This window comes from Balaenoptera ricei, chromosome 4 (genome assembly GCF_028023285.1).
Source record: "Balaenoptera ricei isolate mBalRic1 chromosome 4, mBalRic1.hap2, whole genome shotgun sequence".
NCBI classification, from domain to species: Eukaryota; Metazoa; Chordata; class Mammalia; order Artiodactyla; family Balaenopteridae; genus Balaenoptera; species Balaenoptera ricei.
The window spans coordinates 155,373,085-155,637,003 of NC_082642.1; the positions used below are offsets into that span (position 1 = coordinate 155,373,085).

The following is a 263,919-nucleotide window of genomic DNA, read 5'->3' on the forward strand; positions in this document are numbered from 1 at the left end:
ACAACGTCACTTGACAAGTCCATACAAGTTCTTTAACGTTGGGTGTGAAGACAAAGCAGTCTGCATTTTTCAGAAATGTATACATGCATAAGACCTGAAACACTGTCTCTTTCAACTATAAGGACCATATACATATTTGGAATCAGGTGAAAAATGGACAGGACACAAAATACCATGAGGCTGTGCTGTGGAAGAAATGTGGTCTGTGCTCCAAGACTGCAACCTACATTACTGGGGCTGCTATTTCAGGAAGTACGAGAAAGGAAGTGCAGAATTCCAAGAGCCATTTCTTCTTTCTAATATGATGCAGCTTTGAGAAAAGACGTCAAAGAGAAGACCAAGGATCAGAATAGGGAAATCAAACCATCAGGTTTGTGAAGTGTGCATCCTTCCTTAGGCCTTTCTAATGTCCATGCGAAAAACTCGACCTTCCTTTATCTTGTATTTCCATCCATCCGTCTCTCTCTGGGAGACAAGGGGCACCGGTGGGTGACTCGTTTGGGACCGCTCGATCCTTGACCATCCACGCCTCTTGCACGGTCATTTCATTTGTTTCTCTTTCCTCCCTTTTAGGTGCTACTTGAGCATTTTTCCTTTTCGATAGTCTCCTTTCAGAAATTTAGAACATCCCAATTTTAAGTCTCATCTGTCTTTTTTTTCCCCTTTATTAAATTCCAAGTTCTGCTGGAAAAACTTGAGGGAGAAGCAATCAGGAGAAGAAAAGAATATTTAAAAGAAAGTGAAAAAAAAAAAAAGCTACTATCTCAGCAGCCAGAACAGAGCCGGGAAGATGGACCTCACGTAAGCTGCAGTGATCTCAGTCACATGGAGGTGAAAGAAGCTGGGAAGGTCCCCTGCAAAGGAAAGAAAAGTCCTTTGCTCCCAAGGGCAGGGGGAGGGTTTGGTTTTATTGCACAGCTGTACACCTGTTTGCTAAGTTCTTTTTACCTGTGTGCTAATTTTAACCTCTCCCTTCCCCACCTGTCCCCATGCCCTTCCGTACACACTGAAGATTCTCAACAACAAGGACGGAGAAGCCAGGTTGCTCCCTTCTGGCTCCTTCCAGCCTAGCCTGGAAACCTCTTTCAGAGGCTCTCCAGTTCCTGCTCCTGACCATCTGTGAAACACTCCTTCCCCCTCTGCGCTCATCCTACAAAACAAAACGTTTCAGGACGTCATCAGAGTCCTTGGTCAGTTCCCAAGGGTAGGGGTGGGTTCCCGGTGAGCCCCCTCTCTCCTGTGTGTTGATTTCCTGCTGTAACAAATGACCATAAACACAGTGGCTTAAAACAACACGAATGTGTCATCTTACAATTCAGGGGTCAGACATCTGACATGGGTAGCACCAAAAACGAGGTCTCAGCAGGGCTGGTTCTTTCTGGAAGCGCTGGGGACAATCTGTTTCCTTGTCTCTCCGGCTTTCTAGTGGCTGTCTGCATTCCATGGTTCCTTCCACCATCTTAGAGCCGACAGCAGAATCAAATCACCAGGAGCTGGCACGTGGAGGAACCATCGTTGGCTGGTAGGTGTTTTCGTGCCTGTGATCATTTCCATTCCGGTAGGGAGAGTTGAGAGTGGCCCTCGGTTTTTGATCTGGGCAACTGGGAAGTGTCCTTTATTGAAACAGAGGACAAAGTGTAAGTAGAGGGTTTGATGAGAGTAGGTCATGATATTTCCGTATTCATTAGTAACATAATTATTCCCTGATGCAAGTAAGTATTAATTTATTTGGGATACTAACAAATCCATAGTAAATGAATATTTACTTACTCATCCCTTCCTACTACCTGAGGCTTCTGTGTACCATGCAGTGTGCTCTAGGCACTGAGTAGACAGCAGTGAACAAGATAAATAACATCTCTGGCTCGGGAGTTTCATGTCTTTTGCTATGAAACTGGCAGGCTGACTTGTTAGCTTATAAGTAGGGTAAAATCTAGGGCCCTTTGTAGTTCTTGACAAAGTAAAAATGAACAAACAAACAAACTCATAGAAAAAGAGACGGGATTTGTGGTTACCAGTGGCAGGGGCGAGGAAGGATTACATTAAGGCAGTCAAAAGGTAACAAACTCCCAGTGTAAGACAAATAGGTACTAGGGATGTCATGTACAAATGATCAATATAATGGACACTGCTGTACATTATATTTGAAAGTGGTTAAGAGAGGAACTCCTAAGTGCTCTCATCACAAGGAAAAAATTTTTTCTATTTCTTTAATGTTGTATCTATCTGAAACGATGGGTGTTCACTAAACCTACTGCGGTCATAGTCTCATGATGTATGGAAGTAAATTATCATGCTGTACACCTTAAACTTATACAGTGTTGTATGTCAATTATATCTCCATAAAACTGGAAGGAAAAAAAAAGTATACATCTTAAGACCTTTATACAGAAAATTTAAATTTTACCTATGAAGCCAGACCAAACCCTAAGAAAAACTTTATTAACAAGATATTAATTTTAAAAGTCTTTTCATTGAGTCAAAAAGCAACTGAATCCCAAAGAAATGTAATAGATACTAACTCAATATACTCTGATTTAATAAAAAGATTATTTTCCCATTCCTGGGATGGTTTGGTTTACCAATCTTCAGGTTGGCCAGCGTGACAGAGAATGCCCTGTGTCCCAAGGGGCTTCTGCTTCCGAGACACACAGCTGGACCAACTCCCCGGTCCGCTTTGCAAACAGGTGGACATGTGATGGTTCTGGCCAATGGAACATGAGCAGAACACATGCCACTTCCTGGTCTGACCCTGAAAAATCTTCTGGGAAATCTTTCATGTGCTCTCTTGCCACATCTGCTGAGTGGAGACGGTGCCAAGGCCTTGGAGAATGGCATGGCCATAAGACTGAAGGGGCCTGGGTTCCTGAATGATGCGGTGGGGCAGACTCCCTTCCCACCAAATTCCTACCACCAACTGGACTTCACATGAATACAGAATACATTCTGTTGTACTAAGCCAGTAAAATAATGGGATTGTTTGTTACGAAGGTTAACTCGTGGTGACTCATTCAAACAGTTCCTGTATGTGGATCTCAGAATTGTCTCTCTCTCTCTCTCACACACACACACACACACACACACACACACATTTACAGACACAGATAAGTGACACAGCTGTGCAGAGAGAAATCCCAGGACATGGTCACCATCTACTATCACACTTCATCTTCTCTCCCCAAATCTTGCAGGGCCCTCTAATACAGAGAAATGTTCCAGATTCGTGTATTATAGTTGCTGTTATTTTTACCCGGTTATATAAGTTATAAAGTTACGTAAATTATATATGACCATTCTTGCTTGTGGAAAAATACCGTAAAATGATGGTTGGTTCAGAAGGAGGTTCAGATTATCAACAAAGGAGATATTACTAATTCAACCATCTTCCTAGATGCTGAGAATTCAGTGTCTGTGAACTTTGGGCGATTAATGCAACAGAGTGTTCCCTGGCACTTTCTTTACTGACCAGACAGTCGCCACTTTGGAAGCTTCAGTGGACACATGGCAAAGCGTCTAAGTCCCAAATTAAGACTTTCAGCTGCTTTGGTGTTAATTTAAACCAGGCCCCTCAGTCAAAATTGTCTTGAACGGGCTTCCCTGGTGGCGCAGTGGTTGAGAATCTGCCTGCCAATGCAGGGGACACGGGTTCGAGCCCTGGTCTGGGAAGATCCCACATGCCGCGGAGCAACTAGGCCCGTGAGCCACAATTGCTGAGCTTGCGCGTCTGGAGCCTGTGCTCTGCAACAAGAGAGGCCGCGATGGTGAGAGGCCCGCGCACCGCGATGAAGAGTGGTCCCCACTTGCCGCAACTAGAGAAAGCCCTCACACAGAAACGAAGACTCAACACAGTCATAAATAAATAAATAAAAGAACGTGAATTTCTTAAAAAAAAAATAAAATAAAAAAAATTGTCTTGAACTAAGACACTCCTTTATGGGTGGGGAAGAGACTAACCAAACGCACAGTCTTTAGCCCAGCTTCTGCTTCCTCCTTTTCTGACCTATAGCTATTTGAGGAATGGTTCTAGAATGGGATTAATAAAGATTTAATGTGGCAAATAAATACATCTAAATCAGAAAGAAAGAAGTGACATTGTCTCTGCTTGCAGATGACATGATTTCATACAGAGTAAACCCTAAAATTTCCACCAAAGGAAAACTGTTACAACTAATAAAGGAATTCAGCAAAGTTGCCAGATACAAAATCATCACACAAAGTACACTAACAATGAACAATGCAGAAAGGAAATTAACAGTTTCATTTATAATAGAGTCAAAAATAATAAAATATTGCTAAAGGAAATTACAGAGGATACCAATAAATGGAAAGATATCTTGGGTTCATGGATTGGAAGACTTAATAATGTTAGGATTTCAATACTACCTTGAAAACTTTATGCTAAGTGAAGTAAGTCATCACATGAGAACAAGTATAATGTGATTCCACTTATATGAGGTCCCTAGTGTATAAAATCCATAGAGAAAGTAGAATAGTGGTTGCCAGGGGCTGGGGGAGGGGACAATGGGGAGTTAGCATTTAATGTGTTTCAATCGGGGAAGATGGGAAAGTTCTGGACACCAATGGTGGTGATGGTTGCACAATAAAGTGAATACACTTAATGCCACTGAACTGTACATTTAAAAATGGTAAAAATGGTAACTTTTATGCTATGTATGTTTTACCACAATAAAAAAATGAATTACTGTTATGAGAAAATGGAATGTAAGTAAGAGAATAGAACTATACCATGCAATATATACACAAATATATTTAAAAAATTAAAACCAGAATAGCTACACTATTATTAGATAATGTAGACTGTAAGGCAAGAAAAATTACTAAAAATAAAGAAGAATGTTTCACTTAAAAATTTTTTTAAAGTGCAATACAGCAAAGGCTTATTGAACACATATTACATGGAAAGCCCAGGGCTCTGCACTTAAAAAATACTGTGGGGGGATGGGGGAAGTCACAACCCCCGCCGACCTGTCTCCTGCGGGGACTGTGCTTTGCGTTCCTCAAATTCACAAAGCATTTGCCAAATGCCCTGCCGTTGTCCACCCCCAGCAGTGCTGTGAGGTCAGCAAGGGCTGCTGTCCCTATTTTACGGATGAAGAAACTGAGGTTTGGGAGGCACAAGGGGGCTGCTGAGGGTCACACTGCTCTTCGGTGGTGGAGCTGAGACCCAAACGCAGCTCAGTGTTCTTCCCATGTCACCACACAAACATAGAAACTTGATTACAACTAATCTAAGGTATGTTCCATCAATAATAGCCAATATTCCAAATTTGAGCACCAAACGAATTCTATCTCAACCACAGAATCCAGCCTAGAGGTAAGGCAGTTATCTCGGTATTTTACATACACACACGCCCCTCACCCCCACCTTTTATACTTCCTAGAACGTTGCCTCCACTCTTCCCTCTGTGAGCCCATGTCTGCAGCCTCTCCTGGCAGAGAACCACAGGGTTCAGTGCCGACTGAACCTCAGGGGAGAAGTCATGTGTCCTCAGGGGAGAAGTCACCTGCAGGATTACCTGCACCTGGAATTTCTTGTTGACACGTGACCACCTTGGTCCTGCTGACGCCCCTTCTCAGGATGCTGATTCTCCCTCAGGGCATGTTGCAGCTTGCAGACTCACTGGAAGACGCCAATAACTACTAATGGGTAAGAAAAAGAAGGAAAAGGGCAACAGATTAGACAAAATCATGGGGATGCAATCAGCAATGTCAGACTCTAGGAGATTACAGGGCAAATGTGTTGGTTTCTTCAATAAATAAATTATAAGAAAATTTAATAAGAAGAGAGAGATGTATAGACCAATCTAAATGAACCAACTTTGTTTGGATTCCAATTCAAATAAACTGTTGAAAACGAAACAACATTCACAAGACATTCAGGGAAATGTAAACATTGACTCATTGACTGGGTATTTGGCAATTAAAATTTTGATTTTAATTTGATTAAAAATTTGTCATTGTTTTTAGATGAGATAATGGTACTGTGGTTTTCTTGGTATTATTTAAGTTCTCAGTCTTTTCCTTATCTTTCAGTTACATACTGAAATATTTAGAGATGAAATTATATGATTCCTGGAAAGTGCTTCAAGATGATTTCGGGGGCGGGGTGTTGATTAGAGGGGTTAAAAGAAACAAGACTGGTCACATTCCGATCATTGCCAGTGTTTCCAGTTCATGATAAACTGCTCTCAAATCTGGTACGCTTTTAAATTTCCACAATAAAAAGCTTTAAAACCATGCTTACAAATAATCTTCAGTGTCATGAGAAAAATGTCATTGTATACTATACACCATATTAAGTAGAAAAGCAAAAAAAATCAATACAGTAAGATCCAAGCTATATAAATCAACATGTTCTAGGCCAAAATGTTCACAGTGGCTATCTTGGCTGGTGGGATTATTATTGTAAATTTCATTCGTTACTCTATGCTCTAATTTTCCAGCTTTCTACCATGGGCATGTATAACGGATAATTAGAGAAAATATATATATTTTAATTTTTAAGAGTAGAGAGTGATGAGCCATTTGAAGTAACACTCTTGAGTCTTCAGCCATGTGTTTGGGGAACATTCTCTCAGGAAGGGCTAATGCCATCCCATAATGCACCTTAGCACTTAAAATTCACACCTGGTGAATGTATTACTTGATTTTTAAAATAAGCCACCGTATCATGGAATTAAGGATTTATTTGTGCTTCCAGAATTCCACTCAACATTACCAAAGTCAGATTTGAGTACCTAGATGTCCCCAGAGGACCAGAATCTGGTTAATTATTATTAGGTAATCATCTTTCTAGAGATTTCTGTCCAGAGATGACTTGGGCATTTCACCTTTTTTGTTTTGCAGAAAGATATGATGTCGAGGATTCTACACACTCTTCTGACGCCTTTCTCCACAAGAAATCAGACTTTCTGTCCCTGCACCATGGGGGGAACCTGCCTAGTGGTATTTCTGCTGGCAGCCGTGTCCTCAGAGACCCGGCCCTGAGCCACCTCCTACAGCAGGGAACTCGTTTTCCAGTGGGTGTTTAGGTAAAAGGAATTTGTATGCCAGTGGCTTCTTAGGAATCTTTCTTTAAAATCATATGAAAGGAATACTGACAGAGATCTGAGCAAGGCTTTGTTACCCACCAGCCTCAAAAGTTCCAGAAGGGCTTGAAACATTCCTACAGCCAACAGCAGCCTGGTCTACTCCCATGGGGTCATTTATACCCTGGGAGGGTCTGGCTGGATTTTTTCCATTATCTCTTGGATTTCTTTACATTTTTGTTTAATTTTGTTTTCCTCTTTTTTCTTTACACTGCCTGAGGATCATATGACCTTTCTGATAAAATCTGAATTTGGGAGGTTCTTGGATTTCCTACTTGGAGATTATTACCCCAACATCTCTGTATCCCATCTGTGCGTGTGTGTTGTTCCCAGCACCTGCACTTCGTTCCTTCTCTCCCTGGGTGGCCCTCAAATGTCTTCTCCAATCTCAGGAAAGACCCTCCAGGAATGTAAATTCCGTGTCATCGATGGGAAAACAGGGACACCAAGAGGCTAAGTGATTTGCTAGGCTCTTGGTTGCTTGCTTTTGTAGCTGGCTGTCCTTAGCGAGGGCCGACACCCACACACAGGAGCCTCTCTGACTGACCTCCAGGGAAGCCTGCATTTACATGCTCCATCATCCCAAACGGGAGATCCTGGTATCTCCCCACCAGGCTTCATTTCCCAACCACGGCACATCTGCTGTGACCACACCTACCCCAGGATCAGCAAGCAAATGAGTCAAAGTCACAGCCCTTAGACCGACTTTCGAACAAATTTTGCAAGATGGAATTTCAATTTACAGGGGTCTGGTATATAGGAATCTAAACTTACCCACGTAAGGGAGAAAACCAAACTGTGAAGTTCAAGCAGGGGAGAGCATCATTCTTCAGGAAAGTAGAAGAAAAGCTTAGACGACCCACCCACCTCCCTGACTTCACCCAGATACGATGAAAGAGCCGGTTTCCCGTGACCCAGGACACAGACATGGCTTTTCACACGCCAGGGCCGCCTCCTCTCCGCCTTGGTGCTAACAGCAAACAACAGTCCATTCACTGTTGCCGAATGTCCTGAACTAAAGTCCAGCCAGCTGAAGCCCCCATCGGAGGAGGAGGGAATTGAACATTTCTTTTCCCTTTTGCTGTTTGCAGGCGAGCTTTCGTCATCAGCCATCAGATATGAGGGGGCACCTTCCCCAGAGAGCCCAGGGCAGTAGGGCTTCAACAGAGAGGCAGCTGAGTTGGGGGAGCCCAGAGTCCAGGATGAGAAGCTGGGGATTGGAAAGCAGCTGCTGGGAGAGAGACACTGTCTCATCTCTCTGCACAGAAGGGTTCTGCCTCAAGGTAAAGGGCCTGCGTAGGTGAAATGTACCACAGAGCCGCGTCTGGCTAAAATGCAGGGGCTGACCCAGCAAGTGTGGGTGGGCCCTGAGGTTCTGCATGTAAACAGCTAACAGCCAGGGAATTCCCTGGTGGTCCAGTGGTTAGGACTCCATGCTTTCAGTGCCGAGGGCTCAGGTTCAATCCCTGGTGGGGGAACAAAGATCCCACAAGCCTCAAGACCAAAATTAATTAATTAACTTTAAAAAACAACTAAATTCTAGTTGATGCAGATACGACCAGTTGACCTGGACCATACCGACCACACTTAGAGGAACAAAGGTCCAGGGCTGTACCATCCAATATAGCTAGGTAGCTCTAGCTACTGTGGCTTTGAGCACTTGAAGTGTAGTTGGTCAGAAATGAGAGTTGAAATGTGCTATAGGTATAAAAGACACAATGGACTTTAATTTAGAATAAAACAAAGAATGCAAAAATCTCCATTTTTAGAGTGAATATATGATGCGATGATAATATTTTGGATATACTGGGTTAAATAAGCTTTATGATTAAAATTAACTTCACTGTTTCTTTTTTCCTTTTTTGGAATGTGGTCACTAAAAAATTTTAGACAACAAAAGGGCTCAGATTCTCTTTCTCTTGGGCAGCCCTGATCTACAGCTCTCCCCAAACTTTAAAGCTATGATTCTTGGAAGTATTCTTAAAGACCATTTTATATCTGATTGCCTCTTTTTCAAAAATCCACACAATTTCTTGGCTTGTCAAAATGGTCTTGTCATCCCACCTCTTCTCACTAGAAAGGAGAAGGAAAGGGCTAATGGAACCAGATATTTATCTGCCGCAAGTTATCCCTCAGCCTCGCCAAGGCTTCCTTTGAAAATTATCATGGTGGCCTTTGATGGAACATATCCAGTTCCAGGTATCAGAGGCTCATCCTTTAAATTGATCTTTAAGTCTGTCCAACAAAATACTAACCTGCTATCACCCTCTGATAAAAGCAACAAGCATGATTGGAGTCCCCAGCTGATACTTTGCTTGACCAACATGATCAAGCAAATTGTTTTTTCCTAATGATACCTTCTCCTGTCCCTTTTGTTACCAAGTCCAAGCTTATACTGCTCGTTGCACAACAGGCCAATAAATCAAGAGCCAAGTTGTTGGGGCAAGGAATATTGACTTTATTCAGAAAGCCAGCAGACCTAGCACATGGTGGACTAGTGTCCCAAAGAACCATCTTGCCTGAGTTAGAATTCAGGCTCCATTCATACTAACAGGGGAGGGGGTAAAGTCCAACATTTCTTGGTTCTGGCCAGACTCCAGAGAGGATGTGTTACTTTCTTCCTTTCTGCAGCCATTCACAGGTGGGCCTGGTCAGGATGTTTCCTGTGAGGTAAACAAAGGTACTGTAGCTTAATGCTCATTATCTGGGAGGCAGGGTTCCCAGAGATGGGCCGCTATGTATAATTTAAGCATATAGGCAATATCCCTTTAGTGATTAACTTGTAAATAGATCACAAAGGCTCTTCCCTATTACAGGTTCAGCTGAAAATGAACAAAACATCTCATTAGCTGACATTTTTATTGAAGTATAGTTGATTTACAATATTGTGTTAGTTTCAGGTGTACAGCATAGTGATTCGATATCTTTGCAGATTATACTCCATTATAGGTTATTACAAGATAATAGGTATAATTCCCCGTGCTATACAGTGTATGCTTGTTGCTTATCTATTTTATATATAACCAACGTTTTCGAAACAGAAGGATTGTTTGTTTGAGGCTTCAAGACTGAGGCAAACATTTGTTATAAGGCTCCAAGGGATTTTGCAAACAATTTCTACCCATGACTTCCAAAGCTTATGCAACATTTTGTGCAAAATGCGTGGGCCGCTTCCACGAAGAAAGAGTTTCCAGAGATGTTTACTTTGCAGAAGTAAGCATGCATGTTCGCCCGTTCCCTTGAAAATTTCCACATGTACACACAACAACTGGAGTGTTGAGCAGACACACACTCTCCTCTCCACAGACGGCCCTGGCCCTCTCCATGCCTGTCCTCTGATGAGCTGACTTCCTGTGACTTGACCCCTCTGGACCGGCCGTGGCTGTCACCTTGTGAACTGTCATCAGTTAAGACTGATTGTTCACGGCCAGATACAGATGGGCTCTCCAGCCCTCCAAATGTAAGCCATCCAACCAAGTCTCAGAAAGGAAAGGCCCTGGACAGTTCTAGGGCCGTGTTATGGATCGAACTGTGTTCCCAAAAGAGATATGCTGAAGTCCTAACACCTATGCTATAGACTGAATATCTGTGTCTGCCCAAAATTCATATGTTGAAATCCTAACCCCCAAGGTGATGATATTAGCAGGTCAGGCCTTCAGAGGATGATTAGGTCATGAGGGTGGAACCCTCTTGAATGGGATTAGTGACCTTATAAAGAGACCCCAGAGAGTTCCTTCACCTCTTCCACCACGTGAGGACACAGCAAGAAGGTGTGGTCTGTGAACCAGGAATCCGGCCCTCGCCAGGCTCCTTGCTTTTGAACTTCCCAGCCTCCAGATGGTGAGAAATAAATTTCTGTTGTTTACAAGCCACTCAGTTTATAGTATTCTGTTATAGCCACCCAAACAGACTAAGACATCCCAGTACCTCAGAATGTGACCTTATAAGGAGATCGGGTCTTCACAGAGGTAATCAAGTTAAAATGAGGTCATGAGGGTGGGCCCTAATCCAATATGACTGGCGTCCTTATAAAAAGGGGAAATTTGGACACAGACACACACAGAGGGAGAGCTGTGAAGAGATGAAGGAGAATAACGTGAGAAAACTGGAGTTATGCTGCCACAAGCCAAGGACCATCTGTGGCCCCAGAAACTGGGAGAGACGCCTGCATGGATCCCTCCCCAGCACCATCAGAGGAAGCACAGTCCCACCGACACCTTGATCTCAGACTTCTACCCTCCAGAACTGTAAAAGAATAAATATCTGTTGTTCTAAGCCACCAAGTTTATGGTACTTTGTTACAAAAGCCCTAGGAAACTAACAGAGACCAGAATTCCAACAGTTCCCATTATTGGTTTATTTTCCATCACTCAGACATGTCAGCCTAGCTTGGGCTTCAGACCCACATCAGTGATTTTGCAGCTCCCATATATAGCCCCAGGTGTCCTAAGAATGCATTAGATATAGAGTTATCAATTTCATAAACAAAAGCACCGGATACCCAGTTCAATTTGAATTTCAGACAAATAGTCAATAATTTTTTAGTATAAGTATGTCCCATGAAATATTTGGGATATACTTATGCTAAAAAAATTGTTGGTTGTTTTTCTGAAATTCAACTTCAACTGAGCATCCTGTATTTTATCTGGCAACCCTGGATAGGGAGCATCTTTGGAATACTTCCGACTCCCTGGAAAAGACATGTATTTGGTGCCACAAGACGAACTGGGAGAATTTCCACAAAGCTGGGCCAGAAGACAAGGCTCGTTGTTTGGCATCAGGTCACTGATGCTCACACGATGAATGGCAGAAACTTAAGTGCTCTAGTAGACAGCTCAACTCTGGCATTTTCCATGTAGGTGACACATTTCTGTTGTTGCCATTTATCTTTTTTTTTCTTTGGCCATGCCACATGGCTTGTGAGATCTTAGGTCCCCGACCAGGGATTGAACCTGTGCCCCCTGCAGTGGATGCACAGAGTCTTAACCACGGGACAGCCAAGGAATCCCCTGTTGCCATTTATCTAATACCTATGTTGTAGTTCAAAATATAGAGCCCATCTCTGTGACCAAGTTATTCCACCTGAAATGAGAATAATCACCCTAGCCTGTTCAGAACAGAGAGGGCCAGTCACACAGGGCCCCGCGCTCAGAAGGGCCCACACAGCTGCTGCCATACTGAAGTTCTTAATTTTTGAGCAAGAGTCCCTGCATTTTTCTTTTGCACGGGGCCCACAAATTACATAACAGGTCCTGAAGACAAGCGTAAAGACAAGGAAGCAGGCTACACTAAATGCTTTCATGACTAACGACTGCCAGGTTGCGGCTTTTAAAGTACAGTTGTTGCTGGTAGCAACTTGGAGGCTGGGTGGAGATTCTCCTAAAGCCCCCTGAACCTGCAGATTTGGGCTATTTGTCTTCCCACCAGTGTTGATTCCCAAGTTGTGTTACACGGAACCAAGTCTCTTCCATCAGCTATGATGGTTTTCCAATCTCTGCTTTCCCTTCCTTCCACACACAGCTTTCTGTTTTCCTCTTTCTCCCAGCCTTTCTCTCTAAATTTCTGACACACACCTTTCCTTGTCCTTTCCCCATTACTAACCCCTTCTCTTATGCCTGTCTTTTTGCTTGGCTCTCTCTCCGACAAAGAAAACCAAAAGATGAAATTCAAATGTTTCCTGCTGAGTGTTAGTGTCCCTTAGTGTCTTGTCAAGGGCAAAGTTCGGGGGCAGAAATTATGAAAGTTGGTTTTCCAATTCATTCCATTTCTACACCAACCTCTTCAATGATTAAGGGCATCAGAAAAGAAAGACAGAATTACGACTCAAAGTCTCTGCTATGTGACCTTGGATAAGGCACTTAACCTCTTAGGATCCTGGTTTCTTCAGTTCTCAAATAAGGGTGTTAGATGAGATAATGATCTCAGATGAGTCTGTAATTTGAACATCAAAGTTAAAGCTAATCAGTCTGGTGAATTGGTTTTCTCCCAAGGCCACCATGTACGGTTGCTCAGGTTGTGCACTAATTAACCCCAGGGACTCCACGCATGTAGCCATTGTGTTATGGTGCTTAAAAACTGCACAACTCGGGACTTCCCTGGTGGCTCAGTGGTTGAGAATCTGCCTGCCAATGCAGGGGACACGGGTTCGAGCCCTGGTCTGGGAAGATCCCACGTGCCGCGGAGCAACTAGGCCCGTGAGCCACAACTACTGAGACTGCGCATCTGGAGCCTGTGCTCTGCAACAAGAGAGGCCGCAATAGTGAGAGGCCCGCACACCGCGATGAAGAGTGGCCCTCGCTTGCCGCAACTAGAGAAAGCCCTCACACAGAAACGAAGACCCAACACAGCCAAAAATAAGTAAATAAATAAAACAGGGCTTCCCTGGTGGCGCAGTGGTTGAGAGTCTGCCTGCTAATGCAGGGGACACGGGTTCGAGCCCTGGTCTGGGAAGATCCCACATGCCGCGGAGTAGCTGGGCCCGTGAGCCACAACTACTGAGCCTGCTGCGCGTCTGGAGCCTGTGCCCCGCAACGGGAGGGGCCGCGATAGTGAAAGGCCTGCGCACCGCGATGAAGAGCGGTCCCCGCACCGCGATGAAGAGTGGCCCCCGCTTGCCGCAACTGGAGAAAGCCCTCGCACGAACCGAAGACCCAACACAGCCAATAAATAAATAAATAAATAAATAAAGTAGTTATAAAATTAAAAAAAAAATAAATAATGTCTTAAAAAAAAAAAATAAAAAATAAAAAAAAATAAAACAAAAAAACCTGCACAACTCAGCAAGCATCCCTTCAACAAATTATCCCTCCCTTGTCTTCATGCTAACTGTCCACGGGGACCTTCTCTCTGACCATAGTTCTCAGTCTCTCCCATTCCCAGTGCCATCCCCATCCTGTCCCTTACAGAACCCTGCAACAAGACCCAAGACTGTCTGTGTTAATGTATTTCCACCCCATTCTCTGCCTTCCCTGCCCGCCTACACCTCCCAGAAATGTACATACATCTAACATGGATGAATTGCGGAAAATAGGCTTCTATCTAAGCAAGGAAACTTTAAGGAGCATGAAGGTTGGAATGGGGAAATTAGTTGGTAATTGATGGGATCTACATGATGGAGAAATTCTGAAGAGGGATAATGAGACTCTGGTTGCCTACCTAATAGAACTCCACCTGGAGGAAACCATGTATATGGTGTTGCACTGAAAGGGACTTGGGGTTATCATAGACGCACAAGCACAAATGCATCGCAGACGCGGGGAGGCTGGCGCACCGAGGACCCTGAGGCTGCAGGTGCCCCTCTGGGATATATCGTACTGTTTAGCATCCCTGTCATTTTTTTCAGTTGAGGTGAAATTCACACAATATAAAATTTACCATTTGAAAGTGAACAATTCAGTGGCACTTAGTACATTCGCAATGTTATATAATCATCACTTCTATCTAGTTCCAGAGCATTTTCATCAGCCCAAAAATAAAACCCCACACCCGTTAAGTAGTCCTTCCCTCTTCCCCTCCCACCCAGCCCCTGGGAAGCACTAATTATTTCTGTCTCTTTGGATTTATCTATTCTGGACATTTCATATAAATGGAATTATATAATATATGACCTTCTATACCTGACTTCTTCCATTTAGCATAATATTTTCAAGGTTCATCCATGTTGTAGCATGTGTCAGTACTTCATTCTTTGCTATGACTGAATCATATTCTATTGTATGGATATGTTACATTTCATCCGTTGGTGGACATTTGGGTTATTTCCACCTTTTGGCTATTGTGAATAATGCCACCACAATTGTTCGTGTACGACTATTTGTGGAGTCCTTGTTTTCAATTCTTTGGGGTCTATACCTAAGGATGAAATTGCTCTGCAGCCCCATCGTTTTGATTTCACAGCAGAGCTTGCTGAGACCTTACATTTCAGTGTATTCTGTGTAATATCTGCTCATATTTTCAACATTCATCTTGCATCTTTTTGCTGTAGATCAAAGGTCAGCAAACTTTTCCTCTAAGGGCCAGATAAGTAAATAGTTTAGGTTTCATGAGCCTTGTGGTCTCTGTTGCAACTACTCAGCTCCGCCTTTGTAGCATGAAGCAACCACAGACAATACGTAAAATATTCTTGGCGCTCCAATAAAACTTCATTCACAAAAATAGGCGGCAGGCCAGATGTGGCCCTCGTGCTGGAGCGTGCAAACCTCAGCTCCAGGACAAGCACAAAAGGATGTGACCTCCTTCCAAGTGCTGCATCCTCCAAGGATGGACGGGACAGGACAGGACAGGATAGGACAGAACGCATATACATATACACATATGGGTACAGGCGCAATTACATCTCCACTGCCAGGGAGGATGCCAAGGGAAGTGAACTTCACTTGTGGCAGAAGGGTCTCGAGACAGCACCTTAAGAACTTCTTGATTATGAAACATCTGAAGTCCTGGGATGTATCCCCGACGTGAGCGGCTGAGTGAGTTTGAGGAAACATGGCCACCCTCTGGCTGGGCTGGTTTTGAAGATGAAAGGCCAATGACTTCATTGACAAATCCCTCAATGTCTTTTCTAACATTCACCCTGTCTAAGATTCCTCAGGGCAGGAAGGGGGTGCCCAAGCTCAGAAACTCATTCATCCAACAAGCATTTATTGAGCGCCGACTGTATATAGGCACCATGCTACATCTTGAGTATTCCAAATCATGCATTCCAGGAGGTCTTCTTGGGCAATTTGGTTACTTCCAGTAGCGGGGAGCTCATGACCTGCACAGAGCAGCCTACCCCATGGCTGGACAGTGCTTTGCTTCCTCAGAAACACCTAAACCTCCACAGCATGATTCCACACTTGCCTCCCACCAGTCAAATATCAACAGGCACCCCCGCCACATACAGGTACAAAGAGAACAGGCAAGGAAACAAGGAAATAGCAGGCGAACAAAGGAACACTGACAACAGCTTTTATCACCCTCTGATGTTTTTAAAAGCAAAATCAATTTCACATCCGATGACTTCCTGGGAAGTTCCCTAACTCGGGCAAAGTTGACAATCAAATTCTAAGGTGCTGTTTCCCACGAAGAAGAGCACATCCTCCCTCCAAGGACACTGTCTGAGCTCTTCCCTTAAACCGTGGTTTCCAAAAAAAGGCAAAGAGAGTCTGGATGGAACAGAGATGAAAACCACAGGCCTGGGGGCCAGGCAGGTCTGGGCTGGAGGGGCTGCCCTTTCCCTTACTTGCTGCAGGACCTGGACCCGGGGCGAGTTAGCAGCTGGAGGAGGGGGTGACAATCGAGCAGCTTCACAGAGCTGCCTGGATGGGCCACCCCATCTGCAGTGGCCGCGAGGCTAGGCGCTAACAGTCAGAGGCCTTTCCCACCTGGCCGCTCACGAGAGGCTAAAGAGAATCCAGTGCAGGCCTGGGCGGACGGGACCCCATGGAAACCAAGCAGCCGTGGGGTGAGGGATTAGGCTGACAGCCTGAGGTTAAAACCAAAAAAATAAGTCTGATGGAAACAGAGGCAGACAGAGGTCAAGGCCAGGAGACAAGGGGAGGTGCCCCAGTGCTGAAGCCACAAGAAGCAGGCCCACCCCACCCCAGCCCAGGAATTCCTTGGCTGCCTCACAAGCCTCAATGCATCCTCCCCACGCCTGTAAGATCTGTTCCCCAGCGGCCATCTGTACGGGGGCTCAACCCACCAGTAAGTCATGAAATCAATTGAGATGTCACAGCCAGCAACTGATAAAAATGAAACAAGAATGGAATAGAATAGAATATGTAAGAATGCATAGCATATGTAGGGTGTGTTGTGTTACACTGTTTCAGCAACATGCACATGTGTATACATGTACATACATGTGTATACATGCATGTACATACGTGGGTACATACATGGATACAGGTATACTCACATGGCCTAGAACCAAAAACGTCAGCATGTGTGTGTACTTTAATTTGCAGAAACCTCCCCAATTATACACACACACATACACACACACACACACACACACACATATATGTGTATGTATGTATACACATATTTTGCTAAACTTGTCTCAGTTACAGTTGGGAAGGATTGGAAGCCTGTGTCTAATGCATCCTTCAGGACCTCTGGGAGCCAGTGAGGGGAAACACCTGTGGTTCAATTTCATGACCCCATCATGCTGTCTGGGGAAGGTGGTCAGGGCAGCAGAAGCAGACGGTAGAGCCAATCAACAAGTATTTTATGTATGGAGAGCCGTGAGATGTTCATTTATTTCCTGAAGAGACAGGTTCGTGAAATTAATTCTAAAGGCAACAATGAAATTCCACAGTCAATTAAAAAATGTGGAAAAGAGCTCTAATCGTTACTACCCGGTGCCGCTTTGCGTCTTTCCCAGTCCCATTCGCATGAAGTATAAGCCAAGCTTGTACCCGAGAAAGACCTGCATTTTCATAAACCCAGTGTTCGTATGCTCAGGAAGCACAGATTAGAATATTGATTTTTCTAGCTTTCAGCACCAGCTAACAGCACCTGGCAGGGGTGCGGTGGGCGTATAAACTGCAGCAAATCCACTAAAATATCAGCGCGAAGAATAGAATCCCGATTTTACAACACTCACGTAGAGATACCAAAACTTGTGGGCTTGAAAAAATTTTCTAGTCACCCATCAGCCTGTTGTTACAGCAAAATATCTAAGTCTGAGAACCCCAGGCAGGTGTCACCAGCCTGGGAAGTCCATGGTGAAGCAGGGCCCATGCAGGTGGTGCCCAGGGCTCTCTCTCAACCTGTCCATTCATCGTGCTGGGGTTCTGAGGTTTGGGCTTTACGTCTTCCCTCTTTTGAGGCACTCAATTTTAAATCAGGTCACAAAGGGTGGGCCTCCTTTTAAGTTAGTTGCGAAGAAAATCAAAACCCCACAGGACTTCCTCCCCTTGAAGGTCAGGCTTGCAGTCTCCCACACTCCACTATCGCCTGCCTTTCCTTTCCTCCTGCTCATGCCCTGGCAATGCCACCCCACAGGGTGACAGTAGCTAACGCTTGCTGAGTACCCAACGGGGTGACCAACTCATCCCCATTTGCCTGGGACTATCGAAGTTCTAACACTGGAAGCCTGGTGTCCAGAGAACTTCAGTCCCTTCAGGAAACCCCAGGAAGATCAAACAACTGGTCACCCTGACCATGTACCCAACATTCTAAGCACTCCTGAGATATCAGCTCATTTGACCTGGGCCACCCATGGATCAGCCCCTGATCTCCTCTCCTCTTAACAGGTATGGAATTGAGACATCAGGCAGTGATGGGACTAGAAGAAATGATAATTATGGGATGTGGTGGAAGTGTTAGCTAATGCTACAGTGGAAATCAAACTGCAATATAAATATATCAAATCAATCTGTTGTACACCTGAAACTTACACAATCTGTCGATTATATCTCAATTTTTTTTAAAACAGAGGTGTCGGGGTCACACCAGTGGTGAGGATGGAGTTGGGATTCTGACCCGGAGCCCAGAGCTCTACGGCAGGGCTCCTTCTCTGCTGCCTCCATCCCTGGCCAGCTGGGCCCACGCCCCAGCCTCAGAGCTCCACGTGGAGGGCGGGGACATTGGTAGAGCTCTTCTTTATCAACACCTGACACAGCACTGGGCTCACGACACAAGCTGCCCTCATGCCTATAATCGAAGGAATTTGTTCCTTCCAGAAATATTTATCAAGGGCTATTTTGTATCAGGCTGGGAAAAATAGTGGGGAAGGAAGGGAGGGAGGGAAAGAAATGCACAACATGGTTGCAGGAAGCCAGGAGACATTCCTAGTAAGTAAGCGCTAATTCCAGGGGTCCTAATCAGGAGTGTCCATGGGCAGAACTTAGGGGGTCTTTGAAATTGCATAGGAAAATAATGACATTTATATTTTCACTAATCTCCAACTGAAAATCAGCATTTTCTTCCATTACAAATGGACACAACAAACAGCACGGACAGAACCTGGTACTTGGTCATGGATTTGAAATCACAGATACTTTGATGGAACATTACATGTGTTCCAGAAATCTCAGAAGAGCGCTGATTGCCCACCACTACTTTCATATGACTGGTTATCAAAACTGCTGGTAGGTCTTATCACAAAATACAGTAAAAATAAGAGCACAGTTTTTTTAATTTGATAACTGTATCGATATACTAATTGATTTCTTTTGCAATCCAGAGTGTTTTATTATTTTATTTATTTTATGCATTTAAAAACATTATCCTAACAAAGGGTCCACAGGCTTCGTCAAAGACGTCATGGCACCCGGAGAGGGAAGAACCCCTGTCCTAATGAGAACCCAGCTCACAATAGCTGGGAGTACACCCAGGAGACCCCGAAGCAAGGCTGCCCTCCCTCCAGGTGAGCAACTGAGCAGCTCAGACTCCAGGGAAGGCGGCGGGAAACGGCTGCTCCTGGGGCATCCATCAAAATCTTCGCCACGTTCACACTTTAGTGTAACTAAACTGTCTCTAAGCTCTCCTGCAGAGCGGAGATGGCTGGTTATAAAATGTTTCATTCTCACCTAACAGTTTACAGACAGTATGCGAGCCATGGCACTAGAACCCCGTAACTGCAAGGCTGTCAGGTTGGAGATTTTGCCATTTTTTAAATAAAGAAATTGAAACAGGGCTTCCCTGGTGGCGCAGCGGTTGAGGATCTGCCTGCCAATGCAGGGGACACGGGTTCGAGCCCTGGTCTGGGAAGATCCCGCATGCCGCGGAGCAACTGGGCCCGTGAGCCACAACTGCTGAGCCTGCGCGTCTGGAGCCTGTGCTCCGCAACGGGAGAGGCCGCGATGGTGAGAGGCCCGCGCACCGCGATGCAGAGTGGCCCCTGCTCGCCGCGACTGGGGAGAGCCCGCGCGCAGAAGCGGGGACCCGGCACAGCCAAAAATAAATTAATTAATTAATTAAATAATTTAAAAAAAAATCAAGGCACAGTTATATAAATTTAAAAGAAAAAAAAAGAAATTGAAACAAAGAAATACATTTGTGTCTTGCCCAGCATCACTCAATCCATGTGCCAGTGGTGGAGCGAAGCCCCACGCCTCGGTCTGCGTGGACCTAAGCCCTGGACCTGGCGCTGGCCGCCCTCCGCCCGGGAATCCCTCACGCCTGCCTGCGCCGCGCATGCGCTCTGCGCGGCCGCCCTGCAGCCCGCCCGCCTTTGCCCGCCCCTCCGCCTGAACTTAGGTGGATGCGACGCCACGTGACAAGGTCCGTTAGGACAAGTATGCCCTTGTTTATTGGCCTGGGAGTCCCTTGGTTTCTCAAAGCATGGTGCTGTCTCCCCGTCTTCCTTTCGGGTGCCCTTGAGGATGCCATGAAAGCCAGGCAATGACAAATAGAATCGATGGAAATAACAACGAGGGAAGCACCCGGCCAGTCGCCCACGTCCTCCAGGATATTCGTAAAAGTACACATAAAAGGTCAGAAAGCATTTTGATTTCCTGACCCACTGCTGTCCTTAGACTCCTCGGGCTTCTCCAGATGGGTTCCCCATTAAAATCCGACACCTGAAGGGTGGGGGGGGGGGTGCCTGCTCCCAGCCGCTGTCACTGGGGAGGGCCCAGCTGGCAGCCTAGTGATGGTAACCCTCCCAGGAAGTAGCCTCAAGTACAGCGCATCCTCTCAGACGGCGCTCTTCCAGGAGTCGGAGAGACAATTTCCTCTCGTTTTACAGATGTAGAAACTGAGGGACTCCACTCGGGCATGGGGGAGACAGGTTGGCGCCTGTTCCCTGGCCTGAGCTCTCCTTCCACCCCCACCCCCACCCCCCGTTGGTTCTGCAGAGGGGAGAGAGAGCGCGCGCACACAGGCGTCAGCGTTCTGCATGAGTCTGGATTACCCTTCCTCTGTGATCTACAGTCGTTGATTGCCCCCAAATAGAGTCTGGCAGCAGCAAAACTGCCCTTTGCCCTCTTACCCTGCCCTCTGACCTCTTAAATCTCCCTTCAGTCTCCGGGACTTCCTTGGAGGAATCTCCCTGAAGTACTAGTCACAGGATTGCATGGGGTGGAGCTGGAACATTTTGCTTAGGAAACCAGATCCTGTTTAAACTGCACAGTTTTGCAAGCACCCACGTTTAGCATCCTTCAATCTCCTGAGTGCTGGGGTGGGGCACGGGGGGTGGGGAGGTGACTCAGTCCGGCAGGTTGCATAAGCCTTGCACAGGAAAGATGAGAGGGAAGCCAGGAGCACATATGTGCATGAGCATCTGCATATCATCAGCCATTGGATAGCATCTCTGTTTTCTTGCAGATTGGAGGTAAGGATTCAAAATGCTGCAAACGGGCTCGCTGAGCCTCTTACCGAGGAAACAGTCAACAGCAACTGAAGTTGGGGGGCAGGGAACGCTGGGAGGTCCAGGATCCAGCCCTGATGAGCTTCAGCCAGGTCGAAATTTTCCTCACAGCTGCTGGGCATTTCCACAGTTGAGAATACCAAAGGGTGTGGGCAGCTTACTAAGTGCCAAGCATAACAGGATGGACAATGGGCACTTCCTGGACCCACACTAGTGGCTGCACTGCTGCCGTTGGGCAGGGGGCAGGGGAACTGGCAGTGGGAGGTGGGAGACAACCAAGGCTTGACAAAGGGACAACAGATGCTTCCTCCCTGGTGAAGTAGGAGCTCCCACTCCCACTCCTTCTCCCCCACCTGGACAGTGTCATCTGGCCCTTTGTAAGAGGCACAGGTGTGCTTGTTAAAGATGCAGGTTTGACCTAGAGGGGTGGGGTAGGGAGGGTGGGAGGGAGACGCAAGAGGGAGGAGATATGGGGATATATGCATATGTATAGCTGATTCACTTTGTTATACAGTAGAAACTAACACACCACTGTAAAGCAATTATACTCCAATAAAGATGTTAAAAATAAATAAATAAATAAAAAATAAGAAACGACTCTCCAGTAAGACAAAAAAAAAAAAAAAGAATGGGTTAAAATGTAAAATAGATAGCTAGTGGGAAGCAGCCACATAGCACAGGGAGATCAGCTTGGTGCTTTGTGTCCATCTAGAAGGGTGGGAGGGAGACGCAAGAGGGAGGAGATATGGGGATGTATGTATATGTATAGCTGATTCACTTTGTTATAAAGCAGAAACTAACACGCCATTGTAAAGCAATTATACTCCAATAAAGATGTTAAAAAATATAAAAATAAATTTTTTTTAAAAATGTAGGTTTGGACCCTGCCCCAGAGCTCCAGAATCCAGCTCTCCAGTGGCAGGACCTGGGGAGCTGCAGCAACAAGCACCCCCGTCCATATGCCGGTGGCTCACAAATATCAGGATCCCCAGGGACATTGTCAAAAATGCTTGCATCTACCCCAATACATGACAGACTTACTGAAGCCGAAACCTCCAGAAACTATGTCCAGATGACTCTCAGGCATCCAAAGTTTGGGACCCCATCTTAGACGTGTGGTTCTCAAAGTGTGGTCCCCAGACAAGCAGCATCAGCATCCCCTGGGAACTTGTTAGACATGCAGGTTCTCAGGCCCCGCCCCAGACCGGCTGAATCAGAAACTCTGGGGGTGGGGCCCCACCCTCCAGGTGATTCTGATGCAGCGGAAGTGTGAGAATCTCAGGGGAGACTGTGAGCTCCCAAGGGCATGGACGTGTCCCAGTCTTGGCTGCTCCAGAGGGGGCTGTCTGCGCCTCCCAGCTCCCAGGGCAGCTGTGTCTGCAGGAGAGACACTGCTGTGAGGGGAGAGAGCCGCCTGCCTACTGCTGTGGCAACCTCTCGAAGGTTCTGGTTTGGTCTGTCTTGCACCAAATCGGCCCTAAAACCTGACCAGAGCCTTATGCATTTCCAGAGTCCCAGGAGTGCAAAGTCCAGTGTGGAATGTGCTTTCTCTACTTGTTTGAAGAATACAACAAATATCCCCAGCTCCCAAATGCACACTCAGGGCCACTTCTAGGGATAGCTCTGAACAAAACAGGGAACCCTATGTGGTCCCCATTGAATTGACTTGGACTTTGCATTCCTGCTGCAATTCTGCTCAGCCCCCAGGAATCACGTGACACATGGAGCCTTCCAGCCTTTGCCACCACTCCCCCCATCCCACACCCACCTGCCCCTTGTGCTCTGAAGCCCCGCTCAAGCTCTCCTCATCCACGAATCTTCTCCGGCCCTTTCCAGCCCTCACTGACCTGTCCACTCTCCACTCATGGAGACTCAGTTGCCCTCAGCATTTGGCACTTCTGGGGCTCTTGGACTTCTGTTTTATTTCCCCACTGAAAATACCAGTCTGTGAGAGCAGGCCCGATATTCATATATTGGTTTTTTTTTCCCTTCCCTCGAATTGTTCAGCACCCAAGAAAGTCATTGCCTAGGTGCTCAGTGAAGATCTGCTGATGACAGTAAAACCCTCATCGCGAAAGGCAAGACATCTATGTCACTCTTGCTGCACGAAGAGCTCTAGATTTACATGCACACACCCTTAGGACGGTTCCAGATCAACAGGGCATTTGTCCTGAGGCCTGTGGGTGAGCTTTGGGTCCTTTATAAAGACAGGAAAGCAGCACCACCCCCCTGAAAACCATACCTCATGGTCAACCTGGCTCTGAGGGACTTCACACAAGCCCCCACACGTGCTCCTGTTGACAACGTAGCAAGGGCTTGGGCGTCCACAGACCTGGGTTCAAGTCCCAGCCTCACAGCTTATTAATAATATTAATATAACTGTTAACCAGAGGGGACCTGCTTCTCCCTGGAAGAGTCTGGCTTCACACAGCCGGTGTCTCCCCTTCCTGCACCCGCCCAGGCAGGTGTCCTGCTCTGGGAGGCATCTGAGTTTGGGAATCAAGAACTGGGAAAGCATTTCAGGGAAGAGCCTCGGGCATTGGAAAGGCATCCAGAGAAGAAAGCTTCAGTGCCTGGGAGAAGGAGGAAAGAGCAGGGTTGCTGGACGTGATCGACTGCAGTCCTTTCGAGTCTTTCCAGACCACGGATAAAGAATGGCATTTCCCTTACGTGATCTTTGATGACCAAACTGTGCCCTCCAAGGCGAAGCAGCAAGAGCTCAGAGTGATGTAAGGGGCAGTGAGCCAAGAACTGAAGGCGCATCTGGAAGCTGACAAAGGGAAGAAAAAGGATTCTCCCCTTGAAGCCTCCAGAAGAAATGCAGCCCAGCCCATACGTTGATTTTAGACTTTTGACCTCCAGAAAGGTAGATGGAAGCAGATTATGAACAAGAACAGGAACAAGAAATGTGAACTTTAACATGTTTGAGGGCTAAGTCCTTCGATGCTACTGATTTTGGTGACCAGCCGGATGATCCCCCAGAAACTGACTAGTATATTCTGTCAAAGTAAATTGTGGTGGGTTGTTAAAGTAATGGAACCAACGAATTACACCTCCCAAGGTTTAAATCCACGCGTAGGCCCCCACTCCTATTTAACTCCTGGTTGGGCCATATGATTTGCTTTGGCCAATGGGATGTTAGCAAACGTAACACAAGAGAAAGCTTAAAAAGAACTTGTAGTATATATCACATCTCTGAGACTGTCATGTGAAGAAGCCCAAGCTACCTCTTGGAGGATAAGAACACAGGGAGCAGAGACAAGCCATCTCAATGGAGGCTCCGTAGCCCAAGCAGCCCCAGCTTATGCACCAGGAGATCACAGCGTCGATAGTGACCCAGCAAGAAGAGCAGAACTGCCCAATGACCCCAGCCCGATTGCTGACCTACAAAATCATAGGCAAATAAAATGGTTGTTATTTGGTGGTAGTTTGTTATACAGCAGCAGATAACTGACATACTCTATTTCCCTAAATTTCAGGTCAAAACTTAAATAAATTGAAATTATCCTTTAAAAAATAAAAATTCTCAGGCAGAGTCACAGCTTCAATAAGGCCCCAGCATTGATAGCGAGCATTTACTGGGCATGGGAGCTAAGGGTCACACGCGATCACCCCTTGTCATAACCACATTATGGGGGTTCAAGGAAGCACAGAGAGGTTACGAAATTGCTCCAGGTCCCACAGCTTGGCATGACAAAGCTGGGCTGCGAACACAAGCCTGTCCCGAGGGCTGTGCTCTGGGGCGGGCAGAGATGTGGATCCCACAAGCCAGCCCTCTCCACGTGGGGCTTCACCAGGTTCTCATCTCCCTTCCCTAGAAGTGAGCCAGGTCCAGGATTGAAAGCCTGAGGCCGCCAGCCCTGGAAACTAAGCCCCGAGCTGACGTCTAAGGCTCCTGTTTGCTCTGGTTCCGCCCCACGAGGAGCCAGCTGAGGCCTGAGCTGGGGCAGTGGGGACAGAGCCACCCGGGGGGCCTGGGGCCAGTGAGGCTCCCACAAGGAGGGGACGCAGCCCTCGGGTGGAATGGAAACCAAACGGGGCTGTCAGAGCCGCAGGATCCGCTGTCCAAGGGCCTGCAATTAATTAAGACAGAGGGGAGCACTGAATGGCCCTTTTGTGGGTCAAAAGCCTTCGGTTGGAAACCCAGCTGACAAACCCAAGAAAACCGACTTCATGGTTTCTTTTAAGAAAACCATTAATACATCGTCGAGGACTGAAGAAACGCTTTGTTCCAACCCTCGTGTGACCACCAAAGATTCGGATTACAAAGCAGCTGGCACTGCCCAGTGACAGCAAACATCACCTCGCAAAGCCAAGGCTGCCCAGGTATAAGAAAGCCAGAAATAACACACGACAGCTGACGCCAGAGCTAGGGTGCCCACGACTGCCCTTTCACGATGTTTCATTTACCAAAAAAAGATACACACACACACACACACACACCCTACAACTAAGGACCCAGCAAGACTAGAAATTGCCTTGACGCCCTCCACCAGGTGGATCCCCACTGAGCCTGTCTCGGTTTAGATTTTTCAGTATAAAAGGCAACTGAAAACACAGGACTCCCTTGGGTTTTTCAACCAAGGCTGCACGCTGGCATCACCAGGAGCTTTGAAAACTCCCAGGTCTGTGTCCCGGTCCCAGGTCTGCTGTAACTGACTTGGGGTGAGCCTGGACAGCAGGACTTTTAAAACCCTCCAGGTGTCATGGGCTGAGTGGTGCTGCCCACCAGAAGATATGTCCCCCGGAACCTCAGAATGTGACCTGATTTGGAATAAGGGCCTTTGCAGATGTAATTAAGGTAAAGCTCTCTAGAGGAGATTATCCTACATTAGGGTGGGCCTTACATCCAATGACTAGTGTCCTTATAAGAGACAGAAAAGAAGACACACAGAGACACAGGACGAAGGCCACGTGAAGATGGAGGCAGAGATTGGAGTGATGAGTCCACAAGCCAAGGGATGCAAGGATTGTGGGAACCACCAGGAGCTGGGGGAGAGGCCAGGGACGGATTCTCCCTCAGAGTCTCCAGAAGGAACCAGCCCTGCAGACACCTTGATTCTGGCCTCCAGAACCATGAAAGAATACATTTCTGTTGTTCTGAGCACCCAGTCTGTGGTTCTTTGCTACTCGTAGCAGCCCCAGGACAGGATTCCATGGGTGAATGTCAGGTGCAGCAAAGGCTGAGAATGGCTGGCGGGTCAGGACTGAAGGTGACGCCTGGAGAGGCTGGGGGTCAGGGGGAGGCCAGGTTGTTGGCCAGATCTAGAACGCGCTACCCACACCTCCTGGACCAGTGGCCTCCAAGCCTGGCTGTGCACCAGAATCCACTTTGTAAAATCTTGCTGTCCAGGCCCCCCTGGAGATTCTGATGACACTGGTCTGTGTCGGGCTCTGTTGGGGGCACATTTTTAAAGCCCCCGAGGTGACACTAATGTCCAGCCAGGGCAGGGTCAGGAGCAGCTGCCAAAAACTCAAGGCCTTTTGAAAGCAAAGCTTGGCTGTGCCCACATGCCGGACACCAGTGATCTGGCCCTTCATTAGCACGACACACACAGAGTGACAGTTCCGGGCTTTCCTTGCTGAATTTGCCACAGCTTTTGCTGAGTTGAGCAGCCTTAACAGCTGGAGAGAAAGCTTCTCTCACCAGCCACTTCCCCGGTGGAGCTGGACCCAGAAGGTGTCCAGTTGTCATTTCTTTGCTTTTTGCTGTTGCTGTATGGTTGGTTGGTTTTTGTGGGGGGTTTTCTTTGGATTTTGAGATGCTCCAAACAAGTGGTGCCTGAAAGCAAACCAGAAGTGCCAGGAAAGCAGAGCCAGTGAGGTTTCCCAGAAGGTCAACGCAGGCGGGTGCCTGGGTACCAAACAGTCCCCCAGACGGAGGGCTTTAAACGACGGAAATTTACCGACCCAGTCTCTGGAGGCTAAAAGTCCGAGGTGAAGGTGTGGGCAGGGCTGGGTCCCCCTGCAGACTAGCAGGGGGGGATCTGTTCCAGGCCTGCCCCAGTTTCCGGTGGTTTGCTGACCATCTTTTCCTTGAGAAGCATCACCCCAACTTCTGTCTTCCTCTTCATGTGACCTCCCTGTGCTTGTCTGTGTCCAAGTTTCCCCTTTTAATAGGACACAGTCCTACTGGGTTAGGGCCACCCGAATGACCTCACTGTAACTTGATCACCTCTATAAAGACCCTGTCTCCACATCGTCACTTCTGAGGTACCAGGGGTTAGGATTCCAACATAGCTTTTGGGGAACACAAGGCAACCCCTGACAGGCCCCGAGCTCACACACCCGCCCAGACCCCAGAGGCTGGCACTGGTCCTTTCAGGGCGGAGGAGAACAAGGCCCAGGAGGACTTCTGGGATGACTGAAGGCCTCCAGGCTCTGGCCGGCTCCTGAGTTATGGGAACCAACAGATTTGTTCAGGCTGTTCACAGGTCCCGGTGCCTCAGCCTAAGACCCCTGGCCTTGTCTTCAGGATCTTTGGTCCCAGGTTGAGGGTGAGTGAAAGAGGGGGTACCCTGAGGTCAAAATGGAGGTGACCCAGCTCCTTGGCAGGTGTTCGGGGACAAGGAAACCTCCAGAAGGGGCTTATTCTAGTGGCAACCGGAAGGGTGACACTGTGTGTTTATTAAGAAAAGGTACATTCACTTACAGCAGGGACTAGATTTTAGAGCTCTTTTAATCCCAACAAAACTCCCCACATTTTATACTGAAATAAGCTGTTCTCAAGCACTCTTACCAAAAGTATCTATTTTGATCCTTAAAACAGGCCAGACTCAAAAAAAAGTAGGTGCTCAGCTAAAGGCTACACACGGTAATATTAAACTCAAGGTCTGGTGCTGATTAGAGACAAATCCAGGCCCAGGTCCCCCGGGTTCTAGACATTTCTGTACTCAACACACCACTCACCTCACCCCACTTTTTTAGGAAGTTGACTCATGGCTCGGATGACACACTCTCCCTCCCCTTCCTCCCTCACAGACCCAGCCCCTGGATGCTGACCACCTCCCGCCCTGCTCTGCCCGCTCCCATACTTCTACCCTGCCAGGCTGGGGAGTGGGGAGCCAGCAGAGGGCAGCTGGGCCGCAGAGAGAGTTCGTGAGTTTTGGCTGAAAGTGTTCATGAACGGGCAACTACCCCAGCCAGTTACTTGGAAGGTTCGATTTTGATTTTAATTTCTATGTCTCACAGTATTGCCAGAAAGAAACAAAAGCCTCTTTTATAGATTGAGACCCAAAAAAACAGAGCTACTCCTGAGCTAAACAAATACTGATTCATGGACACAAGGTGGGCATCATTTATAATGGTAAAAAAAATCACTGTGCTAACACCAGGACGTTGAACAAATACATCAGGGATAAAAATTAATTCCATATTGACAAAGTAAGTCGTATTGAAGGAATAGTAGCATAGCAAAACATTTTAACGTGGGAAGATGTTCACAATACAGTGCTAAGCAAGAAGAAAAGCAGGTTACAAGCAGTGTGGGTAAGATGGAAAGATCAACCCCACATCCTGGGCAGAGCATTTGACAGAAAGCAATGTTGACATTTTTCCTTTTAATTGATGTATTTTCTACAGTGAACAAACATTAATACTTTCATAACAAAACAGCTCTTTTCAAATAAAGTTAAAGGAAAAAAAACTTCCATTCATCTCACTGACCCCCTTGGTTGTCCAGGGACCTCTCAGTGGAGGAGATTTAGAAACCCGACACCAGTCAAAAGACCAGCCGCATTGGAGGGGTCTGAGTTCGAAGCGCAGCCTTGAAGAGGAAACCAAAGAAACACCAAGTCCAAGGCTAGCCTTTCATCTGCTCCCTGGGCACCCGGCCCCCATGCTGACCGAGCCTCTGACCCTTCCCACCGCAGGGGCTTTGCCATCCTGGCCTGGAAGGCAATGCCACCCTCCGCCCAGCTTGGTGCTGATTCCCCGTGAAGCATGGGATCAGGTTCCAGCTGAAGCAGCCCCAGAGTCTCCGTGAGAAGAGTGCAGTGTTGGATGCTGAGGCCAAAGGGAAGGAAAAAATCCTCTGTATCCAAGGCTCCTGATGCGGGTGGCCGTGTTGGGGGAGCCTCTGAACCCCTTCACGAAAGAATGTTCTCAAATATGTAAAATAAAACACATATGATTACAAAGAAAGCCAGTGATACTGACACACACAGTCTGATCAAAACAGTGTTTACTTTTCTGGTATAAAAATAGATGTGCTCCTGTAACTCATTCGATAACAAGGGCGGGCAGCGAGTCCAACACGCCCGCCCGATGTTTTGAAGGAGTAAAGGTTAAACCCGATTTCTCCATCTCTGTAGCAACTGTATCACAGCGGGAAGTTACCTGGGGTTTCCGTGGGGACAATGTGGCAGGAAGTCCTGCCACCACTGCTGCTGGACACTGGTCCCACCGTGCAAGGAGATGCCAAATTTGGTCCAAGGCTGGAGATGGTGAAAATAGGGATATGGTTTGTTCCCAAGTGGGTCCGGGACCCTTGAATTGGGTCTGTGGTTGAGAAGGGCTCCCGAGGAGGAGGAGGAGGGGCCTGCCGTGCTTCCGGGTCCCTCATCCGCCTTCCCAGCATCCCTATCGTCTCGCGTCTCCTCCACCAGCCTGGCCGGGCCCCAGCTGAGCCCTGCCTGTAACCAGGAGACCATAATGATGACTGGCCAGTGGTCCCGTGCGGACAGCATCTTTCGCAAAGATTCCTACAGTCTGCGCCCTCACAACCAACTCCAACCCTCAGCGAGATGGGGCAGCCAACAGGTGCAGATGCTACCCAACTTACCTGCCACTGTGACAACAGGTGAAGTAGCCGCCCTTCCTGGTGACCCTGGGAAAAACTCAGGAGTTATCAAGGGAAGAAGAAAGTATCCAAGAGACACCTCTCCTTGTCCCCTTCTTGTCCCCCATACATCGTAGCCCATGTGTAGAAACTGGCCAACAGACACTTAGGAACTCCTGTTTCCCCAGGTGAGGGGAGCCTGTCCAGGTGAGGAGCCCATGGAAAGGGCGACCCATTTTGGAAGGAGCTGAGAACAATAGAAATGGCAGCTTGCCTGTCTTGAATTAAACTGAATAAGCAAAGTCACGACATCATTCGAAGCCACAAACAAGACACGCAGTGCTTAAGTGGACTTTTCTCAGCTTCTTTAACGTCAGTGGCCCGTGGGCAGTGTCCCAACCATGGACCGTGGCTCTAGGTTTGGCAGGGGTGATCTTCAAACACCACAACCAAGGCAAGCCCTGAACCCCAGGAGCCCAGGGTGACACCTCATTTCCTCATTCCATTCTTAAAAAGCCCTCTCAGAATCTGTGCTGAGTACCATCCTTATTTTAGATGCCTGGTTAACTGAAGGCATAAGTCATAGTTCTATAGGCAGTTTGGGGGATTTTTTTTCTTGAATTGAATTGTTCTGCCTGTTTGTTTCACTTCCTCTTTGGGGAATACCAGGGACCACGAGTTCCCCTTTTCCTGGTATTCAAAGTACGTCAGTTCAAGTCTGATTAAATGACAAGTGAAGAATAAGAGGCTGGCTTCATTGTTTGACAAATCACATCCGCTGTGAGATTTGGGAAACTATGGTTTGTCACTGTTTTCTTTTGTTTTCTTTCCCAAAGTGCCCTCAGAATATGAGTGAGTCTCTGAAGAGACATCTGCACCTGGCAATGCGTGGCTTCGATGGCAGGATGGCGGTCCAGGCGTGTGTCTGCCCACTAACCTCCAACCCTAGCCTCGCAACCTCCAAGTTATACCGAACAGAGAACTCAGCAGTGGTCCTCTGTGCTTTCTCCGCCCCTTTAGGACCCTGAACCTTCTGAAAGCTTCGGTGTGAATAATGAATTGTGCACATGAAGAGGACGGCTTCTGATCTATTCGTTTATACCATCTCAACATGATTCAAAAATAGAGTAGCAACTATATTGACAAGAACGACTGTTTAAATGCACTATTAGAGTCAGAGAACATGGGAGGTATATGTGGATGGCAATTTGCATAAAACTGACATTTTTCAGGAGAGTTTTAGATTATGATTTTATTTTGTATTTTTGCCCAGAATACCACAGAAGTGATAATGTGTCTTGTGTGCTTCAGGCACCTGATATTCATTTGTCCCTTTACACCTGATGTTCCCTAGTTCAGGTGCTTTCTGCAAGATTCCTCCACTATGAAGTTCATATACTGTATCTTTAGTAAATGTTTGATGTGATTCACTAAGAAATGTGCATAAACCATCAAGGTAACTGTGGAAAATCCCGTTTCTTCTTAGTTTTTTGGGGGTTTTTTTTCTGCTTGCAGTTTGCTTTGGAAAATGAACATTGTCACCTTTGTCTATTAAAGATATTGGCTTTTCAAAAAAAAATAAAACAGAGTAGCAAAAACATATTTACCCCCAGGAATTCCCTGGTGGTCTAGTGGTTAGTACTCTGCAGTCTCACTGCCGAGGGGCCGGGTTTGATCTCTGGTGGAGGAACTAGGATCCCACAGGCCATGTGATGCGGCCAAAAAAAAAAAAAATTTACCCCTCAAAATGCCACATTATCCAATGTGAATGGCAACATGGATTTCCTCCCTAGCCCAGGACAGAGAAACAGAAGGGCTGTAAGGGCTGGATACACAGGCCCAGTATGACGGCAGATAAGAATATAATGTCTAGGGCTTCCCTGGTGGCGCAGTGGTTGAGAATCTGCCTGCTAATGCAGGGGACACGGGTTCGAGCCCTGGTCTGGGAAGATCCCACATGCCACGGAGCAGCTGGGCCCACACGCCACAACTACTGAGCCTGCGCATCTGGAGCCTGTGCCCTGCAACGGGAGGGGCCGCGATAGTGAAAGGCCCGCGCACCGCGATGAAGAGCGGTCCCCGCACCGTGATGAAGAGTGGCCCCCGCTTGCCGCAACTAGAGAAAGCCCTCGCACGAACCGAAGACCCAACACAGCCAAAAATAAATAAATAAATAAATAAATAAATAAATAAATAAAGTAGCTATAAAATTAAAAAAAAAAAAAAAAAAATTGGGATACCACTGACCCTAAGAATTCTAAAGAACTGAAATTTAAAAATTAAAAAAAGGAAAACAAAAACGACAACAAAAAAAAAAAGAATATAATGTCTACATGAAGAGCACAATGTCAGAGAGAGCTTCAGTGGACGAGATCCATGAACTCCAGTATCACACGACCTACAAAGGTGCACCGTACGTGTATGCGTCACTTTACACAGAACCTGACAGACAGGGTCCTACTGGGTGTCAGCGACCTTCAAATGAGGCCAAGTTCTAATCCTCCTTCACCAAGTCCTCAGGAGCTTAAAATAATTGCATTTTTAAAAATCTGTCCCCTTTTGAAGTTTTCCCAAGCTCTCCCTCTCCTCTGGAAGAGGCTGTTTCATGTAGACCCCTACACGCTTCTCCCGTCCAAAGGCTGGGGGCTTCCACGTGGGCCACCAGAGCTGCTCTGACAGGTGATTTTCTTCTACGTGTTCTCTTGCTTGGTATTTAGCTCTACATTAACCTGGTAGTATAGGAACTCAGGACATGGGAGTCCCTTGTGCCGTGTAGCTGAGTGAGATATAGGAAAGCATGAGCACAGAGGTGACGGGAGAAGATCTGGAAGCCAGACACACACGGCAGGCCCGGCTCTCACCTCCTGCCTGACCATGGGCGATTCCTCTGTTTTCTCTGATGAAGGCAGATAACTCGTGTGAAGCCCTGACCTCTCTTTCCCGCCTGAGTCAGGACTCAGTAACAGCAAGGCATGCGCAGTGCTGAGTATTAACACCAAGCAGCCCAGGGAAAGGTTGCAGGGGGGGTCCCGTCAAGAGGCAGGGTCCTCCCCAGGCCCGGTCACCATGGGAGACCCAAAAGCATCCCCAGGGTGAGCTTGCGATTGGAGGGGCCTGCTGTCCTGGCAGAGCCGCCCTCAGAGCTCTCAGTGGCCAGATCGGAGGGTACTAAGGTTTGATCTGGCTTCATAGAAGTCACCGCACACCTGGAAAAGTCACTGTCTTTTCCAAGCAGTGGAACCACATACAAACGCCCTTGGGGGGAGCGTGTCTAGATCCTTCAGAATCTCACTCTGTGCAGAGGCTGCCAACAAAACGCATCCTATCACATTATAGTATGACTTTCAGAAGTGAAGAGGGGGAGCGGGAGGGGGTCCTGCTTCACAGGACCACCAGCGGGGGAACGGCAGCAGATAAAATGAGAGGTTCGAGAGACACGCGGTGAAATGTGCCCATGGGGAAACTGTGACATCGAACATTAAACTGCAAAGGATGTGCAGCCCAGATAAACACGACGAGCTAATATCAGCTGAGGAAAGTGTGGTTTGCTTGGAGGAAACTGGCACATTCACATTAACGCTTGTAAACGGGCCTCTTAATAATTTCTCCCAAAGAAAGGACCTTGAGAGCTGATTCTTCAGGGTGGCCACAGATGAGATGACGCTCTTTCAAGTGACTGACTTGAAGCCTTTGGGCTCCTCTCCAGGCTCCCAGCAGGGGGTCCAGAGGAGCCCACCAGCAAAGCCCACCCAGGTTTAATCTGGTTGGAAACAGACAGAAGCATCTGAAAAAAAATTAAAAGAATATACATGTATTTGTATATATATAGATGTGTTTATATGTATATGTGTGTGTGTATTTATAATATTTTATTTTATGTATTTATTTTATACACACACACATTCTTTTTCTTTTAATCACAGAAAGACATATCGGAACAGTTCTCAGAGCTTTCTGAGATGCTCTTCCCGGGTTATAATCCTCAAATTCGGCTCAAATAAAATTTTCCAATTATTTCTTTAAAAAAAAAAAAGAGAAAGACAGTATATCTTTCCTGTTATATGGAATAAACTCTACTGATATAGATTCAAGTGGTCCAAAGGAAGGAAGGAATGAGAACATGGAAGAAAATTCTGCCAAAGCATTCTGCTCAATGAGAATGGGAAATGCAGGGAGAATGAGCTCATTAGGGAAGATGGGAAACGCACAGAAGTGCAATGAAGAAGACGAATCACCCATACCCCATCGCTCGAGCTGCTGTTCACATTTGTGTCGACGTCCTTCCAGACTTTTTTATTGAATATATTTATTTCAAATGTTATATACACTTTTTCACTTAATATCCTATCACACAATCTCCCATATTATTGCCTGGCCTTAGCAGCCATCATTTTCATGGCCGTGTAACATTTCATCACGGGATATGCCAGTGGACATTATCTATTCCCCTACTTTCAAATATTGTTTTGAAATTTCTCCTAGTATTAATCACATAGCCATGAAAATCTCTAAGAAAAAAAAATCTAGATACTTCTCAAGCCTGGACGCTTGTCTTATATGTTTTTGTATTCTCATCAGTATTGGGGGAAAATGAAGGGAAATAAATACATGAATAAAGGTTTGGGTGGATGATTTGATAGATGGATAAATGAATGAATGGATGGATAAATTGATGGTTTGATATAAATGGGTAGATGGATGGATAAATGGATGGATGGATGAATGGCCTGAAGGCTTTAATCTTAGGCTTCTTTTGACTCAAAATTCTCTAACAAAATATCATCTCTCCAGCTAGGATATGGGTCACCTGCTATTTCTGATATGATAGCCAAACCTCCTAGATATTTCTTTTGGAGCACAGCCTTCACGTACTCTATTTTGAAGGTGAACTCTCTTTTGATCCCTTGAAAATCTGGAAGAGGATTCCACCATGTAACCCTTTTGTCCCTCCAGCTGACATGTATTAAACACCTGTTGTTTGTACTTGTTTGGACCAAGTACAAAGAGATGAAGGTGAAGAAAACCATGCTGGTCTCTGGATAGCTGGGCAGCACCTGGACACCAGGTAGATCAAGGCTGGCTCCAAAGTGCTTTCTGAGAAGGAGGGTAGACCATACTGGCTCTGGTGGCTAGAGAACTGAGCTACGGTCACACAGGTGGGGGTCACAGAATTGACCTGTGGTCTGTGCCTGATGAACGCGGATGGCACTGCTGGGCGTGGAGGGTAGTGAGGGCATCCAGACGATGAAAAGCTGGCTGTAGAGACCAGGAGCGTCCAGAACACCCCAAGCGCCCCGTTAGGTGGAGCACGGGAGCCACGGAAGGAGGGGGTGACACGGGGGAGGCCAGTAAATTGAGGCAGATCGCGAGGGCTGCACAGAACAGGCGATGGGATCCCACCAAGCCTTGGAGCATGCGTACGAGCCCTGGGGCTGCTCCCACCCTCCCTGCAGAGGTCCTGGGCTGTGAAAGGGAGGTTCTTCAAAGTCAGGTCAAGACTTGGCCCCTGAGGTGGCCATGCCCCCAAAAGAAGGAAGACCCGCTGTCGTGCGTCAGTTGGTCCAGTGTCTGGAGCAGTGAAAAGAGAGAGGACCTGCCTCCCTAAACCGCCACCATCATGGGAAACATAAAGGCAACTGGAATCTGTCCTGATTTCATCCTCTCTCCCCCTCCCTTCCCTCCCCGTGGCCTTCCTGCCTTGTTATGCTCAGACCCGTACGACTCCCAAGGTCCCTCTATATGTTTTCTCTGCCTGGATCATTCAACTCAAAAGTTCACCAGATCAGTGCATTTCTCCATGGAGGCCAGGAATCCTGCTGCCTTTGAAAGTCAAATGTGCTTCTACAAAAGATGACCTTTGGCAAGAAACCATGTTTTCTTTTTCCTGTGGTTTTAACAAGATATTAGGGAAGTGAAAAAACAGTCGGCCAAGGAAGTGGAAGTAAACTTTGAGGGGAATCAAACAAGACTTGTAAGCCTCCAACTTAAGCAATAAACATGAATGTGCAGTTTTCGTTTCTTGCCAAAGTGGTCTGGGCCCACCTGTGGGCTGGACACGCTCCAGTCCAGTAAGACATGTCCCCCGATGGCGTCCCAAGTTCACACAGGACCCATGTCACAAAGTCATGAAACAGTCATTCCAAAAGCAAAAGTACCCTCTTATTCTGCCAGCTCGTCCCCTTCCAAGTAAGGGAGTGTCAAACATGCAAAAATCGCTGGCGTGATTTCTTGAACAAGCAACTGCAGGTCATCGTCAGCATTTCAAAGAGCTGATGAAAGAGTCTTCATTTAAAGACAGAACAAAAACAAAGCCTGCCCTTCCCCTGTGTGCCCTCCTCGGCAGAGCCCCCGTCCTGTTAAAGAGCTTTTCTGCAATTACATCAGTCCCATTTGCATCTGGTTTCCATCAGTAGCAGAAGTGTCAGCTCTCTTGCCCTGGGGCCAGCTGGTCATTACGCCTGGGAGCAGAGCTGTCAGTGACACCTGGCAATCTCTCCCTGTAAGTGCAGGGTCCGTGCTAACCACTCAGGGGACGGCCCCCGCGTAACTGGGGTGAAAATCTTAATAGAGCACCGCCTGGAAATTTTCCCCATACACCTAAGCCAGGGCTCAGGAATTAAAGTGTCTCTGACATTACGCTGCCATCAAATCTCCTGCACACCTATTTGCAGAGTGAAAATGATCCTCGGTACAAAACCCGGCTCCGTCTGAAACCTACAAGGGAGCTCAAAAGAGACGTGACAGACTGCAGTTTCAGCTCAATCCTATCGATGAGAAGAGAGCTTCGTAGGGAGGGGCAGACAGGAGGGCGGCAACGAGCAGAGCATGGCAGCTTATTTTTAAATCACAATTTGGTGTGAAGATTCTAGAAAGCCCGATTCTAGAACCATGTGATCATATCCCCACATCGCTGCTCCCAGGTTAGGTCTCAGAAATCTGGAAAATTCTCATGCGTGGGGGACACCAGAGTCATCGATTAGAGGCCAACGTGGTGCCTGTCAACCCCAAATTAGCCTTGGGTTTTCCAGCAGCAAAGCTCTGCTTAATTATTCATGGTGTGAAGTGACCCAGCACAACATAGGGACGTATTGTGTGTCAGTGACCCCTAGGAAAAGGACAGGGTCAAAAGTCATCCCAAGAGGAAATTTGGCCTTGGCACCCAAGGCCTCCCATCTCTGTCTCCAGGAAACTCACAGCTAACAAATCAGAGATTCGTGCCATGAACCCTGAGTGAGACCCAGGCTCTGAACTCATTCAGCAACACCAGCAAACACTTGGAGTCATTTACTCCTCAGTTACCCAAGCGCAGCCACCGAAGACAGAGAGAAAAGGAACCACATTGCAGGATCTTGGTGGACATTTTATGGCCATATTCACTTGTTGTTGGCGTCTTTATCACTTTACTCCCCAAAGACAATCACTATGGCAACAGATGATTTTGCCTTCAGCCGTTCAATAAATAAAAAGCCTTCTTTAAAAAAATTTTTAAATCTCTTTCAAGCTTCATCTCAATTATCTCAGGAAAAAAGTCTCAACTGCACTAACTTCATCTCAATTATCTCAGGAAAAAAGTCTCAACTGCATTAACTGGATCTTTTAAAAAAGATTCATTGGCTGTCGTAAATTTCTAAGTTAAACTGAAAAATCACGAGACATGTAATCCCAGCCAGAGCAAATGTGGGCTTTCTGAAAAGGAGCCTTTCGTCCCCAACATCCTCTGAGAATTTGTGTTACACTGTTTCACCTTTATAGCTGGGGGAGCAAGAGTCTTCTACAGCCTGTAAAGAACTGTTTTCCTGGGCTTCCCTGGTGGCGCGGTGGTTGAGAATCTGCCTGCTAATGCAGGGCACACGGGTTCGAGCCCTGGTCTGGGAGGATCCCACGTGCCGCGGAGCAACTGGGCCCGTGAGCCACAACTACTGAGCCTGCGTGTCTGGAGCTTGTGCTCCACAACAACAGAGCCGCGATAGTGAAAGGCCCGCGCACCGAGATGAAGAGTGGCCCCCGCTCGCCGCAACTAGAGAAAGCCCTCGCACAGAAACGAAGACCCAACACAGCATAAATAAATAAATTTATAAAGTTCCTACCAAAATTCTTAAAAAAAAAAAAAAAAGAACTGTTTTCCTTGGTAACCTGGGGACTGACCCCACCTGATGAAGAGATCACCCAACCCTGCAGGAAGTGTCCCCTGATGAATTCATCAGAATGAAGTGCTCTTAGAATTCTTCCACATGCCTACAGCACCTACCAAGTGCCGAGCCTTCACTGATTCATTCTTTCATTCATGCATGCATCCAACAATATTTATTGAGGCTAATTATGGGTTAAGTGCTGACTGTATTCAATACAGGAGAGAAAAAGTACACTCCTGCCCTCATGGGGTTGCCATTCCAGTGACAGGGACCAAATAATACATAAATACACACGTAATAATGCGTCAGGTAGTGAAGAAAAATAACACCACGGAAGTAGACAGAGAACCATGGGCAGGGAGCCAAGGGATTCTTAGGGTGGTCGGAGAAACTCTCTCTTAGGAGGTGATGTCTGAGCAAAACCTGAGTGATGTGAGGGAAGAAGCCAAACAAATATCTGAGAAGAACTTTCTAAGCAGAGGGAACGGAAGTCCTGACTTGGGAACAAGCTTGTTGTGTTCAAGGAACAGCCAATCAAGAAGGCTGGAGTGACCTCACACCTGTTAGGATAGCTATCATCAAAAAGACAAGAGAAGACAAGTGCTAGTGAGGATGTGGGGAAGAGGGAACCCTTGTGGTTGTTGACGGGACTATGAATTGGGGCAGGCTCTATGGAAAATAGTACGGCAGTTTCTCAAAACATTAAAAATTAGAATTATCTTGTGATCCAGCTATCCTATTTATCCTATTTATTTATTTATTTATTATTTATCCTATTTATTTGGGTATTTATCCAAAGGAAATCAAATCACTGTCTGGAAAAGATATCTGCATCCTGTGTTCAGTACAGCATCTTTTACAATAGCCAAGACATGGGAACATCCTGACTGTCCATTGATGGATAAGTGGATAAAGAAGATGTGAAGATATATACACACACATATATATATGTACAATGGAATATTATTCAGCCATTAAAAAAAAAAGAAGGAAATCTTGCCATTTGTGACATCATGGATGGGCGGGCCTTGAGGGCTTTATGCTAAGTGAAGTAAGTCAGAGAGACAAATACTGTATGACCTCACTTACATGTAGAATCAAAAAAACTCATAGAGGGCTTCCCTGGTGGCGCAGTGGTTGAGAATCTGCCTGCCAATGCAGGGGATGCGGGTTCGAGCCCTGGTCTGGGAAGATCCCACATGCCGTGGAGCAACTCGGCCCGTGAGCCACAATTACTGAGCCTGCGCGTCTGGAGCCTGTGCTCGGCAACGAGAGGCCGCGATAGTGAGAGGCCCACGCACCGCGATGAAGAGTGGCCCCCGCACCACAATGAAGAGTGGCCCCCGCTTGCCACAACTAGAGAAAGCCCTCGCACAGAAACGAAGACCCAACACAGCCATACATACATACATACATACATACATAAATAAAAAGAATGTAAGCAGACAAGAATAGCATTAAAAAAATAAAAAATTTTTTTAAAAATTTAAAATAAAAAACAAAACTCATAGATATAAAGAACAGATGGGTGGTTGCCAGAGGTACAGTGTGGGTGAGATGGGTGAAGGGAGTCAAAAGGTACACATTTCCAGTTATAAGATAAATAAGTCCTAGGGATGTAATGTACACCTTGGTGACCCTAACCCTAACCAATACTGTACTATATATTTGAAAGCTTCTAAATCTTAAAAGTTATCATCCCAAGAAAAAGAAATTTGTAACTATGTGAGGTATAGATGTTAACTAAACTTATTGTGGTGATTACTTAGCAATATATACATTCATCAAATTATTATGTTGTACATCTTGGACTAATACAATGTTATATGTTGATTATGTCTCAATAAAACTGGGGGATAAAAGGCTAGAGTGACATAAACAAGGTGGAGGGTTGCAGGAGATGAAATTGAACGGGGGGACCAGGTCGTGCAGTCTTTGTCAGCCATTGTAGGGAACTTGGATTTGATTCTTCTGAGGTTTCCCTTTGTCTTTGGTGGCCAGCCATTTTACTGTAACGCACTTAGATTTGATTTTCTTCCTATTTATCTTGCTTAGGGCTCAGAGTCCCTCTGGAATATGTCATTTGATATCTATTTTGGAATTTTTTCTGTCATTATCTCTTCAAATATTACTTCTGCCTCATTTTCTCCCTTCTCTCCTTCTGAGACTTCAGATATATACATGTTAGAGCTTTCTCTGCATTGTATGTCTCTGGCTCTCTTCTGCTTTCTTTTCTGAGCTTCCTTCTAGATATTTTTCTTACTCTAATTCACTAATTTTCTCCTCAGCTGTGTCTAATCTGTGAATGAAAACTTAGTGTCTTAATTTGTTACTTTGTTTCATTTGCAAGATTTTCTTTTGATTCTCCTTTATAGTTTCTAGTTTTCTACCAAAATCCTCATTTTGTATTCATTTCCTTGAATATATTAAGCATAGTTATTTTCCCTGTTGGTATGTTTCCTTTATCTCTTAATTCTCTCTTTTTTGAATATCATTGTTTTGTCTCCCCATGCACAGGTTATTTTGATTGAATGCCAGACATTGTGTATGAAAAACAAGATCTCGGAAGGTGTTTCCTTGGTCCAGCGAGAAATTGCATCTACTTATGGGAGGCAGCTGTGGGCACTAGCAATGCCTAATCTCCTTAATCCAATCCGGGATTGAAAAAATTCAAAGCTGGGCTTCATTTCTTCAAATGAATTTCTTGTCACCGCCTCACTCCTAGACCGAAGCCCTGTGCCGTTTTCCCAAACCAAACGCTCTGGGGGAATGGGGGTGTCAAGGGTCTCCAGTTCCTTGTGGGCCCCAAATGCCAATGTTTGTTCTTCTATCCCCATTTGCCTATCAACAGCTCTGTTAGCTTCTTCTTCTTCTCAGCTTCTTTCTTCTTCTGGAAAAAGAACACCTGGGGGAAAGGAGTCACAAATGCTGGCTCACATTGCTGTACTTTATTCCTCTCCCAGATCTTGGCCCTAAAATTCTTCACTGCTCTGTTAACTCTCCAGTGCCTTCAAATACTTTTCCTATTGTCCTCATTTCCAGCTGTTCTCAGGAGGAGAGTTGGATTTCATTCTGTGTGTGTGATGGATTGCTTGCAAAAATAACCCAAATTCTTCACTCCTCCCTCTATAAACATAGACACACACAAACATATTGTTTATAAATTATCAGCATGTTCTGTTTTAGTAATAGATTATGTACATTAGCAAATGTACAATGTGTACATTTTTAAATAGACAGAAGGATGGGAAATGAGAAAATATAAATAAAAGATTTAATGGCTTCCTTTCCTCCCTACTCTGGAGACCACTGGTCTAGGAATATTTGAGGGATGGGATGTTAGCTATTATAGGTCAGGTGGTGAGGGTGGAGGTGGTGAGAAGTTGTTGGATTCATCATGTGTTTTGAAGATTGAGTTGAAAAGACCTGCTGATGAATTGGATGTGGAGTGTAAAGGAAAGAGGACAAATCCTGTTTTGGGTCCAAGCAGCTGGATGCAGGTGCTATTGACTGAGATGGGGAGGGCAAGGCTCGGGGCGGGCAGTGGGTGGGAAGGCGAAGATGAAGAGTCTATTGTGCACAGTGAATGTTAGCTTTCCCCCAAAGAATCCCTCTATCTGAAGTTGAACTCAAGAAAGTTGTTTAGGCCCTTCACCTTCTGAGATGGCCCACACTGTGGAATGTGTTTCTCCCAGGCTGCTCTAGCCTTTTAAGATGGACCTCGTTCTGTCTATGGAATGTGTATCTCTCTAAATAAATCCACTTCTTACCTAACAAAAAAAAAAAACAAAAAGTTGTTTAGACTTAAATCCCAGCTTTTCCAAAAACCCTCCTTGGACTCTTCCCACCACTTCCAAACTGTGCTCAACAGGTTTAGGACCTCTAGGCCAACATTTCCCAATCTGGGTGCTTCAGAATACCAGTTCTACAAGGAGTTAATACATATCCTATGGTGAAGAAGGAGGAGGAGGAGGAGGAAGATTCTCATGACCAAGTATGGGAAAGGTTGCACTAAGTAAACAGTGGGAAAATGCTGCATAGGTTATTCAATTGCAGGACTTCTCAGAACCTTTATTATGCTAATGTGTACCATGACTCTCTAAGAAGGATACAGAGTCTGTAGTAGTTCCCAAACTTATTTTTCTGCATGCCTATTAATAGCCCATGAAGTAATTTTGTCCTACTAACCAATTCAGGAGACACAGCTTTAGACCAGGAGTCAGCAACTACAGCCCACAGGTCAAATACAGCCCACCACTTGTCTTTGTACGGCCAGCAAACATAGTTGTTACATTTTGAAATGGTTGGAAGAAATCCAAAGAAAAACAGTATTTCATTACAGGTTAAAAGCATATGAAATTCAAATTTAGCATCTGTAATAAAGTTATACTGAAACACACCCATGCTCATTTGGTTATATATCACCTAGGGCTGCTTTCTTTTTATATATATTTATTTATTTATTTATTTTATTTATTTATTTATTTTTGGCTGCATTGGGTCTTTGCTGCTGCGCACAGGCTTTCTCTAGTTGCCACGAGCAGGGGCTACTCTTCGTTGCTGTGCGCGGGCTTCTCATTGTGGTGGCTTCTCTTGTTGCAGAGCACGGGCTCTAGGCACATGAGCTTCAGTAGTTGCAGCACACGGACTCAGTAGTTGTGGCTCGTGGGCTCTAGAGCACAGGCTCAGTAGTTGTGGCGCCCGGGCTTAGTTGCTCCGCAGCATGTGGGATCGTCCCGGGCCAGGGCTCAAACCCATGTCCCCTGCATTGGCAGGTGGATTCTTAACCACTGCGCCATTGCACCACCAGGGAAGCCCTAGGGCTGCTTTCTTGCAACAATAGCAGAGTTGAGTAGCTGAGACAGGGACGGTATGGCCCATTAACCCTAAAATATTTACTAACTTTATAAAAGAAGTTTGCCAACTCCTGCTCTAGACTCCCAACACAATAGAGTATTAAAGTATGTGCTCTCAGAGGATTTTTAGAACAACGAGACTGTTTGGTATGATGCTATCATGGTGGATACATGTCAAACACTTGTCCGAACCCATAGAATGTACTGCACCAAGAGTGAACCCCAATGTAAACTATGGACTCTGGATGATAATGATGAGTCAGTGTAGGTTCATCAATTGTAACAAACGTACCGTCTGGTTGGGGATGTTGATAACGGGACAGATTGTAGGTGTGTGGGACCAGGGGGTATATGGGAAGCCTCTGTACTTGTGTTCAGTTTTGCTGTGGACCTGAAACTACCTTTAAAATAGTCTACTTTTGATGAAAACTCTAATTCAAAAAGAAAAATGCACCCTAATATTCATAGCAGCGCTATCTGCAATAACCAAGACATGGAAGCCACCTAAATGTCCATCGACAGATGAATGGATAAAGAAGATGTGGTACATATATGCAATGGAATATTACTCAGCCATAAAAAATAATGAAATAATGCCATTGGCAGCAACATGGATGGACCTAGAGACTATCATACTAAATGAAGTAAGTCAGGCACAGAAAGACAAATAGCATATGATATCACTTATACGTGGAATCTAAAAAATGACACAAATGAACTTATCTACAAAACAGAAACAGATTCACAGACATAAAGAACAGACTTGTGGTTGCCAAAGGGGAAAGGGGCAGGGGAGGGATAATCAGGAGCCTGGGATTAACAGATACAAACTACTATATATAAAATAAAAAACAAAGGCCTACTGTAGAGCACAGGGAACTATATTCAACATCTTGTAATAACCTATAATGGAAAATAATCTGAAAAAGAATATATATATGTATACATATATATGTATATGTATAACTGAATCACTTTGCTGTACACCTGAAGTAAACACAACATTGTAAATCAACTATACCTCAATTTTAAAAGATAGTCTATGTTTTTAAGTGCGTAATGTATTACCATTTGTGTAAGAGGGAGAAGAAATGCGTGTATGTGTTTATTATATATATATATAATGCACATGTATATGTATTGACATATACATATATTTACATGTATATATATATATATATATATATAATATGTATAAAATACATATACATAAAGCATCATTGGAAGAAATTAGTAAGATTGATTGCTTATGGAGAAGAGACCTGGGTGGCTAGAGGATTCGTGTCGAAGGAAGAGCCTTCTATGGCTTATTAATTTTGAGCCGTGTGATTATATTACCTATTCAATTTTTTAAAATTAAAATTGTTGAGAAGTAAATTTTTTAAAAGCATGTGCTCTCTCATACTATATTTCTTCCTCAGTTCTACTCACTACTCAGAGAGCAGGAACCATGTCCTATAATCTTCCATCTTTGGCAGAACCTGGCACAGCCCTGAGTACAAACATCCCTGTCATGATTTTCTTGCCAAGTGTCCAGTATTTGTTAGGAGGTGGCACTTCCAAAGGCCATGAGGAGGCACGTGAAGCATGGCACCTGCCAGAGTAGATCTATTAGGGAATCAAAGCCACTCTGTTACTCAGGACTCGGGTCTGCTGCATGGAAGAATTCCCAGTGCTGGGTGTACATTGGCCCCATGTGTGCAGTGCCTTGATCATTTTTCTTCCAGGAAAGAAATTTAAACTACACGATGGAATTACGTGATGTATTAGCTTCAGAGCATTCAATACTGTCAAGTGGGGAGTCACAGTAATACCCCAGTCTGCAGTTGCTTTGATAGTTAATAAGAGCAATCAAATGAGATAATATAAATTAAAATCACTCAGTCGATGGTTGAGGCACCATAAGGGCAACACGGGAACACCATTCCGACTGGGCCCACCCTTAACACTGGGGGGACCCAGGCTGCGAACTAAAGTGGAGGCATACAGACCACACACTTAAATATTTTAAAGTGATAAATCAAGTGGACAAAGTGTTCAATTGAGTCCTAGCCTTCCACCCCGATAAATAGACCTTATAACAACCTGGAAAACTCAGGTTGAATGTAGACAACTCCCTCTCCCAGGGGTTCTGGAATCGGTGGCACGGCCTCCATCCGCCAGTGCAGGGCCCCTCCTTCACTCTGTCGTCTCTATCCCCCCACCCGGCTCCGTCCATCCCCTGCGAAACCTCCCAGCCACTGTAGCAGTCCAGCTCACTTAGCTGTCCATCATTCATCTCACGAAAAGCCGTTCCACGGCCACCTCCCTGGGTCTAAGGGGGCACAACCTGCCGCAGGTTCACCCTGGGGAGGGGGGCAGACCCCAGAGAGAAGCAGTCTTGGGACCACGGGGGTGGGAACTCCAGAGTCCCCGGCACCTGGAACAGGGTCTAGAAGTGGGGGGCATGGGCTCAGCCCATGATTTCTGACCCCATGGGGAAACCAAGGTGGAGCCCTTCTTGTCCAGACCTCAGGGCAGGACTGATCATGGCATGAAGCTCAGTGATCGTCACTCATAAAAATCATAACGTCAGCGGCTACTTCCTGTGGAGGGCTCTATATGCCAGACACTCGTGTGCGTGCTTCACACAAATTACCTTACTCCGTAACAACTCTGACTGTCAAGTGGCTTATCTGTTTCCATCTCAGCAAGACTGTCCCTTGGAAGGCTGTTCTCATTGAGAAGGAGGATTTTCTAAGTTCTGAGTGGAGAGGGGTCAGATCATCAAGATGCTTCCCTGGGGAAGGGAGGATCCCCCTTTCCTTGTGGTGACCAAGCCACGGGTAAGAGAAGATTGTGAAATTGAAAATGACAAGGGAATTCCCTGGTGGTTAAGACTCGGGGCCTTCACTGCCATGGGCCCGGGTTTGATCCCTGATCGGAGAACTAAGATCCCAAAAGCCATGTGGCACGGCCAAAAAAAAAATAAGTTTAAAAAAAAAAAAAAGAAAGAAAAGGTCAGAAACCCAGCTCCTGCATCATGTGGTCAGGAGGTCAGACAGAGGAGGAGAGAGATCAGGAGGAAGTGAAAACCTGACCCCTTCTGGCCCACACCTCAGTGGTTGGGACACATAGCCTTTAGAAAAACCCAGAAAGATGCCTGGAAGGCTTAGAATATCCCAGGCACAGAGGAAGGATTTCTTCAAGCCCCATGGAGAACTCCAACCCTCAGCTCAGATAAGAAGGAGATGGAAGAGGAGGGGACCATAGATGGAAACCTAGATGAGACTGAGAAATGGCCCCCCCCACCTGTGTACAGCATGCAGGGGACCAAGTGCCCCAGTGAGGGGGTGTGGATTGGCTGAGCGTGTAGGTGAGCTGGAAGGAACCTGGGGAGCAGCAGAGGTATCTTTTCCTCCTTGATAAAGTCATGTGAAGAGAAATGTGTCTGCCTCTAAACAATCTGTATGTTGCAGTGATCGCTGGAGCAGCAGCAGCCATCTTTTGACCAGAAGAGGACAAGGCTAAGGAGCAGCGAATCCAATGGGGAAAAGGATTCTGGTATTTGTTGACGTCTGTGGGCCACTGAGCCCCGGAAGTGCTGCCTCTGGGCTTTAGAGAAGTGGTGTTTTGTTTTGTTTTGTTTTCATATTTAAGCATTTGTCACTAGGATTCTCAATGGCTCATAGCCCAAAGCTTCCTAAGGACAATGAACCCTTTCCTGGTCATACATGGAAAGTTTCTTTTCTGCAAAGGGACTTAACATCTTTGATTTTCCTGGAGAAAGGAAAGGGAAAGTAAACAGATCACCAGCAACCACTCGTGTATTTTGTGAGAAAAACATTGTCTAAGCAGGATGATTTTTGGGAGAGAGAAAAACACTTGAAAGTATTTAATGAAACAAAGGACATCTGGTTGAACAGCAGCTTTGAAGGAGGCAGCCCGGGGCGAGTGGTAAAGAAAAGAGGAAGATAAAGTGAGGAAGCCCAGAGCGATCTGGCTCCTGAGCTGACAAATATGGAAGATGTCAGGTTTCCCTCAGATCCCTGGCACTGAGATGCCAAGGGAAGCTGTGCAAGCCCAGTGAGTTCTCTGAGCTTCAATGTCTTCATCTCCAAATTGGGCATAATGACAAAACCAGCCGTATCTACAGCAGGAGAGTGGGTGTGACATGGTGAGAGATGGGTTCTCCTCAGAGTCCATGGATGTGGAACCACTATGGTCCACACGACAACCCCGTCTAGTCACTGAAGGGTGTGGGCATTCATCTTCCAAACTGCTCTGATAGGACAATGAGCTGGACAAAGAAGGATGCTCGTCACTCCTCCCCAGCACCAGCTTGGGCCACGCACTCTCCTGGAGCCCATCCCCCCTCTAATGAGAGCCCACCCCTGCCTCTGCTGCCCACCCAAGGACTTGGGGATGGGGGGGTTCTCGGGGTGTCTTGCCCATTCTGTGAACAAATCTGGTCAGATGTCCAATCACCACCACCTACATCAGCTGTTTCCTTCTCGGCGTCCAGGTCCAGGCCCTACCATGCCCACCCGGCGCCACCTGCCCCCGGATTTCCTTCCCGCCATGTGTACGAGGTGGCATGCGACACCTGCAGCTGCCCCGTGACCGTGCACACTGGACGCTGAGAGCACGGGTCAAAGCCAAGGGCTCTCTCATCGATACCCACGGTAATATATGTAAAAGGAAGCAGTTAAAACAAATCCGTGTAAAGTACCAACATGGGTTGGCTATTCGAGCTACGGGGTGTTTGCAAGTGTTTATAAACAAGTAATCAAACTTCATCGTCCCTAGTTATTGAAGTAAACCAAGCCACTCTCCACTGGGTTTTGTGTTTAACTTTGCCACGAAGACGGCAGGGATCTCGGGCGCGGTGAGGAACAGCAGCTTTCATGCTGAATATTTTTCTTATAATCCCCGAATTATAAATTCCATGTTGAATCAGAAGTCACTCATTTAGAAAACATCCCTGATTGATACAGAGACAGAAAATGCATTGTCCAAGATAATAAAGCCTGGGCAGTGCCCGGCATACGGACGGCACACAAGAAAGGTGTGGTGGGAACTTTCCGGCCGGTCCAGTGGTTAAGACTTCTCGCTGCCAATGTAGGGGGCACAGGTTCGACCCCTGGTCAGGGAACGAAGATCCCACATGCCGTGTGGCCCAGCCAAAAGATTAAAAAACAAAGATGTGGTGTCTCCTGCAATTTACAACTAGTGCCACCAAGGACCAAGGATGTGAGCTACCTAGAGGCACACCGGTGCCTGCGAAATTTAAAAATAAGTAAATAAATAAAAGAAGCTAATACATGAATACAGTCAGCTGATCCGGTCACCCACCATCTCAGACACACCAGGAAGACAGATAGGGTGGGGACAGAAACAGCATTGCCGATTCATTTCTTCTTGGGCCTCTGTTGTTTTGCTGTCCCAATAATACATTCTGGACTTGCAAGCCTTTCGAGAGAGGCTGAAAAGGAAAGGGGGGAAAGGAACAGCCTTGGGTAAAACTTTGGCCGCCAAGTCGAGAGGCTGGTCCATATGCATGACTTTGTGTGGGTTGAAATCTATTTTCTCTGGGTTCGATGGACGGTTATAGCACCCAAAGTTTTCCCAAAAACGTCAGATGAGTTTACCACAGCAGTTAAGCTGTCTGCCATCTGCAGGAGGCTTGGCTTAAGGTTTACTGAAGTAAAATATATTTTGAAAAGAAAAAATTAAGTCTTTCAGTGTTTTGAGTATCAGTCAAGCCCAGCTGCGTGAGGCCTCGGGATTCTCAAGAGAGGGTTGTTCTCTCTAAAGGGATAGTTTAGTGTTGGCACGTTGAGATTTCAGAACACAAGGAACACTCTGAAGAATGAGTTATTCCTTAAGAAACACTTCACCTAGTCTTGGGATTGGCAAAGTTAAAACTTCTCTAGGAAATTCAGCCAAGCCGTTGAGATCAACACTCTTTATCATCATCCCAAACGGCAAGTTATTTTCAGAAAACCAGACTCGAATAGTAGCTGAATCTCATATTCCCACCCCACGGTTTCTTTAAAGTAAATAAGTGTCTAAAATGATGACAGTAAGACCTGTGGTTTAACATTCTCAGTGTCTGCAAAATCTTATATTCTCTCAGCAAAATTCCCTGGCTGAACAAGAGCTTTCATGAGAAAGGGAGGGGGGAGGAGTTGTCTACATTTCCAGAGCACATGTGCCTGGGAATATTATGATTATTTTCAGTTGCCCATCTTTAACCCAGAGTTACTTTTTATTCTTTATTGAGAAAAAAAATATTCCAGAAAGCAAAAAAGCATAGTCGATTTTATCCTCTGAACAAATGGGGGGGGGGGGGATGGGAATCCATGGGTCTTCCTCATTTTTCTCCGGGAATGAATGGCAGGAGGTTTGTCTCATCTTCAAGCAGTGGTGTGTAGGTAAACCATCTCTCTGAGAGGGAAATCTGCTGCCTTTGCCAGTTTCCATGGTGTAGCGGTGTAGCTATTCCTACCACGGCCAATGTCAAGGCATCAACAGTTTAACAATCAGATCCCTCAAATTCCTGAATATTTAACAACTGCTTCTCAGAAGAGGGTATAAGGCAGCTTCAGTTCACCACTGTCTTGAAGAGAATTACTATTATTGCCCACAACATGTATTATTCATCTCATCTATGTAGCTAACTTTACGAGGCATGGGTAAAATCCCAGTAGGAAACATAGAATATAGGAAAGGTCTCTGCTGTTAAGAACCTTACGATTTAACGAGAGAGAAAAGACGTACAATAGAGGGCTTGAAAAGCACAGCTGGGTAGCGCCCTCTTTTTATGCTACATCAGTTTGGAATGTTCTCTCCCCTTCCGGACACAACATTTAAAGACAGTCATAGTATCCAAGAGTGTCCAGGCAATAAGATGGTGCCAGGCATTGAAACCGTATGGTCTGGGGATGATGGAGGAGACCCAAGTGTGTCTAGCATGGGATGGAGGAGGTACGAACCCACAGGATGCGCTTCACTACGTCAGGCAAAGACAAATATCATATGATAGCACTTAATGCGGCATCTAATTAAAAAATGATACAAGTGAATTTATTTACAAAACAGAAACAGACTGTAATTTGAGAGTTTTTTCTCAGAATGATACTAGAACGTGCCACATTGAAAGGTGACCACTGGCTAAAGAGCCTGAAGTGGGTGCAGTGCCAGGAGTCCCAGGCCAGGTAGCCCCCCTCCCAGGCACTGGATTGGGGGTGTGAACTGAATCCAGTCTACATACAGGCGCAGTGTGAGTGTTCTCCTGGATATGGTCCTAACTTACCGATTTAGACAACCTGAGTGGGAAACAACGAGTCAATAATAAGAGATGCTGCTGAGGGTCCAAGGCCCTCGTGGACACACTCCTGCAGTTACAGGGATGCGTCCACCAGGGATGGCTCGGAACAAGTTTATCCCACTCCTGGGGACATGTCAAGGTAAATATTCTATACTTTGAGCCACAATCCACCAAAAATGAAAACATTGCTCATTCAAAGATCACAGAACATAATTCTGAGGAGAACAATGGTTTCTCCTCCGGGGCTTGTTAAGGGTTGTCACAGATTCAAGAAGTTTCCAGAACAAGGTAGACATTCCTCTCTCCGCATTGGTCCAGCCACTGCCCACGCAGCCACCTGCATCCCAAGCCCTGCACTTAACCCAGGGCCCAGACGGTAAGACCACAGGCTCCTGACATTGGGGTCTCTCTCACGAATAACTATCACTTTGTAGATAGAAATTGCAAAGCACAAACCGATCTGCAGACCTCAGAATAAAACCTGGAGATCTTTCAGGTGGTGTTTTTAAGCTGCCAAAGGCACCCCTAGTTGGGATAATCGTGCAGATGTTGGATGCACCTCTGAGTTGACCGTGAACTCGGGACATACAAGGCCAGCTTAGCCCTGCGGTCCCCCCTCACCTCCCCACACAGCCATCCCTCAGGGGAGCTGACCCCAGCCAGTGAGGGCTGGTGGCCAAGCTTGCCTCTGGCGACACAGCCAGCCCCCAGCAAGGGGACTGCTCCTCCAAACGCCGGGCTTCAGGGCCCCCTGGCGGGGCTCGCCCCTGCTGACACTCGTGCTGTGAGGTAGTGTCGCCACTCAAGGGCTAAGTGTTCAGTGAGTGCCTTATCCTCTCAAAGATGACAAATGCATTACCCTACAGCTTGGGGAGCTCTGGGCCCTTTCAGACAATAGGGGGTGGTGAGTGGAAAATGAAACCTCGCTGGGAAGGCATTGAACGATCTCCAAATAACACAGTGGGAACTGACACAGAAAACCAGAATGTTTTCTATGCACACATGTGCGAACCCACATCAGCTCCTGGGGGAAAACAAGCCTGCACCACACTTTGCCCCTAAACAAGGTCTCTCATCTCTCTGGATTTGGGCGTCTGGAGATGGTTCCCCCTGGTGACTTGCCGGGGAGGATGGTGGAGCAGGAATGAGGCCTCCACTCAGGCTGACGTGCTATCCATCAATCCCAATGCTACCCCTCCGCCTCCAGCCTACCAAGAGGGCTGCATTCCAGCCCCTGGGAAGGCAGAAAAGCTGTCGGAAAATCTCCAGGCTTTGGGGGAGAGGGCAGCTTTCCACCAGCCTTGCCCTGACTTTGTCTCCAGCTGAGGTGCGCTATGCGCGTCCCCCCTACAGAGGGTGATAACGCTTCTCCTGCAATGATCTTGCCTCTGCTCAGGATTCTGGAACCTCAGCCCTCCAGTCTCAAGAGCCCAGCACCGGGGCCGCCATGGCGTCCCTGTGCACAGCACAGCCGCATGTGGACCTGCCCACAACAGCAAGCCTCGGGGTCTTTCCCAGCCCACCTCCTCGGCGGCCCAGGCCAAAGGCAAATGCCAGGAGCCTTCCTGCCACCCACCACATGTCAAGCCTAATGAGACCCTCTTCCAAACGTCATCCCCTCTTCCAAGTGGCTCTTCCCAGTCCCCAGGGGAACTGAGTCCTCCGGCTCCCATGCACTCCCGGTCCAATCATGCCTTTGTTACATTTGATTTTTTTAATTTATTAAATTGTTTAATGGTTACTGGTTGCGATGGTTAATTTCATGTGTCAGGTTGGCTGGGCCACAGTGCCCAGTTGTTTGGTCAAACACAGATGTGGCTGTGAAGGTGTTTTTTGTTTTTATTGAAGTATAGTTGACGTACAGTGTTGTGTCAGCTTCAGGTGTACAGCAAGGCGATTCCGTTATAAATATACATATATATGTACACATATATATTGTTTTTCATGTTCTTTTCTGTTATACATTATTACAAGATAATGAATATAGTTCCCTGTGCTATACAGTAGACCCTTGTTGTTTATCTATTTTATATATAGTAGTGTGTATCTGTTAATCCCAAACTCCCAGTTTCTCCCTCCCCCATCCCTTTCCCCCCTGGTAACCATAAGTTTGTTCTCTATGTCTGTGAGTCTGTTTCTGTTTTTGTAAATAAATTCACTTGTGTCATATTTTAGATTCCACATATAAGTGATAGCATATGGTATTTGTCTTTCTCCGTCTGACTTACTTTTAAATGTGATTAACACTTAAATCAGTGCACCCTGAGGAAAGCAGATTTCCCTCTGCGATGGGGGCAGGCCTCGTCCGAGCAGTCGAAGGCCTTAAGTGACAAGACTACGGTCCCCGGGGGAAGAGGCGGCTGCCACCAGACTTCCTTTGGACTCAGGCTGCAGCATCAACTCCTCCGGGAGTCTCCAGCCTGCCAGCCTGCCCTGCAGATCTTAGATTTTTAGAAAGATTAGATAGTTGAATAGATAATCGCTAGTTAGCTAGCTAGCTAAATGATAAATATATATATATATTATTCATTAATAACAAAAATCCTTTATATATATGTTCTCTCTCTCCATATATATGTGTGTATATATATGGAGAGAGGGAGAGAGACACGAAGAGACAAGTATGCACATCCTATTTGTTCTGTTTCTCTAGGGAACCCTGACACACGCTGGTAGACATATGGGCCTCCCCAAAATGCTATCTGGATAGTAAGTCACGAAGAGGCACAAGCTGAGTGTCTTTGACCTCTGTGACCCCCAGCAGGTGCCCAGCCCCCGACCTGCCACAGAACAGACCCTCAATAAACACACATTGGACGGGACCGGCCCACAGCCTAGGCCGGGCGGGGCGAAGGGCAGGAGGCCGGGCAGGGCAGGTTGACGCCCCGAGAGCCCGGGCACCTCCCGCGGGGTCTGCGGGGAGGAGTCGCTGGGCCACGTGCCCGGACGGCGCCCCTCCCCTCCTCCCCCGCCCACAGGGCCAAGCGCCTGGCTGGCACCGTCCTAAATGCTTGCGGTACCCGCTGGGCATGAACGAGGGCCGGGGATGGTCTGCACATTTCAACTGACCACAGTGTCCCAGGGAGTCAGAACCTTCCGGACCGCGCGCTGTTCTGCCCAAGGGCCGACCGGTGCGCCTTTCCGACAGCCCGGGGCGGCCCTCAGCACGGGGATCGGGGACCCTGGCCTGGCCGCCCCAGCGCTGAAGCGTCTCCTCCGCGAAGGATGTGGCCCCGGGTTCCCTGTATCCCGGCAGCGCTCACCGTTTCCCGCTAACCTGGGGGGAAACGGGTGTCGATACAAAGCCCCGGCGTCGTGCCCCGGGGCCTCGCAGCTCCGCGCACAGCTGACACCCCCAGGGCGCCCTCGAAGGCGCCTCCTGGCTTGTCACCGCTGCTCGTGGCTTTTCCTGTCCGGAATGCCGACAGGGGACCCACATCCTTCCTGGGGCCCGGAACGCTGGTTCTCCTTGAATCCGCAGCCCTTTGGGGATGGAGCCACGGAGTCAGGAGCAACAGAGGCCTGGCCCGGCCCCGGCCCCGGGCGGACCGCGGCGTGTGCCCCTTCCTTCCCCTGCCCGCGCCCGTCACCACCGCAGAGTAAGCGGAAGTACACGCGCCTTCTTACTTTGCATGTCGGCAGAGGCGTGACTCAGGGATCTGAGGACATCTCAGATCACAGGAGGCCGTGAATGAAATTCTTGATGTGTTCATTGATTTGTTTGTTTTGTGCCGTCCACGCAAAGTGGAGAACTCTGGGGGGCTGCCAGGCGCCTCCTGGGAACCACCCCTGAGATCAAACAGCTGATAAAAAAAAATTGGCGGGTCTAAGAGCCCCTTCAACACTGACAAAATAGCTGGTTTGGCCAGGTGGGCATTGTGGGTGGGGTGAGGTGACGGGCAGGTAGGGAAAGCCGTCAAGGCCACGGGTCCCACATGGGGGCTGGCAAGGCACCTTCGACTTGTGGCTCTTTCTCTCTCCCCGGAGCAATCAGGGCCGACCCCTCCCAGCTCCCCCACCAGACTTGCACTGCTCAGCTGAGGGCCGCGGGGTTTCAGGGTGCTCAGGGCCCCGAGAGACAGAGGGCGCAGAGAGAAACCACCGCTATGCGCACGCAAGCTTGGAGCCTGGAGCCCCCGCGTCCTTGCCCATCCCATTCCATCCCCACCTCGGGGAGGGCGCTTTGTGCCAGCCTGGCTGTTTCCTGCAGCCCTGGATCCAGGCCAGGGGAGCCCCAGCAAAAGTTGCCTTCCCCAGGCCTCCCCAGGGCAATTATTTAGAGGCTGGCTTCCCCACCCCCCACCATAAAGGGAAATGCTTGGAAGGAGGTGGGAGGGCGTCTGGGGGTGAGGGATGAGGCTGATGAGCCCTTTTCATACTAGAAGCTTTTATCTTCCTAAAACTCACCCCAACGACCTCAGGTAGGCCTTTTATCCAACCTCTAGGGAGACAATATCAACCTGCTGTTAGTAATAAGAAGATAAGGATTAAGGAGAAAGTGAAATTTCAAATCCCCCCAAAGGAAAAAGTAGATTACCTACTGTATTAGTTTACCTGGGCTGCCCTAAGGAGGTACCACAAACTGGGTGTCTCAGAACAACTGAAATGTCTTCTTTCATAGTTCTAGAAGTCCAAGATGAAGGTATGAGTAGGACCAGGCTCCCTCTGAAGGGTCTAGGGGAGAATCTGTTCCAGGCCCCTCCCCCAGCTTCTGGTGTTTGCTGGCGATCCTTGGCGCTCCTTGGTTTGTAGACACATCACTCCCATCTCTGCCTCCATTGTCACATGACATCTCCCTGTGTGTCTGTGTCTCTTCTACTCTTCTTACAAGGACACCAGTCGTACTGGATTAGGGGCCCCCCTACTTCAGTCTGACCTCATCTTAACTAATTACATCTGCAACAACCCTATTTCTAAATAAGGTCACATTCACAAGGTACCAGGGGCTAGGACTTCAACAATCTTTTTAGGGTACACAATGCAACCCACAACTCCTACAAAAGGGCAAAACCAGATTTTCACGGAGCTGTCAATGGTGACAGACACAAGAGAACAGTGGAGAATCACTTAAATATTTTGAAGGAAAAGCATTTGAGCCTAAAACAGTGTATCCAGCTTTGTGAGGAAAACTAAATTATTACTTGACATAATAAGTAACATTATTCTCATACATACATGATTTCAAAGAATTTATCCCACAAAGTCCTCTTTGAGAAAATCCTTGAGTTGTTGACTCTGGTAAGAAGAAGAAGAAAAAAAAAAAAGGAATCCGGAAGAAAGCAGAAAGATACAACAAGTAGGGATCAGGTTAAAATTTAGCAAAAGAAAAAAAAATGTTGTCAAAAATCATCAACTGTTACCGAGTCCAAGCTCGTACTGCTCGCCACACGGCAGGCCAATAAATCAGGAGACGAGGTGTCGGGGCAAGGAATAGTGACTTTATTAGAAAAGCCAGCAGACCGAGAAGATGGCATTTGCCCCATCCCAGGGCTGACTTTGGCCAGTGAGGACCACCAGTGAGCTGATGAGAGCTGGATTCCAGCCACTCACAGCCTTTCCTGCCGTGTACCCTCCCCCCACTCCTCCCGAGCCCCTCATATACCCCTTCCCAAGAACCACTCTCCAAGGCTCTGCTTCCAGGAACTTGGCCTGAGGCACGAGGAACCTAATTTTTTTTTAATATTTTTAAAAATTTATTTATTTTATTTATTTTTGGCTGTGTTGGGTTTATCACTGCTGCGCGTAGGCTTTCTCTAGTTACGGCAAATGGGGCTTCTCTTGTTGTGGAGCACGGTCTCTAGGTGCGTGGCTTCAGTAGTTGTGGCACGCAGGCTCCGTAGCTGTAGCTCGTGGGCTCTGAGCACAGGCTCAGTAGTTGTGGCACATGGGCTTAGTTGCTCCACAGCATGTGGGATCTTCCCGGACCAGGGCTCGAACCCATGTCCCTTGCATCGGCAGGTGGATTCTTAACCACTGCACCACCAAGGAAGCCCAGGAACCTAATATTTTGGACTCACTGTGTAATAGAGAAGAACAAATCTAACTCCATATTGGATCTGTTTCTTTTACTTTAACCTTTGTATTCTATTGCTTTTGCTTCCAGTTAAGAATGTTGCCTGTAGCCTGAAATATACAGGATAGCCCCTTCTCAAGGCTCTGACCTTTAAGAGTATAATACTTTTCCATTCATATAGAGATAAAAAGTTGCATAACAGACAATAACATTTGTCTCCTTGGAGGTTTGTCACTTGACCTACCTGGACGGATGAAAGAACAAAGGATTCCTGCACCAAGAAGTTTCCAACAACCAGCTGCCCTCCCTCTCCTTTTAATATAAAAGAAGCCTGAATTCTAACTGGGACATCAGTCTGCCATCCTCTCGGTCTGCTGGCTTTTGTAACAAAGTCACTATTCTTTGCCCCGACACCTCGTCTCCTGATTTATTGGCCTGTCATGTGGCGCAGTACGAGCTTGGACTCGGTAACAGTTGATGGTTTTTGACAACATTTTCTTTTCACTCTGGAGCCGAGAAGCTCAGCCCCAAGACCCTCTCCCAGCTCTGTGGGCCTGAGAAGACCACCCTCCCCCAGAAGCAGTTCACCCCTTGCTTTGATGCCAGCACTGTGTTTGAGGGGCTTGTGAGATCCCCAGATCCCTTACAATCAATACCACACTCAGAAGGTCATCAGGGGCCGCCAGTCTTGAGGGAGGAGGTCTGGGGTGCAGCCCTCCCGAGCAGGAGGTCTCACTGTGGATGCAAAGACGCAACCATCTTCAAAGATGCTCACATATTTCATTTTAAGAAAATGGAACCACTTGTTTCTGGCAAGTTGAGCACACGTGGACATTTCTTCATAAGCCCCAGTCGGCCGATCTGCCAAAGTTAAAGACGTCAGAGGGAACAGAAAACTCACCCACACTCACAGCCAAAGATGTCATGAACATCCAAGAAACGCAGGGAGGGTTCAACCAGCATTGCTCAGTCTCATGGTCAAGAAAAAGGCGGGCTTCTTTCCCACTCTGGTAACAACTGCTTTCCTCCGAATTGTCCCCCCAAAATGGTATCAGACTTCTCAAACACACGCATGCACATGCACACATGTGCACACGCGCCCGATCTGTGTCCCAGGAGAGCGTGTCCCACTGGAGGCGGCCATGCACTTGTAGCTGTGAGTCCAGACACAGGCTGATTGGGGCTGCACACTCGGGTCCCAGCACCTGCCCTGCTGGGAAATGACCAAAGCTGAAAACAGGCTGAAATGGAGGCTCTAGTTAAAGAAAGCTGGCCTTTTGTTCCTCAGATAATTTGAGGGCAAGATATGATTTTTTGTCTGAGTATATTTATGGTATTCTTCCATTTGAAAAAGCATTAACAAAGGAAAAGGAAACAATGCTAAGAAACACCATTTCCGTTTTCAAGGGGAGTGGGAATCCCTTTTAGAGGGGCTGTGCCCAAATCTGTAAATAGCCAACCTTGGAACGAACACAAAGGAAACCAATGTGCGTGCCTACGTGTGAGTGGGGGGCAGGGGATCCTGACCTTCCAGAACTTCCCCATCCCTTGTGGCGGAAGGAAACCATCTACAGCTTGAGGGCTGCAGACCTGACAGGAGCCCAGGCATAAGGAGCTGCTCCTTACATACACTTGTTTCACTGTGTTCCTTTCCACTGCAGGAAAGGGACAAGCAGAGGCTGGGGGCACAGTGTAAGGGACACTTGCTTTACGCTGTCTATCTCTTTGTACCTTTTGTGTGTGTGTGTGTGTGTGTGTGTGTGTGTGTGTCCTTCGGATGAACTGTTGTCTTCTAAGAGATTCTGGCTCTACTTCCTAATCTCCAGCAAGAACCCACTGTCCTTCTGGAACACAGCATGCCCTCCCCTCCCCGCCCACTCCGACACACACACCACATACAGCACACACACCACCCACACACCACGCACCCCACGTGCATGTGCACACACCCCCGGCCCGTAGCACACCTCCCGCAGAGTTTCTGAACCCAGGTGCTGGCAGGGCTCAGCTTGCAAAACAGGTCAAAGTCAGGTCACGATGCACCCTCGGATGGGACAGCAAGGGCCCTGCCGAACAAATCTCCAGGGTGCAGCGCCATCTAGAGGCTCCTCTGTGGCACTATTTCCCAACTCTGGTGGAAAGGGAACGCCAGCGCTTGGCGTCGTGAAGGGTGGTGGTGGGGGCCTGGGATACAGAGGAAGGCGCCACGTTTCCTAGGAGGACTGGGGGCTGGGACTGCCCCTTCGACGTGCTGGCCGGGCCACCAAGGCAGCCGGATGTGCTCCACACACCTGCAATTTTGTGGCTCCACCCTTTTATATATTTATAACTCATCGTTTCACACACATGCACACACATCTTTACATTTTTTTCGAATTATAAAAGTAAAGTATTTGAAAAGAGGCCAAACGTCATCAGTCATTGAAAAATGCAACCTAAAATCATACACTCCCCCCCGAATGCTCACAGGAGGAACACTAAGTATTGGTGAGCCCGTGAAGCAACTACGCTCACACCGCACACATCAGGGCGTAAACCCAGTCGCTGGCGGAAACTACGCAGCGCTCACCTGTGGAAGGCGAGCCCGGGCAGCCCTTGGCTCTGCAGTCCCTCCCCTGCTGTACTCCCAACACTCAAGCGGGCGCTCAGACCCGCTGCCCCCTCCCAGGTGGATGAAACGAGGGTCTGGGGGACTTCAGCCCCCTCGCTGGGCCCTTCACCCCCGCAGGGGAAGGTCCCCCCAGGTGCAGTGGCATCGCGGGTGTGGCTGGCCCCCTCCACCTGCCCTCTCTCCATCCCCTTTCGAGGCAGCAGTCCTCCACCAGGGACGGTTTGGCCCCCAGGGCGTCTGGAGACATTTCCGGTTGGCAGCACCGGGGAGGACGTGCCTCTGGCATCTAGTAGGTGGAGGCCAGGAATGGTGCCCGGACATCTTCCGGCGCACAGGCAGGCCCTCACCATCGGAGGCCCATCTGGCCAAAATGCCAGTAGCGTGAGGTTGAAAAACGCTGCCTGAAACGCCCGACTGTGGAGCAGTGGTGTAAATTATTACTGCTTTTACATAAATGAACGTCTTAGCTAAAAGTTTAGAATAAAAAAATTCTAAGCAGAATTAAGCAGGACACGGTTATAACGTAAATACATTCAGCCTGTATCGAAAAGGACAAAGCTGCAGAACGAAAAAGTCAGCGAATGAGAGCACCTGTTTTCAGGGGCGTCTGTGCAACTTTTAATACTTCCTTTATCAGCGGCGGGGCCACTCTGTTCTCCAGCTAATACTTCTCTCCTTCACCTAAAGGCTGTTACGTCTTTGGGCCTGTGAGGGTACCCACATCCAAATGCTTCTACATGGAGCCATTCAAGAAATACATTTCTGTGTATTCTTCTCTCCCCTAAAGATAGTGTCTTGCTCGACATTCTTTTTGCCTAATTGGGTAATTTGAGTGATTTAATTATTTTAACTATGAGATTGATGATTAAAAGGTCAACATAGTCAAAATGAACTAGTCATATGATCTATTATCGTCAACATTAGCCATGAAAATTGTTTCCACCCACCCACCATGGAGTTATTAAGCATTTAACTTAATACTACATAGAATTTACTGGATGCCATGGAAGACACAAAAAACGTAGAAGACATGGTCTCTACATGTGAGGAATTGTGTGTGTTCATTTTTTGCCAAATGTTGTCTTGATTGTGGCTCTATTTGGTGTTTTAGAAACACTGAAGCCTCTTTTAGTAACCTTTATTTGTTGATTCACATCATTCAAATACAATCCAACAAAGTTTCAAAATTTATTCTGGCTGTTCTGCTGTTGAAGAATTAAGTATTACCCTTTGGAAAACAGTTTTGTAGAAGAAACCAAAGCCCAACAACTCCAAACATCTCAGCAGAAACCAACATAAAGAATCAGTATAATCCTCAAGGGCTGGCCCCAGAGTAATTTAAGGAATCAATGTAGGAGAAAATCCAATCTACTCATTAATAATTTGTTTTAAATTTTAAAAGTAAGACATGTACGTCATAAACTAAAATTCCAAACAGCACCAGAAAGTATACAAAAGTTGGTCTCCCCTTCATCTGATTTCCCAACCTCCCTACTGTCGTTTTTTTTGTGTATTCTTTCAGAAATTCTTTATGTATACAACAAACAAGCATACATATTTTTATAAATTGGGGTTGTGCTACATATTGTTTTTGCAACTTGCTTTTTTTCAACTTTTTATACATATAAAATTTACCATATTAACCATTTTTAAGTATACGGTTCAGTGGCATTAAGTCCATTCACATTGCTGTGCAAGCATCACCACCATCCATCTCCAGAACCCTTTTCATCCTGCAAAACTGAAACTCTGTCCCCATTAAACAACAACTTCTCACTCCTCCCCTGGCACCCACCATTCTACTTTCTGTCTCTATAAATCTGACTACTTTAGATGCCTCATATAAGTGGAATCATACAGCACTTGTCTCTTTGGGGACTGCCTTATTTCCCTTAGCATTAGGTCATCAAGGTTCATCAAGGTTGTAGCATGTGTCAGAATTTCCTTCCTTCCTTTTTAAAGCTGAATAACATTCCATCGTGTGTATAGACCCCAGTTTGCTTATCCATTCTTCTGTCTGTGGATACGCGGGTTGACTCTACACTTTAGCTACTGTGAATAAATAATGCTGCTATGAACACGAGTGTACAAATATCTCTTCAAGACCCTGCCTTGAACTCTTTCAGGTATATACTCAGAAATGGAATTGCTGGATCATATAGTCATGCTATGTTTAATTTTTGGAGGAGCTGCCAAACTGTTTTCCTCGGAGGCTACACAACTTTACATTCCCTCCAACAGTGTACAAGGGTTCCAGTTTCTCCATATCCTCGCCAACACTGGTTATTTTTTTTATAGTAGCCATCTTAATGGGTACAAGGTGGAATCTCATTGTGATTTTAGTTTGCATTTCCCTAATGACCTAAAGATTAGTGATGTTGAGCATCTTCTCATGTGCTTATTGGCCATTTGTATGTCCTCTGTTCACATTCTGTGGATTAGAGCTTAGTCACATGGCAACATCTAACTGCAAGGGAGCCTGAGAGATGCAGTATAGTTCGGTTTGCATTAGCTATCTATTATGCCTAATAATGTTGCCATTGATTTAGTATCTCAAAACTAAACATTTCTTAGCTCGCAGTACCGGTGGGTCAGGAGCTTGGGCACAGCTCAACTGGGTCCTTTGCGAGGTTGCAGTTAAGGTGTTGGCTAGGGCTGCAGTCTCCTCTGAGTCTGGACTAGGGAAAGATCTGCTTCTGGTTGTTGGCAGAATACAGCTCCTTGCAGCTGTAGAACTGAAGGCTTCAGTTTCTTGCTAACTACCCCATCAGAAGCTTCCCTCAGTTCCTAGGAGCCACGTTCAATTCTTCGTCGTATGGGATTTCCTCAAAGCCAACAAAAGAGAGAGAGACTCCAGCAAGACAGGTGGTGCAAACTTACATACATCATCACAGGCACACAAGCATGTGTGTCCTGCTACCTTTGCCATATTCTATGGTTAGAAACAAGTTGCATGCCCTGCCCACACTCAAGGGGAGGAGACTATGCCAGGGCGTGAACATCAGGGATTGTGGGCACCATTCTAGAGTCCTACTGAGGCCTCCCTAGTATTCCACGGCAATGGAAGAAAGAATACAGATTTCAGAGGACACTGGCTATCAGCCCACACCACATTAGGTTGCAAATATTTTTCTTAGCAATGGAAAATTGCTAGGTTGAAGATTAGCTTCATATTTTAATTTGATGGTTACTTTTTGGTTGATATTTTAAATTTGTTTATGGTACTCTTGACATAACAAAATCTTTCAAATGGCATGAAGTCAAATGTATCAATATTTTCCTTTACAGCTCCTGAATTTTGTCATGATTTGTGTCATGTCATGTAAGACCTCCCCCTTTCCAAGATTATATAAAATCCCATTCACATTTTCTCCTAAAATAACTCATTATTATGGCCAAGCATTCCATTTGGGGGAATTTTTCTTCACTACTAATGTAATTTGTTTAAGTAAACTATTTTGCTGCTGACTTGCTTGAAAAGCTATTTGTTCACAATTTTGCTAATCAGTGACTTTTTAAGGGGAAGAAGTAGGATTTCAGCAAATTATTTTCACCCTTTAATATACAATTCTTAGTGTGGTTCTAAGATAAGCAATAAAATTTCATGGGAAGCTCTTTTTTGGTGCAAAATCAGCATTATTCACATGTAGTCACTGATACTGTTTATTCCAGTTCTGAGTTCTCAGCCTTACTTGAACAGGGCATGACTTTATGTGCTCTGGGTTGTTTACCCTCACAGGTCACTCTTTTGCTGAGTGTTTACTTCCAATAGAAAATAATGATTGTGCCAATAGTATTCACTCAAATAAGGTCACCTGCCTCTCAAACAGAGGCTAAATCGTTTGGGAAATCATAAAGAAACAGAGTTTCCTTCTTTTCCTTTAGCAAATATTTAGCGCACCCCCTACTCTGGGCAAAGCAAACTATCCAAAGTGGGTAGCTGCTAGCAAAAAAATACTTTGAAAAATTGCCGCCGGCAAAGGAACCCCATAATTTAGTTCTACAGATTCTACACTCGTGATAATAGTATAATAGCCCAGCATTCTTCAGACATCCAAGTAGCATGAGACCTTCAAGCATGGCCACCTTAGGCCCTGGTGGCTTGAGTGGAGAATAAAAGGATGGAAAGAAGAGACCAGTGAGTGGAGAATAAAAGGATGGAAAGAAGAGACCAGTGAGTGGAGAATAAAAGGATGGAAAGAAGAGACCAATGTCTCCTGCATCTCTGTGTCTGTGACAGTTTTTGCATCTGCAATACTCATTATTTTGCCAGGCCCAGAACTGATGTCCATAAAGGCTTGTGTAGTAGATACAAATATCTGTTGATAAATGCAGGTGTAACTCTGTTCATTTCTCTGTAGCTCAGCATAATTTCCACCAATCGAATCCGGGTCCCCTGACTTTCCTGAGTTGCAGCTGAGTTCAAGGAGAAGTTCATGGTTCCCTGGTGTTGGAGAGGGGCTCAGGGGGGTCATCTGTCCATGCTTGCCCCTGCTGAGGTGGCCTCAGGCCCACCCATCCTGCTGAGTCAGGCCCCTCTCCCCGGCCCCAGGCCCCCAGCGCCCGGCTTTCTGTCCGGGTCTCTCCCACCTGCTCCCACTCAGTGGTCTGTACAGAGGAGTCCTTTCTGACGCCCCCCAGGGTTGGCCCAGACCCGACTCCAGTTTTTTCTTTCTGCGGTCCCCTCCCTTCCCTGAGACAAAAAAAAACCTCACCTGAGTGAAGGATCAGAGGGCAAAAAGGAAAACATCAACTGATATTTCCGAATCATATGCTGCTACACTTGTCAGATAGGCTGACACACCACAGGGAGATTCAGACCCAAGAGCAAACTGGACCATCAACCTACCGTAATGCAGAAAACTCCTTTTTTAAAAAAGGAGGCTATACATTGTTGCTTAACAATGCAAGGCTAGGTAAGCATTGATTTGGTTAAGTGTGATTAAAGTTAGCTTTCAAGAGACACTAAAAGCTTATTATTTTAAATTACGACATAGGCCCATAGCTTTACCAGAGCTGTAGCCACGTTAATACTGGTTTAAACAAGAAAGACTTTTCTTTTCTGTCACATCCAGTCTGGGTGTCGGGTCCCTCTGTCTCATCGCTCCATCAGTCCTGGGGATGGCTTCAGCCATGGCATCCAGACTGGCTAGGTACCACCATGGCCACCTGCCTGCTGGTAGAAGAGAAGAAAGGGAAGGGTGTCCCTCCTGGGAGTTGCATCTAATGCTTCCTCCCCTTGGCCACACCCAGCTTCAAGGGAAGCTGGGAAAGGTAGTCCTCAGGTAGCCCCAAAACTGGGGGTGTCATTACTGCAGAAGATGGGACAGTGGCCAGTAAAGGACAATTAGCAATCTGTGATGCTCGTATATAATAAAACAGCTGCTTTGTAAAAATGCTATCCATCCTTCAAAGCCTAGATCAGACATCTCCTCCCTCATCAGTTCTCTGAGCTAAGTGACTCCTTCCCCCTCCAAACTATACCCACACCTTTCACGTGACAGTTACCCTCAAACAGCCTCCTTCCCACAAGCTGACCCCTAAACCTCCTCTATGTCCTGACATGGCAACATCCACCTCTGACAGCACCCACCAGGGGAGGAAGGGCCGCCTTTCCCCACCACGTAAAGGGCCTGTTTATTGAGTTTGTGGCAACAGACCCCTTCTATTACCCCCCAGCATCCATTCAACACACACACATTCACACACTCACACTCACACACTTCTCTGCTAACAACCCCTCATGTCTTCAGCAAGCCCCTGCCCAGTGCTGGGGGAGCCATGATGGGTCTAGACCCATCTTGGCAATTTCTTTCCACACTGATGTCCAGATGTGGCCACGTGACCTGGTTCTGGCCAGTGAGATGTAAGGGGACATTCCCTCCAGGGGCTTCTAGGAAATCTGTTGTTTTCCAGCAAAAAGGGTACAGCCTTGGCTGCCAACACCCTTCCCCCTTTTCTTTCCCTCTTCCTCTGGCCTCTGTCCTGGAGGTACTTTCTGGAGACGCAACTGCCTCTGCAACCACGAGTGGCCAAGGCAACGGGCTGCAAGGGCAGAGCCAAAAGAGTAACATGGGTCCCTGAGCCCCTGCAGCAGCCCACGACCAACCCACTCGGACCTCTTGATAAACAGGACTATTCCATTAATCAGGCTAAGAAGAAATGCACTATCACGCCACAAAAAGACATGCGTGTTGCTTATTACTGAGCGAAAGAAGTCAATCTGAAAAGTCTGCACACTGCACCATTCCAACTCATGACGTGCTGGAAAAGGCCAAACTATGAAGACAGTAAAGAGATTAGTCTCCAGGGTCTAGGGGGAGGGAGGCATGAAGAGGTGGAGCACAGAGGATTTTTAGGTACTGAAAATTCTATTCTATGTGATTCTCTTTTTTTTATCAGAGTATAATTGCTTTACAATGTTGTGTTAGTTTCTGCTGTACAATGAAGTGAATCAGCTATATGTATACCTATATCCCCTCCCTCTTGGATGGACCTCCCTCCCACCCCCCTCATCCCACCCATCTAGGTCATCACAGAGCACCGAGCTGAGCTCCCTGTGCTATATAGCAGGTTCCCACTAGCTAGCTATTTTACACATGGTAGTGTGTTTATGTCAAACCTAATCTCCCAATTCATCCCACCCTCCCCTTCCCCGCCCTCCACATGTCTGTTCTCTACGTCTATGTCTCTATTCCTGCTCTGCAAATAAGTTCAACTGTTCATTTTTCTAGATTCCACATACATGCGTCAATATACGATATTTGGTTTTTTCTTTCTGACTTACTTCACTCTGTCTGACAGACTCTAGGTCCATCCACATCTCTACAAATGACCCAATTTCGTTCCTTTTTATGGCTGAGTAATATTCCATTGTATATATGTACCACATCTTCTTTATCCATTCATCTGTCATTGGACATTCAGGTTTTTTCCATGTCCTGGCTATTATAAATAGTGCCACAATGAACATTGGGGTAAATGTGTCATTTTGAATTATGCTTTTCTCAGGGTGTATGCGCAGTAGTGGGATTGCTGGGTCGTATGGTAGTTCTATTTTTAGTTTTTTAAGGAACCTCCTCCATACTGTTCTCCATAGTGCTTGTATCAATTTACATTCCCACCAACAGTGCAAGAGGGTTCCCTTTTCTCCACACCCTCTCCAGCATTTACTGTTTGTAGATTTTTTGATGACAGCCATTCTGACTGGTATGAGGTGTTACCTCATTGTAGTTTTGATTTGCATTTCTCTAATAATTAGTGATATTGAGCATCTTTTCATGTGCCTCTTGGCCATCTGTATGTCTTCTTTGGTGAAATGTCTATTTAGGTCTTCTGCCCATTTTTTAATTGGGTTGTTTGGTTTTTTGATATTGACCTCCATGAGCTGTTTATATATTTGGAGACTAATTCTTCGTCCATTGCTTTGTTTACAAATATTTTCTCCCATTCTGAGGGTTGTCTTTTCGTGTTGTGTATGGTTTCCTTTGCTGTGCAAAAGCTTTTAAGTTTCATTAGGTCCCATTTGTTTATTTTTGGTTTTATTTCCATTACTCTAAGAGGTGGGTCAAAAAAGATCTTGCTGTGGTTTATGTCAAAGAGTGTTTTTCCTATGTTTTCCTCTAAGAGTTTTATAGTGTCCAGTCTTACATTTAGGTCTTTAATCCATTTTGAGTTTATTTTTCTGTATGGTGTTAGGTAGTGTTCTAATTTCATTCTTTTACTGAAAGATGTAAAATGCAGCTGTCCAGTTTTCCCAGCACCACTTATTGAAGAGGCTGTCTTTTCATCATTGTATATTCTTGCCTCCTTTGTCATAAATTAGGTGACCATATGTGCGTGGGTTTCTCTCTGGGCTTTCTATCCTGTTCCAGTGATCTATATTTCTATTTTTGTGCCAGTACCATACTGTCTTGATTACTGTAGCTCTGTAGTATAGTCTGAAGTCAGGGAGTCTGATTCCTCCAGCTCCGTTTTTCTTTCTCAAGATTGCTTTGGCTATTCGCGGTCTTTTGTGTTTCCATACAAATTGTGAAATTTTTTGTTCTAATTCTGTGAAGAATGCCATTGGTAGTTTGATAGGAATTGCATTGAATCTGTAGGTTGCTTTGGGTAGTATAATCATTTTCACAGTATTGATTCTTCCAATCCACAAACATGGTATATTTCTCCATCTGTTTATGTCATCTTTGATTTCTTTCATCAGTGTTTTATAGTTTTCTGAGTACAAGTCTTTTGCCTCCTTAGGTAGATTTATTCCTGGGTATTTTATTCTTTTTGTTGCGATGGTAAATGGGATTGTTTCCTTAATTTCTCTTTCTGATTTTTTCCTCCCTCCTTCCCATGGTCCTAGGACCCACATGGCCCGGAGGGGGCCTCAGAGGGCGGAGGACCCGGCCCAGGAGCCCAGCAGGCTTCCCAGAGCCCGACTGGGCAGGGAAAATGCTAGGCGCACTCCCCCCGATCCTTCAAGCCCCCGAGGGTCCCTCCAGGAGTGGGAACCCCTCCCTTCTCCCAGCCACCCCTCAGGGGTGCTGGTCCTGTCCAGCCTCCACTTCTTGTCCCCCCTCCCTCCCCCCCACGTCCTACCCAGTTGCTTGGGGGTTCCTCCCGTCTCCTTGGGCATTGAGGTCCCCCACCAGCATCCGGAAGGTGCCCTAGTTGTGGAGAGACACAAATTCCGCATCCTCCCATGCCCCATCTTGACTCCGCCCCTCTATATGATTCTACTCTGGTAGATACATGTCACTGTACATTGGTCCGAACCCACGGAACGTACAGCACCCAGAGTGAACCCTAATGTAAACTGTGGAGTCTGGGCGATGATGCCATGTCAATGCAGGTTCATCAATTGTAAAACGCCCCCCTCTGCTGGGGGATGGTGATAGTGAAGGAGGCTGCATGTGTGGGAGCCGGGGGTAGATGGAAGACTTCTGTGCTTTCTGCTTAATTTTACTGTGAACCTAAATTTGCTCAAAAAAATAAACTCTATTTCTTGAAAATAAATGTTTATGACTATTCATCCCTGTTTGCTTCCACCTCTGCCATCAGGTGTTCTGATACAAGCAGCCAGATGTGCTTGCATCTGACATGAGCTGCAACCTGCCTTCTCTCCACCCTGGTGTGAATTCACAGAACCCACCAATCCCCTGCCCAGACGGAAGGGCTGGGAAACAACCCGCCTGAGTCCACCGGCACCCCGTCTCCCTTGGCCAACCCCCTCATCTTGGTGGCCGGGGACGGCCCTGGGTTTTGTGGACGAGAGCTGGGATCCAGGCTGGAGCAGACCCAAGAGACCAGACAGCTCCCGGACCACAGCCTCGTGACCACGTGAGTCCAAGGGGACCCAGGACTCCCTTCGCAGGGAGATCTGAACTCCTGGGACTCTCCATGCTGGCCTTAGTTCTGTGATGGATGGATTAGCCCGCTGGGCTGCAGACTCCCAAAGGGCGGGCCCAGGACTGGGCCGGGCATCACATCAGTGTCCATTAAACAATATCAAGCCCCTATTGAAATCCTGCCGTGGCCTCAGACAAAGAAGAGAGCTCCCAGCAGGCCGAATGGAAGCCACCAGGGAGAACACGGAAACTGTCACCTTCCATGTCACCGTGGATCCGGCCTCTTGAGTCTGCCGCCACTCCAAAGAAAACCCACATTGATGGCTCGAAAGCAGAGCCCCGTGTGGGGTGCAGAGCTACCTGGAAGGAAGCCCAGCAGACACAGACAATTTACGGTTCCCGAGGGGGCAGCTGGGAGCCAGCCTCTTCAGAGGTGGCCGCGGGAGCATGTGGGGTCACATATGGAAACAATCTCGGCGGGAGCGGGGAGAAGCTGGCCTCTGGAGATGTGGCCGGGCGGGGCGTGCAATTAACCCAAGAGGAAGCCTCGTTAACGGGCCGGCAAAACAGCACACGCAGCCCAGGGGTCCAGGAAGGAAGAAAACGCCTCGCGTTCCAGCAACTCCTAGGTCAGACGTCTCAAAAAGGGACAGTGCAGAAATCCATGCACTTTGAGTTTTGATAAACGTCACCATCTGAGACCCATGCAGACCAGCATCGAGGGGGATCTGACGGGGCTCAGTTTGGAACAGGCGACGGTGGACAAGGACATCGTGTTCTGGGAGACCCCTCAGCTGTCCCATTCCCTAGTGACCGTTGCCCCGCAGAAGAAACTGAGGCAGCAACTGAAACATCCAAAATAACTCATTCTTGAGTTTCTCAGCCAACAGGCTTCCTCACAGATCAATTTCTCTTCAGGAACAAAAATTCCTGAATCTTAAGTCTCCGGGGCTGTATGTTCCAGCACTGCTGATAAAGAACAGCGTCTTCCAGGAAAGGATCACTTTTTCATCTTTGGTAATAATGAGCTGGAGTCGCATAAAAATTTCAAGAGAAAAAAAGTCCTTAAAAATATTTTTTAAAACAGTCAACAGACGTTTTTATAAAGGTCCGTTGCCTACAGATTTGGGGGGCATGTTTTTGATTGCTTCCGGGTCTTCGAAGAAAGAAGAACAAAGAGTATTACTGATACATAGACTATATAAAAGGAGCAGGTGACCAGTTCCAGGTTCAGCAGCCGAAGTGAAGAATCTTTGTGGGGCAATACTGCCCCCTGGTGACCAACTTTTACTTTATGTCAGGACGTTAACCTCTGGAAACCGACACAGCTGCCTGATTTGTACAATCTGCAGGAAGATATTTTCACCCCCGGTTAACGCTCTTGTACTCCTGAAGGAGGTGGGCAGATACAGCACCACCTCTAAGTAAGGAGAAATTTGATTTAACAACAATGTCATCAAAGAGTCACAATGGCGTTCCCAGGACAACTTTAGAAAATGTGGACTGCTGACATGGTGAAGAAGGCCTCACACCTCCATCCCAGCTGTTTTTTTTTTTTTGTTTTTTTTTTTAACATTCCCCACAAATAAGGGAGCTGCAAATGCCTGAGGGATCTAAAGTGTAAATTCCTTCCAGCCCATATAACTTACCTGCTGGATTGTTTGCTGTAAGGACAGACTGCTGTTCAAAACATTTCCAGCGATTCTTAAGACTGTGCAAAGAGCGTTCACTGTGGTCATTTTGTTTGTTTGTTTGTTGTTTTTTGTTTGTTTTTAACTTTTTATTTTATATTGGAGTAGAGCTGATTAACAATGCTGCGTTAGTTTCAGGTGTACAGCAAAGTGATTCAGTTATCCATATACATGTATCTATTCTTTTTCAAATTCTTTTCCCATTTAGGTTATTACATACTATTGAGCAGAGTTCCCTGTGCTAGACAGTAGGTCCTTTGGGGTTATCCATTTAAAATATAGCAGCGTGTACATGTCAACCCCAAACTCCCTAACTGTGGTCATTTTTGCCCTGTGAATGATGGATAGTCACCCCTATGGCACTTAATCCTCATCTTCACCAAATATTTATCCTATTCACCAGGGACTTAACTGAGCATCTGCTCTACGCCAGTGTCGCTGGGACGCCACGCTCAGCTGAGTCCGCCCACCAGCAGAAGCTGCAGCCCTGGGAGCTTATGAGAGAGGCAGGATCACAGCCCGCGACCCTCCCCAGCCCGCGACCCCTGAACCCAGAGTCTGAATCTGCATTTCGATAAGATCCCCACATGGTTGAAGTTGAGTGTTTGGGATGATCTGCGGAGGGGGGGTGGGGGGTTCCCAGGTGTGATCAAGCTTCAGAATCATCTGGAAGGTGTGTTAAAACACAGGCTGCTGGGCCCGACCCCGGGGTGTCTGACTCAGTGGGTCTGAGGTGAGCCTGAGAATTTCCATGTCTAACAAGTTCCTGGGTGATGCTGGTGATGCTGGCCCGAAGACCACGCTGGTTCTCCAACCCGGCTGCCTGTGGGCATCTTCTGGGAGTTGTAGAAAGTAACGATACCTGGGTCTCACCTCCAGAAACGAATGTAAATAGTGTGGTGTGTGGCTTGGGCATCAAGCATTTGAAAAGCTCCCTGGGTGATTCTAAAGGCAGCAAAGTTTGGGAACCCCTGTTCTTTGTTTTGTTGTCTCTTAACCATTTTTTTATTGAAGTACAGTTAATGTACAATGTTGTGTTCCTTTCAGGTGTACAGCAAAGAGATTCAGTTATATATATATGTATATGTGTATATGTGTATTGTATATGTGTATTTTTTAAGATTCTTTTCCATTATAGGTTATTACAAGATATTGAATGTAGTTCCCTGTGCTATAGAGTAGGTCCTTGTTCATTTTATATATAGTAGTGTGTATTTGTTAATCCCAAACTCCTAATTTATCTCCTCCACCCCCTTTCCCCTTTGGTAACCATCAGTTTGTTTTCTGTGTCTGTGACTCTATTTCTGTTCTGTAAATAAGTTTATTTGTATCATTTTTTTAGATTCCACATGTAAGTGATATTATATGATATTTGTCTTTCTCTTTCTGACTTACTTCACTTAGTATGATAATCTCTAGGTCCATCCATGTTGCTGTCAATGGCATTAGTTCATTCTTTTTTATGGCTGAGTAATATTCCATTGTGTATATGTACCACATCTACTCTATCCATTCATCTGTCGATGGACATTTAGGTTGTTTCCATGTCTTGACTATTGTGAATAGGGCTGCCATGGGGAACCACTGTCTTAAGGGATAAAAGAGGAGAAATTAGAAATCCTTTATCATCAAGTTTCACTAAGCTCCATGATTTTTTGATGAAAATATTTCGATGGCTTGGTAAAGGCCCTCCAGGAACCTCCATATACCTCTCTGAGCGATAACACAGGACAAAACATAGTGTTAGCAATAGAGGGCAGTGTGCAGTGTTTGCCATAATTTCCCACTATTTTCAGTTACAATGTATGCAACTGCTACGTTTCATGAGCTGCATGTTGTGGTCCTCACCTTTTTAAGGTGGCAGGTGAAGGACAGGCAGAAGGTTTTCCTGGTCTGTCCCTGGATCATCACCTGGATCAATGCGGCCTCTTTTCTGGAACCATAGAATAATGGGCAAGGTTTGTCTTCCTGACTGAGAACCCTGCAACAAAGAAATAGATATGACCAACCCTACGTCACAAAAGAAGAGGTGCAGGAAGAGTAACTGTCCAACATCACTTAAAGTAGCACAATTAGCCTGCAGGGCTGATGGGTAGGCATAAGGCTACTGGGCTGAGGACAGAACACTGTGGAAAGGCTTTGAGCTAGAAATTAGAGGGCTTGGCTCTGTGAGCTCTTGGGCAATGTAGACCAAGCCCCGTGGTCTCCCCAAACTTCTGTTTAATTACTCATAAAATAGTGTTAAGAACTGTCGCCTAGCTCCCTAGGCTGATGTGGAAAGCACGTGGAAAACGTCTGTGGAAACATTTTGTAATTGAGAGAGCATCAATAAAGTGTTTTCTGACTACACAGAGGCAATTAAGTTAAAATAAACACACAGCACATGAAACATAGCTGTTGCATACATTTTAACTAAAAATAGTAGGAAATTATATACTGCATATTTCCTTAACAATCACTTTTACCTTACAGTTTAGAATGTCTTTGGGGGAAATTGCTCAATGGCAATGAGTTTCCAGAAGGTGGTCCAGGATAGTTTGCTTCATTAATTTCTTCATTCAACAAGATTTTATTGAATGGCATCTGTGTGCCAAGTGAAGTGATATGTCCTTTATTCTTTGTAAATATCTTTATGATGATAACATTCAAAATATTTATGGGGAAATACATACAGAAAGTTCTGCGTAAAACAAGATACAGTTATTTTCCTCCTTCCAAGAACCCATTCAAGTGAAAGAAAAGGATATTTAAAAGCAATAAACCCATAAAAGCATTAAGTTGAGACCTCTCGTGGTAGAAATGAAGCAGACGAATGGTTTTCTCTCCCAGTAAATCCTCGTGAAAGGGAATTTATAGGAATATAGTTCACGTAGAAGGGGTGTGATTTCAGATAAGAGGTCTAAAGAATGCAGCAGGAATGGAGGACAAAGAAAGTGTTAAATGAGTGGGGAGATTTCAGTGACCATCAGTTATATAAATTGGTAGTAATCATAACCACTGGGTTTTTTTAATTTGTACAAGTAGACCTAAAACTGCATCTGATAGTCACATAAGTCAGGAGCAGGAATAGGCTGAATGTTTCCTAAGATCTGTGTATTACCTAGGAGAAGAGTAAAGGTTTTCATAAATTTTAAACAATAATTTAATTTTTTATGTTGTAATTTCTAAAGTAACCACTAAAAGAATAAAAACAGACAGTATAATTTACAAACCAGTGAATGGGGAAAAAATGGAACAATATAAGGAAGAACTCATTAGATCCCAAAAAAGGCAAAAAAAAAAAAAAAGAGAGAGAGAGAGAACACGGACAGCACAAAATAAGATGGCAGAAATAATCCAAATATAACAATTACATTAAGTGTAAATGCAGTAAATGTCTCACTTAAAAGGCCGTCCATTTTTTTTAATCCAATTTACAAGAGATGCAGGGAAAATATATACTTATATACAAACACTAAGCAAATACTAACCAAAAGAGACTAAATGCCACTAATTAATATCAGATGAAATAATATAATTCAGCCTTGAAACAGAAGGGAATTTTGCCTTTTGCAAAAGTATGAATGGACCTTGAGGTCATTATGCTAAGCGAAATAAGTCAGAAAGAAAAAGACAAATGCTGTATGTTCTCACTTTTATGTGGTATCAAAAAAGCCAAACTCAGAGAAATAGCAAGTAAAACAGTGATCACCAGGGGCTGAGGTTGGGAGAAATAGGAAATGTTGGTCAAAGAGTACAAACTCCCAGCTTTAAGATGCATACATTCTGGGATCAAATTTACACACGGTGACTCTAATGAACAATACTGCATGATATACTTGAAAGTTGCTAAGAGAGCAGATTGTAAATATTCTCACTACACACACACACACACACACACAAAAAGTGTAACAAGTGAAGGGATAGTTGGGTTGACTAACAATTTTTGTGGTAATTATTTGCAATATATACATGCAGAAATCATCACATTGTACACCTTTAACTTACATGTGTTGTATGTCAACGATATCTCGGTAAAACTGGAGGAAAATAAAAATATAAATAAATAAAAGTAGTGGGTGAAGGACTTCCCTGGTGGTGCAGTGGTTAAGAATCCGCCTGCCAATGCAGGGGACATGGGTTTAAGCCCTGGTCCGGGAAGATCCCACATGCCGCGGAGCAACTAAGCCCGTGCGCCACAACTACTGAGCCTGCGCTCTAGAGCCCATGAGCCACAACTACTGAGTCCGTGTGCCACAACTACTGAGCCTGCATGCCACAACTACTGAAGCCTGCGCGCCTAGAGCCTGTGCTCCACAACAAGAGAAGCCACCACAATGAGAAGCCCGTGCACCACAACGAAGAGTAGCCCCCGCTCGCCACAACTAGAGAAAGCCCGCGGGAAGCAACGAAGACCCAATGCAGCCAAAATTTAAATAAATAAATAAATAAAGGTAGTAGGTGAAAGTTAAAAAATATGTATCAGATAAAATATAATTTTAGTCAAAGGCATTTTTAGAGACAGATAAGATTGCTAGTGGAACGCCATTTTGGGGCAACGTCCCTGTATTTGACCTGGGTGTTCACAAGAATGTGTCCACTTGTGGCCGTAGGTTTGTGATCTGTGCACTTTCTATACAGGGGAAGGGGGTGCTGCTCTGGCCACTCCGGCCTCAAGTCTCATTCCCTCCCCAGTGTGGCTAAAAGAGGACTTTCACAAGTCAGACTTGCACTTCATGAAAAGACAGCATCTGTTCTGTGTCTAAGGTTTGGGATCCTAGAATCTCCCCCATGTGTCCCTGAAATGCCTTGTATTACCGCTCATTTGGCTTTGCCTAATGAAGACTGCATTCGTGTGCCAATTGCATATGATAATTAAGGGCATAAACCCCCCCCCCAAAAAAGCACTAAAAGTGAAAAATAGGCTTTTCTAATAAAGTTAGATTTGAAATCCCTATTTATATAAAAATCCCTTTAAGGAGATATACATACAGCAAACATTCTAACCCACTGAATTTATAAGGTGATTGAAAAGTACATAATTTGTGGATTGGAGGGCCCCATGCCTTGGTTCTCTTCTCATTTCATGAGCAGGAAAAGTGAGGTCAGAAATTCCAGGGCCTGAGCTCTCCTTGCAAGTCCTCCTTCCCCCGTGAGGACATCAGGGCCTCATGGGCGAGCCCCCTCTACCGAGCCCCACCGTCCGTGAGCAGCACTGCAGGTGCCCCAGCGGGCATGGTCCTCCCTCTACAGGAACCGCAATACCAATGTGCTTCATTAACACCATTATCAACCGTGCTATAGGTGGCTGTCTCTAGGTACCTGCCTGGAGATGCAGGAAGATGCTCAGACATCACGACAAGGACCCTCGGGAAAGCAAAATGCACACTTCAGAGCCGGCTGGCTTCAACCAGCTAGGAGGGAGACCAGGGGTCTTTGGGATACCCTGATGGAGGGGAGGGGAGCCCAGAAAGTGAGTGCAATCACCCTCTTCCTCCCCTGGGTTCTACCAGAGCCCAGGTTTCCAAGAAAGCAGAAAGATACCACAGAAAAAGCGTTTGCGCAGGACTAACTAAACCCAAGTTTACATCCTGACTCTGTCACCTGCTAGTTGGTGATGGACAAGTTACTTCTCTGATCTGCAGTTTTCTCAATCATAAAAATGAGGAAACACTTACCTTAGAGAATTGTTACAAGCGTTAAATATATCTGGAATACCAGGAGCTGGGCTCATCATAGACTCTCAGCTAAAGCAGGTCTTTCTGCTATTGGCTGATGACAAAGGGCCAGCAGACAGGCAACCAACCAGCTTTCCCGAGGGTCCCAACACCCCTTTGGGGATCTTTCCAGACTGAAGACCACTCCCCTCCAAACCCATTCCACGTCCCCAGAGCGATCCCTGCCAGCCTGCTTCTCTCTACCCCAAAGGTAATAGAACTTTCTGTAATCCCGGAAATGTTCTATATTTCCACTGCGCAGTAACCCCATGAGGCCGCTGAGCATGGGCAATGTGACCAGAGCAGCTGAGGAACTGAACTTCTCCTCTCCTTCATTTCACTGTAAAGAGCCACGTGTGACCAGTGGCTTCTGTTCGGGACCGCTGAATCTTCACGAGCTCCGCCAGCCCCACGTGGTAGCTGGAAGGGTCAGACGAATTCCAAGCGAGGGTAGCCCCGCGTTAATTAAGCAGCACATCCAGGGTGACGTCTGCACGAAATGCTGGATTCCGTGGCTGGGAGTACAGACTTCGGATAAATATTTATTTTTACACTTTCATAAAGCAAGCCATCCTGATTGGACATAAAGCCAAGCCCTAGCGGAGCCCAATTTTGATTTGTTGGGTAATTACGTCTAAAACATTTTTGTTTCTATCTCCATTGTTTCATACCCCACGTGTCCAACACGCACACGCACACACACACACACAGGCGCACACGCACACACACACAGGTGCACACACATGCACACGCACACACACACACGCACACGTACACACACACACAGGCGCACACGCGCACACACACACACACAGGCGCACACACACACACACACACACACACACAGGCGCCCGAAACCTCACACGCTTAGCACTTGGATGTCCCAGCATCCTCCGTCTGCCCTTCAGCTGGCGGCCAAGGCTGCTAAGCGGGCGGGAGCTGGGGTCCTGAGAGCTCGAACCCTGCTCGCCGTTAAAAGCTGGCGAGAGTGCGTTTGTCCTGCTTCCTTTCTCAACCCCAGGACCTGCAGGGCCTTCCAGGACTGGCCTAGGCCAGGATGTACTTCTCCGCAACCAGAGTAATTACAAGATTTCGTTTGCTTTAAAATAAACCGGTTGCCAGCCGCAAAGCGAAGCCTCCACGGTGAGCGAGCGGTCTACGCATCTGGCAACTCTGTGAGCTGAGCATGCGCGGGCGCCGTCCTGGGTCTTGGGGTCTGGAGGTGGGCAGCCAGACTGGGTCTCTACCTTCATGAACCCTCAGGAGGGCCAGGGGGCCACAATCAAGTAAACAAGTAATAAATTCCAGGCAGTGAGTGGAGTCATCGTGAAAAATGAAGAGGGGTGGCGTGATAGAGAACGACTGGGTAGGGAGGGGTCTCAGGCTGTTCCAGCCGCCATAACACAATGCCTCAGGCTGGGGGGCTTAAAGGACAGGCGTTTGTCTTCTCACAGTTCTGCAGGCTAGAAGCCCAAGGTCAAGGTGTCAGCAGGGTTGGTTTCTCCTCGGCGTGTAGACGGCTGTCTTCTCCCTGTGTCCTCACGTGATCTTTCCTCTGTGCGTGTCCATGTCCTACTCTCCTCTTCTCGTAAGGACACCAGTCAAGTTGGATTAGGGCCCATCCACAGGATCTCATTTTAACCTCATCATCTCTTTATAGACCCGTGTCTCCAAATAGAGTTACATTTGTAGGTACTGGGGGTCAAGACTTCAACACAGGAATTTGGCAGGGTGTAGGTGGCCCAGAATTTCAGCCTACAGCAGGGTTTTAGATAGATGTTACTTTAGGTAGTATGGGAGGGGAAGAGGGAATCAGTTTGCTGTGACCTAGGGGTAGAAGAGATCAGGCTGACTTCTGAACTTCACCTCTTGGCAGTAACGGATGAACAGAGCTGTGGTGATCAGCCTGGTCCCTGAAGTCAATTTACTCCATCATCCCTGTGCCCGGAGGGAGATGGTGAATCACTTCTCCCGCTGTGGAGGCCAGGGGCTGCCCGCACAGAAAGGGCTGGAGGGAGGAAGTCACAGAAAAGGCACACATACCAAATTGCCCTGGGCTGAGGTCTTGGAAACCATCCCGCTTCTTTGTTGCTTAAAGTCTAAAGAAAAAAACTGGCCCCAAGAAGTGCTTCGCTTTGGTTACGTTTCCCTAGAAAATGCATTCATTTTAGTACCCTTCACTAAAAGCTGAAGGAAGGGAACTTCCAGACACACCAGAGAAAGATCTCGAATGTTGCTGTAAGGATCAGAGGAGCACTGAGGGGGCGCACAGAGAGAGGGTCACCAAGGTGCCAGAACCGTGTGCTGAACGGACACCGCAGGGTGGAGCCCAACGGTGCCCACAGGGTCCCCTCAGAACTGCAGCCCAGAGGGAATTCCCCCAACCAAGAGAAAAGGGAGAATCACTCCCAGTGGTTTTGCCACTTGGGGAAGAGGTATATGTTCATTTTGCTGGTTGGAGAGGATGACAAGCAGAGTGGGGCTTCCCAAGCCCTGGGGAAACCTAAAGCTGAAATACCATCCACACATCCCCACTGCGGGCTGTGGCGGGAACCACGACACTGTTCAGAATCACCACCTGCGGTGGTAACGGCAGCACTAAGTGCAGGGTGATTTGTATAGCAAAATCTAATGTAGTCATACAAAAATCCCTGCACAATTCTCCAGGTTTGCTCTTCAGGCACCTTCCAGATGAAAGGAAGGGACTCTGAGGGTCTAGAGGAAGGAGGAGCTACAAGATGGAAGAAGCTGGTCCCTGAGTCACCCGGTGAAGCAGAGTCTTCCCTCCCCTCCCCCAACCCACACAGGACTGTAACATGAGCAAGAAATGAACTTGTCTTCTGTCAAGGCCCCCAGGTAAGATGGCAAAAGAGTACCCAGGATCTTTCAGACCATGAACATGGTATATCCCTCCATTTTATTTAGGTGTTCTTTAATTTCTTTCATTAATGTGTTTTAAATTTCAGAGCAGATTGTTTGTAATATTTTCTTGTTACCCACTTAATGTTTTTAAGATCTGTAGTGATGTTCCCTCTTTCATTCCTAATTGGTAATTTGTGTCTTCTCTCAATCCAGATAAAGGTTTGTCAATTTTATTGATCTTTGCAAAGAACCCGCATTTGGTTTTTTTGTTTTTTTCTATTGTTTTTCCATGTTGTATTTTATTGATTTCCCTACTGATCTTTATTATTGCCTTCCTTCTACTTACTCAGTATTTAATTTTCTCTTCATTTTTAGCTTCCTAAGTTGGAAGCTTAGTTCACTGATTTTAGAACTGCCTTCTTTTATAACATAAGCTTTTAAAGCTATAAATTTTCCATATAACCACTGCTTTAGCTACATCCCACGAATTTGAATATGTTGTGTTCTCTGTTTCATTGTTTGATGCATTTTCTAATTTTCCTTGTGATCTCTTCTTTGACTCATAAGTTAGTTAGAAGTGTGTTTAGTTTCCCCATATATTAGGATTTCTCAAATTTTGTCTGTTGTAGATTCCTAAAGTTATTTCCATTGTCATCAAAGAGCATGCTATATACGATAGTAATCTTTTTAAATGTACAGACATTTAAAATGTTTTATCATCCAGCATAGAGTTTATTTTGTAAACATTCCATGTACATTTGAAAACAAAAGGTATTCTGCTGTTGTTGGGTGAAGTGTTCTATAGATGTCAGTTTGGTCAAGTGCTGTTCAAGTTTTCTGTTCTTACTGTTCTACTTGTTCTATCGCTTACTGAGAAAAGAGTATTGATATCTTCAACTGTAATTATTGGTATTTCTATCTCATCTTTCAATTCTGTCAGTTTTTACTTTATGAATTTTGGAGCTCTCTTTTAGGTACAAATAAATTAATAATATTTCATTCCTTTCTCTTGTATTGACACTTTTATCATTATAAAATACTCTTTGTCTCTAGTAATATTCATTTTCTTAAAGTCTATGTTGTCTGACATTAATAAAAAATCATTCATCTCCCTTCTGATTATTGTTTATGTATTTGCCTCCTATATATTTATTCATCCATATACTTTAACCTCTTTATGTTTTTGAACTTAAAATGATCTCTTATAGGCAACATCTCTCTCCTTTCTCCAGTCTGACAGTTTCTGTCTTTTGATTGGAATTTTTAGTTCATTCCCATGGTTATAAGTCTGCCTTTAGCTATTTTTTTCTTATTTGTCTCATCTTTCTCTCTCTCTCTTTTTAATCCCTGTTACTCCTGCAGTTTTATATTAAACAAATATGTTTTCGTATTTCATTTAAATTCTTGTATTAACTTTTAAAATTTTTTTTAAATTTTATTTTGTTTTAGCGCATTGGGTCTTCATTGCTGCGCAGGCTTTCTCTAGTTGCGACGAGCGGGGGCTACTCTTCGTTGCGGTGCACAGGTTTCTCATTGTGGTGGCTTCTCTTGTTGCGGAGCACAGGCTCTAGGCACAAGGGCTCAGTAGTTGTGGCTTGTGGGCTCTAGAGCGCAGGCTAGGTAGTTGTGGTGCAAGGGCTTAGCTGCTCCATGGCATGTGGGATCTTCCCGGACCAGGGATCGAACCCATGTCCCCTGCATTGGCAGGCGGATTCCCAACCACTGCACCACCAGGGAAGTCCCTGTATTGACTTTTTAGCTATATTTCTTTGCATTAATTTTAGTGCTTTACCTAAGTATTACAATATACATCTTTTATTTATCACCATCTATTTCAAGTTAATACTAACTTCAAATAAAATGTAGGAACTTTGCATTTATATAACTCCGTTCCCTTTTGTGCTATTTTTTGTGCTATTGTGGTCATATATATAATCTTTATATGTTAAAGCCCAACCATGTGGTATTATAATTTTTGCTTCCAATAGTCATATGTCTTTTTTTAAAAAGTAATAGAAGAAAAATATATATTATTTCCATTTGGGGTATTCTTTAGTCTTTCTTGAATCTAAGTTACTATCCAAGTTACCATCCAATGTCACCTCTCTTAAGCAGCTCTTTTAGCACAGGTTTGCCAGCAACAAATTCTCTCAGTTTTATTTTCTCTCTCTTTTTTAAACCTAGAAATGGTTTTATGTTTTGTCTTCAGTTTTGAGAGACGGTCTTGTTGGTTATAGCTTTTTATTTTCTTTTAGCCTGTCATTAAACAGAATAGGAAATCACTAAAAAAGAATAGGAAGCCACTGTTCTTTCACAGAAAATGCAGCAAATTCACAAAGGATTTTAGGCTTTCAATGTCTTTTGGCTTCTGTTATTTCTATGAAAAGTCAACAGTAAATTATATTGTTGTTCCCTGTGTAGAATGTAACATTCTTTTTGCTCTCTTAAAAATGATTTCTTGGGACTTCCCTGGCAGTCCAGTGGTTAAGACACCATGCTTCCACTGCAGGGTTTTGATCCCTGGCCAGGGAACTAAGATCCCACATGCCACGGGGCGTGGCCAAAAAATAGAAAAAAGTGATTTCTTTACTTCTGGCTTTTGGCAGTTTGATCGTGAGGTGTTTTCTTTTTGTTCTTTGGATTAAATTATTTCTGTCATTCTATCAAATTCAGCAATTCTTTCTTCTCACATCCCAAATAAACACATGCCATGAATTTTTCATTTCAGTTAGTACAGTTTTAAGCTCTAGAATTTCCATTTGCTTCTTTTTTCCATTTCTCTGTTGAGATTCTTTGTTTATTCGTTGTTGGCATAGTTTCCTCGAATATTTTGAATATATATTTTTTTAACATCTTTATTGGAGTATAATTGCTTTACAGTGGTATGTTATTTTCTGCTGTATAACAAAGTGAATCAGCTATACATATACATATATCCCCATATCTCCTCCTTCTTGTGTCTCCCTCCCACCCTCCCTATCCCACCCCTCTAGGTGGTCAGAAAGCACCGAGCTGATCTCCCTGTGCTATGCGGCTGCTTCCCACTAGCTATCTATTTTACTGCTTTGAAGACTTTGTCTGCTAGGTGTAATGTCTGAGCTGACTCAGAGTAAGTTTCTATTGAATGATTTCCCTCCTTCCTTCTCTCCCTGGGTATGGAAAATACTTTACTTTTTCTTTGCCTGTCTAATAATTCTTTATTTAAAACCAGACATTGTAGGCAATGTTGCAGCAATTCTGGATTCTGTTTTGCTCTTCTGAGGGCTCTTAGTTTTAGCAGACAAGTAACTTGCCTGGATTCAACCTGCAAATCTATCTCACTGTCAATGGACAGCCACTGAAATCTCTGCTCATTTTTTTTTAAGGGAGTGGGGTCTGACTCTTAGGGGTTTCCCCTTCACCTGCATGGTTTTATAGTCAGGCAATGATTTAGGCAGAGATTATGCTCAGACACTTCAAGCCAGTAAGTCTTCCGCTCTCTGCTGCCTAAGCTATGTGTGGACTGAGGGGTGTTCTCAAAAGTGCAGTAAAGTCACACATCTACCAGGCTTTCGATTTTTGCTAGACCTCCTGTGGTTCCCGTGTGCCTGCATTGTCTAGCAGTCAACCAGCAATGTGTGGAGAGACTCCCGTCTGTGCTCTTCCTTGGCTCTCTCACTTCCAAAATCTCACCCTTAAATTTCTAGCTGCTCTGTCAACTCCCTGAATCAAATCTGTCAAGTCCAGCTGGTAAAGTTGTAAGTTTTTCCCACCCAAGTTGGGTGAGATGGAAATGCCTCCAGACTAGAAGGCCACAGACTCACCACTCTTACCCAATGTTGTAGCAATTTTCATGGGTAAATTCTTCTCAAGTTGTTGCCTATCTTTTGTCACTTTCCAGTGACCTGAAATGATTGTCTTTAATAATTTTGTCAGTGTTGTACTTATTTTCTGCAGAGGGAAGAAGTCACTTGATTTTCTTTCACCACCATTACCAGAAATAGCCCCTAGATTTTATCTTAAATGGAACAGGAAGTTACTGAAAGGACTCAAGCTACAAAGTGACATGAATCAGCTTTGTATTCTTACGTGTGCACTCTGAGTGTTGTGTGGGAAATCAATTGGTGGGAGAGAGTTCCAGTCAGGATGAGTTCCAGGGACAGGTCACAAGAAACACAACGCATTTAGCTAAAACAATGAAAGCGATTTGCTGTCACATAACTAAAAAGTCCAGAGGTACGACAGTGCAGTTGGGGCCAAATATTCATGATGTCTTCAGATGCAGTTGTTTCTCTGGGATGCCCCTGGGTCTGTCTCAAGCCCTCATGGTAGTGAGGTATGTGTCAGGAGCCTACAGGCTCATGTATCGTCATTTATTTCCAAGGAGAGGGATCTTCTCTTTCTTCAACCATTGAGCAAGAGCCCTGGGCTTCTCTCTGGTTGGGTCAATATGCTCAGTCTTAGACTAATCACCATAACCAAAGAATTCAACGTGCAGATGGCTTTAATTGATCAGAATCAGTCCCACCCAATTCCCACATAGCTGGGAATTTCTGGATCCCATTAGTAAGGGTGGAGGGCTAAGTGGAAGCTGAGGAGGCTCCAGGGTACCAGAGTGGAGAAGCCCTGATTCCGTTCTTCATTACCAGAGGTATTAGTCAGCTTGGGTGGCCATAACAAAATACCACAGACTGGGGGCTTAAACAATAAAAAATTTATTTTCTCACACTTCTGGAAGCTGGAAGTCTAAGACCAAGGCATCAGCAGGGTGAGTTTCTGGTGAAGCCTCTCTCCTTGGCTTGTAGACGGCCACCTTCTTCCTGTGTCCTCACACGACCTTTCTCTGTGCACGTGCACAGAGAAAGAGAGAGCTCTGGTGTCTCTTCCTCTTCTTACGAGGACCCCATTCTTTGTGGATTAGAGCCCACCCTCATGACCTCATTTAACCTTAATTATCCTTAGAATCCCAGCCTTCAGATACAGTCACATTGGGGGTTAGGGCTTCAATGTGTGAATTAGGGGGTGGCGGGGGTGACACAATTCAGTCTAACATCAGACAAGAAGCAAGGCTTTGGACCACCACTGCTCTCTTCCATCCTGGCCAATATAGCTGCAGAAGATCAGCAATGAGACCACGCTCCAGCCCGGAGGCTTTGCACTGGACTCCCAGGCCAACCTGGTAGGGAAAGGAGGAGGGGAGGGTCACAAAACCCAGTGATTCTAGTAAATATTCCACTCAGTTAAGACTGAAGACTTGGGAAAATAAATCTTTCTTTGGTAATGAAGGGATTAAGATAGTGGTTGTCGGTTGTGACGCAAATGCAGTGGCCGTATCCCAAGAACTGTACGTTCAAGCTCCAAACCATCCATAAGTCAGGGGGAGAAATGGTCAATGAAAATGAAAAACAAAACCTTATCTTAAAAGATAACTCATGTTTTAACCCACGGAAGAAGTTACAAATATAATTGGATTTACTCTCCTGCAATGCGTCGCTGGCGCGGTAGCCTGAGGACTGCTCTCCACACCGTGGAAACGTGTACCCTCAGCAGCCTCCAGTCTCCCTCTCTGCACTTTCTTTCCATTTCTGCCCAAGTGCTGAGTACAGAATTATCCTTCCCTGACTATCTATAACTCCTTTTGCAGGCCTGCCCTGCAGGGCAATGGTTCTCCCTCATTGCTATGGGCTGAATTTTTGTATCCCCCTCTCCCAAATTCACATATTGAAGCCCTAGTCCCCAGTGTGATGGTGTCTGAAAACGGGGCCTTTAAGATGTAATTAGGGGACTTCCCTGGTGGTGCAGTTGTTAGGAGTCCGCCTGCCAATGCAGGGGACACGGGTTCGAGCCCTGGTCCAGGGAGACCCCACATGCCTTGGAGCAACTAAGCCCGTGTGCCACATTACTGAGCCTGCGCTCTAGAGCCCGCGAGCCACAGCTACTGAGCCTGCGTGCCACAACTACTGAAGCCCATGAGCCTAGAGCCCGTGGTCCGCAGCAAGAGAAGCCACCGCAATGAGAAGCCTTCGCACTGCAACGAAGAGTAGCCCCCACTCACTGCAACTAGAGAAAGCCTGCGTGCAGCAACAAAGACTCAATGCAGCCAAAAATAAATTAATTAATTAACTAATTTATCTTTTAAAAAAGAGGTAATTAGGTCATGAGAGTGGAACCCTCGTGATAGGATTAGTGCACTTATAAGAAGACACACGAGAGAGCTTGCTTCCTCTCTCTCTCCCTCCCTCCTTCTCTCTCTCTCTCTCTCTCTCTCTCTCTGCCATATGAATATCCAAGGAGAAAACAGCCGTCTGCAAGCCAGAAAAAGAGTCTCATCATTAAACAAGCCAACTAGCATCTTGATCTCAGATTTCCCAGCCTACAGAACTTTAAGTAAACTTCTGATTTTTAAATCAGTCAGTCTGTGGTAATCTGTCGTGCAGCCTCAGCTAAGACACTCCTCAACACAACTCCTCCTTCCCCACACGACCCCAGTCCTCAGGGCACAGAACTGTCACCCTGCCAGCTCTCCACCTAACAGGAGCCTCTTTGGCTGGAGACCTCTAAACCCAGTGGAGTCCATTCTCATTATTCATGTTAGTAATGAACTTGCCATAAACACTGGATCAGTGAGTGCTGAGCCATTGCCCTAGGGGAGATGTGAACACACTGACGGTAGGTATATACGAATCTCACACAGAGCACAGTCTGTAATCTTAAAAACAACTCATCCAGGCAGATCCTATTTTCCTTATTTTACAAAAGAGAAAACAAAGGAGGCTCAGAAGTGTTGAGTGAGTTGCCTGAGGCCATCCCACTAATGGGTTCCAGAGCTGGGATTCAACCCCACCCAGCTGGCCCCAGAGACAGAGCTTCTTACTCTGCACTGGACTGTCCGCTCCCGGCTCCGTCCTCTGGTCATCTCTGTACGAGGCTGAGGCAAGGAGGCAGAGCATCACTTGGTTCAACCTCAGCGGGAAACATGTGCGTCAGGCAACTCAAATTTTTTGCTGCTCTGCGCATGGCCACACAAAGGACCAAAAAAGTATTGGGAGTATTTGGGGCTTACAAATAAGTTTTAGTGACTAGGCGATTTCGCAAATACAGCATCCACAAATAATGAGAGTTGGCTGTACTTTTCTGCTACTGTAACATGTAACAGCCTAGACAAAATTAGCTTTGTGAGGAAAACGTCTGCATGTGGGGCTGTTCCTGTGTTTGCTTGTTCAGAACTGGGACTCTGGGGGTCAGATCCACGCATCCATCAGGTCAGTCCCTTAAGGGCCACAAACTCTGTGAGGACAGAAACTGTCTACCTTGCCCGCTGGTGCATCCGAGCACCTGGAAGTAAGAACATGCTGAATGGTGGACAGAGGGAGATGAATGACCAGGTTTGGAATTAGTGCTTTAACTTGGGTCTTTACGAAGATTAAACAAGATTTGCTGGGCATTCTGAACACACACACTGAAATGAGATCCAAACCAGACATGTTTAAGAATGAAACAGAGTGGGTCTTTTTTTATAAGTCATTGGTTTGGAGTTTTTTCCCCCTAGTTATAAAAGTAATTCATGTTCAGTGTTGAAAAAAAATTTAAGTAAAAAAAAAACTACCAAATCCCCACCACCCAAAAACAGTTCTAAAATTTAAGCAAATATTCTCCTTTCTGCCCCCAGTTTTTTGCAGTTTGACTCAGGTGTGTTTTCCTCGTAGATCCCTGCACCCCGGCCTCCCTCCAGCACCCCCTGCTTCGTGCCTCAGAGAATGGATGACACGGCAGAGCTCAGAGAACAGGAGTCAAGCTGTGGCATCTTGAGTTCTAAGATGTGAGGTCTTGGGACTTCCCTGGCGGTCCAGTGGTTAGGACTCGGTGCTCCCACTGCAGGGGGCATGGGTTCGATCCCTGGTCGGGGAACTGAGATCCTGTAAGCCACGTGGCGCAGCCAGAATAAATAAATAAATACTTTTTTTTTTTTTTAAGTGAGGTATTGGCCTAAAGAGAGAGATGGCATTATAAGATCAGTCCGAGCTGGTCCTTCCTGGGCCCAGAGATGAGATCACAGGGGATCTGTATGCGGAGGGGCAGACAATGAGTGTGGATGTCATTGGGGTCCCTGTGTGCACCCGACTTCCAAAGCCAGGGCCGCAGGGCAGAGGGAGCCTTCCCTAGGTAGGTCCCAGCCCAGTGCTCAAACCCAGAATTGGTACCAGACACGCTTACAAGTGACCTCCAAAAGGAACAGGGTGGGCCCCTCAACGTGGAGCAGAAGGAATTCCCCTCCGTGGGGTCCGGAAGCCGCCCTGAAACAGCCCTCCTGGTCCCCGGACGCCCCAGCAGGTGGGGCAGGTTCTACCCAGTGTGACGCCTCCCCGAGGCCCCCATGTGGAGACACACCCCAGGGAAGGGGCCACCTCTGAACTGATGGACGTTCAGGTCCTGTTGCTGGTGGAATGCGGGCCTAAAAGAGAAATTCAAGCCCCGTTGCAGGAAAGTAAAGCACTTGTATAACCACTAGGGTTTGGGCAGAGATTCGCACCCACTGCTCATATATACATTGACCCTTGCGCAACTCGGGGGTTATGGGTTACCTTGCATCCCCCATGCAATTGAAAATCCCAATACTGGTCTCTCATCCTCAGAAACTAAGGAATTGATAAATGCTTCACCCAAAGGCAGGAAGCGGAAGCAGTCTGGATAGAATCAAACCCTAGCTCTTTTTTTTTTAAATTGTGCTATGACCATTAAAAGGCTGAGGATCATATTTTTAGTGCCTAGATTTTTAATTTTTTTTTTTTCAAAAAGACACATGTGCCGCCATGTTCATAGCAGCATTATTTACAACAGCCAAGATATGGAAGCAACCTAAGTGTCCATCAACAGATGAGTGGATAAAGAAGATGTGATAGATAGATGTGTATATATACACAATATATATATAATATATATATATATATTAGTGCAATCCCACTCCTGGGCATACACCTGGAGGAAACTCTTATACACACACACACACACACACACACACACACACACACACACACCATATACAATGGAATATTACTCAGCCATAAAAAAGAATGAAATTCTGCCACTTGCAACAACATGGATGGACCTGGAAGGTATTATGCTTAGTGAAATAAGTCAGACAGAGAAAGATAAATACTGTATGTTATCATTTATATGTGGAATCTAAAAAATAAAGCAAACAAATGAATATAACAAAATAGAAACAGACTCACAGATGTAGAGAACAAACTAGTGGTTACCAGTGGGGAGAGGGAAGCGGGAGGCAAGAGAGGGGCAGTGGAGTAAGAGGTACAAACTACTATGTATAAAATAAATAAGCGGGGCTTCCCTGGTGGTGCAGTGGTTGAGAATCTGCCTGCCGATGCAGGGGACACGGGTTCGAGCCCTGGTCTGGGAAGATCCCACATGCCGCGGAGCAACTAGGCCCGTGAGCCACAACTACTGAGCCTGCGCGTCTGGAGCCTGTGCTCCGCAAAAAGAGAGGCCGCGACAGTGAGAGGCCCGCGCACCACGATGAAGAGTGGCCCCCGCTCGCCGCAACTAGAGAAAGCCCTCGCACAGAAACGAAGACCCAACACAGCCAAAAATAAATAAATTAATAAATTAATAATAATTAAAAAAAAGCAAAAGGCATATGCCAACATTTAATAAATAAATAAATAAATAAATAAATAAATAAATAAATAAGCTACAAGGGTATATGGTACAGCACAGGGAATATAGCCAGTATTTTATAATAACTTTAAATGCAGTATAATCTATAAAAATTTTGAGTCACTATGTTGTGCACCTGAAACTAATATAATATTGTAAATCAACTATACTTCAATTAAAAATTTAAAGAAAAAACATATAAAATAAATAAGCCATGAGGATGTTATACACAGTGTAAGGAATACGGTGAATAATACTGTAATAATTTTGTGTGGGGACAGAAGGTGACTAGACTTATCGTGATCATTTCACAGTGTATGCAAATGTCAAATCACTATGTAGTACACCTGAAACTAACAAAATATTGTATATTAACTATATTTCAATAAAAACCCTAGTTCTTTTTATTCCACACCTTGTGATCTCTCATGCACACAGACTTTTCCCCACACTTAAAGATGTGTAAATTAAAATACATTTTAATTTACAATATATTTATTGAAAATGTCTGTGTATAAGTGGACCCATGCAGTACACACACATGTATGTGACCTTCTTCCTTTTCAAAGCTGCCCTGCGCTTACAAGGTGTGTTCTGATATTTCTATTCTCACTCTTGCACTTTCACAGACATCTCTGCTCCCGCCCATGAGTTCTCCAAAATGCTCCCAGAGCATCCTGCCTTCACCCTCCAAGGTCTCCCCTCGCAGTGAGGTCCACACAGACAGCTCCGTTTCTACATAGACAGTCGTACATGCCGTAGGGCTCTGCAAACATCCAGGAGCAGAACAGACGGCTTTCAGCTGAGCAGCTGGGGGCGGCTTTTGGAAAAGGCAGCATGTAGTTGAGTTTTGAAGAAAGGGTGCGATAAGGTGAGAAAGATAAGGTAGATCTAGACCGTTCAGGAGCCTGAAAGGGGACCAGATATTTGGAGTGTATCTGATAAACAAAGGGCTCCCACAGAAAAAAGAACGTTCATACACTGTTGGTGGGAATGTAAACCGGTGCAGCCACTATGGAGAACAGTATGGAGGTTCCTTTAAAAACTAAAAATAGGGCTACCATATGATCCTGCAATCCCACTCCTGGGCTTATATCTGGAGGAAACTCTAATTTGAAAAGATACATACACCCCCAATGTTCATTGCAGCACTATTTACAATAGCCAGGACATGGAAGCAACCTAAGTGTCCATCAAAAGAAGAATGGATAAAGAAGATGTGGTACATACATACAACGGAATATTACTCAGCCATAAAAAGGAATGAATTTGTGTCATTTGCAGAGACGTGGATGGACCTAGAGACTGTCATACAGAGTGAAGTCAGAAAGAGGAAAAACGAATATCATATATTAATGCATATACGTAGAATCTAGAAAAACGGTATAGATGATCTCATTTGCAAAGCAGAAACAGAGGCACAGACGTGAAGAACAAACATTGGATACCAAGGGGGAAAGGGGCAGGGGTGGGATGAATTGGGAGATTGGGGTTGACATATATACACTACTGATACTACGTATAGAGTAGATAACTCTACTCAGTGCTCCGCGGTGACTTAAATGGGAAGGAAATCCAAAAAAGAGGGGATACATGTATACGTAGAGCTGAGTCACTTTGTTGTACGGCAGAAATTAACACAACATTGTAAAGCAACTATACTCCAATAAAAATTAATTTAAAAAATAAAATAAAAGCCAACCTCAAAAAAAAAAGAAAAACTGGGCTCCCACGTCCATGCAGATGTGGGCAGGGGAGGGGGAAATGGAGGTGCCCAGACTGAGAAAGAGACCAGCGTGGTGATACGATGAGCCTCCTGCTTACCTGAGACCCGATTCTCTCCGACGAGGCTCGTCTAAGACGAGGCAATTAGATATTTAGGAGGCACTGAACCTGGTCAGCTAGGTAGTCTGACTGCATCGTGCACCTCAACAGACTATTGCTCCAGAAGCGCCAGAGGGCAGAGGACAAGAGAGGGGGTGGGAGCTTCAAGGAACAGCAAGACTGAAAGAAGGTTGGAGTGTTCTAAAACAGGGCAGAAGTAACCACGTTTGCTGATGGAAGGATAGCATCCCAGGGAGAGAAATAGAAACAAGATTTAGTCAAAAATCTAACCAGATCATGAGTCCAAAAGCAGAAATCCTTTTGTGATTATAAATAACATTTCACATTTTTTAAATAAAAAAGACTGCATCTGTTTAAAGTCCAACCATTTCTGTGAACTTGCAGCCATAACTGCAGGGCTTTTTATCCTTTTCTCGGGATGCCTTTAAAGTTCTCTGCAAATGTGAGGATTCAGATGTAAATTGTCCTGCTTCCTTTGAAATAAATATGCTTTGAGCTATTTTGGTATCAGTCATGTTTAATATCGGTTTCACAATGTATAGATGTGAATCTATGAACAATCTCACATTTTAATATTAAGAGACGGAACAGATGGCTGAGTTATTAATATGTGTTTAAACCCAGCGCTCCAGCCGCTGGAGAGCGCGCGGGGTTTCTGAGTAATCACCGGCCGTGCTCAGCCGTCTGGCAGCCACATGGCAACCCGAAAAGCCGGTTGTTTTGTTATAAACATCAAAGGCCCAGGCTTGACCCGGACCACCCAGGGCATTCACTGGAGCCCGACCACCACGGGGACCTCGGAGCCCAGGGGTCAGAGGCCGAGGCCTTGCCTGCACCTCGAGGACACGGCCGCCGGGGTACCTGCTCCTCCTGGGGCCTGTCAACGTTGGAGGCAGCCTGGGAGCAGAGAGAGAAACCCCACCTCCCCATGCGCGAGCCCAGAAGCCAGCCTGGCCGGCCAGGCCTGAAGGCAGGCTTGGTCTTGGCAGGCCGGCTGGCACTCTGCATTGGCCCTCAGGTCTACGGCCAGGCCTAGCGGGTGACGCTGTCTGGATTCAGACTCGAGGTGGTGGGTAGGCAAGCCCTGGGACGGCCACCCTGGCACTTCGGCCGCTCCTGGCTGGGCCCCAATGGTCTCGTCGCAGGAGCTGACGTGCCCACCAGACGGACTTCCAAATACCCTTTTGCCGTCGAGAGCCCAGTTCTGCTGCCAGGTCGCTGATTGGCGGTGTATCTTACCCTTCACTAAACACCTGCAGACATCCTCAGCCTGGCGGTGTCTGAGCCACAGCCTACACGGCCTCTCATTCCCTTTCCACTGGGACCTGAGACTGGGACCCTTGCTCTGTCTGCCCAGCCAACTGCCCGTGGTTTTCAAACTGTTGCAGCAGGAAACGGGCTCCTACAGAGACTGCTGTGTTCAGACCAGGCAGGAACATGAGGAGAGCCAGGCCCGGAGCTCCGAGCACGTGGCCCGCAGGCACCTGCGATGGGAACCCTCCGGCAGAGCTTGGAGAGGCCACCACTGGGCAGCCTTACCCCGTGTCACGCTGCCCTGGCCAAAGGCCGCCACCCGGCGTCCAATGCCCCAGCTGTGCCTGAGCCGGAGCTGCCGAGGCTAGGAGCTTAGTTCTTCTGGACTGTTTCCCCCCAGCAAGGTGGAGCCCAGGCTCCGGTGGCGGCAGGGCTTCCGCTCTGCTGGGTGGTTCCAGCCGTGAGGCCCCGGGACCTCGCCTCCCCAGCCCCGGGCAGGGCAGGTTGGCAGGACTGAATCCACTCCTCACCAGGGCCCGAGGCTGTTCTACTCAACTCATTTGTATTGTCAACTAGGCTCTTCCTAGGCCTGTTTCAAGAGTGCTATGGTATCAGGGAAGGGATAACTTAGGAGGTTGGGATAAACATATACACGCTACTATATACAAAATAGATAACCAACAAGGACCTACTGTATAGAACAGGGAACTATACTCAATATCTTGTAATAACCTATAATGGACAGGATCTAAAAAAGAAGATATATAGATATATATAGATAGGAATCACTTTGCTGTACACCTGAAACTAACACAACATTGTAAATCAACTATCAATATATTCCAAAAATTTTTTTTTAAAAAAAGAAACAAGGGACTTCCCCGGCAGTCCAGTGGTTAAGACTCCATGCTTCCAATGCAGGGGGTGCAGGTTCGATTCCCGGTCAGGGAACACGCCACGCGGTGTGGGGGAAAAAAAAAAAGAGAGAGAGAGTCACACACACATACAAAACAACAACAGCAACAAAAAGAATGATATGAAATGGCAAACATAACCCTGCCTAGGCAACGTCACATACAGGGTGAGGATTTAACAAGCATGAGTCCCCTCTCCTCTGGTTAATCGCAGTAGCTTCTTCTTAGGAGGGAATTCCGGTGGAAGGGGAGTAGACGCATCTCCAAATGGCACCGAGGATGGAGAAAGGAGAGGGGGCTTAAGTTCATTCCGTTCATCGTTTTTCTAAATAAGCAAGTCTGATGTTCCTGGCTGGAAGTTATTATTTCCCACAAGAAACAACACTGACCTGGCTTCGTTGGAAACCGTCCCCTCCCACCCCCTCTCTTGGCTCTGCCAGAGGAAAAGCCAGGACGGTCCAGATAAACCTGCAGGGAACTCAGGATCGCCTTTGCGAGACATGTTAACAGTCATCAACATGATTTCACTTTCATCTCCCCTTCTTTGCTTTTCTGAGGCACTAATGAAGAGCGACATTGCCGTGGGGTTTCACAAATTATAAAATATAATTTGCAGATTATGCCGAGACAGGGCTCCTATTTGTGGTCGTAATGGAGTTTATTTAAGCAGCGTCAGGCAGTGCTTTGTTAAACAGGTCATGAGATGGGGAGCTGGGGACGGTGTTCATATTGCAAAATGGTTGTGGCGGCCGTATTTAATGGGAGGGGGTGGACCAGACTGGATTACCAGCACCGAGACATTCTGAAGTTGGATGATTAGCTCAGGAGCTGCACAGACGTGGGCGGCACGCCATGCAAAGTGAGTTCCTCCTGTTATTGGAGGCTCTCGACCAAGCCGAATCTGAGCTGTTCTTGAACCCTGATTTATCTGGAAAGTCCCAAAGGGGAATCCAAGCTGCATCAATCAGCCCGCTTCCCCGAGAACCCAGAATTCCAGGCCGCTCTGGAGGCGGTCAGCTCCCCTTCTTTTTCTCTTTTCATCTTTCTCACACCTTCCCCTTCTCTCTGCCCTCTCCTCTGCACAAATGAAGATCGCGAAACTTTACAACTCAGAAATGAGTCTCCATTGCATTGAAAAGAGAGAAATCAGAAGTAATCGTTTGTGTACGTTCTACTGTTTACTTTTCTCCAGAAACCACCACCATTCACATTCGTGATCCACAAATCCTAAACCTCAGAACAATTATTGATCTGTTACCCTTTATTAATCTCTGTGCAAAGTAAGGACTATGTAACTCATTCAACCAACCACCACACTGAGAAATCCAACCTCATTTTCCTTGATGTGTCTTCAGCAGGAAGCCCAGGTAACAGTCCTTCCTGCTTCAAGCACCTTCTTCACAGGCTTCCAGGAAACCATGGTCTCCCAGCTCCATCCTCCTTTGCCGGAGGCCCTTCTCAGTCTCCTGGGATCTCCCTGACCACTGACACTGCAGGGCCCTGGGGCTCAAACCTCAGTCCCCTGTACACATTGCCTGGTGATCTCACCCAGCCCCAAGGCACTAAATGGTCCCTTTGCCGATGACTCCCATCTTTAGCCGCCAGCCGGGGCCTGTCTCCCAAACCCCAGGCGGTGTCCAACTCAACATCTCCATCTGAACATCCAGCTGACGCCTCGAACTTATACCCAGAACCACACTGGGCTTCTCTCCTTAACCTGCAAGCACCCCCGCCTCGGCTGATGTAATTCCACTCTACTAGGTGCTCAGAACACAGACCTGGGGTTCACCCTGGCTCCTCCATCCATCCAAGCTGTTAGCAAATCCTATTGGTCAGATTGCTCAGTGGCTGGTGGGGCGGTGTAGATATGAGGAGTGAATATTATTGGGAGAGAAGTCTCACATATCTGCCCTTGTTAAGAGCAGAGATGCTATCTTTTCAAGGCTGTTTGTAGAGCAGACAGTCTTGGAAGATAGAGACGGTGTCTCCTGGAGCAAAGGGCAAATCTGCTTAATGTCCAGTGAAATGTTTCCTGCAGAGAAAAGACAGGTTTGCTTGCTGTCCATCATAAAAGATCTGGACTCCCTAAGCCTGAGGGTCCTCAGTGGTGATGCAGACCCACTGCGATCACAGTATCCACCTGGATGGTTCCGCATCATCCTTGTAGGACTTGAGGGGGGCAGGTGAAACTGATACAAACAAGAAGCACAGGCTTCATGCTATGCTGTAATACAGTCCTTTGTCTCTATCACAGGGTCTCAAGTCTATACCAGGATCCAGGAAATTGTGGCAGGCTTACCTGTAAGTTTGCATGTCAGCAAAATCCCTGACCCTTCACAGTTCTTGACAGTGTGACGTTTGGAGCATGGAGCGAACTATGATTATATACATAGAGGGAATTCGTGGTTAGGACTCCACACTTCCACTGCAGGGGACATGGGTTCGATCCCTGGTCAGGGAACTAAGATTCCGCAAACTGTGCAGCGTGGCCAAAAAAAAAGATACATAGGAAGCCCACAGTGTTTTAAGGGTGTTGTATTTCAGGCACTCATCTTTCTATGAATCAGAAAGCTACAGAGCTGCTAACAAAGGTCATTTCTTTGAGAGTAGACAAGGCATGAGATGAAAAAAGACACCTTAGATAAAGGCTGAGAATGAGACTGAAGAGGCTCTGCCAGAGGACAGAAACTGGGCCTCGTCAAGGAACACTCCCCACTCCCAGGGGAGGGGAGCTGGGCACTATTTGCCCAGCGCAATTTCAGAGTTGGTACAGACCAATGCCTACGGTCTATGTCCTAGTCTCTGCCGTTTCAAATGGAAGCACTTCCTGCAGATGGCCTGTCCCCGTCTCACCGCTGTGTGCTGGGTGTGTAGAGAACAGACAACTTGTCTTTTCAGTTTGTTGGTTTCCGTAGAAGATGCATCTAGACCTGATCTAGGTTACAAGATTCTAGACTTCAAGCCGGATGCTGGATGAGATGCTGGGTGCCCTAGGGCTGGGATGCACATATTTTGCACGTGCAAGGGGCACGGATAACTGTGGTCAGAGGGCAGACCCGGCACAATTAACGGCCCCAACTTCTCACGCCCCCCCGCCCCCGCCCCATCCACACCTTCTGGTGGTGCCCCCCTCCCCCATACTGTCTCTGGATGTGACCATGGGGATTACAGCAAACTTGATACAGAAACCTGAAGAAGCACTTACTAGTTTCTGTTCCCTCTCTTGCTGCTCTGTAATCACCATGAGAAATGCCCAGACAGCCCTGACCCAGGCTTGTCTGCTGGGGGAACAGGAGTGACACATGGAAGGAAGCCAAACCACACCAGCTGAGGCCATCCCAGAGCAGCCAGGACCCAATCAACTCACATCAGACAACTGACCGCAGATGCAGGAGCCAAGACCAGCTGACCAGGGTCACTCATCCAACCTGCAGACTCGAGAAATGGATAGTGGCTGCATTTAGTCTCCAAGTTCAAGTGTGAGTATTAGGCAGTTAATAGCTAGTGGACAAGTTATCATTTTGTTCTTATCTGCCTGGCACTTTGGGCTTTAGGTTCAGTACCTCTAGCTTTTTATGTCTTTGTTCTTACCACTGATGGGGCTCTTTTAATTTACAGACTCCAAGTCTTTCTTCACTTCGGAAAAATCTCTGTTCTTTGTCATTCATTACTGTCTTGATCTGATCCCTTCACCAGGACACTAGCTACATGTTGGAGGCAAGCTATCTTGTGCCACCTCGTGTTACCTTTCCATTTCTGTCCTTCGGCAACTAAGGACACCACCTCAGCTTAGTCTCCAACATAACGGCTCTGTATGATATACTGTAATTTACATGTAACAGTATATACACTTCAGATTACATACTGCACTCGTTCTGCCCTTTACTTCTATACAATACCGAGTTTAATTCTAAAGTTAAAATTTTGTCTCTTTCAAAATCTTCTATGCAGTTCTTAAATTTTCCTTTCAGCTAGCTTCATCTCACACATTCTCATTCTTTCAGAAAAATCCAAAGTCTCTGAATTTTTAAAAATAGCCGTTTTCTATAGTTTTCAATAGAATGCTCTTCTGTATTTTTAAGGCAGTTTCCTATCCTTTACGTCACCAGTTCTCTTCGTGGGGCCCACGTATGTTGTTTCGGCTACTCCCCTTTGATTGGGAACCCTACCCAAGCCCGACGTTTGCCCGCAAAAGGCGACCTCCCAAGTCCGTGAGCTCTGAGTCCTCCCCCGACACCTCCCGCGCCCCCCCCCCCCCCCGCTCAGGGCTGTGGACCCGCACACCCTACACCAAGTCTCTAGTATCCCGCTTTTCACTACGGCCCCCTCTGCTGCACTGACGACCCACCTCCCGCAGGTGCCGCCTGCTGCTTCTGGCAGAGGCTTATTCCTGGATAGCTGACGCCGCCTGACTCTTTCTTTACCAAAATTAATGAGAGACAACCATCCCAGGGTATCTGTGTTTATGGTTTTCCTAGGATCACTCCTGATGAAACTTTTCCAACTACTCCACTCCTGGCCACTCTACATCGCCAAGAATTGTGGTTCTCAGATTGGTGGGAGGAGTGCTGAGAAGGAAACGGCTTCTTCCTGGCTGTGCCACGAGGCCTGCATCTTCGGGATGTGTGTACACAAGTGTGTGTGTGCGTGTGTGTGTGTGTGTGTGTGGAAATAACACTCTACTGTTCATCAAAAGCATTTTTATCATTTTATTCTTACAACCACCCAACAATGTAAGCAGACAGAATCCTCCTCATCAGGCAGATGAAAACCCGAGACTCGAGGGAAGTAACACTGACTGCACATTTACATTAATTCGTTAAACTCTGCTTTCTAGTTTTTTTTTTTTCTTTTTTTTTTTGGTTGTGCCAGTTCTTAGTTGCGGCACGCATGTGGGATCTAGTTCCCTGACCAGGGATCGAACCCAGGCTCCCTGCATTGGGAGCACAGAGTCCTAACCACTGCGCCACCAGGGAAGTCCCTGATTTCTAGTTTTACCTGCAGTTTACAGATGAGGAAACTGGGCATGTGCCCTGCTTGAAGGCATCTGCCTGAGGTCACCAGCCTGTACGGGTTGCCCTGAGATCTGAACATAGGTTCATTCCAGGATGGATCTTCCTGACTTTCCACACTAACCCTCAGGGCAGGAAAAACTCCCGCTCCAGCTGGGGCCAGAACCCAGTGTTACCTCAGGGGTCTACAAACCCAGTGCTGAATGGATACACATATTCTTGCACGAAGGAAGATATTTCAGTTTCTATCACCCGGGCACATTCACGTGTGCTGCGCATAAGCCTCACAGCACTTGACTACGAGAGAAACTGAGCTTCCTTGGGGAGCCAACAGAGTCTCCCCTGCCCACCTCCAACCAGTAGCAACAAATACACTGAATCTAGAAGACAGAAATGGGTAAGCTGTCTAAATCTATAACATATCAATGACTCAATAACGAAATAGGAGGAAACGAAGAAGACATAAGAAGCACTTCTCCACTCCACCATCTTAAAATTTATCTTCACTGATGCAGGTTTCAGTTTAGTTTGTGGGTCTGTGAAGCAGTGTGGCTCCTTGGAGCTCACGATCTAGTCACATTCTAGTATAATACTCTACCGCAGTAGAGCTGGGGACATCGACACATTAACCTTGCAAAAGAGCCCAGAAAGTCTGCGTAAAGAGGTTACTGTGAGATATTACTGAAAGTGAGGAAACACAAATTTTTTGGTTTAACTTTGAGTAAATATATAACTTTGATTTTTATTCACAAAACAAAAAAACAACTGAAGAACTCATAAAATAGAACCTTTCCAAATAATAAAAATCACCAATAGATCATCAACTTTCAGGTTTCATACAGAATTTTTGCACCAAAGTATATATTTTTCCATATTATAAAACCTGTCGTTATCTGTAGCTTTTTAACAATTTAACTCTATTACCTTAAAATATTCAAATAAAACAATACTCCCACCTAGTGGATAAAGAGAAACGTCTGGCTTATTTCAGGTGTGAACAGTACCACCATAAAAAAGGAACAAAAACTACAATGAATTTAAAATAAGTTTATTCTGTTAACATCCTGAAAATACTCCCCTGAAAAAAAAGTAACCTACAAAACAGTGCACGCGGCTCCCCTTAAAGGAATGGATGGGTAATATACTCTACAAAACAATCTTTGGAATCATGTGTAAATGTTACTCTGAATCTCATTTGTTGTCATCAATTTCTTCAGTATCTCTGTGCTCTGGGGAATATTCTGGAAGGAGAGAGAAAAGGCGTTCATATAGTGAGGTTGAGCATTCAGTCAGGAGCAAGGCACACTCTCGAGGCAGAAGCAGGGAAGGGCACCAAACGTGACAGGCCCTGCCCCTCACCTCCTCGCTCGGCAGACGGGACAAGCGTGTCCCCCCGCCCCCCCGCCCAAAGCTCTGCCGGGACCTCAGGCCTCCCGGGAGCCTAAAGCCCTCAGACGGACAGGACACTCTGCTTGGCCCACCTCTCCCACCTGAGCTCACGCCCGTCTGCACCCCAGTACCACGCTCCCCACTGTTCTCCTCACACGCACCCTGAACTTGCCCACTTCATGCCCATGCCGCCTCCCTCTGCACGCTCCCACCCCCCCAGGACTCACCCATCCGTCCAGTCCAGCTGGAGGGCCACCCTCCCCCTGGGGCCTCTCCTCGGGCCAGCCTCGCCCCCACCCCCTGCCCTGGCTGGCACCTGGCACAGTGACCGCCTGCGCCACCTCCAGGCTGTGGACCGCCCAGCACCGTGGGGTCCACGCGGCAGGCGTGCAAGAGAATTCCATGTTGTTGACCAAATACCACTTTGAGGACAGAAGCGATGACCTAAGCCAGGATGACTGTATCTGGTCACTAAGAAAACAGCACCCTTCAAAGAGCCACTTCAAAAAAGTTAATTAAATTTCCTCTCCAAAGAATATTTTTAGACACTGGAAGTTGACTTACAGCCCACACGGCAGATGATCTGCAAGTCTGAGAATGAGTGCAGATGCTCCTGGAGCGCCTGTGCCCGGAGCACCGACTGCACCACGGGCGGAACCCGCCCGGCCCTCCTGCTCAAGCCTCCAGCTCCTCTCTACCGTGCTCACCGCGGGGCTAACTGGCCGCACGGTAATTCTGCTACAAAAGACGAAACAACGGCCGACAGTCTGGGTCTCTCTGTTGACACAGGGCTCTCTAAGTCACTTAAGTCTCGGCCCTCATGATGGTGTGCAGGGTGACGAGCAGAGCTGGCGTCTTAAAACAGGGGAGGTGACAACCATGCACATCAACCTGACAGAAAATCCGGTGACAAAACGTAGGGGACGTGTGAAACAGGAGAGGATAAAGCCAGACGTGTACTACACTAGAAAACGGTAACACACCAGTTCACAAATCCTTCGGTGATTTGAAGGTGCAGAGCAGAGTTCACATTTCCCATCCTACTTAGAACGTCCACCAGTGGACATGTGACAACAGGCCAAGAACAAACAGTGCAGAAAATGTTTCACAAGGCAGTAAGGGGGCTCAGGTCACACACATGCATCCCAGGCTTGGACACTGATACCTCTCTTAATGAAGGAAGAAATTCTGGTGAAAAAGAAAAGGTGCGATGCTGAAAGAAGAGACAAATCAACAAGCCTATATGTGTGTGTGTGTGTGTGTGTGTGTGTGTGCGCGCGCACGCGCGCGCGCACGCACACATATATGTATAGGTATATATACATACACACACGTATGCTCACATATATGTACAACTTGGAAGACAAGAGCTTAGGTACAACCCACAGAATCTGTTATTTGCACAGTAGTGCCATAAATTTACATACATTTTAAATGTATTCAAATATTTTGTATTTTGCAATAAAATCTTTCTAAATCTGTTATTCATTTCTCATGTTTCACTATGTCCTTTTTAATGTCCCTCTTTTATTTTTCGTTATTTTATCTTTTGTGGCAAACTGCCTTTCAGACAATTAGTTATGTGATGAAAATTTCTGCAGTGAACATGCTTGCGGCCACGATGTCTGTGGCAAAGATGCTCCAGTGAAAGTGCCCAGAAGAGACACAACGGCCATGGCCCCTGCTCTCAACGAAGTGGGAAGAGCCAATCGGTTAACTACAGATGCAAGCAGCACTATTAGTTACTATATCTTCGGAAGGAGATGCTAAATACAAAATAACTCAATTTGTTTGAAAGATTATCCATGACTCTAGCTCTTCTGAAAGATATACTTGAATTATACTAAGTTACAGTTTCACTCTTACTAATTCAACAAATGGTTGAGGGCCTTCCACACATCATATTCAGGATGATCTGGGGACACCAAAAGGGAAAACGTTCCCACGGAGTTGACAATCTAACTAACTTATGAGAGCTATGAAATGAGATGACGCCAACAGAAATTACAAGAAAAGCTGCCCTAAGACTAATGGCCATTCTAGAATAAAACAAGGCTTCCAACTTGGAACAATGTTGTTATAATCTCTTCCCTTTAAGGAAGAAGTTCTTAAACCAGGAGTCCACGGACTTTCAGCTAATCTCTTAGGGAGAGGACTGGAGTTCCTAAACTACCTGCAATTACTGGCAAAACTTTGCTATACATGTTCCCATATGTATTTTTCTGGGAAAGGAGCCCACAGATATATCCAGACGGAGAACAGGGAACAGATTTATCTCATCTAGTCCCACGCAAAATTAAGTGGATAAACATGACGATAATGTGATCCATACTGTGCTCAAAAATGCCTTCTCAAATATTACACCTTCCAAATTAATTAGTTACAGAAACTTCTTGAACACTGAGAACATCTTTCCACACAAACATCTGGGATTTAAAGCACTGATCTATCCTAACAAAACATGAACAAAATATTCTCCAAGTTACAGAAGTATATCTAGAAGAATATGTGACAATCAAATAAACTGCCAGACCAGCGGTTTTCTCTTTATGTGGAGAAAAAAGGATCTCTACGTGCTGCTTAGGTTTCACACTGATACCATACATTTATGTTTGTTACTAAGTTCATTACAGTAACTCAGCTATTAAGTCAATGAGATAAAAGCTTACCTTAACCAAACTTTTCAAGCTTCTGGAAGAAAGTACAGGCTTAAAAGCTTCAACTGTGATTAGGTCTAATTTCATCACATCAGTATAACATAAGTACAGAATTGCAGAGATTTTCCATACTTGACAATAACTCAGAACTATGAATATACAGGAAAAAAATAATCACTTAAGTTTTCTGTTATATGATTTTAAAATTAAATACCTCTAACTCATAAAGGCTGCTTTTAAAAATAGTTATCTCTGTTGCCTCTTTTAATCAAAGCATTTACTGACATTTTGAACCAATTATAATGCACATTTTCTTTCAAAGCCAATTTATTTTCCTAAGTTATCTCTTGCTTTTACAGATATGTTTATTTAGCATTTTCTGAACATACTACTGAGACACATCTGGGTCAGCTAAGACACAAGATTAAAATTTTGCTGACTACACTAAAGTAAATAATAAATATACAATGCATAATGTAAAATATTTAGCCATTTATTCTAGTAAACTTAACATTTAAAGTTAAAAACCTTTTATTTATTAACAAATAACACTGAATTATATATTATAACATATTAGCCACTAAAAAGTGACAATCATAATCTGATATGATGTTAGGGTATAATTAGTAACAGGAATAAAAAATAAACTATTGAAGCAACTACCAAAATTCAATATCTGAAGCTTCTATTCTGACAATTACAACATACTTTACCAACTTCTCATACACCAACAATTTACATCTCACACTGGCTTGCATGATGAGTTATCAAAGACCAAAAAGAAATGGCAACTCTGAAGCTAACAGTTAAGAACTCTGAGCTGCTCTCATACAACTGTGTGTCTGGAAAGTTTCAACACTCAAACCAAACAGAATATGCCAGCAACTAGAGCAACTACTGAGGACAAACAGCAATACAATGGTATCAATCATCATTAACAAACTACCTCAAAAAGATCCCTACTAGTCCAACTAATAACTATGAATAAAGCAATAACAAGATAAAATGTGAATGTTATGCACTGTAATACCACCTGCCGCAGGAAGGTCATGTACGATATTTGGTTGTTCTAGCAGTGAACAGCAAGGAGGCTCTCTGAAATTCTGTGTTTTTAGGGCTTTCAGGAAAGGAGTATGAAGACTGCTGGTAGATTCTGAAGTTTTATAGTCAGTAACATGTCGACATGTAAGAATAGTTACTTGCATATTCTTCCTTGGACAAGAGCCAAAAACCTAGCACAAAATTGATTTCAAATTAAAATATATATGTATAATTTCGTGACAGAATAGAAACATCCCTCTAGTTGTTTATCTACACCATTCATATATATATATATATACACACACACACCTTGCAGGGGTGGAACTGTCCATGGAAAAACAAAACCCATGCTTCACCTGCGCCCTCACCTGGGTCTGATCTTAATTCTGTCACTTTCTAGTTGGGTAACCTTTTCCAAGTTACTTTCCTCACCCGTGAACTAAGGACTACTTACCTGAGGGAGGTGTGATCTGGATTAAATGAAGTCAGGAACAAAGGAGGCAGAGCAGCTGTTATAACACCCAGCGATGCCATGGCAGGTAAGGCAGTCACTCAACTATGAGCACCTGTTCATTTACGCCCTCTCCCGCCCGCCACAGATGCCTGCAAATTATTCTTTTCGGTTTGTTCCAGTTCGTTCTGTTTCTAAGATCACTACTTGCAATCAGTGTGGAGAACAGTGTTACACTGAATAGAAGTGAATGGGAGTGACACCCATTCTTTACTGGATAAAGTGACGTGATCAAGATCTCTTCTAACACAGGTATCTCTAAGAACGCTCCACTTAGACTAGTGTTGTATCAGCAACAGGAAGTGATCCTTTCACTAATATAATAGGTTCAAGAACACTGTATTAAGGATGTTTCTAAGAACATCACTTGCAAGTTGCACTCATAACAGTGTTTTATCAGTGCAACTGATTCTTAAATTCACTTTTAAATTTATTTCAATTGTAGACTACGTTTCAATCGCTCAAGACCTCAATGTCCACCTAAGTTGGTATTTCATGGATTTCCAGGGACCCTTCCAGCTTTTAAAATCTTTGGTGATGTAAGGAAAAAAAAAAAACAGCTATCTTTTAAGGAAAAAAAGAGTAGATTTTAGGTCATTGCACCTTGTTTGAAAATATTTTATGAAGAGAACAAAATGGCTATTTCAAATAGCAAGGGAACTGAAGATTTTATATTATGTGCCATAAGTGATTTATAAGGCTACTTTAATTACAGTGTAGCTTTATAAATAAACACAAAACTTAACACCACATGCATTTGTCAGCAGATATGTCCCATTTAAGGGCTATAACATTACTCACAAGGCCTGATTTATCATCCTCGCTAAAATACTTATCATCTGAAGCCAGAATACTTGACAACTGTTGGACTGTGTGTGATTATCAGGATTATGCGGCTGACATGAACCAAACAGCAGAGGGACCCAAAGAGTATCCCCGGGGGAAAAAATACTGATTAAAAAATTCTGTTTTGGAAATGCATAATTCTACATTTCTTCAAGTCTGAGAGAGAAAAGCTGTTCCATAGAACAAAAATAATAAAACGCCCTACATAAATTAACAATACAAATTAATATGGCAGTTTCCTACCCTTCTGAGATCTGTTGAAAGCCATGGACCCTCTCTCTAGAAAATACACATAGGTACACAGCATAAAATCACACATACAACCATAAGATTCACAGATCTTATTAGAAAATTCCTCATTTAATAAAATGCATTGAATAACTTTTAATAAATGTTTCTAAGTATGCCAATCTGGTTTAAAGCAGGTGTACACCAAATTTTTTATTTCTAATGAACTTAACTGTAATACCTGCATAAAAATATGCCTAAGATTTAAGTTGCAATGTTGAAAAGACGTATATAAAAGGGCTATTTCATTTAAAAATAACCTGCAACTACCAACTGGACTTCCCTGGTGGCACAGTGGTTAAGAATCCGCCTGCCAATGCAGGAGGCATGGGTTCAAGCCCTGGTCCGGGAAGATCCCACCTGCCGCAGAGCAACTAAGCCCGTGCACCACAACTACTGAGCCTGCGCTCTAGAGCCCACGAGCCATAACTACTGAAGCCCGTGCACCTAGAGCCCGTGCTCCGCAACAGGAGGAGCCACTGCAATGAGAAGCCTGTGCACCGCAACGAAGAGTAGCCCCCGCTCGCCGCAACTAGAGAAAGTGCGCACAACAACGAAGACCCAACGCAGCCAAAAATAAGTAAATAAATAATTAAAATAATAACCTGCAACTACCAAAATTAATGATTATTCTCTAAAATTTCTAGCTGAGTTAAGTTCTTCACTGAAAAATTTGTTTTAGTGGACACATACCATGTGCTCAATTTTCCCACAAGATGAAGCCTCAATTGATCCATTCTAATGCTACGAAAAATGGATGAAACCCTGGTGTGAGTGTCAGCTGAGCGCCAACCCCAGGAACCCAGTTTCCCCCTCCCGTCCCTGCACTTCCGGCAGCGTCGTCAGCACGGCCCGTTTTCACCGTGGCTGCAACCCTGCTCTGTTTCACGGGGGTAACTTGTTCCAACTATGTCTTATGTCTCTATGACCACCGATCTTTAGCACATCGCTGATCACGTTTGCCAAATGAGTTCTTTTATTCTTTATATCCTATAACAAACTCCTACTATATTTCTAAGGGAAAGAGCAAATACTTACCCCGCTTCAACATCTGACTACATAGGTTTAAGTGTAAAGATACTGAACCTTGATAAGTAGCAACCCCAGAATCTCTCTTACCTTTTCCAGCCACTGATACTGCTGATCTTCAGCAACGTAGCAACTACATTGACAGAGCACAACCTGAAAATCAAATCCCGAGTTTTCTGTCAGGTCAAATAAATGTTACACACACCCCACACTGTCATCATATACATATCATGTGAATCCCAACATAACCTCTGGATAACACTTGTTTTGCTTAATCTGCTACTGCCTTACTTATTTTTCTTTAAAATTTAAAAGTTAAGAATCAAGCCACTACTGGCAATTAGTATCAGAGAAAAGTGCACATTGACAGAGCAACTGTGAGGGCTGGCACAAGAGATTCTAAAGATACTATCAGTAAGTACTACCGGAGTCCTCTTTATAAAACAGAGACGACACCAGGCCTGCTGCCCTTCCAGGGGTGGGTGGTGCCACACACTGTGAAGATCAAACTCAAAAAGCGTTACAAAAACATTAAGTGCTATCAGCACAGCAGCCCAGCAGCATCTCAGCCCAGCGGTACCCCAGGACACTGCTGATGCCTGGAAGGCGATATTATTCTAGAAACCATGTCCAGACCATGTGCTTGAAGTGAAAACATGCAATGCACAATGCTGTAAAAGGATGACATTCCTGAGTATTAATGCTTGTGGAATGATAGCATCCATAAAAGTCAACTTTGTCTTCTATTGAAATATTGCCAGAAACACTAACACTTAATGACACAAGTGGGAAAAAATGAAACACAAGGACTTCCCTGGTGATCCGGCGGTTAAGACTCCGCACTTCCACTTCGGGGGCACGGGTTCGATCCCTGGTTGGGCGGAACTAAGATCTCGCATGCAGTGTGGTGTGGCCAAAAAAAAAAAAAGAAGAAGAAGCACAAGAGGGAAAAAGGGGGCCCAGGGATAGGGGGAAGAAAAAGACTAGATATGTAATTAGCTACACACAAAGATTCTGGATAGTCAAGAGACACCCAACAAATCAATGGTGTAACTAAATGCAGTACCAGAAATTTCTACTGCTTGACCTCCATGATGTATTCTAGAGTGAAAACTTTCCACTAAGGACCAGATAAAGAACATGCTTTGGGACTTCCCTGGCGGTCCAGTGGTTAAGACTTCGCCTTCCAATGCAGAGAGTATAGGTTCGATGCCTGGTCAGGGAGCTAAGATCCCACATGCCTCGGGACCAAAAAACCAAAACATAAACCAGAAGCAATATTGTAACAAATTCAATAAAGACTTTAAAAATGGTCCACATCAAAAACTCTTAAAAAAAAAAAAAAAGCTTAATTTCCTTATTATTTCCTATAAATACTGGATGTTTACAAAAATCCTTATGTAAACTTTAATAACTTTGGATAACACATTACAAAAACAAACTGTAAGTATTACAAAATCAAATTTTATAGTTTTCAAGGCTAACATTATAGTATTATGGAATTACTGACTTCTTGCCTTGTTTGAATCCCTGCCCCTGGCCTCTGTTCAAGCGCTCAGCAGCTGTGGAACGGCACTCTGTCAGACAAGCAGGTGGCGAGACAGACATCATCTGCTTGGCCACCTCACCTGCCTGACTTGTCTCCCAAACCGCCCAGGACACTGCTTTCTCTCAATGAACCCAAGGATAGGATTAGGACAAATGGCTCCAATGAAATCACTAGGCATCAGCTACAGAGTTATCTTTCATAACTTAAAAAATCAGGATGAATTAGGAATTCCCTGGCGGTCCAGTGGTTAAGACTCTGCACTTCCACTGCAGGGTGCATGGGTTTGATCCCTGGTCGGGGAACTAAGATTCCGAAAGCCGAGGGGAGCGGCCAAAAGGAAAAAAAAAAAAAAATCAGGATGAATTAGGTGAGGATGAAAGCTTGAGGTCAACAGAATTGTATTTAGAATGCACGAAGCATCCATTTACTCAGTGTTAACTCAGTCCCTAGGCTGTGCTCAGCGTTGGCTGAACACCGGGCGGGTATACAGCGACAAAGCAGAACTCCCTGCTTCCACAGCGAGTACACATTTTCCCATGTTTACATTTGCCAGCTTAAATCATTCTTTGAATGAGGGCAAAGTTTAAATATCTAATGTTTCTGGTTTGTTTCTAAAAAAGTTATTTCAGAATTTCCTCAGAAGTTTACCAACACACCACATTAACATTTATATAAACAAAAAAGTAACAACACTGTTGACCAAATATGCTTCAATAAAAAAAGTTTTTTTAATTAAAAAATTTTTTTTATTTGTTTTTAATTTTAAAAAATAAAAATAAAATAAAAAAACAAGAACCAGACCAAAAAGTGGTTACTACCACTGCCTACAGGCAGAATTCCTCAGCCCAAAACGAGATATAAAGGAACAGGGAATTCAAAGGAACACTACATAAATGATACCTAAGGAACCCCACTTAAACATACAAGTCAGGCCCCACATACCGAGGGATTCGATTTTAGGTGATAAAACACACAAAAAGCCTCTGTGGGGGACAGGTGTGTAGTGTCCACTGTCCTACACCATTCATTCCAGAGTTTAGCACAACCAACTTCTTCCCAGACTCCTGAATTCATGATGAATGATGACAAAAATGCTGTGAAAAACAATTCGCATAAGTTAGTGTTTGCTTCTGCAAGTTGCATTTTCTATTCAATAAAAAAGATATTCAAGTTACTTGAGAATCTTAGAGCTGAAAGTGCCACTGAGACCATCAACCTTATGCACACCATCATCTTGCAGAAAAACACACTGAGGCCTCAAGAAGCTGAAGGCCACACCCTGAGTACAGGTGGTACTGGAGCCAGGAATCGAGAAGACAGGTTTGCTGACAGACTTTACCAGACTCACACTGTAACACACCTGTGGAAAATTTCAGGCCAGGAGAACTTCATGTGAATGAGTCAGCAGTTGTTTACCATGTACTGCTCTACAAGCACTAGGGGTACCTTACAGGGCAAGGAATCTTCACTGGGGTTCCCCAAGGCTCTCCTCCAAGCCTGTGAACCCTCTAAAACGATACAGGTTTGTGTACTTGTGTGTGTGCGCGTTGTTCTAGCTGCACCCTGCACCGTTCTGGCTTTAACCTGTCAAATGAATTCATGTATGTGAAGATCTCAGAAACCAAGTACTGAAAAATGTAGCAATTATTATTGTCATTTTTAGAGTGCTCCATATGTTTTTAAAGAAGTTGGTTAACTCAAAAACATACAAGGACCACTGTGACAAGGGGGCCGTGTTGCACATGCCACCGCTGCCCTCCCAGTCTGGCCACGACAGGCCCAGAAGCCTAAGAAAACCTGTATACTAGAAACAGTGTTTCCTTGACTCCGTAAGTTCCCGAAGCCAAGAATATTTCCTCTAAATCTCATTTTTCAAGCTTATCAAAAAGACAGTGCCGCATGAGCAGGGATAGAATTCACTCAGATACAAAGTTACTCTGCTACGACTTTTTCTAAAAAAGTAACAGACATTTGAAATCTTTCATGGTGGAAATAAATAACTTCAGCTTTTGCTCTTTCAACAAAATGTGTAGTCTAGGGCTTCCCTGGTGGCACAGTGGTTGAGAATCTGCCTGCCAATGCAGGGGACACGGGTTCGAGCCCTGGTCTGGGAAGATCCCACATGCCGCGGAGCGACTGGGCCTGTGAGCCACAGTTGCTGAGCCTGCACGTCTGGAGCCTGTGCTCCGCAACAGGAGAGGCCGCGATGAAGAGTGGCCCCCGCGTGCCACGACTGGAGAGGGCCCTCGCACAGAGACGAAGACCCAACACAGCCATAAATAAATAAACAAATAAATAAATAAAATTTTGGAAAAAAAAAAAATGTGTAGTCTAATGCACTTCCACTTACCTACTGCATTATTTCCTATAGCAATTATAAACTTGGAGCAAGGATATTTTTCTAGCAGAGAAACTTCCAAAGTTGTTTTTGTTTGTCTTCGAAGGAGCCGCACCTCCCTAACACAAGAAACGAAAGACGAAACGAAAGCAATTGAAATGTAATCAGTACTATACTATGACAAAAAGGCTACTATAAGTAGGAGTTTGTATTAAGTAAAATGCAAACTTTAATTTTATAAAGAACATAATTATAATCCTAAGGAAACAATGGATTCAGGCGACGATAACTAACAGGTAAAAACCCTTTGCTGCAAAGCTCCTGGAGAACCGTACAAGAGGGATCAGGCTGTCCAGCGGACCCACTCATCAATCCATCTTAGCAACCCTAAAAGTGGGGCAACTGGGCACAGTGCGCGGTAAGAAACCGCAAATACCACCTCCGAGGCATCCGTGCCAGCAAAACACTGACCAAGCCTCTCAGAAGGAGCTCCCTTTACAGGAAATGCAGGTGACGGACACACATATGCATACATGACACCAAGAGGAAGCAATCAGGCAAATCCAGAGCACGGGACATCCTGCAGGACAATCAGTCTCTCAGCCAGGGTGAAAAAGGAGGGGCACTGGCTCCAAACGAAAGGAAGCTCAAAAGAGGAAACATCTAAATGTAAGGTGCGGGCCTGGCCAGGATTCTGATTTCCAGAAGCCCACTGTAAAATGTCACGTCTGAGACAACTGCATAAATCTGACCACAGACTGGCTATTACACAGTATGCAAAAAGTATTATTGTTACCGGGGATGACAGCATACGTAAGACAATGCCTATATCGTTGAGACGCATTCGGAAAACTGTAGCGGTGAAAGGCCACGGTGACTGGGACCCACCTAGGGGGTGGAGGGAGATAAAATAAATGTGGCAAAATCTTCATAACTGTTGAACTTACGTGACTGGATGGGCTTAAAGTGTCATTTTACTATTTTCTCCAGTGTCTGTGTGTTTGGAAATAACCCATTTTTTAAAAAGACATATCCATCTGCTACTGACACGTAATGATAACTGAGGTGTCCGGCGGAGAAGAAAGTTCTAAAAGACCTGTCTTATGTCCATGAACCAAAGACACGACAAACCTGGGGCGGGAAGACAGCCCTGCAGCGCCGGAAGACCTAACACGGCCGCAGGAAACCACCTGCATCAAAGCTAAAGGAAGCCTTTAAAGACGCGAGGATCCGACGGCTCCACGGAGCCTGCAGCAGGCCCCGCGAGCCGCCTCCACCCGGCACCCCCGGAGCTGTCTGGACCCCCTGTGCCCCCCGAGGACCGGTGCCGAGCGCGGAGCAGCCGCGACCCCTGGGCCTGCGCGTCTGCTCCTGCGCCCGCCGGCCCGGGTCTGCGACGGCGCGCCCAAGACCTCACCTCTTCCGCGCCAGTTGCTGCCGGACCTCCCCGTCTTCGGGCGTCTCCCTCCTCCCCTCCTCTTCCTCCTCCTCCTCGTCCTCCGTCCCGGCTCGGCACGGCGCCCTCACCACCTCCCCGAAGAACGTTGCCGCCATAGCCACCCTCACACCCTCCCGGCCGAACTGCGGCTCCACAGCACGACGCATGCGCCCCGCGCAAGCGCCCCTGAGCACCGCCACACACCGCCCCCCCCACCCGGGCACCACCCCCGCGCATGCGCTCCGGTCCTTGCGGCGGCGCAAGCCCGGAGCGTTTTTTCTTCAGCCGCCAGAGCTCGGCGGGGCCACAGAGAGATCGGATGACTGCGGGCTAGAGAGGCGAGAAACAAGAGGCGAGCCGGTGGGCGGGGCCTCCTGTCCGGCAGGTAACGGGCAGAGGAGGGGCTCGGCCGCCCCAGCCCCAGTTTGTAGCGCTGCGGGAAGAGGCCAGGCTGGTTACCTTTCCTTCGTTAAATCCGTTTCCGTTTTCTTCTCCGTTAGGAGTGACTGGGTGAGCTTTGGCTTATTAAGCACCCGGCTTCAAACCGCGACCGCCCCAGGTAGGTGCCGGCCCGGCGCGTCCTAGTGACAGTGGACAGAGGGCGGATGGAAGGGCAGGAAGAAATACAGTGCTTCGCGGTGTTGTAAAAATGAGCCTTTACTCTGGCAATAGGAAGTCACATTTCAAAAGCTGATGCTTGTCAAGCTGATCTAAAAGACTTCATGAGAATGCAAAAATAGTTGCTTCTTTTTTAAAACTTGGCCATTTCTAATACAAAGTTTGTTTTCGTTTTAAATAGCCTTTCATTAATAAGCAAAGTATGTAATTTTTGAATTGGTTCTCTTCTTTCAAATTTAATCGAGACAGAGTTAACGGAGCACTAATCCAAGCAGGAGAGAAAAGGGACACTATACCATAGTTTAAATGAAAATACCCAGTATTGCAACGGAAAAAAAAAAAAAAAAGTCCATTCACCTAGATTTAGTTGTGCTGAAACTAGAGGGCATTGCTTACATTCTGGAACCCTATCAATAAATAGTAACAAAGTTAAGTGCTAATTTGGGGTCGGGGGAGCCTCTTGAGATTAAAAAAAAATCTCAGAAATCTGTTGCTAGAAACATCTTGTTTAAAGAAGTGGAACAAGCCTTTCCATAAAATCAGTATTTAGCAATTTTACACATTACTGCAAAATAATATACTGAGTTTTGAAGAAATTTGAACATTTAAGTATAAACAATAAGACCAAATTGCTATCCAGTTAGAGCTTAGGAAACTTTGGGTATAGCTAGCAAGCTAGAATATACAAGATTACCAGTGTAATATTTTAAAACTGCATTAACACTCCTGGGTTACTTGGTTTTACAGAATGACTGAATTGCAGAATAAAAGTTTGGGCATCACTTAGTCCTTTTGTTGAATAAAATAGCTTCATTTTTACCAGTAAGATCCTCAGTTTGATTTCAGTTACATTATGAAAAAATCACTTGTGGAAAGCTGATTAAAATTATAAATAGGGTAATGATAGTACATTTAGCCGTGATTAAAATTCTGCATACATTTCAGAGAGAGAGAGTTTTACAAGAATGTTAAATTTTAAACAAATGCTTATTTCATGCAGTTACAATAAACTTAGGCCAAACACTTAAAAAATGGCACGTATATATTCAAATTAAATACTCAACCAGAAAAGGGATTCCACTATGAAAGAAGGCTGATGATACAATCTCAAGTACTGACAGAAATTGACCCCACCACAGTAAGTTATAATTTCAAAATGAAATCTTCATGACACTGAAACTGTCAAAAAACTTTGCATAAAATAGTCTTAAACTGAGATTTTAACATTTTCATTTTATGGCATTTGTTGAGGACATAGCATACCCAATAAGAAGTTTCTATGAAATTAAGTGTAAATATGGGACTGAAAATGGGTTTAAACATTTCATTAAAGATCAAAAATCAAACCTCATGCACCTAAAAATATTAGCAGTTTATTAGGAATTCTTCCCTTTCTCACCTGTACTAGTAACAAGTTACTGGTATCAGTATTTCAGATGAAAATATACTATAAACAGAGCAAAGAACACAGACTCCGTAGGTTAGAAATACTCTGGCTTATGCTAAGAAAAAGAAAATAACAAAAAGTCTTTTTTTAAGCAGACATGCAACCACAAATTTCTCAAGTAATCAAGACACTCGGTTGATTTGTATAACCAAAAAATATGCACTACATTAGTCTAATGAAAAAGGAATAGAAACCCTTAAGTTTCTATATTTTACTTTCTCAGATTTACGCATGCAAATCTTATATTAATATTCACAGATATTTTTAAATGGGAAAACAACTTGCTTCTAACAATTCAGTTTTCCAATAGCATGTTACCATGTTAAAAAGATTTGACAGTGCGTTCATTTAATCTGGTGATTTTAATTTCAACTATTAACAAACTAAACCTCATTGCAAATAAGTTCTTTATAGTATCAAGACCAGATTTTCCAATCCTAGTGAAGGACTGAAATAGCCCAGACATGCTGCCATTGTGATCAGACTGTAATAAATTTGTAGTAAGTTCATCAAGTTCTTTTAAGGTGCTGTAGAGAAACATAAGAGGATGTGACTGTATCATCTAAAAATAGGACTGTTTTGATCTTTATACTTTTTATTTTCTATGTCATTGAAACTAAGATCTGCCTCATAGTGAGGCACATTTTGGCCATCTCTGTAAATGCCGCTACATGAAAGTAAAAATGAGAAAAAGTTGTAATAGTCACATTCATAGCTTTCATAGAAAAATATATATTCCCTGAATTAGTCATATCAAGTGGTCACCATTCAGTATGAATTCCAATATTATAAACAAAAGAAGAATATTAATGGATTTTCTCTAATTGTCTATTTCCAATGCTCTACTTCAGAACTCATTTATCAACATCCCCATCATTGAATCCCCAGGTCCTTCTAGTTTAAGTTGTTTATAACTTTGGGGGTTGCGAATTATGGGGACTGGATCTTGTTAAAATATTTGCTTCAATCAAAAGTCAAATAGGCTCAATGGCACTTCCTCTTGAAATGTGCCTTTTTTTCTCTTATTTCATTAACGACACTATAGTTATGGTGGTCTGAAATTTTATACTGTAATGCAGAACCCTGAAAATTAGCATCAGGTTGAGATTTTGAAATCTCAACCCTGTACAATTCCCATTATTTTCTTCCTCTAAAGAATCAAGAGATTTCTTCAAGGCCCTTCCTTTCTGGAAAGGAATAATCCCATGACAGACCATTTGTCTTTTATTTCCGCCTCTCCAGCTACAGGCTCCACAATCTGTTTCCCCCTCAGAATTCTCTGTAACGTGTGTCTGTACAAGGGCTGACTAGGAGGAAGCCGTCCTCCCACTTTGACCCACTGGCTTATGGCTTTTAGAAATTCCTCAGGGCTTCCCTGGTGGCGCAGTGGTTGAGAATCTGCCTGCGAATGCAGGGGACACGGGTTCGAGCCCTGGTCTGGGAAGATCCCACATGCCGCGGAGCAACCGGGCCCGTGAGCCACAACTACTGAGCCTGCGCGTCTGGAGCCCGTGCTCCTCAACAAGAGAGGCCGCGACAGTGAGAGGCCCGCGCACGGCGATGAAGAGTGGCCCCCGCTTGCCGCAACTAGAGAAAGCCCTAGCACAGAAACGAAGACCCAACATAGCAACCAATCAATCAATTAAATAAATAAATCTTTAAAAAAATAAATAAATAAATTCCTCAGAAGGTGCCAACAAGGGATTAACGTTAGAGCTAGGAGCAGAATGCAACTGCCAGTTTACTTGTGGCCCCTGGTTTTCAATTCCACTCTACATTTTCATAGTCACTACTGTGCTTTTTCTTTCCAGGATCTGAACCGCCTTAAAAAAGGCATTTTTCTATTAATATCTTCTAGCTCCTTTTCACTTTCAGAATTTATGGTTGTATCATCCTCTTTATAAACATTCAGTGATTTTTTCTTAGGTGCAGCAGAAGCATTTCGATGGGGCAGTCTTCTGCTACTCTTCCTAATCCACCCATTTTCTGGTCCTGAAATCGTTTCCTTTAGATTACTCGTTATCTTTATTTTATTTGCAGCAACAGTGGCACATCTGCGGGGAACTTTCTCAGGCACCATTTTTGCTTTCAGAGTTTCACTAGGCATTTGCACTGCATCCTTCTGATTATGCATACATGTTCTCATTTTTGTATTGGGTTCTCTGTCTCTAGGAACAGATTCTGAAAAATGAGTGAAAGTTCATATAAATGGAAAAATCTTGTAACACAAGATTTTACTACTACTTACATTCCTCAACAATACATTCCTCAACAATAAATGTTAAAACTACTCACATTGCTAAATTAAAAAACATAAATGATCATCGTCAATGATACATTTTCGACATTGATATAACCTTCCATTTCCTTATCTACAAAAGGAAGTCTTGGGTAGAAGCTACGATCCCTTGCACCTGGCATACTTTGCAATCTGGAAGGATAACTGTCACTCAAACAGTAGCAGACTTGTAAGAATGGAGTTAAGTACATTTAGTCACTAACCTAAAGCTACTAACCTAAAAGCACTTTTTAAAAATCTGAATTTTTTCAATAGAACTTTGTAGGTTTTAAATTTTGGTATCATTTCTAATACTCTATGTTGAATTACTTTAAAATACTCAATATGATTTCTGAAATAATTTTCCTAGAACCTAAACAAGAAGGAAATGCCATCATGACTATGATGATATAGCATCAGCCCTACTTCAAGATCCTTAAGGTTTTAATTCCAACACCAATATTTCCTTTAGTCAAAAAAAATTACATGGGTAACTAGTAGATAAAAAGGAACTGTATATTAGTTTTATATAACTGAAATGTGGTTTTCATCCTAGATTCATTTTCTTCAAATTATTCCAGCATTTTATATAACTGAAATGATTAAATCCTAGTTTCACTATTATTCAGATACTTTTTGAGCTGGTATATGCTGGGCACACAGAGGATCAGGCTAAATATTCTAAAAGAAATGAACTCTACACACGCAAGTATAGTTGCTATAAGGAAGAAGCACAGGGTGCTGTGAGAAATACTCCAGAAACCTAACTTCGTAAGGGAAAGCTTCCTTTGAGGAAGTGTTATTGTAGCTGTGAGCTAGAAGCTGACGGGGTCCACCAGCCAAAAGGCAGGACAAAAGGCACACTACAGAGGCAGGTCCTTCACGCGGCCTGAGGCGGCCTCCGAGGTAGCTCCGATGGGTCTCAGTGGGGTCGTGCTGAGCTGCCACGTGGTGCTGGGCCTACCACTCGACATCTACCAGCTGAGATGGGCTCAAATCATTTTTATTTTTGCCAACATCTGAATGCCGTATTTTCAAGTTTCAAATACAAGATTAATGAGCAAAAGTATCTGGGGCAAAAGTATCTCTTGATAAAAATGCATCTGAAGTTCATTAGCCCCTGAATGTTGGGCCTTATCTGTTGGCAATCTAGTCTTGCTGCCACTGAGTCAAACTACCTAAAACTGTCTTAAAGGTTCACAAGTCTTGCCGGGGGGTGAGGTTGTAGGACCCTGCCTCATGTCTCCAGACATTCAGCAGTTGATAAGGACAGGCTGCAGACACTGAAATCACCACACATCTGGAGGACTCGCTTCCCCTATATCCTTTTCACTGCTAAGGACAGAAAATAAGGGTTTTCTCAGCTATCAACACGGTTACTCTGTAGCAGTTAAACTACAAATTACCAGCCTTCTTAGTTTTTCCTTTTGTGAGGGGAGATGTGTATCTTTCTGTCACCAAGGGCAAATGAGTACAGGTGAAAATGGCTTCTGTGGATTGACATGTTCATTAACAACAGAGCAAGGATTATGAGGAAGGTCTTCCACACTCAAAAACCCTTCAGATTTTACCTTAAGTCTATGAAAGTCGTTTCAAAGATGTGCTTTGTGCTTTCTCCAAGACCCATGAAAGTTCTCCCAAAGTAGATTAGGAACTACTCTGCTAAAAGCAACCCCCCACAAATGCCTCAGTCTTCTATTTGCTTTTCCAGTGAAATTCTATTTCTAAAGACATGTGCTCAATTTAAGTCCCATGGCGTTGCAAAAACGGCATCTTAGCAGGCCGAGCTACTCAGCGGGCCAGGGCTCCATGCAGCAGGTCCCCCGCTCCACACCCTTGGCTGGGCTCTGTGGAGTCCCCTGCGCATGAAATTGGGGAGTGAAAGGAGGACTGGCTTAAAGTGGTGTTTTTACCACTTCAAACAATGTTTTTAAATTATAAACTACTGTCTCAGCAAACCAACCCTGGATTCAAAGTGAACCTTTAGCACATTAAATCAATGTTAAGCAAATGCTAGAATATAAATATGCTACAACAGATGAAGTTTTTAAAAATATATGGCAAAATTAAGGTGAAATTTGTACTTTATGGTAAGGTAAGGATATGCTATTATCAGTCAACAAACTGCATCCATTTGCATGTTGAAAAAAATATTAAAAATAGGCAATTGGTTCATTCCCAACAACATATCCAGTTGAATGGTATAGATAAAATCCTATTACACTAAAAATTTCTGTGGGACAAAATGATTTAAATTGCATTAACTAATTCCTTTTTATTTTTTAACTAATTCCTTTCTAATGTAGTGATGAAAGTACTTATACTGACAACTTAGGAACCTAGTAATACCAACTCTTAAGACATCTGTAATCCAAAATAAGGGAAAAGTTAAGATTCTACAGAAGAAACTATAATTAGGCTTTTAAAAATGCTTTAAGGACATATGAACTGTGTCCAGAGGAGAGAGAATACAGGAATAAGTTATACTGTATAAGCAACTCCAACTTGATATAGCTGTATCTCTAAAGACTCAGACCATAAAATGGGAATTTCATAAAGATAAAAACAATCTGAGGAAGACAGAAGAATGACAGTGGGGAACTTTTTAAAATATAATAATACATACATGTAAGTCAGTGTTAATTTTATTACTGAGAACTTGGTAAATTATAAAGTGTTTTATTGTCCTTGAGAAAATCACAGTTTTTAGAAATATATACAGGATAATTCAGGGTTAGAGAGAAGTCCAATTTATGTATTAGGGTACAAGCTTAAAATTTTTGGAGGATACTGCTCTAAAAATACATCTGTGATCGTGTCATTTAATACTAACAAATCAGTATAATCCCAAAAGTCCTACTGTCCTAGATGGTCTTGGGTCAGCCACAGGTGTTGGAATAGTCACTGAGTGCTAGAGGCATTGTTGCTTTTCTGTAAATGATTCCCTATTTGGGTATGGTAAAAACTTCATTAGTAGAGTGAAAATTTACACCTTTAATGGTGCTCCATCAGAGTTTACCTAGATGACCACTTTAAATTATAACTCAGAGATCACTATGTATTCTAATATAGTCTGTAGTGAATAGAAACTTGGATATAGACATTGCAGTTCTGATTCAAAGCAGCCATCTCTAGTTTCTGTACTTTAAGGTTCATATTCCAATTATGATACTTCATGATACAAAATTGTATTCCTAAATCCAAAGTAAACTTCGTATCACTGCTATAGAAGCATAAACAATTTTAATCTTATCAGCATTTCAACTGGGAGTATTAGAAACAAATTTGATAATGGAAAAATATAAAAGAATGTGTGAATCAAAATGAAAATATGCTAGCCTATTTCATATACTTTAAGTACAGACATTAGTGGTCACTGTGATTGGTGGATAAATCAAATCCCTATAAAGGGGAAACATTTTAGTTGCAAGTCATAACCTCTGTCCTGCAAGCCTCTTATCAGAGCAGATCTGAGATGTCCTTTCTTCATTGTCTCTCCTTCATTGATAGGCAATGAAATGACCAAAACTCAGGAAGCAAATAGCATTTACTACTGATATTCCTTACAGCGTAAATTTCCAGAAGATCCCATAAACTGAAAGTCTCTTTAGAGAAGGGCTGTAGAATAGTGTTTTCTGTAACTCGCTGGGTTTAACATTTTTCTAGGGGGAGTTGGTAACACTGAGAAGTCAATGTCTGTGGTATGGCAGTGTCAGGTCAAGGGATTGTCAGAAATAATTCTGTAACCAAGAGTTGTTCTCTGCTAGTTTGGTCACTTCTGTGGTTGAACACATGAACTTAAGTCTTTAATTCATTCAACGATGGGTACATAGAACCTTGTTTTGTTTTGCATCTACAGCTCATCTCTCTATAGTTTTCTTTCATCTCTAGGAGCAATTAATTGGTAACAGTCATATAATGATTCTCACAAGAGTTGTGATGGCTACTGCAACTTTTTTTCTAAAAATCTGATAAAAACTATATGAAGTATGAATTCAGGGATCTTACATTTATCTGCTTAATGAATTTTTTCAGAGAGATCTCACATCATTTCAGACTAACGGAGGCAGGAAAAGAAGATATCAGAAGTAAATACTGGGTTTTCCATCTACTTTATTAGTTTACGAATGAAAAGCAGCAGGGCCACAGACAGTCCAAGGGCAGCCCCTTTTCAAGAACATCTGACTCCCTCCGGTTTCCCCTGGCTCACAACAAACTGTAGCCCTGCATTCTGCCTGCATGAGAAGAAATCACAAATGGATAAAGGTTGGAGAGTTGCTTAAGACAAGAGGTAAAGATGAGCTGCAATGGAAATTGACTGGATGTTGCAGACCTCACAGAATTAACCAGCTAGAAGGCTCGTAGTAGTTTAAAAAAAAAAAAAAAAAAAAAAGCCTTTGCTTGTAATTATGATGACTATTACATTTATTATACTCTACTACTTCAGTTAGTTGTCTAAAAAATTGGTTCCTAGTTGACAATGCTGACTCAGTCGTGGTAACGAGCTAATTTAGAAAGTTAAAGTAGAGCTCTCATGTGGGAGTGGAAAATTAAAGATTTGCCTTTTTGACAAGCTCCAGTAAAGTGGTAGAATTTTACAGATGAACTGAATATGTCCATACAGTCCAAGGACTAAGGATGGATCAAAACTTAGGAAATCAACTTCGACCTATTAAAAATTAAAGATTCCTTTAACATTTAACCACTGATCAAAAAAGGTAATGATTTCTACGTAATTTTCCTTGTGGAACCAACAGTAGGTAGGGCTGGCTGCTGCAGTCCACATAGTCTGTGCCATCTCATTTCAATTGTCAGAATGCCTCTTTCTCTTTACAGTCCTAATTCCCATGAAAGATTTTAATAAATGATAAAACTTACCTTAAAATTAACGTAAAAACTAAACTATGACCAGATAATACGCTGTAGCACTGATAATTAAATTCAATGAAATTATCGGTCTTGACAAATAGTCTGTAGCAACTTGCATGCTGCCAAAGATAGAGCCTGCAAATTTGTAGGATTCAAACGCTGTGAGTGTCCCCGCCCCTCCTCCATCAAATCCATAAAAGCAATCCTTGAAGAGACACCAAGTAAGAGTCTTGATATTCTTCTAACAAGTTAACAACATATTAGGAACCAGTTTGGCCGATTATGAGTGATTGGTAAAAATTTCTCTTAACTTTGAGAATTCCCATGTATCCTTAGGCAACATCTATAATTTTAAGAAACAGCTATAAAAACTTTTCTTAAAATGTGAGAAAAGACAACAGAGCCCTCACCATTATACTCTTCACACTTCAGTTCTTTCCATTAAATTCACAATTTGAGCTGTAAGTAGGATTAGCATTTACTAATCAAGTTGGACTAGATTCTTCCACAATGCTCCATTTTCTCCCTAGCTTTGACAAATATATTTGATCTGGTATGTATGTTCCCGAATACTAGAATAAGAGACAGTCTTATTCTGTTAGGTTGCAAATTTCTTAGGGTCTCTGCTTTATTATTCCCTGATAAGCCACAGCAGAAGTTGAGAGATATAACTTAAATAATTAACAGACGGAAAGTTCTTCTACAATGAAGGTGCTTTGTTAAAACTCCATCATACTGGAATAACTGAACTATAATTTCCATACAATGTACGAACTAAAGGATTTGGTGACAACCACAAGATACCTGATAAAGTAAATATATTGACTTAGTATCAATGAAAAGAATGGAGATGGCATTTCAGCTATAAAAAGGCAGGCAAAAAAACCTTTTCTAGCCATTAAACTATTCCTCAAAAAACGAGTACAAAGGAAGTAGAAAGGAAAAACCAAAAATATTGTATGCACCTTTAACAATGTTCTTGCAATCTACTGATACACAAACCTCTCATTTTTTTCAGGTAACACAAATTCAATTTGTACTGACAGGAGAGATTAATAAAACCCTTTCATTTTAGTTTTTAATACCATACAGTGAAGTTAATAAGTTCTGTGTTCTGATTATTCTAAAGAAAAACAGGCGGGAAGAGCGACAGGGAACACGGTATGGACCCAGCGTCACTCTGAATGAGAACTTTTACTTAAGAAGTCATCAAGCAATGGAGTGTGAAGGATTCAGTGACGGGTCTTATTTTTGGACAGTAGTTACCTTCAGATGGCATGTTTATTGGTTTACGTCTCCTTTTCCCATTTGCACGTCTAGGTTTTGAAGTGCCTTTTCCTAAAACATAAGTTCTTTCCCCCCATTCTCTTATTATAAAACTAATTTATTTTTTAGGTACAACTCTTAACTATCTAGAAGAAACTTTTTTGTTGTAACTTAGAAGCTGTGAGTAAATAAATGCTTTATCATTCTTTCAAGGATTACTAAATTGACAAAGGGTTTAATCCCTAAAATAAAGGGAGAATGGTGACCCTAGGAATTATCTGAAAATGGGATAAACTTTTCCTTTTATTCAGAAGTTACTACACATTGTCAGTATACCCTTTTTAAATAAGCAGGAAGTGGGGGGAAAAAAGCTTTTTTAAACCTCACCTTTTTTTTTAATGTCTGAAATCTTTTTGTCTTAATATGCTTGGTAAAATTAGTCTTTCAAAGGAATCAAAAATCAAATCTAAATACACCTCAAACCTTTTTTTTTAACCATAAATGAATAAAATCATAGGACTTTGGACATACACAACCACAGTAGTCTTTTTTTCATATACATCAAGTTACTTCAAGTGCAATTGAAAGCTATAGCACTTACTTCTGGATCAGTTCACATTCACTTTGTAACCTTTTGTCTTTTTTCACAAGAAAAATACAAACTGATCCCAAACATATTAAAGTACATCTGTGCATTAAATCCCTGCTCATTTCACATAAAGAGAAGTAGAAAAAAAGTCAAACATGTTCTAGTGCTCAATGTAAACATTTTGAACTATTAATTATTTATTAATTTTCCTTAAAGGTACTTAGCAGTGTGTGTCACATATTCAAAGTTAACCTTAGGAATAGCACCGTGACCAAAAAAACCCATAAAAATGATTCTTTCTATAATCCCTTAGTTTACTTCAGAACTTGAGAAGCTACCATTGTCAACCATGCTTTCAAAGTCACCAGGCCAATTTTTGGGGGTTTTTGTTTGTTTGCTTTTCAGATGAAACCAAAATACCGCTTCTACACACAAAGGCCTAACCATTTTGGACAAAATGAACAATTATGAACGGTTGACCAGCCAATCAATTCAGTTAATTCAGTCCAAAAGATAAGACTAGTTCTATTGATGAAGCCTAAATGGTCAAATATCATTTTACCAAAAGAACTGATGTATTTATGAATATAGTCCGTATTTATTTATGGATTTTTTTGGTACCTTTTTCCAGGTGATGGTAAACATGGAGTTATAACCCTGAGAATAGATATAAAACAGAAACTTAAGAAGAGTTAAAATAAATTAATGGATATGACATCTATCACCATTTCTTAAAATTAAGGAAGTAAAGAGCATGCCACTAATTTTTTTCAGGTCAGTAGTCGAGGACAATTATCCTGACTCAATCTGTTAACAATACAGTTAACACGAGCTTTGAGAAGAAAAGCATCATAGTTTTGAAGTGGTGATAGCTCTCTCAACAACCGAAGGAGAGGTAGGTATACCACCTACCTCAGTTGGTAATGTCTAAGAACATCCTTCCCCTTACACCAGAGTAGAAAGAGAAAGTACCTTCTACCATGTCAACTGGAAAAGATAACTAAAAAGTAGCAACACTTAAGAACATTCTAACACTGATACCAGAGTCTGATGCTTTTCCTTATCTGCCACCTTAAGGATACACAGGAGAAAAGGGTTAATTTTGTCTGAAACCAAACACAGTTAGGGCCAATAAATAACAAAGGGTGGGAGTACTGTAACATACCCCATTAGCTACGAAATATGTAAACCACTTGAATCAAGTCCATCTTCAGGCACAAAAAAGCTAGGAATGGCCACCTATATACTGTTTGGAGTAGCACAACCTATCAAGTAAAAATATTTGGCTCGAAAATAAGTGTACTATGGTATTTGATGATGTAAAAGTTACGCTTTAAGTGGATTTCAAAATTATTTTCCCACAACACATGACAGTTTCTTAGATTTAAACTAGAGGTCACTAATAAAGATACTTAGTTGCACCAGCAAAGAATGCTTGGGATTGCACATGGCAGCAGTAGACTAAAAGAGATGGAGAATGACATTTAACTATTTTCCTATATAAATGAGATTTGTGATTGCACTCTTAACAAAAATCAACTCTACAATTTCAAGAGATGGGGCGAAATTACACATAATTTACTCTTTTAGCCCTGTACACTCTATTGAAGAACACACTTTATCTAAATCTAAGGCACACAAACTCCTCTATTTCACAGAGTAAGACTATGGAAGACCAAGATTTTGGTTAAATTCCGTACATGGAAACCAGGAGATCTTGGAAAGACAAATTATATAGCATTTTGTTAGTGCACAATTTAAAAGAAAATGCTAGTATTATGGTCTGGCCTTAGAGGTTTAAAATGTACAAATGTTAAAAAAAAAAAAATAATAATTTACCAGCACTTTATAAATTCAAGTTTATAAAATAAAATGGATGATATTTTCCTTAAAAATAAAAGAAAAAGACCCAACAGGGCTTGGAAACAAAACTTGGAAACCATTTCAATGAAAATGACCAATCTGGTATAATGCACTCTACTCAAGTAGCCAGGGAAAGAAAAAAGTGGTAGGTACCTTGTCTACTAATCATGGTTACCCCTCCCACGATTGTTATGTCAGTATGCACATAATATTTATGAAGAATCTGTAAACAAAGGTCACATGAAATTCATACTACAATAGGACTGGGATTAGAAACTACCACCTCTTGACGAATTCTGAAAATAACTATGACAATTGCTACCATGAAAGTAATGCTCATTGGTTTTGATAACCAGAATGTCTAGTGTTTAACATATTTCAAACTCTTGCTATATGTAGTTAAATACTGTCAAAGTAGATCTGCCCCCAAAATGAAGCATATTTTGGCACCTGTGCTGAATGCTGCTACAAAGGCAAGCAAGTGCAAATAAAAATAACAGTCATGATTTAGTCACATTCATAACTTTTCATAGAAAAATATAAATATATTCCCTGAATTGTAGGACAAAAAATAATTTCAACAGCCAGCTTTCACTATAAATTCCAGTCCATTCCCTCTTTCAATGAACTGGTTTTCCCTCAAGGTCATAAGGTGCAATCATCAAAATCTAACACATTTTCTAAGCTCCTGTCGTCATCCCCATCGTGGTATCTCACGGTCCTCCTGCCCTGATTCCTCGTCTTTATCTTTGAACGCCGAAGAACTCTTCTAGACTTTGCATAGTCCACGTCCTCCCAGTCATTGTCATCCACATTTAACCTAGGACGTTTGCTTTGTCTTTGTCGTCTCATGGTTTTAGATACGTTAGCTGTGAAAGTTTTACCTTTTCTAACTACTTTTGCTTTTCCTTTCATTTTCCTCTTTTTGGTTTTTGTATCATCAGTAAAGTCAGCATCTGATTCAGTGGCAGATCGCAAATCTGAATCAGATTTGGGACTAGTGTCAGGTCCACACTTCGGGCTCCCTGGTGTTTCAGAAGCTTTCACATTTTCCAGTTCAGGACGCAGTCTCTTCCTCTTCGTTCCCGCCACCTCGGCTGCCTCCTGCGAATCCCGCATCACCTTTGTCTCACTGAAAGGAGCCTTCCCATAGGTCCTGAGTCTTCTGCCGTTCCACCTGCGTAGCCCATAATTCAGTTCCTCTTCAAAGTTATTCTCTGCAGTAGCTTTTTGCACCGGAGCTGACTCAGAAGAACATTTTCTACCAGTCTCATTCCCTGGAATATGGCTTTTTGAATCTTCCTCCGAAGACCCAATCAAGGAATTCTTTGTTTTAGAAGGTGCAACATTTGTTTTGTGACTACTGGTATGCCTGTTCTTGTGTCTTGAATTCAACATACCTTCAGAGTCTGAGTCTTCATTTAAAGACTGATTAATACTTTTTGTACTACCGTCTGAGTCGGCTTCAGGTGGCTTCCCTTCACAGCCATATTGTTCGTTTGGCACGTCACAGTTTACATCTCCCTCAGAATCACTCACTATCTTCTTAGCTGTGGTACATGCAAAATGGAGGGACTTTTTCCTTCCCTTTTTGCTTCTAGTACACACATTTTCTAAACTGACGTCTTCCACATCACTCATCAGCTTGATCCTAGTAGCAGCGGTGGTGGCACATCTTCGAGGAACTCTTAGGAGACCCGTTTTGGCTTTTGATGCTTTCTTAACCACCTTCGAATTGCTGTCTGAGTCACTGGAGCAGACCCTTTTCCTGGCGACTTTTCTGCTTTGTCCATGGTCTTGTGATGCAGAGTCTAAAAATTAAGAGTACTCTTTTAATCTTTAATAGAAGATTAAGTCTAAAGGAATTAAATGTTCAACATTTTAAACAACTGAAGTCCGAGATTCTTTCTAACTTGGAAAGAGGGTGGCAGTGAATGGGTTGGGCTTTTACTACTTTAGAACTGACTTTTTCAGCCTCACCACCATCCACAAGTATAACACACTCCATCAGTAACATCCCATGCCTTTCTATCTATATACACAAAACACTTGACACTAGAGTATGTTATTTACATGAATACAAACTACACCCTCTTCATCACTGCACTGAAGTATGCAAACTCATCGCTCTCAGCCTCCCTGAAACTTCTTAACTTCACAGGTTCCATCACACACTACAGTTAGTCTTAGCTTTAGATGCCTCTTGCTCTTTAATATTTTTCAATCTCCATTTACCAGGACAATCTTAATTCAGCAAGTTATCTAAATTCTCCATGCTCCAGAGTTATTATCAGTAAAATGGACATAATAATAATAATAGTACTTATCGCATAAAAGATATGAAGACTAAACTGGTTCATAAATAAATGTAAAGCATTTAGAAAAACTTCCTGATAAGAAATAGCTTGGTAACTTGGTAGCTGTTCTTAGCTGCTATTATTACTTATCACATTCCTTTCAACCACCCTTTTCTTTCCTCTTCTCAAACTATTATCACCAACAGCTTATAAACGTGCTAGCCTCTGCCTTTCTTAAGCCCATAGCCAATACAATATCCCCAATTCCATTATAAGAAGTGAAATCTCTATTAAAAACAGCTATGGCCAAGGCGGCCTGTTACATGAGCAAAACTAAATGTACTCAACCAACAGTACACAGAGAAAAGACTAATGGAGGATGCAGGGGGTGGAGAGAAAACAGGTGGCAAAGAAAAGTTTCATGGGGGGAAAAGAATGTATGCTATAAAAAAAGGACAGTGAGAAAAATCAGTGAACCAAGGTTAAATGTTTTGAATTACCTTTCATAAAATTGTTTGGTTTTCCTTTTGTTTTCTTGTCATCATCTGAATCCAGATCAGTTTCAGATACATGATCTGAAAAGCACTGGGACTCAGCAGTAGGTTCACACTTCACATTCCCTGAACTCGGGTTTATTTCCATTTTATGACATCTACCGTCTTCTCCACCTTCTGCTTCAGATTCAGAGTCCTCTGAATCACTGAAGATTTTTGCTTTTTTAAGGAAAGCAGCATTCTTGCGACCTGTGTTGTATCTCCTACTACCATATTTTCTTGGTTCCGAATTTGCTTCCTCCTCTTCCTCTGAGATGCTTTCTGCCTTAGGTTTCTGCGAAGATGTTGATGGGCCAGCAGTTCTGTTACGTCCATTATCTGAATCATGACTTTTAGAGTCTTCCTCAGAAGACTCTATCTTAAGAAATTTTGTTTTAGAAGTTGCTGCAGTTTGGGACTTGTAACCATTAGCATGCCAATTTTTCCGGGCTACCTGCAAATCACTTTCTGACTCTGAATCTCCATTTTCAGTATTCTGGGCAGCATGAGAACTGGACAATGGTGATGGTTGATTTTGATCTTTTAGCTCCTCTTCTTCAAGTTCTGACTTTAAGCTCTGGTCATCCTCAGAATTATGTAGTAACTTTTTTCTAGCTACAGCAGAAGCATTGCGGTGAGGCAGCTTACGGCCAGAGCAGACACTCTCGGAGCTAGAATTCTCCTCTACGTCACTCATTAACTTTATCTTATTGGCAGCCACAGCAGCACACTTTCGTAGCACTTTTCGGTTACTTCCAGCTCTGGCGTTTAGACTTTCACCAGTCTCCAAAGAATTGTTATCAGAGTCACTTAAATAGACTCTCTTTCTAGTGGCTCTTCTGCCACATCCATTTTCTAAAGAAACTGGACCTAAAAATAAAGTAACAGTAAAATTAGAAAGGTCTTCCTTATTTCAACATTTTTAAATGACTTCATTTTAGTACTGATGTTCCTTATTTTTTTAATGCCAAAACAAGTTTACCTTTCTAAATTTAAAAAGTTTAAAGGACAGAACAGAACAGAGAGTCCAGAAATAAACCCATGCATATATGGTCAGTTAATTTACGACAAAGGAGCCAAGAATATAAAAATGGGAAGGGACAGTCTTTTCAATAAATGGTGTTGGGAAACTAGACAGCCACATGCAAAAGAATGAAACTAGACTACTATCTTATACCATACACAAAAATTAACTCAAAGTGGATTAAAGAATGTAAGACCTGAAATCATAATACTAGAAGAAAACACGGGTAGAAGAATCCTTGACATCATTCTTGACAATGATTTTTTAGATCCGACTCCAAAAGCAAAAGCAACGAAAGCAAAAATAAAGCAAGGCTACATCAAACTAAAAAGCAACGGAAATCATCAACAAAGTGAAATGGCAACCTACTGAATGGGAGAAGATACTTGCAAATCATATACCTAATCAGGGGTTAATACCCAGAACTCATACAACTCAATACAAAAAAACAAACAATCCAATTTAAAAATGGGCAGAGAATCTGAAGAGGCATTTTTCCATAGGACACATACAGATGTCCAACAAGCACATGAAAAGATGCTCAACATCACTGATCATTAGGGAAATGCAAATCAAAACCACAGTGAGATATCATTTCACACCTATTAGAATAGCTATCATCAGAAAGACAAGAAATAACAAGTGTTGGTGAGGATCTGAAGGAGAGGGAGCCCCTGTGCACTGTTGGTGAGAAAGTTAATTGGTATAGCCACTATAGAAAACAGTATAGAGGTTCCTCAAAAAATTACAAATAGAAATATTATATGACCCAACAATTCCACTTCTGGCTATTTATCCAAAGAAAACAAAAACATGAATGTGAAAGCATATGTGCACCACCATGCTCACTGCAGCATTATTCACAATAGCCAAGATATGGAAACAACTTAAGTGTTCACTGATGGATGAATGGATAAAGAAGATACACACACACACACACACACACGAATACTATTCAGCCATAAAAAAGAATGGACTCTTGCCATTTGCGACAACACAGATGGACCTTGAGGGCATTATGCTAAGTGAAGTAAGTCAGACAGAGAAAGACAAATACCCTATGATCTCACTTATATGTGGAATCTACAAAAACAAAACAAAGAACAAGCTCGTAGATACAGAGAACAGACTGGTGGTTGCCCGAGGGGAGGGCGCATAGGGAGTGAGTGAAATGGGTGAATGGAGTCAAAAGGTACAAACTTCCAGTTATAAAATAAATAAGTTATGAAGATATAATGTACAGCATGGCAAGTATAGTTAATAATGCTGTACTGCATATGTGAAAGTTGCTAAGACTAAATCTTAAAAGTCCTCATCACAAGAAAAAAAAAATTTTTGTGACTATGTATGGTGACGCACAGTAACTAAACATATTGTGGTAATCATTCTGTAAAGTACACAAATGTCGAATCATTACATTGTACACCTGAAATTAATATGTTATATGTCAATTATACCTCAAGAAAAAAAAAAAGCCTAAAGGACATGTAATCATGTGCAGATGCGTTAAGTCAATAAACCATCCAGGACTTGCCTGGTGGTGCAGTGGTTAAGAATCCACCTGCCAATGCAGGCAACACGGGTTCAAGCCCTGGTCCGGGAAGATCCCACATGCCGCGGAGCAACTAAGCCCGTGCGCCACAACTACCAAGCCTGCGCTCTAGAGCCCGTGTGCCGCAACTGCTGAGCCCAAGCGCCGCATCTACTGAAGCCTGCACGCTCTAGAGCCCGTGCTCCCTGCAACAAGAGAAGCCACTGCAATGAGATGCCCGCGCACCGCAACAAAGAGTAGCCCCCACTCACCGCAACTAGAGAAAGCCCACGCGCAGCAACGAAGACCCAATGCAGCCAAAGAATAAATAAAAATTTACAGTAAAAAAAAAAAAATTTTTTTAAGTAAATAAATAAATAAACCATCCAATATTTAGCTTTTGAATTCTCTTGATATACATTTCTCCAAAGTACCACTGAGCCTCTTCTCACCAGTTTTTCTTTTAGCGGCTCTGGTTCTGGTCACCCTGCTCCTGGCCAACCCACTACGTAAGGAGGATTCACGAGCTCTTGAACTCTCTTTGCTTTCCTCTGAACTATTTGAAGCTGAAGATGATGAAGAGGTACCTAAGGAATCTTCCATTTCACTTTCTAAGAAAAATGAAGCATCAACAGTTCATTACATATATTCTCCTATCTTTACACACAAGCAGTTATTTTGTAACAACAGACTAAAAGCAGATTCTTAAAACAGAAGAGGAGAGTATATTTTTAAAAACTGTTCCAAAGAATAGCTGATAACATTTTGGTATTAAAAGGTACATAATCAGCATTTGAAATCAAATTTGTTCTCTTATTTCTGAAAGTAACATGTTAATACTGGTTTGGATTCAGAAAATACAGTTTATATATTTTATAAACAAGCTTTCATTAAAAATTTAATTAGCTCCACTATCTTCTTCCTTCTGTTATGAGACAGGTATTTCCTATAGAAAAGACAATCGTTTCAAGTCCAGTATTTCAGTAGGCTTTCAGGTCTCTTTCTAGTAGCCCTTCCTAACAGCATAGTTGTACCATACAGGCTTCCAAGTCAAGAAAGAGCATTTCAACACACACACACACACAAAAAGGTAGAAAAGGTGTGAGATGAATAATTTAAATAGTACAGGTCATTTCCCCCCACCATAATACTTAATGAGTATATGCACAAGTATAAGCACAAGATAGGAAACCAAATTTCCTGTTCCTTCATCCAGGCTCAGTTCTTGCATGCCTATCACAAAATAAATATTTCACCAGAATGAGTGGGAACGTATTGTTGAAAGACAAAATTTTGCTCCATATTACAACCCAACTCCACGTCAAAGAACAGAGTGGCTGTTAGAGGGGTATCAGTCACCAAATCGTGTTTCTTCCTTTGAAATTGCTCTGCAGTTTGCCCACTCTGCCTGCTCCTACTGTATCCCACTTCCCATCATGTTGACTATGTTTCCAGATTCTTCTCCTTCCCCACATATCACTGCCAAACTGATTAATCTTCCTGAAACACAATTCGTCATGTGATTCCTTCACAACAAGGGACCCTATTAAGTAATCCAAACTTTTCTGCAAGGCTTGCCAGTCTCTAAAATGTGGCTGCATTTTACCTGTTTGATCCTACTATTTTAAATCACAACAGTAATCATTATACCATCATCACAAGTCACCAAAACCACTCAGAGCAATATGCAAGTATGTACACACCATGGCCTCATTCGCACAATGCTAACAAAGGGTCAGTGTCAGCTATAGTTATACCACCAAATAGTAATAAAATAAACAGTTTAGAATTTACTAGGTCATCAGCTTTAAACTTACATGATTACCAAGTCCTTTTTTTAATTTAAATTTTTAAATGTCAAATTTTGCACAAAAAGTGGTACTTATATCACATTATTTAAAACCTGAAGGATTCAAGTTTGCTTAAAATGTGGCTGCACCACTTGCAAAGAACAGTATTTATCAAATATAATCTAATTATTCCATGTGTTACTTACGTCTCTTCTGTTAAATTTAAGTTCCTTGAATGTCAAGGCCATGTCTTACTTCTTTATTCTTTCCTCTAAACCCATAGTAACTACCAATGTTACAAACGTGAGTGCTCAACAGGTGAATATATAACATTCCATTTCTCACCAGATAATGTAGAACCATTTGTTAGAGTGACAGGTGTATTTCTTCTCATTCTTTCTGATGATGCCGCTGAATCTGAAGAATCACCCGAAGTAACACCTGAAGAGACACTAGCACTTGTCTTGCGGCTTGCAGAATAAGCTGCCCTACTTGAGGTAGACTGGACAGGAGAACCTACCAACTCAGGAATTACTTTTGCCTGAGATTTTAAGCGCTTCTGCTTGATATTTCTGGTCAAAGATAGGAAAAATAAAACAATATTTAACAAAACAGAGGATGCCTAAATAAAGTGTATTATTACTTAACCTGAGAATAACTTTATGATCAAGACATTAAAATATTCATTATTAACATCTTATTCTAGCATGGATTACTATTCTCTTTAAATTTGACATCATTTTATTCCAAATTTGAGTAATGAACAAATGATCCAAGTAACAGAATTACAGAAAATCATGCTGAATACCTTAGATTCTTTGGATTAAATGCTAAGGGGAGCCAACATTTATGTAATACAGGCATTCATTCATATTACAAATTTTTTTAAAGTTATATCTGCTGTAGAGCTTGTGATGTGATTTGATTTTGATTGATTAATTGATTGATTGATTTTTGGCTGCACCACGGCTTGCGGGATTCTCAGTTCCCTGACCAGGGATTGAACCCAGGCCACGCCAGTGAAAGCCTGGAATCCTAACCACTTGGCCACCAAGGAACTGCCCATATTACAAATATGAGTCTCAATATGACAACATTCCCTCTAGGCTCCTATTTATATATTCCTAAAGACAGTATAAAATTAGGAGAAATTGACAAAACCTGAAGAGAAAGAACAGCGAGGCAAAAAAGAGAACAAGCTAGTTTTTTTCTGAGACCAATCTGTTTACATCTAAGTGCCAATTCACCAAAATTGGCCCCTGAGCCATGGATTATGGTGAAAAACAGTGGAAGTTTAAGATAAGACAATCTTTGGGTTTAAATTACAGATCTGAGTAATATTCATGTTTTTTAAAGATAATCCTTTAAAACAAAAGGATTTGGTTTTGCTTTCCTGTAAAACAAAAAGATAAAGGAGCTTTTAGGAGTATCTAAGACATCTGAGCTTAAAGATAACCACAATTAATCAACTATACTTCAATTTTTAAAAAACACAATTCTTTTAAGCAGTTATTGTTTATCATAATCAAGAAAATTCAAGTTTCCAAATGTAAATAGACCATGTTTAAAGACAAGTAGTCTTTCAGTTTCCATGTGTTAAATCCAATCTGTCAGCTACAAATGGGAGGGAGACAAATGACTGTAAAACGTTAACATCTTGGTTTCCTCCTTTTATTAAAAAATAAAAAATAAAAAAATTTTAAAAAGAAAACTCAAACTTGTTATGTCAAAATTTTAACTTCCATTAATATCAGCTGGAGGGTAATACAAAAAGAAATAATTATATGCTTATATACTTATCATAAACTTGATTTTTAACAGTAGACAAGGTGATAGTAGCTCAAGAGTGAAAACTTTCCCTTTTTATCCTATCCTTTACGAAGAAAAAAATGCAGAAGGCCTCAGAGACCTTTGGGAGACCATTAAACATACCAACATATGGGAGCCCCAAAGGAGACGAAAGGAGCAAAACAAAGTATCTGAAGAAATAATGGCTGAAAACCACCCAAATCTGATGAAAAACATTATACATCCACAAAGCTGGACAAATTTCAATAGGGATAAACTGAAAGAAATCCACACCTACAGTCATTTGCAAGATGAAGACAAAAAGAAAATCTTGAAAGCACCAAGAGAAAACTCCATATGCACAAGGAAGGGAACCTCAGTAAGATTAATAGCTGACTGACTTCTCATCAGAAACACTGGGGGTCAGCAGGCAGTAAGATGACATATTCAAAGTGCTAAAAGAAAAACACTGCCAACTAAACTAGTCTTAAATAATAAAACTAGTCTTACATAATAAAAGTGAAATTAAAGACATTCCCAGATAAACAAAGATTAAGGGAATTCACTGCTCGCATGTCTGCCTTACAAGAAATATTAAAGGACTTCAGGTTGAAAAGAAATGACACCAGAGGGTAACTCAAATCTATAAAAAGAAATAAAGACCACGGGGAAAGGTAATTACATAAGTAAATATAAATAACAGTATAAATAATTTGTTTATTCTTATCTGATTTAAAAGACAACTTCATAAAACAACATATAAAGATATAAACTGTATGACAGTAACAGCACAAATAAGAAGGGGAAGGGAGCTAAACTAGAACAAAATTCTTATATCTATGGGAATTAAATAGTATTAACCTGAAGTGGATTGTTTTCAATTGAGATGCATGGTGTAATCCCAAGAACAACCATGAGGAAATCCATCAAGGGTATAGTGCACATTCAAAATGTACATGACGGGTTTCCCTGGTGGTGCAGTGGTTGAGAATCCGCCTGCCAATGCAGGGGACATGGGTTCGAACCCTGGTCCGGGAAGATCCCCCATGCCACGGAGCAACTAAGCCCATGCGCCACAACTACTGAGCCTGTGCTCTAGAGCCCACGAACCACAACTACTGAGCCTGCGTGCTGCAACTACTGAAGCCCACGCGCCTAGAGCCCGTGCTCCGCAACAAGAGAAGCCACCACAGTGAGAAGCCCACGCACCACAACGAAGAGCAGCTCCCACTCGCCACACTAGAGAAAGCCCGTGTGCAGCAACAAAGACCCCACACAGCCAAAAATAAATAAATAAAATAAATTTATTAAAAAAAAAAAAAAAGTACGTGAAAACAAACTAAACACTGAAAAACTCAATTTCCACATTTCAACACTTTAAAATATCTATAAATTTGATATTAATGTAAGCTACATAGTCATAAATGGCAAAATATAAATTAATATTAATTTACTATAAAGAGAATAAATCCTGCATTTTACATTTCTTCTCTACAACTAATCCCCAGTGAAAATAGAGTGCATTACATCTAACTGGCATTTTCCCTTACACGATCAAATGCTCAATAGCCATACACAGTAATCACTTTACCCTCTGCATTTAAAAAAAAAAATTCTTATGCAAAAAACAAGTAATATTTTGAATAATCCTTAGTAAGATTTAGTTGATGCTTTTCATTAAATGCTTACAAATGTATATAATTAAAAATTAATGCAACAGCTCTATATGCAGAGAATGCTTTCAATCCATAAAAAACAATGACTATTCTTTTCTGAATATACTGTACTCTAAAATGATTAAGAATTTTTAGCTTAATAAAATCAAAGTATCACAACCTGAAATTTTTAAAAACTGCACACAAAGACTGCAATAACCAATTTACCTGATACTTTTGTTAGCCTGATTGACACGGTTACAATTTTGCCGTCTCTTGAACCTCTGGCTTCTTCGAAGTTTTTCACTGAATTTTTGACCAATCTTAAAATCAGAAGAGATTTTCTTCATTTTTTCTTCAAATAAGGCAGACAATCTCAACGTCATACTGTAAATCTGCAAGGACATGAAAGCAAAACTAGTACTATAAAATATCTTTTAAAATATTTTTACAAGTAAAATTATAGTCATTGAGGCTACTTGTAATCTATTATATCACTGTTATAGATAAATGACTGTTCCTTACTTTATTTCCCATCCCTTCCCTGCAAGGACAGTGGAAGTATCAAATATACACTTCTCCGATGAAAAGAGAGTAATTTTAAATCAATCAACCCTAGGGTTGTATCTAGGGTTTATGTCTGTATGTCAATGGTTCTCAACTGGTTTTTTCCACATCTACGTGTACAAATCCCCAAAATGCCTCCTTCTCCTAAAGTTAGATAGGAAGTTGGTTGGTTTTAAGGTTGCTATTTAGGCAGCAGAAAAGCAGTGTCTCCTTGGCAAGGGAACAAAATCACTTCTACACTAGTCTCTACTTGAAATCTGACTGCCTCTGATGCCACTTAGATTATTATTGGGAAAAAAACGATTGCTTATATCCAAAAGAAGACATTATGCCCTATAACTTTATATAAGAAAGATTGTGTTCTAATAACTTTTATAATTAAATAACATCAAATCTTCAAAAGAACAGCAATGTGACGTTAAGTGCCACTATAAATAACTTTCTGGCACAGCTATGTATTCACAGGAAGTACCTTTACTCAGCCACAATCATTCCTGAAAAGTAAAAATCTAATATTCAAAAGCTAAATATCAATCATTCTGGTGCATGGTAGAGGAGGGTGAAGAGACTAACACTGGGGAACCTTTAAAAAGTATGTAAAATGTATGAATTTCCCATATTCATATATATATATATATATATATATATATATATATATATATATATATATATATATATATATATATATATATATACACACACACACACACACACATACATATATACACACACATATACACACATACATATACAGGTATCCCCACTTTCAAAAACGCTACTTTCTGCCACTTCACTTTTACAAAAGACCTACTTTATTAGTACTTGTTTTCGCTAACTGAAAAAAAAATCCAAAGAAGATTTTCACTTTTATGAAAAAAGGTGAAAACAGAGTTCAGCATTTGTTTGCAGCAAGCTGTTACAGAGGTAGTGCATACCCCAAAACAGCAAGAGTAGCACCGCCAAGCTCCTTCCCCAGCAACTACACTCAGCATCTCAGCATCAGGTCGCCACAGTTTTTTGTTTGTTGTTTGTTTTTGTTTTTTTAGCAACGTCCCAACCAGAGAGATACATTTATTATGGTTGCTGAGCTTGCATTGACACGTTATCACCCAAAGTCCATCAAAACCATTAGGGTTCATTCTCGGTGTTGAATATTCTATGGGCTTTGACAAAAGTATAATGACAACAGATTTTCCCTTTCGGCACTTTGAATGTGTCATTCGACAGCCTTCTGGTAGGCAAAGTTCTGGCAGAGAAATCAGCTGATAGCTTTAAGGGGTATCCATTACGTTATGACTCTTTGTTTTTCTCTTGCTGTCTTTAGAATTCTCTCTTTATGCTTAGCTTTTACCATTTTAATTATGATGTGTCTTGGTGTACATCTCTTTGTGACTCATTTTGTTTAGGCAGGTCGCCACAGTTTTGAACTGTATCTGTGAGCATCTGTGCCTTATCTTGATCTATTCCGTGCATCTGTTATCAAGATGTGTCCTAAGGTAGCTGGTTCTTCACCTAGAAATGGGGTACTTTCAAATACAGGAGGAAACCTATATACATATACATATAATAAGTATATGTGAAATCTGTAATCCCTCTTTATCTTTGAAGTGATCTTTAACAGTTATTTCCAGTATTTTGTATATATATTAAATTTATTCTTTTCCCTCGAACCTGAACTCTAGCATAAGTCACCAATTTTAACAAGAGTGATTTTTTTTCCTCAATCATATTAAGTTTGAAAGCTCTGATAATCTTGAGTACCACCACTTTCATCTGAAAAATTCAATAATACATTTGAATTAAAAATAAAATTGTTTAACAAAAATGAGTGCTAAAATTATTAGTTCCTCAACATGAAAAAGGGCATGTGTGAAAAACCCACAGTTATCATTATACACAGTGGTAAACGACTGAAAATCTTTCCCCCTTAGATCAGGAATGATACAAGGATGCCTGGTTTCACCACTGTTATCCAACACTGTACTTTAAATTCTACCAGAGCAATTAAACAAGAAATAAAAATAATTCAAATTGGAAAGGTAGAAGTAAAACTATCTCTATTTGCAGATGAAATGATCCTATATATAGAAGCAATCAAAGGTTCTACAAGAAAGCTATTAGTGCTAATAAATTAATCCAACAAAATTACAGAGTATGAGATCAACACATGAGAATGTGCTCTGTTTCTATACACCAACAATGAACAAGCAAAAAAGGAAATTAAGAAAGCAACTGCATCTCAAATAGCATCTAAAACAATAAAATATGTGGGAATAAATTTAACCAAGGAGCAGCAAGACTCTCCACTGAAAATTACAGAACGTTGCTGGAAGAAATTAAACCTAAATAAATGGAAAGACATCTGGCATTAAGGGATAGAAAAACAGTAGTCAGGATGTCAGTACTGCCCAAAGGAATCTACACCTTCAATTCAATCCCTATCAAAACAGACATAGAAAAAGTCAATCCTCAAATTCATAATGAATTGCACCCCCTGAATTGCCGAAACAATCCTGAAAGAGAACAAAGTAAGAGGACTCAAATTTCCTTTATTGCCAAACTTACTACTAAAGCTACAGTAAACATAGTACTGACACAGAGACAGACACTCATATGTATAAACCAATGGAACAGAACTGAGTTCAGAAATAAACCCATATATCTATGGCCAACTGATTTTCAAAAAGGGTGCCAGGCCATTTAATAGGGAAAGAATAGTCACTTCAACAGATGGTGCTGGGACAACTGGATTTCTACATGCAAAAGAATAAACTGGACCTCTACCTTACACCATATACAAATATTAACTCAAAATGGATCAATAGCTTAAATAAGAACTAAACCATAAAACTCTTAGAAGAACACATGAGGTGAATCTTCATGACACTGAATTTGGCAATGGATTTTTTTAAACTATTTTGAACACTATTTCCAAACATTTGCCTCTATAAATTACTCCTTAATATACATGTTTTGTGCAAGTAGTCTTTTCCATGTTAATATTGACTGTCTATAAAAAATAATTATTAAAATTAGAATTAATGGGTCAAATGGCACTTAAGCTTCTGACACATATTTTTCAAGTTGCTCCATAATAGTGTTGGGCATCTTACAGGCTGTGTGACCCTAAGTAGCAATGGGTTCTTAAACATGAAACCAAAAGCACAAGAAACCAAAGAAACAAAAGTAGATTAATTGGACTTCATCAAAATTAAAAAGTTTTGTGCATCAAAGGACATTATCAAAAGTGAAAAGACAACCTACAGAGAAAATAACTGGAAAACATTCATCTGATTAGGACTTAATATCCAGAATATATTTAAAAATTCTTACAACTCAACAACAAAAGGACAAAAATCCAATTAAAAATTGGGCAAAGCACTTGAATAGATATTTTTCCAAAGAAAATATACAAGTGGTCAATAAGCACATGAAAAGATACTCAACATCATTAGTGTACTGACTATATTTTCTTATTTTCTGTATCCTTGATGCTCTGGCATTTGGAGCCTTTATCCTGGAGAGACTACCCCATCCCAGGGCTAGTTCCCAGAGATAGCAAGTGGCTTTTTTTTGCAGGTGTACCTCTGATACAGAAAACAATCAATCCAGAGATCAAATACCTAACAGTCTTCTTTATCAAACTCTCATACACCAAGCCAATATTCCCCCTACCCAAATCACCCCAGGGCCAGGAATCAGACATCTAGAGACCACCCCTACAGATCAAAGCTCCAATTACTACAAACTAGCCAATCCTAGACTGTTTACCCTGCCCTGCCTTGCCATCCTGTGAAAACCCCAATCTAGGCTCTGCCATACTCTTCCCTTCCCTCCCCTCCCCTCTGCCTACTCATCAACCTTGTATCACACACTTCTGTTTCTAGGGATCGGTGAGTATAAACTTCTTCCTTCATGACAATTCATGTCTGCATGTCTTACTATATCTGATTAAAACAAATTCTAGATATAATTTTTTCATAAGTCATAACATAAATACAAATCAAAACTACAAGGAGATAACACTTCACATTCACTACGATGGCTACAATTTTTTTTTAAAACACAGAAAATAACAAATTTTGGCAAGTATGTGGAGAAACTAGAATCCTCGTACATTGCCAGTGGGAATACAAAATGGTGCAGCCATTATGGAATACAGTTTGGTGGTTCCTGAAAAAGCTGAACATAGAATTACTCTATGAACCAGAAATTCCACTCTTAGATATATACCCAAGAAAACTGAGGACAAGAACTCTTACAAATACTTGTATTCCCATTAATCACAATAACCAAAAAGTGTTAACAACTCCATCAACACTTGTCCATCAAAAGATGAATGACCAAAATGTCATATACCCATACAATGAAATATTATTCAGCCAAAAAAAAGGAATGAAGTTCCAATACAGGCCACATGGATGAACCTTTAAGATACTATGCTAAGTGAAAGATGCCAGACACAAAAGACAAACACTGTGTGATTCAATTTGTATGAAATATCTAGAATAGGCAAATTCAGAGAGATACAAAGTAAATTAGAGTTACCAAGGGCTGAGGGAAGGGGAGAATGTGGAGTTATTTGCTTACTGGTGACAGAGTTGCTGTTTGGGATGATGGAAGAGTTCTGGAAATAGACAGCAGTGATGGCTGAGCAACACTGTGAATGTAATTAATGCCACTGAACTATATACTTAAAAATGGTTAAAATGATAAATTTTATGTTTTTTATATATATATATATATATATATGTAACCACAATTTTGAAAATTTGGTAATACACCAAAACCCACTAAATTGTGCACTTTAAATGCATGAGTTGTATGATGTATCCTCAAACATATATTTTAAACAAAAGGGAAAAAGAATGAAATTTATTTTCTGTCTGCAAAGAAAGTCTCACAAATGGTGACTACTGACAATAACACAAGCTTGGAAAAATGTTAGACTTGTATGTTAAACTGATCCAATAAGCAATTTGGATACTGAATGCAATGAAAAGGTTCTCAGATTAAGAGAAGAATTAATAATGCAGGCAGAGTCTGATAATAAGTAATGAGGGGGAAGTGAAATTAAGACAAAATGGTTAATTAGCAGTGATAGTCACTGATGATAGAGAAAGTGCTGTAACATCAAGCAAGGGCTTTATTTTAAAGTTTTACTCTCAAATTATTGCTGTTTTTTTTTTTTTTAAATTACCCAGCACACTGGCTACAAACGTTTATGATTATTCACTGAGAGTATGTGTACCCTTTTGTGTATTTATTATGTTTCAACAAGTTTTGAAAAGTTATCCAACATAGAACATTTGAACAAAAATTTAGGAATGTCCACTCTACTTGGGTTCTTCACTAAGTTCCCAATCCACCTTTCAAGATTCCCATATGTAAGAAAACAGATTTTTCTCACTCTATACATCAAATACAAATTTGTTCATTTTTCACTGGTGTCCTCACTCGCACCAATCCTCTTTTGCTTATGAAACTTTAGGGAAGCGGAACAGTGTCACAAGGAAATGTCTCCTAAGCAGATGCCTGGGCAGTGGCACTCTATGCTCAACAGTGGTCTTACTCTACTCACTGATCTTTTATGCTCCCACCTCTACCAAACACTAGAAAATTACCATCTACACAGATCACACATACTCTTTTTTTTTATATAAACCACTTTTAAAATTACCTTTGATCTTTTATTTGGTGTATATGCTTTTGCATTGCTAAATATCAACCGGATGTCTTTGCAAAATTCCAAAGGGCTGTCATAATTTCCCGCTTCTAAAGTTTCCCTTACTGTTCCAAAATCCATTGGAGTATCTATAATATCTCGGTAATCCTAGGTTTTAAAAACAATAATTAGTTCAAAGATTCGATTCCTGTTTTTAGAAATGTAAGTGCATCAAATCTCTAAAATATTCAAAATGACAGAAGAAAAAAAGGTTACAAGGATCTTAAGAATCCTCAATAATTTTTAAAAAGACATCCAAATACATGGACAAGAAATATAACAAAATGATATACTTGGTAGCAAGATATGGAATTGTTTTTATTTCCTTCTTTATACCCTTCTATAATTTCTAAGCTTCCTACAGTAAATTTGTGCTTTCTAATCTTTTTTTTTTTTAAGGTCATTTTCCATTTCCCTATTAGAAAGTAAAGACAGACACTTTTAACCAATTCATAGTTTTCCTGGGGCTGGGCCTACTAATCCTCCAATTATATTATGTAACACTGGTTAACTAAGTCTTAACCCGAGTTACAAGGGTGTCTATTAATTCAAGAAAACTGTGTAAAACACTCTTCCACAGCTGAATTAGTGGTCAGAGACAAAGTTAACAGGAAGCCTAGTCATCTTACTTTTTGGTTGCTAGGGGTTTTTTTTTTTTTTTTTTTTTTGGCCACGCCACGTGGCTTGCAGGATCTCAGTTCCCCGACCAGGGATTGAACCCGGGTCACGGCAATGAAAAACCCAGAATCCTAACCACTAGGCCACCAGGGAATTCTAGACACTTTACTTTTTAATTTGAATACCTCTACCCCAATCTCCTCTACACCAACAAGAAAAGCCTCAAACATTCAAATAATGACAACTTACTGGATATTCAACCAAATCAACAGGTTGTCTAAATGGTTCAGAATCTTCACATTGAAATATTAAGTTCACTAGTTCCTTACACTGTTTCTTCCAGTTGCTTTCAACATAATTGGTTGCTTTGATGCTCCTTGTTTTCCAATCATGAACCTAAAAATACATTGATAATATTAAAAGTTTTTTCAATCTTGGAAAAGTCACACTAATGGTATGGTATAGTAGAATGGTAAGAATGCAACTGAGCTATTGTCTTCTGTATTATGTCATAATATGTCATTACATGATTTTCTATCTACTTGGGGAAAAAATCCACTTTTTTAAAAAACCCAATGTCACATCTGTTACTCTAAAAACATTTTCATTCCACCACTTATCTCCTAAGTTTAGAAAATGTTTTCACAGGATATGAAGTATCACACTGGATACTGTAGTAGGCAGAATAATGCTCCCAAAGATGTGTACATCTTACTCCCAAGAACCTGTGACTATGGCAAAAGGGACTCTGCAGATATGACTAAAAGAGTAGACAGACTTTGAGATGGGGAGATAGTCCTGGATTATCAGGGTGGGCCCAATGTAATCACAAAGGTCCTCATACAAGGGAGGCGGAAGAGTCAGAGGCAGACTGGAAGATGCTATGCTGCTGACTTGAAGATGCAAGAAGGGGGCCATGAGGCTCCAGAAGCTGGAAAATGGAAGGAAATGAATTCTACCCTAGAGTTTCCAGAAAGGAACACAGCTATGCTGACACCTTGACTTTAGTCCAGTGAGACCCATGTCAAACTTCTAATCTACAGAACTACAAGATATTTTTATTGCTTAAGGCACTAGATTTATAATTTGCTACAGCAATCATGACAAATACTAAACAGATACTAAATACTTAGAAGTCTGTTTAGAAATGAAATTATATGAAATGGTAATAATTCAAGTCTTAACTTTTCATTGTTATTTGAGGCAGCATATTATGAAAATTGATGTGATAAAAAGCTTAAATTTAAGCAGCATTTGAATGAAATATAAGATAACACTATTAAGCATTTTCCAATTAATAAACTTTACTTTTAATTAACATATTACATTAGAGCTTCAAGAACTGCCGATGACACCACAATTTTAACTACCCAATATCCAAAGCTTATTTCCCACTTTGTTCTCCCTATCCTCCCAACAAATCCTCATTTTTAAAAAAGGTTCAGTCACAAAATCCTAGTTAATTTTCCCATTAAAAGGTCTCATCTTCTTTCCTTCCTCTCTACTGCAAGCCAACACTATTTTTTTTTTTCTTTTTTAATGGCCACGCCACTGTGTGCTTGTGGGATCTTAGTTCCCTGACGGACTGAACCCGAGCCCTCGGCAGTGAAAGTGCGGAGTCCTAACCACCGGACCGCAAGGGAATTCCCAGCCAGCACTATTCTTGACTAAGTTTCCCACCTTTTCTCTGAGATTCTTGCAATGAACTCCTAACTTTAATACAAATCTATCTAACTTTAATCAAAATCTATCTGTTTTGGCTATGGAGTTGACTCTCTACTGTAAATTTAAAAGAAATCTTTGGTTTACAACATCACCATCATCTGCTCCCAACATAACAGCCAGACACAAGCACTTTGCTCACTCCAAAATTCAACCCCTACGCCAGTCAGGCCAGTGCTCTCAGTAGCCCACTGACATGCCACACTTTCCTACTTTTTTGGCTTGAATCATAATAACCCTTACTTTTCGAGTGTCCTCTTCTTACTCTATCTCATTCTGAGGACACAGTCCAAATCCCAACCCTTCTGCTAAACCTTACCTAGCCATCCACCTTACAGTGGTTTCTCCCATTTCTCTTATAAAATATTCAATATCAGTATCAATGTAACTTTTCAAAGACAACACCTAAAATCTTACGTTGATTTTAAAACACAGAGTAAATAAACAACTAAGGTTAATCACACAGATTAACTTACTCTCCTTCTTCCAGAAGATGTTTTAGGAAGATCACTATCATCCTAGGAATAAAAATCAGAGCACTTTAAGTGTTAATATTTTCATTAGATATGCAATAATCTTAGCATATCAAAGACATTAGGTTTACGAGGGTTATAACTTGTTAACAAAATCTCAAAATACAGACTATCAGATGGTCTTTGTGGCACTCACCCTCCAAGAAACCAACCCTTATTCTTATTCTTAATAACCCTTTACATTCCCTAACGTAAACATGCACTAAATCCAAAATATAGCTATAAAAACTTGCCTTGTGCATGTCCACAGAAGACATGCCCAAGGAGCTTTAAATTTGTGTTTTTACCTCTTCCATAAAACTCAGAAAGAGTCTCCCACAGATTCCTACATTTTGTACGCTACACATTTTCTTATTCCCTAAATCACATATTAGCATCCCCATTTTTATTCCAATGAAAATCAGTGAACTACAATAATAGTTTGTGTAGAAACTGACACCACACTGTTTTTAAAAAATATCCCTCCTGCAACTCCATACAACAACCTGATTTTCTATGAAGTGAAATTACACAACATCAGTGATATCTGCCTTTACTTACACTTCGACACCATCTTGAGTGAAGGATTTTAGGGTACTTACAGCATGGTAAAGTTCATTAATTTTTAATTACAATTAAATCCAACTCTCAGATACTGGTTTTTTTTTTTTTTTTTTGGCTGTGCCACATGGCTTGTAGGATTTCAGTTCTCCAATCAGGGATTGAACCCAGGCCACGGCAGTGAAAGCACCGAGTCCTAACCACTGGACTGCCAGGGAATTCCCTCAGATGCTGATTTTACCAAAAACATATCCAAGGTACTTCTTATAATACACCTTTCTCTATCTCAAATTTGGAAAGAGAACATATTCCACACCTAAGTTAATTCACTTAGACATAACTTGTTTATTTAATATCAATTATTGGCTATTACCTCATTGATGATCTAGATAATTTTAAAATGTAGTTTTATCAAGTGCCCTGTTTTCATAGTCATTGGAATATAGCAAGAATTGATTTAGGTAACCAACGTTTTCTACTTCACTCTTCATTCTAAGTTATCATTTGCAATTAATAAAAATCATTATAAAATTGACAAACTTCATACCAAATCCCCGGCATTTTGCTCATCATTTTCAGAAGTGTTAGAAAGTTCTGAGATATTTGTACAGTCTTGACTCCTAAAAGACAATTTTTTAATTTAACAGTATGCAAATGTAGTCCCCAAACATTCAAACCACAGGTTAAGATACAAACAGTTCCCCAACTATGCAAACAGTTCCCCAACTATGCACACCTAATTTCAAGCAGTAGAATATCAGGTTTTTACTCTATCCTCTGTGGAAACAACTGACCATACTAGAACAATGAAAGTGAATTTTTTTTTCAATTTAAGTGTGTACAGAAATCAAGCTGGTAATCCAGAAATACTATATGTATAGCCTCAATTGGATGAATACACGGATGAGTTTTTCTAAGTTATCACCACTAGTAATATTTGTACAGTAAGTACCAGGAAAATGGTTGATTTGAGATAAAAAAGAATAGAAGCAAAAAAGGAAGTAGAAACTAAAATAAATTCTGTCTTAACCTCACTGTAAACACAGCAGAAGAAAGAATCGTAAAATAGGGGTATCTAGACACAACGGAGATGAAAACGGGTATGTGACCTTCCTGAAGTAGAAAGAAGAAAATCTGGGAGGAGAGGCAATAAGTCTGAGTCCTCCAGACAGCGGACAGATTCAGCCCAGGAGAGTGAAACAGCTGGAATCAGTTATTCCCCAGTTTGTAGCCAGATACTGAAAATGATGTCAGAGTTTATAAATTATCTTCTCCAGTATATAATTCTTTCAAAGAATTTTTACAACTGGGGGAAAGGCATACAAGATCATATAGAAAAATCATTCATTTTAAAGGAAAGAGGCTGAGTAACGTGTGCAAAGTCACCCAGAAAGTTCACTAGAACAGATTAGGTTAGAACCTGGATCTCAATTTGCAGGTCAGTTTTCATCCTACTAGTCCAAATCGATTTCCAAATGCAAGAAAAGTGTGGAATATTCACAGGATACAATCCAAAACAGATTAAAACTCAATCTAATCATGAGAAAATATCAGACGAGCCAAATTAATTACACGCTACAAAATAAGTGTCCAGCACTCATAAAAAATGATGAAGTGATAAAAGAAAGGAAAGACTAGAGAACAGATTAAAAGAGACTAAGAAAACAAAACAGTGAATGCAGTGGGAATTCTGGATTGGATCCTGAAACAGAAAAAGACATTGATATAAAAACTGATGAAATCCAGATGAATTCTACAGTTTAGTCAATAGTACTGTACCAAGGATAATTTCTTAACACTTCATAAGGACACCACAGTTGTGTAAAATGTTAACCTAAGGGGAAAACAGGTGAAGGGTATATGTATACATAGGGCAACTCTCCGTAGTATAAAATTATTTCAAAATTTAAAAAATAGAAAAAATTGAACTATTCAATTTCTCATTCCTTTACCTAAATTACAATCACAAAAGAAGAAATGTAAAGAAATGTCATTTAATGTAACACATTAAAAGGGTATAATTCAGAGAGCACAAATTAAGAACTGGATAGTTTTAAGAGCACAATATGCAAAGTCACTTTTCCACAGCATCTATAATATGAGGTCACTTACTTGATAAATTTCAAAAGCTGGTCAGTTATCTTCTTAGCTGATCTTGCAATTACACTCTCAGGTTCATTAAATGTTCTGGCATTATGTTCTATATATCTGACTTCCCACACTAATGCAGATAGCCTCCTTCAAAGTAAAAAATAGGCAATTTAGGGCTTAAAAAATGAAAAGACAGAAACCAAGTAAAAAAATCCAACATGTTAAGCCAGCATGATATATTAATTAAACCATAAGTGCAAAGTTATAATGAATAACTTTCTAATACTGTCAACTTGATCACAGTCATAAGCAATTATATTGGAAGCTGAACTGCAGAGAATACATTTAAGGACTGAAAGTCGTAACAGATCACTTAATCACATCCAGAAAACCAAAAGAGCAACCCTCCCTTTTCACACTGCCTATAGGTATATTTGAAGCTATTGAGACTCAATGAAGAAAATGTGTTAAATACCATCAATTCTAAGAAAGTCAATCTGACTATAAACTCACAAACTGGTTTCTGAACGAATGCACTGCAGAGGTAAATTAACATCAACAATGTGAACTCAAGAAGTCAGTTTTTTGTAAAGACAATTTCCCAAAGCAGCTGAATCATACAGAATACCATCACCTGCTTTAAAAAAAAAAAAAAAAAATCACTGAGAATGGGAAATTTTATAGTTTTCAAAGCTCTAGAAGCCAGAGATAAAAAGTTGATGACTCTGGGGATTTTATCTTTCAAAGGCCAAAGTCATTATTAACTAAATTTTATATTTAAATGGAGCAGCTTTTGCAAGAAAAACAGACTACTAAAGACTGAGGAATGAAACGTGGTACTTCTCCTTATCCAGGTTCTATCCACACCTACCCACAGGCATCTAACACACTGTCTTACACACAGGACCAAAAAATGACTATAACAAAAGAAGAGAATGAAACAGATAATAATGTTAATCAGCCCCCACTCCACCACTGTCACAATCAGCCACCACTACCTCTGTTAACTCTACCTGGTTAAATGGCCAAATATCTTTTCAAATTTTTTTTTAAAGTAGGTTTCTACTGACCTGTAAAATCGATTAACAAGTCTCATTCGAATTGTGTACAGATCAGTTGGATAGGCCACTACAGTACAGTACTTTGGATATGTACACAGATCAACTGGACCTGCAAAAGCTGCTGCTATATCTGTAATGGCAGAAGGAAGAATTTTCATCAAGAATTCATTACCTCTAAGTGATATTTCTCTACAAATCATTCATAAAACAGAGCTACAATTAGCACTACAGGCTTACCCAAAAAGTAATAAATACAAATTGTAATAAAGAACATAACCACAATTATGCTACTGTTTTAAAATACTTTTGTGGAAAAGAAATCTTGAACATGAAACTTGTCACTGTAAAAAAACTTACCAAGATTCAAAAGTTGATCTATACCACTAATAATTCGTTCACATTCTTCATCTCTCGATTTCTGACCCCATTCACCATCTTGGGGTTTGTAGAGCAATTTCTCTAGCTCATCTGAAGTGACAGAAATACTAGCTCCTAATTCTTCAGGTGGATCAACTATGATTCCATCAAAAAAGAAAAGAAAACAAAAAATCAAACCAAACTAAATATACACTATATTTAAATTCAGTTGTCCAAGTTCATATACAAGATACTAATCAAAGGAAAAATAAGTTACTTTATAGCAGAAAAACCTGGCAGACACCACCTAAATTAAATAATTAAAGTTAATATTCCCAGTAACAGGACAAACTGCTATCACGTGCCTCCTGATATGATGCACTGAGAAAGCCACAACATCACTTCTCTGACACTCTTGCCAAATATGCAAACTCTGGACTTAATCATGAGGAAACATCAGACAAATGCAAACTGAGAGAAATTCTACAAAGTAAGTGGCCAGTGCTCTTCAAAAGTGTCATCGTCATGAAAGATAATGGAAAGATTCAGGGATTCCAGACTAAAGGAGACTAAGAAGACATGGCAATGAAATCCAATGTGTGAAAGAACATTAAGACCATGTCAAAATTTGAAAAAGGTCTATAAGATTAGAATTGTATCAATGGTATTTCCTGATTTTGATAAATGCACTGTACTTGGGTTAAGATGTTAACATTTGAGAAAACTGGGTGTTCAGAAATTTTTCATACTCTTTTTGTAATATTCTTAAGTTTGAAATTATTTCAAAATGAAATGTTTAAAAAGTGCAGTAAAAATTGATAATGGAAGAGTGTGCACATTTTTAAAAAGAACAAGAGGCAATGTAAATATTCAGAGAATAGTTTCTTGAAAACTATTTTTTAAAAAAGAAAAATGTCAACTGAAAGAAGACAAACGTATCAATCTAACAATCTGATAGGTAAAACGATATTTTAATATTTTAAATTATTATTTAAAATATTATTATTTTAATATACCTTTCCGAGACTGATAATGCAAATGAGCTTTTCTTCATATGCCTCCAAATTTATTTTTCTGCCTGTTCATGTCTTTTGACAACTCTTCTAAAGACTTATTGGCCTCATTAACATGTAAAATCTCTTTATGTAAGTGCTTTCATTGATTTGGTATCGTTTACAAAGCGGCAGCTATAACTAGCAGTTAAAAGCACTGGTTGGTGTCAGATGGCTTAGGCTAGAATCCAAACTCCTAACCTTTCTAGAGGTGTGTGACTTAGCTAAGTTACTGAAAACGCTCTGAGCCTGAGTTCCTTCATCTGTAAAATTAATAATAGAGCATCACCTCAGAGTAAGATTAAATTAATGGATACATATGAAGTTCTTAGCAGCAGAGTAAGACCTCAAAAAAATGTTGGTTTTCACTTATCTATATATGCTTTATGCAATGCAAAATGTCATTTCATATTGCTAAGTATTATTTGTTAAGATACTAAGCTCAAAAGAAAACTTAATAAAGGAGTCACTGGTGACTTTCAAGAGTGTAGTTATTTAAAACAAATTTTTTTGAAAAAAACTTCTTAGTGGGAAGCAGCTGCATAGCACAGGGAGATCAGCTCGGTGCTTTGTGACCACCTAGAGGGGTGGCATAGGGAGGGTGGGAGGGAGACGCAAGAGGGAGGAGATATGGGGATATATGTATCTGTATAGCTGATTCACTTTATTATAAAGCAGAAACTAACACACCATTGTAAAGCAATTATACTCCAATAAAGATGTTAAAAAAAACAAAAAGAGAAAAAAAAAAAAAAACTCCTTATTTCCAAAGTAAAGTAAGGCAACAGTTGATGGAGATATGTCAGAGAATAAAACACAAAGGAAAAAGGGCTTGATCCTTAAGGCAGACACAAGAAGAAAACACAGAGCAAAGATTTCATGTGTCAAAAATGGTGGATGTGGAAGGACACAAGTTCTTGCATGTTTTTATGTTGAATCAACACTAATATAAAAGAAAGCTTGATAGTGGAGAGATGGGAGGCAACAGATATATAGGGTACCCCTTCAAAAAGTTTAACAAGAGTGAAGTAATTCAGTAGCAAAATGTTCAAGAAAACGAAATGAAAGCTGTTTTAAGGTACAAGACACAAATCCAAACTTGAATGGAGATAGGAAGGAGGAAACTAAAATTGATGGAGGGAATGAACTAAGTGTAAATACCAGGTCCAAGAGAAGTTCAAAGGAGTGGGACAGCAAGCACTGGAGAAGAGATGGCCTTTGGAACAGAGGCCTCTACCTCTCAGACAAGTTGAGGTAATGCGAAAGACCGACGCAAGCCAGGTTAGAGCTCTTCTCTGAAGAAAGAACAAGGGTAAAGGAATAAGGATGAGGAAAGGGAAATGGAGGCTATGTGAAGGAGATCAAGAAGAGACTAAAGCACAGTTACATGAGAAATGACAGTTGGTGACTAAGATACAGCGAGCAACAAGCTGGAAACAAGATACGAATTAAGGAGCCAGATACACATAATTCTGTTCACTTGTTTTAGTAAAGCTCACAGTTACCATAATTTAAAAATGTTTCTCAAAGACCACAAATGTGCTCTATGTGCATTAGTAAGATAAAAACTTGAAAATATATTTTCATTGTTTAAAAATTACATACCATTATCAGGTATTGGTTCCATGTCCCAAGGGCTAAGTTTTTCAATTTCAGTATTGTCCCACCTGTTAAAACCAAAAAAAGTCTGGTTAGCCTTTCATAAAGACAATTGATAGCATGTAAAAAATAGATAACTAATGAGAACACTGTGTATAACACAGGGAGCTCTACTCAGTGCTCTGTGGTGACCTACATGGGAAGGAAATCCAAAAAAGAGGGGATATATGTGTATGTATAGTTGATTCACTTTGCTGTACAGCAGAAACTAACACAACATTGTAAAGCAACTATACTCCAATAAAAAAAAAAACAAAAAACAAAAAAACCTGTGGCTAATACTAGGCACCCACTACAAGAGTAAACAAAAAGATAGAAAATGCAAAAATTAACCTCACTGTAGCAGTAAGTTTAAATATTAACAGTATGGTTTTTTTCAAATAGATTATAACAAACAAGTGTAAAAATGTATGGTGGATTCAAGGACAAAACCAGAAATCCTGTGTGGCCTGCACCCAGGGTAAGTGAAGAAAGACAGTGTGAAGGCCTTGAATGCCACACTTCAGAATGTGGACTTTGTTTCCACAGCCAATGGAAAGGCAGCACAGACTTTTTTTGAACAAGGGAAATGAAGTAACATGTGCTCCTGAACAATGATCCTGCAATATTGGGTTGAGGAAATATTAGGAGGCTACAAAAAAGGTCCCAGGGAAGCAAGTAGAACCTGTACCAAGGCGGGTACTAGTAACAGAGGCATTCTAGAGAGATGCTGCAAAGGTGAGACTGACGTGACTTAACAATGAACTCAATGGTGTTTTTTTTAACCTGAAACACGTCATTCATACCACAACCTGCCGCAATGAACAAATGTTTGTAGATGACTGCTTTTCATCTGCATACATACCTAACAATGTAACACTGGAAATGACTATCAGGGTACTGTGGCTGATACGGCTCTTGACTCAGCACCGTTCCAAACCACCAAGCATCGTCAATGATAGAACGAAACCTGTCACCTATAAGAGAGACGACCAAGTCTGAGACATCAATTTGCTAACATTAACATTTTTAACTTATAAAATACCTATGACACAGATAAAACAAATCAAATAATATTTTTATCTTAAACTTAGCCATTCTTCGCCACTTATCTGCAATCTTTAGTGATAAAACATACGTGAAAAAGACATAGTACTACACTCGGTAATTTACCAAAGGTATAAAACCATAGAATACAGTTGATGATAACGGTTCATGACTAGGTTCCATTATTTAATGGATCCAAATGCCCACTCCAAAATAAGTTCTATTACAAAGAACAAAATTTAACAAAACTCAAAAATCTTTTACAACGATGTATACAAATCGATAAATATTTAATAAGCATATTAAATATACTTATGAAATATGTAACATTTCCTGAATAAAACAAGTTATAAACGTATCATCAGAAGTTAATCCATGATTCTTCTAAAGTTGCTGCTATATATATATCTCCACATAAAACGGTGTTCTAATTCTTAAGATCTCATAATAAAAATCAGGTCTAAATGTACCCTTGAAAATACTTATTTATTATTTAAAAGAATTAAACATCCACATACCCCATTATCTCAGCATAATATAAAAGCAGGCAAGCAGACCTTAGGAGAGCTCCCTATACAAACCAAAGTAACTGGAAAGAATACTTCAACTGACTTCAGTGATTTTAGATTATACATACACATTTCTAAGTGTATTCTATAACTGTTAACAACTTTTAGAGAAAGAAACTGTATTCGATCTTTGTTTTACATATATTACAAAAGAAACACAAACTGCTATAATAACCCTATCTCCTCCTTCCCATCCATCCCATCGTTTTCAAAACAAAATCAATATAAAAAAAGTTACTTATCCTTCATTAATAATTCTTTGCTAGATTAACAATACTTTCTTCAAGAAAAGTTTTACAGAAATAGTATCAATCAAAATTAAAGCTACATATCACTCCCAAGAAAGAGAATAATCCCCACAAATAGTCTTGACTAAAGAAAGTATGCTTTCAATAAATTCTGTAAAACTGAAAAAAATAGTAATATCACAACTATTGGAGCTACATGTTTTGAGGTTAATATATTTTCAAATTTATATAAACATGATCTTTATGTATATTTTACTTCAAAATCATTAGAAACCCATAAGCCCCTCATCCCACCACCCTTCTACCATTAATAAAATTCTACTTTTGACAGTATTTCATTAATACAGATATTCCAAAACAACACTTCAACTTTAAAAAGAAGTCTTAATAAATTTTAACAACAAACCTTTTTAATGGAAGGAATATACTAAAATTTTGATGTAGCACCATGGTTTCTGTCCAATTCTATAAATAACCCAATTTAACAAATATCAATTATAATATTTGTTACAGTAAGTATTACTGTAATAATAACAAATCCAGGGGCTTCATTTTGAGAAGTCTAATACAAAAATATATGGTTACTAAGGGAGCCAGTCTTTGACACCAAGAATTAGTTAGGTAATATTTTTCTTCCCTATTTATCTAATATTAGAATACTTTCAGTTGAGATAAAAATAGTTCTTTGGTGTAAGACTAAAAACTTTAAATTAAAAGGAGGCTTAAAAAATTCATTTTCTCATGGTAAAAATGGGCTTTTCTATTCCATTAAGATTTTTCAAATAAACCTATTTTGGCTAGTCAAAAGCAGGATAAACATCTGCTCAGTAAAAAGTTCTCACAGGCAACTTCCTATAATAACTGCTCAAACTTCAGGAGAAGAAGTAAGATTTTTATGGGGGAGCAAAAACAAATTAATTAGCATAGAAGATATGATACAATAATTTCACAACCTCAAAAATAAAACAAAACCCACCAAATTACAAGGGGTAGTCAGGAACCAATCTCTAGCATTTACTTGTAGAGAATCAAGGTTAAGAAATTTTTTTGAATGGGCATGTTGGTAGAACAAAATGAGAGCTTCTAATTTACACATCATGGGGGTTGAAAACCAGATTGGCTAGGAAACTATAAAGTTCTTTGGGACTTGGCTGTACAACATTAACTTCTACATATTCCAGCTGTCTGGTTTGTTTTTTGTTTTGTTCTGTTTCGTCTTTGGTGGCTAGATGTTTCTCTTCAAGAAAACTTTCCTTTACACCTCCAGTCCCCAAAATAACCCTGATTACTTGTGTGGACGTTACCATTAAAAATAGTCTACTAAAAAAAAAAAAAAGTGCAACGGGAGGGGCCGCGATAGTGAGAGGCCCGCGCACCGCGATGAAGAGTGGCCCGCGCACCGCGATGAAGAGTGGCCCCCGCTGGCCGCAACTAGAGAAAGCCCTCGCACAAAACGAAGACCCAACACAGCTAAAAATAAATAAATAAATAAATAAATAAATAAATAAATAAATAAATAAATAAATAAATAAATAGAGTAGCTATTAATTTAAAAAAAAAAAAAAGTCTACTAAGAGCAGCCACACTCTCCGATAAGATTTCGTTTCAAATAGGGACAACTCAGGGAATTTATTTACCTGTTTCTATTGCCTGCAGAAAAAGGCAGCAGGAATTAGGAAAATTAATGAGGTCTTAACATCATTTATGAATGTGTACACCAGCTGACACAGCCTAGGTAGAACTTAGTATTTCACTAAAATTGATAAAAGGAGAATGACTTCTCATTCTCCTAGGTAACTAAAGTCAAACTCAATACATGAGCTCCCCAGACAGCATTACATACTGGAAAGTAATACATATACACCTGTGAAATAACTATTACAGTTGCTGGCCTAATTACAGTCATCAATTATGTCCTAAGGAGATTAATAACCTACACAAGTCTAAGCAAGTGAGCCTACCAGCCTGCCTTAAATAGTCACCATGAAAACCACATTGAAACCACATTCAAAAAGCCACATTCAAAAGTTAGTGCCTACATTTAGGTGATTTTATTTTTTCTGTTGACCCATACAATTCATGGTTATAAAGCGTAAGTTTTACACAAATTTTTTATTTTTTAAAGGAATGGTTACCTCAAGTCAACCTATTTAAGTCTGGGTTGATATGATTATCAAAGGTAAGATATTCTGGCATACCAGAACATTATTGCGTTATTTTTCAACTTTCTTATTGTTTTACATTACAGGTAATTTTGTGAATTATACCAGTGTCACATTAAAGATGGAAGTAATGCAGTGTGGACAAGTCTGAAAGGAAATAGAAGGTCTACTCTAGCCTATACTCCAGGAGTAAGAAATCATCCTTCCAAAATGTCACATACCATACCAAGCCCTAAGCAAAATATACTTAGCAGTCTTATATTTCTTTCCAGAATTTACACGTTTGCATCCACCATAATAAGCAGCACCACAACCAAAAAATTTAGAGCAATAAAATGAGAGATTCATTTCTCAGGGTAAGGACAGACTTACAAGACTGCCAGTTCCTCTGTCTTGCTTCATCGTAAAATTGACGCAGTACAAGAAAGTCAATAACATCTGGCATATCATGATATCTAAACAAAAATAAAAGACTGTTAAATTTCCTGCACAGCAGGTTATAGTCTAGAGCAGCAATGTCCAAAAGAAATACAATGGGAGCCACATATGTAATTTTTAATTTTTGACTAGCCTTATTAAAGTAAAAAGAAACCTCTGAAATTAATTTTAATAGTGTATTTTATTTAACCCAATATATCCTAAATATTGTTTCACCACATAATCAATACAAAATAATGAGATATTTTACATTCTTTGCCTTCATACCAAGCCTTCAAAATCCAATGTGTACACTTAATCACACTCAATTCAAATTAGCAACAGTTCAAGTCCTCGGCAGCCACACCTGGCTAACAGCTACCATATCGGACAGCACAGGTTTAGCAAATTATTTATTCTAACATTTTCTCAAAACAAATGCAGAAGCAATTTCCACTACAGGCCAGAATTCTCTACACATTTAAGTGGCATGAAAAAATGTATAAAACACGCTCCTGGCCTAATTGCTGCTGCAGTACCAGTATTTTTACTTCCAGTGGGTCCCATCTATCAGAACTTCAACTTACATCTTGGGCTGTCCACAGTGCTCTACTATTTACCCTGCAGCTGAATGCAGAGGACATGCTGATCAGCGAGAGGGAAAATCTAAATTTAAATAATTTCATTTTTTAAAAAGTAACACATACCTAATAGAGAAAGATTTGTCCATAAGTTTTCCAGTCGCAGGATCTATAAATGCTAGCTTGAGGCAACAAAGTGTAGGGGGACCAACCTCATATCGTATTCCAACTATTTTGACCAACTCTTGATCCTTTAACAGATATTTTTAAAAGAATAAATGGTTAAAATAAAGCAATTCCTCAAGATTATAATTCTCCACATGTTGCCAAATTAAGTCAGCTCACAATTTAGAATTCCAAAGCAGAAGAGGGGTTTAATTTACCATTATTTACAATAGTTTTTGCTAAATCTTCACATCTTTTTGAAGACCGGTATTTAACACTGTTTCTAACGTAAGGAATATACTAACTTTAGAAAAAAACACAACAAAAGTATAAGAAGGAACGCACAAATCACCCATCAGCTCAGTATCTAAACACAACCACTGTGCACAATCAGAATTTCCTTCTGGCTTTCTTCTCTTCCTAGAGAAACATTTTCATTTATATAATTTTGTACTACGCAAATCAAACTATGTAAGCATTTGGCTTATTATTCTTCAAAAACTTGACATTAAATTTCTACCTAATACATTTCAATAAATATTTGTTGAAGATCTATGCGCCATGACCTATTCCAGGCAGTAGGGGTAACACAGGGAATGGGAGAAACTTCCTACCATGATAGAGCATCCTACTCATTCTACTGTAATTAGCCTTCCCCCAATACCTGTTTCCTTAATACTAAGAATATGAGATGATTCATCCATTTATTCACTGCACAAAATGTTATTGTTATAATGTGCCAAACAAAGTGCTAAAAATACAGTTGGTTCTCATTATCTGCAGCATTCTTACTATTCTGTAGTGCCACCCAAAATGATGAATTAGTGAGTTCCCAGTGAATACTGAACCACTGCTCCTGGAGGGAATACAAGGCTAGGTGGCTACAGGCCCCCAGTCGTAACATTTCAGTCACCTAATTAAGATAGTATCTTGTGTAATGTGAATTTCTATGTAAAGACATGTCATTTAATCTAGGTTGTTGAGTCATTAACATTGAACTCACAACCAACAGCACTATGACTCATGCCTAAAAGAAGCTTATCTAACACACAGATTTTCTCCATAAGGTACATCATCACCTTCTTGTACATGGTAACACAAGACAGCACTTTAGCACTACGCTAGGGGGCCATCTTAAACAGCAAGTCACCAACACAAAAATCTGAAAAAAAAGCACAAAAATCTGAAAAATGTTTAATGTGGCACCGAATAGACTGCAAAAAGAACACTTATTTACAATATGAGAGCTCAAAAGAAGGAAGTATCACCTTGTTCAACCTCAGCTGAGAACATGCTGGGCAGACAACTCAAATCTTTTGCCACACTGTGCATGTCTGCAAAGGACTAGAAAGCACCTTGAGTACTGATTTTGGTGTTACAAATAGCAAACAGTGAGAAAGACAAATTCGTAAATACAGAAAACAAGAAAAATGAGGATCAGCTGTCCTCAGGTACACAGTAATAAGTGAAAGAGACATAAATTTGAATGTATCTGAAGCCAAATTCATAGAAGTAGAGCCACTGAGTTTTTTCATCTTCTAACAGTTAATGAAAGTATCAAAACTATGAAGTATAAAGATTAAAAATCACCTGTAATACTACTCTACATGTAATCACCACTAACATTTTAATGTATTTATTTTGGTTGACCATATGTCTTTAAATTTTTATCATAACCAAAAACAGAACTTCACATCCCATTTTTCCTCTTAGTAACACACTGTGAATATGTAACATTCATTCCACAAACATTTTAAAAGCCTCGGCTACATGGTGGGCTCTACATAGTAGCCAAATGTGTGAATATATCATGGTTTGGTTCATTCAGTACTGTGGGATATTTGGATTTTTTCCTAATTTTTTGTTTTTATAAACAGTGATATAGAATTTAAATTTGTATGCACTTCTGGTTGTTTCCTAAATTACCAAAAGTAGAACTGCTGATTTAAAAGGTCTAAATATGTTCAGTTTCAATTCCAACTGCCAAGATACCCTATGGGGAGCCTGCACCTGTTTCATGCACCCTTATCACCAAGTTGAACAACTATTAACAAACCTAAACCTTTGCTACTTGTTAAAACATGGTATTTTCTTTCTTTAAATGTTAAAAATATATATATACATAAAATTGGTTAAGTACAGAGAAGCTAAAGTTTTTTCTGTATTTTATTACATGTGAGGTTGAACCTTTTTTTCCAATTTGTATTGGTTTTTTTGAAAACTTGCACTTCTTTTGAAAATCTGTCCTGGGTACAATCATTTTAAGATTAATGATATATACAGCCAAGCTGCCTTCCAATAATGGACAGAGTGCCCACTGACAAGCATGTCTTCTGAATAGACCTTAATGCTTAGCAGGTAATAGCTGAAATGTTTTTAAGTTGGAAATTAACAGAAAGGTAGTAATGAAGTATGCCTCCAGTAGGTTATTTTTAATGGATTTATAAATAATTTAACTATACATGTATGTGCTAAATGCTTAATGATTTAATGATACCATCATCTTACCCTAAGATCCATTTTTCTCCATGGCTCCTTGTTAGGGTTCAGTTCATAAATGTTATTTCTTCTGACAGCCTCAATATAAGCTTCATGACCCTGTCGAAAATATATTACCTACAAAAGGGAAGTATACATTTAAAAATAAAAACCTAAGAGTAATATTAATTTTACGTTCCATATTCACATTTTTAAACTTTATTACTCTCACCTCATCACCCATTTGAGGAACAAAAGGAGACTTCCGAAGTGTGGTGTCAGTTATCCAAACCGGAGGATGAAATTCATATAAGCGTTCCATGTTTGCAAGCTCTGCCTGAGTCATCCTCCGCAGATTCTGCCAAGGGGAAACGAACAAAGTTTAATAGAATAGAAAGGGGCAGTGTGCACTGTTTAATTGAAAAACAAAAGACTTCACCATTCAGAATGGCTGTTTTATTAGCATGTCACCTAATGATTAGTTTTTAAACAGCATACATATTTGGTTCTTTAACATACATAGGAACATTATCAGCTGTTGCAAGCACTGTAGATCTACCTAGCACTTTCCTAGCGTCTCCTGAATTTCTAACAGATTCTGCATAGCACTTTACATCCTATGTAGCGGGTCTAATTTCCAGCTGGATCCTCTTCAACACACTAAGGCTGCTTTGCCAAGACTCCACAGTGAATTTCACCACAGACTAATCATCTCAGGGAGTCTCCTCTTGATTTGAGGTTTTAAGGCTGGTAATTTTACATATGATATCACATGTGGAATCTAAAATATGATACAAATGAACTTTTATGAAATAGAAACAAGACTCACAGACACAGAGAACAACTAGTGGTTGCCAAGGGGGAGGGGGGTGGTACAGGGATGGAATGGGAGTTTGGGGTTAGCAAATGCAAACTATTATATTTAGGATGGATAAACAACAAGGTCCTACTGTATAGCACAGGGAACTATATTCAATATTCTGTGATAAACCATAATGGAAAAAAATTAAAAAAAAAAAAGACTGGTAATTTAAAAATATAACCACAAATTCTTTGATATGCCTCCTTTCCTCTTTAAGAGGTGGAGCCTAAGTATACTGCACTCAATGTGGGCTCCAACTACTTCTAACAAATAGAAAAAAGCAGAAGTAACAATGTGCAACTTCCAAGACTAGGTCATAAAAGGCTTAGTTAGCCCTTGCTTAATTTTTGGATCACTTGCTGTGGGGACAATCAGCTACCATGTCAAGAAGACACTCAAGCAGCCCTATGGAGGAGCCCATATGGTAAGGAACTGAGGCCAGCAGCCAACTGCCCTATGAACAAACTTCAAAGATCCACCCCCAGTCAAGCCTTTAGACAACTGTGACCCAAGCTAACATGATGACTGCAACCTCATCAGCCAAAACTCAGCTAATCAGTTCCCAAATTCCTGATTCATCAAAACATGAAATAATAAATGTTTCTTGTTTTTAAGCTAAGTTCCAAGATGATCTGTTACACAGCAATAGATACCTAATACAAAGACATAGCATCTTTAAATAACAACAGCTACCTATATGACAGGAGCACATGTAGCACTGTACATGGAACAAGGTATAGCAATATTACAATTAGGAGAAAAGTATGAAGACAGAACATGTCAAATGAAAATGGGAAACAGGACAACAGCAGACAAAACAAGAATAAAGGATCTTAAAATGCCTTGAAGTATATTTTTGGTGTTGGAACTGGAGGACAAAATAAGAGTTATGGTGGGGATCTGAGCAAAATAGAGCTTTCCCTCTAAGTTACAGATTCAGAAAGGTATAAGTGCCAAGTCCAACTCAGAGCAGATTAGAGAAGTTTTAATAACAAAGGAGATTTTCCAAAAATAAGTTTGTTTGCATTTTACGTTTGACTCCTGATGATGTATGTCGATCAGAAAAATAATAGTAATAAAGCCTACAAATTCCCAAAGATTTCTAATTTCTAAATATGGACAGAAACTATAAAAGTGTAGATAGATGGTATTTTTAAAGATATACTTTTCTTACCTCTTTTTTAGGCTTATTTTCTTTCTTTCTCTTTCGTCTCCTTTTTGGAGGAGATAAATTCTCAGTAGACATTTCGTCCTCTGAACTACTACGAAACCGAGTAATTCGTCGACGGGATGACGTTCGTAAAGGAGGCTGCAGATTGATGCCTGCGTCAGCCGTCCAATCAGAATATCTAGATGAAGAGCCACTAGAGAGGAAAACAGTTTCAGTTGTACAGAACCAGAATCTAAGCCCTAAGAGTAAATTCATCCTACAACCTTAAGAAAGGAGAGACAACAAGGAGGAAAGAAAAGATCCTGGGAAGATTCGACTGCCCTCCCTATCAGTGCATACTGAAATGACCAAAGACCATGAGAAGGAGAAAAATCTTCACTGACGCTGGGAATTAGGAAAGGATATAAGCCTGAGAAATTTTTTGTAAGTATAATTTGGATGAGACCTCATAGAAGACAACATCTAGAGCCAACTACTAATACCCTTTCCAAAAGTGAAGTATAGCTACGAAAGCAGGAGAGACTGTGCAGAAGAGCAGCGCGCCCCCTAAACCGCAGGAGGCTCCAAAATGGTACTAGAACTTGTAACTGGAATGACAAACCGTCAGTGACTACACTGAGAGCCACAAGGAAAGCACAGAACAGAAAGCTCTAAGTGGACAAAGCTTCTTGCCAACAGGGGGACTCTCCCTGATATGAGAAAAGATCCCAGAGAGGGCCTAGTCCTAACCTACCCTGGAGCAAAAGCAGAGTCAAATAGGAAACTAGAAAACTAGCCCCTGGCCCACTCCCAGCTTTAGCAAACACAGAAAAGGATAAAAATCCTCTACTGGGGCCATCATTGTCCAACCACATACCTCTCAGCCTTGATAAAACACACAGTTCCAAAAGCTATTTATTACAAATATTATTTTTGTATTATATTTTATGTTATAAAAAGAGCTGTTTTAAAAATCTTAAGAGCATCTGCTTTGTACAATAAAATTCAAGAAAAGTTAAATTAAAAGATAGTGAATACAGAGATAGAAAGGACAATGGTGGTTGCCAGGGGTGGGTGGGGTGGAGTGGCAAACTGTTGTTTAGTAGGTATACAGTCTCGGTTTTGCAAGATGAAATGAGTTCTGGAGATTGGGTGCACAACACTGTGAATGTACTTAACACTATTGAACTGTACAATTAAAAACAGTTAAGATGGTGAATTTTATGTTCTGTGTATTTCACCACAATTAAAATTAAGTTAACAAACAAAAACAAGGGTAGACAAGTGCTCTAGAAATCACTCCAGCTCCTAAGCATAATGGAATAAAAGACAAGAAAGGAAGCCAGGAGTATGGTATGGTGGTCTGTAAAGCACAGTATCAATGGAAATTAAAATAATCTGAGTCATATTTAGAAGGGAGAATTTTCTAGACTTGGTGATGGAAATGTTATGAAGAGAGAATGATATCCAGGTTTCTGGCTGGAGCATCTGCCAGGACAAAGTTGACATTTACCAAGACAAGGAACAGATGTTAACATCTTAGTCCCATGAAATTTGGATACCAAAACTAAACAAAAGGTAATACGTATGATAAAATAAAGTTTATATTTTAAGGCAGGACGGGAAAAATTAAACATAAAATTCTCTGTGTCCATTTGGGCCTCCACCCTCCCTAACGTGCAGCGGGCATCGGCATTAAACATTAACCAGAGCTGCTCAAAGATGGGAGTGTCTGCTCAACAGTAAAGATCAATTTTTTTCTTTCTTCTGACGTTAGCAATTTAACTTCTTAAAAGAATAACATTCTTTCCCAGCTCTGTAGGGGGTCATAGTACTTGGTGCTCACTTTGTAAAAGTTTACCTGGACTATGTATTCTTGGTGAACTTTATATAAAATAGCAGTATGTCATCCTGATGTACCATCATTTCTAACAGGGGGAACAGTTCTCAGAGCTTCCTGAGAATCTCTTTCCCGGTTATAATCCTCAGTTTGGCTTGAATAAAATTCCCTTTTTTTTTTCTTCTTGATAGTTAATTGAACTTTCATCAACGTATGCAATAACTAATAATAAATTCAACGGTGATTTTATCACACAGACGTTGTATACTCCTCTTTATAAACGTAGCCCAAGACTAAACTGATGTTTTGAGTACACATATTTACACTGTTGGCTCAAATGTTTTATAGTCAAAAAAAAAATACCCAAAATGTTTTCTGTAGAAACAGCTGTTAATCCAGCTTTCTTCTCCTTTTAAATGTATTAAAAACTCAATGTTAGTTGTTCCACAGTTGGAAGCTCTTACACCTTGAATGCCATTCAAGTATGATGCCATTCAACGTCATGACTAAAATGCTTAGAAGATTAAAACGAGTAAAAACAGGTACCTTGAACTTTCACTGTCACTTTCACTTCTTCTATCACTTTTCCATTCTTCTTCTTCAGAAGAACAAGAACCTTCACTTTGATCACATGAAGTCTCCTAATTTTGTGAGGGGGAGAAAAATAAAATAAAAATCTTGATCTCTGAGATTAAATAACACAAGTCAAGAGAAACCACACAGTCATTCTAATCATCTCAGGAGTAAGTATGATAACCAGGTAATAAAATAGGTAAACTTAAAACAAAAAGCAAGTGTCTTTACTACACCCTTTTTCTTATCAAAGAATTAGGCAACAGAAAATATTTGTGAGACTTAACACTACTACTATTAACAAAAAAAACTGATACAAGAGGCCATTCTCTGAGCAAAGTTAATAAGTCAATGTAAATGTTCTCAGCGTTTTGAACTCAAGCCACTGTAATAGGTGGGTAGTGGTATCTCATTTTACTTTCAATTCTCTAATGACATATGATGTTGAGCACCTTTTCATGTGCTTATCTGCCATCTGTATATCTTCTTTAACGAAGTCCCTGTTAGATCTTTTGTCGATTTTTAAATTGGGTTGTGTTCTTATTGAGTTTTAAGAATACAAGTCCTGGACTTCCCTGGTGGTGCAGTGGTTAAGAATCTGCCTGCCAATGCAAGGGACACGGGTTCGAGCCCTGGCCCGGGAAGATCCCACATGCCACAGAGCAACTAAGCCCGTGCGCCACAACTACTGAGCCTGAGCTCTAGAGACCGCAAGCCATAACTACTGAGCCCATGTGCCACAACTACTGAAGCCTGCACACCTAGAGCCCATGCTCCGCAACAAGAGAAGCCACGACAATGAGAAGCCCGCGCACGGCAACGAAGAGTAGCCCCTGCTCACCGCAACTAGAGAAAGCCCACGCACAGCAACAAAGAACCAACGCAGCCAAAAATAAATAAATAAATAAATTTATTTTTTTTAAAAAAAGACCTTCCCAGTCCTTTTCTCAAAAAAAATTAAAAAAAAAAAAAGAATACAAGTCCTACCACCTAGAGGGGCGGGATAGGGAGGGTGGGAGGGAGACGCAAGAGAGAGGAGATATGGGGATATATGTATAGCTGATTCACTTTGTTATAAAGCAGAAACTAACACACCATTGTAAAGCAATTATACTCCAATAAAGATGTTAAAACAAAATTTCTTTAATAAAAAAAAAAAGAATACAAGTCCTTTATCAGACATGAGTTTTACAAGTATTTTCTCCCAGTCCATGGCTTGTCTTTTCATTCTCTTAACAGTATCTTTCAGGCTTTTCTATTTGTCAAGTTTTTCCTTCATGGATCATGCTATTGGAATTTTATCTAAAAAGTGATCATTACACCCAAGGTCACCTAGATTTTTATTATATGTTATCTTTTAGAAATTTTATAATTTTGTGTTTTACATTTACATTAAGTTTATGATATATTTTGAGTTAATTTTTGTGAAAAGACTGTGTCTAGATTTTTTTATTTTGTTTGCATGTGGATATCCAGTTGTTCCACACCACTTGTTGAAAAGACAACGCTTTGTCCATTGAGTTGTCTTTGTTCCTCCATCAAACACTAGTTGAGTATATTTGTATTGGTCTACTTCTGGGTTCCTTATTCTATTCCATTGATATATTTGTCTATTTTTTCACCAGTACGACACTGTCTTGAAACCTGGAGATTTATACTAAGTCTTAATGTCAGGTAATATCTATCAGTCCTGCACCTTTGTTGTTCTTCAGTACTGTTAGCTATTCTGGGTCATTTTTTTCTCCAAACAAACTTCAGAATCTCTTTGCCAATATCCACAAAATAAACTTGCTGGGATTTTGACTGCAACTGTGTTGAATCTACAGATAAGTTGGGAAGAAATACTATCTTAAAAAGATGTGAAGCACAGGAACTCTCATTCACTGTTCATCAGAATACAAAATGTAACACAACCACTTTGGATAATAGTTGGGCAGTTTCTTACAGAGCTAAATATAAACTTATCATAGAGGAAAATTAAACTCATACTACTAGAAAGTAGTCAATGTGAAAAGGCCACATACTGTTTGATCCAACTATATGACATTCTAGAAAAGTCAAAACTATGGAAACAGTAAAAAGATCAGTGGTTGCCCGTAGCTCAGGAAGAGGGAGGGAGTGATGATTAAGTACAGCAGAGGGGGGGTTTAGGACAGTGGAACTGTTCTGTATGATACTATTATGGTAGGTACATAACATTATGCATTTGTCTAAACCCATACAACACAGAGTGATCCCTAATGTAAACTACAGAATTTAGTTAATGATAATGTATAAAATTGGTTCATCAGTTGTTGCAAATGTACCACACTAAATCAAGATGTTATTAATAGGAAACACTTAGGGAAACAGTATATGGGAACTCGCTGTACTTACTGTGTAATTTTTTTTAAACCTGAAACATGGAAGTCTTTAAAGGAAGAGAGGGGAACAAGTAGCTAATTCCCACAACCCTAATAGCTGCCGTCTACTTTAAATTCTGGTCTTGGATACTAAGCAGGTACTTTTAAATTGAGATACAACCTTTTCCTATAACAGCTACTTACATTAAGTGAATCATAAATGGATAATGAAAATGCTGTAGAGAAACAAAACTAAAAAGATGGAATTGCAAGGAAATAGCTATTTTGTTTACTTCATTTGAGTAGGCAAAATGCAAAGTAAACATATTCTTAAAAAATGTTCCTCAAAATGTGAGCCCAATGCTATTCAAGGAGTACAGATTCCTAGTAGGCCAACCACACTAGATCTACTCAACAGGAGTCTGCTTTTTATGCTCAAAATAGACTTCTAAAAAATCACAGTAATAAAATAAACTCTTCAAATCTACTACCTGGAAACCATGCATTCTGGGAAAAAGTTTTAAATGTTTTATCTGCATTAACTCTCAAAATATTTCTGTAAACAGAAGCAGGGTTAAGATAAAGCTAATGAAACTTAAGTTTCAGAGGCTTTCAATTTAACTTGCCTACCAAGGCCCTGTGTCTATTTGTAACTTTGAATTCTTTTTCTAAAGAACGTCCCTAAAATTATACAAGATTCAAACCCCACAAATCTTGGATCCGTCTTGCCAATGAGTTTTGTATTATCTCAAGTCACTACCTGCCCACTACTACCTTTTCATATATAGAGAAACCCAAGGCTAAGAAATGTAAAGAAATACGCCTGGGGTCACAGAAGAGTAAGTATAAGAAATGGAATCAGAAACCAGGCCAACTCTAAAACCCATACTTTTTCTACTATCAGTGCTTTCCAAACCAAAGCGTAATGGAACCAACATACACATATACACAACAATCTCCAGCCATCTGCAACACTCAGGAGAATGAATTCATACTACTGTAGGAGGTAAACTACCATAACACAAAATTATGACTTATCTTAAAAGGTCAAGTGGATTTAACATTCTACATTATACTTGTGTTAATTTAAAAGTTCCCCATTAATTGCAAATAGACCAAATTAAGACATAAAATCATAAGATTAATACTACTGATCTAAAAATTAAAACTCAATCTATAATCATTCCTGATTTTTCAGAAACACTTAAGAAAATAAGAATTAGTTGATATTTCCCTAGCATAATATATATGTATACTGTAGAAACCTAAAACAAAGCATCTTACTTATTGTGAAAATAGCAGACACATTTCCACTGACAACAGGAATATGGTCCACTATCTCCACTAGTGTCCACCAATGTACTGGAAGTATTAAATACTGCAATTAGACAAGAAAAGTCAATTAAAAGTATAAAAATTAGAAGAGAAGTAGTAAAACTGAATACTGTATAAATGAGAGTGTACCTGGAAAACGGCACAGAATCCAATGATAAAATTAACTCAAAAATACAGTAATGTAGCAGGGTGGAAAAAATTAAAACTTGAAGGGGGAAAAAAGGCCAAAAACACGATAGAAAAATGGCCAAGAGACATGAAACACAATGCACAAAGATGAAATGGACTCTAAATATATAAAAATATGTTCAACTTCACACATAAGAGAAATGTAAACTACACTGTAAATAAACCAAAGACAAAAAGACAAATATTGTGATTCCACTTACATGAGGTACCTAAAATAGGCAAATTCATAGAGACAGAAAGTATAAGAGAGGTTACCAGGGGCTGGGAAGAGAAGGAAATGGGGAGTTCTTGTTTAATGAGTACAGAGCTGCTATTTGGGATGATGAAAAAGTGCTAGAAATGAAGAGCAGTGATGGTTGCATACATCTGTAAATGCAGTTAATGCCACTGAACTGTATAGTTAAAAACAGCTAATGGTAAATTTCATGTTACATATAATATTCTATCACATAAAAGAATAGCCAAAACATATAAAAAATAAAACTAAGATACCATCTCTCGCCAATTAAATTGGCAAAAATTAGAAAGTGTAACACACTGTTGGTAAACAGTAAGAAAACGGACACTCTCTTACGCCACAGGGAGGAAAGCAAGTTGGAATTCTCCTTTATGAGGAATTTTTATCAGCATCTCATAAGATGCAAACGTGTTTATCTTTGGGCCCAGCAATCCCATTTCAAGGAATGTACCCCGCCCCCAATAACATCTCCATCATTAGAAAAATACATACATCTACAAGATTATTCATTGTAGCATTATTTAAAATGAAAACGCTGTAAACATCCTAAATGCCCATAACCAGGAGAGTGGTTAAATAAACTCTGTTATAATCAGATAACTTAAATATGATACAACTCTTTAAAAATAAATAAATAAATAAGGAAGGCATTTATGAACTGATACAAAGTGATTTTAAGAATATTTTAAGTGAAAAAACCCAAGTGCAAAAGAGTATCTGTGGTATGCAACATTTTGTGTACAAAAGGAGAAATAATAAAATATACATGTATCTAATTGAGTATATAGGGGAAAGAAAAAGAAAAACACAGGAAAGATATGCCAGAAACCAGTGAGGATGGATGGGAACATTTATCATAATTACCCCAAATCATTAAAGGTTAAAACATGCTCAATACATATAAAGAAGAAGAAAATAAATAAGAAAGGTCTTACACAAAATCATTTAAGTGAACGGTTAGCAGCTAACATTATTGGATATTAGGCAGTGTTTTAAACACTTTACATGGTTAACTAAATGAATTCTCACAACACCTCTGAGGGACATACTATTAATTACTTTTACAGATATAGGCAGAGGCACAAAAGTTTAACCAACTTGTCGAAGTAGAAGAATTTGGATTTAAATTCAAACCCTATGTTTGACTACACCCTAATGCTTCACAGAGGAATTCAAATAAATTGTTCATCCTTATGTAACATTTCAATCCTCAAAACATTACTGATTAGAAAATACTAACATTCTAATATTAACCTTTAAAAACTCTTTACAGAAATACTGGTTTCCCCCAAAAAAATCAAAAAGAAGAACAGTAACTTACATATGATTATTGTAAGTCAAGAAAAGGGTTAAGACAAAGACTGCTTAGATATGACGGCAAAAGCACAAGCAACTAAGGAAAAAACAAACTAGACTTCATCAAAATGTAAAACTTTTGTGCTTCAGAGGAAACAAGCAAAGAAGTGAAAAGACAATCCAATAAATGGGAGAATATATTTCAAAGTCATACATCTGATATAAAGGATTTGTATCCAGAATGTATAAAGAACCCTTATAGCAATAAAAAAGACAACCAAATTGAAAAATGGGCCAGAGATTTGCATAGATATTTCTCCAAAGACATACAAGTGGAAAACAGCACACGAAAACATGTTCAACATCATTAGTCATTAGGAGAATGTAATCAAGACCACAGTGAGATACCATTTCACATCCACCAGGACAACTGAAATCAAAAGGACAGAACATAACAAGTGTGGACAAGGATGTGGAGAAACTGGAAACTTCATACATTACTGACTGGGAATATAAAATAATACAGCCACTTTGGAAAACAGTCTGGCAATTCCTCAAAAGGTAAAAATACAGAGTTACCATATGACCCACCAAATTGACTCATAGATATAAACCCAAATGAACTGAAAACTTATGGCCAAACAAAACCCTGTACGTTAATGCTGATAAGGAGCAACATCCATAACAGTCAAAGAGTAGAAATAATACAAATGTCCACCAGCTGATGAGTGGGTAAACAAACTGTGGTCTATTCATATAATGGAATATTGGGCAATGAAAAAGAATGAAGTATTCATCCATGCTATACATGGAATCAGCCTTGAACATTACATAGTAAGTGAAAAAAGCCAGTCACAAGATCATACTGTATGCTTCCATTAAATGAAATGTCCAGAATACAAAAATCCACGGGGATAGAAAGATTAGTGGTTGCCAGTGGCTTGGGTGGAGTGGGAATGGGAAGTACTTGCAAATGGGTACAGGGTTTCTTTTTAGGTGATTAAAATATTTTGAAATTAAATAGTGGTGGTGATGGTACAATTTTGTTAATATACTAAAACCACTGGATTGTACACTTATATGGTACAACAAAGCTGTTCAAAATTGTTAGAGAAATTCAAAATGTGAAACTTCATCTTAATATCTAGAGAATACTATACTTTCACAAAATTTCAAGGTAGATTCCAAGTAAAGAATTAAGACAAATTATTCAAGATTATTTTATATATTTTAAAGTTATGAAACTGACATGTCTTACGGAGCTTGAAGATTCATTTCCAGAAGACAACTCAAGCCGTCCAAGATTTCTTCTACCATAATTTGGATATTTACGCCTACATGTCCTCTGCCTAGACTGTGACATCAAAGCCACGGAATCAGACTGAAACACAAACATGCAGATGAAAATCAACACTTAAATAAGTACCATCTTCAATAAAGTATTTCGCATTCTATCTAATCCCAAAAGGATTTAAGGCAAAAATAATAATAATAATAGTTCAAAAAATAAAATATTCTTGAATGGGTATTTTTGCCACATACTGTTAACCAAGATTGGTTTTTGTTACTTTTAAGATATTTAGAAGACATGGCTAAATTTAGGCACATTAGATCATCATTTTCCAAACTAAACCATAAGTTAATTGGCTTACCATAAATTAGATAATAATAACTATAATCCAAAAAAGAAATCACTTTAAAATATATATCTTAGAAGTGAAAATATATATTCATATATTATGATGCAGTAACCAACCTTAAGGAATATATCACTGTGTGAATACACAGGTATAGAGAAATATCTGAAATGATCCTCAAATATCAATCCTAGTTATTTCCAGGTTTTAACTTTTTGGATGATTTGTTGTCAGTACTTTTCAGTTGTGCTTGAATTTTTTAAGTATCTTTTTTAAAAATTAAAACAAAATAATTAAATAATCTTTTAAAATCAGCCAAATAAAATAGCTAGATTGAAACGGCGGTGGGGCGGGGGGGGGCGGGGGGAGGGCACATGCTATTCCTCAAACACCAAAGTCACGTATGCGAGATCACTCAGTGAAAGTACATATTCCCAGAACTGATATACAAATCAATTTTCACGTTAGTGCCATCTGTTTGATAATCATCGGGATGTTTTATCATTTCAACATATCCTGAACAATATATCCTGGCTGATTTTAATACAGCTCATTTTTCCTTAATTTGTCAGTACTTTTTTTGTTAAAGCAAAAACTCCTATTAATGAATTTCATGACTAATAATATGTATATTCAGATGGACCAAAACTACCACTGAGAAGAACAAGAAAATCTGTCAAAATATATCTTTTTAAAAAAACGGTTTGAGGGCCCTATATACCTAACAAGGCTATGAAGATTTACAGGACCAATACACAAAAAAGGATACAAGCAATAAAAAAGAACCCTAGAATTTCACTCTGGAAGAGGAAGCTGAAAGGTTTAGCAGGTAAGCAAAAAACTGACAGACTAAACTCTTGAGTCATGCTAACAAAAATTACAACTCGGAGTCTCCTAAGTACAGGCAAACACCTCAAGCTTCAGCTGTTAGCCCATAGGGCTATAATCTAGACCTATAGGTAAACTACAGATAAACAGTAATCCCAAGGAACTAAAAGCCCATCCTTGTCTGGGTAAAGGTGATACAGGTTTGAGAGTGGCCCTAGCAGCCTACCAGAAGCAAATTAAAACCTTCTCTGGAGAAGAAATGTTATCATAGGCTTCAAACCATCTCTAACATTTAACATTCAATCAAAAACACACGCAACAAAGAAAATGTGATTGTAAAAAAATGAGAAAAAAATCAACACAGAATGCAAACAGATTAACAGGCAAACAAGATACTGAAATAATGAAATTACCAGAAATGGGTTTTTTAAATAACCAGGGCTGATTTTCAAGGAATTAAAATAATGAGAACTTCAGCAGAAAACTGAAAACTCTGGAAAATTCTGAACAGAAAAATACAATAACTAAAACTAAGAATACAAGGTTATTAGCAGGATACACACAGCTGAAGAGAACTAACTAAATGGAATATATTCGGTCATAAAAAAATTCAGAACAGCAAGAAACAGCCTAAAAACAAAAAAGACAGAAAATAGGGCTTCCCTGGTGGCGCCGTGGTTAAGAATCCGCCTGCCAGTGCAGGGGACACGGCTTCGAGCCCTGGTCCGGGAAGACCCCACATGCCGCGGAGCAACTAAGCCCGTGCGCCACAACTACTGAGCCTGTACTCTAGAGCCCGCGAGCCACAACTACTGAGCCCGTGTGCCACAACTACTGAAGCCTGCGCACCTAGAGCCTGTGCTCCGCAACAAGAGAAGCCACCGCAGTGAGAAGCCTGCGCACCGCAACAAAGAGTAGCCCCTGCTCGCTGCAACTAGAGAAAGCAGCGCACAGCAACAAAGAACCAAAGCAGCCAAAAATAAATTTATTAAAAAAAAAAAAGACAAAATAAAAGGGAAAGACAGGAAGTAAAGGATAAAAACATGTACTATGCAAACATTAGCCAAAAGAAAGGTAGCACAGCTACATTCATATACAAGAATTTGAAGAATAAAGCATTACTAGAGATAAGTTCATAACGGTAAAAGGTTCAATTCAGTAGGAAAAAGGGAAATTCTAAATTTGTACACACCAAATAACATAGCTTCAAACCACACAAAGCAAAGTAAGTAGAAACAAAGAAATCTACAAACATAGTGAGACTTTAATACTTATCTCACTATAAGCAAGAGTGCAATCGTTTTGAAACCACATGTGGCATTAACTACTAAAGTTGAATATACACATATTCTATGCTCCAATAATTTCACTCCAGTGCATATACTCAAAAGAAATACACAGACGGATACCAAGAAATATGTACAAAATGTTGAAAGCAATATTGTTCCTAACATACTATTCCTAATTCATATTCCTAATATGAAAACAACCCAAACGTCCTTTAAGAATAGATTAAACAGCAACATTCTCATTAAGGGAATAATCCAACAGTGAAAACAAATGAACTTCAACTACTCACAGCAAAGATAAATCTCACAAGGGCAAATGCAAGCCAGATACAAAAGATTACATATACATACTATATGATTCCATTTAGATCAGTGTTTCTTATCCTTTTTTTTTACATTACCACTACCTTACAGGAAACTTGACTTTCTCCTAATTTACTCCCTCGAATTGTAATACCACAGACATACATACAGTACATAAACACTTATGTAGTATATCTGTACTTTGTACATAAACAGATTAAGTGTAAGGCTTAGCCTTCTTATCCAATACAGGGTTTAAAATAGATAATATTTTTGGGCTTCCCTGGTGGCGCAGTGGTTGAGAATCTGCCTGCTAATGCAGGGGACACGGGTTCGAGCCCTGGTCTGGGAAGATCCCACATGCCACGGAGCGGCTGGGCCCGTGAGCCACAACTACTGAGCCTGCGCGTCTGGAGCCTGTGCCCCGCGGCGGGAGGGGCCGCGATAGTGAGAGGCCCGCGCACCGCGATGAAGAGCGGTCCCCGCACCGCGATGAAGAGTGGCCCCCGCTTGCCTCAACTAGAGAAAGCCCTCGCATGAACCGAAGACCCAACACAGCCAAAAATAAAATAAAATAAATAAAGTAGCTATAAAATAGATAATATTTTTAAGACAAAAGCTAAATTGAAATTTTTAAAGCTCTCTGCATTTAACTTTATGACTTTCTTGAATAACTTTTGATGTAATTTAATTACACAGATTGTAATTTATCAAATTACATATCCAAATTAGAAATTTCTGAATACATAACAGCACAGTAATCAAATTTTTAAAAATCTTCCAAAACTTTTCCAGCAAAAATAAAACAAATGAAAAAATTAATTTCTTAAAAATTTTAGTAAATTTAACTTTGAAGGTTTTTTATCATGAGAAAATATCCTAACTATAGCTGAAGATAGTCAACATTTTTTTCTTTTCAGTACTTGACGTAATCGATTTGAATTATTTTTAAATTAAATAATAAGATAGAAACTATTTTTATTTAATTCTCAAAGCCCAAGTCATAAACAAAAACACCATGCATCAAGACAGTTAATGCGGCAGACAGGCATGCACAGGCCATTTCTCACAACATGGCTACAAAACTGAATGATCAACTGAGAGAATATCTTGCAAACACAACCATTTTCACCATAGTTTTGTAGCACTGATCGTGCATACATTTTGTGTCAATTCCATTAACTTGTTAATGCTTCACATATGATGGTCAAGAAATTAAACACTAAGGAATAAGATTTTCTCAGGTAGGGTTGGGCTTTGTTGCAAACCATTGTGACACCTAAGATTTTTTTATAAATGCATGATTTGGAAAACATCAGAAACAGACAAAGCTAACCAGCATCTTTAGAAGTCAAACAGTTGGTTACCTGCAGGAGAAAGGAGAGAGTAGTGATTGGGAATGGATACAAAATGTTTTTGATGGGCTGGCAATGTTCTAGTGGTTATTAGACAATAACTTTTTTTTTAGGCCGTGCCGTGAGGCATGTGGGATCTTAGTTCCCTGACCAGGGATCAAACCCGTGCCCCCTGCATTGGGAGCTCAGGGTCTTAACCACTGGACCGCCAGGGAAATCCCAACAATAATTTTCTAGAATCCTTCATCACTGTTAGGCATTAGGCTACTTTCAGCAAGTTTCAAGCCACTTTTCCTAACACCTGTACAACTTTATGTCTACTATTTTAAATCCCAAACAGAAGACTAATATTACTAATATTCTCACTGATCAAAAAGAAAACTATAAATTTCAGTTTAATTTCTAATTTGTTTATTCCTAAGGAAATGGAATTTAGGTTACCTTTTGTGAAAGATGGAGAGTCTTCCTCTTTCTTCCAATTACATAAAGATTTCTTTCTTCTTCACCTTTCTCTATTCTGAAGTCTTCTAACTTCCTACAAATTTAAGTACCCAGTTATATTAGTTGCTGATAAATAAAGGATATAAGGAGAAAAAAACTAATCATTACGATTCTGGGAATCATAACTTAAGTATTTTTTTAATTAATACAGAAAATTCCTAAAGTTATAACAAAACTTAAGGCAAACTATACTTTTCTAGAAATTTAATATAACCAAAATCTCAGAGGCAGCTAGGAGGTCCTATTTTTCATATTTAACACAGAAATATTCATTCATTTATATTTTGATTGGTCCTATGAGGACCAACTCAAACAGAATCTCTCGTGTTAGCTACTCAAAATGTACCCATGATTTTCCAAGATTGCAAATCCATTCTCTAAAGGATTCTACTGTATCACTCAGCATCTCCTTCATAAAAACTCAAGTGTATTTTAGAACAGAGTTCTAGAAAGAGCTATGCTCTTCTTTGGGAAAATTATACTGCAGCAGCTAGCTGACTCACAAAATCCATTCTTCTTTCTTCCTTAGAAGCAAAATCTCAATTTTCATCTAGGCTCTTTGCTGCTCTAAATAGAGACTGTATTACCTTGCCTCCTCTGTAGCTAAGTATGGCCATATGAGGACATTCTGGTCAATGAGTTATGAGGAGACATGTCATGTGGGACCATTAAGTCTGCTTAAATGAAATTCCTTCAACTAGAAATGTCCTTTTTGCCGCCTTCTGCCGTCTCTTCCTTCTTCTGGCCTAAATCTCAACCTCTATCACAGATGCAATATGTGATAGCTATTATAAAGTCCAGCTATCTTGGACCTTGAGGTGACTTTAAGACTGGAAGCCACACTCTTAAGATGGATATCAGAAAGAGAGGAGCCTGAGTCCCTGATTAACTGGGGAACCATGATTCTAGCCTTAAACTACTTCCAGTCTTCCTTTATGTTAAGAAAATAAATGATCGTTGAAGGAACTATTCTTCAGGACTTTCACTCCCGATACCTATTTGCTTCCCTTGATTTTGACAACAAAAAGTATCCTAAAATGACACTTTCAGTTCTGATGACCATGCATCTCAGACATAATTTTAAGGCTTAATTATAGCATGCTGCATACACGACGGTGATTTTCTGTTATTTCTCATCCCAATTCCAGATTTTGCTTTTCACTAGTTTATCGTATACTTATAAAGATCCTTAAATTCACTGTATGAAATATAAGTATTATCCAATATTACTCCACCAATCAACTGACTCTTCTAGCTAAACACATGAAAACTTTTACAAAATTACCTTCAAGGTATTAGTTATTATGAGACACAAACATGACAGAATACTGAAACATTTTAGATATCAATGAAAAACAGTATTTGCTGCCTCCATTTTGATAACTTGAAAATCAGTACATTACAATTCAGTACAAGGAAAACCCTACGATCCACACTATACTTATGAAATACCATTTCTCACTAAAAGAAAATAGGGCCGCTTAAGAGAAAAGACTAATCCTAAGTCTAGGTCAAGAAATTTACAAGAAGAACCTGTAACACCCTGCCATGCCTGACAGCAAAGATGCTACGCAAGGCTACTACATCATTTCAAAAGGACTCAGGAGCCAACCTGAAGAAGCTCCTCCTGGCCAGAGATAAAAAAATTTAAACATTAATAAGGACATTAGAAATAAGCTAAATCACAGCAGTGTAATTAATACAGTGAAAAACACAAACACACAAATTGGCCACTGCAGGAGAATATAAAGAAATAAATCTTTATTTTGAAGGTAAATAAAGCAAAATGAGCAGGCAGCTATCCTGTTTTTTATATACAAACTTTACTACTGGATAATCAAATAGTAGATGTGGGTAAATTTTTATTTGGAAGTATCCAAGATAATAAAGACTTCAGAGCTGAAACATCACTATTTTATAATCCCTAATAAATTAATGAACCTGGGCAGTGAGTATCAGTTCCTGCTAGCATCACAAAAAAAAAAAAAAAAGAAAAGAAAAGAAATAAAGAAAAAGATATTATGTGCCTTCTGATGGAATTTTACCACTTATGAAATAGTCTTGCAAAAAACTAAAAATATGACATTTGGAACAACTGGAAATTTAAACACTGGCTATTTGGTTCTACTGAGGAATTGTTTGTTTTTTAAGATATGACAATGGCATTATAGTTATATTTTAAGACAATTCCTTATCCTTAGAAATTACATACTGACATACTTTTAGACAAAATGATATTATGTCTGGAATATCTTCCAAAATAATACTGAAGGGAGAACAGGGGGGTGTTTGTATAGATGAAACAAGATTGGTTATGGAGTTAGAGAACAATTTTGACATTTTCCTACAACAATTAAAATACATCCCAACCCATTACTAAAATATATGTATATGATTATTTATACCACTAATGATTAAAATATGTGTAAATAACCATATAGATATATTTTCAAAGATATAAACAATATTAATAGATATCCTAAAACAAACCTAAATATGCCTAGTGGTACCTCTGGTACAACCACTCTTCGCTTCCAAGCCTGCAGGTCACGCTCTGTAGCCATCTGACTACGTGGAGCATTCTGGTGCATTTGACGAACACCTTCCACTTGTCCACTACGACGCAGACCAATATTTGGAGGGGACTGGATGTCTAAGCTTAGTCTTCTAAAACCTAGGGAAGAATTGTCAAGAATGATTACAAAACAAACTTCAATCTAATATGCATATACATTCCTCCTACTAACATACAAACCAAAAAAAAAAAGATCTACTGAAAAAACTTTGGAAAGAAGAATCTTAATGTGACTGAGATCAAAATGTAGGCTACATGGGGACTTGCCTGGTGGCGCAGTGGTTAAGAATCCGCCTGCCAGTGCAGGGGACACGGGTTCAAGCCCTGGTCCGGGAAGATCCCACATGCTGTGGAGCAAGTAAGCCCGCGAGCCACAACTACTGAGCCCGCACGCCACAACTACTGAAGCCCGCGCACCTAGAGCCCGTGCTCTGCAACAAGAGAAGCCATCACAATGAGAGGCCCATGCACCGCAATGAAGAGTAGCTCCCGCTCGCCACAACTAGAGAAAGCCCGCACACAGCAACAAAGACCCAACACAGCCAAAATAAATAAATAAATAAAGATCTCTTTAAAAAAAATTTAGACTGCAGAACAAACATTAACATAACTATTAACCTCAATTTCCATTTTTATTAGACTTTCTGAAATTTAACGTTCACGCATTTTCTATAATAATGTTATATTTGCAGTCCTAAAAACCTTGCCTTCCTCAAAACTGCAAACTAAAAACACATCTTTCTGGAAAAATTAGCACTGCAAATAGATGCTTCAAACTGTGGTGGCTTTATAATAAGAGCTCTAACAACAAACATTATTTGTGACCGAAAGAGATAATCTAAGCCACTCAAGCAGGCAAGCTGCCAGAGCCCATTATTAAAATTCACAAAAATGTCAAGTGGGGAAATGCTGGCAGCACCTGAATTGGAGCTAGGAGAGTGGGTAACAGGGCAATGCAGACCACATCAAGCCCTGAGCCTATGCAGAGCTGATCAGGTAGACACAGGAGGCAGGGCAACCTCCCAAGAGCTGTAAGTCACAAAGGATGGAGACCACCCTGGGTGGATGTGGAGGGAATCCCAGGCAAAGTACTTGTTTTCTTGAACCACAGGGTGAAGGGGATCCTGCTACTAATGCAACAAAAAAAACTGGGGGCTATATCCTTTCCTATGGGAGGCTATTAAATTTTACTCCAAATATGCCAGCTCTCCTTGCTTAGGGTAAAACTCAAATATGAGTGAACAAACCTCTGCATTCTTCTATGTACAACATTCTGTTCACCAATCAAATGTGAACCAATTTGCCCTACACAACATATTATACTCCATCTATTAAAAATGACATTAAATGCCCCTGCTATTAATCCAAAATTTATATTAAAATATATTGATGTTTAAGAAACACTTTTTGAATTGAGAACTAAAAATAAATACTAAATTTTTTTTTTTTTTTGGTTGCGCTGGGTGTTCGTTGCTGTGCGCGGGCTTTCTCTAGTTGCAGCAAGTGGGGGCTACTCTTCATTGTGGTGGGCAGACTTCTCATTGCGGTGGCTTCTCTTGTTGCGGAGCTCGGGCTCTAGGCACATGGGCTTCAGTAGTTGTGGCACGTGGGCTCCGTAGTTGTGACTGGTGGGCTATAGAGCACAGGCTCAGTAGTTGTGGCACATAGGCTTAGTTGCTCCGTGGCATGTGGGATCTTCCCGGACCAGGGCTCGAACCCATGTCCCCTACGTTGGCAGGCAGATTCTTAACCACTGCGCCACCAGGGAAGCCCTAAATTCTAAATTTGACTGCCCAAGTCATAGTATTATTCTCCAACAATTTGAAGAAAATATATGTTATGTATCACAACATTACTTGTAATAGCAAGCATGAAAAATAACTTAAGTGGCCATAAACAGATTAATTACAAAGACTGGTTATTCCACACAGTGGAGTACTATGAGGCTATAAAAAGGAATGAAGACAAGCTCTGTGAATGGAAAGAGAGTGATTTCTAGAATATGCTCTTAAGGGAAAAAAGCAAGGTGCAGAAAAATGCATACATATCTTGTGCCTCTTGCTCTGATGCACTGAGAAGAACACAGCAACTATGCAGTATTCTTACCTAAAATGTTTAACCTGAATCCAATTATGAGATAATCAGACAAATTCAAATTGAGGGAAATTCTGTGAAACAACAGGCCTGAACTCTTCAAAAGTACCAGTGCCATGAGGGAACTGTTCTAAATTAAAAGAGACGCAATAGTTAAGCACATGGACCAAGGCTTGATTAAACCCTAAAATTTTAAAAAGCCATGAAGGACAATTTTGGGACAAGTGGGGAAATGTGAAGATTGTACATCAGAGAGCAGTACTGTAGACTCTGTACATTGTGTAGTATGGTAAAGTCTGTTGACTGTGATCATTGTATTATGATCATATAAAAGAATGTTCCTGTTCTTGGAAGATACAGAAAGAAGCCTAAGGGATAAAGTTCACATCTTACTCTAAAATTTAGAAAAAAAACATAACAGAGAGAAAGAAATTCTTTCAAGTGTATACGAGACCCATACAAGACTGTTAACAGCATTTCTGTTTGAGATTAGCAAAATCTCAAAACTACCCAAAAGCCCATCAAGAGAATGAATTAATAAAATCAGATATACAACAGAGTACACAATAGTCAAAATTAATCCAATGCGACAACTGAGCAATCTTAAATATACAGCACTATGTGAAAAAAATTAAGTCCCTTTATAAACCTTTTATAAACCTTTATAAACCTTTTGATAAAGTTAACCTTTACAAACCTTTGGATAAAGTTTAAAAACAAATGCTTTTTATTCATACATTTAAGAGTGTCAAATCTATTTTTTAAAAGGCGAATAATCAACATGAGATTCAGAATAGTTGTTATCTTGGGATAGGGAAACAGGACAGGACCACATAAAAAGATGTAGATTATTATCATGATTTAAAACAAACCAAAGAGGAGCATGTGTAAACGAACAATAAGAGTATGTCAAGAACAAAGTTTTGATAGACCCAATTCTGTGCTGCTAGAATCCAAAACAGTTAAATATATAAAAGAAGTAAAACTTAAAGTATAAGGCACTAATTTTAAAGTCATATTTTAAAGAGAAAAAAATAAAACTTGTAGACCTAACAGTCGCTGCAAATAAAAATCTAAAGCACTGCGAGTTCCCTGGCGGTCCAGTGATTACGACTCCCTACTTTCATTGCCGAGGGCCTGGGTTCGATCCCCGGTTGGGGAACTACACAAGCCGGGATTTCCTGGTGGCACAGTGGTTAAGAATCCACCTGCTAATGCAGGGGACATGGGTTCGATCCCTGGTCCGGGAAGATCCCACATGCCACAGAGCAACTAAGCCCGTGCGCCTACTACTGAGCCTGCGCTCTCGAGCCCATGAGCCGCAACTACTGAGCCTGCATGCCGCAACTACTGAAGCCCACGTGCCTAGAGCCCGTGCTCCACAAGAGAAGTCACCACAATGAGAAGCCCGCGCACCACAACGAAGAGTAGCCCCCACTCACCGCAACTAGAGAAAGCCTGTGCATAGCAATGAAGACCCAACGCAGCCAAAAAGAAATTAAAAACAAACAAAAAAGATCCCACAAGCCATGCAGCCAAAATAAAAAACAAATAATAATAAAAAAAATCTAAAGCCTAGTTACGAGGCAGATTAGATGAAAGGAAGATCAAGAGTGAAAGGGCAGAAAGAACTGAAGAAACTGTTCAGAACACAGCACTGAGCGATAAAGAGACAGGAAATTTTATAGCATTTTACAGCCTCTCAAATCTTCTCTTATCTTCCACAAGGTTTTAGCTTTTCCAGAGTGAGTTTTCAGTTGCATAACAATCACCCATCTCTTCTAGATTATTTCCACTAATATAATTATTACTACATTGCAATATCAAGTACTTTGCCCTGAAAACTCACTTCAAGCTTCCTGATTCAGGAAGAAACAGGGCTCTACTCAATTCAGTTTTTTAAGGATTATAAAGAAAAGGAAACCTAGTGTTTCCTTTAGAAAACACTTTGTTCTTTAATGTAATTTTGTAAATACTCTTATTTTAGAGCAAAAAGATTTCAATAGCCTTTCATAGTACTTGAAATTCAAATGTCCATTTGTTAGTCCATCAACCTTACACCTAATAAAGCTACCTCCAGACTACTACTCAAGTTGTAAGCGTACATTGCTTAAGGTTTTTTACACTGCATGTAGGGGACAATGACTTCATTTATTCTTCAATTTCAATCCAGCCATATTAAGGTAAAATATCTCTCATATATTTATTACCTCTTCGGGGCGTTTCTTCCCCATTTGAAAGTCCACTTGGAGCAGCATCCTGACCTGCTCCCATTCTCTGATCTTGCTGCTGCTGCAATTGTCTTATCATTCCATCAAGAACACTGGACTCTGGGCTTTGTTCACCATTGTCATTGGTTTGTAGGCTTATAATTTGTTCAATTACCTCTCCATCACCTGCAAATTCAATGAATGAATATGAAATCATAATACATATGAATAGGAAAAAACTTTCAATAGGCTACAATTAAAATTACATTAGCAATTGTCAGAATTCTTGCTTTTCAAACATAATTAATTAAAGATACCCTTTATATTCATAATTAATTAAGTCATAGAAAAAATTCAGAACAAACTTTAGGGTACTAATACCACAAAAACCTCAACAGAGGTTCTGAAATCCCTAGAAGTGAGCACCTGGAAACACACTTGAGTGAAAGTGAAAGTCTTGTTTTTCTGTTTCACATTAACGTCCCTCATTTATACAAGTATTTCATTAAAATCTTATTTCCCAAGGTCTCTCTGACTATAGCAACCAACAATGTGTGATTTCTGATGTAGAGAAAAGCAGTGGCATTTCTTTGTCTTAAGAAATAAATAAGAGTAAGTAACACCTTTTAGGCCTTCAACAAATGACCACTCCCAACCCCAGCTCTCTCCCACCCCAAGCACGTACAGTTGAGGGAGGCAGCTTCCACATGCCTCTCCCACCAAGCTTAAGTCACTCTTTCAAATAGGCTTTAAGCATATAGCCATAATCCTTCACGTACAAAATCAGATATTTTTAGATGTCTTTGCTTCTTTATTTTTCAAATAATACATTTTCAGAGATATTTAATAGGTTCAGTTAGTGTTAATGGATAAAAAGTGTTAGATGGTTGTGGGGTCTTGAAATTTACCTAAACATTGACATTTTCATGCAAACAACTCATTACATATCCTCCCACCATAAAACGCATCTTCTTTGAACATAATATATAACATGGACCACCCCCCCCCCCACAGGCTTATAAGCAGAACCTTAACAAATCGCAATTAATAGGGTATTAGGCAAAAAGAATGCAAAGATATACTTGCATACTTGCATCCATAGTAACATGTCAAAAACTGAAAAATGTCATAAACTATTCCAGGGGGAAAATACTTCTATCCTTCTATTCTACTAATCTACTTTTAGATCCCTTAAATCTTATTGATAACATCTCCATTTTACTGTGGAAATCAATGAAGAATTTAGAAGAGCTAAACAAAAACCACGGAAATGTTTTGATCACTGTCAAAAAATGACCTAAGACAGCAAGAAGTGGAGCCCTAATCTAAAAGGATAACAAGGGACTTCCCTGGTGGCACAGTGGTTTAGAATCCGCCTGCCAATGCAGGGGACACGGGGTCGAGCCCTGGTCCAGGAAGATCCCACATGCCGTGGAGCAACTAAGCCCGTGCACCACAACTACTGAGCCTGCACTCTAGAGCCCACGAGCCACAACTCCTGAGCCCACGTGCCACAACTACTGAAGCCCGTGCGCCTAGAGCCCGTGCTCTGCAAGAAGAGAAGCCATCGCAATGAGAAGCCCTCACACCACAACAAAGAGTAGCCCCCGCTTGCCACAACTAGAGAAAGCCTGCATGCAGCAGCGAAGACCCAACACAGCCAAACATAAATAAATAAAATAAATAAATTTATATTAAAAAAATTCCGTAAAAGGATAAAAAGACTTTAATTAGAACTAGGAATAACATAACATCCCTAAGATCACAACATGGAACCAAAGGGAAAACAGCAGAAAAGGAGACTTCTAATCCTCTCCCCTCCCCAAAAAACCCTATGTAACTTTTCTTTCACAGCACTGAATTTAAATGTAACTTGGGAAATATCAAGAATGATACTTGTTTCTACTTGGCATAATGCAGTCACCATTCAAATACTAAAGAAGGGTTCTACACATAAAGGCTTAAGTACTACAGTGCCCTTCCACTATAAACTACTACAACACTGGAAAAAATATATATGAAAGAAGGGCTTTCAGATGTTGGATAACAGCACAGGACTGTGATCCCTGAGAGAAGACAATGGAGCCCAGTCTTTTGATTGCTCCAGGTAACAGCCTGGAAGCAATTTCCAGACTACAGAACAAGGAGAGGGAACCCAAGTACCACCCAGAGGTCACAATGAGTTGAGGGACAGAGGTCAGAGTTTGAGAGCAGCGGAAAGACTAAAATATGCAGGGCTGAATATCAGAGAGGACTGGATTGCACAGATAGCTCAGAGGTACGCAATGAGGAATCGATTCTTTGGCTAAATAATATGTGCACACATTGGTTAAAACTCCACCATGCTGGGGAATAAAACATGAAAAAGCCAAGCCATTTTTTAATGCCAAAAAATTGCCAGAACTCTCACAGGGCTGGCAATAGTACATGTTCCCACTAGCCAGAATAGAGACTTCAGACACAAACAAGAGCTGTTTTAAGCATATTTCCAATTTTAACACTCAGAATATTTAAAAATGTGTGTTCAAAGCAGTGGAGAATACAATGACCGCTAGTAGTTTGGTGCCACGGCCTTGATTTGTGCTAAGGTACCAAATGTTTCACCCACCACTGCTTCTGTTTCATCAGTGCAAATGTCAAAGGTAAATAATAGTTCCATATTATTATGAAGATAGTCATAACCTCGAAGACCCCATAAAAGGTCATGGAAAAAACCATGGGTCTGCAAACTACACACTGACAATTTAGGCCCTAGAACAACCATTAAAAATAAGTAAGACTAACAGGTATTGCTAATAAAACATTAGTGGCAATAATGATAAAACACTAAAAAATAAGGAACTTCAAAAAAGTTTGGAAAAAAAGGAGAAAAGGCACAAAGAACAGAAAGGATAAAGACAAAACAAGTAGCATTATGTAGAGCTTTAAGCCTGACTATACTAATAATTATATTAAATGTAAATGGTCTACATAGTCCAATTAAAAGACAGGTTGTCAGATTGGATTGCTGCCTGCAAGAAATCTGTTTTAATATAAAGACATATTGGTTAGAAGAATTGAAAAGACACACCATGATAACACTAATTTTAAAAAGTTGGGTTATTTACTTTAATATGAAACAAAGTTAATGGTCTTCAAAACAAGAAATACTCCTGAGGATAAAAAGGAACATTTCATAATGATGAAAGAATTAATTCAGGGCTTCCCTGGGGGCACAGTGGTTGGGAATCCGCCTGCCAATGCAGGGGACACGGGTTCGAGCCCTGGTCCACGAAGATCCCACATACCGCAGAGCAGCTAAGCCCGTGAGCCACAACTACTGAGCCTGCGCTCTAGAGCCCAGGAGCCACAACTACTGAAGCCCACGTGCCACAACTACTGAAGCCCGCGCACCTAGAGCCTGTGCTCCGCAACAAGAGAAGCCACCGTGATGAGAAGCCCGCGCGCCACAAGGAAGAGTAGCCCCCGCTTGCCACAACTAGAGGAAGCCCGCGCATAGCAACGAGGACCCAACGCAGCCAAAAATAAATAAAATTGTAAAAAAAAGAATTAATTCACCAAGAGCACAATCTGAAACGTGTATGTACATAATAACAGAATTTTAAAATACATAAAGCAAAAATTGAGAGAACTGAAGGAAAAAATAAGACAAATCCACAGGATAGTTGGATATTTCAGCACTCCTTAAAACAGCCACAAAATGGAAAAAAGACAAATGTTTTTCAGCTACTAGTGAATAGATAAATGATGATATATCTGTACAATGGTGCACTATCAATAAACATGAAAAAAAGACTGATACCTGCAACAGGAATGAATCTCAAAAGCACCATGTTAAGTTAAAGAAGCCAGACACAAAAGACTACATATTGTATGATTTCATTTATACAAAATTCCTTAAAAAGGAAAACTCAAAGTGACAAAATAAAACAGTCATTACAAGGGGTCAGGAGAAGGGAGAGGACTAATTCCAAACAGGCCCAAGAGAACTTTTGGGGGCACTGGAAATATTCTGTATCTTGATTGTGGTGGTGGTTTACATGACTGTTTAACATTTCTCAACTCATTTGAATTGTACACTTAAAAGTGGTGAATTTTGTTGTATACAAAGTACACTTCAATCGAACTAATAAAAAAAATTTCAAAGAGTAAACATATAGTGATTTACATTAATCTTTAACTTTAAGGTGATTTAGTTTCAGTAAATTAATCCTCATCCGAACTAAATAGAAGCATCTTTTTTCTTCATTTAATAATATTAGGGAAAAACACTACACTGCCATGAACAAATACAGAAACAGACAAAACAAAAAACTCTGTACTTGGCTAGGACAGGCAAAGTACAAGACAGGACTGGAACATCTTTTGCCAGAAAGTAAGGAAGTGCTCAAGGAATGATGGGGACTTGGGAAAATACACAAAACTCAGCTTGAATGGGCTCTTCCAGCCAAATCCAAGGATAATATGAGCAATTAAACAATGATAGTACTGGATTGTAACCCACTATATAACAATCCGGAAGTCCATACTAAAACTTAATAAACGAAATAAATAAATAAATGGGAGAGTAGTAGATGGCCAGCTAATGATAAAATGCAGGTGCAATGATAATAGAGTTAGAAAACCGTTTTGCAACCTTCAGAGTAACAACTGATTCAGGCAAAAATTATCAATGGATCCTAAAAGTTTGAAATAGAACAGGTTATTTAAACCACAAGCTACTTACTAATTACAAAGAGAAAAAAAAAATTCATAGTGGAAAACCTTGGCGAATACCAAGTGTTCAAAGTCAGCATCACCAATAAGTGCACAAAACACAATCATAAGCATCCTGACATGGTACTCCAGGAAGGCTACAACACCATTTATGTTGTCTTCTTTCCAAAATGCATAACCTGAACCTAATCAATGACAACTGAATTTAATGTGCAGTCCCAAATTAAAATCTACATCAAGGGAGAAAAAAAGCTATAACAGGCATTATTAGAACAATAATATTTGATTACAGACTATAGATTTGATAACAGTATTATATAATTGTTAAATGTCCTAATTTTGATAACTGTTTATGATTACATAAGAAAATATCTTTGTTCTTAGAAAATACATACTGAAGTATTTAGGGGTAAATGGACATGAGGGCCAGAACTTAAGTGTCAAATGGTTCAAAACAATAATATGTATCTAGAGATAGAATAATAAAACAAAATATTAAGGACTGGTGAATCTGAAAGTACAGGAGTTCTTTGTATTATTACTTACATTTTTCAGATTAAAAATTAAACAAAACAAAAAAAAAGACTTAGAACTTACTTGTTGCCACATAACCTAGCTGTGGAACCAAATGTTCATCTGCAGAATTTTCTCGGCCTGGTACTAATCTCTGATACTTAGTTGGATGAGGATTTCCATCTACATCTACCAAGAATGGTGGAGGCATAAGATGAGGAGCCTGCTGAGTTTGCTCATCTAAGACATAATTATTAGAATCCCTAATCAGTGGCCGATAGTCAGTATGGAAGAACATCTGATCGGGAATCTAGAAAAGGGAAGTTTACAAATTGATATTTTGAGGTTTATACATGTTAAAGAAAATAAATTATTAACCAGTTAACTTTATTTGAAAAGACAAAAAAATCAAATCAATACATCTAACCTATTTTCAAAACATCTTTTATAACTATTTTACATGCTATAAGAAAGTATATGAAATGACCTTTTCATATGGCTTGCTGCATCCAAAACCAAATATCAGAAGGTGACCGTGAGAATCTGTACAGGCAAAATGCTGTCCATCCTGTGAAAACTTACAGTCAAATACAGCTCCATGTCCTTGTCCTTCAATCTAGGAAACACGGAGGGAAAAATGTATGACCATTTCTATGTAAGAGCTTCTGCTATATCAACTTCTGAAAAAAAAATTTTTTAAACAAATTTTTCGTTAAGCACATGTTAATATTTTCAGAAAATAAAATTCATTTTAGATACCACTAGCCTAGAAAAAAATCTCGAAAGATCTAAGAATTAGTTTTCAAATTGATCAAATGAAGGATCATAAACCAATCCAAAATGAAGGCTTTCTTTACTTCTTACACGAGTGACAATTTCACAAACTTTTCTTTCAATATATAACAAAAATCTTTTGATTAATAACCTACAAAGGAAATGATTAAAGATTAATGAAGTTTGGAATTCATGAACTAAAATCAATACTTTTATGGAGTTTAAGCTTTCCACTTAGATGACTAAGTGGAAATGCAAATTTGTAATGCTGCAAAGTCTCAAGGGTGCATATGTAAATGCCTGCACCTGCAACTACCTTATTTCAAACTGCCACAAATTTCAGGAAGGATACTCTAAGTGCATCATGAATGTTGCCTTAAATAGATAACTTTTAAACTGTTTTATTCTTGTTTTTTTTAACTGTAAATCATAGTAGTTTAGTATTATCAATTTATAGTTAAATGAGTTGTTTCATTAACTCAATAGTGTAGAGCTATGCTTATCTGTTGTCTCAGCCTATAACTTTCCAATAATTAAACTTTAGGACAAGTTAAATCAGCATTGGAAAAAGGATTCATCCACCCAACTAACTGCCAAAACAAACTCACATACATACCTAAATACCCGCTCGAAAAGCAACAATTCACTACTGCTATACCACACATGAATGAGTGCCAATTAACAAAATGGGGGGGAAAATTAAGGTATTGGGATATTTAGGGACTTGCTGAATAAGATGATCCATGTATACAAATTTGCATTCTCTCATAACATAAAAAGGAAAAAAATGTGTAAATATTTTCCCTCCGATTACACAGATTCACCCCCAGGGTCCTTTGAAGAGACACCTCCACCACAGCCCAACCTGCACCCTGGCACCACTTCACACCTCTGGCCTGAGACCTTCAGTCCAAGTAAAGCAGAGGAGGGTGGGGAGGGGAGAGCCCTTGGCTGGTAAAGCAAAGATGGTGGCAGCTACTCTCCTATCATACACATGGAACTTACTGCACCAAAAGCTTTGCTAAGGGTACCTGCTGAGAAGGAAGTTTTCCCAAGTGGGCAAACCTTCCTAGGCAGAGCAAGAGAGACTCCAGTTTTTACCTGCAGTCTGAAGAGTCCTACACAATGATTCCTGACAAAATACGACCTGCAACTGTGCCTGGAGAACACTTCAGTGTCACATTATGTTAACTATTTACTTAATGAAATACTGTTTTTGTTAGTAGTTTACAACCCTAAGCAATTTGTCTAGCATTAAAGAATTAGGAGACTCTCAGATGAGCAGTAAAGGTAAGAAGAATTCAGTATACAAGGCCAATTTTTGGTGTCTGACTGGAAATAAGATCATCGTTGCCCATGTGAGACTTTTTTCAGATTACTCTTTGGCTTAGAGGTTATTTTAGCTTATATTCTGTTTAAAGTCTGAATTAATGTAGTTTTCTGTTTTAACAGATTAAATTTAGTATGTAATGTTCCTATTGAGTTTTAAAGGCTAATTAAACAATGGATGTACCTATGAATTTTAAGGCCATAGAAAAATTGAAGAAGGCTTAGTTCTTTTTCCAGTAATTTGAACAGAGATGCAAGTTTCAGAGATGCCTAATGATGTACTTGGGTCATGCTATTTGAGTTGTTTTAGTGCACTTAATGTTAATAAATAAAAAACTGTATTTTAAACTGTTTGTTGAAGAAACTGTCCAGTGTAAGCACATTGAAATTAAAATTTTAAGGTCAAAAAAAACCAACAAAAACATGGAACACATGAACTAAGATGGTCTTCAATCAAATATCTAAGAATCATTCACCTATAGGATGCTACCATACTGCCTCAAAAATTAATTATAGTTTGCATTGGATCTCAATATAAACTGAAGAGTAATTGTATAAAACCTATCATATATATATGAGATATATATATATATATAAAAATCAAAAGTCTTAACAATGTACAAGCCCTTTAACACATTTCCCTCAGAATTTATCCCAAGGAAATAATCAGGGATCTACCTAAACAGCCATGTATTAAAAACATTCAAAGTATTGTTGCTGTGCATATTTTAGAAACCACTTAAATACTCAACAACAGTAAATTAACTATGTAGGTAACATACTTCTAAGATAGGCTGAATTTACCGTCAAAAATATATTTGCAAATTCTTAAAAAATCTTTGAGGGTTTGAAAAACATTCTTTATATAAAATGAGAAAGGATTACAAAACTATGTGCAAGAATGCCAACTAATAAACATGTAAAGAACCGATGCCATTAGAAAGCCTTCGATGGATACTGATATTTGTGACAGTTTAATGAGGAACCAGACATTTACATAGTCTCTGAAAAAATTAGTTTAAGATTTACAAAGAAAAAAACAACTATTTTAAAAATCAGTGGAGAAACTTGGCAGATGCCACCTTAACCAAATATTAATAATTATCACCATATAACAGTGGAACATATAAATATCATGTGCCTTCTAATATAATGGAGGGCACACTATCATTTATGTTTTATTACATCAAAAAAATGTGGGGCTTCCCTGGTGGCGCAGTGGTTGAGAGTCTGCCTGCCAATGCAGGGGACGCGGATTCGCGCCCTGGTTTGGGAGGATCCCATATGCCGCGGAGCAACTGGGCCCGTGAGCCACAACTACTGAGCCTGCGCGTCTGGAGCCTGTGCTCCGCAACAAGAGAGGCCACGACAGTGAGAGGCCCGCGCACCGCGATGAAGAGTGGCCCCCGCTCGCTGCAACTGGAGAAAGCCCTCGCACAGAAACGAAGACCCAACACAGCCAAAAATTAATTAATTAATTAATTAAAATCTTAAAAAAATAAAAAATAAAAAGTGAAAAACAACTCACAGAATAAAATATTTGCAAATTGTACATTTTATAAAAAAAAAAAACAAAACGTGAAACAGTATTGAATCATGAAGAAATATCAGACAAAACAGAGATATCCTGTAACATTACTTGCCTGTAAAAGGGCAAGATATAGGAAAAAAAAAAAAAAAAAGGCAGAATTATTGATTTTACAAAACTAGAGATACATAACTACTTAATACAATGCATGAGCCTGAATTAGGTCCTGGTCCAAGGGGTAAAACATAACTATAAAGGCATTATTAGGACAACTGACAAAATCTGAATGTAAACCTGGATTAGATAATGCTACTTTATCAATGTTAAATTTGCCTATTTTGGTAACTGTATTGTAGTCATGTATAAGAAATTCTAAAAACATGCAATAAGATCGTAATCTGGTTGTCAAATATTCATGTGCAAAAAGAAGAAACGCTGAAAAACAAACAATGATGTTTGATTCCCTAGATGACTCTACTGAGTATTATTTTTAATTATCAAATTTTTTTTTTTGGCCGCACCACGTGCCATGTGGGATCTTAGTTTCCCTGCATTGGGAGTGCTGAGTCTTAACCACTGGATGGCCAGGAAGTCCTTATTATCAAATGTTTTAATAAATTTAAATAGTGAAAAAGTTGTGTGAATTACCATAATTTTGCCAATATAAACACAGACGGGGACAAATTCACACACACAAAGCTAAATAAATAAATTTTGAAAATCTTTCCCTCATGTGAATTAGTTATACAGATTAATTTCACATTTGTATGTATGTATGTATGTATATATGGCTATCAGATACTTATCAGACTAAGTAGTACCCTGATTCCTAGAAATATAAACTGCCAAAATATGCAGATCGGTTTCCGGCTACACTTCATTATCCAAATACTTGAAACAAATGCAAACATGCGTGAAGATACCTCTCACTCCACTTACCATATTAAAATAATGTTTCATCTTGGTGCCTTTTGTAATATCCCATATGAATATGCTGCCATCATGTCCTGCAGATAACATAATTCTGGAATCAAAGGGATGTGTCTCCAAAACAAATACTTCATCAGCATGTCCCTTTATTCAACAAAGTCATACAGTTAAGGAGGGTTTGCAAGTTATAAGTTTAAAATTAAAAGCCCATATTGTCACAGTGTATAAGAGTTTTTAAATATGTATTAATGACAGTAATTTATATATTAGTATATATACAAATTTCTATTCATTTGATAATATAAATGAAACATGTTTATTAAAAATAAAATTATAGTTCAAAAAGTTTTGATTTGTTATATTTTATAAAAACTACCTACCAATAAGTTATGAAGCAGTTGTCCAGTATAAGAATTCCACACTTTGAGGACATGATCATTCACAGCTGTGACAACAATGCTATCATTCTGATTCCAAGCTATCATTGTTACTTTGGGTTTCATAAACCTTTCCTCTTCTAAAGATAAATCTCTAAGAAAAAAAATATGAAATGTGCAATGCTATATGTGTAGGAGGCTGTACTATGTACACAATCCCTCATCGATACAAAAATAACTAAAGTAATCCAGCTCATGTCCATACCTTACCAACTCGATAGAGTTCATCACATCTGACCCGCAACAGGTTATCTATAAACAGATAAGGGCAAAATCTCGAGGGGTAAGGGATGATTTACAAACAGTTCGGAGACTGAATACAGGCAGATTTCAGAATACCGCTGCTGCTCATAAAAGCAAAGCTTTTTCTCTCTACCTCTTTTCTAATTATTCCCTTCTCCTGACCCCAAGCCCTATAAGTAATACTTTCAACTGCTTCACTCTCTATAGATGACAAAAAACTTCAGGAAGACAGAAAGAAAGTAATTCATCTTCATGACCCCAATGTCTAGTAAAGTGCCTGACACAGACTCTCAATTTGCTGAACTGTAAATGAGCTGCATTCAACTCTTTCTACTTCCCTATAAACTGTTCCTACAGGTCCTTGCCAAGAACGGTCTTGGATACACGTCTGCAGTGTTTTGCTGCCTTTATGAAAGCAATATGCAAAGCTTCTGTATAAAATACAGCAGTCAGTAGTATAGGGTTGGGGGGACTGGGGGGACCTAGCTGCTTCTGAAATCATAGAGCACATTCTAAGAAATGATTAAGCATATAATAAACACGTATTTTAAAGAAAACGGCTACAAGAATATGGAATGAGTGCTATGTAACACCCATCTATGTAAGCACCATGGAACACAAATGAGAGAATAATTCTAACTAGACTGATCAGAGGAAGTGTAACATAAAAGACAAAAGGGGACTTCCCTGGTGGTGCAGTGGTTAAGAATCCACCTTCCAACGCAGGGGACACGGGTTTGAGCCCTGGTCGGGGAACCAGGATCCCACATGCCACGGGGCAACTGGGCCACGTGCCACAACTACGGAGCCCGTGCGCCACAACTAGAGAGAAGCCTGCATGCCGCAACGAAGATCCCACATGCCACAACTAAGACCCAACGCAGCCAAATAAGTAAATAAATAAATGACAAAATGGAATACAGGCTAAGACCCTCCACGCTTCATTTGAATTTACTAACAGACGTGTTGCATTTCATCAAGTTGATTAGCCAAGATTAGAACACTAAAACAAATATATCCATCAATTTTTACACACAGAAAACACTGCCTTTCAAGATGTGAAATAAGTAAAACTTTAAATGAGAAAAGAATATCTCCACCATGAGGGAAAATACAAGAAAAGTTCTCTCCATGAAGGGAGGGCAACAACAAGAAAAATAAATAGTTTTCAGTCTCATTTAAAGATTTTTATTCAAGTTTTTACAATGGTATTCCTATTTTGCCTAATAAAATAATTGTTCATGGGCGAATACCATTTCAGATGTTCTTCACTGCCATTCTTTCATTATTTTTCACTTTCACACTAAGATGCTTCTAAATATCCAGATGTAACATCCTTAAATAATTGTAAAGATTTGTTTGTGAACAAGGATTATCAGATTTCTAGTATGTATTCTTTCCATTCTCTATCACAGATTATTTCACAAAAATATTAATATCAAATTTATTTTGAAATCCAATACAATTGTTTGAGCCACAGCAGAGAATGGGTTAATTTCTCCTACTATTACTAAAAATAAAGCAGACGTGAAGATGTCTAAAATGTGTAACATTTCTCAGAAAAACTGCTAAGAACATTGATATGCCTACTCTAGACCAAGCAGTGCTAGAAATTTTCATATGATTTAAAATTGCCAACAATACTTAAAGGCAGGTAGTCTCACTTCCCAGATGATGAAACAGATTAATAAATATTAAATGATGTTCTCAAAATTATATAGCTATAAACAGTATAAATGGTATTTGAGCAAAGGTCTGACTCCAAAACACATATTCTTTCTACCACCTGTACTTCCTCCCAAAATATACAAACCAAAAAAGCAATGTATTTGAAATTTGTAATATTTATCTTGGAAAGTACTAAACTTATCTCAAAGATGCTCAAGATACATTTTTGAGACTTTGGAGGTTGAGGGAGGGGGACAGTTAGACAAACTTGCCTTCAATGCCATTTTACAAACCAAAATTTCAGCATACAAAAAGAAAAATTTTCACTCCCACTGGAGCCCAATTTTTTTAAACTTAAAGTGTGTTTGTTTGCTTTTTTCGCCAGAAGTAGCTGTAAGTGACTTCTTAAAAATTCCAAAAATCCTAGCTTCAAAAAGGAGAATTTTCTGAAAATTTCCACATTTGATATACTTGAGTTATTTTTATATATTTTTTGAAATAGTAGGCGGGAACCTCCCTGGTGGCACAGTGGTTAAGAATCCGCCTGCCAACGCAGGGGACACGGGTTTGAGCCCTGGTCCAGGAAGATCCCACATGCCACAGAGCAACTAAGCCCGTGCACCACAACTACTGAGCCTGTGCTCTAGAGCCTGCGAGCCACAACTACTGAGCCCGTGCGCCTAGAGCCTGTGCTCTGCAACAAGAGAAGCCACCGCAATGAGAAGCCCACACACCGCAACAGAGTAGCCCCCGCTCGCCGCAACTAGAGAAAGCCCACGCGCAGCAACGAAGATCCAACGCAGCCAATAATTAATTAATTAATTCTAAAAAAAAAGAATATACGAGGTTTAAGTATTTATCTGTCAGATGTGCAGGAGGGAGCCATTCACTGAGATAGCAGCTCTTCTAATAGGAGGTGGCTCCAGTCCCCTGAACAAAGCAATCAACCAACCAGAGAGAGAGAGAGAGAGAGAGAGAGAGACCAAGTACTTAGGATGCACCTACTTAGAAACAAACCGTCTCAACTTACCCTGAGATTCTTGTAGCCATATCCAGTAAGATGCTTCTCCATTCTAACTGCTCAAATCTCCAAATCCGTGCTGTTCCATCTCTGCTACCACTTAAAAACCTTAAAAGAAAAGAAGATCTTCTACTCACATACGTGCTACCAAGGGCTACGGTTAAAATTTCAAGTGAAAAAATTTTTAATGTAGCTATCTTGACTGCAGGTAAATCTATAGGTGTTAATTCCAAAAGACAGGGAATTTAGCGTGTATCTAAACAGAGAAAATCTGGTTTGCTATGATTTGCCTGGCCCTATTAAGTAAAGCACATTTCAAACTCAATCACTAGCTTCTCGAATAGATTGAGTTTTGAAAAGACAATGTACAATAAGTATTTGGAGGGGGGGTGTGGGGGGAGAAGGACAATTAAAAATGTATGGAAGAAACAGTAAAACCAAAAGCACCATTATAAGCATTTTAACTCTAAACTCAAATTAATTCATGCTAGCCATGTGTAAAAATAAATCAATCATTTAATAAAGTTAAGTGTTAAAAAATCACAGTTTAGGAATGGTACCTGAAAAGACACGGGGGACCACAAAAGATTTAATTTAAGTGATAATTCTGTTGCATTCACAGTGATTGATTAGAAAAGATTTTCTTTTAACTACTCAAATATAACAAATTTCTTTATCCTTACACCTAATTTTCCTATAAGTCAAACATTTAGCCAGCAGTGAGATAAAGAAAAACTACTTTTGGTCATAGGAGGCTGCAGAAACTACAATTCTAAAAACTTAAGTTTAATTGTTTCCTCCCTGCCCCAGACACTTTTCCTTCAATTATTACATTTACTAACCAGTACCTGCAATATGATATATACCTACAAAGTGATATATTAGTTATACTAATAGGAAGCATAGTATATTTACCTAAAAACACACTCACAAATACAAACATGGCGGGGGGTGGGGGTGGGGTGGGATGAATTGGGAGATTGGGATTGACATGTATACACTGATGTGTATAAAATGGATGGCTAATAACCTGCTGTATAAAAAAAAATTAAATTAAAAAAAAAAAACAAACACACAGACACTTACTTACCGATCACCATTGTTACAAAATTGGATACTATCAACTTTATCCTAAAGATGGGAAAAAACCAAACACAAAAGTAATCATCTACATAGTCTGTACACAAAGAAAACCCACTCAGTTTTAGAGCCAGAAGCATATTTGGTTTAAAGCTAGAGATATGCACTTACGCTGCTTAACCCTGCCATTCAAACATATATTGTACGTTTAAGTGCAAAGAATCTAACTACGAACCTAATAACACTAAGATACAGCTCTTGTCTCAAAGATAGACGCATGCGGTAAAAAGAAGCCTACTTCTAAAATTAAAGCGGTATTTGCAATTAATTACATCTGTATAAAAATTGATATGTGTAGAAAGTAATCAAAATAAAAGGTTTAAGTAGCTGAAAACAAGGCATATTCACTTCGATGATTATGTGCAAAAAATAACAATAATAATTTCTTTTAAAGTGATTTTTTTATCAAATAACTTCACAGAATTTCCTATAGGAGAAAAGATGACCTGATCGCTAACCAGCGCTCCAGAATACCGAGAGTTCTCTATCTTAGTACACATTGATAAAACAGCATTCTAATTTCATGAGCTTGGTTTAGATAAATAGACCCAATTCAAACCTAATCCACCCAGATTAATTATCATAATCAAGAGTTTGGACTTAAAGCTGAAATAACCACTGCAAAGTATTTGGCACAGTAAGGTGCTGAGTTTGTCAATATCATGCTTCACCTTTAAATCCAATTCCCCCTAAATTTAAGTTAAAATTAAAATCAGTAACAATTTCCCTTAGCAATATGAGGTTAGGAACCAACAGGAATATTAACAATCTACAGAATTTTAAAACGTAAATACTTACAGTGTGACTTTCAAGTTCTGCGATTTTTTCAGGTGCTTCAAAACCCAAAAAATACATTCTGATTACGTGATCAGTACTACCTGTGGCTAAAAACATACCACCTGAAATAAAAATTTTAAGGTTTAAAAAATCCAGTTTGTAACAAATATCTTAACCAAATTTCTGTATTAAATTAAGCAAGCTCTCTATGCCAAAACTAAATTTATCTCAATAAATCCGTTTCCTAATTCATTATATAAAGAACTTTTAAAATAAATGCAGTGTAATGCTGTGACTTTTAGGAAGAAATATATATTTGGTCTTCATCCCTTTTTCTGGCAGAACTCCTAAAACCCTTAGAATTTCCTAAGTGAAGTGATACTGGTGTCTTGATTTTCATCAAACCCATTTCAACCACACCAGAGTTTATGTTAATGAGGTGACTTTTGGAAAGCATCTATGGATGGGAACTAACTGCTAGGGGAACCAACCATGTGATAAGAGAGTTGGGAGACAGCTGAATCAACAGTGATGACCAATGATTTAACCAACTGTGCCTATGTAATGAAGCCTCCATAAAAAACCCAAAAGGGCAAGGTTCAGAGAGATTCTAGGTTGATGGACAGGTGGAGATCAGAGAAGAATGGCACACCCAGAGTGCCCCTTCCCACGTACTTTATCCTATGCATCTCTTCCATCTGGCTATTCCTGAATTATATCCTTTTATAATAAACCGAAAATCTAGTGAGTAAAATGTTTGAGTTTTGTCAGCTGCTCTAGCAAATGAATCAAACCCAAGGAGGAAGTTGTGGGAATCTCTGCTCTATATAGCCCATCAGTCAGAAGCACAAGTGACAACCTGGCCTGAGGCTGGGAGTAGGTGGGGCATCTTGTAGGACTGAGCCCTTAACCTGTGGGATCTCACACTAATCTCTAGGTAGGTAGTGTCAGAACTGAGTTGAGTTCTAGGACACCCAACTAGTGTCGGAGAATTGTTTGGTGGTGCTGGGCGGCGGGGGGGGGGGGGCGCGGGCAGGAAGCACACATCAAATGAGGCTTAATTTTTAAAAGTTAATTCAGTCTGGAAATGTTCACTATCTCCCTCTGTTGTATTAGTTGTGACAATGACTTTAAGATGCTGCGGCTCTGAAAATGCATGAAAAGGGGCTCTGCTTTCCAAACAGCTTTACACACCTAAACCTAGCTATGGAATATAAAGTTCACTTGTTCAAATTTTCAGACTTCTGTGGGGAAAGATCTTTGACCTCTCCCAAAAAGAAAGGTTTCACACAAGTCCATTGTACAAGGAAAGAAAATGGAGAATAATTTCACAAGATGTGTGGAAAACAAATTTAAACTACCAAAAACATGCAGTTCAGTTAAAGAACCACATTCTTGGTTTATCATACACACAGGGCACAGGGCACAGAAATTGCTCATATGGACACTTTAAGCCTCCTTTTTGCCAGCTTTCTCTCATAATGTGGTCATTCAAAATGCTAAAATAAAACTAAGGAAAAAAACACTAAAGTTATCTTACCAACACTAAAAGAAGAACAAAGCATTTGAACGCCTGGTCTAGGCTTTTCAGTGAACTTCAGGGGACGTGGACTTGAAAAGAAGATGTTTTAAAATACGTTAGTTTAGCATATTAACATGGTTTAAAATATTGGTTTTAATCTAGCATATTTAAATGTTATAATCTTATTTCTAGTACCTCACAGTATACCAAATATTTCCACATATGCTGTTATAGTTGGATGGATTTTAGAGGACTGTCCAATCCCCAAACTTATATAGAACATAGTATACAGAAAGAGCAAGCCTACTAACCCCCGTTCTGTAACTTAGGTGACTAAAGCTCAGACAGTGTAAGAGAATCCATTATCGAGGCTGCAGAGCAGGATGTAGAACCACCAGGTGATAGCATGGTCCAACAGAAAGGGCATGCAAGCCACATGTGTAACTTTAAATTTTTAGTAGCCGCATCATAAGTATAAAGATAAAACTAGGGTTTTTAGTAGCCACATTATAAGTAAAAAGATAAAATTAGTTTTACTTCATTTAAACCAATATATCCAAAATATCACATCAATTTTAATAAAATTTTATTAAGGACTTTAGGTTCTTTCATATTAAATCTTTTAAATCTTCCAGAGCATACTAGACACTAATAATACATCTCAATTTGAAGAGTTTTCATCAAAAATACTTGATCTGTACTCAAGATTTCATAAAACTTATAGCTGAAAAACTAAATTCACATACTCAAGTTGTTTGAAATATGCTTAAAAGTTTTGTAATAACTGAATCGTATCAGTTAAATTTAAATTAATAATTCGATTCCTCAATTGCACTAGCCACATCCGAAGTGCTCTATAGAGACATGTGGCTAGCGGGTAACACACTGGGCAGTGCAGGGCTATAATCCAGGTCTGATTCTTAAATGATCCTGCCTAAATTTCTGCCTATGTAATTATACATTTCTAACATTTTTCAAAATGTTCACGTATATACTATCACTTTTTCATTTTCAAAAAAATGTGCCCACTAAGACAGCATGGCTATGCTCCTTTTACATATCCAACTATCTAAATCGTACAGTGCAAACAGTAGTCAATATGGCACATACGCTGTATTTAACAAAAATTAAATTCAAAAGTAAAAAGGCAACCACAATACACAATTTCTCTTTATAATCAGATTTCATTTCACTAGACTAAACTGTAACACCATTAAAAAAGAAAACTTATTACACAATTAAAGTCACTTACCTGAATTTCAGGGATTCTAAATCCCACTGCCAAAAACAAACTGTCCCATCAGCACCAGTAGAGACCATGTATCTTTGAGAGCCTTTGGCCATTGGGCTAAACTAAAAAGGAATAAACATTTACAATTCAGCTTCCTGAGCTGCTACTGAAGTTAAACAGTTTTTCAAAGTTAACTTCAACTAACACTTTAAGTAAAACACAAGAAATCCATAATATAGGTGATATTATTGCAGTGAAAACTCATAACCTGTAAAAAAATGAAGTCTATCTCTAATTTGTAAATGTAATGTGATCTCAATAAATGATTATTTTCAAAACTAACAAGAACAGTCAGAAAAACTTTTACAAAGAGAAAGTAAAGATCTAGTCCTATCAATGTGAAACCTACCACAAAGCCGATTAATTAAAACTATGGGGCACAGTAGGTACACAATGACAGAATGACCAATGGAAAAATGTGAAGTCCAAACTGGATGCTAATACACAAGACTTAAGATAAAGGAGCCATCTCAGTCAGTTGAGGAAACAATGGATCGTAAATGCATAAATGGTAAAGGGACAACTGTGCAACAATCTGGGGAAAAAAATGGATCCATTCTTCAGACTGTAAAAAAGCAGGATAAATTCCAAGTGATCAACATTTTATATATTTAAATAACAAAACCATAAAAGTATTATAAGAAAACACAAAAATTATATCGTAACTTCGGAATAGGGCTAACATTTGTGCTACACAAACAAGCTAGAGAAAGCAAGATCAATTTGGTCCAGAGACATCCTGGACCAAAGGCAGCTTTTAAGGCAGCTTAAAAGACAGAAAAATATAAGGAAAACAAGAAAAATGCACTAGGCAAAGGAATAAGATGAACAAAAATACAAAAGTGAGAGGGAATGTGATATGTGATAGTTAACAGAAAGATCTGTAAGACTAAGTGTTCATTTTGGAAGTGGTATGGAAATGGGTTAAATGGACAGAAAATCTCGACCCAATAAGAGCAAGTTAAGAGGTTAACTGTAGTTCTCAAGCAAAACACTGAAGGCAACCCAAAGATCTGTCTGACAGCAGTATACAATATTGATGAAAAGGAACAGATAAGATAAAGAACCAAGAATCAATCCAATTGATCCAAGAACCTTAACTGGAGGGCAGTACCCCCTACCTTCATGAAAGAAGCAACACAACTTGCTGACTCATGAGACATTCAAGATAAAGGAGCTTAAGCAAAAGGAAGACCAGTATTGCCATTAAGAGAAAGGAAGTGTTGGGAAGAAATGGGTTGGTTTTGTTTTTCCGTATGATTTACATACTTACTTATCATTACATGCCAGAGAGACATAGTTTATTATCTCTGTTTCATGCTTTTTCCCAAGGTTATATACACTTTGTAAGAGAGATAGGATCTGAACCTATGACTTCTTCAGTGAAGCTTCTTCTAAGCTCCTTCTCTTCGTATATATGAAATGAACGGTTTTTTAAGTGATTATTTACATCTAAGTAGATATGTTTCAGAACATGGACTAACAATGAGTTTTAGAGAATATCCCATTAAAAGTAATAACTGAAATTATATTAACAATTGGATATTCTTGTTAATTAAAATTAAAACAAGGTAAAATTTGTAACCTTGCAAACACAGAGTACTTTAAGAATTTTAATTAAAGTTAGTTAGAACACAGGTGACTTAATATGACAGATACACAAGTCGTTTGTTGCTCTCTCTTTTGTCTCACTGATGTCTTTGTCTAGCCCTGGGTTGACACTATACTGTTTTCTCTATAACATCTTTTAAAGCATTTTTAAATATCTAGTATGCCAAAAAGTTGAGGGTTTTTTGTTTTTTTGAGGGATTGGGGGGGGGGGGGGAGGTTGGCTATTTGTGCTTATCTTTCTCTTTCTAAATGAACTTGATAACATGCCAAGTTCCATTAAAACAAAGCAACTGGGATTTCAAATGTAAATACACTGACTTTATACCATGATTTGGAGACGTGACATCTTTACAACATTGAATCTCCTGATTCAGGAGCATGGTAGACATTTTCACTTAATTAGACTATTCCCTCCCCACCACCCAAGGTTCTGTCATTATTTTTAAGACCTTTCCCGTCTCCTGGTAAGTTTATTCCTATGTGAAGCTTTTGTTGCTATTGTGAATTATATACTTTTTTCATTATGTTTGCAAACTGATTATTGATGGTTTATAAGAAACTTTTGGTTTTAGGACATGGGTCCCATGTTTTACTAAGCTCTCAGCAGTTCTAATAGGTTTTAATAGAATTCACTAGGGAAATACTCTTAAGTTTGTGTTTTAAGAGATTTTTTTTTTAGTACCCAACAGGCACTTTTAACTTTTGAAGCCTTCCTTTTACTGTTTCTAAGTAACAACATTTCCTCAAATGCAGTATCACTGACATATAGCCATGTTTTATTAACCACCCTCAAAGCTACTCATTGATGACTGTAACATGCATCTCTAAATAAAGGAAACAGTAAGAACTGCAATTTCTCAAAGTCCCCTTTGGCTTTGTGATTCTGTACTGCAATCTCACATGTCTACTTCCAAAGTCAGAATAGTTTTCCTGAAATCACACATTCTGAGTAACTGTCTAGTATATAACATGTGCCTGAGAGCATAATAACTTCTACTTTTACAACTTATTCAGTGGCAAAATAAGAAGTCTTTAATGTATGTTGATCCTCTATTTTGCTATTAAAGAATGCATTATTTAAAGGTAGTAAGCTGTCCTATTAACTGTTAAAATGCAAATCTTTCCTGTGTGCTCACATGTGCATTCTAGACAGAGCTATTAGCATGGGGGAGTGGAGGAGGGGGTAAAATTCACACAACGTTAAATTCACCACTTTAACCATTTTCAAATGTATAATTGGGGCTTCCCTGATGGCGCAGTGGTTCAGAGTCTGCCTGCCAATGCAGGCGACACGAGTTCGAGCCCTGGTCTGGGAAGATCCCACATGCCGCGGAGCAGCTGGGCCCGTGTGCCACAATTACTGAGCCTGCGCGTCTGGAGCCTGTGCTCCGCAACAAGAGAGGCTGCGATAATGATAGGCCCGCACACCGCGATGAAGAGTGGCCCCCACTTGCCGCAACTAGAGAAAGCCCTCGCACAGAAACGAAGACCCAACACAGCCATAAATAAATAAATAAATAAAATTTAAATGTATAATTAAGTGGCATTTGGTACATTCACAATACTCTGCAGCCATTATCACTATCTGGTACCACAACTATTGTAAGATTAAACTGAAATCTGTCAAGGCATTTTCCATTGATTCTCTTGGCTTTTTCAAGTAGGTAATCAAACTGCTTGAAAAAAAAAAAATGAGAATTTGGGGGAATTCCCTGGCAGTCCAGGGGTTAGGACTCCACGCTTCCACTGCAGGGAGCAGGGGTTAGATCCCTGGTCAGGGAATTAAGATCCCGCATGCCACACAGCACAGCCAAAAAAAAGAAAATGAGAATTTTTTTCTCTTTCTTTCCAATATTTATACATTTTTGTTTTTTCTTGCTTAGTAGTACTTGCTAATGTTGAACAGTTGCAGTGATAGTACAGTGTTTGTTCATTTTCCCCAAGTGTCACTTCGCAATATTTCAAATCTGCATAAGAGTTGCAAGAATAGTACAATGAACGCTCACATACCAGTCACCGAGATTCACCAATCGTTAATATTTTGCCACACTTGCCCCTGGCTACTGGATGGACTTGAACCATCTGAATCTAAGTTGCAGACATCATGACACTTCAACCCTAAAATCCTCAGCATGTATCTCCTAAGGACAATGATATTCTCCTACATAATACATTTATAAGACTCAAGACATTTAATATACAATTAATATTGAAATTTCCCCCAATTTCTCAGATGTCCATTATAGGTTTTCTTTTTTTTTTTTCCCTCTCTTAAAGACAGGATCCAAATCACATATTTATATCTGTCACATTTTTTACTTTCCTTATAAAATAGTTCTCCCACCTTTTGTCTTTTTGAAACTAAGCTTTTGAAGGATATAGATTGCTTTCATAAACTGTTCATTTGGATTTGTCTGACTGCTTCCTCATGTGATTCAGGTTAAACATTTCTGACAGAAATACTAACAGGTAGAGAAAGAATTTTAACTACAGATTCAATGCATTTTATAGTTACAGGTCTATTCAGATTTTATTTCTTTCTGTGCCAGTCTTAGTGTTTTTCTGATATTTACCTATTTCACTTTTTCAAATTTTCCATATAAAACTTTTAAAATATACTTTTTAGTGTCTGAAGGTTCTATAGTGATTCCCTTTTTCAAATATGATAATAGTTATTTATGATATTTCTATTTTGATCCTAGATTAATCTCAGTCTTACACCATTTTTAGTATTTCATTCAAAGAACTTTTGGCTTTGTTGAAACTCTTTACTGTTATGCTTATTTTTTCCATCCTTAATTGTTTCTTGTCCTTTTTCTAACTTTCTGAGAAATACATCTAATCACTGAATTTCAGCCTTTTCTTTAATATATGCGTTGAGGGCTATAAACTTCCCTTTCAGCACCGCTTCAGCTGGGGATTATCTACTGTTGTATAACAAAGTATCCCAAAACTTAGCTACTGGAAACAACAATAAATATTCATTATTTCACAGTCTCTAAGGGTCAAGAATTCAGGAACAGCCTAGCAGGGTGGTTCTGGCTCAGGGTCTCCTGAGGTTGAAGTCAAGATGTCAGCCCAGGCTTAACTGAGGATGGAGGACATGCTTCCAGAAAGGCTGACTCACAGGGCCAAGGTAGGAGACTCCAATTATTCACCATGAAGACCTTTCCATAGGGCTGTCTGAGTGTCCTGTCGACATGACACAGCGGGCATCCCTCAAGACAAGTGAGTCAAGAGAGTAAGACAGACGTTTCCATTCAAGTCAAGAGAATAAGATAGTGACTCCCACTTTCACTATCAAGCAATGGAAGTCACCCTACATCACTTTCCCAGTATCCTATAGGTTACACAGGTCAACCCTATTCAACAAGGAGACTACCAATGGGTAAGAGTATGAGGAGACAAGAATCACTGGGCACCATCTTGGTAGCTGGCTACCAAACTCTACATCCCACAAGTTATAATTATAATATTTTCATTATTAATCAGTTCAAAATATTCTCAAATTTTTATTGTGATTTCATCTTTGATGCATGGGTTACATAAAAGTGTATTGCTTAATTTATAAAAGTGAGGATTATTCTATTAATTCTGGCTGCTAGTAATTTCCAGCTTAATAGCACTCTTGGAGAATATACTTAAGATTATTTTCAGTATTTTCAAATTTATTGAGAACTTAGTTTAAGGGTTGGAATGTGGACAATATTTAGATAATAATCCACTTATGACTGAAAAGAAATGATGTGAATATAATACGCAGTGTTCTAATGTGTCATACAGATCAAGCTTATTATTTACATTGTTCAAATCTATATTCTTAATGACACATTGTTCTTCCAACTACTGAGAGAGACAGAGATGTGCTTATCGCCCATTAATATTATGGAGGTCTATTTTTCCCCATATGTTCTATTTTTGCTTAATGTATTTTGAGGCTGTGTTACTGAACACATACAAATTCAGAACTCTTCTTCCTGCCTAATGAAACATTTAATTATTATAAATTGTCCCTCTTTATCTCTAAAATTGGTATTTGCCTTAATGCCTTTTTATCTAATTATATTAGTATGCTATACCAGCCTTCTTATGGTTAATTTTTGGATAATTGTTTCCATCCTTTACTTTTTTTTACATCCAGACTCCCTATACCCTTATATTGAAGGTGAGGTTTGTTTTTCAATTATGTCTGAAATCTTTCTCTCTTATCTGGACCATTTAATGCATTTACATGCAATCTATGATTACACTGCCATTTAATGATATCCTAGTATCATCTCAGTACTTTTCCCACACTTCTCTTTCTTTCCTTTCTTGCCTTTTTATTATTCCATATTTCCCCCTCTATTAAGCTTAGTAGTTATATATTCTCTTGCTAGTCTTTTAATTATTTTAGAGATTACGAAATGCAAAGATCTAACAAATACTAAAGTTACCTCCTCCCTATATACAAGCTATTATTACTGTTAGTTTAATTCCATACATAATTTAAAACCCTAAGACATTACATTTGTTGCATGAAGTCAATGTTTATTTCCATTTGCCCACACACATTTTTTTTTTAATTCTTCATTCTTTCTTACTCCAAGCCTGGGATCACACTCCTTCTCTGCCTAACGGATACTATTTCGAATTCTCCTTAATGCTGTTCCATCACTAAGAAACTCTCAATTTGTCTGAAAATGTGTTTATTGTAGTTCAATGGTATTTTCAGTAGGTTCAGAATTCATGACTGGCAGTCATTTCCTATTAACACTTCAAGAAGAGTACTCCTTTGTCTATCAACTTCCACTGCTTCCACTGAGAAGCTACCCATCAGTTTTATTCCTTTTTTATTTTCCCCTCTGGTTACTTAAGATTTCTCTTTGTCTTCGGTTTTAAAGCTTGTACCGTAATGTTTAGTAGTTGTAGTTGTCTGTATATTTATTCTGCCCAGGATCCTTAGTGTTTCTTCAATCTGTGGCTTTATTTCTTTAGCGTATTTTGCAAAATTCTCAGCTATTATCACTACAAACGTAGCTTTTGCTTCATTCTCTCCTTTTCTTCAGGAATTCCAATTACACATATGGTATATATGTATGTATACACATGTGGAATCTTTTCAGCATTTCCTGTCTATTTCTTAATCTCTTTCAGTACATTCCAAACTCTTCCCTCTGTGCTTCCATCTATTATTTATTTTCTTCTGACCTCATTTCCAGCTCATTAATTCTCTCTTTGATTTCTTCAGTTGCATCTAATCTGGTGTTAAAACCATCCACTGAATTATTAAATTCAGTTATATGTTTCAATTCTAGAATTTCCTTTTTACTAACTTCTAGTTCTCTGATGAAATTTGCATATTTATTATGAATTTATTATGCATACATACTTCCAAGATATATCCTCCCCAACCCTACAAGTCTGTCAAAATTTCTGCTAAGCTTCTCAGCCACCTCCTGTGAAACTGGCATATGCCTTCAAACTCAAGTTCCTCTCCATGGGCTTTCCTTATCTCCCATCTCTTGGTCCCATAATTTCTCATTATATTAGTACTTCAGATACTTTTTTCACCTTTGTCCAGCTTTTCTAGTTGCCAGCTCTGCAGTATGTCTTTTACTCCTGAAGAATGTTCACTTGATCCTCTTAGATAGACAAAAGGTTCTACCTCTAACCCAGTTAAGTCTAATACTAACATTTTTGAGAATGTAAATTATATTAAATGACACTGTATACTGCTACCCATGAGAAAGGTGTGTGCTAAAATACTGAAAGTGATTATTTCTAGATGGTAAGATTATGGAAGTTCTTAATTTTATTTGCTATTAACTACTAATTTTTTTGCAAACAATATTACTTACATATCTTTTTTTAATAAATAAAAAGAAAACCTTTACTAAAATTTAAAATGGTTTATACATGCCACTAACAACAAGGCAAAGAACATGAAGAAGATTAATAACTAAAATCATGCATTTGCTTGACTTTGAACTTCAGAGTAACCACCAGCAAGCACAGATAAGCCTTCTGATGTATAAAAACCTATCACCACCCAAGTAGAGTTTTTTGATATATTCAGTAGGTAGTAAACACATGTGGGCCCCCATTACCAAAAGAATGGGGCTTTCAGTGAAGACCAGAGCTCCACTTTCACACTGAAGAATTCCCTAATGGTTTTAAGACAGACACCCTCAAAAAGTATTATAAATGTTCTTATTTGCTGTTATGTTGCCTATAAGTTCATATCAAATAACAAAATAAAAAAAATTTTTTTAACCTGTGGAACATAGCTAGGATTGGAATTAATTTTTAACCTATGAAATCCTCTACAGAACAATATACTCCTTGCCAAAAAATAAACAGGCACATCAAAAATTTTGCTTACATTCTCAAAGTAAAACACAACCCCAATTATAGTGTCATCCTTCAAAAATAAGTCTGCAGTCTTTATTCTTCAAGAATATTGACCACAAGAGTTGAGAAAAGTCACTTTTATCACAGAACTTCACACCAAATCTACTTATAGACCACTTAACATATACCCTGGGTAAATTCACATATGAAAATGAAACCACTCTGCTTGTCTTACTCAAACTCAAATCAGAGGCACCAACATGCCTTAAAAGGCCTTACAAATCATTATCTACTAGCAAAACGTAATTTTCAAAAAAAAAAAAAAAAAAAATGACTGAGTAGCACCATTCTCAGTACTAATGGATCTAAGGCAACTGCAGAGATCACCAGACATTCAATGCCTGGAAGAGCATACCTCAAGGTAACCAAGCCTCTCGATCAATGATCCTGAAAGTGTAGTCCCTAAAGGAGGAACAGGACTTCCCTGGTGGCACAGTGGTTGAGAATCCGCCTGCCAATGCAGGGGACACGGGTCGAGCCCTGGCCCGGGAAGATCCCACATGCCGCGGAGCAACTGGTCCCGTGAGCCACAACTACTGAGCCTGCACTCCAGAGCCTGCGTGCCCCAACTACTGAAGCCCGTGCACCTAGAGCCCATGCTCCGCAACAAAGAGCAGACCCCGCTCGCCGCAACTAGAGAAAGCCTGCACACAACAACAAAGACCCAACGCAGCTAAAATTAAATAAATGAATAAATAAATAATAAAAGGTATAATTAAATAAAATTTAAAAAATAATAATAATAAATAAAGGAGGAGCAGAAGCAGCACTTGGGAACTTGTTATGACGGCAAATTCTCAGGCCCCGCCTCCAACATTCTGAATCAAACAAAATTTCTGGCACTGGGGCCTAGCAATCTGTGTTTTTTTGGGTTTTTTTGTTTTTATATAAATTTATTTATTTATATTTGTTTTTATTTTTGGCTGCGTTGGGCCTTCATTGCTGCGTGCGGGCTTTCTCTAGTTGCAGTGATCGGGGGCTACTCTTCGTTGCCATGCGCGGGCTCCTCATTGTCGTGGCTTCTCTTGTTGCAGAGCATGGGCTCCAGAGCGCAGGCTCAGTAGTTGTGGCGCACGGGCTTAGTTGCTCTGCGGCATGTGGGATCTTCCCAGACCAGGGATCGAACCGTGTCCCCTGCATTGGCAGGCGGATTCTTAACCACTGTGCCACCAGGAAAGCCCCACAATCTGTGTTTTAAACAAGGCCTCCAAGTGATTCTCATGCACATTAAATAAAACTACTGCTCTGGATCCAACAACCAACTTACAAGAAACACAAAGAAACATGTTATCTACTCCACAAGGAAGCAAACGGTACCCAAACTGTGGGAACTCTATAGATAAACCCAACTTCCTCAACAAAGAAGCTGCAAGTGGTTATAAAAAAAAATTGGACAAGACTGTGCAATTGTTTTAAAATTCTTTTAATCTATAGCAATTGTAAGGTACAGGCTTTGTCTGATTCCTAATTCAAACAAACTAAACAAAATAATGCTATTTATGAAACAACTGGAAATTTGAACATCAACAAACAAGAGTGATGATCATGTTTTTAATAAAACACAGTATGTCTTTTAGGAAGACATACTGAAGTTTTTACAGAAGAAATGATATGAAATCTAGGATTTGCTTTGGGTACAAGGTGAAATGGCTGAAGAAGAATTGGCCTGAGGTGATGGGCACACAGGGGTTCATCATACTATTCTGTCTACTGTGTATGTGGTTCAAAATTAACATCCCCAATGAAGGAAAAAAATTAATATATTTCAGCAAATTTAATCCACTTATCAAAATCCACAAGTCTTAAATTGATGATTTTTCTCCTTTAACACCATGAGTGTGTAATGACACTCATTCAGTTCAACTATAAACCTTAAGGAAACAATAAGTCATCCATCAAGCCTTCATATAAAGCTCTTAACTGCATTATATATTTGTTACATCACCCTTCTAAGATTCATGGAACTATGATTAATTATATTTCTCTTTATTACTAAATTTAAAATAGAGCATATAACTACTAAGCATCTTACTATTTCTCATCTCCAAAGAAAAAGAGTTTTAAAGGAAAAGGAGATAATACACAAATGTGCACACTAAAGCTGGTTTACCTGTAAAGATGTAATTGACCCCGTGTGTCCTTGGAGCACAGCAACTGGAGCACAAGTTCTCAAGCACCACACTCTAATTATTTTATCACAGCTCCCTGCAGCAATCATTGTATTCTCATAGTTTACTGCCATATCTGAAATTTCTGCAGAATGACCTCTTAATGTGGATAATAGGCGGCCATTGTGTGTTGACCAAATCTTCACCAAACAATCGTCCGAACCCTGAGAAAAAATACACCCAAAAATAAAATGTTAATACAGCAAGTCTTTTTCATCATTTAAAAAAATGCCATTTACATGTCACTCAAATTAAGTGTCTATAACTCCTCCTCTCTTTCCAACTGTAGAATATTCTGCAAATTATGAATCTTACAGCCAAGAACACTTACAATAGTTTTTTCTGACAGCCGAGAACACTTATAATAGTTTTTTTTTCAAATCAAATAACAAAGATACCTTGAAGTTTTCATTTCTATGGCTTAGACCTATTATAAATACTATTTTCCCCAAATTCTCTGCCAAGTAATAAGTCCAACTAAAAGTTCATGGCTCACCCATTTCAATTAACAATGGTTAAATGTTCGTTTAGCTCATATCAAGCGAAATAATTTGATAAGTGTTAGTTAAGACTGATCTATGTTTCACAAGTTGAGGAAGTGGCAATTCCAAAAACAAAAAATAATGGGACTAGAACATGCATTTTAAATAACTAAGCAACAGAGTCTCAAATTTATAGTACCAGCAAGCATCCATCCACTCAGCAAATATTTGAGTATCTACTCTGAGTCTCAACAACTGAAAAATGAAATTTAAACCTCTTACCCACCCTAATTTTCCCTTAAAACATTAAAACGGTAAATTAAATTCCAAATATTTACATATAGTTTTACAACAATTATAAAATAATCTTTCAGTGTTAATCAATTTCCCTAGATCATGATTAATCAATGTGAATATGAATCACCTGTACAGATTTGGATTTTGGGGGTAAGGGGGTCTTTTTGATTAATGTAGAGGGGGTTTTTTTGGATTGTTTTTGGTTAATACATACTATAACCTAATTCAGTAGGTCTAGAATGGGCTGGAGGGGAAGTATTAGGAATGCATATTTTTAAGCATCCTTGATGATCATGCTCAAGAACCCCTGCTCTAAATCAGTGTATCACAAAAAACACACAAGGCCTGATTATCTGCATCTGAATCACTTGCAATATTGAATAAAAATGTAAATTCATGGGCCCCACACCAGACCTACTGAGTCAAAATTCCTGACAAAGAGGAAAGATAGAATCTACATGTTTTATAAGATTTTCTAGATAATTCTGAGGCACACTAAAGTGCTCCAGATAATACCAAATTGAGTTTAAAATGTTAACTCACTGTAAAGATTCTATGTCCTGTCCTATCAAATGCTACACAGTAAACAGCAGATAGATGTCCGAGAATCCTTCTGTGCATTTTTATATGCTGATACATAGTTCCTGGAAATGCTGTGCTAAAAGTGGAACACCCTGTGAGTTGTTTTCCTCGATGTATCTCCACTAGGAAATAAAAACAATGAAAGTGGTTAAGGGGGAGCCAATATGTAAAAAGCTAAGAAAACCTCCAAAACAATTTCTAGAGGGTCAAGAAATCAATGTTCGAGAAATCCTAAAGACGAAGTTTCTTCCCAGTTCTCTTCTACTATAAGCACTAGTACAGACTTCTTATTGAAATAAGATTGTTTTCATTGACTTTTATTACTTTTAGTAATAATTTTAGGAATTTGAAACATTACCAGTACTACCTTTTAAGTTTTAATATAGCAGTTACAAAGTTGGTCAAGAAATTAAAAAATGGCTTTGGGCCTCTGAAAAGTCAACCTCACTTACCAAGATTTGGTGGGGAACCATAATTCACCGGCATTTCAGGAGGTCTTCCTCTATGAAGAGCAGCAAAGGCAGAGCCCTTCCAAACTGTGTGCCTGCAGTCTTTAAAATGAATTTTAGATACACATAAAATCTTGAAAGTTAACCCCAAGAAAGATTTTATAGAATACTTACGTATATTGTAATAAACTGTTTATTCAACGGTTTACCAACTAATATACTTTAACAGAAAAGCCCTAGAGGTTTATTAGACTATTTCTGAAGGAAAAAAAAAATTTAAGACATCTCAGATACAACAACAACAACTAACATTTGTGTAGCACTTTACAAGTTACAAAGTGCTTTCCACATACATTATCTCATTGAATCCTCACAACAACCCTGTGAGGTAGGTATCATTGCCAATTTACAAGTGAGGTAACTGAGGCTCAAAGGTTCCAGGACCTTTAAAGAGATCCACTGCAAATGATTAGTCAAGATGGACCATAAAACCAGATCTTTTGACTCCAAGTCCCACTCAGTGCCAAACAGGTTTTTATTTTTCATTGCAGAATTATACCGTACAATTATTAATGATAAAGGTCTTAATCACAACTGATCCAACTTTCCAAAACCGGAAATTTTTGTAAGGAAAATTTTAATTTTTTTGGTTTATATGAAAATCCTGACTTAATTAACTTATTGAAATGTTACTGAGTTTTAAAAATAATGATGGCCAATATTACCATGATTTTAATCACCTTAGAAAGTACTGACAAAATTAAATGGCTTTCCTCCTGTTTTAGGATCACAGATAATCCTTTACACAAGAGCATATGTAGGATCTTTTGAGTCTGAACACTAATTCTCAAGTCCTATCCCTCTTAGCAAATATACTAAGAAAAACTGTCTACCCCCTGTATAGGAGATAGCAGCAGAACACAGATTATGCTGTGCTAGAAATCTGCTTCTTCACAACTGAAAGAGGAAGGTAAGAAAGGCATTATATAAACCCTCTACTGAGCCTCGGGTGCCCCAAACTAACAGGCATATCATGTGTTACATGAATGAATTCATTACCACTATCATTATCAAAGAGCAGTTACAAGGCATCCTCTTGTGTCACTAGTACAAAACAGAGAAATATGGTCCCTACCCTAGGAGAGCTTGCTGAAGTTTCTTCTAAGGTCTGCCAGTTCTAAAGCAGTGCTCATCACAAAACGACATTGAGCTTGACACAAGTAAAGAAAACAGGAAAACAGGCTACCCAGGCAACTACTATATAACAACCTAAAACAGAATAATTACAAGGTGAATAGGGACACAGAAAAAGGAAGAATATGAACAGTTTCCTGATTCAAGCCACAGTGTGGCATGACCATAGAGCACTGAGAAACAACTAAAGCTGACAAACCAGTCTGGCATGGAACCAAGAGGAAGGGTTGTTCTTTCTCAGTCAAAATTTACACTGGTGGAGCATCTAAGAGGCAGCATCACATCAGCAACAGATCTTAAAAATAATCATGAGGGATGAACTTGACGTATACTCAGGATCAGAAGAGCCAACATTCTTGCCCATTAGCAGTTAAGCCACGTTGTATACATAGATCATATCACATACATATACTGAGTCTAAGTAATTTATACCAAGCTAACAGAAAAAGAACAGCAATTCCAAACATTTTGCTACCACATAATTTCGCAAAAAAATTAAACTGGTGAAAAAGAACCATGCATTTGTACATTTTTGGTGCTCATTTTCAAACTGCTACCAAATTTAGAAAATCACTTCCCCTTATAAAAGGGCTTGCAGAATCTAAATATCAAATGAAATACTTCTAGCATTTAAAGAGTTTATTAGACACATACAATTACATTCAATGAAGTTATAAGTGAGCTACAAAATGGAAAAATAAGAACTCACATTGATAAAACCTCAAACACATCTCAGAATAAATTCAAGCTTTTAAGCTTAACATCTATACCTTTATCATTTTTTTAAATGCAGAAGGACCCATTAAACACTGATGTAATAAAATTCAACATCTATGCTAAATGCAGAGAATTTTATAGTCCACAGCATGGTTTTTAGTTACATATCACCTTTCTTCCACAATGCTTACATTACTTCACAATTATAATAATTATTAAGCTAGTAATACAAAGCAGAACACTTCTTCAAATTAAGGTACCTTTTGCTGTACGTAGCAAAGACTGCCTTCCTGCACCAAGTAAAGAAGTGACTCTTGAAATACTGGGTGGAATTTCTTTATCCAACATGGGACCGATGCGCTGGCAGATTTGCAACAGATGATCAGGAGCCACATGCTTATTGGACAAGACCTGATTGGAGAGCAAGTTTCAAAAACAACATTTTTTACAAGAGTTTCAAAAAATATTAAATACTTAGGGATAAGTCTGACAAAACATGTGAAAAACATGTACAAGGAAAACTACAAAACATTTCTGAGAGAAATTAAACAATGAAATAAGCAGTAAATTAATCTACAGATTCAAAGCCATCCCAATCAAAATCCCAGTAAGCTTTTTGTGTAGAAATTGACAATTTTATTCTAAAATGTATACGCAAATGGCTTAGAAAAGTCAAAGCAGCTTTGAAAAAGAACAAAGTTGAGGGCTAACAATACCTGATTTCAGGACTTGTTATATAAGAACAACTGATTTTTGGCAAAGGTGAAAAAAAAGATAATCTTTTCAACAAATGGTGCCAGAACAAGTGAATACCCATTTGCCAAAAAATAATTATAATATTAACTTTAGTCTATACATTACACAATAAATAAAAATTATCTCAAGACAGATCATAGATCTAAATGTATCATCTAAAACCATAAAATTTATAAAAGAAAACATTGGAGAAACTCTTTATGACCTGATGTTAGGCAAAGATTTCTAAAATGACACCAAAAGCGTAATCCACAGAACAAATCGATAAAATGGACTTCAGCAAAACTAACAGCTTCTGTTTTTTCAAAAGGTACTGTTAAGGGAATGAAAAGACAACCACAGACTGAAAGAAAATATTGGCAAAGGATATATCTGATAAAGGACTTGTATCCAGAATATATAAAGAACTATCAACGCTCAATATTTTAAAAAACCTAATTTTTAAGAATGATTTGACTAGACACTTCACCAAAGAAGACATACAGGTGGCAACCAGACACATGAAAAGATGCTCAACATCACCAGTAACTGATGAAACACAAATTAAAATCATAATAAGATATCACTACACACCTACTAGAATAGCTAAAATTAAAGACTGACCAGACCAAGATCAGCAAGAATGTACAGAAACTGCTGGTGGAAATGTAAAACAGAACAATCACTGTGGAAAACAATGGGGTAGCGTTTTTAATAGTAACACATACATTACCATATTATCTAGCTATAATACTCCTCGGTGTTTACCCAAGAAAAGTGAAAGCACACATCCACATAAAGGTTTGTATGTGAATGTTGTTGAACAGCTTTCTTTTTAAGAGCCCCAAAGTGAACACAATCCAAATGTCCATTAACAGGTGAATACCTACACACATTACTGTATGTCTGTACAATGGAATACTATTCAGCAATAAAAAAATTTAATAACACACAATGACGTGGATGAATCTCAAAATAATTATGCTGAAAGAAGCCAGAAAAAAGAGCACATGCTATATGATTTCATTTATATAAAACGCCAGAAAATGCAAATTAATATATAGTTACAGAAAGCAGGTCACAGGTAATTGGGGGCTGGTAGGTAAGCAGGAAGAGTTATAAAGAAGAGGAAACTTTTGGGTGTAATAGGTATGTTCACTATCTTCACTGAGGTGTTGGGTCACGGTACACGTAACACATCTAAATTTATCAACTTGAACACTTTACGTTCAGTTTATTATGTCAATTATATCTCAAAAAAAAAAAAAAAACAAGAATACAAAAGGGACTTCCCTGGTAGCACAGTGGTTAAGAATCTGCCTGCCAGTGCAGGAGACATGGGTTGGAGCCCTGGTCCGGGAGGATCCCATATGCCACGGAGCAACTAAGCCCGTGCACCACAACTACTGAGCCTGTGCTCTAGAGCCCACGAGCCACAACTACTGAAGCCCGTGTGCCTAGAGCCCGTGCACTGCAACGAAGAGTAGCCCCCACTTGCCACAACTAGAGAAAGCCTGCACGCAGCAACGAAGACCCAACACAGCCAAAAATAAATAAATTTAAAAAAAAAAAAAAAAGAACACAAAGGATTGGAACTTCCCTGGTGGCACAGTGGTTAAGATCACGTGCTCCCAATGCAGGGGGCCTGGGTTTGATCCCTGGTTCAGGGAACTAGATCCCACATGCATGCCGCAACTAAGAGTTCGCATGCCACAACTAAGGAGCCCGCGTGCTGCAACTAAGGAGCCAGTGAGCCTCAACAAAGCAGTTAGCAAGCCGCAACTAAGAAGCCCGCAAGCCACAACTAAGGAGCCCGCCTGCCACAACTAAGGCCCAGCGCAACCAAAACAAACAAATAAATAAAAAGACTCAAGAATCTACCATCAAAAAAAAAAAGCGAATACAAAGGATACCGTGTAAGTTTAACTCATGAATACGCCTAATGTTACCTGATATGAATGTATCTGGCATAAACTTTAATGCTTCATCTCTAGGGTTTCTCAACTGTGATGCTACCAGCACGGAGGAAGTTCTGACAAAACATCACTGCACAGGACTGTCCCCACATTCAGGACACACAGGATCTCTGGCTCCCTTCCATTAATGCCAACAATATTCCCCATGCCATTCTGACACCAACAATGAATGCCCCACACATTTTCAAACTCCCTGAGAAACACTGCTACAAAGAAAATTTGAAACCGAGTTCTAGATCTTACTTTTGGTTCTGAATCATGAATTCAAATGTAAAATAAAACTGGATTCAATATTAAGTTTTTGTTCATAAGCCCTGGTGACATCTTCAACTTTCCAACCTGACTTGTTTCCCACTATGACAGATATTCCAAGACAAAACTCAAAAGATATATCAAAGCTCAGATAGACCTCAAAAAAGTATTTAATATTAATTAGCACTCTGTGCTTCAAAAGTGTCAGTACGTAAAAGTCCAAAAACTGATGTAAATAATTAGCTCATCATAAGAGTAGAGAGGAAGACTGGAGGAACTAGAAGTTAATTCCAACAGGATAAGGAAAATCACAGATCTAAGAACTTGTTAGTAATGCAAATCTGAAAACAAAAACCCAACTAAAGTAACTGTACTGACTGACGTAAACAACATAACTGAAAGCATTAAATATTTAAGAGAAAATGACTTTGGACAATGGCAACATGACTTCTGTAAGGTGGAAAATCATTCTAATAGTTTTCTTTGAGATTTCCACTATTCAGGTGGATAGACAACCTTTAATTATATAACTGACTTTAAGTTTTGAGGTTACACAACCAACTCTATCTGAGAATGGAGACTTGTTTTTGAAAATCAACTATAAAAGATATGGATAAAAAGAAATTCTCCAGATAGAAAAGGTATGGATAGAAAATTTTAAACAGATTGCTTCTCACTGCTAGATATTTCATCTCTTCCATGATATGGAAGGAGGACTTTACAAACATGCAATAAAAGATTGCCAGTACTGAAGAAGCAATAAAACTGATCATTAACTTAAAAGAAGAATTCAACATAGGCAAGTAGATACAGACAAAGTCCAGATACTATAGGAACATGGACTCCATCCGGCAGCTATTCATTCCCATAAAGAGAATTACAGATTCTCTGCTTTTCTGAGGATTCTAACAAAACCAAATCAAAGATAACATAACATAATCAAAGATCTCGGGGGGAGGATTATCCTATTTTTGTACAAAATAAGGTGTATCTGAAAAATAATATGGTTCTAGTCCCAATACAGACAACAAAAAAAATGAAAAAATGGTCCTGAATTTTTAAAAATTAATATCATATTGACAAAAATCAATATAATAAATAGCTAATTTTCCTTTAATATTTTCAAGTCCTAGATATGAACGTTAGTAACAGTTTCTAACAGCAACTTCAATGAGTAAGCCACAGTTACACAAGGTCCTCAGGAGTGAAGCCAGAAACAAAGTCCCTTCAATGGTCAAAGAGCCCATCTCACTACCATCTTGTTTTTCGTAGGCATATTCAGTCTCAGAAAGTTTATCAGCAACAATCCTAGAATCACTGTATTACTATCATTGTCACCAAATACTGCTGTGAGCATAGGCCCCTTCAAGCCCTGGGTAGCAGTTACAGAAAGTGGTAGTAGGGTCTAGATAACCTGACTAATTAACAAATTGAAGAAAAAAAAATCATATTAACAAATTTAAGGAGAAAACCCATATGATCATCTCAATAGATACAGAAAAAGCTTTGGACAAAATTCAACACCCATTTATGATAAAACTCTCCAAAAAGTGGGCATAGAGGGAACCTACCTCAACGTAATAAAGGCCATATACAACAAACCCACAGCAAACATCATTCTCAATGGTGAAAAACTGAAAGCATTTCCTCTAAGATCAGGAACAAGACAAGAATGTCCACTCTCACCACTATTATTCAACATAGTTTTGGAAGTCCTAGCCAAGACAATCAGAGAAGAAATAGAAATAAAAGGAATACATATTGGAAAAGAAGTAAAACTGTCACTGTTTGCAGACAACATGATACTATATACAGAAAATCCTAAAGGTGCCACCAGAAAACTACTAGAGCTAATCAATGAATTTGGTAAAGTTGCAGGATACAAAATTAATGCACAGATATCTCTTGCATGCCTATACACTAATGATGTAAAATCTGAAAGAGAAATTAAGGAAACACTCCCATTTACCACTGCAACAAAAAGAAAAAAATACCTAGGAATAAACCTACCTAGGGAGACAAAAGACCTGTATGAAGAAAACTATAAGATACTGTTGAAAGAAATTAAAGATGATACCAACAGATGGAGAAATATACCATGTCCTTGGATTGGAAGAATCAATATTGTGAAAATGACTATACTACCCAAAGCAATCTACAGATTCAATGCAATCCCTATCAAATTACTAATAGCATTTTTTACAGAACTAGAACAAAAAATCTTAAAATTTGTATGGAGACACAAAAGACCCCAAAGAGCCAAAGCAGTCTTGAGGGAAAAAAAATGGGGCTGGAGGAATCAGACTCCCTGACTTCAGACTATACTACAAAGCTACAGTAGTCAAGACAGTATGGTACTGGCACAAAAACAGAAATATAGGTCAATGGAACAGGATAGAAAGCCACGCACCTAAGGTCAACTAATCTATGACAAAGGAGGCAAGGATATACAATGGAGAAAAGACAGTCTCTTCAATAAGTGGTGCTGGGAAAACTGGACAGCTACATGTAAAAGAATGAAATTAGAACACTCCCTAACACCATACACAAAAATAAACTTAAAATGGATTCAAGACCTAAATTTAAGACCGGACACTATAAAAGTCTTAGAGGAAAACATAGGAAGAACACTCTTTGACATAAATCACAGCAAGATCTTTTTTGATCCACCTCCTAGAGTAATGCAAATAAAACCAAAAATAAACAAATGGGACCTAATGAAACTTCAAAGCTTTTGCACAGCAAAGGAAACTACAAACAAGACGAAAAGACAACCCTCAGAATGGGAGAAAATATTTGCAAACGAATCAACAGACATTAATTAATCAACAGGATTAATCTCCAAAATATATAAACAGCTCATGCAGCTCAATATTAAAAAAACAAACAACCCAATTAAAAAATGGGCAGAAGATCTAAATAGACATTTCTCCAAAGAGGACATACAGATGGCCAAGAAGCACATGAAAAGCTGCTCAACATCACTAATTATTAGAGAAATGCAAATCAAAACTACAATGAGGTATCACCTCACACCAGTAAGAATGGGCATCATCAGAAAATCTACAAACAACAAATGCTGGAGAGGGTGTGGAGAAAAGGGAATCCTCTTGCACTGTTGGTGGGAATGTAAATTGATACAGCCACTATGGAGAACAGTATGGAGGTTCCTTAAAAAACTAAAAATAGAATTACCATATGACCTAGCAATCCCACTACTGGGCATATACCCTGAGAAAACCATAATTCAAAAAGACACATGGGGCTTCCCTGGTGGCGCAGTGGTTGAGAGTCTGCCTGCCAATGCAGGGGACACGGGTTCGAGCCCTGGTCTGGGAAGATCCCACATGCCGCGGAGCAACTGGGCCCGTGAGTCACAATTACTGAGCCTGCACGTCTGGAGCCTGTGCTCTGCAACAAGAGAGACCGCGATAGTGAGAGGCCCGCGCACCGCGATGAAGAGTGGCCCCCGCTTGCCACAACTAGAAGAAAGCCCTCGTACAGAAACGAAGACCCAACACAGCCATAAATAAATAAATTAATTAAAAAAAAAAAAAAGACACATGCACCCCAATGTTCACTGCAGCACTACTTACAATAGCCAGGTCATGGAAGCAACCTAAATGTCCATCGACAGACAAATGAATAAAGAAGATGTGGTACATATATACAATGGAATATTACTCAGCCATAAAAAGGAACGAAATTGGGTCATTTGTAGAGACGAGGACGAATCTAGAGACTGTCATACAGAGTGAAGTAAGTCAGAAAGAGAAAAACAAATATCGTGTATTAACACATATATATGGGACCTAGAAAAATGGTACAGATGAACTGGTTTGCAGGGCAGAAAGTGAGACACAGAAGTAGAGAACAAACGTATGGACACCAAGGTGCAAAAGCGGCGGGGGGTGGGGGGGGTGGGATGAATTGGGCGATTGGGATTGACATGTATACACTGATGTGTATAAAAGGGATGGCTAATAAGAACCTGCTATATAAAAAAATAAATAAAATTCAAAAATTCCCCAAAAATAAATAAATAATTGGAACGTTATGGGGAAAAGTAGCTTTTTCTGTAAAGTTTGGGATGCTGTAATCTAATCAGGATCTAGAATAAATATTTAATATCTTTAATATGTACCTGTCTGATCTTTAGCTTTCCCTCAAATTATTTTAAGCTACACCTAGAAATCCTGCAACGGAAAACGTGTAAGTAAACTACCATATCATAATTCCTATAACAATGAAAAGTACAGTATAACAATGAAACATAAGAAGTGACAGAAAGCACTGCCTTTTATTAAAAAAAAAAACAAAATTTGGTGTCTTCCTTGCTTAAGAAATTCCCCCCAGCTTCTGATGAGATAGACTATCTTCTTTATTTAAAAAGTGCAAGTTTAGGGACTTCCCTGGTGGTCCAGTGGGTAAGACTCCATGCTCCCAAGGCAGGGGGCCCAGGTTCGATCCCTGGGTGGGGAATCAGATCCCACATGCATGCCATGACTAAGAGTCCACATGCCCCAACTAAAGATCCCGCGTGTCGCAACTCAGACATGGTGCAGCCAAAATAAATTAATTTAAAAAAAATTTTTAATAAATAACTAAATAAAAAGTACAAGTTTAGTAGTCAATGGCAGAATATTCCTATATAAATAAGAGGAAAAAGGAGCTTAACACTCAGTATATACAAAAGGATCTAGGCAGAGAAATGTTCTAGTGCTGGCATGAAGATCCTTCATTTAAAAGCATTTCAATGTATTTTAATTCAAAAAAGTTAACTAGTTTTAGCTTCCCAGAGCAGTGATTGCTTGCTTAGCCAACACTGAAGTCAGCATTAATAGCATTTTCCAGGCAAGCCTCACTTTACTGAGATGGTTGGTGGGTGACTTTGTTACAGATATTCAGATTGGTGGACATGCTTTTATGATTTGTGAGATTGCGCAGCACATGAAAACAGGCTTGTTGAATACCTCGTTTGCTGCAAAGCAGTGGCTTAAGTAATAATAAAGATACGTAATGGTGTCTTAACAAGTCTCTAGGTGGAATCGATGCAGTGATCTAATGGTGTCATTAAAGAGCATGTCTTTCTGCTTGGGCAGCCTTGACATTTTGGCTTTTTTCCCCTCAGACTCTTAGTTTTTACATTGCTGGATGGTTTTTGCAGCTCTTGCCATCATACCCTGGAAATGCTGGAAGGGAAGGATTCTTTCTTCTTGTGACTATTTTATTAGGGAGGAGAATTTTTACGGGAACGGTCCCCTACCTCAGGAGATTTATTCTCAGGTTCACTGCCCGGACATATCCTTAGTTAGCATTTCTGTGCAGTCTATTAATATTTTCTTCCTCCCTTAGCAAAACAATGACCCCTGTTTCTAGACCATATAAGCTTTTCCAAATTACAAACTATTCAGCATAAAAAAAATCTAAAACTTCTGATATTCTTTTTTTGTTTGTTTGGCCAACACGCAGCTTGTGGAATCTTAGTTCCCTGACCAGGGATCAAACCCGGGCCCCAGCAGGGAAATCACCAAGTCCTAACCACTGGACCACCAGGTAATTCCCATAAGGTTTCTGATACTCTTGACAAGGAGTTCTCCTGCTATTTCTAGAACTACCATCAGATCATCTGAAAAGAATAAAACACAGAATGCAAAATTCTCAGGGACTTTAGACATAAATCACCTGACTTCTGAAAAGAAAACACTCATCTTGAGATTTTTGTTGTACCAAATCAAAATGACAGAATTTTCTGAGCAGAATATGATCAAAATGTGCAAAGACTAATTAAAGTATGGATCCTATATGGCAGGGGTCCCCAACCCCCAGGCCAAGGACCATTACCAGGCTGCAAGAGCAGGAGGTGAGCAGCGGGCGAGTGACCGAAGCTCCATCTGCCGCTCCACATCGCTCACATTACCGCCTGAACCATCTCCCCCTACCCCGTGGAAAAACTGTCTTCCATGAAACTGGTCCCTGGTGCCAAAAAGTTGGGGACCGCTGCATATGGAACTTAATGAAGACACAAATATTCCCAAAGAAGTCAAACTTCATTTTTTAAAAATACTGTTTAACAAGATGTATTAAAACAGAAGAGACAGGCACACTTTTTTTTTTGGTGCCACGCATCTCATGGGATCTTAAGTTTCCTGACCAGGGATAGAACCCATGCCCCCTGCAGTGGAAGCACAGAGTCCTAACCACTGGACCGCCAGGGAATTCCCAAGACAGGTACTTTAAAATGCATGAATTTTACACATGTATAGCCTACAGAAGATATAAAATAATAAATGTTCTTGGTCAAATAACAATTTCAGCCACATGTACATAGTAAAGACCATAGATTTCAATATCAATGCAAAACATCTCCTAGCCAGACTTAGTTATTTCACCCAGAAGTCTGTCCTATTCCAAATGACCAAAAGAAATAAAACCTATTCATTTTAGCTATGTCTTTAAAACAAATTCATAAAGTGCAATACAAACATAAATCAAGAGTTTACAAAGAATCAAATAAAAGAAATGTACTTGGTGGAGAGTCAAAGGTTCAGGTGCTGAGTCCTGAAATGTCTAAAATACTTAAGTAAATGCACTTAAATAATTCAGAACAGAAATATTATTTCCCAAATACAAGGCCAGAAAGCACACATGGCTACACAGCTATTGGTTAAGGTATAGTTCAAAACCAATTCCTTCCTAATTCCCTAACACCTTAAAGCACAACACAGTGTATTTAACGACCACCTTCTTTTTGATCTACAACGCTGATTATATATTATAAAAGTTCAATCAACTTACCTCAACATAATAAAGGCCATATATGACAAACCCACAGCCAACATCTTGCTCAATGGTGAAAAACTGAAACCGTTTCCACCAAGATCAGGAACGAGACAAGGTTGCCCACTCTCACCACTATTATTCAACATAGTTTTGGAAGTTTTAGCCACAGCAATCAGAGAAGAAGTAGAAATAAAAGGAATCCAAATTGGAAAAGAAGAAGTAAAGCTGTCACTGTCTGCAGATGACATACTATACATAGAGAATCCTAAAGATGTTACCAGAAAACTACTAGAGTTAAACAACGAATTTGGTAAAGTAGAAGGATACAAAATTAATGCACAGAAATCTCTTGCATCCCTATACACTAATGATGAAAAATCTGAAAGAGAAATTAAGGAAACACTCCCATTTACCACTGCAACAAAAAGAATAAAATACCTAGGAATAAACCTACCTAGGGAGACAAAAGACCTGTATGCAGAAAACTATAAGACACTGATGAAAGAAATTAAAGATGATAACAAACAGATGGAGAGATACACCATGTTCTTGGATCGGAAGAATCAACATTGTGAAAATGACTATACTACCCGAAACAACCTACAGATTCAGTGCAATCCCTATCAAACTACCACTTGCATTTTTCACAGAACTAGAAAAAGAAATTTCACAATTTGTATGGAAACACAAAAGACCCCGAATAGCCAAAGCAATCTTGAGAAAGAAAAATGGAGCTGGAGGAATCAGGCTCCCTGACTTCAGACTATACTACAAAGCTACAGTAATCAAGACAGTATGCTACTGGCACAAAAAAAGAAATATAGGTCAATGGAACAGGACAGAAAGCCCAGAGATAAACCCATGCACATATGGTCACCTTATTTTTGACAAAGGAGGCAAGAATATACAATGGAGAAAAGACAGCCTCTTCAATAAGTGGTGCTGGGAAAACTGGACAGCTACATGTAAAAGAATGAAATTAGAACACTCCCTAACACCATACACAAAAATAAACTCAAAATGGATTAAAGGGCTTCCCTGGTGGCGCAGTGGTTGAGAATCTGCCTGCTAACGCAGGGGACATGGGTTCGAGCCCTGGTCTGGGAAGATCCCACATGCCATGGAGCAACTAGGCCCATGTGCCACAACTACTGAGCCTGCGTGTCTGCAGCCTGTGCTCCGCAACAAGAGAGGCCGCGATAGTGAGAGGCCCGCACACCGCGATGAAGAGTGGCCCCCGGTTGCCGCAATTAGAGAAAGCCCTCGCAGAGAAACGAAGACCCAACACAGCCAAAAATTAATTAATTAATTATTTTTTTTTTTTAAATGGATTAAAGACCTAAATGTAAGACCAGACACTATAAAACTCTTAGAGGAAACCACAGGCAGAACACTCTATGACATAAATCACAGCAAGATTCTTTTTCACCTACCTCCTAGAGAAATGGAAATAAAAACAAAAATAAACAAATGGGACCTAATGAAACTTAAAAGCTTTTGCACAGCAAAGAAAAACATAAACAAGACTAAACAACAACCCTCAGAATGGGAGAAAATATTTGCAAGTGAAGTAACTGACAAAGGATTAATCTCCAAAATTTACAAGCAGCTCATGCAGTTCAGTATCAAGAAAACAAACAACCCAATCCAAAAATGGGCAGAAGACCTAAATAGACATTTCTCCAAAGAAGATATACAGATTGCCAACAAACACATGAAAGGATGCTCAACATCACTAATCGTTAGAGAAATGCAAATCAAAACTACAATGAGGTAACACCTCACACCAGTCAGAATGGCCATCATCAAGAAATCTACAAACAGTAAATGCTGGAGAGAGTGTGGAGAAAAGGGAACCCTCTTGCACTGTTGGCGGGAATGTAAATTGATACAGCCACTATGGAGAACAGTATGGAGGTTCCTTAAAAAACTAAAAATAGAGCTACCATAGGACCCAGCAATCCCACTACTGGGCATATACCCTGAGAAAACCATAATTCAAAAAGAGTCATGTACCACAATGTTCATTGCTGCTCTATTTACAATAGCCAGGACATGGAAGCAACCTAAGTGTCCATCGACAGATGAATAGATAAAGAAGATGTGGCACATATATACAATGGAATATTACTCAGCCATAAAAAGAAACGAAATTGAGTTATTTGTAGTGAGGTGGATGGACCTAGAGTCTGTCATACAGAGTGAAGTCAGAAAGAGAAAAACAAATACCGTATGCTAACACATATATATGGAATCTAAAAAAAAAAAAAAGAAAAAAAAAATGGTTCTGAAGAACGTAGGGGCAGGACAGGAACAAAGACACAGATACAGAGAATGGACTTGAGGACACGGGGAAGGGGAAGGGGAAGCTGGGACGAAGTGAGAGAGTGGCATGGACATATATACACTACCAAATGTAAAATAGCTAGCTAGTGGGAAACAGCCACACAGCACAGGGAGATCAGCTCGGTGCTTTGTGACCACCTAGAGGGGTGGGATAGGGAGGATGGGAGGGACACGCCAAGAGGGAGGGGATATGGGGATATATGTATATGTATAGCTGATTCACTTTGTTATAAAGCAGAAACTAACACACCACTGTAAAGCAATTACACTCCAATAAAGACGTTAAAAAAAAAAAGTTCAATCATAATAGTACAGAATGTCACAAGAACAGAAAAAATCCAGAGGAAAGTCAGAAAGAACTTAGAAAATGATAATGATTGCATTCTCTGCAGATAAAGAGGATGACTCAGATGTTACCTGCAAACTAACTGACAATCTGGAAAAGGCTAGATCCATATATCATACCAACCAAATGCTAAAATAAACTCTAAATAAAGACATTTAAAAAGAAATTATGGACTTCCCTGGTGGTGCAGCAGTTAAGAATCCGCCTGCCAATGCAGGGGACATGGGTTCAAGCCCTGGTCCGGGAAGATCCCACATGCTGTGGAGCAAATAAGCATGTGCACCACAACTACTGAGCCTGTGCTCTAGAGCCCATGAGCCACAACTACTGAGCCTACGAGCCACAACTACTGAGCCTGTGAGCTACAACTACTGAAGCCCATGAGCCCAGAGCCCGTGCTCCGCAACAAGAGAAGCCACCACAATGAGAAGCCCGCGCACTGCAACGAACCGTAGCCCCCGCTCGCCACAACTAGAGAAAGCCCGCACTCAGCGACAAAGACCCAACATAGCCAAAAATAAATAAATAAGATAAATGAATTTATTTTAAAAAAATAAAACGATAAAAATAAAAATAAAAAAAATTATAAATGGCCTAGGAAAAAATATAAATAAGTAAATACATAATATTGCCTTTATAATTTTCTAGTACAGAAAGTTATGGTTTAAGAACAACCATAAAGGTAAAATAAAGATTAAGACATGTAAAAAGTTAAAAAACTTAAACCTCTAAAAATAAAACCTCCAGGGCTTCCCTGGTGGCGCAGTGGTTGAGAATCTGCCTGCCAATGCAGGGGACACGGGTTCGAGCCCTGGTCTGGGAAGATCCCACATGCCGCGGAGCAACTAGGCCCGTGAGCCACAATTACTGAGCCTGCGTGTCTGGAGCCTGTGCTCCGCAACAAGAGAGGCCGCGATAGTGAGAGGCCCGCGCACCGCGATGAAGAGTGGCTCCCACTTGCCACAACTAGAGAAAGCCCTCGCACAGAAACGAAGACCCAACACAGCCAAAAATTAATTAATTAATTAATTAATTAATTTTTTAAAAAAAGAATTCACCTGCCAATGCAGGGGGCATGGGTTTGATCTCTAGTCTGGGAAGATCCCACATGCCATGGAGCAGCTAAGTCCGTGCACCACAACTACTGAGCCCACGAGCCACAACTACTGAAGCCCACACACTCTAGGGCCCATGTGCCACAACTACTGAAGCCCATGAGGCTAGAGCCCATGCTCCGTGACAAGTGAACCACCGCAATGAGAAGCCTGCACACCACAACCAAGAGTAGCCCCCACTCGCCACAACGAGAGAAAGTCTGCGCACAGCAACGAAGACCCAATGCAGCCAAAAAAAAAAAAGTGACAATTTATTTTAAAAAGATGTGCTGTAAAAAAACTTTGAGGCCTATCTATTTAAAAAACAAAGAGTATGTGCTATAACGCTTTTGAATTCCTATATGCAGTTTTCTTCACATGGAGCTTACCTACTCCATGACTACATTTCCCAGTGATTCACTATTGTGTAAGTACACATTTGGTTCAGAAATCAGTTTTTATTTCTCCCATTTCTTGTTTTATCAAGATTTTGTTGTTGTTGTTCAGTGTGAATTAAAACACCATCATTTGAATATACATAATTCAAAAAAAATGCCATTTCCCCATTTCCACATAAAAAAGGAAACATAATAAACAATCATTGAAAAATTCTATTTTGTAGGTTCCTAATGAAATGGATTAAGGAGCTTTAAAAAAAAAAAAAAAAAGGGGATGTATAACTTCCATGTATCTCGTGACCATTCGGTGCTAAACACTGCCCTAACTGCCCTACAAATGAAGTACACTTCTTAGAGAAATTTTAAGAAATCAAAGATCAGACAAAATACTATTTAATAACCAAACTGTTAATGTCCGGTTCTCAGTAAAAAAATATACTAAGCATTAAACATTAATTCTTTCAATAAATACTGAGAGCCTACTATGTGCCAAGAAATATAATTAGTTGTACCTACAGATAACTACAGGTGGTTGTATGTCCCACATAAATTTAAAAAAAAAAAAAAAATTATGTTTGGCTGCGTTGGGTCTTCGTTGCTGCGTGCGGGCTTTCTCTAATTGGGGCGAGCGGGGGCTACTCTACGTTGCGGCGTGTGGGCTTCTCATTGCAGTGGTTTCTCTTGTCGCAGAGCATGGGTTCTAGGCGCGGGGGGCTCAGCAGTTGTGGCTCACGGGCTCCAGAGCGCAGGCTCAGTAGTTGTGGCGCACAGGCTTAGTTGCTCCACAGCATATGGGATCTTCCCAGACGAGGGCTCAAACCTGTGTCCCCTGCATTGGCAGGTGGATTCTTAACCACTGCGTCAGGAGGGAATTCCTGTCCCACATAATTTTTAAAAGTCAAAAATAATCATTTATCTATTCCAACTATTTCAAAGGAGATAATGCAAGAAAAACCATTGCTCTCACCTTAAAAATGAGAACAAGCTGGATTATCTACCCCCTTCACAGAGCTAAGGAAACAAATCTAAATTAACTGTACCCCAGAAACTGATGAGCCCTTCTGTGAATAGAAAAAACACTCACAGCTGCTTTCATCCATAGCAGACAGGCAGGAAGAACTGACACAGACATAAGGAAAAAGAAAAAAAATCTGTCAAACTTCTAAACAGCCACCTGTGGGCTGACGACTGATTAGAACACTAAGGAGCCCCCTCACAGTGAGCTGCACCCATGCCGATTCCCTTCCACAGGCCTTCACCAACTGCACAGGGCCAAAAACTGGATGCAGAGCAGCTGGCTAGGGATAGGACAACAAGGTAGAACTGGAGAGCAAAGAGAACCCTTCATCAACCAAAATGCAGGCAACTGGACTATAAAATAGCGCAAGATCTTACAAATTTGGAAAGCTGGCAACTCAGCTATAAAGTATAGACCTCTCAAGAATCTCACTGGTGGGACCTCCCTGGTGGTCCAGTGGTAAAGAATCCACCTTACAATGCAGGGGACACAGGTTCCATCCCTGGTTAGGGAACTAAGATCCCACATGCCGCAGGGCAATTAAGCCCACACACCACAACTACTGAACTCGTGCGCCTCAACTAGAGAGCCCGCACACCACAACCACAGAGCCCACGTGCCACAACTAGAGAAGAGAAAACCTGCACGCCACAGCTAGAGAGAAGCCCGTGTGCCGCAAAGAAAGATCCCACATGCCTCAACGAATATCCCACGTGCCTCAACGAATATCCCACGTGCCATCAACTAAGATCCAACGCAGCCAAAAATAAATATAATTAATCAATTTAAAAAAAAAGAATCTCACTGGTGCCCAAATTCCAAACTCTGCTGAAAGAGAGTCTCAATCCCACCCTCAAAACACGTGAAGCCAGTTATGAAGTGAATGCAACTAAAGCTGCACCAAACGCCAGAGATGATCAGCTACAGATCAGATTGACCCAACCCCACAAACTAACAGCTTTGAGAGAGGAAAAAAAAGCACATCCTTTACTGAGACTAACTACACTACTCTTTTAACGCAAAAAGGCCCAGTATACTTCAAAAGATGATGAGACGTACAACAAAGCAAAATATAAGACCCAGGGTCAAGAGAGGGTGTGGCAAAAAGAAGCAGACCCAGAGATGGCCCAGATGTTGGAAAATGCTCAGCCATTATCTCTTCAAAATACATATTCTTCCCTATTCTTCTATGCTTTCCATATGGGACTTTAATTATACAGTGAACTACTTGATATACTACAGATTCAAGAAGCTCAGAGAACCCCAAGCAAAGTAAGTGCCAAGAAATCTACCTAGGCACATGTGGTAGGCAGCTTCTGACATGGACCCCAACATTCCCACCTTCTGGTACTCAAGACCTGTGAAATGGCCGCGCGCGCCCTCCCCTCGGCGCAGGCAGCGCTTCGCTGGAGGCAGCAGCAGCAACTAAGATGGCGGCGGCGCTCTCTCTCGGGTCCGGCGAGGGTACCCGGCCGGGGGCGGGGTGGCGGCGGGAGGGGCGGGGAGGGGAGCGACGGCGAGGCGCGCGCGCGGCGCCCCGGGGAGCGCGCGGGGCGTGGGGTGGGGGCGGGGCGCGCGGGCCTCCGAACCCGCCGGCGGGGCCTGGAGCGCGCGCCCGCGGGGCCGCGTCGGGGGTTGCGCTCCAGAGAGGCTGGGAGAGGCCCCGGGGGCTGCACCCCCCCTGTCGGCTGCCGCAGCCGAGGGCATCAACTCCTCATCCCCACGCGCGCTCACAGGCCCCGGAGCCGAGCGAGAGCTACCCTGGGGCCCGTGCCTCCCCTTTCTCCCCTTCCCAACCCCACCCCAAGGAGTGCAGACCCCGCTGGAGGGTGCAGCCCAGGGCCACTGAGCGCCAACACCCTGCGCCACTTCGAGCAAGTCACGTCGCCTCCCAGAACCTCGGTGCCCTCTTCTGCCAAGTGGCGGTGATGAGAGGGAGCTTGCGGGGTCGTGAAAGGTATTCGAGGAGACGAGGCCACCGGAAGACCTTGGACAGCAGTGAACAGAGGTGTGATGTGACCTTGGAGGGAGTTTCAAAGCAGCCTGCGATGGAATATGCTCTTCCCTGTCCTTTGTCCCTCAAAGTCATCCTCCACCAAAGCCTGAAGACTCCACATCTCATCCCCCTGCCCATCCCGCCCCTGAGTCCAAGAGGACTAGACTCCCTTGGGTAGACCCCTCCCCCCGGCACCTGCCTAGCCCCTGCCATCTCCAAGCCATGCCCCCCACTCCTTCTCGCCAGCACTGCAGAGTCATCCTCTCTGGGTGTTGCTATTGCTTCCGGGCCTTCCTGGTTCCCAGTGGCTCCCTGCTGCCACCTCATCAGGCCCAGACAGCTCTGCTGGGCTTCCCACCCCTCATGCCTGGGCCCCACCCAGCTGACCTCAGGGCCCACTGTCTCACCACTCTCTGAGTTCAAGTTCATTCCTTCCCAGGGGCAGCATCACATGGCACACCATCCCCAACCTTTGCCCTGAGCCTCAGGTCCTACCAGTGTACTTTCTGGGCTGCCTCCTCCAGGAAGTCCTCTGGACTATCAGGCCCTCGCTCCCCAAACCCACATGCTCTTAACCCAACAATCCAGGCTTCATAATCTGCTACTTTGTGCTGATTGACTACTCCACGTGTGTCCTCTTCTTCTCCACACTATTCTAGTGGGAAGGACCCAGATGGTACAGTCAGACAGCACTGGATGGGAATTCTGGCTTCTGCTACTACGAATGACCTTGGACAAGTTACAGAACCTTCTGAATCTCTTTCCTCACCTGTGAAATGGGATAATGATACCTATTTCCTAGAGTTGTGAGAATTAAATGAGATGATGCAATTAAAAAAAAAAAAAAAAAAAAAAGACCTGTGAAATCCCCTGCCCTTGAGTAAGTTACTTCTAACCAACAGAACACACTAACATTGAGTAACACATCCATTATTAGGTTACAAAAGACTGTGACTTCTGTCTTGCCTGCAGACTATTGCCTTCTCTGCCTTCATCTTTCAATGAGGCACGCTACTATGTTGGAGAGATCAATGTGGCAAGGAGCTGAGAGCAGCCAAGAGCCAACTAGGAACTGAGGCTCTCAGTCTAACAATCCACTCCAGGAACTGAAGCCAGCCAAAAACGATGTGAACTTGGAAGCAGATCCTTCCACAGTCAAGCTTTCAGTTGAAACCCCAGCTCTGGCCAACACTTTGATTGCAGCCTTGAGAGAGACTGAGACAGAGGACTCAGCTCAGCTGTGCCTGGACTCCTGACTTAAATAGAGACAATAATAAATCTGTGAGACTTCCCTGGCAGTCCAGTGGTTAAGACTCTGCTCTTAAAATGCAGGGGGCATGGGTTTGATCCCTGGTCGGGAAACTAAGATCTCACATGCTGTGTGGTGCAGCCAAGTAAAAATAATTACTTAATTAATCTGTGTTGTCTTAAATCACTAAGTTTAGGATAAGTTTTTATGTAGTGATAGATAACGACTACAGTATATCATAGTAAAACTTCTGAAAATTAAAGACAAAATGAAAATCTTAAAAAGCAGCCAGAGAAAAAAACATTATCTTGAAAGAAGCAATAGTAAGACTGCTGGCTTTACAATATTAATGTGCTGAAAGAAAAAAACACCAGAACCAACCAACCAGAATTTCACAGCTTAAAAAAAAAAAAAAAATCTGGGGGGCCTCCCTGGTGGCGCAGCGGTTAAGAATCCGCCTGCCAATGCAGGAGACACTGGTTCGAGCCCTGGCCCGGGAAGATCCCACATGCCACGGAGCAACTAAGCCCATGCACCACAACTACTGAGCCTACGCTCTAGAGCCCGCGAACCACAACGACTGAGCCCACATGCCATGACTACTGAAGCCTGCATGCCTAAAGCCCATGCTCCACAAGAGAAGCCACCACAATGAGAAGCCTACACACTGCAAGGAAGAGTAGCCCCGGCTCGCCGCAACTAGAGAAAGCCCGCGCGCAACAACGAAGAGCCAACACAGCCAAAAAAACAAATTAATTAATTAATTTTAAAAAAAAAATCTGGGCTTCTGTGGTGGCACAGTGGTTAAGAATCTGCCTGCCAATGCAGAGGACACAGGTTCGAGCCCTGGTCCAGGAGGATCCCACATGCCGCAGAGCAACTAAGCCCGTGCACCACAACTACTGAGCCTGCACACCACAACTACTGAAGCCTGTGCACCTAAAGCCCATGCTCTGCAACGAGAAGCCACCGCAATGAGAAGCCTGCACACCACAACCAAGAGTAGCCCCCACTCGCCGCAACTAGAGAAAGCCAGCGCGCAGCAACAAAGACCCAACACAGCCAAAAATAAATGAAATGAATTTTTAAAAAATATTTTTTTAATAATAATAATGAGTAAAAATTATTAAAAAAAGAAAAAAAAAACTTTAAAAATAAAGTCAAGGGACTTCCCTGATGGTCCAGTGGTAGAGAACCCGCCTTCCAATGCAGGGGAGTCGGGTTCGATCCCTGGTCAGGGAACTAAGATCCCACATGCTGCAAGACAACTAAGCCCACGCGCCACAATTATTGAGCTCGTGCACCTAAATGAGAGAGGCCGCATGCCGCAAACTACAGAGCCCATGTGCCCTGGAGCCCATGAGCCACAACTAGAGAGAGAAAACCCGCACGCTGCAACTACAAAGAAGCCTGAGCGCCGCAACAAAGAGACCACACGCCACAATGAAAGATCCCACGTGCCACAACTAAGACCAGACACAGCCAAAAAATAAGGAAAATAAATAAATCAAAAAAATAAATATTTTTTAAAAATAAAGTCAAAACAAAGTTTTCAAACCAAAAAAAAAAAAAAAAAGAAAGAAAGAAAAAGGAAAACTGAAGTCACTGCCAACAAACTTTCATTAAAAGAAATACCAAAATAAGTTGTGGAGACTGAAGAAAAAATAATCACATATAAGAGGCATGGAAAGACAGGAAGGAATTAAAAGTATCAGGAAAGGTATACAGGTGGATAAGCAAATGAAAATTGACTTTAAAACAACTACAGGGACTTCCCTGGTGGTCCAGTGGTTAAGACTCCGCACTCCCAATGCAGGGGATGCGGGTATGATCCCTGGTCGGGGAATTAATATCCTGCATACTGTGCAGTGTGGCCAAAAAAAATAAAATAAAATAAAACAACTACAATAACATCTGGAAAAATTAATAACATATGTAAAAGTAAAATATGATAATAGCCCAAAGGACAAGAGGGTGACAACTAATAGTTTTAACTCCATTTATATGAGAAGTGGTTAAAGTACCTAAAGTAAATGGTAATGCATATTATACTCTCTAGGGTAACCACTAAAACAATAAAAAGATGTATTATGGAAAAGCAATAAAAAAAATAAATAGAATAACAGCTGGTTAATCCAAAAGAAAGTAAGAGAGGAAAAATAAATGGGACATATATAAAACAGATACTTGGTAGGTCTAACACAATCATGTTTAAGTAATTATATTAAATACAAATGGTTTAAACACTCCAACTAAAAGACTGAATGAAACTACATGCTGTTTCAGGAGACACACTTTAAAAATGAGACCACAGGAATACCAAAAGTAAAAGGATAAAAAAAAACATACTATGCCATCACTAACCAAAAGAAAGCTGGGCTGGCTACAATAACATGAGGCAATGTTAGACTTTAAGGCAAAAAGTATGAAGAGAGAATATTTCCTAATTTTTTAAAAAAGGGTCAGGGCTTCCCTGGTGGCGCAGCGGTTAAGAATCCGCCTACCAGTGAAGGGGACATGGGTTCGAGCCCTGGTCCAGGAAGATGCCACATGCCGCGGAGCAACTAAGCCCGTGCATCACAACTACTGAGCCTGCGCTCTAGAGCCCGCGAGCCATAACTACTGAGCCCGCATGCCACAACTACTGAAGCCCACGTGCCTAGAGCCTGTGCTCCACAATAAGAGAAGCCACCACAATGAGAAGACCACACACTGCAACGAAGAGTAGCCCCCGCTCACCACAACTAGAGAACACCCGTGCGCAGCAGTGAAGACCCAATGCAGCCAAAAATAAATTAAAATAATACAAATAAATTTAAAAATAAATAAATCTTAAAATAATAATAATAAAATAAAATGAGGGTCAAATTCTGGAAAAGGTGAAACTATGGAGACAGCGAAAACATCAGTGGGAGGGAGGAAGGGAGGAAGGGAGGAAGAGAGGGATATTTAGGCAGAGCACAGAGGATTTTTAGGGCTGTAAAATTACTCTATGATACTATACTGATGGATACATGTCATTGTACATTTGTCCAAACCCACAGACTGTACAATACCAAGAGCACTGAATGTAAATGTAAGAGAACACTAACATAAACTATAGACTTTGGATGAGCATGATATGTCAAAATAGTCATCAACTGCAATAAATGTACCACTCTGGAGGGAGATGTTGATAATGAGGGAGACTATGCATTTATGGGAGCAGGAGTATATGGGAAATCTCTGTATCTTCCACTCAATTTTGCTATGAACCCAAAACTGCTCTAAAAAATTAAGTCCATTTGAAAGAAGTGGGGGGATCAACTCAACAGGAAGATAATAGTTTGGAATTTGTATGCACCTAATAACATAGCTTCAAAATAAAGAACTAAGAAAAAAAAAAGAGAGACAGGTAACTCCACATAGGTAGGAGATTTTTTAAAACGTCACATGACCTTTGTCCTTTAAAGCAGCGGTCCCCAACCTTTGTTGCACCAGGGACCAGTTTCATGGAAGACAATTTTTCCACAGACTAGGGTGGGGGGCTGGGGATGGTCCAAGCATAATGCAAGCGACGGGGAGTAATGGGGAGTGGCAGATGAAGCTTCACTTGCTTGCCAGCCACTCACCTCCTGCTGTGCGGCCCAGTTCCTAACTGGCCTCAGACAGCTACCAGTCTGCAGCACAGGGGTTAGGAACCCCTGCTTTAGAGGAAAATAACTGTTATGATTAGATGAGCCTATGAAAACAAAGTAACTAATAACTATTCTCTTTTAAAGTAGCACAGTCAAGGGACTTCCCTGGTGGTCCAGTGGTTAAGAATCTGCCTTCCAATGCAGGGGATGCAGGTTCCATCCTTGGTTGGGGAACAAAGATCCCACATGCCACAGGGCAACTAAGGCCGTGCGAAATGCTGAGCCTGTGCGCCACAACTAGAGCCTGTGCGCCACAACTAGTGTCTGTGCGCCACAACTAAGACCTGACACAGCCAAAAAATTAAGTAAATAAATAAATAAATAATAAAGTACCAGAGTCAAGGCTAAGTGACTAAGATTGCGACACCACTACCGTTATTCAGCACTAAGGTATAGAAACTGCCGTTCCCCTTCCTACTCTGTGGTCATCCATAAGGGTGAATACCAGGTACCATTCATACAAGTGTTAGAGCTCATAGAGACTGTATTTTGTTATTTTATAAGACCCTACAAATATAAATTAGGTGAAGGGGAAGTCTAACAATATTATGACTTACTGTCCTATCAACATTGTTACTAATAAACACTGCAAAATCATTTATTTCCATATAAGGTTCACAACAACACTTTGATACAATTATTATTACCCTTGTCTTGCAGATGGAGGAACTGAGGTAGAGATTAAATAACCTGCCTTAGAACATCTAGTTAAGTAATGCTAAAAAGTCAGGATTACAGCCTAGCCACCTGGCACCAAAACCCAAATTTCTAATTTAATACTGCTCTATTGCTAGACTGTAACTTATCATCACACTGCCATGATCATTAAGTGTTCACAAGTGTTGTCAATGAAATGCCTGTAGAATGACAGATCTCTATAGTCAAGTACAAAGAAAATGCAGAATCCCTACAGAGAGGAAAGAAATAAGCTGCACTCAGGAAGAAGGGTCTTTAGTATCCCACAATGAAAATAAAACGGTAATGTGACTAATTGCAACACAGGTGGGGAATACAGAGTTTTATTTATTTATTTATTTTTGGCCACACAGTACAGCATACGAGATTTTAGTTCCCCAACCAGGGATCGACCCCATGCCCCCTGCAGTGGAAGTGGGAATTCTTAACCACTGGACCGCCAGGGAAGTCCCAGGAGTTGTTTTGTTTTAAATGGGTAAATAAGTAGCCTTACTATTTAAAAAAAGGCTCAATTTGAGACTCCAGTAGAGTCTATCTGGCAGTGCATCCAAATTTCAAGTCCTGAGTCGTAATCTTCAATCATAACCTGAGTCCTTAATCCAGTAGGGAGCTCAAGATGGTAATACCACTCTCCCCTTGGCTTGGACAGTGAATTCATAAACTGAGGAAGGCTCACAAATAAGTAGATATGAAGAAAAGAAGTATGGATACACTTGTGCAAGTTATAGTTATTCTGATATAGTAACAAGTTTTGTAATAACAACTATTTTTAATGTTTGTAAGAGTAAAAAAGAATAATTTACCACAATAAATTTAAAATACATTTACGGGACTCCCCTGGTGGTCCAGTGGTTAAAAATCCACCTTCCAGTGGAGGGGACACGGGTTCGATCCCTGATGGGGGAACTAAGATCCCACATGGCGTGGGGCAACTAAGCCCACACACCACAACTACTGGGCCCGCGAAATCTGGAGCCCGCGCGCCACAATGAGAGATCCCGTATGCTGCAACTAAGACCCGATGCAGCCAAATAAATAAATAAATAAATATTTTTAAAATAAAAATAAATAAAATAGGACTTCCCGGGTGGCACAGTGGTTAAGAATCCACCTGCCAATGCAGGGGACACAGGTTCGAACCCTGGTCCGGGAATATCCCACACGCCGCAGAGCAACTAAGCCCGTGAGCCACAACTAGTGAGCCCAGATGCCACAACTACTGAAGCCCACGCGCCTAGAGCCACCACAATGAGAAGCACTCATACCACAACGAAGAGTAGCCCCCGCTCGCCATAACTAGAGAAAGCCCACACGCAGCAATGAAGACCCAAGGCAACCAAAAATAAATAAATTAATTAAAATAAATTTATAATAAATAAATTAAATAAAATAAAATAAAAATATACTGAGAATTCCCTGGTGGTCCAGTAGTTAGGACTCTGCACTTCCACTGCAGGGGGCACAGGTTTGATCCCTGGTTGGGGAACTAAGATCCCGCGTGCTGCATGGAGTGGGCAAAAATAAAAATAATTAAATAAATTAATTAATTAAATATAATTACAACAGTTAAATTCTTAGAAAGATTATGCTTAGATCTTATGTTTGCCATCTTGAGGCATCTATAGATTAAAATCATCATCTATTTGTATATATAGTGTGGAAACCCCCAAGGAAATTTAATTAACAACATTAAGTTGGTGTTAAATATTTTAAGATTAAATTCTCGTGACAAATTAAACACTAATCAAAATGTAAAAACAAATATACTTGTTTCTATATATGTTACTAGACTTCCAAAATTTGTAAATGAACGTAAAAGTTTTAAAAATATGACCACTTACAATTCTAATAAACCAGATACTGATTTCAATACAAGTAACTCTGAAGACTCTTCCTCACACAAAAGGCCTACTCAAACATTATTTAAAAATATATATATATAACAAGGGACTTCCCTGGTGGCACAGTGGTTAAGAATCTGCCTGCCAATGCAGGGGACATGAGCCCTGGTCCGGGAAGATCCCACATGCCGCGGAGCAACTAAGCACATGTGCCACAACTACTGAGCCTGCACTCTAGAGCCTGTGAGCCACAACTACTGAGCCTGCGTGTTGCAACTACTGAAGCCCACGCGCCTGGAGCCCATGCTCTGCACCAAGTGAAGCCACTGCAATGCTCGCCACAACCAGAGAAAGCCCACGCACAGCGATGAAGACCAGACGCAGCCAAAAATAAATAAATGATGACTTATTGACAATAAATCCCCTAACGATAAGCTACACTATAAGAATCTTCTGATTTTTTTTTTCCTGGTTAAGAGATTGCCTACAAAAATTGATCTATCATGTTACTCAATCACAAAGTATATCAAATCACTTTCCCCTTTTTAAATACACCCCTCCTTTACAAACCTAGTCCTTCCCAATTCCCATGCCCAGTTCTATACTTCTATTTCATTCTTCCCCTTTCTTCACCACCTATACATCATAAAAATTCCAATTAAATTCACAGGCCCCACTGCTAATGCAGGGTTAGGTATTGAGAGATAACTAGTCTCAATTCTCCTGAGAAGTATCAAAAACATTCTTACTTCCAAAGTACACGCTGGAGTAACAGCATGGTCACAAGTCTAAGATAAACTATAGCTCCGTAAACAGTGACATGGGAATCACCCGAAAGGCTTTAAAAAATAGTGATGTCCAGCCCCACCACAAAGATTCTGATTTAACTGGTCTGGGGCATAGCCTGGGCATCCAGATTTTATAAAGCTCCCAGGTGGTTCTGATCCAAGAATGCGAACTACTGAGAAAAAGGAGTAAATTAAACAAAGTAAAGAAACAAACAACATCATAAGAAACAATCAGACAAAACCAAAATGTGAAACATTCTACAGAATAACTCAGTCTCTTCAGTAAATCAACAGCACGGGGAAAAAAACTATGCAAGATAAAAAGAGATTTAATTTCGGCCCAATGCATGGAACTTGTCTGAAACCCAATTCAAGCCAAATATAAAAAAATAAATAAGTATAGCAAATTGGGGGACTTCACCAGTGGTCCAGTGGTGAAGCCTCCGTGCTTCCACTGCAGGGGGTGCAGGTTCAATTCCTGGTCAGGGATGTTCCACATGCCACAGGGTGAGACCAAAGGAAAAAAAAACATTGCTAATGAATTTGTTTATGATATATGCGGATTCACTACATTATTCTCATTTGTGTATATCTGAACACTTCTTAAAATATTTTTTTTTTTAAAAAAGGAGACTTTGTTGGAGAACTAGAAGCTACTCATATACCCTTAACAAAAGAATAATTCTCTATATAGGAAACTCATCCTCTACCATTTAGCGCTGGGAGAGGAGGAGGCAGGAAGGTAAAGGAGGAAGAGGATACTCATCAGACAAATCATCCAGACAATGACAAGACATATGTCGCAGCCACATCACAGGGATATATCACAAAGAGAGATTCTGAATAATTTAAAGCAGAATTTTTTTAAGCAATTCTACCAGCAAAAGCCAAAAAATATACAAATCTATTTTTAAAGAAACTTTTCCAGTAGTTATAGAATTACGCTTATTTCAAAATGTAAGCAATTTTCTCTTCAGCAGCATGACTGCACTGTCATGTCAATGGTGCTTTTCTGGGGAGGCAGGTGGGAGAGGGTTGGATTGGGAGTTTGGAATTAGCAGTGCAAACTGGTATATATAGAATGAATAAACAACAAAGTCCTACTGTATAGCACGGGAGCTATAGTCAATATCCTATAATAAACCATGATGCAAAATATGAAAAAGAATGTATGTATGTGTATAACTGAGTCGCTTTGCTGTACAGCAATAATTAACACATTGTAATTCAACTATACTTCAATAAAAAATAAATTTAAAAAATAATAATGCTTTTCTGCTTCACTGACAACACTGTTTTCACCTAACAACAGGAGTAAAAGAATAAGACGGAGCAGTCCTTTAAACATTTCCTTAAGTCTCAAAATGTCAAACTCAAGAAAACATAAAAACTCTGCCATGATACAGAACCTTTAGAGCTCACTTGCTTGAAAATATTCACTTTTAAGTGTTTGCTTCAAAAAACTCTAGGAAGGCAAATATTAAAACTGACAATTGAAATAGAATCTTTTGTTACATCCACCCAACTTTAACTGTTAACACTTAGGTGTTCAGTATCTATAAAACAGAAACAGACTCACAGACACAGAACAGACTTGTGGTTGCCACGGGGGAGGGGGAGTGGGGGAGGGAAGGACTGGGAGCTTGGGGCCAGCAGATGCCAACTATCATTTAGAGGATGGATATACAACAAGGTCCTACTGTAGAGCACAGGATACTAGATACAATATCCTGTGACAAACCGTAATGGAAAGAAATGTGAAAAAGAATGTATATGTAACTGAATCACTTTGCTGTATAGCAGAAATTACCGCAACATTGTAAATCAACTATACTTACAATTAAGTTTTTTAAAAAATACTTAACTGTTCACATACAGATAACAAATCCCCCTATTTCTGTTCTTTTGTATAATTCAACAATGGTGATCATATTCTACCAACTTCTGCTTGCAGGTATTAGAACTGTGGTAAAAAATCATTAAGGAACTCTTTTTTTTTTTCCCCGTTGTTTTGTGCATACAAGATGCTGAATATGGCCTGGCAACTAAAGAAATCCTTTGCCCTAATATACAAATTGGAAAAATATTTTCCTGAAAAATGTTTTATTTCACTAAGGACAAAACGAGTGAATCAAACCAAATCATATACTGTGAGAGCAACTAAAAAAGACGACAAAATACAACGGAAAGAGAACTGTAATCTATGTTAAATGGTGCTCCAGAAAGAGAAACTGCGTATTTAGAGCCTATATTAAGTTACATACACCAAACAGCAACGTAAAAATTCATCACGTTAAGTTTCCTAAGGCATTCAACAAGTGTAGCACAGTTTACAACGGCACAAGTATTGGAGGAGCGGCACAGTCTCACAGCAGCCAAGGTTTTTTATTACTCTGCTGAGGGAAAAAAGAGGAACATTTCTCCACCTTTCAGACACCGATGCTTCTATTCCTAGGAACAAGTGGTTGGAGAAGATGGGCGGGGCAAAAGGAGGAAGACCAATCACAGGTCGAGTTACAAGTCGGGTTCAGGAGAAACACGGATGAGCGCAGCTCGCTGAATGGCTGGCGCGCCCACGGCTCTCACCACAGGCACCGCACCTGGGGACCCACCCCGCCACCTCGCCCCCCGGAGCCGTTTCCTACCCAAACAAACCTGGCCACCCCAAAGCAAAATACTACCTACAGGGGGGAGTCCCGTCGTCCCGGTGACGCCCGGGCCGCCCTCCCGCCCCCTCCGAGCGCCGCTCGGTCACTTCGCCCCCCCAGCAGGAGCCCCGAAAAGGGGGCGGGGGGCGGGCGCTCGGAAATACCGGGATGGAAATGTCAAAACTCTCACCAATTCCTCGTAGCTCCTGTTGTGCTCGTTGCCCTCCCAATCCAACCTCTTCGGCAGCAACTGCAAAGACCCGAGACGCACACGAGTGACCACCGCGCGGGGCCAGGCGGGGGGCGGCGGGGGGCGGCGGCGGGCGGCGGGGGGCGGCGGGGCGGGGGGCGGGGGAGCCGGGCGAGCGGCCCCCGGGCAGGGCCGGCAGGGGACGTAGGGGACGCGGCGGGCCGGGCGCCGCCGCGCAGCACAGACCTGGTACTGCTCCAGTTCCTGCACCAGCACCTGCAGCCGAAGAGACGCGCAGTTAGGGGGGCGGGGGCCGCACCCCAGTCCGCCCGGCGCCCTCCTCCCGCGACCCCAGGCGGCGGCGGGGCCGCGACCCCCGGAGCGCGGCCGCCGCCCGCGGGCCCGCACTCACCTGGGCGGCTCTCCGACACGGGCCGGCCGATAGGTACCGGGCGATGAGGAAGTACAGCTCTGCGGGGAGACGGGGAGTCGGGTCAGGAGCGGGCGCGGCGGCAGGTAGGGGGCCGCAGCCGGGGCGGGGGCGGCGCGTCTTACCCGACTCGATGAGGGGCACCGGGCGTCGGGCGGGCGAGGACTCCGCCATGGCCGGGCGCGGAGCCGGGGCGGGAGCGGGCGAGCGAAGCGTGTAGGCCGCGCCGAGGCCTGACCGGGCCGGCGTCTCTCTACCTCAGGCGCGCCGCCGCCGCCGCCGCCGCCGCTGCCGCCGCCATGTCGTGCGCGCCGCCAGCGCCGACGCCTCCGCGAAGTAGTGCCCCTGAGGGAGAGAAAGTAGTTCCTCCGTTGGGGGCCGCCGGCGCCACCGGACGAACGGCGGTCGAGCCCCGGCCGGAAGAGCGAGCCTCGCCTCCCTCTCTTCCTCTTCAGGGGGCGCAGGGAGGAGACTATGTGCGCCAGGGGTCGAGCCCCGGGGGAGACGGTGCGTGGGGGAGGGGAGCGCGCGTGGCCGGGATCCCTGCGCGCGGTGAGAAGGCTCCCGGCCATTGTGAGGCGGCGGCCCGACTGCGCGGAGGGGCGGGCACCGGGGGCGGAGGTCGGGTGGGGGTCGTGGGGGGTGGGGGCGGGAGAGGGACAGGTCTCCGCTTCTCCGGCCGGAACGGAGCCCCCTTGACGCGGAACCGGGGGGGCCCAGGACGCGCGGCGGGTGCGGCGGGGTCGCCAGCTTCTGGCTCTCGGAAAGGACCTCACGGACGGTCATGTGGGGCCAGTGTGTTTGCCCCCCACGGAAGATCGCTTGCTTCGAAGACGCGAAACCCTTACAACTGAGAATCGTGTCACCCGCAAAGAGGAGAACGCCGGCCCGAGAAGCTTTCTCCCGGGAGGGGAGGAGGGATGCGGGGAAGTCACAGGATGGGGGTGGGGACCGGGGGGCCGCGGACACTGAGCCTCTGTGGCTCGGAGGGCACAGCAAACGTTTACTAAGAGTCCACGTTGCCGCGTTCAGTAGAAGAAGATAGAATCATGAGGCCGAGCCGCAGCCCTAGGAGAACCCAGCAGTCTCGTAGAAAGGGTTAAAGAAAATGCAGTACATCGCTGAGGATGTCAACCTCGCTAGTCCGGGAAGGCAGTCCAGGCCGGCGATGACTTAGCCGGATAGGAAGGCGGGTGGGAGGAAGCGGGCAATAGACACGCAGCAGCCCAGTCCCTTGAGGGACACGGGGGGGGGGGGGGGGGGGGCGTGGGGGGAACCATGCGTCATTAGGATGCTCTTGGAAGACAGTAGTAGGATTTGAGGCTGGAGCAGTGCACAAGGGTCCAGAAAATTCCCTTAATGCCGTGGTAGGCTGCGGATTCATTCACTCGGCATAGCCAAGGAGCCCTATTCGGAGTCCTAAGGTACAACAGCGAGCAAAATACTGCCCTCGTGGAGAGGACATTGTAATTCCAATTCCTACGCAGTAGAATAACAACCACAGCATAGAAAAGTTAAAGGTAGTGGTTTAGAGCAGACCCTGGAGTGGGACTGACCCTGGGCCTTGCCGGGCTGTTCAGTGTGTGACTTTGAGCAAATCACAGTCTCTGAGCCTCAATTTTCCTCACTTGTAAACTGTAGATAATATTTGTGCCTATTTCATAGGGTTGTGAGGGTGTAATGGGTTAATATGTGTTCTTAGCATACAGCAAGCACCCTGTACGTGCCAGCTTTTAATTATTTAGACACCACATAGCAAAAGTTTTTATATATGTTTGTAAGGGAGCGATCCACACGTGTTTGAACGAGTGCATCAGCAGTCTTTTCTTGTATCTGTTGGTTCAGCAAACACTTATCAAGTGATGGGGATTGAGATGAAGGAATGAGCTACAGCTTTGCCAACCAAGATTTCAGTGTCTTTTAGGAGAAATGATGCTTACATCGTTGCAAAGAATGACAAGAAGGAAGGTGAACCCACCTGTGGGAGGGGGAGATGTTAGAAGTTTGAGGCTTCAGTGTGGAAAGGGATTTCAGGTACATGAACAACAAAGGGCCAAGACATGAATAACATTCCAAGTTTAAGGAATTCAAGTTTAATATGACTACTTGGGGTGACTTTGGAAGTATGAATGGGACCCATTAAATCAAAGTTTAAATTGGGGGGGAAAAAGTTAAAATTGGGAACAACTGAAGGGTTCTAAGCCAGAAAGGATTCTTTTCATTGTAGGATAGATTTGAAAGGGTTAAGACCAAGAGGCAGGAAAACCACTTAGTCGACCCCGAAAATAGGAAAGAGATGAGATGCATTAAGGCAATCATTGTAAAGATGGAGAGAGAGACGGGTTCAGAAATAGGAAGTTCAGGGCTTCCCTGGTGGCGCAGTGGTTAAGAATCCACCTACCAAGGCAGGGGACATGGGTTTGAGCCCTGGTCTGGGAAGATCCCATATGCCACGGAGCAACGAAGCCCGTGCGTCACAACTACTGAGCCTGCGCTCTGGAACCCGCGAGCCACAACTACTGAAGCCCGCGTGTCTAGAGCCCATGCTCCACAGCAAGAGAAGCCACCACAATGAGAAGCCCGCGCACGGCAACGAAGAGTAGCCCCCGCTCGCAGCAACTAGAGAAAGCCCGTGTGCAGCAACGAAGACCCAATGCAGACAAAAATAAATATAAGTAAAATAAATTTTAAAAAGAAAAAAAAGAAGCTCAGAAATAGGAAGTTCAATCAGTAAGATGAGGTTGAAGTGGAATGAGAGGAAAAGTCACAAAAATCTCAAGTTTGGGGCTTAGTAGGTCAAGGTTGTGCCACCAACTGAGATAGGGCATCCAGGCTAGTTAAATTGTTACGGTGGATAACTGCTTGGAACAACTTGATTATTTGAAGTTACAGCGCATATATTCCTGTGGGACAGTATGATCTGATGCTACAAGATTACCAAAGTTAGCAAATAACAAAGACATGAAGAGAGAATTTAACCTTTCAGAGGTAGACGAAGGAGTTGCATATTTCATTTTGTAGCAAAATCATAAAAGTAAAAGATAGCCCCAAAACATGTTACGAAAATTTATATCCCAAGCACTGGTCATTGTCCAAAACTGCAATTCTGGTGTGGGCAGCATGGTAACCATTACAAGAGGTCAGAAAAGATGACAGGAGTTTTCCCTTGTACAAGCCCTACTAGTTCCTTTACAACTTACCCTGACGTCCATGACAAGCACTGTTCCTAGGTTTGGAATAGAGACGCAAGGATTTCTGACAAGAGTCAGAATATCTTCCCCCTTCAGCTGTCAAGTGACAGAAACCCAGATTTGACTCCCACTTACGCCAGTGAAGAGGGGGAAAACTGTCCATCAGCAACTCCATAGTTGGGACCTGCCCGAAGTGGTAGGCGAGAATCATGTTTGGGTCCCTCACGCAACTGAATCCAATCCATTCCAAATGCACACACTAAGGTTTGCTTTTGGGTAAATGGAAATAGCTTTTGAATTTCATTACAGGAAAGCTACATGGAAAACTAAATTATCGAAAAAGTGCTTGGTAAGCAAGGGTTGGAAGATCTTAATGGCTGGTGACATCAGCTATAATGCTGTCACCCATCTCCACTAAAAGGGAGCTACTATGATGTTTTAGTCCTTGGCAAGCATCCTGGATACACATCACTGATCTTCACAACGGTCAGGTGCTGTTAATACGCTCTCTTCACAGCTGAGAAAGCTGAGGCCCAGAGAGATTGAGAAGGGCCCAAGGGCATGTAGCTGCAAGCCCGGTGGGACAGCACTACCTTAAACTGAGCACAAGCACTGCAAAATGCTTTCTGCCCTCGCCGCATTTCATGAAGGAGGAAATCAGAGCCCAAAGACCAGGGGGCCTGGACAAGATCACACAGCTAGTAGGTGAGAGAGCTGAAATTTGAAAGTGCATGATACGTGCATTATCTCACCACAGGCAAGTCTGAGCTAGACTCTATTATTCTCATTTTAAGAATGAGGAAACTGAGGCTTAGAAAGTTTAAGAATTTGCCTAAGGATGAATCATAATAAAAAAAAAAAAAATTCAGTGGGGCCTTCCAAGTCACCATTTAGGAGTCACAAAGGTATTAAGTGTGAAAAGCACATCTGGAAAATGGTGAGCAAACCAGACTGTTTCCAACAGTTCACATAGGAGAGTGGTCCAAAATGAGGATTAAAGAGTAGATTAGGGTCAATTTTAAAACTAAAAAATGAGGTCGGTCTGTGAGCAGTGGGGATTATGCAAAGAAAATTATATACATCATTCAGATTCTAATATCAATATGTTAATGCAAATGTCCATTATTAACTGAATTTAGATTCAGCTAGCAGACATCAATGATGCAGGCACAATATCAGCATAGTTCTGAGGGATGTAAAAAAGTAGATGACATTGGACCTACGGAACAACGATACCACAAAACTGAATCAGTACATGGAACTGAATTCAAGTGCACCCAAAGCCCTGCATCATTTCATTCATTCAACAAAAACTGCATTTCTCTAAGGCAGGCACCATGTGGTAAACACTGGCTCCCGGGCTTCCGTAAGATAAATCCCTAGAAATAGAAGAGTTAACATCTTGAGAGACTCCCAGAGGACTTTTTTTTCTTTTTTTTTTTTTGGCTGCATTGGGTCTTTGTTGCTGCGCGCGGGCTTTCTCTAGTTGCAGCGAGCGGGGGCTACTCTTCGTTGCTGTGCACAGGCTTCTCATTGCAGCGGCTTCTCTTGTGGAGCATGGGCTCTAGACACGCGGGCTTCAGTAGTTGTGGCTAGTGGGCTCAGTAGTTGTGGATCGCGGGCTCTAGAGCGCAGGCTCAGTAGTTGTGGCGCATGGGCTTAGTGGCTCCGTGGCTTCCAGAGGACTTTAAAAGGAAAAACGAAGGAAGATGTCTGACTTTGGGATCAGCCCCTAGTCACTCGCAGACCTTGCATCTAATTCCCAAGGCCCTTCCTCCACCTTCCGGCAGTGTCACCTTTCTCTCAGGGCCTCTTCTTCCCTCTAAGTCTAACCCAGCCAGCTGTCCCCTTAATGCAACTTGTCCCTGCCTCCCTCAGCAAATTGTTTCCACATTTATCTCTTGCCTCTCCAGTTCTGCCTCTCCCTTGTTGTTGGCTTCGGTCCCTAGTGTTCCCACATTGCAGGCATTGGCCCGTGTCCGTCTCCAAGACTTACCAGTTCTTCCTTTGAAATGTTTCTCAGGGCGTTGCAGAAAACGCAGGTTGGACATGACCTTGGGAATGTGGGAGCCAGAATCAGAACGTCCCTGTGTTTGAATGCCACTTACTAGTTGAGCAACTTTTCTGTGGCTCAACGTTTGTTTTTGGTTTTTTAATCATCTTTAAAATGGGGATGACAGCTAACAGATAACACATGTTGAATGTTTCTGTATCCTGGGCACTGTGCTAAACCACTGACGTGTATTCTTTCACGCTCATGCAATAGCTGGTGTTGTTTGGGAGCTCTGCCAGAGAGGATGCCTGTAAAACTCTTTGAACAATGCCTCTCTCTCAGCATGATGCTATCACATAAAAATGAGTATTTTTCTCTTCATTCCCTCGGTCACCAAAGAGCCTCCTCCTTGACTCCCCGCCCGATTAATCCTATCACGACTTTTACATTTCCCGAAGCACAACTTTGAATATTCTCTAATCAAGCCGTTCTTGGTCCCTATCACCTAAAGCTGAACTCCTGGCTTGTTTTGAAAGCTGGGTGGGCTTTCAAGGGGGGCTATCCAGGCTCTACCCTCCCCCCGACTGCCCCCGCTGCACCCCCAGCTGACTGCACTGACAGTTAAGGGCTCTCTTGCCCTCTGGCTTCATCCAGTAGGAGGCCCCGGCGGGAGATGGCAGGGGTGGGTTTCTGTTTTCCCAGCTCCCTTCCTGCCAACCTGTAGGTTAGTGGCGGCCGCTGTTCCTCTCCTAGAGGCCACAGTTCACGAGGGACGGCCCTCTTTCCACACAGCAGCCATCTCGGGGTTTTGATACCCCTACCTCCCCTGGCCCCCCAGGACTTGGGCTTGTCTTCTGAGTCAGATGGCCATTGGAGGCAGCCCAGGGCGCTGTGCCATCCTTTGCTGATTTATTTTAACCGCCCACACCCTTGTAAATAGCATCATTAACGCTCCTCAATTATCCCAGCGGATTATGCATTCTGTTTTCTTCCAGAACTCTGATAGGTACTAATTCTCTCCGTAATGACTCCTACCCTCCACTGTATCCCCTGTGGCTGTCCAGAACACCCGCTCTCCAGGTCTCCCCTCTGCTCCCATATTTCTTCCTTGTCTGTATATATCTGTCCTCTAGCCTGAAAGAATCCACCTAGTTCCCCAAACTCCTTCCTTCACAAAACCTTTCTTACATCATTTGGGTCCTGGTTAATCTCTTTTCAAAAATCTTAGAATCATCTGTCTTTTCTATCACACGTGCAATCCGTCAGTAAGCCCCGATGAGCCCACCTTCAGAGTAGATCTTGAATCTAAGCACTTCTCAGGCAGATGAGCACAGCAACCTCCTAAATGTCTTCCTCCTTCTGTCTTCATCCCGTTACCGCCCATTCTCAACAGGCAGATGAAGGATCCTTAAAACCAGTCAGGTCTGCCCTCCTCTCAAAACACTCCGATGGTTCCCATCTGACTCAGAGGAGAAGCCCAAGTCCCACAAGGCCCCAAGGAGCTGGCCTTCCTGGTACTTCTCTGACCTCTTGTCCCACTGTTCTCCCCTCCTTTGACTCTGCTCTGACTACACTGGCCACCTTGTTGTGCCAGGCACGCTGCTGCCTCAGGGCCTTTGTACTTGCTGTTCCTTCTGCCAGAACCCTCTTTCCCTAGAAAACTTCATGGCTCAGTCCCTCTCCTCCTTTAAGCCTTGGCTCAAATGTTACCTTTTCAGTGAGACCTTCCCTGACTACCCTAAATAAAAGTAAAACTTACCCTCACTCTGCACCCCCATTTCCCTTTTCTCCTTCCTGCTTTCTTTTTTTTTTTTTTAATAAATTTATTTATTTATGTATTTATTTTTGGCTATGTTGGGTTTTTGTTTCTGTGCGTGGGCTTTCTCTAGTTGCGGAGAGCGGGGGCTACTCTTCATCGTGGTGCGCGGGCCTCTCACTATCGCGGCCTCTCTTGTTGCGGAGCACAGGCTCCAGATGTGCAGGCTCAGTAGTTGTGGCACACGGGCTTAGTTGCTCCGCGGCATGTGGGATCTTCCCAGACCAGGGCTCGAACCCGTGTCCCCTGCATTGGCAAGCAGATCCTCCTTTCTTTTTTCCTTAGTACTTTTGACCTTCTAACCTACTGTGAAATTGGCTCATCTCTTTTGTTTATTGCCTGTCTCCTCCCACTCTATGAGGGTAGGCAGAGATTTGTGTGTCTTGCTCTCTGAAATCCCTCTAGAGCTACAACCAAGCCTAACATATGGTAAGTACACAATAAATAGTTGTTGGATGTTTAATGAAAAATTCCTTGACCAGACAGTTCCTCAAATATGAGATAGTTATGCTCTCAACATTAACTCATAAACCTTTTGGATGGTGTGGTGGTTAGACCTGGGGACAGCCCACAAAATCCTCTTGGCTCGTAACATACCTGGAGACCTGGCCCCCAGCCCGGGCTGCTGCCACGAAGACAAGGCCAGCACGGGTAGAGCTTGGAAGGCCGGGGATGCCTTGTCCCTCTCCACCCCCCAACCCACCGTGACCCCGTGAGGGAAGGGCCTCCTGGCTTCTCTCAAAGGCAGGAAGAAAACAAAGTTTCAAGAGATGAAGGTGAGTGGAAAGAGAATTTTCAGGAACAGGATTGGAGGCTGCTTTAAGGAGAGGACTGAGCGCTCCAGGGATGGAACATTCTGTCATGCCTTTCCCGTGGGTGTGGCATGGCCTCTGCCTCCCTGGCCACACGGCGCCCCGTGCCCCCGGGACCAGCTGGCTCACCCTGACCGCCAGCAGCCTCCGGCCTGAGCCCCAGCTGAAACCGGGCACCTCAGATCGGGACTTGGACCCACGTGCCCGGACTCGAACCCAGCCAAAACCCAGATTGGGACTTGAACCCACATGGCTGGGACTCGAACCTGGCCAAAACCCACAGTCTTCCAACTGAGATCACACACCTGGTTTCAGGACTTAATGAAGCTCAGATTCTTGATGTCTCATCGCAGAAAGAACTCAGCGGGAGACAAAGTGATCGGTTAGAAGTGGATTTATTTAGAGAGAAACACCCTCCACAGACTGTGGGCCGTCTCAGAAGGTGAGAAAGGCACCAGGGTATGGGGTTGTCAGTTTTTATAGGGGTGGGTAAGTTCATAGTCTAATGAGTGGGAGGAGGATTCCAGCTATTTTAGGAAGGGGCAGAGATTTCCAGGAATTGGACCACTGCCCACTTTTTGATCCTCATGGTCACGGTGGGTCTTGGAACTGTCAGGGGGCCTGTGGGTGTATCATTTAGCTTGCTGATGTGAGCGTATACTGAGGCTCAAGGTCTAGTGGACGTCCACTTGTCCGCCATCTTGGACCCATTTGGTTCTAATCAGTTTACGTCGTGTCCTCGGGCTGTGTCATTCTTTCAAAGGTTGTGCCCTGCCTCCTTCCCTCCTGTTTCACAAGACAGAAAGCACCCCCCTCCCCCCCTCCCCCATTCCCCAGCCTCTCCCCCAAGCAGGCACCACCTTCTGGGGTTTCCTCAGGGCTTCCCTCAGGCAAAGATGAGGAGACCAAGGAAACTGGCTTCGGGGCCTGCCTGAGAGATGTGCCTCTGGAGCTGCTGGGAGGGAGGGGAAGCCCCGGGAGCCCAGGAGGAAGTCTGTAACGAGGAAAGGACAAAGGGTGGAGGCTGGGGGAGAAGGAGCGCTCCAAGGGCCCCGGGCCACCTCCCTGGGGAATACTGCCCTCCTGAGTAGTGCGGGTGAAGTGTAAGCTGGGTGCCTAAGGGAAGACTTCCCATTTTCTGTGATGACGTTTGACACCTAACTGCAGTGATAACTTCCCTGTTTACAACCTGGAGAAAGCTTCCTGGTCCCTCTTTTTCACTTATGGGCAAGTCTGGCCTAGAGCAGGTCAAGAAACCCACAGTCTAACACAAAATAATGTTAATTAAAAAAAAATTAAAGCCACCAAAGGTTTAAGATACGAATGATGGCAATGATGAGGTTAAGATAATGTTTAAGAACCCAGAATCTTTCTAGCTACGTGAGAACCCAGAATCTTTCTAGGTATGTGAGAGGGAAAGACTTTATCAACCTACTCCCCATAGGACCCAGCCTAACCTCCAGAAGAACTGGGCTTTGTGTGGGGTTAGACAGGGGTTGGTTTCTTTCCCCAGGCCTTTAAGAGAGCAGAGGCTAGAATACTGACCAGCCAATGGATTTGTACTACTCACACAGAGGAGATAACGAAACAAAATTAATGCAGTCATAGGTAGTGTGAGAATTATCCCAAAGTGGGTATGTTCATTACAATTTTGTGAGTAGATTTATTTTCCATAACATTAACAACTAATAGAATTTCCTACAACAAACCGATTAGACAAGCTTTGCCAAAATCTAACCTCACAAACGTTACACGTTCCACAGAATTTAATTATAAAGACTTTGCAGAGAGCAGAATATGACAAGAGAACATCTTGCTCTTTGCAGTAAAATATTCAAAAACTCAATTTTATGATGACAAGGTACACTATAAATTAAACGTTTACCTTGGTACAGATCTTGGTCCAACATGGCTAACGCTTTCTAATTAGTAACTGGAATTACTAGAATATAAGTTCTTCAGCTTTCTCTTTTTTTCTTTATAAAAAAAGAATAGTGACCAGAGTAGAGTACTCTGGATTCTCTACAATCTTACAGCTTTTCAAGGATTCTAACTGCATTGTTGTCTCATTAAGATGGGGATGGATTGACCTATAGGTATAAAGTTCCCCCAGTGGCAAAGAACACAGAACTAAACTTTGCCAGTTACATAAAGCAGGAGACACACAAGCTGCCTGCTTGCTCCCAGCCAAGCACAGCTCTCAGAGCTTCCTAAGTTCCCCACAAGAACCTAGAACCAGCAAAGATTCCATCAGGTGGAAGAAGCTTTTTTTTTTTTTTTGCCATTCTCCTGGTTGTTTTTTTTTTTAAACCTTCCTGACCCTCTTTCCCACCTGACACTTGAAGCTTTAATGCCCTGCCACCAAGTACAAAACACCCCAGTCGTCTTCTGAATGCATGTATTTTAACACACCATTGGCATGCACCTTCATTTGACCCAAGGGACATTATGTCACAGCCTAAAATAAATAAGACAGTTAACACTTGCATCATTTTAAAAATCAACCAAGGCATGCATGAAGTACCTACATTCATCTGATCCCTCAGCTTCATTCCAGAGCTGAACTTTACCCCGTCGCCAGTTCCTGGGGCATAGGGTGTTGGGAGGCGGGATCAGAGGGGGTTGCAGAATAACAAGGAGGTCAGGGACAGGGGTAAGGGGCAGCCTCAGGAATGGGAGGGATGCGGATGGTGCGGGACTGTGTTTCCGCAGTACCTGGGGAAGCTGAGTGTATGGATACCCCGTGAGCCGGCAGTCCCATTTCTCAGATTACACACAGCAGAGATGCATGTTTGTATTCATCAGAAGACACATGCAAGTATGTTCATGGCAGAACTACTTATCATAGCCCCCAACCGGAAACATCCAAGTGCCCAACAACTGTAGAATGGATAAAGAAACTGAAATTTATTCATAATACTGGTAAACTATACAGAAGTGAAAATGGATGTTCAACATAAATGACTTATAAGGATTGAGCAAAAGAAATCAGATGGACACAAGGGACTTCCCTGGCGGTCCAGTGGTTGGGACTTTGCCTTCCAGTGCAGGGCGTATGGGCTCGATACCTGGTCAGGGAGCTAAGATCCCACATGCCTTATGGCCAAAACACCAAAATATAAAAACAGAAGCAATATTGTAACAAATTCAATAAAGACTTCAAAAAAAAAATCTGACACAGAAGAGTGCATACTATATAATTCCATCGATGTGCAGTCCAGAACCAGGCAAAATGAGCCTGTGGCATTAGAAGTTAGGATAGTGGTTGCCTTTGGGGGGTGGGGGGAGAGTGACGGGAAGGACACTTCTGGATTTCTGAGCATGCTCTGTTTCTTCATCTGGGATGTATTATTCACTTGGCTAAAAATTCATCCATATGCTTATGACTTATCCACTTTTCTAAATAGATGCTACATGTGAGCTCTACCCACCACCAGAGCCTCCCATCAAGCCTCTTAGATAGCCTCAACCACCAGAGGGCAGACAGCAGAAGCAAGAAAAACTACAATCCTGCAGACTGTGGACCAAAAACCACAGTTACAGAAAGATAGACAAGATGAAAAGGCAGAGGGTTATGTACCAGATGAAGGAACAAGAAAAAACCCCAGAAAAACAACTAAATGAAGTGGAGATAGGCAACCTTCCAGAAAAAGAATTCAGAATAATGATAGTGAAGATGATCCAGGACCTCGGAATAAGAATGGAGGCAAAGATTGAGAAGATGCAAGAAATGATTAACAAAGACCTAGAAGAATTAAAGAACAAACAAACAGAGATGACCAATACAATAACTGAAATGAAAACTACACTAGAAGGAATCAGTAGCAGAATAACTGAGGCAGAGGAACGGATAAGTGACCTGGAAGACAGAATGGTGGAATTCACTGCTGTGGAACAGACTAAAGAAAAAAGAATGAAAAGAAATGAAGATAGCCTAAGAGACCTCTGGGACAACATTAAACGCAACAACATTTGCATTATAAGGGTCCCAGAAGGAGAAGAGAGAGAGAAAGGGCCAGAGAAAATATTTGAAGAGATTATAGTCGAAAACTTCCCTAACATGGGAAAGGAAATAGCCACCCAAGTCCAGGAAGCTCAGAGAGTCCCATACAGGATAAACCCAAGGAGAAACACGCCGAGACACATAGTAATCAAAGTGGCAAAAATTAAAGACAAAGAAAAATTATTGAAAGCAGCAAGGGAAAAACGACAAATAACATACAAGGGAACTCCCATAAGGTTAACAGCTGATTTCTCAGCAGAAACTCTGCAAGCCAGAAGGGAGTGGCATGATATACTTAAAGTGATGAAAGGGAAGAACCTACAACCAAGATTACTCTACCCGGCAAGGATCTCATTTAGATTTGATGGAGAAATCAAAAGCTTTACAGACAAGCAAAAGCGAAGAGAATTCAGCACCACCAAACCAGCTCTACAACAAATGCTAAAGGAACTTCTCTAAGTGGGAAACACAAGAGAAGAAAAGGACCTACAAAAACAAACCCAAAACAATTAATGAAAGGGTCATAGGAGCATACATATCGATAATTACCTTAAACGTGAATGGATTAAATGCCCCAACCAAAAGACATAGACTGGCTGAATGGATACAAAAACAAGACCCATATATATGCTGTCTACAAGAGACCCACTTTAGACCTAGGGACACATACAGACTGAAAGTGAGGGGATGGAAAAAGATATTCTATGCAAATGGAAATCAAAAGAAAGCTGGAGTAGCTATACTCATATCAGATAAAATAGACTTTAAAATAAAGAATGTTACAAGAGACAAGGAAGGACACTACATAATGATCAAGGGATCAATCCAAGAAGAAGATATAACAATTATAAATATATATGCACCCAACATAGGAGCACCTCAATACATAAGGCAACTGCTAACAGCTATAAAAGAGGGAATCGACAGTAGCACAATAATAGTGGGGGACTTTAACACCTCACTTACACCAATGGACAGATCATCCAAAATGAAAATAAATAAGGAAACAGAAGCTTTAAATGACACAATAGACCAGATAGATTTAATTGATATATATAGGACATTCCATCCAAAAACAGCAGATTACACATTCTTCTCAAGTGCGCACGGAACATTCTCCAGGATAGATCACATCTTGGGTCACAAATCAAGCCTCAGTAAATTTAAGAAAATTGAAATCATATCAAGCATCTTTTCTGACGACAACGCTATGAGATTAGAAATGAATTACAGGGAAAAAAAACGTAAAAAAGACAAACACATGGAGGCTAAACATTACGTTACTAAATAACCAAGAGATCACTGAAGAAATCAAAGAGGAAATCAAAAAATACCTAGAGACAAATGACAATGAAAAGACAACGACGCAAAACCTATGGGATGCAGCAAAAGCGGTTCTAAGAGGGAAGTTTATAGCTATACAAGCCTACCTAAAGAAACAAGAAAAATCTCAAGTAAAGAATCTAACCTTACACCTAAAGAAACTAGAGAAAGAAGAACAAACAAAACCCAAAGTTAGCAGAAGGAAAGAAATCATAAAGATCAGAGCAGAAATAAATGAAATAGAAACAAAGAAAACAATAGCAAAGATCAATAATACTAAAAGTTGGTTCTTTGAGAAGATAAACAAAATTGATAAGCCATTAGCCAGACTCATCAAGAAAAAGAGGGAGAGGACTCAAATCAATAAAATCAGAAATGAAAAAGGAGGTTACAACAGACACTGCAGAAATACAAAGCATCCTAAGAGACTACTACCAGCAACTTTATGCCAGTAAAATAGACAACCTGGAAGAAATGGACAAATTTTTAGAAACGTAAAACCTTCCAAGACTGAACCAGGAAGAAACAGAAAATATGAACAGACCAATCACAAGTAATGAAATTGAAACTGTGATTAAAAATCTTCCAACAAACAAAAGTCCAGGACCAAATGGCTTCACAGGTGAATTCTATCAAACATTTAGAGAAGAGCTAACACCTATCCTTCTCAAACTCTTCCAAAAAATTGCAGAGGAAGGAACACTCCCAAACTCATTCTATGAGGCCACCATCACCCTGATACCAAAACCAGACAAAGACACTACAAAAAAAGAAAATTACAGACCAATATCACTGATGAATATAGATGCAAAAATCCTCAACAAAATACTAGCAAACAGAATCCAACAATACATTAAAAGGATCATACACCACGATTAAGGGGGACTTATCCCAGGGATGCAAGGATTCTTCAATATACGCAAATCAATCAATGTGATACACCATATTAACAAATTGAAGAATAAAAACCATATGATCATCAAAAAAAAAAAAAAAAAAAAAAAATAGATGCTACATGTGATTAAAAGTTTACATTAGAAGAAAAGAAACAAGGAAAAACTTCCATGGTGCCTGTGGTAGTCAGATTAAAGGCTCCCCCAAAATACCCACATCCTAACCCTGAGAATTTGTGAATATATTATGGTACACAGCAAAAGGGATTTTGCAGATGTGATCTAGTTAAGGACCAGGATCGAGATCGGGAGCCTATCCTCAATTATCCAGGTTGGCTGATGCAATCACAAGGGTCCTTATCCAAAGAAAGCAAGAGTCAGAGTCCTAGAGGAGGGAAGCAGAGATTAGAGACGTGCTTTGAAGTTGGAGGCAGGAGCCACAGGCCAAGTAATGAGGGTGGCTAGAGGCTGGAAAAGGCCCGGAAACTCACCCTCGCCCAGAGCCTCCAGACGGACCACAGCTACCCCCAGCACCTGGGCTTTGACCCATTGAAACTCATTTTTTTTTCTTATAAATTTTATTTATTTATGTTTGGCTGCGTTGGGTCTTCGTTGCTGTGCACGGGCTTTCTCTAGTTGTGGCGAGCAGGGGCTTCTCACTGCTGTGGCTTCTCTTGGTGCGGAGCACAGGCTCCAGGCGCATGGGCTTCAGTAGTTGCAGCACGCAGGCTCAGTAGTTGTGGTGCACGGGCTTAATTGCTCCGTGGCATGTGGGATCTTCCCGGGCCAGGGCTCGTGTCCCCTGCATTGGCAGGCGGATTCTTTTTTTTTTTTTTTTTTTTTTTTTTTTTTTTTGTTCATACATAATATTTATTTACAAAGTTGGTAAGGACACAAAGTAGAACAGAGGCAGCTTCAGCTGTGCTTTCTTTTTTTTTTTTTTTTTTTTTTCATGTAATGTCTGAAACATTTATATTAACATATTTCCATACATATTTCCATACAAATACAAATATAAGATTTTTAGAAATTTCATGTAATGTCTGAAACATTTATATTAACATGTTTCCATACAAATAACCCAATGAAAGTTTAGTATTAGTTGTTTGTTTTTTTATACTGCAGGTTCTTATTAGGCATCAGTTTTATACACATCAGTGTATACATGTCAATCCCAATCGCCCAATTCAGCACACCACCATCCCCACCCCACCGCAGTTTTCCCCCCTTGGTGTCCATATGTCCATTCTCTACATCTGTGTCTCAACTTCTGCCCTGCAAACTGGCTCATCTGTACCATTTTTCTAGGTTCCGCATACATACATTAATATACGATATTTGTTTTTCTCTTTCTGACTTACTTCACTCTGTATGACAGTCTCTAGATCCATCCACGTCTCAACAAATGACTCAATTTCGTTCCTTTTTATGGCTGAGTAATATTCCATTGTATATATGTACCACAACTTCTTTATCCATTCATCTGTTGATGGGCATTTAGGTTGCTTCCATGACCTGGCTATTGTAAATAGTGCTGCACTGAACATTCGGGTGCATGTGTCTTTTTGAATTACGGTTTTCTCTGGGTATATGCCCAGTAGTGGGATTGCTGGGTCATATGGTAATTCTATTTTTAGTTTTTTAAGGAACCTCCATAGTGTTCTCCATAGTGGCTGTATCAATTTACATTCCCACCAACAGTGCAAGAGGGTTCCCTTTTCACCACACCCTCTCCAGCATTTGTTGTTTGTAGATTTTCTGATGATGCCCATTCTAACAGGAGTGAGGTGATACCTCATTGTAGTTTTGATTTGCATTTCTCTAATAATTAGTGATGTTGAGCATCTTTTCATGTGCTTCGTGGCCATCTGTATGTCTTCTTTGGAGAAATGTCTATTTAGGTCTTCTGCCCATTTTTGGATTGGGGTGTTTGTTTCTTTGATATTGAGCTGAATGAGCTGTTTATATATTTTGGAGATTAATCCTTTGTCCGTTGATTCATTTGCAAATATTTTCTCCCATTCTGAGGGTTGTCTTTTCGTCTTGTTTATGGTTTCCTTTGCTGTGCAAAAGCTTTGAAGTTTCATTAGGTCCCATTTGTTTATTTTTGTTTTTATTTCCATTACTCTAGGAGGTGGATCAAAAAAGATCTTGCTGTGATTGATGTCAAAGAGTGTTCTTCCTATGTTTTCCTCTAAGAGTTTTATAGTGTCCAGTCTTATATTTAGGTCTCTAATCCATTTTGAGTTTATTTTTGTGTATGGTGTTAGGGAGTATTCTAATTTCATTCTTTTACATGTAGCTGTCCAGTTTTCCCAGCACCACTTATTGAAGAGACTGTCTTTTCTCCATTGTATATCTTTGCCTCCTTTGTCGTAGATTAGTTGACCATAGGTGCGTGGGTTAATCTCTGGGCTTTCTATCTTGTTCCATTGATCTATGTTTCTGTTTTTGTGCCAGTACCATATTGTCTTGATTACTGTAGCTTTGTAGTATAGTCTGAAGTCAGGGAGTCTGATTCCTCCAGCTCCATTTTTTTGCCTCAAGACTGCTTTGGCTATTCGGGGTCTTTTGTGTCTCCATACAAATTTTAAGATGATTTGTTCTAGCTCTGTAAAAAATGCCATTGGTAATTTGATAGGGATTGCATTGAATCTGTAGATTGCTTTGGGTAGTATACTCATTTTCACAATGTTGATTCTTCCAATCCAAGAACATGGTATATCTCTCCATCTGTTGGTATCATCTTTAATTTCTTTCATCAGTGTCTTATAGTTTTCTGCATACAGGTCTTTTGTCTCCCTAGGTAGGTTTATTCCTAGGTATTTTATTCTTTTTGTTGCAATGGTAAATGGGAGTGTTTCCATAATTTCTCTTTCAGATTTTTCATCATTAGTGTATAGGAATGCAAGAGATTTCTGTGCATTAATTTTGTATCCTGCAACTTTACCATATTCATTAATTAGCTCTAGCAGTTTTCTGGTGGCAGTTTTAGGATTCTCTATGTATAGTATCATGTCATCCGCAAACAGTGACAGTTTTACTTCTTCTTTTCCAATTTGTATTCCTTTTATTTCTTTTTCTTCTCTGATTGCCGTGGCTAGGACTTCCAAAACTATGTTGAATAATAGTGGTGAGAGTGGACATCCTTGTCTCGTTCCTGATCTTAGAGGAAATGCTTTCAGTTTTTCACCATTGAGAATGATGTTTGCTGTGGGTTTGTCATATATGGCCTTTATTATGTTGAGGTAGGTTCCCTCTATGCCCACTTTCTGGAGAGTTTTTATCAGAAATGGGTGTTGAATTTTGTCAAAAGCTTTTTCTGCATCTATTGAGATGATCATATGGTTTTTATTCTTCAATTTGTTAATATGGTGTATCACATTGATTGATTTGCGTATATTGAAGAATCCTTGCATCCCTGGGATAAATCCCACTTGATCGTGGTGTATGATCCTTTTAATGTGTTGTTGGATTCTGTTTGCTAGTATTTTGTTGAGGATTTTTGCATCTATATTCATCAGTGATATTGGTCTGTAATTTTCTTTTTTTGTAGTGTCTTTGTCTGGTTTTGGTATCAGGGTGATGGTGGCCTCATAGAATGAGTTTGGGAGTGTTCCTTCCTCTGCAATTTTTTGGAAGAGTTTGAGAAGGATGGGTGTTAGCTCTTCTCTAAATGTTTGATAGAATTCACCTGTGAAGCCATCTGGTCCTGGACTTTTGTTTGTTGGAAGATTTTTAATCACAGTTTCAATTTCATTACTTGTGATTGGTCTGTTCATATTTTCTATTTCTTCCTGGTTCAGTCTTGGAAGGTTATACCTTTCTAAGAATTTGTCCATTTCTTCCAGGTTGTCCATTTTATTGGCATAAAGTTGCTTGTAGTAGTCTCTTAGGATGCTTTGTATTTCTGCGGTGTCTGTTGTAACTTCTCCTTTTTCATTTCTGATTTTATTGATTTGAGTCCTCTCCCTCTTTTTCTTGATGAGTCTGGCTAATGGCTTATCAATTTTGTTTATCTTCTCAAAGAACCAACTTTTAGTTTTATTGATCTTTGCTATTGTTTTCTTTGTTTCTACTTCATTTATTTCTGCTCTGATCTTTATGATTTCTTTCCTTCTGCTAACTTTGGGTTTTGTTTGTTCTTCTTTCTCTAGTTTCTTTAAGTGTAAGGTTAGATTGTTTACTTGAGCTTTTTCTTGTTTCTTTAGGTAGGCTTGTATAGCTATAAACTTCCCTCTTAGAACTGCTTTTGCTGCATCCCATAGGTTTTGGGTCGTCGTGTTTTCATTATCATTTGTCTCTAGGTATTTTTTGATTTCCTCTTTGATTTCTTCAGTGATCTCTTGGTTATTTAGTAACGTATTGTTTAGCCTCCATGTGTTTGTCCTTTTTACGTTTTTTTCCCTGTAATTCATTTCTAATCTCATAGCGTTGTGGTCAGAAAAGATGCTTGATATGATTTCAATTTTCTTAAATTTACTGAGGCTTGATTTGTGACCCAAGATGTGATCTATCTTGGAGAATGTTCCGTGCGCACTTGAGAAGAACGTGTAATCTGCTGTTTTTGGATGGAATGTCCGATATATATCAATTAAATCTATCTGGTCTATTGTGTCATTTAAAGCTTCTGTTTCCTTATTTATTTTCATTTTGGATGATCTGTCCATTGGTGTAAGTGAGGTGTTAAAGTCCCCCACTATTATTGTGTTACTGTCGATTTCCTCTTTTATAGCTGTTAGCAGTTGCCTTATGTATTGAGGTGCTCCTATGTTGGGTGCATATATATTTATAATTGTTATATCTTCTTCTTGGATTGATCCCTGGATCATTATGTAGTGTCCTTCCTTGTCTCTTGTAACATTCTTTAATTTAAAGTCTATTTTATCTGATATGAGTATAGCTACTCCAGCTTTCTTTTGATTTCCATTTGCATGGAATATCTTTTTCCATCCCATCACTTTCAGTCTGTATGTGTCCCTAGGTCTAAAGTGGGTCTCTTGTAGACAGCATATATATGGGTCTTGTTTTTGTATCCATTCAGCCAGTCTATGTCTTTTGGTTGGGGCATTTAATCCATTCACGTTTAAGGTAATTATCGATATGTATGTTCCTATGACCATTTTCTTAATTGTTTTGGGTTTGTTTTTGTAGGTCCTTTTCTTCTCTTGTGTTTCCCACTTAGAGAAGTTCCTTTAGCATTTGTTGTAGAGCTGGTTTGGTGGTGCTGAATTCTCTTAGCTTTTGCTTGTCTGTAAAGCTTTTGATTTCTCCATCAAATCTAAATGAGATCCTTGCCGGGTAGAGTAATCTTGGTTGTAGGTTCTTCCCTTTCATCACTTTAAGTATATCATGCCACTCCCTTCTGGCTTGCAGAGTTTCTGCTGAGAAATCAGCTGTTAACCTTACGGGAGTTCCCTTGTATGTTATTTGTCGTTTTTCCCTTGCTGCTTTCAATAATTTTTCTTTGTCTTTAATTTTTGCCACTTTGATTACTATGTGTCTCGGCGTGTTTCTCCTTGGGTTTATCCTGTATGGGACTCTCTGCGCTTCCTGGACTTGGGTGGCTATTTCCTTTCCCATGTTAGGGAAGTTTTCGACTATAATCTCTTCAAATATTTTCTCTGGTCCTTTCTCTCTCTCTTCTCCTTCTGGGACCCCTATAATGCGAATGTTGTTGCGTTTAATGTTGTCCCAGAGGTCTCTTAGGCTGTCTTCATTTCTTTTCATTCTTTTTTCTTTAGTCTGTTCCGCAGCAGTGAATTCCATCATTCTGTCTTCCAGGTCACTTATCCGTTCTTCTGCCTCAGTTATTCTGCTATTGATTCCTTCTAGTGTAGTTTTCATTTCAGTTATTGTATTGGTCATCTCTGTTTGTTTGTTCTTTAATTCTTCTAGGTCTTTGTTAATCATTTCTTGCATCTTCTCAATCTTTGCCTCCATTCTTATTCCAAGGTCCTGGATCATCTTCACTATCATTATTCTGAATTCTTTTTCTGGAAGGTTGCCTATCTCCACTTCATTTAGTTGTTTTTCTGGGGTTTTTTCTTGTTCCTTCATCTGGTACATAGCCCTCTGCCTTTTCATCTTCTCTATCTTTCTGTAACTGTCGGCAGGCGGATTCTTAACCACTGTGCCACTAGGGAAGTCCCTGAAACTCATTTTTGACTTCTGACCTCCACAACTATATAAAATAATAAATCTGTGTTAAGCTACTGTTTGTGATCATTTATTACAGCAGCTATGGGTGCCAGAAGCAACTTTTAAGATCCTAAAAACCAACTCCAGTAATGTAATTAATAATTTGCCAAGTTACATGAAACTATTTAATTCATCATTCAAAAATTCCAGACTCTGGAAAAAATACCTCTCTCTTCCCTCTCAGCTTAATTAGATAATTCTCAAAAGTAGGTTCAGGGCTTCCCTGGTGGCGCAGTGGTTGAGAGCCTGCCTGCCAATGCAGGGAACACGGGTTCGAGCCCTGGTCCGGGAAGATCCCACATGCCATGGAACAACCAGGCCCGTGAGCCACAACTACTGAGCCTGAGCGTCTGGAGCTTGTGCTCCGCAACAAGAGAGGCCGCGACAGTGAGAGGCCTGCGCACCGCGATGAAGAGTGGACCCCGCTCGCTGGAACTGGAGAAAGCACTCGCACAGAAACGAAGACCCAACACACCCAAAAATAAATAAATAAATAAATTTAAAAAAAAGAAAGGAGGGGGGAAATTGATAAATGAAGATTAGTGTTACTATACGTATACAAATACATGTTTAAAAAAAAAAAAAAAAGTAGGTTCAGCTGTGACTCCAAGGTATTTAAAGATGACTGATCAAGTTATTTCCATCTGGCCACTTAGTTGTTTTTTTGTTTTTGGTTTTTTCTTTGTTTGTTTGTTTGGTTTTTAAGTTTGGGCTTCTATCAATAATCGGGGTTCGACCACAGAAAGCAAACCACTGGGTACATAACAAGGATCTGACCTTCTGCAATTGTGGAAGCTGGTTAAACGGTCTCTGTAAAGCTCTCCTCTTGCTTTCTAACACTGGAGGCTGACGTCCACAGGGCAGGCAGTCAGAAAGAGAAAAAAATGTACGTAAAGGGGGTAGAAGGAGGACAGACAAATCCACAGAGACAGGGGGGAACCGATGTCAGCTCACCGCCAGGCTCCAAATTTGAGGATGTGGTATCCTGCGAGAGAAGGTAAAGCACTCTTTGTCAAAGAGCTAAGTCACATCTGGAGCATCTGGGGCGAGAAAAGAGTAGCTCCGGAGAGGCTGGGCCAGCAAGTAACCCGTGCAGGTGAACTCCAACAGCACTTGGGTGCCCTGCACAGGCCTGAGTGTAAACCACCACAGGGCTCTGGCTCCACCCCTCCCTTCCCAGTCGGATGCAGAATGTCTTTTGTAGCCCCCCCTACCCCCCCGCCCCCGCAATGGAAACACACAGAGAGGAGAATTCTGGGAAACGCTGTTCAGCTCACCAGGTCGGCCGGCTCATTACAAAGCCACCAGTGGCTGTGCTCTTACTAGCTGGCATCCCTTGGGGAAAATCCCTTCACTTCATCTGAAAGATGGAAACTGTAATAATTTCGCATGGACCTTCTTGAGACTTAAAAGAAATAATATATGTTCTAGGCACCATGCCTAGAATATAAGACACTCAAATTTTTGTTGAATGAGTTCATTGATCCTATTACGAACTTAGATGCTCAAAGAATGTACTTTTGGTCTAAATGTACTTCTGGTCGCTCATAAAGATAATTAGCTCTTTGAAATGGTAAAAGAGAATTATTACATGCAAATTTAAGATTAGTGATAACATCATAAATCTTTTATCTATTTCTGTAGGACAAAAAGGTCAGAGGACGTGAATTTGACTCTGGATTCCACCTCATACTAGCCATGTGAGCAAGTTAGATAAACGTGGTAACTGTGCTGTCAGTGAAAGATGAAAGTGATAGTTCTCACCTCGCAGAGTCGTGTTATCTTAGAAAATGTGGGTACCTGGCACGTAGCAAAGTGCACAATAAACCCTTCTTTTTCCCCCACAATAATGAAAGACTATTTTTGTGGGGTCAAATGCAATATGATGTGAAAACATTATTATTTTTTAAAATTTATTTATTTATTTATTTTTGGCTGCATTGGGTCTTCGTTGCTGCACACGGGCTTTCTCTAGTTGCAGCGAGCTGGGGCTACTCTTCCTTGCGGTGCACGGGCTTCTCATTGCAGTGGTTTCTCTTGTTGTGGAGCACGGGCTCTAGGCACGCGGGCCTCAGTAGTTGTGGCACGTGGGCTCAGTAGTTGTGGCTCGCAGGCTCTAGAGCGCAGGCTCAGTAGTTGCGGCGCACGGGCTTAGCTGCTCCGCGGCATGTGGGATCTTCCCGGACCAGGGCCCGAACCCGTGTCCCCTGCATTGGCAGGCGGATTCTTAACCACTGCGCCACCAGGGAAGTCCCTGGAAACATTATTTGATCTTAGTATTTTCTTGTGTTTTTTTTGGTTTTTTTTTTGTTTTTTGGCTGCATTGGGTCTTTGTTGCTGCACGCGGGCTTTCTCTAGTTGTGGCAAGCGGGGGCTACTCTTCGTTGCAGTGCACAGGCTTCTCATTGCGGTGGCTTCTCTTGTTGTGGAGCATGGGCTCTAGGCACGTGGGCTCAGTAGTTGTGGCGCACGGGCTTAGTTGCCCCGTGGCATGTGGCATCTTCCCGGACCAGGGCTTGAACCTGTGTTCCCTGCATTGGCAGGCAGATTCTTAACCACTGCACCACCAGGGAAGTCCCTGGTTTTTTATATTTTTAATTGAAGTATAATTGCCTTACAATATTATATTAGTTTCAGGTGTACAACAATGTGATATTTTTATGCATTACAAAATGGTCCCATGATAAGTCTAGTTGCCACCTGTCACCATACAAAGATTTTACAATGTTATTGAGTATATTCCCTATGTTGTACATATATTTTGTAACTGGAAGTTTGTACCTCTTAATCTCCCTCACCTATTTCACTCATCCCCCCCAACCCCTCCCCTGTGGCAACCACCCGTTTGTTCTCTGTATCTGTGGGTCTGTTTCTGTATTATGTTTGTTCCTTTGTTTTGCTTTGTAGATTCCCAGAATAAACATTTGCTCATCATCATCATCATTTTTACTAATGTGTAGAAAACAGCCTGGAAGCAACCTAAATGCTATCCTCTGTGGTGGCATGTCGGTGGCTCTGTTTTCTTCCTGGTGCTTTTCTATGTCTTTAAAATCATCTACAATAAACTTTACACGTTATTTTTGAAGCAACCTTCCCCCCCAATAAAACCCCTTGTCTTTTTTTCACAAGCCCTTTCCTTTGACTCCATTTACATAGTTTCCATCGTGCTTTCTGCTCCTCCACATATGAAAAATTACTTAGAATTAGATCCTTTCTGTGTTCCCAAGACCAAGCATGCATCTC

At 41.3% G+C, this 263,919-nt stretch overlaps 2 protein-coding genes and 1 long non-coding RNA gene across 15 annotated transcripts; 1 reads left to right on the forward strand and 2 right to left on the reverse strand.

The window, feature by feature from the left end:
* Positions 1-9,556: 9,556 nt before the first annotated feature.
* On the reverse strand, positions 9,557-110,607 carry PSMG1 (proteasome assembly chaperone 1). Of its 11 annotated transcripts, XM_059921565.1 has the most exons (8): positions 110,443-110,523; positions 109,822-109,913; positions 109,038-109,144; positions 107,630-107,781; positions 105,229-105,291; positions 102,457-102,655; positions 101,436-101,572; positions 98,410-98,618 (listed from the first exon to the last, which is right to left on the reverse strand). In XM_059921565.1, exons 4-8 carry the CDS (start codon positions 107,759-107,761, stop codon positions 98,544-98,546), a joined length of 606 nt encoding a protein of 201 aa, XP_059777548.1. In that variant the 5' UTR covers positions 107,762-107,781; positions 109,038-109,144; positions 109,822-109,913; positions 110,443-110,523; the 3' UTR covers positions 98,410-98,543. The 11 variants fall into 11 exon arrangements, with proteins under 11 accessions (XP_059777551.1, XP_059777554.1, XP_059777553.1 ...); XM_059921562.1 differs by lacking the exon at positions 109,822-109,913 and having other exon boundaries at positions 110,443-110,607; XM_059921563.1 differs by lacking the exons at positions 98,410-98,618; positions 109,822-109,913 and adding an exon at positions 99,035-99,954 and having other exon boundaries at positions 110,443-110,607.
* A 264-nt stretch (positions 110,608-110,871) lies between these two features.
* Positions 110,872-122,393, forward strand: LOC132364990 (uncharacterized). The gene is made up of 3 exons (XR_009503015.1): positions 110,872-111,022; positions 118,842-119,097; positions 122,305-122,393. It is a non-coding gene; the product is annotated as an uncharacterized LOC132364990 (long non-coding RNA).
* BRWD1 (bromodomain and WD repeat domain containing 1) lies at positions 112,848-240,850 on the reverse strand. 3 transcript variants are annotated; one of them, XM_059921577.1, is made up of 42 exons: positions 240,570-240,850; positions 240,427-240,485; positions 240,261-240,290; positions 240,015-240,074; positions 212,242-212,392; positions 210,074-210,172; positions 209,583-209,743; positions 208,203-208,424; positions 198,050-198,150; positions 196,816-196,886; positions 195,297-195,397; positions 194,449-194,489; positions 193,368-193,466; positions 190,370-190,520; positions 189,999-190,133; positions 185,916-186,044; positions 185,513-185,738; positions 180,200-180,385; positions 175,811-175,994; positions 173,261-173,354; positions 168,657-168,788; positions 161,981-162,075; positions 159,619-159,808; positions 157,815-157,940; positions 157,613-157,720; positions 155,066-155,190; positions 154,314-154,396; positions 150,781-150,892; positions 149,883-149,944; positions 147,226-147,381; positions 146,878-146,998; positions 145,829-145,954; positions 144,264-144,336; positions 143,120-143,161; positions 141,171-141,317; positions 140,259-140,411; positions 134,240-134,406; positions 130,914-131,140; positions 129,231-129,389; positions 126,191-127,093; positions 124,278-125,204; positions 112,848-114,709 (listed from the first exon to the last, which is right to left on the reverse strand). In XM_059921577.1, exons 1-42 carry the CDS (start codon positions 240,616-240,618, stop codon positions 114,318-114,320), a joined length of 6,975 nt encoding a protein of 2,324 aa, XP_059777560.1. In that variant the 5' UTR covers positions 240,619-240,850; the 3' UTR covers positions 112,848-114,317. The 3 variants fall into 3 exon arrangements, with proteins under 3 accessions (XP_059777560.1, XP_059777557.1, XP_059777559.1); XM_059921574.1 differs by lacking the exon at positions 112,848-114,709 and adding an exon at positions 237,598-237,654 and having other exon boundaries at positions 117,496-125,204; XM_059921576.1 differs by lacking the exon at positions 112,848-114,709 and having other exon boundaries at positions 117,496-125,204.
* Between the last annotated feature and the right edge of the window lie 23,069 nt (positions 240,851-263,919).

Coding starts and splice junctions, on each gene's coding strand:
- PSMG1 (XM_059921562.1), bottom strand. CDS start 110,579: ATGGCGGCAACGTTCTTCGGGGAGGTGGTGAGGGCGCCGTGCCGAGCC. Junction 109,145..110,442: donor CAGCAACTGGCGCGGAAGAG/GTGAGGTCTTGG, acceptor TTCTTGTGTTAG/GGAGGTGCGGCTCCTTCGAA. Junction 101,573..102,456: donor ACATGACCTTCCTGCGGCAG/GTGGTATTACAG, acceptor GTATATTCATAG/TTCTGAGTTATTGTCAAGTA.
- BRWD1 (XM_059921577.1), bottom strand. CDS start 240,618: ATGGCGGAGTCCTCGCCCGCCCGACGCCCGGTGCCCCTCATCGAGTCG. Junction 190,134..190,369: donor AACTGCTTCATAACTTATTG/GTAGGTAGTTTT, acceptor TGTTGAATAAAG/GGACATGCTGATGAAGTATT. Junction 127,094..129,230: donor AGCCGCTAAAAGAAAAACTG/GTGAGAAGAGGC, acceptor CTTTATTTTTAG/GTCCAGTTTCTTTAGAAAAT.